This window comes from Chamaea fasciata, unplaced genomic scaffold (genome assembly GCF_029207755.1).
Source record: "Chamaea fasciata isolate MVZ Bird 193981 ecotype frontalis unplaced genomic scaffold, bChaFas1.0.hap1 SCAF_3, whole genome shotgun sequence".
NCBI lineage: Eukaryota > Metazoa > Chordata > Aves > Passeriformes > Sylviidae > Chamaea > Chamaea fasciata.
The window spans coordinates 43,213,174-43,501,531 of NW_027094088.1; the positions used below are offsets into that span (position 1 = coordinate 43,213,174).

The window sequence follows — 288,358 nt, forward strand, 5'->3', positions numbered from 1 at the left end:
TAGGCGGAGTTGGCTGAAAGGGAGCTTCATAAGGGAAGAAGATGGGCCTTTTGGACTATGCTTCTGAAGTAAACATGGAATAAAGGAATGGAATAATTATGCCCCTCAGAATGACAGTTTCTCATCCAGGACAGTAAAAACTGAGGAGGAAGGATGTGAAGGTTTGAGCTGGTAGAAAGCCCTGGGAGGGAGGTATGGGATTTGGAGGGAGGTCTGAGATTTGTAGCTGGATGACAGCTTCAGGAGAAAATCTGGGATGTTACAAGAGCACAACATGAGCTTTCCCACAAGCTGTCCCACAAGCTTCAGAGATCATCCAAGGAAGATTATTTCTCACTCCCTCTCCGCTGTTCACATTTTACAGTCTGTGTCCACAACTTTGCAGTTTGCAGGACTTAATTAAATTAAAGATTTTAATTCTCGTCTTCCATGGCAGTGAATAAGGGTATGAGACATTTTGAGAACACATGGTGTATTTTGCCAGGTCTGTGTTAGATGCTCGACATGTGACAGGGGAATGGAATTGTGTAATTAAGTCCTGAGTTCTGTAATCACCTCAGACTTCAGTTTATAAATCACTTACACCCCATTGCCTCATGCTGGAGGGGAAAGGAGCTTGTGCACTGACCTTCCATGCTGCTTCTGCAATTGCTCAGCCTCACTGATTTCTCTGGAAGCTGGAAGGGACTTGCTGCAAAATCCAACTACTGCAGACAGAGGCAAAGAGGCTGGAGAGCAAGTATAAAGAGCTGCACGTCCTGCATTCAGTGTGAATCAATGCTATTCATGGGTGCCTGCCCTTTCCCACAAACCTTCATTACACTTGCATGAGTGTATCTGAACAGAAGATCTCAGGAAGAAACGGGGTGTGTCTATTCATTCATACCAGTGGCAACAGCAATAACGAGGCAATCTAACACGACATGCAGGAGCAGCAGTGCCTGCTTGCAGTTGTGCTCTTAGGCATGAACACACAGAGTGTGCTGCAGCCACCCAGGACTCTGCCGTGAAAAGATGTAATTTCACTGCATGTCTCTCAAAGCAAAGCAGCCTGGGGAAATAATCCAGCCTTTCCGCAGTGCTGTGCTTCAGGTCCTGTGAATGGGTTTCCCCATGAAGACCCTTTCACTGCTTTCATTACCAATGCTCTGCTTTGTAATAGTAGCATGAAATGAGTCTGTCTGTCCTGTCATGCCTCTTTCCTTCCCCTGTTCCGAGCTAAGGGTGTCCACATCTCTACCCATACCCCTGATCTGACATACGACTCCTACCCCTTTTCTGCATGCTCTTTCTGAGCCAGCTTTATTTATCACTGTTTGATTATTTTTCTACTGAAACAGCTGGTTATTTCTGAATAATGAGTAATGAGTGTCCATGTAAGTGGGGATAGACTTGCTGGAGCTTTGGTTGGCTGGGGAGTCCCTACACGTCCATCTGCTCAGCTAGGAAAGCATCAGCTGCTTCCTAATCAGCACAGCAAAGAGATCCCCACAATTCAAATGGGCAGAAGCAAACAAGAGAGGATCTCAACCTGTCAAACTCCTGAGCAGCACTGAAGGACCCAGGAGAGAGGGCAAGAGTTTCACAGCTTTGGCATAGTTCAGTCATTTCCTAGTCACTGCCAGTTTATTTGCTTTCTTGGCGCACTTGTTATGCTGCAGCCAAGAAATCATTCTGCAGAGGCACGGTCCTCCTCCTGTGCTCTGCAATGCAACCCTGAAACCACCATCTTCTCACCGCTCTGGGACTGTGTCAGCCCTCAAAATCTCCTCCAGCATGTCTTGGACTCTCAGATGGAGAAAGGAACTGGGTAGGATGCACTCCTATTCTCTTTGCTCTGGTGCCAAAGTTCAGGGCTGAATTAGGTGACAGGCAGAGTATCTGGACGGTGGTTCCTTGCACAGATCTTTCATGCTGGATCACTGAAGAGGCCAAAATACGATCCCAAAAGACACCAGTAGGGGAATGGTGATCCTGTCAGCCATGCCCACAGTGAAGCCAGGGGATCTACCACTGCCCTTTCTGTACCTTGAAATGAAGGAGTCATACTCCAATCCAGATGTTTTACTTGTTGAAATATTTCTGTCATTTATTAAGCCACTTGCTTGTTTTGTGCGTTGCAGTAGCAGAGCAAGGATGAGATTTTCATGTGGACTCTGAGGAGAGATACTGAATGAGGCCAAATTCTCATAGAACTTCAGGACCTGAAAGTGGATGAAGTACCTGATGCAGGTGTGGGTTTTCAAAAAAAAAAAAAAAATTTGATGACATGGACAAGCTTTGCTGCCTTCCTGAAACACCTCAGCTTGGAGTGGAGTTCTGTACTTGCCTTGCAGTCTGTTCCTTCTGTTAGCAAGCCTTCTCAAAGAGAAGCCTGTCACAAGCCTTTAGATATAACAAGGCTGCTTTCTTACCTTTGGTGTTATTAATACATCACTAAAGATTACTTGTAATGTTTTTCACTTCTGTAACGTGTTCTATCTGGGGAATCTCAGAACATTTTGCAAACATTAATTAATAAGACTTGCAACACCACTGTTTACTAGCTGAGTGTTGGAGTTTCCGCCTGCTCTAGATTTTCCATCTCCCACATCCAGAAGAACCTATGTCAGGACATGTGCAGCAGATGGACATGGTATTAAAATGCCCACTCTGCCCGAATCCCTTGTCTGTACTCTGGCATCAAATTACGTGCTTTAGAAAAACAATCTGATCCTCAAACTGAGATGTTTGGATAATGAGAGGACTATGTGTGTTGTAACAGCTGAATTGGTGGCTAAATTCAGATGAGGGTTGGGCTAGATGGAAAGGGGTTTGGCTTTTTGGAATTTACAAACCTTTTAAATTGGACTTGTGTTGCCTAAATTAAAAAAAATCTTTTTTGTTTTTTCAGTTGATGTGCCACTAATAGGACTTTTAACTGCTTTTAGGAAGAAATATAAATTGAAAAAGTTGTACTCATTCCTATCTGTTAGCCATATTTCTTTATTGGCATCTTGTTTCTTCAGACATCTCCATTCCTCTTGTTTGTGTTTGTAGACCTTCTGTTCACATGTTTATGTAGATGTGATTTCTCTGACACAATTACAGAGATCAGTCTAATTTCTTTTATTTTTCAGCAGGTTCCTTTATTACTGTTCACCCTCCAAACTCAATATCAAAATGTTTTCTCAATAAAGATATCAAGACTACCAGAATTATCCTGCTTGGTTCTTGACTCTCAAACCTCAAAATGATACCTTGAAGGCAATTCCTCTTTTGGTCTTGGGTTCATTTTCTTGCCAATTAGTTTTGTGCATTTCTGCATTTCTGTGCTGAATCTATGTAATGCCAGACAATCTAAAAAAAGCCAGATAACTATCTGTGGAATGATAAATAAATCTGCCACATATAATCTGAGACTAGGCTTAAAAAAAAAAAGAAAAAAAAAGCATTACCAGCATCTGACACAGAGGGAGAAAAACATATTGCTGCTGTTGTATTTGCTGCTGAAACAATTTCTTGCTGCTTCAAATTACTTTGAGTTTATCTAGGTTTTGCTAATGCTCCGTACCAGACAATTTCTATGGACAAAAAAAATGACCATTTCTTATGCCCCTCAGTGTTTCCCAGAAAAATATCAGATCTCTTCCCATTTTCCATCCCACTCTAGAGCCGCCCTTTCTGAATAGCAAGTATTGCTGAACTTGATTTGCTTTAAATGAGAAAGTCCTGCTATAGAAGGAACTGACATGCCACAGAAGGGCCACAAAGTTGAACTGTATCAAAATTCTGATTACCTCTTTTACATCCCTAACAACACTTGGGGCAGTAGCAAGAGAGTCAGTGCTCTTACCCAAGCTCAGCAATACAACCTCCCACAGCAGCAGTAGGGTAATAGAAGTGCTGTGATGAATTGATGGGTTCATTAGTCTACAATCAATGGATAAGACTTCATAATAGAATAGACCTCACAGGAGCCAAATACCAGTGCTTTAACTGCAGCAGGTGCTCAGTGCTAAGTTATGTATTAAAAAGAAAACCCAAATCTTTCAGCGGAATAAAAAATCCCTAGAATCAAGTGGACTACAAGAACAAAAACCAGTTTGCCAAGGGAGAAAAGAAAGAAAAGGGAGCACATTAACTACTCTGCACATTTCCAGCTTTGCAAACTGGAGCTGTATTTCTGAAAGCTGAGTATGTTGCCTGTCTCCTGGCCTCTGTCGCAGTAATATCTGAGTACATGTAATCTGAAGTTTAATCACCCCCACAGCATTTTTGTGAGACCAGGGAAGCTCTCTTAATGCCTTTCATGGGCAGAGAAGTGACAGCTCAGTGGCACAAGTGTGTCCAGGCACTTCATCCCTTCTGGGCCGAGTGGGGAGACAGTGTACAAGGGACTGGGTGGGAAGGAGTGGGAAGGGAAGGGAAGGGAAGGGAAGGGAAGGGAAGGGAAGGGAAGGGAAGGGAAGGGAAGGGAAGGGAAGGGAAGGGAAGGGAAGGGAAGGGAAGGGAAGGGAAGGGAAGGGAAGGGAAGGGAAGGGAAGGGAAGGGAAGGGAAGGGAAGGGAAGGGAAGGGAAGGGAAGGGAAGGGAAGGGAAGGGAAGGGAAGGGAAGGGAAGGGAAGGGAAGGGAAGGGAAGGGAAGGGAAGGGAAGGGAAGGGAAGGGAAGGGAAGGGAAGGGAAGGGAAGGGAAGGGAAGGGAAGGGAAGGGAAGGGAAGGGAAGGAGGCCAGTCCCACTGGCCCTTTCCTGCTACTTAGCACAAACACACGGCTCATTTGCAGGCACTGCCATTTTGGGAGCAGGACATGAAAATGAGCTGTCAAGCTTCCTCTCCTGCAAGGGTTTAAATTGTGTCTGCAATAGTTCTCCTTCACAAGCTGTTCTTGTCAGACTTTAGGAATTGCTTTGCATCATGGCTCTCTTTGTATCAGGTCTACACATGGCAGGACCCTCACCTCAGCAGGCTGCAGCTGTAACACAGACTTCAGGCAACTCTAGCAAGAAAATACACACCTTTTTGCTCACTTGGTGCAGGTAAAGAATGTGTCTCATGGAGGCCTTCAGCCCCAGACCCCCACTGGTGCAGTGGAATGATATAAAACAAGTGGGATAAAAGAGCATCGTGTGGGTGCTACAGCACCAAGCTACAGATAAAAGAGCAATAAGCACCATCGGATCAGGAATTTGTGGGTTTGTAGTCTACTAGGCATGCTAAATATGATTTGAGATGTAATCATTCTAGCATTTGGGACAAATTCTGTTCTCAGTTATTCAGTTTTGCCTCTACTGAGGTTCTGGGGTGCCCAAATGCTGGTGTAGTTGGACAAAAATGGACAAACCTAGTCCTGATTTTAATCAGTCCACATACCACTTACTTCAACAGAAGTTATGTAGTTTATATGAGAATTGATAATTTCCTATTGCACACAGTCATGCTCCCAAAGAAATACGCAGCAAAAATATGCTCAGAGAAGTTAAAAGGAACAGGCTAACAGCAAGTCTCCTTAGCAATGTCCCTGGCCAACAAGACTGTGGCTGAGTGCAGTGCCTTTGTATGAAGATAAGAGAGGATATTTACATAAATAAGAGCAAACCTGTTTAAAAAAGACTATGTTAAATATGTGTATCTGATAGGGTATCTACATACACATGATTTTGGGCTTGTTTTTACATACTTGTGTGGAGACTAATGTACTTATAGAGAGGGAGATATGAGTATATAATAATATATCAGCAATACTGCAGTGTATATGTGTGAATTTCAGTATATTTGAATACATCCATTTATTAACACACACACACAATGTGGACACTGTGATACTTATGAAGATATCTGTCCCTTTGGTCATGATAATCTCTGTAGTGGAGCTGCATAGTGAGAATATTTTCTAAGATTTAAGACTTAAGTTTTCAATATTACAGATTTCAGAGATCTGTTCAATTTACCATAAGTTGGTAATTTACCATAATAAAAATAGAAATGAGCTTCTTATGACTGATCTCTTCCTCCTCATGTGGTGTGTCTTCATGTCACACTCCTGTACCTCTCAGATCTGCCATCCGCTTTTCTGTGGTCACCGACACTCTGCCCGGGGATGTGCCTCTCAGCTCTCCTAGCAGTGGGAGCACATATGCTGCCTCCACGGGTGAAACAGGCATCCTAGACATGGCTGAGATTATAAGCTTCCCAAGAAAGCTAAGAGTCTGACACACCTGGTTTTGTAGCCTTTACTAGTGATACTAAATCTCTTTTCATCTTCAGCTTCATATGACTAAGGAACTGGAGAGCTGAAGTTTTTTACTGCTGTGGGAGGATAAGAGGAGAACAAAGGTGGTGATGATCCAGGCAGAGAGGACTTGTGCTTTTCTTTGCCATAGGCTTTGCTTTTCATCTTCAGAGAGTCACTTATACCAGTGTTTTCAACATGTGGCTACTGGTTCCTGGTACTGAATATAAGACAATTCATTTCAGTACTCAGGCTTCAATACCTGTCTTTGTCAGCCTGGTCTGAATAGTTTGTCCTTAACATTCAGTGCTGCTTGTAATGTTAAGAAGGCTTTGCATACACCATCAAAGATGAGATAGAGTTTCAGTAAGAGATGCTCTAGCAAGTACAGAGTAACTGCTATCAGCAACTAGTGTATTACTTTAAATGTGCTGTGCATCTGCTGAATATTATCCCCTGCAAATTCCCTTTTAGTGAGACTACTGTGGGTGATTGTTCCTCTATGCAAGGTGTCCTGGGAGAGCACAGCTATAGCTCACTATTGTCTCTTTCTTCCATTGTAGCTGGAGTTCATTTTGTACTTTCTTGAGCTGATAGCTCTGCACCACTATTGGTCCAATACAGACAGGGCAGAGAGGAAAAAAGGCTTGGGATCAGCTCTACTTTCTGTAGCATCCTACTGCGTTTTATCAGTTCACTGTTAACAATAGCTGAAGGCAAGGCCTAATGATATGCTGTTGTTAGGAAGAATAAATCTGAATGTGTGAGGGAGAATATCATAAAACAGAAACAAAAATGGGGGCAATAATATGAGTGTTTTATCTGCTATGAATCTGTTGAAAGATAATGGGTTGCTATTGAACAGCCTAATGAGAATGAATAAAATATGTATGTCATAAATAAAGGGAATAATTGCAAAGGGCTGGGGGTCTGAAACGGAGCAGGAAGTAGCTTCTGTTCGACTTTACAAGAAAATGCTGATACATGAGTTGCTTTATGCATGGTTGACAGAAATTCTTTTCAGGAGCCCAGCATTACCAGCAAAGCCTCTGCTGGCAGCTGGACATGGGTCAAAGGTAACAAGGATTTGCAGATCTGTGGCTTGGGGGCTTGTGAGCTATTTAACATTCAGAAATAGGAATGAACAGAAGGGAAGCCCTGGATACCAACAGCTAGAATAAGAAAATCTTGATCTTTCTTTTCTTTTCTCTCTCTCTCTCTCTCTCTCTCTCTTTTTTTTTTTTTTTTTTTTTAGGACATAAGTGGCAACATTTTCATTAGAACACTAGAAAACAAATTATATTTTACCAGCAGGACAGTGCTTTAGTACTCTCAAGGTGGATGGTAATAGGAGAGTGAGCCCTAGAGACAAAAGAAAAGCTTCCTACAGGAAATTAAAACCAAGCTTTGCAAATAAGAACAATAGCCTACAATCCAGGTAAAACTAGAGACACAAATGAATGAATACAAAATGAACATTAGCAGAGCCTGAAGCAGTGACACCTCAAAATACAAAAGAGAGGAGAGTGGCTTCACAGCACCTACTGAAATGAATTTATAATAATATGCATACTAATGAACCTGAAACGCCACTTAGTTTTTGCATCCATTATTCATTGTTCAGCTTTATAGGAAAGGCAGCTGTACAATGGAACGATTACAAGGAGCATCGCTGGGAGTGGGATGATAACAGAGAGGAAATAGGAGCAGCATCTGTTCCTTCACCCCATCCCCTTGCATGAAAATTACCATGGCATTGGAAAAGGAAAAGGTTGCAAGGAGAGAAACCAGATGAGAGGCTCAAGATGTTTCAGAGTATATTTTTATTTCCCCCCCTGCAATCTATGGGATCACAGTCCCTGAAGCAGCAGAGAGGGCCAGAGACTAAAAGAAACACTGTACAAGGGCCTGTGCACTCCCTCATTGTCTGAACATGTTTTTAGGGGTTGATATATTCTTCTGAAAGCAGAAACGGTTGATGATTAAAGGGCCTTATGCAAGAAAAACAATATAGATAACAAGTGGAGCCAGTTCCAACAGCCAAAGCTGTGAAAGCTCCTGGCCACAGGGAAGCTGTGTTTTTAGAAAAGTTTTTAGAGAAAAACAGACAGAGGCAGCCGTGGTAGCCCGGGTGTCCCAAGTCCTTCTGTGGTCCCTGTCCACTTATGTCTGCACAGACAAAGGCTTTCTTGGATTAGATTTCTCAGCCACCTGCAGCACTGTGTGGCATGCTGAATCTGACCTGCCAGTGAGATCACACCATCAGCCAAGACAGACCTAGAAGGAATTCTTTCCAGTGAAGTGGGTCTTTTTCAGTCCTAGGCAAATTTGAAGAAGAACTATTTATACACCTATAAATAATAATATATATATTTCAAAGTTCCTAGTGATTCCCCTAAACTGGGTGCCCTACACACTTTATTTTCTGAATATTCAGGGCCACAATGAAATCACAGGGGCTGATGCAGACCTGCTGGGATAACAGATACCTTTTCTGCACTCCACTGGCTTTATTTGCTCCCTTTTCAACACACTGCAGCTGGCATGGGACTTAGTTTTATACACTGAGAGCTTATTTTGCATAAATACACTGGAATCAGAATGGCTGAGGTTGGAAGCGTTCTCTGGAGGTCATTTGCTCCACCCTTCCACAAAAGATGGAGCACAGGCTGCTTCAACTGTGAGCACTACAAGGTTTCAGGAATTGTGTTCATATTTCCATATAAATATGCAAAATACGCTGCACATTTGGGGCTTTTTGATGTAGAATCGGTGGCTGAATTACAAAATTTAGCAGGGAATGCATGATTTTTGCCTATCAAACTACAGTGAAAGGGTATAGAATAAACATTCATTGAAATCATAGGAGCTTTTGCTGATTTTGCATTTAGTGGATCTTAAAACCTGAGAAAGCACATTTTTGAGTGCTACACCTTCTGCATCACACATGGAAATTTTAGCATCTACTGGTATAAGCATCACAGTTAATAACCTACTAGAGGTGAAAGTCTTAGGCAATCAGGTGTTACATTCATGAGAGTTCAAAGTTGTGCTGAAATATCTGGAAAGCTTTAAATTTTCATGAGATGGGAATAAATTCTCACACACCTCGGTTATACTAGAATGGCTTGTATACATTTCTCTGGGAGTACTGCTTCTACACCTGGGTTTGACATAGTAAGTTTTACTGAAAAGAAATGAAGGTAACTGGTTTTTACAATTTCACATTTTAGAAAGAAAGTACAGTATGGGAAGGATTTTTTGCTTTGTTGTTGGGGTTTCTTTCAGGATTTTCAGGTTTTGGTTGATGAAAAACCCACAGTATTTTTTTTTTTTTTGCACTACAAAAGGATCTTTTAAAAAATACAACTAAACATTGTTGTGAAAATTATCATGTCCAACAGCTACATATCATCACTCCCTTCTGTGATAAGGTTTTAAGCTGTTGTACTGCTGGGTTTTTTTCGTTGTGCTAAGTCATTGTCATGCAGAGACATTCGCAAAACTACAGCTTCAGTCACTTTTAATGAGCGAATTCCTGTTTTGTCTGATCTTCCCAGTAACAGGAAAAAACAAAGCAGGTGCATAATTCATGTTAAAAAATGTATTTTCTTAAATTGAAGATACAGTCTGCCTGTCTCTCTGTGTGATAATATGCTTGCTCTCATGATGTCTGCATATTTATTTTAAATAAAAAACTAACTTTAAATACTCCTGACATCTCAAATACAGTGCACTAGAAAGAGTACAGAAGGTTCATCCTCAGGGATTTTGTCTCTGTTTTGTAAATAACAAGCCTCAATGAAACCTGGATTCATAGCATGCAGATGTGTTGTTCATTATCTCTTTATGTATATAATGAATAAATCATAAAGTCCAAATAAAAGTGTATATTCATGTATACATGCAAATAGGGTTGCAGTAAATCATCATTATCTGCTCTGCCTTGTGGTATCTTTTTATTATTGTTAAATATGTAGGAGCTGAGGAACTATATACTTTCCTTTCCATCCCATCACAACATTATTTTAAGATTTCCTGACACCTGCAACTTACAGAGTTTGCATTTGTGTTGGGGGAAATAAAAAAGAGAGAACTTAGCTTCGTTGATGGAATCAAATCAGACCTAGATAGATGAGGTGGTAAAACATTTTTCAAAAATCCCATCAGTTTGAATTATGGCCATACTCAGAAAATGCCTGGGGATGCACTGCTCCAGCGAGCTCTGCTGTCTCTCCACTGTGCTGCGGACCACAGCTCCTCTCCAGGGAGAGAGGCAGCCTGCAGCCAAGCTCTGGGGTGTGAGCCCCAGCTCTGCTATGGGCTGACCTCTGATCTCCCCCCAGCCCCCAACCCCCATCACCACAGTGCTGGTATTAGCTCCTTGAATTTTCAGCGCGCTTATGCGGTCAGTTCCTGAAATGTGAGGCTGGTGCTTTCGGGGGATCCCCTAGGCCCTGGGGCAGCAACAAACAGTAGCACCGATTGGGTGCAAACGTTCTGGTGGGTGTCACCTATTGCCGGCCCTGAGATGCAGGGTATGGGCTTGTGCATCAGGTGAGAGGGTCAGAGAAGATTGAGTCTGAGATTTTGATGCAAACTCTCTGCTTTGCCAAATGTCTACATTTCCAGAAAGCTTTGGGGAAATTTTGTTCTAATGAAGTCAGTGATAAAACTGCCTGGACCTCTGGGTTACATATCCCTATTTCAGTTTGCAGGAATAGCAGTGATAAATGAAATTAATTGTTAGTTTGCCATTTGGTTTAATCTGAAAATCAGGGAGAGTGAGTGCTGCAGTATGGCATGCCAGAGCATCATTTTTCTATAGCCAGTTTTTTTCTCTCTCTGCCTTTTGACGTGACTTATGTCACACACAGCAAGTCACACTGAGTGTGTTTTATCACCCCAATAGTGCCATCTCAAGACCTCACCTGATTAGTCTGTAGTCTCTCTGTATATTGTCTTTGTGGGACATTGTCACTTGTCTAGCCATGTATGAAGCTGGAAATAAAAACTCCCTACTTACTTTGCTGTACATGCCTGTAAATCATGTTGATTGGAAATAATGATAAGGCTGTTACCTAAAACAGTTATTTCTTACAGGAGATAGTTAATTACTGTGTGTGATTATAAAATCCTTTTTAGGACCAGGATTCTTTTTAGGAAGTAACTCCATCAGGCTCAGTGATGGATATCAAAACAGACTGATACTAAAATGAAATTCACATTATGCAGCAGGCCATGGGGTGACTGAAAACAACATTAAGAAGGTCATTCTGATCTGATTTCTTAAGTTCATGTTGTTTTTTTGGCTTCCTTGAAGCAGAAATCCAAATAGTCTGATTGATGGTGGTTTAGGAACCACTTTGAGCACAGATTTGTAAGAAAATATTCTGCACAAGTTGTAGTTTTGGGTTAAAATATCACACATTGCCCATGATTTAATTCCTCCTCCATATTCATGTGCAGAGCTCAAATGATGATGTCTATTCATCTGCTTCAATAACTGCATCTTCAGCTCTTGCTTGTTTCCAGCGCTGTGAATACACAGATGAAAAAAGACATGCTGTTCCATTTATAACCAGCAATTCCTTTGCTTCTGTCTAAAATAGTTTGCAGGAAACATTTTTGTGTTTCATGACTAGAGCCTGGAGCAAGAGTACAGAGCAAGCGGCTGTGAAGAATGGCAAGCTTTTTTTGAGTTTCTGGTGGTCTCCTCTCAGTGCATCCTCCATCACACAGAATGTTTCTTACTTACAGTGGGGACCCCATCTAAGTCTCCAAGACATTTGGGCAATGCTGCTATGGGATTACAGGTTAGTGATGCAAAGGAGACAGTTTAAAATATGATCTGACATAAATTTCACAATAAATGAAAAACTTCCCTTCCTCCACCTTACCTTCTTTACACATAAAATCATTTTGACTAAACTGCCTATTTCAAATCACCTCTTCAAAATATTCCACCTTCAGCTTATCTCTTGAACACTGCATCCCTCTTCCCTACTACCTTATCTTCCCACCCAACGTACCTACCTTTTTAAAGGACTCCCAAACCTCACTCCAGTTGCTGTGACACTCTTTTGCACACCTGTTTTCCTCCCCAGCCAACACCTAGACTCACTGCAGCTGTCTTCTCCCCGGGCTCCTCTCCTCTTCCATCTCAGCACCCAGTCCTGCCTATTTGATTGCAGTTTATTCTGTGCTGGTTATACCACACTAAGCAGCATAATGCTGCAGGGTGGTTCATTAACCAATATAACCAACAGCTGTCGTGTGCTTGCTCTCTCATCCTCTCCACGTAGGAAGATGTGTGCACAGCACAGTGTTTGCTTTAGATATCCTTTGACTCTATGTATGCACTGATGTACATATATTTGTGTATGTACACGTATGTGTGTGCATACTTCAATATGTAAATGTACTTTTATATATAGATATATAAACACACACACTTCGCCTTGCATTGATATGAACAAAAGAAACAGCAAAGAAAGTGCCTTGCCTGTAGCCAGGCAGCAAGGAATGAGGGCTGAGAGTGTCTTAATTTTTCAGGGAAGCTTCTTACCACCATTTTGGGCTAACTCCTGAGAAGTCCATGTCTATCAAGAGTGGGTTTTCTCTTGGTTGAGGCAAGTTCCACTGGGCTGGAGGAAAAGATCATAGATCACTGCTTTGTCCCAAATCCTTAGGGACAAGTCTTTCAGAGACTTACATCCTTTCCCTGAAATCTGAAAAAATGAAAGGCATCTGAGAACCTGAGTCCATATTAGATGGGTAGCAGAGCTACTCTGGATATGGAGAAAGATTCAATCTAAAAAGGCTATTGATACGCTGTTCTGTGCATTTGACATTGGTTATTTGAATGGCTGCTATTTCCACCTATTTTCAGGACTGTGTAAGGGATGAAAGGGCGCAAATTTGCCAATTTGGAAGCCTTTGGAGAACAGCTGCTTGGCAAAAGCAAGAATGGTATTTCTTCTATGCAGTTCACCAATTGCACACTTATTAGAGCGGAATAATTTCAGACACCCCAGCTTTTACTCTCTCCTCTTCCTCTTTGACAATTTATTGTGCTCTATTCAAAGCCATCTCTTTGCCGTATGGATCTGTACAATCCAACACCTCAGAGGGTGTCTTATGTACTCCAAGGCACAAAGAACAACCAAATCAGGCTGGGTCCGTACATTTGCTGCTAGCTGCGTGCAGGTAGGAGTGGGTTGCTCTGCACTGGTACATGGCCTTTTAAGGATGATCTAAGGATTGGTATTTGCAATCAGCCCACATAAGTTTTTGCAAAGGTCAAGCCCAAGGATCAGAGAATGAGCCCACCCACCTTTTCTCTGAAGGCTCTCTGCATGGCCAAACAGCAAGAGAAGGGGGCTGCAGTACCTGAGTCTTTGGCTTTTTTTCAAACACATTGGGAGGTTGCATGGGCTCCTTAGCACCCCAAAACCCCTAACACATGGTGCCCAGAGTGGTGTGCATCCATAGAAAAATAAAAGTGGTGGAAGTTGCTGGATGGAGACTGGGGGGAAATTTCAGTGTGTGATTGTGGAGCTGGATGGGAGAAAGACTTTTACACAGTTATAGCCCCAGGTGTAAGCTTCTGCTTCCTATTAGCTATGCTTCTGATGGTCATATACAAAATGCCTCATTGTATAGGGTATTAAACGCATTGTAATCATCAAGAATAAAATTGGTTCCTTTTAGTGAGACTGAATTAAAACTATTGACTGTTCTCCCTTCCATGCCCTTTATTACAGACTAGAAAAAATGATGTGCTTATCTCTTAAAAATACCATAAACTTGGACAGGACATATGAAATTTCCCAAAGTAGAAATAGGGCAGAGAAGAGAAAAGGGATTATGTCAAAAGTACATTTTTGCACACAGGTCTCCAGTTATACAGTATGGAATAAAGCTGATCCTTCATGTCACTTCTGTTCACGTGACTTTATTTCTTAGGGTTATATTCTTCCATCAGACCTACAGGTGTATCTTAGATAAGTTAGACAAATGAAGGATGTTCTCAGGATGCAACGTTCATCACTCCATACTCCTAGACTCCACGTAATACATTTCTCTGGGTGCTTTACCATTGCTGCTCTGGGGTAAATGGATGCCAGAGAGGGTCTGCAGTTGCACACAACCAGGATATTTTTAGTTCAACACCAGCTGAAATTTTGGCTGTTTCAAGTGCAAAATGCCTGAGGTGAAATAATTGCTGTGCAGCAGTCTCCTCAGATGTGGTGCCAAGAGCCACATCAATGGCTAAGCTGGACTGAGCTGCATTACTGCAACCTCCTTGAAGTCACAGCCCAGCCGTGCCACCCACTATGGGTGGCCCCTCACAGAGGGCATCCTTCCACACATGGCAGCCCTGATCCCTGGCAGCTGCTGCCCCGGCCACCCCAGGAAGGCACTGGCTGGGTCAGCGGCATTTCCTCATGCTCCCTCCAGCAATGCCTTCTTGGAGCCACAGTCCAGTGCTCCCTCATGACATCTGCATGTGGAGGAGGTGGGTTTGGACTCCGATAGCATTAGTGGAGGCCCATGGGCTTCCTCTGGCCCTTTTAGCAGTTTCAGGCAAACACAATTTCATCTGAAAAACTATTTTGGGAGGGAGCTTTTTCCTTTTAAATGCAATTCAGTTTAGAGATTCCAAACCAGCCCAGGCTGCCCTAGAGCCCTGCCCATCTGGGGCAGAGGAGGAACCAGTCTACCCTCACACGGGTTACAACAAAAAATCATGGGCACATAAATTTGCTATGGCTGGGGCCAGATGTTTTAAGCATGATTGGATTCAGGGTTGCTTGTAGATTTCATAGAGAGAAAAAGCTAGTTTTGAAGACAGTGGTGTTCAGCATTTTTAAAGCTGCAGTCATTTAAACCAAGCACTAGGTATCAGCACATCTCAGCATCTCTGTGCCTTTGTACATGAATTTTTAGAAATACATTTCTTAAAAAAGTTTTGTAGGTGAATGAAACCCTTTTCATTGATAAAATCTGGTGGCTCCACATCTTGAATAACTTTGACTCAAGACATATGCATGCCTTTGATAGCAACTTGGTATAAAAGGCATGCAAAGCTAGTAAAACATGACGTGACTTTGGAATTGTTGCTACAACTGGGAGCATTTACTGGGGAAAATTGCAAGTTTTGTTCCAGAGAAACAGCAGACTGTGACTGCCTCCAGGCACCAGGTGGAGATGGGCCCTCCTTTTTGCAGGATGCGTGGGCTAGGAGCCTTTCAAAACTCGTGACAGGCTGTGCCTCAGCACCTGACTGCAGGCAGTGTGCAGGAACCTCCAGAGGCATCCCTGCCTTCCTGAGCCCCCTCCACAGGCTCCCAAGTGGCAGGGGGCGGAATGACACAGGGGTCACACACAGCATTACCGACATGGGTTTAGTTAGCAGCAGGCAGCTATCCCATCCTCTCTGCACAGCTGTTTGATGGGAGTCCCAGCCCAAATCTGGGAGATTCAGAGATGTAGCAATTAACAGCGTTCATTTCCTCTGCCAGGAGGGGACTCTCATGGAATCAAAGCATTGTGTTTGGTCAAGTAAAACTTGCCCAAAGCCAGACTGCAAGAAAAGAAATGATAGCCAGGACTGCTTTGGATAGCCAGCGCAATGCCTCCATGCTCCTGCCTTAGACCTTGGGTCTCTCATATGCTCATCATCCCTGTGCTTGTTCAAACAGCAGGGGAGGCTCCAAGTACATGGGTTGGGGTCCTCTGGGATGAAACAAAACCAGAAGACACATACCAATTGCTAAGGAAAGCTCAGCCTGCTCCAGAGTCATCCACTGCTGCAGAGAGGACGTTCAGTTCTGGACATTTTTTCTGCTGCTCTGGGGTTTTCCTGCTGTGCCATACTCACCAGTGGGGCTAAACACTGGAGGCACCACCCCTGTGTCCAGCCCTGCGGTTCAACTGAACTCCTTCTCTTCCACTGTTTCTGAGGAAAATGATGCACAGGAAAATATGTGCCAGAAAGACAGCATGGCAGAACTGGGAACAGAGCCCAGACCATCCTTACCTAGGACAAGATATCATTCAGTATCCTTCCCCTATATCTGTTCAAGACATAAACCTCCATGGACACTGTGTTTACCAAGAACAACCCCATCAGATGGACCACAAAGGCAGTACTCCATGTGTGCCTGTCCCAGTCTGTTCTTGTCATTCTCTTCCACTCAGCAAAGCATTGGGACACTGACTGGGTACCTTTCTGACAGGGAAAATGAAAGGAAATAGAGAGAGAAAAAAAAAGTTCTCTGAACTCCATAATGAATTCCTCAACCTGTTTTCCTAAAGGCATGAATTCTTCTGTTTGGTGACCTGAAGACAAGTTTTGGACAGATCAGTAAGGGCTTAAAAACATCGGTAGAGTGATGGCTTTTGTCTGTTTGCTTTTACAAAAGAAGTTTGTGAGGAAAAAAAAATCCATACTTTTCTTGTCCCCAAAGGCATTATCTTTCATTTTGTCAATGTGGCAGGTTTGCAAATTTCAGCAGTGGAACAGCTAGTCTGCGGTTAATTATCTGTGTTCCTACTAATAGGCATAAAAGTCAAACAAAGGGAACAACAAGCGAGCTTTTGCACACTTCTCAAGAACCGTCCGTGACTCTAAAACTTGAGTTTGTTGACAGATGACCTTTAAGAATGTGCACATATGTATGTTTGGTTCTTAGCCATGAACAACTTACTGCTGCATCTGTCTCTGTAAGAAGTGCAAGACAAAAAATACTTTATGAAATACCCATTTTTGAGCCCTTCACAATAAGCAGCAGCTTTGAGGTGCTGCCTTTCTTTGCAAGGTCATTACTCCAGCAAGTGCCCTCTGCTTTGATTTTCAGGTAGTACAACAATACAGATTAACCATTATAAATAATCTGCCTGCTCAGAATGAACAAACAGTGCACTGATAACTGGCTTTAGATGATATCTGTGTTTCGTGTTGCTTGGAGTCAGAGGATAGAAGGAACACTGTATCTGCACCTCAGCTGCCTCTTACTCACCTCTTCCACCCCAGACTTTCAAAGGAGATTCTCCTGTATAACATGTTTGTGATTCTTGGGAAAAGTCCATGGGAACAGAGGAGCCATTATACTGACAGCTCTCTACTCACCATCGTACATCACTGTCCTGAGCTATTCTTAGGGATGCTTGGAAAGCAGTCAGAGCAATCTGTGAAACCAGGCAGGGATGCTGACAGCATTTTACCACAATTATGATGATGCATACAGTGCTAGCTAATAAGGCTTGGGAAAGAAAAAAAAAATCCAAAATGCAAAACCTTTCTTCAAGCTCACTTCTTGTTCATTATAGATAAATTTGATTGTCAATAATTCTGATTCAAAGGAATGACAATTATTGGAGTGGATTTAAGGAAGCTAAAAAATCAGTATAGTTGCAGAAACAAGAAGTGGGAAAAATTTAACCTTGTTATACAAGGGTCTGAAATTCTTAGGGAGGTATTTTTGCTGATGTAAATGAGTGCAAACTTTATGCTTGGCAGTGAAACCATGCTGATTTATGGCAATTGAGGCTTTGGCCTGGGTAGAGGAAACTGCTATTGCATTCCATCCACTGCAAAGGTTTTCAGACCTTCATCTCTCATGATGACCATTATAAACAGTTGTTGTCAAATGGTTTTACTAAAACCTAGGCATAGAAAAACAAGCTACTGGCATGCAAAGAATACAGAGGAGACATCACCGAAAATATAGTAATCGTGAGATCTATTAAATTTTTGAATGCTTGCTCAGGAAGCTGCAGAATTAACATTACTAGAATCTTTGGTCTTTGAGGGGCCAAATGCGTGTATTCCAGAGAGGAATAACCCTGACCCTGAATTATGGAGAAGAGGACATCTAATGTTTTGCACTGCTAACTTCTGCTGTGTGTGGAACAAAGCAGCTGGGAAAAGGGTCAGTCAGCGTGAGGGCTTAGTGAGCCTGAGGCCCTTGCACTGTCAGAGGTGGTAACAACATGAGCAAAGCACAAGGCTAATTTCTGTCCATGGCAATAAGATCTGAGTTCCAATTAAAATGTAGGACTTTTTCAAGTGGTTTGTAGCTGTCTTGAGAGCCAAGGGGATGCCCACCAGAAACCAGCTCTTCCTACCAGAGATTCCATTGTGCTGAGAGCACAATCTTCCTATGAAACCTGCCATTGCACCAGACTCACCACAAAAGACCCCTCTCCTACTATTGCCCATGGATACAGCAAGCATATTCTACACACCACAGTAGCTGATCTGATCATAGTAGCAAGCATTACCACAGTACAAATAATTTTTTTTTTTGCTGGAAAAAAAAATGGTAGAAAGTTAAAGAGAAATGGTTAAAAAAAAAAATTGGTAAAAAGTTAAAACTGAATGCCTCTTATGCTCCAGATGACAACAGTAGAGCTCTGAGCAATGGCCTTGCCATCATTCATTGTGCTGGTTCATCCACCTTGAATAAGTCTGGTGTGGCAGACCAACTTCCCTGGGCATGAACAAGAGAAGCAGAGGAATTGCACAACCTGCTTACTCGGTGTGAGTTCTTCTCTCCTGGGAAAAGGTGGTGCAACCTTCCTGAAGATGTGACAGCTGCTCAGGAGTGCCCAGTTGTTTAGCAAGTAGCACATGCCTCAATACGAAAAATGTGAAGATTCATTCCATTTTACTGGAGACGTGGCTCCAAACCAGCTGCTCTCTTGGAAGGCAAATGGGGATGCATCTTCCCATTTGCATGATGCCAGTATTTAAAAATGTGGTGCCAGGACCCCATTTTGCCAGCTACTGCACAAAAGGAACAAAAGGCAGCCGCAACAGAGGCTAGAGCTGTGCTAATCCCACGAGGACAGATTGTTGTTGCCTGCTGAGTGGGATGCCAGGCTCACCTCCAGCCCTGCCACCCTTGTGCCCAAGGAGGGGCATGAGGGAAGACTGGAAAGAGGTCAAATGAAGCGGCTTTGCAGGTATTTACAGGGAGCTTCTCCAGGGGGATGAGAGGCATGGGAGAAAACCTGAACCCTCGAGCCACTCACCAAGTAGGACCTGAAGATCCTGTTAGCAATGCTGGTTCCCTCCCACAGGCATGCTGCAGCTCTCCTGTGCACTGCACAGCACAGCCCCAAGGCAGGGTGATGTGGGCTAAGCAGAGGGTACTGTGCCTTAACTTGCAGTTTCTCAGCCTTTGTGGTGACTTTAAACCTTTGCTGCTGGCTTTTATGTTGAGTATCCTAGAGTTTTTTTTTGTTCTAATATGCTTTCAGCATGTCTTTTTTCCTTGTCTAGCTCTACAGACACACATGTATATTGCAGCTCATCCTCCAACCAGAAAACCTATCCAAACATTTTTCAGAAGGCTGGAAGCAGAAAGCAAGTGATCCACTAGAGCCCACTACTGTGGCTCTGTGAAGAGTTAAGCCAGCTCATGCTACTGAATAGATGACCAATCAAGCTAGGATGGCCTCTCTGTACTCTACATTCTCCTCTTGGTGGTTACTACTATAGGTGCAGAGAATAAATAGTAGTTCCCAGAAATATACAGGGGCTGCTGTGACCAGTGAGCAACACTGGGAAAAGGACAATTTGAATTCTAGAGAAATTCCTGCAGATCACCTCTAGTAGAGGACATGGAAACAAAGGAACTCTCAGGCACCACTCTATGGAGATAAGCCAGTGATGGTCCTCATTAATGCTCTGTCATGTTTTAAAGTTCAAGAGATACTGCAGCTTAACTTGTTTCCCTTGACTGGAATTCATCACTGCTAATAGATCAGAGCCTTGGGGTAAGCTGTTAGACATGCACTGGCAAGAGCAAACTGTTACTGCATGAAAAATCACATTAATGTCCTTGAGGAACCAAAGTCTTGGTGGAGGAGGCACTTACCTGCCATACCCAGGGCGAGTTCTATTTACTAACTGGCTAGAGGGCCAACAGTTCCTTTCTTCTTGACTTTCCAGTGTTAGAGTTTGTCTTTATTTCCCTCTGTTCAGCTGCACCCACTGAAAAATTATGTAAAGGAGAAATCAAAACACTGAAGTTTCGAAATCCCCAAGCAGGGCATTTTGTATGTGTTTGCATGCACATTCTTAGAAGAACTGTAACACATTTGAAGGAGTAATTTTTTACTCCTCAAAAAACAACAGTTGTGAAGTGATTTCGCAAGCTTTACTTTTTTTGACACATCTAATTAGATGCAGCGTTACGCCTCCAATCAGACATATACCAGGTGAGAAGCCTTTCCTGTGATTCAGAGATGGGTTGTAACTTCAAACTGTGATGATGTTTTTTGTTCCTTGTGTACTTGCATTGCTGAGATCATGACTGTGCCACACAACAGATCCCATTTGGACCTCGGAGCTTCTGAAGCTTTGAGATGTGGTGGAGATGTGCCGTGCTCTCTCACATTGAGACCTGACTTTTGTTCTTTCCCCTTCTTTCCTTCCCAAGTTAAGACAATCAGTATATAAGGCTGCTTGTTTGTTGATAGGAACCTTCCCTCCATAAATCACTGTGTATGTATGTATGGAGTCAACAATCAGTGCTACAGGCAGTGAGGCTGAGCATTCCAGTGCCACTGGAGCCCAGGAACTGAGCATTCGTGCTTGTTTATGTACAGCAACTTCCCTTCTTTCCCTGCACAAAGTCCTCTCTGCACAAAGTCCTCTCCAGGAGCTGAAACAGCCTCTGAATATGTGACCACTTGTTATTTTACCCCAATTGCACGGCCTCTTTATAGATTTTAAAAAAAACCCCTCTGGAAAACATCAACACAAACACTAAGCATGCAAGCACTCCTTGAAAACCAACCTCAATTTGTAAACTCATTTCCCAGAGCTTGATGTTGCAATAGAGACTCTTTGAACACAAGTAAGTTTAAAGGGAAGGAAAGTAAGCTATGAAACCAAAGGATACATGGATAGAAACCTGATTTGCACATTTGTGATAAACTGTAAACTCTAATATGTTTTGAAGGCATAATAAAATATTTACCTTCAAAGAGCACTTAAACAGTGCATCTAAAACAGATTATGTGCTGTGATTGATGATAAGGCTTTTACCTCTTGCAAACACAGCATGTGTAATTTTTTCTTTAATTTTAAAGAAATTAAGTAATTATTTTATCTAATATGATTTACTATTTTCAAGCCCTGCTGTTGGACTTTAGGCTGAATCTGGAGCTGCCAACACTATTGCTGATGATGTGTTTGTCCAGCAGGCAGCTCCAAGGAAGAAAAAGCAGCATGCAACCATAGTGATAAAAATCGTGATTCCCTCCAGCATGTGCTGTAGCAGAGACTTCACAGGATGTCATTAAGCCAAAGGCTCAAAGATCTTAACCCCCACTTCTTCAAACCAGGAGACATCTGTGGATACATTTCCAACTCTTGCTACTAAGACAGGAAGGTGAAATACAGTGTTTTAAAGCTCTGCTTCATGAGTGTTCCAGTGCTCATAGGACTATGCATGATTGATCAAGAATTTTCTGAATTAGCTAGCACAAATCAGTGACATTTTCTTTGGCCCATGTGCCCCAGCCTCTTGGACATTATCACAAATCAGCAGTCTCTCTTTCCTTCTGTATTAAATTCCACCTTCAGGTCAGGGGAGGAAGAGTCTGAAGGGCAAGCAGAATATTCTAAGAGAAAATACCTGAAGACAGAAAGCAAAAGCAGGGCAGGATTGGTGTCTCTGAGGAATGCAACCTCCAATCATTCTTCCCACCAAGAGAAATGGGATTGTTTTCTGTCTCTCATGCAACAATATCTAAATCAATCTAATTAGCTGCAAAACATGCTTCTATTGGATGCAGAAGATTTCCTTTTATAAAATTAAAAAATAATATTTAGAGAAAGACTCATAGACAGCGGATTTTTTCCATCTCATTTAAGCAGTGATTTGCCATTCATTTACAGATGCAATGGCTTCTTTTAATGTAATGTTTTTGTAGGAAATAATTAATGATATGCTCTCAAACAAGAAAAAAGGTCAAAATGCACATTAATTTTCAATACCCAGGAAATTTAGAACATTTTTACAGTGGCAAACCCAACTATTTTTTTGTAATTATTTATTTCCTTGATAATCTCTTCAAGTTCTTGTGCATTTATTAACTATCATTCAGCACTGATTACAAGGGGAGTTTTGTTACTTTGTTCAATACATTTTAAAACCCTTAAAAAAAAAAAAAATCCCTCACTGTATTGCTGTCCACGAAGGAGTGCAAATTTTTTTCAGCTGACCAAGTGGAAATTTGTGAAGGGACTTCCAAGCTGGGGCATGATGTAAATGTGTCACAGAGACAACTCAGACTTTTTGCAATGTCACATATGCAGCAGTTTCTAGAGAGATACTGGTAATCTAGAGAAGCTGGTCATGTTTGCACCAATTTGAGAAAGCAGGATTGAGATCTAATGTTACTTTTCAGCCACACAGATCATCAGCAGAACCACTGGAATTATCAGACAATGCTTTCAAATGAAGTATGGAGGACTGAGATTAGAGTTCACACTTATAATTAAGCTTGGCAAACAAATTTTAATGATGCCAAGTGCAAAACGCCCAGTTCTGTGATCTTGGCTGTGCACATATCACCTGTTGAAATGCTCCAGATGTACTTTGAGATTTGCATTCTCTGTCTATATATTCCCATCAATTACAGCACACTTCACTCTTCAGTGAGATTTATTATCTTATTGTATCACTGGGGCTTGGAGACTGAAGAATTATGATCTTACAAGCCATTATGAAATGATTTCCAGTCGTTGAGACAAGTTCTTTTCAGGAAGAGAATTATTTCTTGTGGGTTTTCAGTGGCATTCAAACCTTAGCCAGAGGCTGACCTTATGCTTATGTGGGTATAGATCAGACCTAGAATCAGAGGGAGGTATGCAGGATGGGTGTTGAAATGCAAAGTTAAGATCATCTCATCTGTGCTGAGAACTGTTTTAAGAACAGCTGTTCTCATCTAGCCTCTATCTACATTTTCAGAAGGCCAGATGAGTAAAAGGGTACAGCTATTCAAAAAGGTTATGAGGCTTTTGGAGGTAAACCTGGAAGCTTTGTGGTTTGCTGATGTCTTTTTGGACAAATGTGTATGGTGTATTATCAGAATAGGGTTGTTTAGGAAAGAGAAAAAATTTTGACTGTTTTTATTGTTGGAAATGCCAGCTAACAAGATCAAATGTTCCATAATTTGCTAGTTTTAGAAACAGCTCTGGCAGAGCTTGAATTTGGCTGAACCCTGCTCCATTTTCCCCCATCTCCTCTGCCCAAAGGGATGCTGCTCCCTCCCAGGATGAACAGCAGCCTCGGGGGTTTCACTCCAAATCCAGACAAAACCTGCTTTGGAAATACTGAAATCTCCTGACAATGGGATTAACCTGTCAGCTCAGCTTCCACTGTTTGATCTATGCTAGCAAAGGGTATTCAGATAAAGGCTTTAAATTACAATTCACATGGAATCCCCACATAGCTCAGTCCCTGGGTGGAGGGGATTGATCTTCATTCCCCATGCCAATGTATTGAGAAAACAAACACTGCCTTGACTCAGGTGTCCAGGCTGGACATGGCAGAGGTGCTTGGGGATGTCCCTGAGCCTTGTGTCCTTGCCAAGTTGCTTTAGGGAGAGCCGTGCTGATGCCTTGAGAGGCTAGACAGTGTTAAAGGAATAAATTAGGTATTTATTAAAAGGCCTCTAAAGGATACACCTTGGGCAGTACAAGAGCCTGGCTGAAGCTACACCCAAGATGGACACTGAGTCATGAGTTTTCACACTTTCATAAGTTTTTGTCCATTTACTCATTGGGGTTATTTGTTCCACTCACAGCTTCAGGTTATGAAGTACCATCTTCCCAGTTTGCTCTCCTCAATTTGCTGCTGTTTATAATTTTCGGGCCTGAAGCGATAATGATGACCTTGGTTCTCAGGCTGGAAAAGAATGGTTTTGTCTTACTAAACTGTGTGGAGAGCTTTTTAACACTTATATGAAGTTCAGAATTGTATACTAATGCAGTACAGAATCTGGAATATATGAAAGCTAAAATTTAAGGCACCAATGCTAGGACACAGAGTTTCTGCATTGTCCTACCAGCCAGTTACCCTGGGAGGCTCCCAACAGGGATAAGAGTAAATAAATTAAGTATTTCTATGTCCATGATGGTTGTTTCTATGCAGGCACTCTGCACCTCAAGGTCCCACAACACCTTAGAGAAAGGAGGCTGGAGCCCATTATCCCAGGAAATGGTAATGCATAGGTAGCTCTTATGACACCTTTTCATCCATAATGCTCATAGAAGACTTCGGCATCATTGACCTCATTTTACAGCTGAGGGAAAACAACGTTTGGGCCTGAAGTGAGTTTTTCCCCAAGGTCACCAGTGGCAGAAGGAGAAATGTTCCCAGTTCCCTGAAACTTTGGGTGGTATTCTGTGCATAAGAGTACATCTTCCCCCCAAACCAATTCAGTGCAGACATCCAAGCTTCTGTCCTGGCTGCAAAGGGAAGAAGGCAAACAGTGCATGTGCAAATTCCTGCTTTCCATCATATCTCTCTGAGGTGTGACTTTTGTCGGCATCATCTTTCATGAAGGGATCATAGTCTAATAGAAAAGAGCAAAGAAGCTGATCTGGCTGCTGCTGAAAGATGACAATCCAGAAACAACTAGATATCTATCCACCCTTCTTTGTTAAAATCATGAATAGCACACGTGGGGAACATACCCACTCAGACGGCTGGAAAAATAAATTGTCTTGTTTTGCAGATCTTTTATTTAAATCTTGCAAGTAGTAAGAAAAGCAATTTTAATAAAAAATGCAATGCATAGAAGAATTGCTGTTTTTCATCTGAGAAGGGAAGAATTTTCTTTTTTTTTACTAGTTTTGAATTTGATGCAGATATGATTCCAACACTAATTATGCCCCCCACTGTCTCTATGCTCCAGTGAAATGTGATTCCCTGATGTTTCTCATTGTCTCTTGTTTACAATTATGAGAAGTTGATGGAAATCATCTGGTTTTCGCTTCTGTACTGCTGTGGGATTTGTAGAGCAGCAACCTGTCAAATTAATGATCTCTAGCACAAGAAGCTGTGGCCAATTCAGGCTACAGCCACAGCTGAAATCTTAGCATTGCACTATTTCTCTCTCATCCCCCACGTACCTGTGAGGGAAGAGTTCCTGCATAATGGAAGGGTGACCTCAGAATTAAGGGTAAACAGTAGGATCTTCACAAGTAAATATCCACACCCAATTTTGCTAAATGCTGTCTTCCTCAAGTCTTCTTTTTCTTGTGCCTCAATTTTCTCCTTAAAAAAAACCACCAAAACATAATAATGCAGATGTGTTCTGAGCATGATCTCATTAATGCTTCCAGTGCTTTGGGTCAAACTGGAGACCAGAGGGTTCTCTGAGCTCCTGCACACTGTCTCCAGCCCCAGGATTCCTTGAATGAAAATGCCTATTGTATAATTTGCTGGTGGCCTGCTCATGACAATTCCCAGTCTGGACTGCCTGTGAATGTGTTTGCATTTTCTGGAACTGTATGGTTTTATGAGGCATCTGTTCATCAATCTTGTATCTTAAGGACATGCAAAGTTTATGTTTTAGGAAGATAAATAATTTAATTCACCTTGATTATATTTAATGTATCTGAGCATCTTGTACATAGAAATACAATTACAGTCTTTGTACCAGCAATGAAAGCATTACCAGGAAAAGCATTCTGGATTTCAGAAGCCATGAGACAAATTCAGCTCACTATCTAAAGGGATGGTTTAATTAATCTTAGTACTTTGAAGTGAAATATCAGATTTCCTTCTGCATAGAGGAACAAGAGAAGGCTCTTTTCCCTAGTTCCTTGGGATTATTGTCCTACTTTTCCTCAAATTCCATCCTCCTTTTTTGCAGTTCCCAGTTCTTCCACTGTTCCCAGTGTTGCCCTCCTCCCAAATAGTGCTTCTGGGTGGGTGATGGCCAGCACACAGTGGTGTCACTGGTGCTATTGATGCCATTGTTGCAGGGCCAGCAGGTGTTTAGTGGGCCAGGTGATTCCCTCCCCATTCTGGAGGGAATGGGAGTCCCAGTTACAGCTGCATGATGCCAACGGGCCTTTATTCACCTTGCTTTTGCATTCTCCCACTGATTTTCACAAAACAGTTGGGAATTTATCCCATTTTAGTATCTCAAAGCTACCTGTAAAGTTTCATCTAAGGTAGCTGAAAAAAGGCTAACTTTTTTTGAGAGTAAATAATAGTCATAGAGATGTTAATCCTGACATTCAGCCTGCTAGTTCTACACTTTGTGGTATACACCTATTTATATGAAGTCCAGCAAGGGCAAAAACTGGAGGGTTGGACACTGGAATTGCTTTGTGGCAATTTGTCTCCGTTCAGCATCTTTGGTTACCCCAATGGGTTGCAGTTACTTTACATAAAATATGAATATTAATAACATTTAATAATTGGGATAATGATGTCACCATCTGCATTTCATTGGTTCAGTTGGAACCACAGATAAGTAGCTTGGGTTACAAAGTCAAAACTGGATAAAGCTTGTAACTTACTGGAAAATCCTGGCAGTCGGGGTTCCGAAGTCGACAGATGTTCACATGACCCTCTGTTTCGGCATGTTCTTCCTTTAGAAGAAACCAGGGACAGAGCCAACACAACAAATGAATCACTTTAAAATGCTACAGAGTAAATCTGAAAAGATTTCAATTTTATATTGCAACTTGCAACCATTCACACTTTTCCAGTGCTAAGCCCCCTGAGAATGAAGGCACAGACCTTAAACTCACACAGTTTCAAACTGTTGGTATGAATTCAACTTCAATGTTTATTTGAGACTTAAGCTACCATAAATACGAGAAAGACAGACACACACCATCTTAAGCATACTAATGTATAAATATTTATGCTATTTTTTCCAAGAACTAATTCACATGACAGGAATTTCTCCATAACCTGAGGTTTATGTCTGTGCATTTCTGACAAATCTACACTTCTATGCTGTTCTACTGTCATTTCAACCAGTTAATGGCAATAAATGACTAGTTTTCTGCAGCCTCTATCCACATAGCATCTTCCTTCCAAGCACCAAGGATGCCAATATTCTTTATACCCTGGCTGGTTCTTCTCCTCACTTTAGTGCTGCCAGAGATGGTAGTGTGTGTGTCTTTGCACGTAATACACTCAGATCAGCAATTTGACTTTCAGAAACCCTGTCCCACCTGCCTCTACAACTGCTTCACCTGGAGCCATGCTGAGTGAAACTTAATGTTTTGTACCCTACAAACATGGATTTGAAGCATCTGCTGTCTCAAAGAGAGCATAGCAAAACTGGGGTTCCCAGCAGTACTCAAGCATTGCAAGATACATTGTCTGCAGGGAGGGAGGTGAAATAAAAAGACAACTGGAAAAATCAGTTCTGTTGAACCAGGCTCCCTGCTGCTGGTAATGATACAAAATACGTAATATTTGAGGGAAAAATGAGTTCCAGTGCTCTAGTGTTATCAATCCCTGCTGTTGTATCCACCTGCTGCTGCCCTCCTTCAGGCCTTTTCACCTGCTGGTGCCTTGATGCTTTATCCTGCAGTCCCCAGCACCTGCTGGCAGCCTGATGTGAACCTCTCCTGCCCTGTTTGCCTTTCCTCTTAAAAAACATGACCTGTTTCTGTTGGGAAACAACCACATAGGAGCTGCTCACATGAGGGAGGTGGCTCTAATTTCTGTTCTGAAGTCCTAACATCTTTAGGTCAAACCTCTTCGGTTTTTGGAGGCTTTCATGTTGTGCAGCACAAGCATTCAGCCACCCAGGCAAAGCCCCCAGTGCAGTCTGGGCCACAAAGGGTCACAAAGTAAATTCAATTGCAAGGGGAGACAAAGCTCAATCCAATCTCTTCTGAAAATGTGTGAAGGGGGCAGTGGCTGGTGAGGAGGGATATGAACCTGGGCCATGCTCCCAGGTAGGCACCTGAGCACCAGAAGTGCTCTGGGGGTCTGCACAGCGTGTGCAGCCTGCTCCAAACCAGCACAAGGTAAGAAAGACACTGCAGAATGAATGTTCTTTTAATTCACTCAAAATTAATTTTTAGTGAAGTTACTGAGCATCCAGGAATCCCCATTCCAGGAGTTGACATTGCCTTATCTTGTGAATCTTGGGCAGGACTTCTCTGTGTCTCTGTCATCAAACACACAGTGCTCAAAAGGGGTATTTGTAATCCATGTAAAGCAGAGTGTTTCACAAAGGCCATGGAACATGATGGTTCTCACTTGACATGGGGGTAAAAGAGGCCCAGAGACTTTAAACCAATCGCCTGAGGTCAAGCAGGAGCCCAGTGGCACATCTGGTACAGCAGATCTCCAGTCATTTAATAATCCTGTATTCGCTAGATAGAATTGCCTCCCTAAAGCCAATATAATGATATTCACTAATGAGGTTGTTAGGTTTAATTAAAGCTGGTGGAGCACATTACATAGAAGGAATGAAATTATTGTTTCATTATTGTATATTATAATAATTACAGAATAACTAGACTTATACATTAACCACAGAAAAAGACAAACCAAACTCAGTATCATATAAATCTTTTGACACATGATTCAGGAATTGCAATGGACAAAACTCTCATGTTCTCAATGTCATCCTTAAGTGTTTGCATTCTCCTGGCTTATTAAACACTGTATTTTTTTAGTAAATAAAAAATAAATTGAAAAATTAAAAAATAAATCTGGTTCAAAATTAAATGCTACTCACTTAAAAGGCCAATTCCCTGAATTTCCAGCTCACTACTGAGGGTCTGTTATGCTCTATCTATTGCCATGTGACAAAATATTTGGGGGTGGGAAGATTTCAAAATACTGGAACATGAGGTGTAGGATTCTTTCATTTTTGCATAAGATATTCTGTTTTGTTTCCTATTCAAACTGAGACCTAGCTGGAAAAAGTAAACATAATTTAAGGAAAAGTGAAGATAAAATGGCTAAAATAGAAATAGAAGTTTTCTAAATTACTCTATTTGGATCTGTTTAGACCTCCAGTTGCACTGCTACAGAGTGATGTGTGTTTTACCAGATGGATTTCCCCTAGGACCAGAGTTTGATCCCATATGTGTACTTTCAAAGAAGATACATATAATTTGCACTGGAAGATCTGCAGTCCTCGGATCCGAGAAGCACCTTTTTCCACAGAAATTCTCCCTGAGACTTTTTGTGCTCCTTTATGTAGGAAAGGGTATCAGAAACAAATCTGTAACTTACCGTCTTTACAATTTGCTCATCTTTTATCTCTGAAACTCTATGCATCAGACAGCAACAGCAATACTCTTATTCACATATTTTCTCCCTCTCCAAGAAAGTCAATGTGATGACCATGAGCTGGGGGATCAGAAACCATCACGATGGTCATGCTTACGTGTAGCCACAGTGTTGAAATGCAGTAAAGCTGCTTGAACTATCTTCAAATTCAGTGAAAATGGCATGAAAGGGAACAGACAAACTAGTTTAGAGCTGGCAGCCTGGGGATCATACAAATAGCACCTGTTTTTTCTTTTCCCTTCCATACACAAGAAAGCCAGGAACAGGCACAACAGACATAGGAATCCCGCAGAATAGCATTTCTCAAGTCTCGTTTTCCTCATGGCAGCTAACAGCACAGGCAGTGAGAAATTGCTGATTTGACATTTACCCTGTGCAGCGTCAGTCAGTGCTCACATACTTCAACCCTCCAAAATAAGCAACATTCTTAAAGCCTAAACATAATTCCCATATTCACTACCCTTATTGGTCATCTCTTTTCCTCCCATCTGTATCGACAAAACTTCCCATTTCTGTAGGACTGCTCAGACTCTTCTTGATTCACAGCTGAGTCACAGATATTTGTGGTTTATCTCAGGACTTCTTTTTAGCAGATCCCTTAATTCTCCAAGCACATTAGACAGTTTCAGTCTTACGCTGACTATGGTGAAAAACCTGCAGACAGAAGCATTCACAGGTATGTGAATAAAGAAATTCATATTCCTGGGTTCACAGAATAACTGTCTGCTCATGACAGATAAGGAAGTGTGCATATGTGTCTACTGCTGGCAATGCAGTAGACAGACAGGAATTTGGGTGTGCAATTTCCCACCAGCTCTCTTGAAACACCAGACTGAAACCCAAAGAACCACAGCAGAAAACTTTTAACTTTCTTGCTTAGGAATATGCTGTGGTCTCCATTTTCTTCAGAGAGGTTTGCATACAATGTTAATCAACATGTGGAACAGAAATGCTCCGTAAATAACAAACATCTTAGAGCACTTCACAGAAACTGTGGAAAGTCTGAGAATGTCCCTGAAAGACACCAGAAAGCAAATAAGGAACTCTGTGTCCAGCAGAATGGTTATGTGAGGGAGCAACATTCAGGTGGTGCTTCTGCAAGTTTGAGCCTAGGCTCCAAAGGAGCCAAGGCTTATTCAGGTGTCACCCAGATGTTTCCATCATCTGCATCCCAAAGCCAGAGTCTCAAAACCTGCCCAATGTCTCAGTCCTGTTTCTTTGTCCAAGCAAATATCCCCTCCTATTTTTTTTGGCACAGACAGGACTGGTAAACACACCCTTGGGAGGTCAAAATTTTCCTGGAATTATGAAAAATACCTTGCAAACAGTTGTTTTCTTTGGGCACATGGGATAGGGTTTTGGGCAAAAACATCCTTCCTTTCTGAGCAATGCATGGTCACAGCTTTGCACAGCTCCTTGAGTTACATGGTGCTGAAGATCCAACGAAAGCACTGCCACTTTCCCCCATGCACATGAACAGAAAATCCACAGGGACACGGGAGAGCCAACACCTGATCCCACCGATGAATGAAACCCAGAGCAGACCAGTAAAACTTAAAGGAGAGAGAGATCCTGAGAAGATCTGTCCCTTGTGAATGGTGAGGTCAGACAAGAATTACCTGGGAATAGTGAGATATGAGGCTGGGGGCTTTGGAAGCAGATATTTGTTCCTGGAAATAGTGCTTCACAGGGAGAAAAAAGCCACAGCTTTCTGCACAAAAGGACTGATCTAGCTCAAGGGCTGAGTTCACAGATAAGCTTCATGCCAGATCCACCGCTGTTCCTCAGCATTTTGTTTCCTACCACCTCATTTAGGTAAGTCTGATCAGCCGTGCTGGCATTCACAAATCCCATTCACAGCTCTTCTACGAGTTCAGCTCTTTCCATGAGTTCAGACCTCTCATGGAGCTTCTTTTCCAGTGCAAGAGGCCATGCCTTGGGCACAGGGCAGGAGCCAGGCCACAGCATGGTGCTGCAGACGGGGTGAGAGGTAACCCCAGAGAGAGCTGCAGGGGTGGATGAAGCTCAGTGCCCGACTCTTGCCAAGTCTCTACATCCCAGCACTGAATTCCAGAAGGGCACCTGAGGTTACAGCACAGAGCCCAACCACCTGCTCTAACTAAATCCTTCTTTCTGCAGAGATCAGTATCAGCCAACACACAGCCCATATGAGTGATCCCTGCATTTAATCCTATTACCTAAACACAAGGAGTTGAGCAGTGTGTCACACTGAGCCAGGAAATGGGGAAGCTTTAACAGTTTGTGTTTGCGCAGGAAATGTTTCTGTGCCGATGGCAAATCCACATCAACCCACAACCCAAGACAAGCTTCCAAGAATGATGAAGATAACATCTTGTTAGCAGCAAATACAAAGACTTAATTAAATTATAATATAGCAGCTTTTCAAAATGTCTGGGAAACCTTACTGGAAATTAAATACAATACAAAAGATAGAAAAGTAAATCTGTAGGTATAAAGCAGGGGAAATTCTAGGTATCCACTTTTCTTATTCTAACTCTGTTCATGCTTCCCCTTACTTGCTCTTCTCACTTTCATCTCTTGAAACTGATTGCACCATTACGAAGATGAAACCGATAGAGAAGGGAAAATGGTGAGGAAGAGATAGATTCCTCATAACCTGGGTTTAGCTTCATGGTAAAGTTGGTCATAATGAAAACATTAATCTGTGGCCTGGAGGAAAGCCTGGAAGGAAAACAGGCAAAGCAGGCAAAGAACCAGTAAAGCAGTTTAATTAAAGGTGCAAGAGGAATTTCTTGAGCATCATTACAGCTCTAAATAAACATCCACACTGGTTCTTATGCTATTCAAGGCATTGCTTCTGGTTCCATCCTAAGACTGAGAAGAAAATTCTATTGTCAGATTTATACCAGAAATATTCAATATCTTGTTCTTCAGTGCTTTGTATTTACAAAAGAAGTAAAATACTGTAGTGGAGATGCACTGTGTAGTAAGGATCCAAGAAGGAATTTAAATTCATGACAGCTGTGATATAAGAAATGTATTTTGCTTTTATAGCTGGATTTATTTTTCTCTTGAAAGAAAAAAAAAAAAAAAAAAGCAGAGTAAATTGCAGACAAAAATATTTTTCTAAAACTGGGCCACCCGGAGTTATTTCTTCCAAGCTAATGCCTCACTTACAGACACTATTCAAAAGAAGCACAGAAAAAACCTTTTCTTACAATACACAGTGTAATAATCTCTTTCAATTGTGTTACTTTGCACACAAGACAAAATTCTTACAGCGCAAATTCTGAATAGGATATTCTGCCCTTCCATTCTGTATTGTGGAACTCGATGGCAATAATGAAGCAGAACACAAAAATATTATGACCTTTGGTGTGGACTTGTTTTGCAACATGAACCACGTGTGCTGTTTACAGACCAACCTTGGGTAGGCAGTGCGCTCATGAAATGTCACCAGATTAATGGTATCAGTAGCAATTGGCAAAACAATGAAGGAGTCTGCTCTTCAGCATACCTGGAGGGCAACTTCCCCAAAGAAGAGTGAAGACACATTACCAGGGCACCAGCTGCTGCAAAAAAAAGCCTGCTAGGCTGTGCAGACTCAGTATCCAAAAGTTAGGGTCTTCAGACAAACAATCAGGGCAATTCAGCACAGTCTCTTGCAGAACATCTATATTTATCTAAATAAATTTCTTAGAGGGCTCTCTCACAGAATTGCCACCTCTAGGTGCAATTCAGCAAGGTTTAGAATCAAATCCAAGCTTCTCTCCATCCTTATTATTTCACATTTTCACACAAGACTTCGTGATTATTGGTTTGGAACATTAAAATGCAAATGATAGAGAAAGCAATACATATTTAAATGTACAGTGTCAGCTTGGTATAAAAGCTCTTCTGGAACAGAATGACACTGTTTTCTTCAGTTACTTCTAAAAGTGGCAAAATAAAAATGAAAGGAGGGAAAAAAAACTTCAGGCCTATTTGCATTCATGCTTTATTGGTCATGCTGAAAGAAAAAGCTTAGTAAGCTTGGAGGGGGAGGCAGAGGGAGAAAAACAGTCATTAGTGTAAATGTAACCAGCAGCTCTCTGAGACTTCCCAGGCAGCATAACGAGGAGAAGAGCATGCCAGGAGTATTAGATTTGGAACAAGGCTGACCTCCTCCCTACAGAAAAACAAAGAGGAGCTTTGACTTACCTTGCCTGTGTCACTTCTGGAATCAATATCCTCTTCACGCAAACAGAAGAGAAAGAGTGAAGAAAGGGCAAAACCAGGACAGAATACAGAAAGCCTCTCTGCCTCCTATCCCATCCTTGTGGGATGCCCTGTTATTTTTCGAATTTAACTTCCGGCTAAGGAGTGACAGGAGGTCACTTATTCTCATGATGGTTTTTACAAACCTTGTATGGTTACCAGGGCAATGAAGAATGTTTCTCATTTTACTTTTTTAATAACACTTACCCACTGCCATATTCAGTGTTTCCTGAAAAGGCAAACCAAGACTTAAAAAGTGTGGAAGGTATTTTTCATAGTCCAAAGTGTCAGCTCACAGCTGTGTGCCCTTCCATTCCCCATTTTCACCCCAGACTCAGCATTAGGACTTCAGTGTTAAATGCTGTATTTTTCTGGTAAAGAACTTTAAATACAGTTAAATGCTGTATTTTTCTGTATTTTTGTAGCGATGGCTCAGCCATCACTACAAAACTTCTGCCCCTCTTTACTCATGCTTCCCACGGAGGGACTGCAGAATTGAATTCTGCTTTGGCAAGAGCAGGTGTGAATACAGATTGCAGCCAGTCCCAAAAGGTAGCTCTGTATTTAGTCCGTGAACTCTGTGAAGCTGAAGAGGATCTGGACACAGGCCTGGACTGGCTCTCTGTTATGGAACAGCATGTCTTGATGAACTGACAAACGCAGCAGAAAACCTAATTCAGGCCCCTCTTCTGCATGCACCCACACACTCAGGTACAAACAGTCCCTCTCAGGTAGAGCTTAAATCAGTTCCCAGAATTTAGTCTTAACATGTCAAAAGTGTTTTTGCTGGAGGACTTGTGTCTGCATTAGCTTTTGGCAGCATAGTGAGGAGAGATGGGAGAGCAACACCCTTGGTTGAGGGAGCTAATGAGTTGGCAAAACTCCTGTCATGTGTACCAGTCTCTAGTGAGAGGAGAATTAGGAGCTTTGAAACTTGTAGCCTTTGCAAGTATTTACATTTCAATTATCACAGGATTGGAATCCAGAATATTACAGTAAAACAGAATTGAAAAAAAAAATATAGAAACAAGCACGGCTGAGAAATCATGAACAAGTAGTTCCCTGAGACAAGGTTTATCTAAGTTGTGGATAATCAAGTTTCAGAGTGAATTAGCTTGTTAGAACCCACTGCTAGCATTTCCCTTTATTACCACTTAGGCTGCCTTGTGCTCACTCCAAGGATGTGGTCACTCCAGCTGGGCTGCAGCCAGCACCTGTGGGTGGGTGCCTTGCTCTTTTCTCTGCTGTTCTTTCCCTTCAGTACATGGAAAGCTGAGACTCATTATGTCTCTTACCCTTCAAAAAGTCATCTTCCGTTATGTGGATTTATTCTTTTAAATGGAAATACATTCCAAACAGTACCATCCACTCCTCTGCCTCATCCCTGCTCTGGCATTATGCAAGTGAAAGGCCAGCTGTTCCCTGCTGTCTGAGCTCCAGTCCTTTCTGCCCCCAGCTTGAGACAGGCAAAACTTGCTGCTCTGTGCCAGTACATGAATCACACTGGAAATTATGATGAGTGTGAATTAAAATAGCCCATGAAAATGCAATAAAAACCTCCTCTTCATTAGCTGAATGTCAGAACAGGGTAACAGTCACCAAAGGAGATCCAATCCTACATCCCAAAGGATCCAGCCAGTTACCTAATGTCTTTCTGGAGGAGACACTGTCCCAAAAGCAAGTCAGTCACTCATTAGTACTCTCCTCAGTAAGGGTCAAACTGGGTAACTACCCTAACTGTTTCCTTTTAACTAATAAGCCCCTTCCAAAATTTGCTTTCATTTGGTCTGTTCCGGATATCTTTACAGTTAACTTCCAGATAGTAAACTTCAAGTTTATCACCAACAGAAGTTACTCCCACTTCCTTCATCCTAGAGCCTTCTCATCAACCAGGATTCATGGTTCATGGTTGCCCTTCATTTGTACTTACACCTTTTTCTTTATAAGCTGAGCTTCTTATAATATATATACATGCATATATGTCCATATGTCCATTATCATGACGATATATGTTCATATGTCTGATTTTTTTCCTGGATGTTCCATAGATTGCTGAGCTGTAATGCATCTCCTCTGATGGGTGCTTCTGCAGCATTTCTCTCTTCCAGAACTCAAATCCTAGTCCTTGGATACCCAGCTCTTGACCTCTGCACCCATTTTATTTGACTTCTCCATTATATTCTCTGCATTTTTTTGAAGATCTGTTTTGCATTGTGTTTCCTACCTGCTGTTGTTCTCTTCAAAAAATAGCTAGCTTCCAGTCTAAAGAGTGGCGCAAGTTGAAAAAAGTCTACCTTATATTTGGCTCAGAAGTCTCCAGAGGTGCAGTTAGCAGCTGCATTAGTAAAATAGAGCAAACTGCTGTTAACTTGAAATGCTCTGAAATCCCGGGAATGAAGAAGACAGCGAGGTTCATTGCCAACCAAAATGTAAATTTGGGGTGTAGGATCCTACACAGAGGGGCAGAGAGAGTTTATACCAATGCTGTTACATGTCCCTGTTCAGAAAAGTACCTGTTTTCATAGATTTCTAATTGCAGTTACTCAAAGAGAGGCACTGGTAAATCTCATCATCAGGGTACAGATTTGGTAGGAATATAATTTAGTTAATAATTAAGGATAACCAGAATGCAACCAAGGTGTTTCTTTTTAGCTTTCCAGGATATGGGATGCACAGGACATCTAAAGCTGCTGAACAAAACATTAATTATGCAATATGCACAATATTGTGATAGACATATAGTCACAGGATACTTTGATATTTATAGAAAATATTCTAGATGTGTATATGGACAGTAAAACCACTCAAAGTTACTAAAGTTTTGATTTTGTTTGTGGGGGTTTTTTGGTTTGGTTTTGGTTTTGGTTTTTTTTTTTTGGGCAGGGGGTGTTGGGCTTGTTTTTTTTTTTTTTTGGGTGAGGTGTTGTTTTTTGTTTTTAAGCAGGGATACACAGGTTTATTTTTCTGTGGATAAGTTCCATTATGAGTAGCTACAGCTCAATCACAGAGCACAGGACCTGCCCCCATTGTGCCTGAATCCCAGAGGGTGAAGGTGATGGTATCCTTTGTGACTGAGGACCTCCAGGCTTGGATGGTGTGGGAACTGCTGGCCTGTATCAATCAGCAGTGCTGTACTTCTCTGTCTCCAGCCTCATGTGGCTACTTTCAGGTGGCTTATGCCTCCCCTGGGAAATATACTGAAGCCTATTTTTCTTTTTCTTTCAGGATCCAGCTCTGTTTCCCAGACATGTAGGGAATTGGCCCAGTGTGTCACAGGGGAGACACATCAGCCTACTCATTAGGTGAACAAGTGGGTTGGCTCAGCTCCCTCCACTGCTGCTTTAGTCAGAGGAGACACTCAGGCTCAAGGATCCCAGGAAGGTGTTCCCATGAGCCAGGGGAGTCTGGCCTCTCAGCCAGCACACAAAGGGCTTCACCTCACCCAAATTCACCAGGCCAGAAGTGAAGACTCTCACCTGAACTGGTGTCTGTACCACCTCTATAGCCAGAGGCAATGGAGGGAGGCAGCTCTGGTTGATTCATCCCTTTTTATTCGAGGTACATGGGTAGGTGGGATGAATCATTGTCTGGCACCAACTCCACTGACTGCAGAAAGAATAAGGCAACCAATTTAGGTGAGGTGCTTAATTTCTAAATGAGTAAAATGAGGTTAAAGTAATCCCTCCCTGTGTCGCACTGAAATGGGGAAGGTTAATGACTGCACATTATTTGAAGAAGGAGGTTGTTCCTCACCAAAGTAAAATAAAATCACTTTGTTACTTGTTTTCAAGCTCTTCTATTTTTTCTGATGGGTGGATCACTGCTCTCTAATACAGCAGGTAAAATGAGAGGAGACATCTAAATCATTGATACAATATTGCCAAGTGCTTGTATCTTATGCTGGCATCGAGCACCATGTTCTATTTCTCGAAGCCTTAGGCATTGAAACCAAATGAGTATACCACCTTCCTTTTTTTTTTTTTTTTTTTTTTTTTTTTTTTTTTTTTAATATAAACCAGAATTTTATGCTTCTAGTCAAACAGAAAACAAGAGTGAAAAAGTATGATCTGAGTATGCTATATAAAGAAAAAAAGTTAAAGACAAATAAAAAGTACCCAGGATATACTAAAAAATAACAACTCTCCCTCATTTTAACCTGGTTTCCAAGTCCGACCCAAGATTTTCTTCTTTCTGCTTTCAGTAGTTTTGCTCTGTAATAAAACAGAATGAACCCTAAACTTTCTTGCAAACTTAGAATTAAAAAACCCAACAGTCTCCAGCTGGAGTATCCACTACAGCACAATCAGTGAAAAACACCGAAGACAAAAGTTTTGTCACCTGTTCCTTCACCTGACCATCCAAGAGTTTTCTTCTATTTTCTTTCACACACAGGGACCACTTGCAAAGCTCAGAGACCATCTCTGGCTGTTGCTTGTTAATTGGGCTGTTGTGTGGAAGTAGAAGAGAGTTCAAAAAGGTTGGGCTGCAACAGATGCAACCAAAGTCCCCAGTCACACAGAAGACTCACACAGCAGTGGGCCAGACAAAATGCTTCTAGTTTGACTTGTTATCTCATTAGCTGTCCATTCCTTCAGACCACAGGGCTCCTATGGTCAGCTACAGGTCAAAGCCTTTGTCCCATCCAGAGCAAGATCTATTGTATTTCAGCATGTAATAGGGTTCTTTTCAAATCTTGAGGAAGACAGTAGAAGCAAGGCTTTAATAATGAAAATTAATGAAAGAATGTACTCTAGAATTGAAGGGTGTTTGAAGAAAGCACAACCATCCCCACAATGAGCAGCTTCTTCGCATGGGGATTTGGCAGATGAAAACCACATAAAAATGCAGTTCTCAATTTGGAAGCAATGCTGCATAAGCATGGGGATGATGTAGTAGGAGTCAAAAAGGTTTCTGTTACTATTTTTCTGACTTCTAAGTAGGGCTGCTGGTACATGCATCTTAAAATGAAATTAGGAAGGGTCTCCATGCAAAAGGAGTGTTCATATCACCCAGCAGCAGGAGATTCAGGATTCAAACCTTGGCAGTCATCTTCTGTCTTACTTGAGCAAATTACTGCTCTCTCAACCTTCATTAAGTAGCAACATTTGAAATGGACCTATTCCACTTCATCTTTCATGGATTGTGGATATTTTAAATCATCTTTGAAACACACTTTGAAATTCTGCAAGGCAAGGAATTATAAGCAGTGCAAAGTATGACTAATGTTTGTGTGAGTCATTGATAGTGCTACCAAAGATAGTTTTACAGAAATGAATATGCACAAAATAAGGCTGATCCTGCAAATTTCAAAGATCTGCTGCCATGTGTAGGGTGGATATGAGTACATCAAACAAAGTGCTGGGATTTTCCCGAGGTCCCATGATAGCCTGCTCCAGCCTGCTGCCCCGAGAGGGAAAACACTGACTGCCAAGCCAAAGCTGAGTGCTTTGGATGTCCCGCCATGACCTGTGGAAAAACAAGGGGGCCTGGAAGAGTAAAAGTGCATCTCCTCCATAAGCAGATGAATTTTTGGGAATACTGACCTAAAATGCCCTGCCTGGCCACACTGCCTGCAGAAGCACTGCTGGAGAGCTGACCCTGACGAGCCAGCCATCTGGTACACACAGCGTGCTGCAGTGAGAAGAAAGGGGTGCTGTGTTCCAGCAGTACTCTGGCCAAACAACCAGCAGCAGTAGCAGCCAGGGAAATGGCCTTATTCTTTTGGCAAAAACCTCTCCATGTATACATACGTCTGTTCTCTCACCCACCCCCTGTCTGAATGAGAAATCAGGGCCTTCTTGACATGAGGCAGCACATGCCAGATGCTGAGCAGTCAACAAGACAGATGCTGCCAGGGGGACAAAAGAGGTAATCATATAAATACTTAAAAGCTCCTTTTAATCAAAATGTTCATTGTCCTTTCTAAAAGGAAGGTACTTTTTAATAGCTATTTGATTCCTTTCAAAGGCAAGGAAGGGGTGGAGGAAATATTTCTTTACATGGATGAGGCATGCCCTGTTTCTCCCATAAATATAATAACTTATTTGAAACTTTCTTCCTTTTCTTTTCACAGTGTTTTTTCCCCATGGGAAATTATAAGGGAAGCAAACTTGGGACTACTTCTCTGCTCATACATATTTCAGTTTTGTGTACAGTATGAACAGTGTGCATTCTGAGGAAGAGTGTTCTCCAGACAGGATGGGAAAGCCTTAGTAGGAACTGATCCACCACAATGCCCCCAGCCTTCTGCAACATCCAGAAATCTGCCAGTTGCATTAGGCCCATAGATATCTGCATAACAATCTCCACTGTCTACTTTTTCTGTTTGTTTCTGTATTTATTTCTAATCCATCTATTGACTCCCAGTCCTGCTTGTGGGGCCAAATAAAAGATAAACCTTTCCTCAATACTGTGTAAGTGTGGAATGGAAATGCCTGCCTCACCAAGCAGTGCCCAGACCATCAGCCGGCAACATGGCCTCTGCTGTCCTAAAGCTTACAGGCCAGTGCTCACTGGAGTGGAATTCTCTGCTCTCCCATAGCCAGGTGCTGTTGCAGTTGCTGCCTGGGCTGTCAGAGAGGACAAAGGTTTCAGGAAATGAGAAGTGGATACAACTTCTAGGCTTGCTGCTCTCTCACCAGAGTACCTCCTTGCTCTGAGGAAGGCAGGACAACAGCTGTCTAAAAGCTCACTTTAATTTTAAAGCCCAGCTGATCTCACAGTCTTTGGGAATGGCATTATTGCCTTTGCCCTTTTCAGCTGTGTGGAGAAAAGGCAAAGAGGAACAGCAGCAGCAGGACATGGAGTCCCCAGTCTCCCAGAGGCTGCTTTCTCCCAGCCTCTCTGCTTCCCTTCCCTCTCCCTGTGAGGAAGCTGGCACGGATCATGAGCCGGCTGAGGTCCCAGGGGATGGCACCATCTGCAGTGAAGCTGGTGAATTAGATTCTGCTCACCAGTGGCAGGCGGCACAGACAACACCCTGCCTACTCAGCTGAGGCAGAGGTAATGATGGGGGAAGAAACCTTGTTTTGTCATTGTATCTCTTCCTGAACACATTCCAGACAAATGTTTCCCTACCTTTTCTCATTTGTGAAGGCAGTCTCTGCAACGACTCCCACAGCAAATTTGCTGCTAGCGTCCATCTTTAGGATCCTGCAAATCCTAACCATGGTCTGTCACACTTTGGGTACATAGACAGCATAAAACCAGAGCCATGTATTTTTTTAATAGTCTGTCTCACCTATGTGTTAAGTACCTCTTTCATGTGGCACAAAGAGTTCAGAAGTAGTTTTGTTGATAATCACAGTCATGTCCAACACAGGTGCTCTTACCCAGGTTTTACTTGGCTTTTCACTTACAAAGAGATGCCAGATTTTATCTGATGATGGATATTGTCAAACCTGTAGAAAGCTTTGCAATGCAACCCCAGATGACTACTCAAGAATGTGTTCCAGATGTGACGCATCTCCATGACTGATGGCTGCCAGATGGCTGCTTGGGAGAGGGCAGGAAAAGGTACCATTCCAACATGTTTTTGTCCAACATAACCCCTTGATCCTCAGGAGAAAGCAGACACATGGTATACAAGTGGCAGTGTTCCTGCAGAGGCCAGATTAAATACAGAACCTCAGGAACACCTTGGTTTGATTCATGCCATTGTCGCTTCCTAGGCTCTGTCTCAGATCACGAGGGCTGGTTTCCTGCGTACTCAAAAGCTCAAAAGCAGGGAGAAGAGAGAAGCCAGGTTGTTCCCATTCTGGCAGGAGTTGAGTCTTTGCAGCACACAAATCCCTACAAAGAAATCACAGTGAAAATCATTGCTGGGGTAGATGCAGCCCTCAGGGGCTACCATCTCTCCTCGGTGGTCAAAGGATGTTCAGGTGATGGGATGGGGATACTGCCAGCATGAGGGGCATGGCCCAGCTACAGGTTCAGGCTGGCCTGAAGGGCCTCAGTCACTGCAGTTCAGATTTTCTCATAGCATCCCTCCGTCTATGGGAAATTTCATTCATACCACTTTCACAGAGCAGGAAAATATTAGGAAAATTCCAGCTGATATGAGTAATTTCCATATTTAGCAATTGCTGTTCGATTTCACAACACCCTCTATTCTGATGGACTACTCCCCCTAAACTTCTTAACTTCTATATGAAAGGAATGCAGGAAATGTGGGAAAAAAATATTTGATTTATATTCAGACCAAGATCTAGTGGTGGTATTTCCAGCTAACAATGCCAATAATGAAAAGCAGTTTGTCTTTCTGCCCAAACCACTACCAGCAACTCAGGTGAGGAGAACAAACCAACTTGTTCCAGCAGAGACATGAGTTAACAAGGGATAAACCTCCCTGTGGCAAAGCTTCCTGTGCTAAGTTTATTTCTTTGGTTGTTAAGTACCAAAAGAAATATTTAATGTTCAGTGAACAACCTGGTTTGACAGAATAGCAAAGAACTGAAAGGTACCTGTTAATAGCAGAGAACCCTACTGTGTGGAGGTAAGCACAGAGCTGTTCCCACCAAACCTTCCAGAAGGGTGGTCCTTCTACCCACCCTAACCTACCTCAGTGTGCCAGAGGAGGAGAGGGCTCTCACCTCTTCTTTGCCTCCAGACCCAGCCTGCTGGCTAGGATTCTGGGGTAGCTTCCTGCAGCGTCAGAATTCATTCCCTCTAACATGAACTCTCAGGACTAGAGCTACACCTTGAGTTATTTACTGTTACTAATTTATACAATGAATGCAACATTTTGTTCTGATTCATGAAGTTTCCACAGAGAGGAAGTGACTTTTCAAGCATGTGCTTTCTTACAAGAGTTTGCATTAGTTCAGGGTTTGTTTTAGAGTTAATGCCTCTGAGCATTAGAAGTCTTTCGCTGTGCAAACTGCAGCCAAAGCTGCCATCCAAGTTCTTCTTTGGTTGGGACAATCAAGGAATTGCAATTAGGACTTGCATTCTCTCCCACTTAAAACTGTTGAGTACATCTACCATGATTTTTAGAGGTTTTCTTAAAAATAGACCCAGGAGTGTTACACAGGCACAGCTTTTTTTGACTGCTGGTATTCATGATGCTTGGTTTCTACAGTAATTCTGCAAGTCAGAACCCATTCATGCCTTTAAAAGGTAATAAAAGGGACTAGAGGCACCAGACATGTGAGTCAGCAGCTTTTATTTTTACAGGCATTTTTGAATACTCGTTGGTCGTATTGAGCAAAGGGTCTCTCTTGCCAACTAAACAAAATGTGGCATGTTGTATGGTAGAGGAAATTCTGTCAAAGAGGCTTTGTGCAAAACCAGTCCAAGTAGAGGGCCAAGTTGGGTGTATACTCAAATTCTTTTGCAGTAGCTTTAGATAGCATTGCAAAGTAAGTGTCCCTCCAGCCTTTCTGTCCACTACCTGAGGAATGAATGGGTCAGCAGAGGGGATCCAAAATCATTGCTTCACCTTTGTAGAGCTGTTGATGGTTGGCCACACTCCCCCACAGCTGCACACAAATGTGGAGGAGGCAGTTGCATACTGCTTCAGCAGTCATCCTGGTAGAACTGACTGAATTCAATGCAGACAATCCACACTTCTTACTTCTCCAAACAGCACAAGGTACGTCAGTGACACTTAGAGTGTCCTGACCTGGACACTGTAAAATCTCCAACGAAGTCTCATTGAGTTCTGTGGAAGCTGGATCAATTCAGACATTTCTGTGCTATCAACAGCCTTTCACAGTTCTGAAATTCATCTCTGAAGGCTCAATTTCAGGTGCTGATGCTCAAGCCAGTGTAAAAACAAAGGGGCTGCAGATTGAGTGTGTCTGCAGTAGCACATAAGATATTCAGCTCTTCCTTGTGGTAGGAGGCAGCTGATTCATGCTTCATTAACCTGAACAAAATTTGTAATATCCCCTCTATCCCTAAGCAATAATTAACAGCTGAGTGCTGTAATGACTTCATGTTTTACTAAGACTTCATTTTTTACTAAATATAAACCAGAACATTTACTAGCACATTGAGGAGTATTGCCATTAATAATTAAAAACTGAACTACAACTGTCCAAATAAATGAAGAGTATGTTTTATAATGCATGATTTTCGCTCTTATATTGCATTTAGTCACTTCCTAATTTGCAGCATCTACTGGTTAACTGCAAATTAATGCTATTCTGATGCACATGTGTTTTACCAATTAATTTTTAACGTCTGTAGTTATCCTCTCTCTATGAAAAGTACCTGTGAGTGCAACTGGGAGAGAAAGCAATTGGCCAGAAGAAAAGAATAAAGGGTAAAGAGAACAGATGAAACCCATGAAACCCCCAGGAAATATCCTAATTCATATCTTGTCTTTTAATCACCAGGACTCACCAGAAGATACTTTGCTTTGCAGGATTTCTGAGATCCTTCACCTTGTGGAAAATTACAGCAGCTTCCTTAGGACTAGATCTGATTTCATCCAGTTACTTGGAGAGCAACACACAGATTAACATGTGGACTTGAGAGAAAAAAAATGAGATAGAAAAGAAGATTGATAATCATAATTAAAATTCTGCGACACTCGTATTTGATGCTTTGTTACTGAGGTAGGTTGTATTGTCTCAGTGCCAGTGGAACTTAGCAGCAAATCACTAGCCATCAAATCACTAATACTGATTTTAAATTAAATAATGTCTCTGAGATTTATCTGTAAGAGCTCGGGTGTCTGAAAAATAATGTGGTACTTAATCATTCGACCAATTAAGGGCTGCAGGTTGAATATGCTACGTAAAAGACAGCCACTGTTTTCTGCAAGACAGAAAACTCTGGTTCTGATTTCATTTAGCAAGAGAACACCTGCTAAGTCAAATATTTGAAGTCAGATATATGAGATCAGTATTGGACCCAGCCTTTCAGATTTTTATCTTTTTTTCACCAGGAGATTAAAGACAAGACCTCATTACATGTGATCAACTGCTGTGGCATACTATTTTAAATGTAAACATTACAAAGTGTGAGAAAGAGAGGAAAACAAAGTGGATTAAATCAAAGTATGTGCCTTTATTTTTTACCTTCTAGTATAATTTACATACACTCACCTTCCTGTTTACATTGCAAAAATAGTCAAAATCAATGAAAATAAAATCACTTCCTAGCTAGCACTTTAAAAGAAAGCTTGAGCCTGGAGGAAATTTCACAGCTGAGCTGTGGGCTCATGGGGAAAAGGAGGCTTTATAACACCAGTGCTGCTGACACAACCTTCAGTGCAGAGATGCTAGCAGTTCTTACCATGTGTGCAAGGTCTTTCAGTTTGAGAAGAGATAACAAAATTAAAGGCAGTTTGCTTTCAAAGGCATCACTTCAGGTCTTACCATGGGCGGGTTGCAGTTAGGGGGAAACATAATCGCAATTCCTGATCTCTCCCTGACCAAACCCTCTTTAACACTTTTTTTCCGGACAGAATTTCTTTTGAAGTGAGTAAGAAGTTCTGAACAGAGTATTATATACAGGTATACGGCAAAGTCTAAATTGCTCAATATAATGGGGAGGACCATAAAAGCTGCAGACACCTGCATTAAGGAGGAGAGAGAAGCCACAGATAAAACTCCTTCTCTGCTTCCAGCATAGTACAGGTGCTCCTGTTTGCTACATCTCTATGGAGGACTCAAAGCCCTATGGCAATGCAGCCAGATGTGCTCCTGTTCACTTGGGCCATGCAGACCCTATGCATTCTGTTCTATGACAGTTTTTTCTAGGAGACACTGGGGTTCCTTTCCTTTGGTCAGTGGAAAAAAACCTCATTTAAGTATTTTATGCCAAAGGTCAATACCAGGGAGAAACAGAAGAGTGAATGATGACATGGATTTACACATTTGCCTACTGTGGCTGCATGTATTTTCTTACAGGGCAGTTCAGGTTAGAACAAATAAGGCACCTTTTGGTGCCTTGATACAAATTGAAATAGCAATGATTGGCACTTCTCATGCTCTTTTCTTGGGGGTAGCTATAAGCTGTTTAACGTCACCCCACTGTAAGTCCACAGTAGTTCTCTCTCTAAGATGCATTTGGCTAACCTTTTACAGCCCTCCAGGCAGGGAGAGGGGCAGGAGATCGAGATGGGTGGCAGGGACACCAAAGCAATCTTACATGATTTTACAGTAAGAACTTTGGAGAATGCAATTGGGTCTCCATGACAAAGAGTTGCACTGCTATAACACGTGCCAGTAATGATGCTTCCCACACCACTGCCCTGCAGCTCCACTGACAAACTGCAACACCAGCCACACAGGGATTCCTGCTGCCCCTGGGCTTATTGGTTTAGTACTTTGGCATGAATCACCATGATTATTTCCCACTGGCACCTGCTTGTCTGTGGTGTGTCCTCATGAGAAGCATAATGAAGGAAATGCACCCAACCCACAGCAGTGTGCAGCACATGGTATTAAATACATTCCCTTTAATGCCACCCGAGGGACTGTGATCGGAATACCTTGCAATACATCAGCCAGGGACATTATTCCAGGCCTTATTCTTGTTGGAAGTATTTGAGTCTGAATAGAGAGCTGAGGTTTCTGAAATGATAACTACCCACTTCCAACCCACACTACTTTTCATGATGTGAGCTGTGGGCCACATTTCTAGATTGCATGTTTCTAATCTAGAAAGTAGAAATCAAACATCCTCCTTACCTGTCATTTAGCCTCCAGTTTCTAAAACACTGGCTTTTGTTCTTTACACTGTTAACTGTTTCCTTGCTATTCATCTGTTACAGGATTTTTGCTGTGGGGAAACATTCATCTTTTGCACCAGTATTTCACAGAAACCAACGTGGAGCCTTGAGGGTACGTCTGGGACAGAGGCGACGTCTGCTGTGTCACTTTGGTTTCATATCTCTGGAAGTCACGAGGTGGTGAAAGCCTGAAATGGAAATACCCTTTCCCATGCCTGGGGGTTATGACCCCTTCTGCTGCCTAGGCCACTGAGCTTCAACTCCACACCATGAATCCCCAGCACTGCTGGAGTTCCTGCCTCAAGGACTTGACTGCAGATGGTCCATAGGAGCCATCCTACTTCTTTCCCCTCCTGACTCCATCCCTTCAGGGAGGAAGTGCAGACCTTGAGCCGCAAGAAGAGTCAAGGACATGGTTCATCCTTACCTTAATTGGAAAATGCTGGAGTGACACAAACAGCCATCTGGCTTCTCCATCAGGTTGTTAGCACTGTTTCACAGAGGAGTCTTTAAAGTCAGGAAGCGACCCTGGATCACTGGTGAGGAAAGGAAGGGACTACTGGCCAAGCATTTCTGATTTCAGCTTCTAGTGATCCAAGAATACTGCAGATCTTTGCTGAGGGTCGCAAATCAGCCCATCAGAGAGAAAAATGTTATTCAGAGACCAAAGTTACTTTAAAGGTCTGGATTTTGGAAAGGAATAAAGCAGAAGTGAAAGAGTCATTCCTGTTCAGCATTTCTGTCCATCCACAAGAAGCCCAGGAGTTAGTAAATCTGTCAGAGTTGTTTTAATAACTCTCAGCTAAAGCCTAATTCACTAAACCTGTCAATACAGAAAAGCTTTATTGCTGTGGAAAAGTAGATCCACTCAGTGCAAGCATGTATTTTGCTAAATGTGGGAGGACTATGGACATGGATAATCTCCTACTTTTGCTGCTTGTTTATATATTGTTTATGAACTGTCCTGTATTCCAGAAATCTATCTTCCCATTTGCCAGAATTTTGTGGTGTATGTATAATTACAGGGAGAGATTTATACACACAGAGTTGCACATAAATGTGTACCTACATGTGCAGTCTTCTACATTGCTGAAAGTCCTACCTGGGCATCTCCATGAAAAAAATACTATATTACTTGCTGAAATCTTTCTCAGTTATTAAACTTTCTGGCTGAATTGTAGCAGATCTGGGGAAGTGGTTTTATCTCCCTTCTTAGTTCTGTGGCTGGAAAATGGGGAAAACAGACCTACATAGACAGCTCTTTAAGGTACCTCAGGTGCTGGAAGGAGGACGGAAACTCCCAGGATAAAAATAGAGGACATGACCTGGGACACATTCAAGGTTACATAGAAGTTCCTGATGACTGATGCAGGCATTTCATTAAGCTCTGCATAGACATCAGGCTATGCAATTTCTGATAAGGCTAGAAAGAAAACCAGAACAGTTACAGTGTTCATTGCACAGCTGCACAGTGTCCATCCTTCCAAAGGAAAAGGTAAAGGTTCTGACAAAACAATTATGTGAAGTGAAAATCTGTGTTTGTATTGGGTACATACACACGCACACGCACGCGCAGGGTTACTGGCGTAAACTCCAAGGGCAACTTTGTCACAGTCATTTCCCCACAGCTGGCTTTGCAGCCTTGAAAACTTAAATGTTCTTCTAATATTGGCCCTTTGGTGAGGTGTTTTATGACTTCATTTGTCATATAGTTCTTTCTTAGGTGCTGCCTTTATTTTTACTTTAAACTGGAGGATATGTGGAGAAAGGGTGATAACTTGCCTATAATAGGGGGCAGAAAGAACAATTTCTCTGCCTATTTTTGCACAAAACAGAGGCAAAATATTCAGTGTAAGAGAGTTTTGATGATACCATATCTTTCAAGTCTTTCTCATATTTTCCAGTAATGGTGCTATTATGTATCTTTGATTCTTTTTATGATTACAGCCTGTGACATCCTAGTGCAGTGCATGAATTTATCTGTTTGCAATGATATGGAAGCTTTCATTTCCACTTCACTGCTTCCCTTATCTACCAGCTGCCCATCATTCTCTGTCTCTTTGGCTCCTTCTCTTTTTCCTCACTCCTTACCTTCCTTCCCCCAAAAAGAAGAAATCAATTTTCAGTTGAAAAATAATCTTGGTGTGATAACTTTCTGACCCTGGGTGGAAATATTTGTTATAAATGAGACCTGCTTGCCCCATATCCATGAAAGGGGAGATGAGCTAGACAGCACCTAAAGTGGAGAGTGTGTAGAAATCCAACAGAAGTGCAGCAGTTCTACTCCATGCAGGACTGGGAAAGCTGGAAAAAGTCTGTCCCATTGCTCACATGGGTGCTTTAATCACAGTGGCCGAAAGAGTGACAATTTTCTTTATAGCCTAGTAAGGGTGCAGGTGGCTTGAAAAAACTTTTATTTCGTGATACAGAGGAATAACAATGACTGATAGATCAGAGAGCTCCAATGTATCCTGCCTAAACCCAGATCCCTGAACCCCCAAAGAGGCCTCTGCATGCTGGGGCGTGGGGGGGGAAGGGAAGGGAAGGGAAGGGAAGGGAAGGGAAGGGAAGGGAAGGGAAGGGAAGGGAAGGGAAGGGAAGGGAAGGGAAGGGAAGGGAAGGGAAGGGAAGGGAAGGGAAGGGAAGGGAAGGGAAGGGAAGGGAAGGGAAGGGAAGGGAAGGGAAGGGAAGGGAAGGGAAGGGAAGGGAAGGGAAGGGAAGGGAAGGGAAGGGAAAGTGGCATCGATGTGGCCCATGGACATGGTACTGACCTGCTTCAGGATGATCACACACTCCAGCTGCAGGCAGCTAGCAGGAGGGATTCCTTTTTTGAGGAAATCCTCTCACCTCTCTGATCATAAACAGAGTTTAGGAACAGGTCTCAAGCCTTAGCAAATAAATTAAAGTATTTTGAGCATTTACTCTTCCAAACCTCATTCTTCTTTCCCACATGCCTGAACCTCTTTTTAGAGAAATGGTTTAATTTCATAGTATGCGATTTTTCTGTTTGCTTGGGGGGGAGGGGGGTTGGTTGGTTGGTTCAGGTTTTGTTTGACTTTTTTTGTTTGGATTTTTTTTTAATAGCATGGATAAAAAAGACTGAGGCAAGAGTTAGGCACTTCTGACTTTATGCAATTAAAGCCACTGAGAATTTTTATTCTCTGTAGGGATGTCTGCAGGTCTGAACCTCAATCCTATAACCTGACTGCCCTGAGCTGCAGAAAGCTGCCAGGGGTGGCTGGGCTTGTGCCTCTGGGGCTGGTTCCACTGCTCCCCATTGACACCTTGGCCAAGTCCCATAACACTCCCAGTGCCCCTCCTTACTGCTGTTTAACTGCTCCCAGGAAAGGGGAAGATGGTGCAAGCCACAGAGGACAGAGTGACCATGACATTTCTCACCCAGGGAGGTGCCGAAGTAAAAGTAACCATGATACCCTGGAAGTGGAGCTCCTCTGCTTCTCCTCTCTCAAATAGCTGGATGATTCGCTCAGCAGCCTGCTGACCACAGCCTCTCCTGTTGTAAAAGGCTGTTTCATTGATTCCAGTGAGCACTTCAATCCTCTCCACAGATAATTTAACCACAGGTGTGTTTTATCTCCACATACTCTCCCGGAGTTACACATGGCCTTCCCAGAAGCAAATTTGGCTCATTGGGTTTTATCCTTTGATATATCCCCTTATGCAAAATGTAGCTTAGAAAATATGTATTCATCATGTTCTCAGTTAAAGTAAAGAGAAAAAGCCACAATTTCTTCAGGGGAAAAAAAAACACAAAAAACAACTGCTCAGTCTTCAAAATTTCCTGGACGAAAATTAAATAATCAGCTTAAGTTCTATTTCCTATTCCCTTCCCCAGAATAATATTAGTTTCTGCTTTCACTAAGCACATAGATCATCATCAGCAGGAAGCCAGGTAGAGTACATTAAAGAAGAAATGATATAGTGGAATGGGGTTTATAAAAAGAAGAGCAATGCCTGGTGGTCTAACCATGAAACATTGTCTGACTGAGGTGGTTTAATCTTCTGCTACACAGTCACCTTCTAAGCAACTTATCTTCTTAGGGGATATTTTTAATAGCTTTTTGGAAGCAATGTATAAGGTCTTTCTCAGTGTCACGCAGTGATCCAGTATACTGCAAATCATTCTAGCTACTAAAGGTGCACAGACCGCAGGAATTTCACATTTAAAATAAATATTTGGTCACTAAGTTGTGTTTCGTGCTAGCCATAAAGCAAGGTACTACCTGAAACCAGAACTTTGTTACTGCAAGTCCAATTCATGTAGATGAAAAAAAAAAGAAGATAACATTTGGATTCCTGTCCAGATGAAAAGCAGACTAAATTCAAGCATTGATTTGAAGGCTTTTTTAAAAACACACAGTAATCATATATGATAGATCAAATACAGTTTCAAATAGATGGTGGTCAACAAGAGATGCTTATGTCTAATTCAGGCATAACATTTAGATTGGCCATGTTTCTTATGAAAGGTATATTCATGTTCTAGTAAGAATTGGGGGTGTTGGGGAAGAAGAAAACAACTCCTAAAGCACAAGCAAATCAAAAAGGTTGGCAATTAGGAAATGTGACCCTGGGCTGTGGCTCTGCTTTTCTGCCATTCACCTCCTCCACCTTACTCCGAGAAGAAATCTGGGATAGCAGCCCCTTTAATATCACGTCTTGGAAGATGATGAAGGTGCTGGGTGGGTCTTGCACTTCTGCCTTCGGCTTCTGTGATCCACAGAGCCCTTGTGCTGGTGCTGACTATACATGAACCAGCAGTGCAACACACAGTTGGGGAGCTACAAGCACCAAGGTGGACCACAGACACCCTTGGGCCCACAGCTCTCACCTGGCTGGTGGGCTGGTGCAACCCAGGGAGCAGATCTATTTGATTACAGACACCAAGCCCCCATGGACACTTTATGCATAGCTGTTATCACCCAGTCAGGCCTGGAAGAGCATTTTCCTAATCCAAATTGAAAGGTGCATTTATGAAATCAGCCATTTCTCATCTTGCTGCTGTATTCGGCCATGATACAAAATCAACCAAAAATTGCTGCAGTTGGATACATATGAGTCAGCTGCCCTTAACTTGCTTTATGGCCCAGGGAGAGAAGGATCCAGGTTAGGCTAGCTAAGCTTCCACTGGTTCTGTGTGCTGGCACCTTTGAAACAAACCATTGGGAACAGGCTACTGCTTTTATTGCCACCTTCAAAATGGGAGAATACTATTGCCTGTCTCCATCTCTCCCAAAGGTTTTGCAAGACTTAATTCATCTACTCCTCTGCTCATTCCTCTTGTAAATGGCTTTGAGATTCCTGAAGAGTAGGAAATTAGCAGGTATATGTAAGGTCAGTTTAGCTCACCCACCTTTTGTCATGATGTGGCATTGTGTGATCAAGTTTTAGAGGAAATATTGTGCTCAAACCAGCGCTAAACTCAGCAGGAGTGAAAATCACACATCGTTTATAAAGTAATGTTTCTCTTTTGGCACACTCCAATATACTCATTCCTCATAAGTGCTCATGTTACCACTTCTGCTTGCTTTGAGATCTCAGCCGTAAGCAAAATCATTGCTAGAAAAAAACAAAAACAAAACCAAAAGAGCTTTCTGGACTGATCTATCATTTGCATTTTTAGTTTTGCAGTCTGTGTGTGCTGAGGTGTAGAGGTTTTCCCTGGAAGCTGATTTGGTCTGAGGAGTGTCCTTTTTCCTGCTCTGTCTTCATCTTTACAACTTGTGCTCTCCCACTGCCAGCCCAGGGACTGCCTGAGTGCCTCAGCAATGCTTTTGTTCTGACAGCCCCCGAGGACCTGGTGCTGTCAGCAGGGTGGCAGTGGTGGGACACAGCCAGCAATGCCCCAGAGAAAGTGTTATTGTGAGGAAGCATTCGCATTGTTTCTTTTTCAGCTGTGGTTGGTGGTAGGGACACAGGCACAGTGGTGAAGCCAGGCAAAGAACCTGCTTCACTCAATCCAGCTCATGTACCGTTCCCTACCTTCCAGCCCAGGTGTTTTCCAATATAGGAAATGGGGCTTGAGTGGCCACACAGGAAGATGTGGGACGCCAGTGATCACCTGCATTCCGAGAGACCCTGCAGTGCCAGCTGTGACGTGCCAAATCCAAACCTGAACCCGAGTTTCCCCAAGGTGGCTGGGCATGAGGACAATGTATGCCTTATGCGAACTGTCCAGGCCCCTTGCTCCCCAAGGGCAGGGGACTGATGCTTTGCCCCAGCACAAACTCCTTCACAGAGTTTCCTTGGGCCTTGGTGAATGGTGGAGTTCCTTCCTCCTTCCCAGCATCTAAAAAGAAGGAAAAAACCAGCATCATGTTTTTAACTGATGCAATTCTGTGTTGGTATCAAGATTTACTGTCATCCCTGTTGTTGGCTTCTTATGATAGAGCCACTGAGCTGGATCCTTCACTGCATGCACACACTCAACACTGGCTTCGCTGCAGCTCTGGCTGGTGCCCTGGGTACGGGTGCTACCAGAAACACAGCAAGGATGCAGTCACAAACCTTTACTTTTTTTGTACCTCCAAGATAAGAAAAGTTTATAAGAACTCTGAAAATGAAATATGAACATTATTCTACTTCTGAGGGTTTTTGTTAGTCTTTTCTTCCAGCAGGTTCTACATAATGTAGTTAAACCAACATCAGGGAAACAAGAAAGCACATAGAGGGTCACAAAAAATAGCAAGGAGAGGGCTCATATAGACTCTGTTTCTCTTGGCTTCCCCTGTACGTGTGTGACAGTGCTGGTCTGAGAGCATTCACCTCTCTGTGAGAGCATGTACTGCTTGGGCATAACTTGCTTTTTTGTAGGAGTGGGTCTAGTTCTTGGCAAAGCTTGAGTTTGATTTGAGTTTGGCTTGCTTCTGCACAGCAAGTTCAGGGGTAACTGCTAGTGCACTGAGATCTTTCCAGGGAAAAAATCTTTCCAGCTGAAATTACCATTATGAAACCTCTGCTGCCAGACTATATAGGTTTATACGTACACGTATTTAAGGTACCGCCGAAAGCAAATATACTGCCATGAGGGAAACATCCAAGGAGATTATAATGCACACTAACAGTGATCCAATTTATTAATGGTAAGTGACACGGGAAGGAAGCGTTTGATGCGGGACCATCTGCTTGGAGCTGTGGCAGTTCTGCTGCGTGGGGCGAGCAGGAGCACAGGAGTGGTGAGTAAGCAAGGGCTCCCCGCTGCCCTTTGACGCAGGTGGCTCTGTAGCTGTGAAAGGAGATTTTTGAAGGACATGGGAGTTTACTAATTAAAAAGATAAATCTCCTGAATTGCACTCCTATAATTACATTGTCATTACAGCAAACGCAGCTAAATTAACTCACGGGAGCATGGCTTTTGCCTTGCCCTGTTATGTTTATGTACAAATCCCTTCGTGTAGCAGCCCCTTGACTGCTTTGCTGGCTTGTTTAGTACCATATGTTTCATCCTGCACACTCCAATGGGCAACCACAGTCATCTTAATAATCCAAATAACTATATCACAAAATCCAGAACATCGATTTTGATCATATGGTGCTGAGCCTCCACGACGACAGGAGAGTCTGACTCACTACCTGAGTTCAGATCACCTGTCAGAACTCATCTTTTCTCCTTAAATCATTGCATTTGGTATTCTTCTGCCACAGCAATACACTCAGACATTTACTTCCTGCAGAGATCAGCCACGATTCCCCACAACCCACCATTGTGCCTTGGGATGGTTGTGCAAGGTGACTGTGATTTAAGTGAGGCTGATTTGCACCCTGGGAGGTAACACAGGTTTGTGTTGAAGCTGGGGAAGGAGGGAAATGTTCATACCAGGAGTGGAGAAAAGTAATACAGTAATACTAAAATCTCAGGCTTTGAAATGAGAAACGCAACCATGGTTAACAGTCCATTTTTCCCTCCTGTGCCATTTGGGTGATGTTGTTGGGTGACTGCTGTCAGACTGTGAGCTGGCAGGAGGGCATAAGGGATGTGCTGCAAGGAGCACCATGTGGGACAGAGAAAGGCAACACCTTGTAAATGTGCTTAATATCAAATGCTAGGAAATAAAAGCATCTGACTTCCACTGAAAGATATACATGAGACAAACAACAGTACATTTCTAGTCTTCTTCCCTCTAAAGATAACTTTGAAAAGCTTGATAGACTTAAAAAATTCTTTAGCACCACAAAAAAGGTGCTAAACTAATATTGGCCTAGGATGGTCCTGTAAAGCAAGGTTCCATTGGAGGATGCCACACCTGTGTAACGTCTGGGTTAGCTGTGGGCTGCCAGCTCACTTAGCAGCTTGCACACTCTGAGTAGGGCAGCACTGCCTGCCCCAATTCACCAGGGAGCCCACAGTGGATGAAGACTCTACTGATACCCAGCATAGTCCAGCTGCATCCCCTGAACCAAGAGCAGAGAGCTCCCAGCAGTTGTGGAGTCACTGTGAGGGCAGAAGCAAGTTCCCCAGAGGCTCCACCACTGCTAAGCACAGCTTCAGGGGCACCAAAGGATGTGCTGGCCAGAGCTGAGCTGGAAGACAGGCAAGAGCTGGGCAGAGCTGAGCACTACACCCCTGGCAGCCAGAGGACAGTGGTGACAACTGCCTACCACTGCCGTTGGCAGCAAATATGTGGCCTGGGACTGAATCCTGCCTCCCTCTCCCTTGAGCAGCCCTCTGATAGAGTGGAGAGGGGAGCCACTATTAAAAAGCCTTATTAAGCTGTCTCAAGTCACAGAATGTAACAACAGGAGGGGTTAGGAGTCACATAAATTTCTAATCCCAAGGTTTTTAAAAACCTGGCTCTAGGGAGGAGCGCATCATTTTGTATCACTTCATGGAATAAAATGTCAGTGCAACAGCAGCTCCAAGTTCTTTGTATGTCTTTGGAAATCTTTCTTCTCTGAAATGAAGCAAAACAACAGGACAGTAACCCTCATTGTTTGGCTGGCTCGACATCCACCTACATGTCAGAAATATCCATAGCTCAGCCAAGTCATGCTCATACAGGGGAGACACCCTCACTCTCTGTGCTCTTTTATAGGCATAGGAGCTTGGTTCTAGAAGGCAGGATTTTATGCCTTGCATTACATGCTGTTAATAATTAATCAACAAGGTCAAATGTTCCACTAGCACAGGGCTATGGATTAACTGTGGCCTTTGGCAGCCAGGTTTCAAGAGAAGTGATGCTGCCCTCCACCCCTTCTGCTGCCCTGCAGGAAGTGTGGGTGGATGGAGAGGAGAGAACAGCAGGAAGGAGGACAAGGAAGGCACCAAGGGATCATAGCTCATAAAGGATCTGATCCTGTCACACCTTTTCCAGCATTTGGCTTGCTCTGAAATGGATAAGTTTGATAGTGTCATTCAATGGTTCAGGCTTCAGAGGATCTGAAGCTGAGAGCCAGCCTGGGAACTTCCTTCAGATGGTTTTATTCCTGACTTCAAGATGAGAAACAAAAGCTGAGTGTTTGGTTCTGCCACTGGTGGCTGCAATGGCATTTTGTCTTGGATGACTTTTGTCTGGTCCACTATCTTCAAGAGCTTCCCTTTCTGTTCAGTGTCAGCAACTGCAAATAATTTCTTCTTCCATGCAGTTTTTTTACCCATGGGACTCAGAGAATAGGACCATCATAAAGAACAGGGAGGTCACCACCTTTCCTTTTAACCTGTGGAAAAGTCTATACATTGCACACTTCATTGCCCTTCTGTGTCCATGATGAATGCAAATATATGAAGGTTTGCAGCACTGGAGGTGCACAGGTACCATAGACTGGATACTCAAAAGCACAAATTTCAGTTCCCCTGATTCCAGGAACCACACACAGAAATCAGATAAATGATAGCTGTGTCACCCTCTGGCTTTATATTTCTCCTCCATAAGTGAATCTAAACAGCTTAACAACACAGCCCAGCACAAGCTTTTCAACACTACCTGTAAATAACCTGGAATTACCAAATTGTCCTGCTGTACTCATTCCTCACTTGGCAAAGCAGAGACCTTTGAAGTTCCTCATGCTGCCATTGTGATATATTTGTATGTGGTTATTGTATCTCTGCATTGCCCATCAGTTCTCCCCATGAATCCCACATTGCTAGCACCATATGGATATAAAATAAAAAAATGATCTGGCATACAGATGGAAATAAAAGAGGCAATCACAGGTGAAAAGTCTGCTGCATAGATAAAATAGAAATAGGATGCTGGGCTGAAAGCAGTCACTGACGGCACTGTTCTTGCCCATTCTTCCTTCCTGCTGTAAGGCACAGGCATCACTTCTGATTCCCCTGGGCTGTGGGGCAAATAAGGTGCTATTCTGAATGAGGAAGTCCCTCAGGGCACAGTCTACTCCCTAGCTGTCTCTAACCCCTGGAGGACCCATTCTGCAGCTGTCATTGGCCGGGTAGTGAGGGCTTTCTCCTCTGCTCAGTAATACTGACTGCTGTAGGCAGTGTCAACACATTATCCAAGACTTCTCCATCCCCTCCCCACAGCTCCCCTGGCCACCTGTGTGGCAGGCTCAGGAGGCAGCAATCAGAAAGGCAGGCACGTTCAGCACAGTCACCCTCTAGGACATTTTCCTACACGGCAGCATGGTAAAGGCTCACGGCCCTGTCCCATCATCACAGGATGGAGCTGCAGACGTAATCCTGGTGCCTGGAAGTTCATATGGTGGCTGACACCAGATTCACCCCCATTGCAGACTAGGGCAAGGGAACTATTTCCTACAGGAAGCGTCCATGTACTGAGGTATATGTATGCTTCTATAAATACTCAGACAACATAGTTACTGTCAGCCACAAAGATGAAAAAGACAAAAAAAAAAAGAAAACAAAAAGAAGGGTGGGGAGAAGAAAAGCCAAGTCTTTCCATGCCCATCACCATCCAGTGAGACAAGTCATGCATTCAAATATGGCTTCAGGCCTGTGTATTCTAAAAATGGTTACTTACTTACAGCACTGCTTCGTTTTTATTCTGTATTTTTTGTACAGTAAGCCTGGCAATGGAAGGAGGGGCAAGTCCATGTTCCTATCATGCTACCTTGAGCTGTTTCAGAGACATCCTGGAGAAAACACTTTGCTGTAAACCTTTGCTTTTTAGCATATTTTATTTCTGGTTTCTTTTTTTTTGCCCCTGAAATGTATTTATGGGTTACTCCTGAAGAGTGCATCTGCATTGCTGTCAGGCAACAGATGTCCTCGTGGTCTGATCTGACCAGCACCAAGCACTGTGCTGCTGTACCTACACAATTACCACTGCTGTAAGCTGCTTAAACCAGTCCTGGCTCCGGAACTGCACAGTAAACTGTGCTGTCTGCCCCAGCCAGGTATTGCCGGAGTGCACTGGGAGCATCCCCACACCAGACTCCTGATATCAAAGGCGAGAGCAGGGTTATCTCTAGTCGATGTGGCCATGGTGGCCAGGTGTGGTCACCTCTCCCCTCCCTGAGGAAAGGAAGAGCTTATGATGCAATGGTGAGACAAATAGAAGAGGCATACCATAATGCAGATTTCCATCCTCTAGCACATCCCTGAGCTGCCCCTTGTGTGGAGACCCAACATCAGAGCTCTTCAGCACACTGTGGGGGTCTTTGAAAGGCACCAGGAAAGGGTTTCAAGTGTGCACACAGCCCTGCCAGGAGTTACTGTTTGCCAAAGCACACAAAGTCTGGCTTTCCTCAGACCTATTCAGCTCTAGTTTTCAGCCCATATGATCCCAGCTCACAAGCATCTTGATAAGCTGTGGTGCCCCTCCTCATAAAGGATTTTTAAAGACAAAAGGCAAAATCTGGAAAACGATGGAGACCTGTGCACTTGAAAAGTAAAAGGCAAGCGACAGAACTGATAAAGTTTCATTGTCTTGAGTTTTTAAAGGCAAAATCACACTGTCATGCCTTCATTTCACTTAGTAAGCAGCAGCAGGCTGGAAAACTTTTTTTTCAATGTATTTGCAGGCAATGTGCAGAGCTCAATAATTAAGAACAACACCAATATTCAAGACACATCCAGCAAACCTTGATTACTATAGATGCTTCTCCTCAATTTAAATTCAGTTGAATCTATATTTAACAGGTTTTGTGCTATTGCTATTGTCATAAAAAGAGTTCTTGGCAGCTGCAGGGACCATGGAGAGCTGACTGCCTGAAAAACAAGGAGTTGAGCTTTTCTTTCACGTCCTCTCCTGCTAACTCTTGCTTCCTCTGCTGCCACACACTTCTCTGAGAAGTAAAGTACGTTAGTACTTTAGTACTATTAGTACTTTAGTACTAATTAGTACTAAATTATTAGTACATTAATCTAGCAGAGTATATGAGGCCTTAAAAATATATTTTAGATGTGTTTTAAGCTGAACTGGTAGAATTATTTACTGTTGAGACCACTTATGCTTCATGGTATAAGCTCTTTCTGTCTGCTGCTTAAAACTTTGATAAATTGTTTAGGTCATGAAATTTTCCATGCTTCAGTATCCTTGCCACAATGAAGGAGAGATTCAGCAAAAAAATCTTCTCTGTTTTCTTAAAAAAACCTCCAAAACCGAAAAGAGCATAGCCAAGCAAATACCTTCTTCTAAAAATTACCTATATGGGGTTTGGTTAAAGGGGCCCACAGCATCCTAGTTCAAAGTCAAAGCTGGAAACCTGCAGGAGGAGTTGCCTTTTGTGAGGGACAATTTTCGTTTTATTATTCCCATCCAAAGCTGCCTCAATTTGACCATAATGTCAGTTTGATGAAGCTCATTAAAGACTGCTGGGTCGTGGTTAGCTGTGGGAGAGTCTGGCCCAGGGAGAGCATGACATTCCCACAGTGGCTGTTCTGTGCCTGCAGCAGCTGTGGCAGCAGCAGAGCCCTGCCCTCCCCCAGAACATCTGGCTGCCTTATACCAGTGTCCTGCCCCATGCCGAGTCCCCTGCCCCGCTCCATGTGGCCTCAGAGGGGCTGATGGGGCAGAGCTCCTGCACAGCAGCTTTTGGTGCACAACCTCTGAACCTCTGACACTCTGGAAGAGCTTGCAAGGCCCTGTGGTGCCTCGCAGACCTCAGTACATCCTTGGTGCTGCGAGGGAAAGCAGATGGCTGGGCTGTGGCCGAAGACCCTTTCAAACCTTCCTGGTGGCAGTACAAAAACCTTGGGTGAGCAATGCAAGCTGTGCTGTATCTCCCAGCCTCAGTCACGGGGGAATGGCCCCAGGCTGCACAGCTGAAACTTCAGTGGTGTCACTGCTGAGTGTAGGCAATGTGAGGGTGCTGCCCAGCTCCAGGCAAAATGGGCAAGGAGAGTTACTTTGGAGAGGCTGGAAAGTGAGGAGAATGAGAAAGGCTGAACAATTCACCACACCTGCCCCCCACCATACACCCACATACATCCCTCAGCACAGAAAAGGGGATTCAAAGCACGGATTCCAGGTACTCAGAGACTAGAAGATGCCTGTATGAACCTAGTTTTTTTGGTTTTGTGTGCTCCTTAATAGCATACAATCTTTAGAGCCATTGATTCCGCCCCTGCAGCACCTTTGGTGAAGAAGTTGTGTAGTGAATGAGTGAGGGAAGGCACTGCAAGAGGAGGAGGAGCAACTTCATGGTGGTTAAACTACTCTGAATCTAGCCTAGAAGCACCAGACATTAACAGTGCCTTTGCCACAAGGTTCCCACACAAAGCAAAGGTCATCGTACTTTCTTGTTTTCAACGTGCCTAACTTGAAATTTGGGCCCGGTTTTCAGCAAAGAAGAGCCTTCAGAGCCACAAAGATTTCCTTTTGTTTCCTGTTCCTCAGTCCCACAGAGCTGTTCTGGAAAGAATTTAATTGATGTCTGAAGTCCTCCCATGTCATACTTATGAGTCCCATAGAAAAGCCTGGAGGAAGCAAATAGCTCCCATTTGACAACAGTGCTTACACAGCAAACTGCAAATAAGGCACTGGGCCATGTACTGCACAAAATAGCAGTCTTCCTTCTGAGACCACTCCTGTCTTTTCTGTGCATTCAAGCAGGCAGGGGTGTGTAAAAGCAATTTAAAATTTCTCTTCCTTGCAATGCCTGCAGGAAATTTGACAATGATAAGGAGACTTGTTCTCTAGGATCCTGGCTTGCTTGCCAAGCTTTCCTCTTCTTCCTCTCCCTCTCATATTCAGACCCATCGTTTACATTTTCTACCACTTTGGGGAAGGGATGGGGCAGAGGATGGCTCTGAGCCTAATGGGGGCCCCAGCTAAAACAAGCTTTGAAACATGTTTCAAAAAATACTTCTGGTGTGATTCACGGGTCTGTCCTGTGTAGGGCCAGAAATTAGACTTTTGTGGTCCTCGTGTGTTCTTTCCAACTCGGAATAGTCTATGATTCCATGCAAATTTCAAATGACTGGGATAATATAAGCATGCACACAAACCTCATGCCAGTCTTCTCCCTCATGTGTGGTTTTCTCTTTGCCTCCTGTTTTCTCCCTTTGTTTCAGTGAACCTGTAGTCCTCCAATGTTGTAACTTGGATCAGCTTAGCGGTCCGACTTACAGCCATACAGGGAAAGAGTTGTGATGGTAGAGATGGCAGGGCACAAGGATGCAGCAGGGCAGGGTGGGCATGGGAATGGGGGCAGCTCCATGTGCTGCTTACAAGCAGCATGCAGGAAACCCCTGGAGTGAGACTGGAGTCTGATATCTTGAGAAAGATTAAATGAGAGCCTCAGATCTTGGCCTAGTAAAACTTAACATCACTTTTTGATGTTCAAAGCACTTCATAAACATCAACCATTACACCATCATAATACTACCCTGAGCAGGGTGAGGAGGTTAAAGGCTCAGTAAGGACAGAGAGGAAGGAGTTGGGTGCTTGTAACAGATTGCTAGAGTTTCTAAATACTTTAGTTCCTCTGAAGTGCTTCACCAAGAGTCAGATTTTGAGATGGGCACTGACTGCAGCTGCAGACCTGCAGCAGGGCTGCAGCAGTGCCTCCTTCCTGTGGGAAATATTAAAGGTGAGGAGGATTTCAGAAAGCTGTGAAAGTATGTCCCAGAAACAGAAAGAGGAGAAGAATTTAGAATTAGCTGAAATTGCAAAGTTTGAAAGTAGGAAAAGTTACATTAGTACAGCAAGCAAGGACATGAAACACTAGTCTGTGTCTTAGATTTGGCTAGGATAGGTCTTAAGGCTGCAGAAAAATATTCTTAGCAAGATAGTAGAAAGTTTTAAGCTTAATAATGCAGTATTATGTATTGTTAATGGAAAGTATACAAGCAAGCATTGTTGGAAGCAGGTGTACGTGTGCTTTCAGTGATTGGCTAGAACAATTGTCTGTAAGCTTTAGTAATATGCTATTGGCTGGAAAACTTTTAAAATGCCCTGTAACATCTTTGGCTGCTGCTGACAGATGTGATCTGTTGCCATCCCTCAATTGTCTAAAACCCTGCTATGAGACTGATGCCGCAATAAAAGCTCGAGGAACATCTAGCAGTAGTCCTGTCCCATTCGTGCCCAAAGCCCCAACACATTTTCCTTCTGCTGGAAGATACTTCTGGGACTATTTGTCTCCAGATCAAATTTGCACAAGGAGGCAGCACTGCCACCTCTCACAGAGACAGCTTCTCCCTTCTCAGGGACAACTCGCAAGGCTTTGTTTCCTTTCAGTCTTCCCCGTTCTCAAACTGGGAACCCTCCTGGCTCCCCCACACTGAAGGGCACTGACCCCCCCGTCAAGCATTGCCCTGTGCTGAGCTTTATTATGTGGGAGCAGTGCTGACACCAAAAGGGCCTCACAGCATGGAAAACGTGCCCTTTGGCCTCTGGCTCACCCTGCCCTTGTCATGGAAGCATTTCCTCTCCACCACTCTCAAGCTGTTGAAGCAGCAAAGCAGAACCTCATTGTTCTCCCTGGTTTCCTGCAGCTTGTCAGGCTGCAAGCCCTCTTGCAGAACTCGGGCTGTGGAGGGCAGCTCCCTCCCCTTGCTCAGCCCACAGAACACCCAAAACAGGAGCATACTCATGCCAGAAAGATCCAAGCCAGGGCAACAAGTGCTTTGCAAACTCTCTCCAGCTTGTGGAGAAGTGAGGAGAGGGCGATTCCAGGATTTTGGCATTGGGAAGGATAATAATATCTAAATAATCTTCTATTTTGTGAAGTACATCTCAGCCCAGCTCAGGGCTCTTCATGTAACATCTGAGGCCATTATTTTCTTCCATTCTCATGCCAAGAGCCTCTCCAAAGTCCCAGAGAAACAGCCAGGGAGGCTTTCCATGAGCCTGAGCATGCTTCAAAGTAGAAATTACATTTTCTCTGCAGTTCCCAGACGTTCAGGGTGTGAGAGCGATGACACTGAAGAGGAGAGTAAGTTGGAACAAATAAAGAGCTGTTGCCCCTCCCACAGAAAACAGAAAGGAAAGACACCACCAGGAGCTACGCCTTAGTGGGACACAGCAGGTGGGATGGTATTTGGGAATACTGCAACACAGGCAAGCATAGTATACCCTTGAATACTTCAACAAGAAGAAGGGGAGAGAGCCTGCTGAGTGTCACACCTTCAGTAGCAATGCATGGACACAGCAGTGAGAGAAGCTCCCGTATTTTTTGGGTTGCATACAGTGACCAATTGCAAATTTGGGAGGAATGAGACTGTCAGGCAGAGGCCTGCCTTCCCTCCACAGAGAGACCAGGAAAACAGCATTGGGAGGCAGGGTCCTCCCTCCCCTCGCAGGGATCTCAATGCTTTCAAGCAAACACCTACCGACAGCTGTGCTTGCTCTGCTAAGGCACCAGCTTAATTGGTGACATGGCTGTTTATCTTTAAAAGTACACAGTTGCCCTTCCCATGCAGCCTGATGTCAAGGAATACAACAGCTCTGACCTGACCCAGAGATTAGCAACAAAAAGCCCTTCCCTTGCAGTTCCTCACTCTCTGCCTGCCTTGGTGCGGTGTTTTGTCCTGGCAAGCCAAAGCACAGTCAGCTGTGCGATTCCATAGGGAAAAAATTCTGCTGGCATTCATCCCAGTGCTGCACCCAGGCATCACCAAGAACTCTGACAATGCCTTACATAAATGGTGCTGCTTTCACCCAGCTCATGACTTAAGGATGGATTTTCAGAAATACTTAAATATTGCAACTTGCAGATAAGCAGTACAGGTATTCTTGAAAACCCACTAGGCACTTACCTGCTCTAAACCCTGAGGTTTCTAAATGCCTTTGGAAATATTGGCCCAGAGATGTTTAAACAACCTACTCAACCCTCTCCTCACCCCCCCACCCTAACTAGCTTCCACACATTTCTCCAACTGACCCTTGGCAGCTCCCAAATGGACTGAAATGCCTTGCCTGGATTGAGATTTTTAAGGAAACAAAACAGCAGCTGAGAACATCAGTCACAACAAAGCCTGTTTTGGCAACATAGAGAAACTCTAGGTTAGGTCATGTGCAAATGCCACATGTGTGATTGCTCTTTTAGTCACAGACTGAAATTAATGTGTCTCATACAAAAACGACATCACATCCCCCCTTTGCCCAACTCAACATTATAGGAGTTTTAAAGTTAAAACAGCAGAAGGGGAGCTGATGTGAGGGGGTTTTCATCATGTAATTAAGTGGTGGTCCTCTCATGTGTCATGTCTCATGTGAGGGGGTGGTGACAAAGATCACATGGTAGAAGAAGTCTCAAGAGGAGTCCACATCCCCAAACACAGCCAGGCAAATGTGTGTGTGCATGTCTATATTTGCCTGTGTATAAAACACTGGCAGGATCCAGATGTGCTTGCTGATCCTCCAAGAAGTACTATTAGAGTAAAGTTCTTAACCAGGAAAACTACATGCCTTTAAGCCAACAGAGAGACAGGCAGACATGGAAGTCAGGCAGGGCAAGTGAGATCCTTTAACACCAAAGTGAAGGGAGAAAAGGGTGTTGTGCTTTCCTCTGTCTTTGCTGGAAGATTGACCTTGCACAGTGCAATGCAATGAGCTTCTGCACCTCTTCTCTTTAGCTTTTCAGTTTTGCTAGGGAAATGGCCAGACAGCACTATGCTTACCTGTACAGCCATTACAGAGACCCTCAAGGAACCAGGATTGTAGCAAATATGAACCAAATACACACCAGAAATCTGCAACACAAGGCTATTCCTAGGAAATGCTACTTCTGTCTCATTAAAGGTACACATCAGTGTTCCTGCACTGCCTTACTGCTACTCAGGAAGGGACCCTGTCTTTCATCCCAGGTGCACAGCAGGGTACAGGATCATGGGAATTGTTGAGAGGCAGGGAGGGAGCAGAGAAACAGGTATGTTTCCAATCCCCACAGGAGCCACTGCATGGAAAATGCATCTCTTCCAGTCCTGGCATGTAAAGGACAAAGGAATTGAACTATTACATAGAAAAGTGTAAAAGAAAAAATTACGAGTAAAATCACTGCTGTCAGGACATCTTAGAGTGAGATTTCTGTTTCATTTTCCTTATTTATTTTTCACTATCCAGGTTTTGTTTTTATTTTACACTTACTGTGCCTTTCTGCTGCAGGGATCAGACTCCCAGTACCCACAACCAGCCTCCGTGGCCCCACACTTGCACAGGGCTCCTGGGACACATGACTTGTCACTGAGCATCCCATGGGACCACCAAGTTTCCTGCTGGGGGTGTGGGAGCTGAGTCAAATTGTGGCCCAGGACAAGCCCAAGACCAAGTGTTTAATAAGCAGAATAATTGCTCAGCAAGGATCTGATGTGCATAATTCAATAAACAGGCTGTAAAGCTGCTCTTTGGATAATGATGCTCTTCCTTGTGTCTTAGATAAAACACTACTGAAGTCTCACAGAATCAAATTACTGTCTAGTTTTTCTAGTGCCCAGCTACAAAAAGATCCAAGATTACTGCTGGAAGGCTGGAAGGACACAGTACTGCAGCCTATAGCTCCTTTAATTAGGTGTTATTTAGGATTTCTGCCATGTGACTCCTGACAGGAAAGCAGGCCCCTTGGGCCCCCTCCAAGCATCCAACTTCTAAGCTACAGCTCCCCTGGAACTACATATTCAGTAGAACAGCGAAGGAAGGAGTGGTAGGGTCACCAAATGGGGAGAAAAGGGTTAGAGGGGGGAAAAAACATCAGAATCCCACCAGCTCTGCCTGGTTCTGTATTTCCCCCAATGCCTCAGGTAGCACAGCCACCTCTCCTTGGGCCAGGAGTAACATTTGGGTTTCAGCACTCGAGGTTGGAATAAACCTCTATCCTTGCAGGGGTTTATGGTTCAATCTGGATGGCTGCCCTTAACAGTTAGGGGAGAACAACAGACAATGACTTGTAAAAGTCAATATATGTCACCTATTTTGACAACCTCTTTTATGAAGATGACTCTGGGTGGGCTGGTGAGAGAATAAGCTTCAGAAAATATATCCAAGAAGCTAAATGAACTCTGTAGATAAAGAAGATCAAACATGAGCTATATCTTTCAGACCTTCAGTTTGTCACTGGCCACCAACAGTATCATGAGAATGTGAGTACACAGCAACAAAATGAGCTCTCTGTTGGACTGTCTCCTTCACCTCCTCTAAATTAAAGAAGAGCAATTAATTTGACTGAAAAAATCAAATAAATATCAAGGAAAAGAAAAGAGGTCTCCATTTGTTCTGCGTGCTAGAAACCTCAGGGACACCTGTTGCATTAGTGACAGACCAAAACGTTCTCTATTTGCCTTGGGAAAATGGCAGCACACAGAAGACAAACTTATAAGAGCAACACGTGGGAGCTTAGCATTGCCACTGCAGTGACATTGGCATGCACAGGAGAAGAAAGTCATCAGTAATTCTACTTAAGGGGAGAAAGGCAAAATCCAGGCCAATTAGCTTCTGAGGTAGCTCAGAAAACCTGGCAGCTGCACAAGGAAAAGCAAAGAAATCAAGAGAAACACCAGACTGTGAGGGATCAGCCATGAGAAACACAAGCCAGGTTCTCAATCCTTCTCTGAATAATAACTTTGGAACAGAGTTAATCTCCATGATACTGATCTAATGTAATACTATTGCCGTTCCTGAGCCTATATCCAGAGACGGCTCTGCATGGGACTGGAAATAGCCGATGTGAGCCCACAGATGTGACAAGGCAGAGTGTGGACCAGCTCCTGGTCTGCACACCGCCAAGGCGCTCCTGGGAAGAGCTGGCTCCAGAGTCAGAGATAGAAAATAAAGGCTTTGAGTTCACAGATGAAGTAAATTCTTGTCACCTGGAAGGTGTCAAAGCAGAAGAAGATCCTCCTTAACATTCCTCTCTGACTTTGAACTCCTAATAATTTTTTATAGAGCAGTTCAGTTATACCAAGTTTTTCTCTCACTGGACCATCACTGAGCATAGACATCTATGCACAAAAGGCCACCCGCTTTTCCTGGGGGTGACATGGCCTTCCCTCCCCTTTGCTTGGCTCTCACTGGGAGTTTCCCTCTTCTGTTCCCTTCTTTAGGGTAAGTGGTGCAGGGCACTTGGGCTTTTCCTTCAATGGGAGGAGCGAGTGCTTTGTCTTGACATCCTTGGTGCAACTACACTCAGGGCACTTCCTCTCGAGAGTGCAAGACAGTTGTAGGGTGATTTTGCAGGGAACAGTATTTTGACTAAGACAGATAGGTTGAAACAAGGGAAAACAAGGAAGGAACAGCTGATGGTGGTGAAAAAACAGTGAAATGAGACGAGCAAGGAAAGTTTATGCCACAGACAGAAGCCGCCTGACTTGTGCACCCTTGATCCCATGCTGCCAAGACAAAAGCAATACCCTGGCAGAAGTCACAGCTACCTGAAGGCTGTAATAACTTAGTGTGGGCTGCCACTATTCCCATAAAACAGATACTGCAAAAAAAAAAGGAAACTCTGTGAGTTATGTCCTTACTGTCAGGCAGAAAGAGCAGGGAGAGACCTGTCCTTGCTCTGTGGCATTATGGAAACCACTGTGACATTTCTCCACCACTGCAATGCTAATCATAGAATAGCCTGGTTTGAAAGGGACATTTAGAGGTCATCGAGTCCAATCCCACTGCAATGAGCAGGAACATCTTCAACTATTTTATGTTGCTCAGAGACTTGTCCAGCCTCACCTTGAATGTTTCCAGGGATGAGGCATCCACAAGTTCTCTGAGCAACCTGTTCCAGTGTTTTACCACCCTCATTGTAAAAACCTTCCTCTTTAAATTGAATTTTAATCAACTTTCTTTCAGTTTAAAACCGTTAGCCCTTTCCTATCACAACAGGCCCTGCCAAAAAGTTTGTCTCCATCTTTCTTTGTGAAAGGCTGCAGTAAGTTCTCCCCAGAGCCTTCCCTTCTCTAATGATGAGCTGTTGTCTGCATCTCAGTCTTAAAAATACTGGATGTCTTCAGCTCCTGAGCTGTTATATCACTTTTATGGGTCTCACACTTGTGGGATGCTGGGGCTGCAGCATCCAGCCAGAGACAGGTACTACACACCACTTACCTCCACTTGTCAGAACAGGTGGTGCAAGGAGATATGACTCAGACTGAAATGGAGGTGTTTACCTTAGGGGAAACTGTAAGGAAAAAAAATCCACCCAGATTTAGAAAGCTTTTAACACCATAAATGAAAGGTGAGCTCACCACAACAGAGCTTGGGGTGAAGTGCTGGCTCTGGGAATGTCCCTGGAGGGGAGGACGGCAGGGCAGGAGCCGCATTCCAGAGGACAGGTGCAGTGTTTCCCCACTCTACCCACGCAGGAAGGTGCAGGCAGGCTGCAGCTGTGAGCAGACAGCCTCTGACTCCCAGCAGGGCTTCTCTGTCCCCGGGATGAGTAAAGGAAAACTGAATAAACAGCTTCTTGGGTGGAGCAGTCTGTTAAAGATTATTTCAAAGAAAGTAACTAGGGAAAGATTTACCCTTCTTTTTGCTGCTTTCAGGACATCCACGATCACAGAGCCAGAGCCTGACTTGCCATGGTGGTGTTAGATCTGCCCAAGGACATCTAATTCTGCCTGCACCTCCAGTTCTGGATGATGGCAGTTCCCTCAAAGGTTTCAAGGATCCCCTGAAGACCCTCAGTCCTGTTCCCCCACTCCTTGCCCTTGGTGCAGGGGTTAAAGCAGAGAGCCTGCTGTGTCTCCAGCACTCTGCCTCATCCCTTTCCCGAGGACAATCTTTGCTGCATTTAGTACTGCTGTTTCCTCATGAGCACAAACAGCTGCTGTGCTTTCCAGGGGAGAGCAATAAGCTGTGCCCGAAAGCTCTCAGGGGACAAGAGTCTTGTTTCACAGGAGAGAGGCAGACAAGAAAGCAAAGCTGTGAGTGACAGCCCAGCCATCAGGCCTGAGGAGGGAGGTCCCTCTGGGTCTTGCTTCAAAGAAATAGCTGAGAAAAGACCAAGTGGAGAGCAGAAGCACTGACCCAGAAGGTGCCTGGAACCTCTTCAGGGGCTGAATTGCTGGAAAGGAGGGAGGAGAACAGCCTGAGAAGAGCTTGGGAAAAGCAGACATTTTCTCACACTGTATTTAAATGGTGTTTGGTACCTCTGTAGCACTGCATTTGAAATATTCAGGTCTCTATTAATGTTAATATCTTTGTCCTCTGTAAACGAGCTGTTCATTGCAGCCTTCTCCTACAGCTGAACAAGCACCTTTCAGAGTGGGCTGTGAGCACTCCTGAGGACACTGGTGAGTGAAGCTGTGTTGGCTGCCTGGCGTGGGTTGGGCTGGGCTGGGCTGGAGGAAATGGCAACACCTGTGTGGTGTCACCATCACAGAGCTGTGGGGCAAATTTCAGGTTTGCCATCCCTGACCGTCCTGCAGTGATACCTCTCCTTTTTTTAGGAGAGATTCAAAGCTTGTTCAGGGGAGGCCTGGGACACACTTAAGGCTGTGTCAATGCTTTCTTCTCCCAGAACCCAACAGTTTTGTGGCTCGGTTGAAGGTCAAGGCTTTCCAGCAGCTGTTGTAGCCAGGGGATAATATTCCCCTCTTTGTACATGCTTTTATATGTATATTTATGTGTATCTTCATCCCATAGTGGATATCATTGAGATGCATGTGGCAACCAAGAGTGGGTTTATGCAGATGCTGAGACAGAAGAAAGCACTGTTAGACAAGAAGGATAGGCAATAGCAATTTTGAAGAAAAACAATAACAATTTTAACAGTAGCTGACATTCTGTTTAGAAAGACAGCAGGAATATTTGTTATCTTTTCTGCCAGAGTGGCCCAGTCCTGATTTATTGATATTATCTTGAAGATGACAGAAAACCATATTAATCTACTTGAAATGAAAAGTTGGGCTTTGAGAACAGCCGTTGACACTTCTGAGGGGCGAAGTGATTGAAATCAATCATATTTTATAACTCACAGCAGTTTCTGTAAGCAACTTGAAGATCCAGCTGCCCCACTAGTACCAGGTTTCCACCGACGGCTGCAATCCAGCTGTTAGAAACAGCTTCTTAATTCAAGTTATCCTTGCAGTAATAGTGGCAAATGGATAGAACCATATGACCTCTCCACACAATGTCTGGCCAGACGTACAGTATTGTGAAGATGCAGACCTGACTGAAGACTAAACAGAATTATTCATCCCAAGGCCAAGGCATACAAGAAGGTATTCCTGGCACATGAAGGGTGAGCTAGAGGAAGGAGAAAAGACTGAGTTATGCAGCCTTCAATGGGAAGTGACAATCCAAACAATATAGCCATGGAGGATTTTTTGTGGAAGGAGCCTCTGGAGTTCATCCACCTCTCAAAGAGGCCCAACTTCAAATTAAGAGCAGGTTGCCTAGGGCCATGACAAGCTGACTTCTGAACATCTCAGTTCTGTGTGGCAGCTGGCACAACAGAAGGAAGGGATGCCATCCAGGGGGACTTGGACAAGCTTGAGAAGTGGGCCCACATGAATTTAATGAGACTCCATCAGTCCAAATGCAAGGTATCAGGGTACCTTTGTACCCTGTGTAGGGTAGACACAGTCCCAGATGCAGAGTACAGAGGGGGAGAAGAACCCACTGAGAGCAGCCCTGTGGAGAAGGACTTGGGGGCTCTTGTGGATGTCGAGCTGGACCTGAGCCAAGAGTGCACTTAACAGTCCATCCTGGACTGAAACAAAAGCAGCATGGACAGCAGGTTGAGGGAGGGAATTCTGATCCTCTTCTCTGCTCTGGTGAGACCCCACCTGAAGTGCTGCATCCAGCTCCGGGGTCTGCAGCACAAAAAAGAACATAGACCTGTTGGAAGGGGTTCAGAGGAGGGCCATGAAGATGATGACAAAGGTCTCTTACAACCTAAGCCATTCTCTGAATTCCACCAGAGAAGGAGGTCCAGCCACCTCAAGGGGCAACATGTTGCAGTGATTTAATACTGTCACTGCAATGTGTTTTTTTCATGACTCTTAACCCAAGTGTCTCTTGTTACATCTTGTGATGGTTGCATCTTGTTCTTTCTGTACCTTGTCGAAGGGTCTGGCTCTTCCCCGCCCCTCCCCCCCCATCAGCCCATGGGACCCTGTAGTTATATCTCCATCTTAACTGCTCTTATGCAGGCTGCACAAGCCTATTTCCCATGTCTTCTAGACTCTCCTCATTTGTTATGTTCTCCAGCCCCCTAATTGTCTCAATAGTCATCTTCTGGCTTTGTCCCACTCCATCCAAAACCAGACTCTGCTTCTTATGTGGCCTCAGAAGGGCCAAACAGAAAGGCATTATGCTCTCCTCAGCTGCTGCAACGCTCTTTCTCTGAGTGTGGTTGCCTTCCATCTGTGCTGGGAGGTTCTGCTGGCTGCAGGGGAGCCTGTGCTTTTTCATAGAGAGGCTCCTGAACCCATTGGTCCCCAGCCTGTTATATGAGCTTTTTCTGTTCTATGTGCAGGTCTGTGTTTGTCTTCATAAGTCTTTTCAGTCCCTTTTCTTTGATAGTTGAAGTCCCTCTGAATGACAGTCCTAAAGTCCAAGCAGGTGATCTCTCGCCACCACCGTAATTTTCTGTCATTCATGTCTCTTCCAATTTCTATTTTCCTCCGTGTGTAGTCTTTTACTTGGTGAGTATTGCATGTAAAGCTGGACAAAATGACTGACAGAATGTGCAAATGTATCCCAGCATCACACATTTTTCCTGCAAAGTAGCATCTCCATTTGTATGTCTGGCAGCACTGCCTGTGCAATTCCCTTCTGATTTATTAACACTATCAGCAGGAGACGTCAAAAATTCCTAAGAAATACAAAAACCAAGACAGTTGTCCCAGCAGGTACCAACCTCACATGCAATGCACATACTGTCCTCTATTGCTAAAGCCAAAAAGTGGCTGATCATTAGTTCTTATCAACTTATTTGCATATAGATGCACAGACATCCCACTCAAGAGACTCAAAGAACAACATTTTTGTTTATCACAGGTCCAAGGGCAGGAGAAAACCACCTTCAACACTGCCTCAGCTCTGAAGCCCGAGGGCTCTCCAAAGCATTCAGCTCCACATGACATAGGGTCCCACACTTCCACTGGGGTCGTTAATCAGTGCTTCATTATCATGGTGAAGTAGGGTAGATTGAGGAGAGACAGTGAAAGATGAAAAGTGCCAATTAGTGCTAGGTGGGATACAAGCTCCTGCCCTCCACTACAGGGACTAGGGCTCCATTCCTGCTTGACTGCTTAAAAATTTGACTCTTTTACCCATTCACACAACACGTCTTGCCAGGTGCACTTTTGGGGCTGACAGCAATCTGAGCTGCCTGCTGTCAGATGTACAGCCACAGCCTGAACTGATGGGTCTGATACTATACCTCTGACTCCCTAGGTCAGCAAAAAGTGACAAGGACACCATCATGGTAAATCCAGAAGGTTGACAGAGGGATAAAACACCATTTGTGTATGGCAGCTCTTTACCACATACACTTAAAGTGTCTTTGCTTATGAAGTGCGAAGCACACAGGTACCAAGCACAAACATTTTGTTATTTCCATAATATTCTTCTTATAAAAAATAAACCTGATTTATCTTGGGTTGAAATCAGAGACTTCAAGGAATTAATTTTATGTCCACACTGTGCTCTGAACCAGTTCGGATTGAGCAAAGGCCCTTATGCCAGGCCCTCAACGTGGGTATGCAAAGAGGAATGCAGGAGTATGGGAAAGAAAGCCTCCCCATGCCTGGGGGGGTGCACATTCTGCAGCCAGTGGGGTGGAACACAACCATCTCATCAATGGTGTCCACTTGGCTGGCTTTGAGGCAGCACACTGGAGTATCAAAGTACTTGGATCCGGAGAAGGTACGTGCAGGGATGTGAGGAAAGGAACGAAAGCGTCAGCATGCTCCTGCATTTGCCACAGTGCAAACCTCAGCCAGCTCAAATGCACGTGCCAGCCTGCTCACATACTCAGCCTGAGAGCTCCTCTGAGTGAGAGCCGTGTATTTAATTAGTCAATAAAAATATACACTTAGTTATTGTCTTTTGGTCACCAGTCATCATGTGGAGATATATTTACCCAATACCGCTAGAAGGATACCACCAAAAAGTCTTGACCCCACCCTGTTGACGGCTGACCTCAGCAGAGATCAGGTTTAGGAACTGCTGTATACCTGTGTGACCAGCTGTTCTGCCTTTTGGGAAGGGCTGAACGAATCCAAACCTTTGCTTTGTGGAGATACTTGGTTAAGACATAAGTCTGTTTTTCTAATGCAGACTGGATACCATTTTCCTTCGGGAAAAGTAGGGCCCAGCCCTTTATTTCTCATTGTCTTGGCAAAGGGATGCCAGAATTTTTTCATTTTCCATCATCAGGGGTTTGGCAAAGTGGAGTTGATCACCCACCTGCAAAGTGTTCCCTTTCCCACCTGCACAGGAGTGTCAGCTCCACAGCTGATGACCCTAGGAACTTGCTAGAAGACAGAAAAAACTGGTTACTTTTGTGTCCTGGTGCCTCACAACTGAGCCTGCAGTAACTATGCATTTTAATACTTCCCATTATCTTTGCCTTGGAGAATGTTGTAATATTCCATAATCCCTTTTAATTTGGATAGGAACAATATGCTCCTGGAATGCAATGCTTCTCATGCTCTAATGTGCTCACTCAACTGCAGTATTTAGAGAACTGAGTAATAGCAGCGATGCAAAGCCCTAATATAAACCCAAACTATGTTGTGGAAGGGTAATCTAAATTGTGTTTCTGAACACGTTGTTCATTAAATTCAGGTAGGACCAAAAAGAAATTCTTGGCCTGTTCCAAAATAGCCAGCCCAGAACATGGCCTTATGAGTTTTGAGTTCCTTTTATCAATACCCTGAGTGAAAAGGAATTTGTTGGTCTTTCCAGAGCAGCAATGGTTATCATTTGTGCTCTGTGTTTTCTGATGAATTTATTACTCCCAAGGTAGCATTTTTAATATATGACTCTATTTTTTTCCATTACTTTGTTTCTGTCTCATCAAATGGACTTGATCATATTATTTATGGCTCAAATCCAGACAGATTTCAGTGTGAATTACACGGACTTGGTACACATGTACCTCGTAATTAAGTAATTGCTGTGGATGGAGCACGCCTTCAAGCATTGTGCTTGGAGCATTTCTTCCCACTTTGCAAGCCTCATCATACATCAACATGCTTTGTCATACCACAATCAGAAATTGAAGATGCCTGTACAAATTTGGAAAAGACATGGCCATATCATTTCAGCCTGTAAGCACAGCGGAGATTTAAACTAACCACAACTCACTGGACCCAAGACAGGAGAAAATCTTTAGCCGTGTTGGACACCAGAGGTCAAATGTGGCAGTTGCTGGGCTCCATTTAAGTTTCACCATTTATGAATCAGCTCTTTCCCTAGGGAGAGCCAGACCTGGTCAGCCTGCAAAGGAAGAGCAACACAAGTGACTCATAAGAGATGATTCACTCCTGCTGAGAATACAGATGTCCTGGTGGAGATGCTGCAAGTGCTGTACTGTGGAAAGCCCTTAGTTCACCAGAGGTTGTTGTCTGGATGCTCCTAAAGAGAAACACCAGACCTTAGAGTGCATCTATATCTACAGTGTTTTCTGCCTCTGTAATCCAGGTTAAGATTGAATCAGAGACAAAGCACAGCTGATCTTGTACCGCTTCCCTCCTGGAAATAAAGCAAGGATCCCTTAGCCAGGCACATTTTTTTTCTCACACGCCCAATTTCGTGTGTCCATTACACCAGGTGGCAAAGCAGCATGGCTACCAGTGCCCTGAAAAGTCTCTTGCTTTTTATTTTGGGGTGTTTCAGCTTCTAAGAAGGTGTTTTAAAGTTAATCTGAACCTTAATACTTAATAATCCCTACCTGGACCCTTGTTTCAAAAACCACCCCAAACCCTACACTCTGCCCTTCCCTCTCTTACAAAGGAACCATTGAGAAGATCCTGTGCAAGCTAAAACACACTGAGTTTCCTGGGGAAGCATTCCTGGTAAAGCAAAAGACCTTGGATCCTGGCCAATCTAAGAAGAAGCACAGGGTGAGGTCAGCAACACTCCATAGATACAGAAAGTAATGTTCTGAATCAGTGAAAGAACAAAAATAAGGCCTTTAAATTTATTAAGGTGCATGCTAAATTGTACCTGTAAGGTACTGACATTGATTTTTGCTATTATCTCTTCAGGTATTGCATAGGAAGTTACTTGAGAGATGATTATTTCTGAAGTTATCCTGCTAGTGTCATCCACTTTACCATATTGCACCCTGTCTAGTCATCTTAAACGTATTTGTTTGTGTTGTACCACAAAGTCATTAAAAATCAAACAAAAATACAGAGCCTGTCCTTAGCTATGTTATTTCTGCACTTTTATCTGGCCATCCTCTGTACTGCAGGAAGCAAAGGTCCTGGGACAAACCATGTGTGACCATACTGCAGTCTACCCCCATCTTCAACAGGGCAGAACCAACATTTTCAAGCAGAAGAGTGTTCAAACCATTTTTTCCACTAGACAACAGTGAGCCTTCTGTCCTGCAATCCCATGTGCCTCTGTCGGGCAGGGCTCCTGTGAGCAGAGTGGTGCTCTCCAGACCAGCCCACAGACAGCAGTGCCCCCCTGCAGCAAGGGCTGCTGCCTCTGGAAGTCAGCCCAGATGGCCAAACCACAACCCAGCTGCCTGGAAGGTTTGGGAGGTGTGGGCAGGGTTGAGCTCTCTCTCCATCCTTCACCACCCCTTGCACCTGCAGTTGCTGAAACCTGCACATAGCTATGGCCATGTTCCCTTATTATTTTGGGATGCTGCCAACTTTGGAGAAGGTTAATGAAAGAAAATAACATCTGTAGCAGTTTATAAGGGAGCTAATTCTAGAACAGACTGTTGTGGATGAAGACAAGGTATATCTGTAGATCAACATCTCTCCAGATGTCAAATTCTAACCATCTGCTATGAGTAATAAGAGAAAAAGAAAACCTTAAAAAAATAGAATCTGTTGTATAGGAAAACTGCAGCGCCCAACTATATAGTTAGGTATCAGCAATTCCCAAGGTGTACTATTTATAGAAAACTTTGGAAAACGAACAGGAAAGCACCACACAGAACTCTTGCTTTACTCAAGTTCCTGTGTTTCCAGGACCAGTAGACAAATTATATGAAAACCTGTCAGTAAGAAGTTACTTGGATATTTGTTTTTAAAGAAATGCAACTCAAGCTAGTGAAGATGTTGTCTTTGCTGGCATACAGACATCATTCCAGGGTGTTGCCATGTAGATTTGAATCTTTCTTACTGCAGCCAACTGGCTTTTATCAATAGCCTTTTTTTGAGTTATCTGCATGCCTGTGCATTAACTGCTGGGTAGCAATCCACACAAACCCTATACAGGCAGCACTCCTATGTAGGTGTAGGAAAAACCCTCAGGTGTTCTACAGGGTTGACAGAGGTCTACACTGTTGCAGAGACGTCTGAGACCAGAGACCACAGTGCTGAACTAGAAAACTCGAGAGGAGCTCTTCAGGCTGGCAGTGAAGAAGGCCAAAAAGAGAAAAGAGAAGCACAAGAAAGGGAAAAAAAGAAAAATATTCTTGAGAACTCTACATCACTAAGCACTTAACAGTATTTTGAATAAGGGTTCCTATGACGTTTGGGACAGATATACCTTTCTTCATATGCCCCACAACACATACAAACACACACTTTAAGACACTGGACAGTATGTTTCTGTTGTCAGATCGCACTGAAGATTAGAACACGCATCTTTACTAATATATTATTACTGCCATTATTCAAGCAATTCCCTCTTTAGAAGTTATGAAATATGGATAATAAATAGAATCTGAATAAGCACGTATTTTCTTTGTTATGTTAATGGCCTGGCTGAAGTCCATCAGAACAGTCTTATGTGTGCAACTGATTGCTTTGTTTCAAACCTCTGGATACTTTATACAAACAGGCTTAAAAAAGGGCACTTGGCACAGACCTCTTCATTTGGGGCTACCTCAGCCAGGAGAAGAGCCCAGCCTGAAAACTCTTTTTTAGTCAAGACACTCTTACACTAATGAAAATAAATTCATAATTGGCCCTTTTAAAAAGAAAATTCCTAGCAATAGGCGACAGGAGAAGTGTCTTTGGGCTTCTCCTATAAAATAGTGTATTTCTTATTTTTATCAAAGCCCATTCCACAGACAAGAGATGATTCATATGGATGAGCCAGTTACTCTAATAAGTCCTAGTTTCTGGGATATGAAAACTTGACCAGACAATGAAAGCACAGTTAAAGCACAAGCTAAAGCAATGGGTGTAATTCCTAAAGGTGACAGGAATTTGGCCACTAAATTCTTTCAAGGTATGCCCACCACCTTGGTTTAGAAAAAGTGCTGTAAATAAAGTTTCCTTCAATATTCGCAACATCTTTTTTGCCTGATTTGAATGATAGAACAGTAAGAATATTCTCAGTTTCTCTGCCTCCCATTTTGGTGTCCTTCCATTTTAGCCTGTCCCCTGATCAGCATCCAGGTCTATAACCATGTTTTCTCAGACCCTGAGTTTTTAAGAATCTGGCAAAAGACCACCATGAACAATTTTTTCCCAAGAAGGAGCTGGACAGGCCGTACTGCTGAGTCTTGTGTGATGTTCAAACACCTGGAATTAGAGGAGAAGTAAGTGGCCAAAAAGATATAACTGCTCTTCAGTCTTTGAAAATTTCTAGGAGGAAGTGAGATCATTTCCTCAAGTGTTTAAATGTCAAGGTCTTTTCATCCACGAAGTAATCCTGTGAGCCCTGGCAATTTGCTTTGGACTTTGCTTTGCTTTCATGAGCTGATTTCATCCAGCAGGATTAGTAAGAGAAGCTACCCCAGATAATCTCTCCTGCCACATGTGATGTTCACCACTTAACATGCACTCACAAGGAACTACTATAAACATCTTATCAGAGCCTCCAGTTCCCACTGCTATGGGAATTCAGGCTGGTAAACTCACCAGCAACCTTCATTTTTGTTTTGTTTTACTGACATGGACCCAGAGCTTGTGAGAGCCTCCCCAGAGCAGCACTGCACACAGTCACACAGGACACATGGAGCTTGAGCAGCCAGAGTAGGAATTCCCTCACTCTGGACAACAATCACATTTCATGTCTGAACTGGACAAGAACATCTGGATTGTGTCCAAGCACATTTGGGTTGGGTCCTGTCTGTAAAGTCAGCTTTTAGCCTCTCAAGACTCTCAAGTGCCCACTGGCATGAACTGTGATACTGATACCTGGTAGAGGCATTTCTGATACCTGGCTGGAGCAAGTAAACATTGCCTCACCATAGCTAGGCTACCAAACCCTGTGCTGCTTTCTTTGCTCCCTGCAGCTCAGGGAGGAGTGCAGGGAGTGGGGCCGTGAGGAGGAGGCAGGACTGTTGCTTTAAGAATATAAGGCACAACCAAACTCCTTGAAATCCTCCTCTTTCCCTGTCTTTTACTTTATTCTCAAGCCAGGAGTAGTTACTGTCTTTCTGAGCACAATATTAAGTCATCAAAGGTGGTATGCCTGCCAAATTGTTCACTGAAGAGGGAGTTCCTTTGGGTGATGCGCCTCTGAAGCTATTGTCTCCTCAAAGCACAATGCTGACACCACACCAAGTAACCAAATAAGAGAACCAGTTCCCAAGGATTTGCAGGTTGTGGAATCTGACCATGCTTTTGCATCCCTGTGTAAATCAATAGTAATGTCTGCGTGACCTTAGATCCCAGTTCCCAAGTGCAGACATTCCACCTCAGCTCCTAAGAGCAGGCACAAACCCTTGAGCTATAAAAGGGCAAACCATTTGATGAATTTTACCATACAAAACTTTCAGAAGACATAAATACAGACCTGTTATTTCCGTTTGGGGCTGGACAGGTCCCATGTGTCCAAGAGAAGCACCTGGAAATAACAAGAGAGAAGGGTGAGCCCGTGTTAGACTTTTCACCCAAAGCAAATGCTGTCTGCTGTTCCAAAATTGCTGTTTCACCTGCCACATCCTGCCTGCCCTTTTCTTCTTTCAAGATCCCATGCTGGAGCTGGCAGAGACAAGTGAAATTCTCTGTCTGAGCCTTCCTGTGGGTGAGAAGCTTTCTTCAAGGAAGTTATTCTACTCAGGGAATCTGGCAGTCCATAAATCACAAGACTAATGTTCATTGTAAATTAATGCAGAATCAGCCAGGCAGAAAACTCCAGTGGCTATAACATTCCACATGATATAAATAGGAGTAGTTGCTTTGTACAACATGAAATAACCAAGAAGCAATAGGGCATCTCTTATGTTGTGGCTGCAAAGACTCCTTCCATGCACCTGAAGAAAGTAATAGAATCATTTATTTCATGATCAATGTTTAGGCTTCAAAGGCAAAAATCAGCTTCTGCTTCTTGGCTGATTTCAGGTGAAACTGAGTTTGTTGTTCACCTCCTGCACTAGAGAGGGAACAAAGCTTTATGCATTGTTCATCTTTTATCATCATGGAAAAAAAATAAACAGATTTCTAAATAAATTTTCCCTAGCTCCAATTCATATCAAAGTGCCATTGAATCTGTTAATGGGTTGACGTTCAATGATGGACCAATGGAACCATCCAAATTTGACCCAGGGCTTCTCCAGTGTCAAGAGAGAGCCCGAAGGTTCAGGCTTGGAGCAGGCTGTCAACAGAATATGTGGTGGGGATGGCAGTGGCTCTGGCCTGCAGGACGGCCTCTCCACCTCCTGCTCAGTTTAATACAATTTCCGGGGCCTGGCACAAGCAGAGGAAACACTGAGACAACACTCCTTTAAAGACCACCACTACCCCAGCTGTCTGCAGCTTCAAGCAGCAGAAATCAGCTGTTGAGGAAAGAGGTATAGCTCTATGAACAAGCTGGATGTCTGGTATTAATGAGTCATGTCACTGCTTTTTCATTCTTAAAACAAAAATTGGTATGACTTTATGCACAGTGATGGTGCTTGGATCACATCTGGATAAGGCAATCAGCATTTTGGGTGCTCCTGGGAGGTGCCACAGCCTGCTCCACTGGGATAGGAAGCCTCATGGGCCCCCCAACAGGGAGTTTGTTGTGTAAAAACACATCAGACCAGAACTCCAGGAGGAAAAACTGAGCAGATCCTGTCACTCCTATGCTCTCCATTGCCTCCCTGTTGTGCAGCTGTACTTGCATTCCCCTAGCCTTTACCTTCTATTTTTTAAAAAGTTCTAGACATTCACAGTCAGCTGCCTTTGGAGCTCCCCTGACCTCCCCATGTGTCCACAACTCTCACTGGTGCCTTAAATGAAGTCAACATCAGCTCAGTAGAAAACCACACAAACGCCCTACAAAGAGGCAAAATGGAGGCAGATTGCTTGCATTGCAGAACATCCAGAGAACAGGTAACCATGACTGTGCTGAGGAATCTGCTTTCATTACCATCAGTGGCTCTATGGGTTTTACATCAGCTGCCAGCTTGACCTGCTGTCTAAAGAACTGATGTTATTTATGAAGGACCTGAAAGTCACAGCTAATAGGGAGTTACCCAACTCCACTACAGTCAGTGAGGGTTTGATAAGGAGGAGCACAAAGCTGAAATACTCTTGCTGTATTAGGTGCAATGAGACTTCATGCAACTCTTCAGAATCAGCATAGGGCTCCTCAGATCCATAAGCTGACAAATGTGAAAGAGTTACATGTCTGGGGCCACTTGCACTCTGTGGCTGCAAATGCAGCATGGGGACTCTCACAAGATAGTAATTGGAGAGGTGGAGATGGCATCTCAGTAAATCCAATAATTTACAAATTCACAAAGCAGAGCTGGTTTTTTTCTCCTTACTTGCACTCTCCTTTATCTTTGAGTGTCATATTTCCCTCAGCAGTGGTGCAGCTTACTCCAAGACTGTCAATGAGCTCTTCTTAAGGCCTCAGGAGATGAAGTCACTCTGTGAAATCCTACACTCTCTAAATCTAAAAGGACATTTGATATATTGCTAGGGATTATTATAAAATATACATGACCCCAAATCTAGCCCTGGAAAACTCTTGCATTCCTTCCCTAAAAGATTGGAACCCGATATAGACCAGAAGTCAGGTACAGTGTGGCTCCCCATTCTCAAAACAGGTCTCCTCTACCATGAGAATTGCAGAGTGTATTTGTACTTAACAACAAAATGGGGGGGGGGGGGGGGGGGGGGGAGGACTATGCAGGTTTCTGCACTAAGAACCCAAAATATCACATTCAGGCTTCAGCTGGTTTGGGTTTCTCCTGCAGCAGGGCCTGAAACAGCTTTCTGAAAATGGAAAATGGACGTTTTCTCAGTCATAATCAAAGAAACTCACGATTTCACAGAAACACTGTGACTGTGGGTGTCATCTGTGTGCAATGAGGCAAGCAAGACAAACACCATGTCTTTTGTTACTTATGCTTTCAGTGTGTCAACACATTCATCCATCTGTACCTTACTTCATCCTGTGTATATTGGCTCAAATGCAATTATTTTGAAAATCTGTGGAAAAGTTGTGTGACCAAAAAGCTGAAATGTGGTATAATCCTAATAACTCTTCGGCAACAGCACAGAGCTCTTATCACAATCTCTTCACGCATTTGATTTTGCCACTAAATCCCTCATGCTCTCTCAGGCTAGTTATCCTTACAGGCTGGAGGTCAGGTTGCATCCAGAATGGAAGATTCTTCTCTGATAGCATGTCCAATATGAGGGAGATTCCCTGCCTTCAGCAAGTCTTTTAAATGAGATTATTGATTTCATTTTGCAAGCGACTCAAAGTAGATCACCTGACCAAGAGTGCTTGGATTTCATTTGAGGGGTAAGGACAAAAGGTGAAAGTTTTTCTGTGAAGTGGTGAGCAGAATGAGCAAAGAAAGACTCCTCCAGTTTTGAAACTCTCAGCTCTGCTCTGGACATTTCTGGAGAAAACCAAGTGCAACAGAACCCCTGGTTCTTTTAGCAGTTCATTGTGATGCAGATGCTTAAAATGATGTCAGTTTTCCCTTAAGACATTCACCTAATACTAGGATACCTTCCCTACATTGGTTATCAGATCTAGGCACTGAGATCTCTAAGTTCAAAAGGGCCTTCATCTCTGAAATGGTGGAGAACATGAGAGGAAGGTGAAATGATATGAAATACAGGATAGTGCCAAAAAGAGATTCTCCTGTGAGGTTTGACATTTAAATTGATGCATCCCCTCATAAACCTGGCTCTGCTACTGGACAAATACTCCTAAAAGAAGAAATACTTTATAGGCTAAAAGTAGTCTTGTGAAAAGCAACTCATTTTTGAGAAACAAATACGGTCTCTTCACAGGGGATTTCATACACATTGTTTCCATAATCACTACTGGATTATGGATCATTTATGCCTGGCACATTACATTCACCTGTGGGGTAATGCGCTCTATCAGCAAAAACAAAGATGCTCTGCCCTCTGTTTTCTGGAGAGAGTGACAGAACTCAGGCTCCACAGAGCTGGGCATGATTTCCTGCCACAGCACCAGTTTACATCAAAGGCATGATAGTGTTTCCTGCCAGACTGAAGGAAGTGCTTTTTGACAGCCTGTTTCTGTTTAGGGAATGCATGTAGTTGTTGGGGGTTAGGTTTGTTCTTTTTTTTTCTCTAAAGAATTTTTTCCCCACAAGTTACCAAGGAGACCAAGTGTTAGATACTGGAGAGTACTTAACTGAAACAAAGAGGTGGACAAAAGGTGGAAGGGGGAGATAACGCAGGTAAAAGACACAGCTTGAGGCAGCTGCGTGCTTTTCTGCTTCCGGCGTTCAGGGAGACGCGTGTCTGCCGCTCCTCGAGGAGCTCAGCCGCCGCAAAGCACGCCGAGCGGAGAACGGCTGTTGCTGGCTGGAGGAGTTTCACTGTGGCCAAAGGGATCCAGTCCTGGGAAATCTACTATCACCGGTTCGACCTGAATCCTGAGTTTTTCTCTGCCACTCGCAGAAGCTGGGCCGCTTTTCTGCCTCGCCTTCGGCTCCTTCGGCGCTGCTCCTCTTGCTGCGGCGTGACCCTGCACCCCCTGCGCTGCCGGGACATCCTGCCCCTGCCTGCCGGGACACCCTGCCATCCCAGCTACCAGCCCGGGACTTTTCCACTGTTCCAGCTTGGTGCTCTGAGGATCCTGCAGGGACACCGAAACCAAACTGCCCTGGGTTTTGTGAAACAAAGCCCTCAAGGTTCTTGGTACTGTTGTCGTTTGTCATTAATGCTGTAGTTGTTTGGTGGGGGGGAGTTTTTTTTGTGTTTGTTTGCTTTGTATTACATACTAGTAAAGAACTGCTATTCCTATTTCCCAAAACTTTGCCAAAGAGCCTCTGATTGTAATTTTACCTAGCAGATACCTGTCTTCCTAAACCAAGACAGTAGTTCTCTTCAGGCTGAAAAGACACTGAACTGCAGCAGACTGGCCTGCTCCAAGCACAGCCCCATTTCCCTAAGTCAAAACAACTACACTCCGAGTCAAAATACTCCATAGGTACAACTGGGAGGGAGGGTGAGCTTTAACCTCTAGACATGTTGGTGGGGGAGTCACTCCAGCCCATGGCACATATCCCAGGCTGCAGCAAGGAAGCCCAGGGCATAAAGAGGGGGAGGCAAGCAGGCCTGTTGCTCTTTCAGCTACTCTGGCTCTTGTGATCCTGGCTCTGTTCCCCAGCATAATTTCCATTACCTTGAAGAATGATCCAAACAACTTCAGTAACATGAACAACCAAGTATGAAAAAGATGTAGAGATGATTCAGTATGTTGGTGCTATGGAGGCACAAATGTATCTCAACAGTTCCTCTTCTCTCCAGTTCCTGCACAGCCAGAGGGACTCTAAGCACTAGCCTGCCTTGCAGTAACAAAGACAGCACAACTCCCCTTAACATTTTTTCTACAACTGCTGTATTTGGCTGCTGATGGCTCCTTTTGGAGAGGGCAAACCCAGAAATGCTCCACTGTTTCACATTGCTGTGCATTAGAAATAACCAGAGGATTTAATTTCAACTCAACACACAGTTGTTGAGTTTTGTAATTTTTTTGCTCTTTGGAAAGTTCTATCTGTGGAGTGTAAAACAAAGGCATAGGTAAAAATCCCTGTTATTGCCTATTTTTTTTGTTTGGTGGTGCTTTCTGCTTTGCACTTTGCTTTTGCACTGTCATTTTACAAACTGGTCACAACAATGAATTAATTTACTGTTTACTTGAATCATGTAGTATATTGAGTTTTATTACAAGTATCCAGAAAACATTTTTCCTCACATAATCCCTTATGGCCTTAATATTTGAGGATCAATTTGTCTCACAAGATGAAACAGAGGTCAGAAATTCAGTGCAGTGTGACAACACACTGTTATTCCACTTATTATGGCAACATCTTCTGGTACCACAAGTGTTAAGATTTGCATAAACATTCCAATTTGAAATCTTATTTTGAGAGATCTGCAGCTCAGTCACAGAAATTTGCTGTAGGCAGATCTTGTCATACAAATATTCAGCCCAGAACTAATTTTCTTTAACATGTTTTAACATCTTCCAAAACAAACAAAGGCTTCAGCACTTTAAAAAATACAGTTCTCTGTATCTTGATCAAAACACAGAACTTGATTCAACGAGTCGCTGTAGATAGAAGCTAGTTTGAAGCTAATATAAAGTATAGTACGGTTAAGTGAAGTGAGTTACTCTAGAAGCAAATTGGAATAACACACTAGTAGACAAGGCTCAAAGTCACTTTCTTATTAGATACTCTGTTAGGGCCTCAACTAGATTTTACTTTATTATCAGCTTGAATCCAGCTGAACTCTGCTCCTCAGAACAATGTATCCAAATAGGATAGAAAACATGGTTTTTAAAATCTGTTTCCAGGTGATCATACATCATTTGCTGAGGCATCCAACAATGCTTCGAACTTGCTTCAGCTAAGATAAATCAAGTGAGTGCATCTCACATCTCCTGTTTTCATTTATTCAAAATGAAAAATTACCTTCAAGGGATAATACTTTGTGTCAAACACAAAACAGGGCTGACTTCAAATAATTCAAACACTGATCTAGCTTGTAGCTAAAGCAGGTCAGGGTGTTTTGCATTTTGTTCAAGATCTTCATAACATTCATTTAAACATCAAAGGCAACAAAATCAATGAACAACGAAAAACTCCAGCAAACATGCTATAGTGCTGAACTTCACACCTGTGCTCCTTTTCTGGTGCTCCTCTTGTCCTGAAGGGAGAGAGAAAGGAACTGGATGACTCACTTCAGAGGAGCTCTGGGATACCATCCAGCTGAACCACCTTCTGCAAACCCTTGTTTTCCCTCTCCAGCTATTAAGAAAATGTACAGGGTGAGTTAGGAGGCTTTATCTGGACAGATCTTTGAGAATCTGTAGCAGAAACACAAGTGAGAGGATTCCTACCAAGCACCCTTCTTGGATTTGCAACAAATAGCAACAGCATGTTTGGAAACAACCTTAAACTAGATAAGTTTATTTTCTTTCAGTAACCACACTCCTCTGAGGAGTTTCAGCAAATGTAAATTTCACAGAAGGTGTACATATGTGTTTTATTACTTCTGCCCAACACCAACATTTTTGACTCTGTCTATCAGGAGTATGTGTGCCTCTGCAGAGGTGACCTTGTGGCCACCTCCACGAATGACATCAATAGCAAAGCATCAAGGCATCTCCTTTCCCCAAACTGTAGCCAGACAAAATCTCAGATATAACAAAAAAAGCCCAAAATTTGCATGTCCAGAGAGCATTTGGGTTGGTGGGAAAAAGAAGGAACAGGGAAGAAACTACAGTTACGCTGCATGTCCCTGGAAAATTGAGGTAAATAACTGTCTGGTAAAGCTTCAGCTGAAATGTTGTGTTCAGTTTTGGACTCTCAGTATGAGATGGATGATAATAAACTGGAGAGAGATTAGCAGAGAACTGCTAAGATAGTCAGGAGCCTTAAGGCAAAAAGTGGCAGTTGAGAGAATTGAATGGTTTAATCTTGTTTAATCTGATAAAGAAGAGACTAAGGGATGATTTAATAATAGTCTACAACTATTTTTGGGGTATTTACACAAATGAAACAAGCCAAAAATTTGGTACTGCCAGCTGATAGCAAGGGAGAACATCCATAGATTGTGGCTGGGATGGATGTTAGAAAAAACTTCCAGCTTTAGTGGCAGATAATACAGGGTGCTCAGGGAGGTTATGGAACCTCTGTCCTTGAAGGTTTGTGAGATTTAGTTAGACAAAGCCATAACCAACCTGGTAAAATGGCAGTGCTGCTTCAGGAGCTTGGACATGCTGACCTCCAGACATTCCTTCCAGCCAGAATTTCTGTCACAAATCATAAGTCCTATTAATTGACAGTAAGTGCAACAGCTTCAAAAGGAAATGTGGTTCCTCACAGGGGAAGAAAAATTGTCTCTGCCTGTATGAAAAATGGACTCTCAAACTTCCAAATCCATACAGACCAAATGATGTAAATGCACTCAGAGATGAAAGACAATGTTTACTTTTCTGGCAACATTGTCTTAGCAAGTTTAAGGTCATCAGATTATTTCAAGAGAACAAAAAGCAGCTTCATTAAAAAACAGAGTTCTCCATACTTCCTGCTCAGAGCTGGAACATAAAGCCCCAATTGTAAAAGGTTCCTAGAGAAGGGCGTTTTTAGACAGTACAATACCTAATACACGCTGGGAGTTAAATATACTTTCAAAGAAATAGCTATTCAGCTGTACAGGCCACTGCTTTGGACATTAAGAAAAATACTTCATGCACTTTAAATATAGATATAGCTCCTATAGTTACTTCCAAAATAACCTAGGAACACTGAATTTATTTGTCTGCCACTAGAAAAAGTTCTACAATAAAGCTTGAATAATCTCATGGCTTCTAAAAACGCTTGTTTAAAACTAAAACCATACATTAAAAAGAAAGACAAATTCATATTTAGCCAGTGAAGATCATGTGGCCAGCATATAAGCCTTTCCTCAAAGTATGTAAAGTTTCCTGTGCCACTTCTCCCTTTAGATGACTTTAATGAGACCAAGCTGTTTACATTTTTTCAAACCCACTTGATTTCTTGCATTTCCAGCTGTGATCCACAGTTTGTGCTCAGTACTGGTAACACCAGATTAACCAGAGTTACCATTATATGACCACAAGCAAATGTTTCAAAAACACTTAGGTAAGTGGAAAGGACATAATCTCTTGTATTTCAAAGAATACCAGGTTGGACGTGATCTCAAGGATCAGCTGGTCCAACCTTTTTTGGCAAAAGCACGGTCTGGATGTGGCACCCAGTGTTTGACCACTGTATGTGTGCTGTGTGTTGTGGGCAGTTTGAAAAGCTTCAGGAGCACAGCACAGGGGCTGTCTGCTTTACTCCAGCATGCAAGGAAGCAGCTGCAGCATGTGGGGCAGATGAAGCCAGAGGAGGAAGGGAACAAAAAGAGAGCAGGGAGCCTGCAGGCCAGCTGGGTGCTCATAACAGGAATGGGAGTCTCGTCTGTAACAAAAGGACTCATAAAATAATCTGCAAGATGCTAGGGAAAATGACACTTTCCTCAGGTGCCAGATGGAACCATGCAATTTAGGGAGCTGCTCAGAGCTCCACAACAGGAGGCAGAGGAAAAAAACAGCCCTCATGGGTGGGGAGGAAAGATTTGATTGTAAACATTGGGTAAAAACAACTTGTCTCCATCAGAAGACCAGAGTATCTCTGTCAGCAATCACCTTGCTCTCATCTGTATTCTGATCAAATCAAGTATCAGACCCTAGACAGCCTTTTGATATTTCTTGCATGTTCTCTTCAAGGAGAAGCTGCAGGTGTATCTGCAACTCTGATGCCTCTGAGCATCTGCATTTAGTGTCAGCACAGCTTAGAAGGAGCTATAAATGCTCACTCTCGTTCACAACACCAACTAATGGATTCATGCCATCAACAGTAACTGAATATTTCCATATCATTCCAAGAAGTGCAGCTTGGGTATTTCTGAGAACCTCCCTAGAGACAAAAAATAGTGATTTTTATGGAGGCAATTTGTAGCATTTCTTTTAAAACGTGGACAAATCGTTATTACCATATTGTACCCATTCACTGCATTGGGGTTTGCTGTACACAGAGAAACTGCGGTGCATTCAGGAATTATAGACTGGCCTGTTACATATGCAGGCCTAGTCATTTTTCTCTTCTTCCCTCTAATAGGATTATGAAAGCATCTCTGTGACATTATAAAAGCATTTTAAAAGGATGCTCTTCTGTGTTAGTCTACACATGGATTTCACTCTCTCTCCTTAGGTTTTTTTCAGACTCTCTTCTAGATCATGTTTCATTTATTAAAAAAAAAAGAACAAACCAAACCAACTAAAAATAATCAGCAGCTGAACAACGCTAGGATGTTCTGCAATAACAAACTAGGACAGACTGGAAAGGAAGGCACTAACATGCAGTCATAGCAAGAATTCACACTTTAAAAATCCAAGAGGATTTCATGCTTGAGCCTTAGTAAGGCTCTTTAAGATGATGAAACTCTCCTGTCAGCATCCCTTTAAAGTTTCTCTGTATGAACATCAACAATCCTGCTGGACAACTGGTGAGACATTAGGAGGCTTATGGCATGCTATACTGTAAAGCTATCTAGTTTTAAAGAGCAAATGACTCATTTAATAGATATGGTTCTGTTGAAAGAACATTCTTCGGAGCTTAGTAAGATGTTTAAACCACGATAACATTAGAAATCAATAAGCCAAACCACTGTGGACTACTGAGGTCACGGTTAATAAAGAACAACTTCAATTTTATTTTCATATCCTGTTTTTAGTCTAATCACTTGACCTCATTTTAAAATATGGTCTGGATGTAATTCACCATTCCACACAAAGAGACCAATTATTTTCCCAATTTTACTCTCTTCAGTAATTTCTATTATGTTAAGTCTGATTTACACTAGAGGAACTGAAGACATTTTTTGATATTTTTAAAGGAAATCAGCCACCCAGTTTACAAAGCACAGCTCAATTTAATGGTGCCATTTGGACCTTTTCTGGCTACATGATATACAGTTTCTGTTGGCTATGTGATATAAAAATTTGTAGGAAGAAGCCCATTGTTTGCTTTCTCCTTTAAGTGGCAGATAACTCATTCCTCATTGTCCAAACTGTGTAGACTGCAACTGATGGAATGGCATTTTCCTCACTGGAAACAAGGTTGCCTCTGGTCTGCATACAGGCTGAAAGCATGCTGAACATATTTGTAAATTAATTAGAGCTTATGTTGAAGATCCCCCACTCATACACAAATATTTGAGTATTTCAAACAGGCTTTGAATTGTTCAAGTATTGAGCCACCCTGAAGTTCCTTGCTAAGCTTTCTGACAGGAAAAGACACAGAAAGGAGCATCAAAGGATGTTTTTCCCTTTACAAAACACCAAGTATTTCCTAAAAAAAGAAGACATTGCAAGTCTGAAGGAGCTTTTTGGTTTGTGCTTGTTTTTATTGGACCCCCCAACTGAGAAACTCAGTTCTTAGCAAACGAAACGAAGGCCAAGAATCCAGAAGCTGTGTGGCAGAAGACAGTCAGCCTTGAGCAGAAAGAGCTTAAAGTTGCACTGGTGCTAGAATATACGTCCTGGAGCTCTGATCTCACACACAGGAGAAACATTGCTCCTTGGAAAGAAACACTGTGTCTTGGATTTGGGCAAGAAATATCCATCATCTTGAATAGAATGTCTATGCAGAGGCAGAAACACAGCACTGATAAGAATGCAGATACCTCAGGTTTCCATAGGAAAACAAAACAAAACAAAACAAAACAAAAACCAAAACAAAACAAAACAAAAAACAAAACAAAAAACCCTTAAGAAACTATTATCTATGTAAGTTATGCCTGAGCTGAAAGCAAGACTGTAATTTAGTGGTAACAAGAATCTCAGATGACCAGACTCCTATTTGCTACTGGACAGTCCTGGGGTCATTTATTTATTCTATTATTAACAGCTCTTGTCAGTCAAATAATCATGCATTTTCATACGTTTCGAAATAGGAATCAAAGAAAAAAAAGGAATGAGTCTCTAACACTTTAAATTTGTGTTCAGTATAACCAAGCCCCATAGCTTAAATTCAGTCATAACTATCTAAGTTTTGAAGACCTTCTCCCAGGTTTCTGGTCAGAGCTAATATATGGGTTTTCTCAAGGTAAGCTCACAATTATTTTCTGGGTTCCAAACAGTGGATTTACAAAACATATAACTGGTTGTGAAAATTTCCTATTCTTTAAAGTTCTAGTCTTTGGACATAGAGTCATCAGTCAATATATAGCCCATGGTTACTACTGCTGCACTTCACATATCCCAATTTTTGACATAGCATGGTTTTGTGTCCTTACTCTCCCATAATCACTCCTCAGAATTATTTTAAACACCTCCAGCTGATGTCAGCACATGGGCACCTGAATTGGTATCAACAGCATATTCAGTAATTTTTAATTTTAAAAACTTTTTAATGACTTTGGTCAGAAAATGCTTGTCTGCTGTTTTTTGGCAGCAGCTTAAGCTGCGTCTGTGTTCCTGCACTGTGAATAAATGGCTTCATGGAATGAGACATCTGGGACTCTGCCATGGGAAACCCAGGGTCAAACTGGTATGGAAACCTGGTCTGACTGTGTGAGGGGGATGTGTGGGAGCCAAGAGAGGCACCTGTCAGCTTCCCCTGGAGCCACCCTTTTGAAGGGGTTTCGGTCCCAGCAGTGAAAGTCTCTGGCCTTGGGAGTGTGGCCGCCAGGGACTCTCATGAATGGGCAGACTGGGATGTTTCCTTAACAATGATCACTACTAGAGTAATTCTGTGATGCTGCACAGCAAAGAAGCCTTTAAATAGCTGTGGTTATTGGAAGAGCCTGAAAGATCTCCAAAACCTGGGTTAGCAACACCCTGAATTTTTCTAGTGCTCCACACTTGTTGCTCATGTAAACATAGTCTTTGCCTTCATGTGTCTAAGCCAGGCTTTTTTTTTTTTGAGCACAATGCTTCCAAGAGGATTATTCTTAAAAAACCCAGTTAATTAAAACGTCCAATTAAATGTCCTTTACCTATGGCAAAATCATATTATGGTCTCTGATAAATACTGTATTCCCATGTCATTAAAACACTAACAGCCAGGCTAAAAACTTTTCCCCATGGTGAAGGTTAATTAAGGAAGAACCATGTGTGCCCAACACAACTGCTTTTGTCAGCAAATTAAACAGGAGATCTATAGACAAAGCTTTCTGTTACTTCTGGAAATCAAACATTTTCAGTTGGATGGGAAAAATGGAAAAAAATAACTACTCCAAGTCCTTTCTGCGCACATAGTTGTAAGTGCTGTTTTCAATAACTGAGATAAAGAACTAAAATGAATATGGGACTATAAACTCTTATACAAACTTAATAGTGTTCCTTCAGAGCCAGCTTACCCTCCACTTCATTTCAGTTAGCACAGCTTTTCAAAGGGAACAGACCAATCCTCACAGAAACGTGGTCACAGACAAATTGCCCAAGTTGTTTAGCACTGCTTTTTGGCAAGGTCTCCAGCCAGATGGGTTTGCTAATGACTTCTGTAAGGTGCTTAAATCAGAAGCTACTGTAACACATGACTGCCATGTTTAATTACCCTGTTAATACAGCTTAGTGGATATTGTTTGGCCTGTAGAAGTCAGAGGTTTTTTATGAAAAATACAATACAAAATGGTCCTTTAAATTTCTTTGTAAGGATACCAAAGGCTTGATTATCTGCCCATATGCAACCTTTCCTAAGAAGAGTCTCTGAAAACAATAGTTACAGCAGTGACAGACATTTGTTCAATTTATAAAACATTTCTCAGCCAATGTGAACTAACAATGGACATGGAATTTTAGTTGCATGAGTTGAATACATTTTTTAATTATTCCACAATTTTCCATAGGTTTGCCTGAATGCATTCAGCAGCCGAGAGGAAACTGGGATAAAACTATGATCTTGAACTTTTTATTTTTTCCTCAGGGTAACTCAAATGTCCTCGTGAGCTTCATTTCATTTTCCAAAGGTGTCCTTTTTGGTGTAAACTGTAAGCTCACTACTGTAAACAAAGCATCTCACATTTGCTAACACTGCAACTAAATCCTCGATTGCTGGCACAAGAAGATGGCAAGTTACTTCCTGCTACAACTAACATATAAGGTAACGTAAAGAAACTGAACCTCTTTTGAACATTTTCTTCAGCATGTGTTTGTCAGTAAAGCAGGATTTTTTTTTCTCTGAGGCCACTAACTGATGCCTATGAACAGCCCAAACAGCTTTTGTTAGACTGGTGAAGCCATCTCCTGGGTTCCAGGGCAGGATGCACCAAAGAAATTAACTGTGACAATGGTGGCAACCCCTCCTCAGTGACAAGGGATCCTGATAGCTCTGGGGGGCGGAACTGTCTCTGGATGGAGAGCCCAGGGACTGAGCTGAACAGAAACCTGAGTAGCTACTGATAACAATGATCACAGATAATACAAGATAAAATATTTCAGGTTTAGATTTTTAACATTTATTAAAAAAGCAGGATGTATGTTCATTTCAAATTAAACAGTTAAAAATGTTAAAGCATACAAACAAATCAATTGTGTACTAGCAGCATCCAATTGTTAGAATTTTCTAGAACTCCTCAGTACAGTCTTGGCAAGCTCAAAATATTCCAACTTGCAACCAACTGACCTCACCATAGTGCAGATAAAACAAACTTTATAAAAACAACAATTTAAGGTTAAATAAGCTTAAATAAAGGTGTTAAATACAAGACACTTGATCAAAGCTTCTGTACAAAGATAAACAAATTTGGCATTGTACAACTGATTGGCTGGCTCACACCATACATGATTTCAATAGTTAAGCAGTGAAACTGTTTAGCTGAACATCAACTGTACAAAAGTAACTGAAGTTGGGAGTGGGCTAACCCCAGTGAGCCATTTACAAGGCATGTGTATTTTTAGAAAATCAGAACACTTTATATTCAGGCACCATTTGTTCCTGCAAATAAATAATCTCTAATGTATCTGCATCCAAACTAGTGTTAAACACGTCAGTGCTAACATTTTATAAACACAGCTCTGTGACTATTCACTATACCTCCATTCTTATTGCTATGACAATGTGGACTGTGGAAATAAAACTACTGTACATACAAAAAAATAGAGCACCTTTTAAACATTAAAGTATATGTCTGGTTATTCTTTTTATCTTACAATACTGAAGCCCAAGCTAATTTAAATTGCTTTAACATCTTCACCAGCGCACCTGAAATGCAGGAACTAAAACCCCAAATATTCCTCTTCAGGCAAGCCCCAGCCAGAGCAACTTCTAAAAATGTCTAAAATGACACTAAGGATTTTTTACATTCATCTGCACACAAACAAGTATCCGCTGTTCTCTGCTTTCTTCATATGAATTTAAAGACGGGTTGCCACAGTTCTCTCTCCCTTTCAGATGAATAAAGCTGGACAGAAAATGTAGCAGAAACACCTAAAATGGATCGTGAACACAGTGAAATTATTACCCTGCTAATTCAAAAGATACAGCTGTTACATTGTTCAAATAAGTATTTTGCAGGGTCCCAGCCATTAGGATTTTTTGTCTATCGTATTAAAAAACCATTCTGTAAATTTCCTCAGTTGAGCGGCTGCTGTTTGAGACTCTTCCTGAAGTCTCATGTTATCTTGTCTCAGGTGCTGTACCTCTGCTTGGAGAACTGCCTTGTCCTGTTTTTCCTGGTTAACAAACATACAAGGTGAGCAAAGTGAGTAGTTGTGATGACAAAATTTATTTTTGTTGTTAATATTTCTATGCAAGTCCTAACAGCTATATTTTGTTGAGCTCCCTAATTCATTCTGACAACTGTTAACTGTAAGTTAATTCCCCAAAAATGCTCCAACTACCTCATTCATTCCAAGAAAATACTGCAAGCTAAAAAGAAAACTAGATGTTACTTTAATAGAAAAATTAAAGGAGTTTACGCCATTTAACAAAAAAACCCCAAAACAATCAAGCATTAAAAGCATAAGAAGCTTTTAGCTATAATAAATCATATGTGAGAGCCCAAGTTGTAAGTAATTGATTTCAAGCATATGTTTAAGGAAGAAAAATATCTAATTTCAGTATTTTTCCTTACATGATTATTTTTTTACCAAAAGCAGCCTCATTTCTATTACCCTGGCATTATCTCCAGCTCAGAATTTTGACAGCAAATGAGGCACAAACCAAGTCACTGCTACATGACCAAGGTAACACAAAGCAACAAGGATGACAAAACTGGAGTGCTAACTACTTAGCAATGGTGCCCTGTCCATATCCTTATCCTTTGTTAAATCCAAAGTATCATAAATGAAGTGTTTCCTTTTTTTCTGGGGCGTGACTATTTGTAGGACAGTTGTTCTGGAGTAAACTACGTAGCCTTGGGCCAATTTCCTCACATAACCATTCTCACAGGACCTTCTGCACCTCAGTGTTCTCAGCAATCACTGAGCTCTACTGTCTAGTTTAACTGATGTACTTCTTTCAAGCCCTTGATGAACTCTGTAAAAATAAAACCACCAAAACTGGGGAGTAGTTACGGTGCTAATGGTCTCCTACCTTTCTCAGGTCAGTTTGTAGCTGCCGGAGGATGACTTCCAGCTGGTTTACTTTTCCAGTCAGAGTACTCGGAGCATGTTCCCTGTAAAGTAAATCACTACCTTCACGCTGAGTTAGTGAAAAACGTTTTCTTCCCAGTTTAGCAGAGTTACACTTTGAGTAATAGCAAAGGAAACCAATCAGTTCAGGCATAGTTAGGAAAATAGAGACAAAACCAGCATCAGTAAAAGAACATAAGAATACTAGAACCTAAATCCAGTCCTGCAGTATCTGAAATATGACACTGCTTCCCATGCAAATCAGGCAGAAGTAACAATGATTTTAAGAAGGAATGTTTTAGGAATGACTTGCACATACCATCACAGCACAAGTCACACTCACTGCTCCATGGCGTGCAGGCACATTGGTTAACAAGCTGCTTTCTGATAAGGACTGTACTAATCTCAAGCAAGATGCAGCAGCAATTACTGCAAACCAAAAGAGCTGTAAAGAGTTCTTTTATCTGCTGTGCAGTAGTGTCATTTTCAGTAAAGGATAAACCTAAGGCTTAATGGAGACAAATATTTTGTTTAAAGGTCAAAACACATAAAATATTGCCACAGGTTAATCAAATGCATGACTGAAAGAAAATCCTGAGAATAGCTTCTGTTTTCTGAATGAAAATGAGCAGTGAGAGAGACAGTTTCGTGTACATTATAGATGCAATTAGCCATCATGTGAGTAATTGTATCTAAAAGAGAGCAGGTGAAGAGAGAGGCTTTACATACTAAGCTGAATCAGCTGCTTCATGCAATTGCACAAATCTGACAGGTTTGCTATGGCTAAAAGGGGAACAGCATTTAACAGTCTTTTGCAATCCTTACTGATCATTAGCCTGGGGAAAGATATGGACTTAAAAGTCATTACAATAAATGTGCTTTAACATGTAAGCAAGCTAATTTGTGTAAAATTGGTTCAAATTAAAATGTGATAGCCTAACAAGCAAGAAGACTTTTCCCTCCATTTCCCATTCTTCCATTCCTACAATTGAAGACCAAAACTAATCAAAGATGTGTTTTTCTTTTAAAGTGTGGTGGTTGACAGATTATACTGCTGAATCTGTATAACAAGAATAATCCTTAAATTATTTAACAACTATACTCCTTAGAGAAGGATAGGTGGAGAAGCAGGGGAAAAAAAAAGGAATCATTTCTCCCAGAGCCCTGGGAAGAATTTGAAGAATGGGGTAGTTTGGCATAAATTCTGCAGTCCTCTGTTACAGATTCTCTTGATTAATTTACCTCTGTATAAAAGAAAATTATGGGTTTTCAAATAGCAAATAGTTGCAAAGATAGGATAGAGCCTATCCCAAAGTTTGAGACATTTGCTGCCAAACAGCTTATTGCAACCTACAGAGATGAGCTCCTGTTTTTAGTTCTATTAAAATGAGAAGAGAAGTAAATGTAACAAAAATTATTATTGTAAAGGAGGAATACAGTGAGAAATTTGATTATCTGAAACTCTGCATCTAACCTTGATCTGTGTTACAGACCCGCTGCAGTGAGAGACAAGTTGATTTGAAGAAACATTTTTCAAAATTAAAGAAATTATAAGTCAAGGCAACATGTCTGCCATGAAACATGCATACAGGCAATTTGATATGCAACTTTAAGGGAAAATCTTTCCCTAAAATACTTTTGTAAGAAATATGCTTTAATTCTGACATACCCAGCATCCTCAAGAAAATCTTTTCCATCTGGGGGACTCTCATCCAAAGGTAACTCTTGTGCTCCTTCCAGGCCCTGAGCTCGCTGCATTTCATTCAAGGTGCAAAACGATGCTACTCTCTGATCTGTAAAAAAATAACATAAGGATACCTCTAAAACTGGGCAAAATAAAAGGTTGTATTACAGCCATTATCCTGGTTCAGTTAGCGAAATGGATGTAGGTTTCTACATCCCAGCTTTGAAGATAATCAGCAGATGTATGTATACCAACTAGTTGGCTTCCCCACACCTGCATCCAAAGGCAACCCCAAAGCAATTTTTTTAATGTCTATCAGCAGTATGACAGTTTTGTCTGGACCACTTAATGCTGATATGAACAGTAAATTGGTCTTGATGAAATATGCAGAAAACCATTTCAGAATTCAGGGCCACAACCAATGACAATAATAATACAGCAAAAAGATTTGCATTTTTTTTCCATGGACTTAAAGTCCTCAGATTCCTCAGAAATCTTCACTGTTCTTTTCGTACCGCTTTACTGTCTCAAGCAATTGCAGAAGCTGATGGTAATCTGCATACTTGAAAACCAATAAATTCACACTATTTTTATCAATTGAGTTTTTTATATAGGTATTACTAAAGCACACTGTTATCTGCATTGAATTTCACTAGAACATAATCTAACAAGCACAGATGCAATTACCTATGGATATACAGTGTGGTTGCCAAAATACATCAGTCACCACATAATAGAAGTATGCCATGCAGATCATCATTGCACAGAACAGGAGTAAATGATGCATTCATTAGGATTTAATTTGTCTTCTTAAAAAAAAAAAACCAACCAAAAAAAAAACCCCAAAAACAACCAAAATCCATATTCTGTGGAGATTGATTTAGCTTATTTCTGCCAAACAAAATCCATGTCTGTAGGCTTGTATGAATTCTGGTGACAACATGCCTGCCTTGCCCTTTCTCCCCTCGCTCTACCACCCCACCAGGCCCAAAGCTTGCATCATCATGCAAACGTGCAAACATAGGAAGTATTAAAAAAAGTTTACAAAAGGCAAAAGTCATCAATCCCAGACCATCACCTAGAAACGGCGTCTGATGACAGAACGGCCCAAATTCTTCATCTGAGTCAAAACCTGGAATAAGATTTAGAATGTTCCTATAAACAAGACAGTCCATCTCCACTGGAGCAGCTGTGGCCCTTGCAGCAGCGCACGCAGTGGGATATTCCCCGTGCAGTTCCTGCTAGAGTTCACTCCCAGCCTTGCCAGGCCTTTCCTACACAACACCAACATCACAGTAAGCACGAGGTGTCATGCCCCACGTCTCTAACAGCAACACCCAGTAGTGGGACACAGCATGGCAATGTGGCAGCACACGAGAGGACAATCCTTCCAACTCTTAAGGACACAAACAGTGAATACAGGCCAGATCTCTTCAGATAGGAAGGACAAGTTCTACTCAAACCAAAATAGGAAATCACTAAAAAGCTCTTTGTCTGTTTAAAAGATCCCTTCAGCACAGCATAGATCACCAATTCATTCTATAATACAATGAACAAAAGTTGCATGTCTGATTTTGTCCAATTTCAAAGACTGCAGCACATTTCCTCTGCTTTTAGTCTTATTTCTGCCTACTGATGGATCTCAGCAAATATGAACATGATTATTCTGTATGTGCTGACAAGAAGGTAAGAAAATAATTTTAAACACATAATCAATGACATCACTTTCAGATTTGAAACCTACTAAGATAAATAGATTTACTTTGTACAGATAACCTAAAATTAGTTTCCCAGATCAAATACAGCATGTAGCCCAGAAACAAGACAGCGTAAACAAGCAGTCTGAAGTACACAGATAATTACTGATTTCACCTTCATGCTATTAACATTTTTATTACAACAGCTAGTTTTTATGAAGAAAAATAAAGGGTATTTCTGGGTATGATGCTGTAGATCTAGATTCTACTTTCTCCAAATTACAGGGACCCCTCCTACTCAACTGAAGCAAAATGTACATACTAAACAGAAGAAAATACATGTAAATTTCAGAGCCCTTATTTTTAACTGAGATGTCCCTGCCAAACTCCAAAGACAGTCTACCCACAGAAAACTATTTGCAAAAAAAATACACTGGTCTTTATATCAAAAGTTTAAACAACTGACTTAGAAAGACCAAAGATGAGACAAAAATTCATGTTTAAATTTACAGTAAAAGAGTCATATAACTGTAACCACTGAGAGTTTGAATTTGGATTTTCATTGTTCCAGGCCACTAGCAGAGGCCAGAAAAAACTCCAGGCAATTTTGATGTACTGGAAGCAGAAAAGACTAAAATGAGTATAGAGCATGAAGCCACTCTCTCATTGTTAAGGCAAAGTCTACCCACAAACATACACTGACATATGCATTGAAGCAAAAAGAGTTACACATGCATGCCCTAGAAATCACCAAATGTTAACTAAATACTGTCGTTTTTTCTTTTTCTAGTAGTTTAACACAGTACTTTGGTTGGAATAATTATCTGTCATGCTAAATGATTCACTTCTTTCTCATTATATTATGTGTAGCATTACATTTAGCTATAAAGATTTTAAATCAAAGTATTAAAATAACATCAATTACAATAGCACAGATGTTTCTGCAAAGATAAATTTGCATTAAGAAACACTGGATTTTGATTAGCACCAGTAGACACTCATAAAAATCACCTGGAAAAAAATCACGAGTTGAAACCACCAATTTTAATGAACAGGGACATCAGAAGGACTATTTCAGGCTTTTAATGCTCAGAACATGACTTATCAAAGACTAAACAGCTTTTTAAAAGCATAATAAACCCAGTTTGAAGTAGAACAAATAGTACAAAGTTCTGTTAATAACAAGACTCAATATTTGTATTTGTGTCAGTTGTCTTTTATAATTACAGTAGCAGGTATGGACATCCAAAAATGCTTCTCTTTTTTGTCCCAAAAACATGGAAAATATCTAAAAAGTCATCAGAAACATAATACACATGGTGAAGGCCAGTCCTTCTTCTCTAACTTGAAGATCTATTGGAAGGATAATATAAAAAGAGAATTAAAAAAATTAATTCTCTTATTTTCTCTTAGTCTTTTCTAGGATTTCTCCTTTTTCAAATTTGGCTTTCCAATTTATTCCAGAAACCCCCATATCTTTACCTTTACTCAGTTGAACATGCTTTCTTTCCTTTTGGTTCTTTAACAACCTCTTTTTCACTCCAAATGCCCTCCCTCTTTTGCTGTACAGTCACATACACTCCTATCTATTTTTTACTGTTTGCTTCAGGGATGGATACAAAAACATTAAAACAGAGTATTTCCATCATGTGAACTTCCCCCTGGTTACGTCTCTCTGCATTTCCCAATGAAATAAGGGAACTGGAAGTAGCCTATTCATGTGCAACAGATATGGAAGGATTCCCCTTGCTACTGACTGGACTGACGTTAGCATGCATGCAAAGTAACATCTCTGGAGAAATATCGGAGTCAAAACTATGTCTTGTGAAGGAAGGCAGTGCAGAGTATTAAAATAATGCTCCACTGTGCTTCAGCTTATGGGCACTGACCCTCCACAGAGGCAGCTCAAGCAAAAACCCTTCCCTGATGCAGCTTCTGGAGCTCGTGGAGTTAAAGCATGCACAGCTCTCCACTACACTGTGAAGACCTGTCTTAGGAATAACAGAAGATTTTCAGAAAAAGTTTGAAGTAAATATGCAGCTTCCCACAAAAGTTCTTGTCCAACAAACGCAGTGAAAACTAAATCCTGACAAGGTGAAAAGCATTATCACCACACTTTCAGTTAAAAACAACAAAAGTAATAGCTTCTTCCACCTTCATGGACCACAGTTTAAAAAGTGCTGTTGTACACAGGACCAAGGCTTCAGCTGAATAAAAGCTAATACTAATAAACAACCTTGTCCATTCTTCATCTGAGGAGAGGAAGAAAGTGAAAAATGAGGCTACTGCTTTTACACCCATAAGAAAACTCTCAGTATGGATGATGGTAGCAAGAATTTTGCTACTAAATTTAATTCTTAATCCAATTGAGGGCAACAATATAAGCACCTAAAAAGTCTACATCTAACATTAATCAAGATACAATTGCTTTTTAAGACAGAGATGAAAGATCATGAGGCCCACATTAGGGATGGTGAACTGATCAAATTATATAAATTGTCAACACATAATCTGGAGAGATCAGAAGAGAAAAATTTTGACATTGGAACCAGTTTGGCAATCCTGATAAACTGATAGTAAGAAAAGGAACTGTATAAAGAAAAACATTAAAAAGAAGTCCAGTCAGTATCTAGGTCCTAAAAGAGAACACAACTTCAAAATATCAGGCTGGCAAAGCCAAACTAGAGGAAAACTCTCATTTCACAGATTCAGTATTAAAAAATTCTTATCTTTTTAGTGATCCTTTTCATTGCAAGTGGGGAGGCAGGTGTTTGTTTACTTTTTGGGGGTTTTTTATATGGTCCTATATGAAATGTGATCCTATTTTCACCCAGTTTAAAAAACATCAAAGCAGTTTTCTATTCAGAAGTGGACAAACTTTAGAATCATCCACTCTCTTTTTCAAATTGATGGAATGGAGAACAGTAGTTCCAAGCTACTTTTAAGTAGGAAGCTGAAGCAGCTTCTAAGTCAACGACATTAAAATACATATGGAAACTGCACTATTAATTCATATGCAACACATTCCTTTCCAGTGATCTTTTATGACACGTCTATCAGTAATTCTTTTTTAAATTACTTTCGAATTGCAAGACATAGAATGAAGTTGAATAAGGGTTTAAAAATTCCATTCCTTGCAAAAGTTTCTAGTTGCAGCACTATGAATTTAGTTAAAACATTGTATAAATCATCTAACATATACACAAATGTCTCTACTGTAGAGTCCTAAATAGAAAAAAATTATATTCCTTCATTCAAAAATAGACTATTATTTACTACTCAAATTCTTGCAATATTAAAAAAACATATAATAAATAGCATCTTTCTAACAACTCTGATCACTAGTTCTCCAGCATTATCTACAGATATATCTAAGTTATTTGAATTAAACCCTATCAAGTGAATACCCTTCTCCCCTGGGATAGAGCACTCTAGGTTAGCTGTATTGTTCTACCTCTCATTCTCAAATTCAAATGTAATTACACTTACATAACTCTTACCAAAGTGAAATTATTTTAATCATGATACTAGGTAGTAAAAAGAATGAAAATCTCTTAGTTTTCAAAGAAAGCTAAAAATACAGGAGCATAACTGGTACAGAATGATCTTTCACTCAGCTGAACTCAACATTTTTATTAGCATTTAAAAATATTCTTCAAGTACAAAGTTACAGAGATAGTCATTTACTGATGCAAACCTTTTTGCAGTAGTTTAAGATGTCAGTAAAAAATAGCAGGGTGTTCCCTGAGCAACTGAACATAGGAATGCATGGGAAGAGCTGTCAAGATTCTCAATGTCACAGTATTTCCTGCCAGCTACCACAGACATGTTTGAGTAGTATTGAATAGTAATGAATGCACATGAGGTCAAGAATAACGCAGTTCTTCAAATTCCTAATCATTGCTGTTGGTTTGGGTTTTCACAATACCATTTAAATTAGTGTAACAAGCAGTTCTGAAGAGCTTTCGGTGAAAGTGAACTTTAATCACTTCAGACTTTGGGAAGGAAACAGAAACCAGATAACTGATTTCCATGGTTTAAAAAAGTTTAAAAGGACCCAAATCACTAACTTCACAGACAGTTTTCATGAAGTTAAAACCGGTATCTTACACAACAATGACTGTGGTAACGTCATACTTATTCATAGATAACATTCAGTACCACAAGCAACACCAGTTAATAAATGTCAGACATTTCAGGACAGCACTAAAAAAAAAAAAAACACCTCTCAAACAACAAAACACTAACACTTAACTGTATATTCATATAAACACTCAAACCAACATATGTTTTCTATGTTTAAATATTAGGTGTAGGTTTAGCTCCCAGAGGCGGATGAGGTTTTTTCTTGGTTCATTTGGTTCCATAATTTAATAAAGCAAACCTGATCTACATCCTGCATCCCAATTCCCACTACTGGAAAATATACTGTACATTTTTCCTGGTCTTCAAAGGCTTATGAAAACTGAGAGGGACTACAACATCATTTGGACTACACAGGCCAGTTTATAAACACAACACAACAAACTCAGGGAAGTGTTACTCCCAATTTCACTTTATACATCTAACTTAAATGTTTTGAATCTCTCCTTTAAAGTTCTGATTTTTCAACAGATTACAGAAGAATCTTAGGCAGCAAAGTGGAGGTACTGCATCCAAATGGGACATAGAGTATCATGAAGACCCCAAATTTTTAGTGACAATCTTCGACACTGAGAATTGATGCTGCCAAAAGAACTAAAGGGCTACAGAGGCAAACACTGGATTTTTGTAATTCAAAATGTGGCTATACAATATATATTAAAAAAAAAAAAAAGTGTGTGTACTGAACATTGATCTTTATTCAAATTTTCCTGTTACCTTCAAACGCTCGTGCAGCATCTACCAGGTGAGACCAGTCTAGCCCTGTGGCAGTGTCTGGCAGGGGCATCAGGCCAGGATCATTGAATTTGGCTTTATCAGATAAGGACCCATCTGAGAACCAGAATTCATCTAAACAATAAACACAATAATTAGTCTTCCTACAACAACTATGTACAATTTATTTTGAAGCTACTACAATGATCTGTAAAAAATGTATAAGCAAAAAGTGCTTATCTTCATTTCTCTTGTGTCTGTCTTTTCCTGTTCAATACTCAGTATGGGTGGAAAGATTTCTAAATGTTTACAGAGATGGGAAGGTTTTAAAGGGTATTTTTTGGTGCCACTGCATATGATGTGTCCCTCACATTTTCATATGAACACTGTGTGAGTAGGCAACATCCATTCCAAAGCTAGTATAATAGCACATTAAACTTGAGCACTGAGCAGAAAAGTTGCTAGATACACAAAGTTATATTAGTGAAGCAACATAAAAGGTATTTACAAGCAGAGTTTTATTCTGAAACTGAAAATGTTCCTGTTCCAGAAGCAATTAAAAAAAAAAAAAACCCACCTGGTTTTCCTTTAATGCATTTGTAAATTCTAGCTTATATCCAAATCTCCCACATTGAAAATACCACCCTACTGGTTTAACATTTATACCTGTATCTCTGAGGATGTAAGACTTGAGTGAGATTTCAGAGTGAGCTGTAACACTGTAAAAGGTACATAGATCATATACTAAATGAAATGTATACACTATAAACTGTTCAAACAAACCTTTCAGTTATGCAGATTCTAGAATGCACAACAAACATACATTTTAGTAGAGGATATGCTAATTTTCATCATTTTCTTGAATAGCTTTACATGTTCGTAATCTGTCCATAGCAATCTTCACTCTGATCAATGTGAACATGTTAAAAAGAATACGGAACAGACACACAAAGTTTCTCAAAACTGATCATAAACCAAATCTATTATTTGCAATCACATTTCATCTTAACCATAAAGCCAGGAATGGAGTATAATAGTTTTATTACATAGTATAGTCAGGCAAAGACAATTTTGGCTCCAAACACATCCACTCCAATTAAACACAAAGGTCAAAATAGTAAGTTTTCCTCAAATATTTCAGGAGGAAATTTCCATCTAGTTATTCCAGTGATTTAAATTATTATATGTAAGATGAGTATTTTTTCTCAGGAAAAGACCAAACACAAAAAACAATGAAGTAAAAAATGCATTCATACAAGTGGAAGATACATTATCATTTAAGGAAATGGCATGCTGTCATTGTCCTGATATTAATGTTCATTTGACATAAAGACTCTGACCTAAAAATCCAAAGAGAGTAGGCTGTTACAAAGCATTCCACTGCACAGAGCAATGACTGAAGCATATGATACGCTCTACTCTTTGCAGAAACCTTGCTTACAAATAATGTAAGATATGAGGAAAAAGAAAGCGAAGGGAGGCTTGCAATCCTCTGTCAAGAATTAGGAGTCCCTGCAGAAGAGGTAGAAATTCTCTTTACTGTGGAATTTATCTTGTTCTATACTTTTATGAAAGATGCAGTATTGCTACGTTACACTTGGAAGCGGCTTGACAGAACTCTGCAGAAGTGTCCTACTCTCAGTATGTAAAAGTGGATGTTATATGAAATGGAAAATATAATATAGACATATATTCTACTCGTATATCTGTACTAAGATTTTATTTTCAGTTCTGTATAAACATACATAAAACCTTAACTAAGACTATCTTTGTGCAAATACATTGGAAGCTGAAAGAGCAGTCTCTGAACTTCCGTATATGACTTGGGAATGGTAAGAACCTTATTTGTGTAAGTACAAATGTTTTGTACAGACCTGTTGTGGAAAACAGACAGAATACTTTATCTGAAAGACTGGCAAGCCAGCTTTTGGTTCTAGACCGGCAGGCAGGCCCTTAGGGACAGCCCTTGCTCTTGTGTGATCAGCCTAGAGAGGCTGATTGTGAAACCTGTCAGGAAGAAGTCTGCTCCCAGTGCGATTCTGCCAGCTCTCCAAATTAAAGTGTAGGAGTGATATATTCACCAGTAGTCATCCTTCATTATGCATTGTCTCTGTGAGAACCTCAGTTCACCTTAGGGTGGATCCTATTCAGTCCTGCATAAGCCCTGACAGAGCCACTCAACTGCAGAAAGCCTGCCAGAGTAGAGATTTGAATATTGATAGCTCTGAAAATTCAAGTGCTCATGCTGATGGCTGAAATTCTAAGTGGAATAACTGAACAGGCATGAGTATGCCACCACAGAATAATTCATTTTCAAGACATAAATTGTGTTCTTCTGCAATGGGGGAGTGAAAAGAGGGGGAAGAAGAAAAAGAATAAAAAAACCAAACATGAGCTCTAATGACATAGGCCTTGTTGCTTTTGAATTTCAGAGACTATTTGTATTCCAGGAATGCTCTCGGTGAGATAAATTCTTTCTAGCCTCCTGTATTTGAATTTCTTCCCTGCTGCTCTTACCTTGCTGTTGCCTCACTATGTCTGTGTAGGACTGCCACATCAGCAGCTGTTGCCTGTTTCCTTTTTTTATTTGTGCAAAGGTGGCAAGTGATGCTTAAGCATGCCCACCTCTGTGTGTCCAGGAGGACATGCCTAATCTAGTAGGCCACTACTTTGCTGTACCAAAGATTGGTAGAAGCAACACAATTTCCTTTGAGGAAACACTTTCAGTATTATCTTCAGTTTTAAAGATTATTTTATTTGCTGTACTCCTATTGGCATAAAATTACTGATTTCGTAGTTTCTGGTCTTTTCAGGTGTGTCACTTCCTACACTTAAAGAATTTTATTTATTTTTATTATTGATGCATAGAAGTATAAAGCATTATCAAGAGTTCCTTATTTCCACCAAAATTACGTGGTCAGTTCAGTTTCCAACACAGCTCCTAAAATCGGTGGTTATTGGTCCCACATACATCCATATTCAAAGAATAACTAGTTACGCAGAAAGATTGACCTGACTTAACCTATTTTACTTCCAAGAACAATTATCCTTCAGTTGGAACTGCTACTTTTATGCAGAGATTGCAGATCATGAAAAAACTATCTGCTAAGTACTCCTCGCTTCAAACTAGACATGTCATTTAACAACTAGATTCTCTCCAAAGCAGCTGCAGGTGAAGAAATACATCAAATCTCACGCAAATGTAAATCCCACTCTCTGTGGGATGTCTGTTTTTCTGTTCTGCAATCACTCATTATATCTCTATAGTCCTCTTAAGCAACAACTTCTGCCTGCTGAACCCTTCCCTTCTTTAGTATTGCCTAGGGTTGCCCTAAATCTCTCTTCAAAGATGCCAGCCTGCTCGTAGGCTCTCATGCACATGTGCTTCTGATAACCATTTTTCCTTCCCTCCTCTTACTGAAGATAGTCTCATGTCCTAGGAAGGTGAACCATTCACTGTGTGAGAACAGGTAACACCAAACACACTCTCCTTTGGTTGTGTGAATTAATCAGTGGCCTTTATCTGCTTTCTGACAAACTGCTTGATTTCCAAACTGCACATCAGCAATATACAGTGATGCTCTTTCATTTTAATATTGCTTCTTATCAACAAGTTTAGTTTTGGACTGAAGCTAACATGGGTAGTAAGGCAGTTTGAAGATAAGATTTTCATCTATGAACACAACTGCAGAGACAGTTCCTGCACTTCTGACAGCCTTTTCCCTATGGCATGTATAATCTGAGAACTTTCAGAATTTGTCAGTACATCACTGTAAAATATTCCCTTCCTTATGACCCTCTTCACTGCAACTACTTGGCACATTGCTCCTTTCCTCACACCACAGGAACATCCTGCCAGTTTATCACTTAGGGCATTTTCCTTCCCCTCTTTTTTTGTGCTTCATGATAGAGTGGACCACAATGCCTACACTGTAAATCGGATTGTCTCTGTGTGTCTCCCTGGGCTCACAACTTAGGTTACTGCACTACTTCAGTACCAGTGGTTCTCACTGTTTTAATTCTTTCCCTGCTCATTCACCTGCCATGAATTTGCAAGAAGGGCATCGATTTGTACCAGCAACTGCATGTTAGAATCACTCAGTATGAACAGCACTGCCTCAGTTAGGGAATCCTTTATGTCCCCAAGGTAAAACTCCAGAGTTCTTACCTACACAAATTCTCCTTTCTGGTTTAAGTAAAAATAAGATAAAATTAAGTGAATATTTCTAAATTTGTGTGCTGTTTGCAATCAACAGCACCGGATTCTCAGACTTTGCAATTCAGGCTTTACTGAAAACAACTCTTCTTATCACTTCCCCAGTGATATAACAATAATTAAAAAGTCCTAGAGCTTCACTTTTCCCATCATCTTCTTACAGTCAACATCATACAGAGATGAAGTTTCTGTTTCTTTATTCGTGTGGTCATTCTGTTTCATAATTCTGATTTCCCAGTAAACTGAAAGCCTTCAGGGTCACCTATTACTCTTTGGTTTTGGTGCTGCCTTGCTTATCTATCTATCACACTCTCTTCCTTGCTAGAGGGGTCTCATGAGATTTGGGGCTGCCACAGTATTTCATGTTGGATAATAACGTGCAAGAATAAACCTTTCTAAAATTGATTTCAGCCAAAACCATGCCATCTCCACTGATATCTCTAAACATTAAGTATCAGTAAAATTAAAATGCTTTGAGATCATGTACAAAAGACATTACTAAGACAAGATATGAATCCTGGTATCTGAAACTACAACCTCATGCTAAAATTATAAATAAAAAATAAACCTCTCACATCAGTGCTGTAGAATGTAAATACCTACTAGGCACCGACTACAAAAAACCTACCTAAAACGAGCCAAAGTTAGTTTCTCATTTGGAGATACTGACTAACCTTATTTTTGAAACATAGGTGGGCAAGCCATGATGTGTTTTTTTTCTGGAGTGTAATTACACATAACCAATTAAATCTTCCTTGAAACAAACACCATGAAAGATTCTATATAAGCACTTTTAAAACACAAAACCAGAAGCGGAAAATAGAGGTTGCATATGAAAACAGCATGAATTGCCTTGGATCAGTTTTTGACTGACAGGATACTGATTTTGTGGGGGTTTTTTTCCAGTTATATATGTGTGTATATATAACTTGCTGTATCTAAGAAGCAGCAAGAATGAAGTATTAGGTATCTAAGACAGAACCAATACAAAACCCATTAAAATATCACTGCTTGAGGAGCAGTATAAAGCTTTGATGCACACAGCCTTGTGCCAATCTCCTGAAGAAAAGCAAGCTGAGGGTTTGATCCCATTGCATGTTTACATGCATAAGAAATGGCTCTAAAAAACAAGGCCTAACATAGAGGAAAACAAAAAAACCCAGAAAATACAATCGGGATGCCTAACTATATAACTATACAGTTCCTTCACAGACTACAAAAATCTACTGAATTAACCTCTAGTGAAACAGAACGGATCTCCATTTGCTATCCGCAGAAGAATAGGATCCTCTCAGATTAAACTTATTGTAGAGTTTCACTCTGATAGAAGACTATTTTTAGAACAGCAAAGGGTACACCAAGCATGCATTCCCAACTGAGGCAGGAATTTAGCACTTGTTTGAGATACCTATTTAAAATTAACCAGTGGTTACTGATCAAAACTCAGTCTCATGGCCGAGGCCACTCTAACTAGAAAAGTGTTTTGTATATAAAGCTTATTTCTCAAAGTTAGGAGATTACTGCTAGTTCCTGAAGGACATGATGAATAACAGAGGCCTTTCTATTGCTACTTTTTTTAAATCAACGGGCTGCATTCTCCCTGGACATGGGCCTAAAATGTCCATAATGCTTTCAAGAAATTCATCCACAGCTTCTTAACTATGGACTTCAGAGTCCATTTTTTAAATTGCAGTCAGCTGCGATGCAATATTAGACTAGCTAAAGAAAAGAGGCTTTTTTTTGTCCAGATTGCACATCAACCACAGGTGTCCACTATACGTCAGCCTAAACTAACTGAGAAGTATATATATCCAGTATTTTTGAATAAACTATTCACTCTTATTAAGGAAGAAAATATAGATATTTAATCTAAATATTCATATCTGTCTGTGTAGATTTGGGCTTTTAATTCAATTTTTTTTTTTTTTTTCAGAAATTACTACAAACTTCATAGCTCATCCTGGAATTATTGCAAGCTAAGCAGATAAAGTTTTCACTTAAGAAAATTTCACAAGTAAAAAAACACATTCATAAAATAGTTTTAACTTAGCACCTCAAACTACTCTTCTGCTGCCATTAAAAATGAAATGCCATTTGTAAAGGTTTTACTAATATGTTAAAAAAAGTATCAGCAAATTCAATTTGGAAATAGAAGTCAAAGTCAACATTTACTGCACATTTCCTTTTAAGATGTTACCAAAAGGATCATCTAAACAAATGCTGTTCCGTTTAGCTATTATTTCTATATTTTGAATGCATATAGAATAATTAAAAAAAAAAGAAACAGGCCAGCTTGGCTTAATTAGGTCACCGCTGGAAAATAAAATAACTAGAAATATCTTCAGACCAAGTTTTTTGCCTATCAGTGGTCTCATGAAAATACTTTGGGAAGTAAAGTGAATATTGTCTCCAAACATGATAAATATGAATTAACTAATGGCAAGCATGAGCATGTACTGCTGACCAAATATTTTTTTTACTAGGGTAACTAGAGCAGTGATTTGACATTTCTTAATCTCACCTTAAAAGTAAAATCTCAATTTATACCTGGTGATTCATTTGAGCTTACTACAAATATTCCAAACTCAGCAATGACAGCGACAATGACTTACTTCTCAGATTTCCCATTCCAGGGGTCAGGCTCATTCTGGGAGGCAATGTGCTGTGATACGGTGGAGTAGTGCTGAACAAGATGTCATTTGGCAAGGCCTGGTCTATCATGGAGCTTCGGGAGCTGGCATAGGAAGATCCTCTTCGATTGCTACATATGCTTTCATCAGAGAGGGTACGGTAAAGTGTCCTCCGTGGGGAAAGGTTTCCATAGAATGAAAACTAAGGACAAAAACAAGAACAAATCTTGCTGGTTGAAGCGATTCATAGTATCATATTCCATCATCAGTTCTTGGGAGTATTTTTCTGGACAGGCACTCTGGAATTCTTGAACTCATACAGAAGATCAGAGATTTCTTCCACCATATCAGATCTACTGGGACCTCAAAAGTTACTGAATTGGATATTCAGACTTCCTCCCAATATTTTGGAACATATCATCATAAATTAATCAGACACTGTGCAGTTTTATTAATCATGAATCGTTAAAAGAAAACTTCAGAGCCATATGACAGCACTGTTTTACAGAAATGCATATAAGGTTACCAACTCTGGCAACATGTATGACGATACATAGAACCGTTTGATTTTAATTTGAAATGATCATGCTTTAATGTTAAACATTCTGAACTGATATATGCCGCCACATAATTCACACGATGATAGAAGTGACTTGAGACACTGCATCTCTCTGGATATCACAAAACAGTCTTAGAAAAGAGGGTAACAAGGTTCAGTGAAAACTGCTTACGCATTTCAAAAGGTTACTTAGACCACAACCCAAATATCTACAGTAAAACAAGATGTTACTGTATTGTAAAGCTGGACCATTACACTTTTTAAGTAATTTCTCAGCACTGCAAACAGTTTTCTTTACATCTACAAAGCACAGTTAATGCCTTAATGTTTTTACTGGTTTGTCCTGCACACAACAGTTACATGTTTCCTTTGTAAATAATTGTGTTTGTTCCCTATGCAGAACAAACGTTTAAGAGGAATGGCTTTTGCAAACAGTGAATATAGGATAGAATCTTCCATATTCAGGAAATTAATTTCTGACTTCACTGTCAAAAGAAATTGGCTCACCAGTATCAAGATTTCTACCCCCTGTGAAGGCATAGCCACAGACTATACACTGCCAACTCCTGTGGCTGGAGTTCCTTGTGAGTCAGAGCCCACAGTCTCACTTACTTTAGTTTAGGTGCCTTGGGGAGGAAGGCAAGAGCAGTCATTTATCTCAGTCACACCTCCTCTCAACCTTGGTCGATTCTTATTTAGGCAGCCAGAAAAACTGTTCTGGAATCTTCACAAAAGTTCTTGGAATCTTCACAAAACCCCTCCAATTATTGTATCAATCATAAATCATAAAAACCTCATGGACATGACCCACAAAAATCCAAGCATATATAATCCACACTCAACATACTATATATTATATATGATCTGAATTTTAAATTTAAACTCTGCACTTAGAAGAATCCCATGTGTTACTTTTGTTCAGACATGGTGATTATGATATTTAGCATATTGTATAAACACAGTGGATTAAGAGAGCATTGAGTTAATATGGAAGTGTGACAATTATCTCAAGTAATTTAATTGCTTTGTTCTTTATTCCATGTTAAGCACAGAAATCAGAACCATTTACTTGGGGAAGCAGCGAATTTTAAGATCACTACCCACTTATTGTGAACTATCAAGCATTACCAACTGTCTTTGTACTATTAAGATTAGATCCAGGCTCTCCAGTAGCACTTTAAGACAATTATGCTTTCTGAGCAGCTGCCACTGATACCTACATGAAACTGATTTGGATTTCTAGCAGAATTGTTGGTACTGACTATTACAGGGCAGAGGAAAGTGGGCTACTTTTATTCATGTGTTTTAATATCATACAAGATGTACAAATTTAGGCTTCCTTCCTTGAAAATGTCACTTTTAACCTTTCAAATTATAATGAAGCTGTTCAACCTGCACCCACCTCTGGTCAAGCTAAGTAAAGATATACTTAAACAAATACTGGATTTATAAATAATCATCAAAGAAACATTTCCCATTCTCTTGGGAAATAATATTTTGGGACTTATGAGCATCCTCATAGAATAAACTTAGCTTGTACAAAAAAATACAGCATCCTGTATAGTAATTTTGGGCATACCAGAAACCCATTTCTAAGGCTAGTGAAGGCCTGAAATACATAGAGCCAAAGAAAGTAGCCAACCTTTCTTCTCCCTTCCTCCATAGAGAGGCTGTCTGGCAGCATCAACTTCAGAAAGTCTTCTTTGGACAAGACTTGCTGGCTTTCAACAATAGCATTCCTGACAGAAGTTTGGAGTGGACTCGATGCAGACACAGCATCAATATCATCATACACTCTGTTGAGAAAATGGGTGTTTTTTAACAAGAAATTAGATTTGAAAGACTGCAATCATTTACTGTCAAAGTGAAAACTGTTAGAATTATCTCCTGACACGGCACACGATTAAAAAAAAATTTTGATCACTTTATCTTTACGAAAATGCTTGTGGGTACAAAATAAAATCATTAAACCACTTAGAAACGGAGTTTAGGAATTCTAAAGAACAATTTAAAAAAACATAATCCTTGTTTCTCCTAGCTTGCCTCTCTATTTTTTACACACCACACTTCTCTATCCATACAAAAGTTTTATTAATTTCAACATTTCCAAAGGTTTGTCACAAAATACTTTACGTCCATAGCAAATAAAAAAATCATTTTTTTGTAGTATAATATTGCATCCAGCCTCACCATCTGGCAAAATTACTGTGGTCATCACAGCAATGTTTCAAGTGTATTGGAAATCAATTGCCTAGTGTAAGTATATTTTATTATCAGCAATTTCATAAAGCTATTTAGATAAATTAAACAGGTGTCTTCTTCAATTATCAGCACATAACAACCTAGTTACAGTCAACAAAAGAGTGTCAAACTGAATTATTAACCTTCACCTCCTTCCAGGAAGAAAGGAGAGACAGGATTTTAACAGGTTTACTCTTAGAATGTAATCCAAGGAACTGGAGATAGCGACTCATAGAGAACACACACACTGGAAGCCACTGCTCACTGCCAAGTGCAGCCTCATCAGTGACTGTCTTCAGCAGACAGAAAATAAGCTTTGCTATGGTAAAGTGCAGTTCTCAGTGAATTATAACCTACAGTGGCACAACATTCAGCAATTGACCTGATATTCATCATCACTGCTAATTAGAGATCCTATTTTATTTCAACATAATTATCCTCAGAGAGATATTTCCTCTCTGTGATACAGAGAGGTTTCCTAGAAAGAAAGAGGTGAGGCAATACTGTATGCCATGGGAAAATCTGAAAATATTTTCTGACATAGGAAGAGTTGTCATATTCAATGAATAGTTTTTGAACAGAACTATCTCTTGAAGATAATTTTCTAAATTGCCATTGTTTCAGTCTAAATACCCCAATTCATTATGCAATTTTATTTTAAGGCTGCCATTCAAAATAAAGAGACATTGTTCAGTAGTTCATTGATTTCAAAATCCAAAAAATTGTGGAAAACTCTGAAGTTACCACATTTTAATTGAAATACTACCATGATCGAACAATTTATGTAATTAAAGCATTGTGGGGGAGAAATGAAATCACCTCTTTGTTAGCACAAAGGAACACAAATAAGCAGGACGGGAGCGTAGTAATATCTACTTTTGAAAATCAGGAATTTTGTGAAAGCATTTTCTTTTTATATTTGAGGTACTGCATGTTTTCCTTTGAGTTCAAGCCTTTTTCTTTCACCTAAGAACAACACATTTCTCATGGACTTAAGCTTCATTAGCTACACAAAGGTACAGAAAAAAAACCCTGAACATTTAAAGGCAAAACAGAATTTGTAATATTTTTCTATCCTATTTTAAAATTTATTTTCACTACCATTCTCCCCCAACAAAGTAAAACAGAGTGCTTACTCATGACATTCTGAAACTTCAGATTCTTCAGGTGTAGGACTTCCTTCTGATTTTTTCCATCCAATGACATATTTATTCACTGCTCCTTGTCTGTGGTACGGTTTTGAAATCGACCCAGCCATCTGTTGACTACTATTCTGCGACACTATATAAACTTTGGAGGTATCTAGGGAGCCACTCTTTTTAGAGCAGTGTGTTGATGGGCTTCCTGAATGATGTGACCCACTGGAAAAGTGAACGAAACACACAAAAGGAAAATTTAAATATGCTATGCAACAACAAATCAGAAACGCTTCGCCTGGTATGCGGCAATAATTCTTACTGTTAAGTTTTTCTCAAGGTTAAAATCAATGAAGCAAAATTGGCACAGTAATTTTCTACACACCAACTGTGTACACATTAAAGCTCTTTGAGAGCAGAATTGTGATGAGTTTCTAGAATAAACAATGCATGGAATTCAGCCTGCTGAAATGCCAATGCAAACTGATGTGAATCAAAACTAAAAGCCTAAATTCAATATAGATATATATATACTGCATTTGTGTGTGCAATTTTAAGTAAATATGTACACACACATTTACATAAAGAACTACATAGGGAATTACTCAAACATCTTCCTAATCATAAAACCTATGTGCTTTTCCATTTCACAGTAATTTTGCCACTTGATGCAAGATTAGGCTGTGCCTTTCCATCAGACACACTAATACTAAAATATCAGCAAATTTAACAGAAGTAAATTTCAGTTCAACAAGACAGTCCTCTGGATAATTTTTACAGTCCCTTTTATTATGAATAAAAGCCCTAGTAGGCACTAAGACGTACTTTTAGTGAAGACTCTAAAACCTATTTCAAATAAACTAAAGCAAACACTTCCTTGAAGAATAAATTTCTTAAGAATACAGATATAAGACAAATTCACTCATGTCAGGCATATAAAGAAATCAGTACATAAGGTATTATTTGGTTATTTTCCTGCACTGATTGACACTAAAAACAGGAAAATCAGAGCGAAAGAAGAACAAACTATTTCCTTCTATCCTTTACAGAATAAAAACCTTAACACATACACCAAAGCTTCAACTTCAAAGTCACCATAAAATGGCAACTGGAAGATAAAGGCAACCAGCTATAAAAGTGTACTTTCAACAAGCTTTACAACAGATATACCATGAACACATTTCATTGCTAACCAGAAAAAAAGCTGAAAATCAATCATAAATGCCGTTCAACAAGCAAAACTACAAAGCATGCATCAGAATAATGTAAATTAGGGGGGGATGGTATGCAATGCAGTTTCTCTGTATGTAAAAACTGTCCATTGTCCAATTTTTCTGATTTCCCTCAGCATTAACTCCAAGGTAATTTGCTGCACTGTACTAAAAACCCCGAAAGTATGTGAAAGTTCTAGGTGCAAACTTCTCTTTTACTCAGGGATGTTTCCCAATTTCAAAACCGAAGCAATTTGCAAGGGTCATGTATAACCCTCCATCAGACCTGGGAGGAGGTTGGCTATGCTTTCCAGGCAGACTCATCAAAAATTACTTGAAAACTGCTCATACAGGCATTTGAATACAACAAAAACATCAAAACCTTTCAAGTTCCGTTTCAAAGAACGGTAAACAGGATTAAACCAACACGAACGAGTTATCTGTATGTTAACCTTTAATCCATGACCCCTAATTTGTAAAGAAGAGCATACCTGGAATGAGAGGAGATTTCACTCAGGTCCCCCATGCTGCCTTCAGCTGTATGACCGGCCGAGATGGCAGAGGCGTAGCTGTGAACAGCATAGATTTTAGCTGGATCATCCTCTGGCCCGGGAGCCTCTGCAGCCTCTGCCCACTGCTCTGTGTGGCAGTGCACTCCAGCCCTGCTGCCAGCCAGGTGCAGAGGGGCCAGCAGAGGGGTTGGCATGCAGGGAGCCGTGTCGATCCCGCTGTCCGTGGAAGCCCCCTTTATATAGGTCAATCCAAGCAGCTCGGGGTCCATCAGGTCTCCAGAACCGAAGTGCTTCTCATCGCTGTTGCTGGACGTATTGCTGGATAAGGTGTTGCTGCTGGAGTGGCTTGAACAGCTTTTATCCCCAATCTTAACAACAAGAAAACAAACCAAAAAGGACCCCCCTCAAATTAAATAGTAAGAGATCTATTTTCATATAAATTACTGCATTTGTGCCATTCAAAGATCATTTTATTATTTTTTTTTACAGTATGCTATCACATAACTGCAAAGTATGAAAAGAGCAAATTATACCACCAGTTTCTGTGAAATGAATTGCACAGCTGGCTAGACACATTAAAGGTTGATGTCACTGCAAATAAAAAGGCTCTCGTTCTATCTTCTATCACAAATCTTAAAATCAGAATTGAATTTTCTGATTAAAGAACCTGCTTAACATCCATAAAATTGCATTTCTGAACAGTTAAAATAAGCATTTGTTAAAGCTAGAAGCCTTGGTAATTATTTGTTTAAACAAGCTCTACTGCAAATCTGAAAAACACCAAAGACTGGATTATTGTTAGTTTTTTCTCAGTGTGGCTGAAATATGCAGCTCATTGGATCAAATCCAATTGGATGTGTGGCTGGTTAAATTGAAGCCAATTGTGATGTATCTGTAGCAGATGAAAGTAACTTAAGTCATAAGGCCCTAAACTAAGCATGGCTATTGAAGTGGAATATTTATGTCAGACTTCTGAGCCAATTAAGTCCAAGGGTTTTGTTATTTACCTTTTAAAATAAATCATATAGAGAGTTGGATTAACTTATGTCTGTGACAGTAGCCAGAATAAAGGCAGATGGACTTCTACTAGGGCAAATGGACTTCTATTAGGAAGGATATAAATGGGAAGGGTGACTAACTATTTCATGAGATCCCTCACTTAGCAGATGCTAGGAGATGCTGTTGCTCACATATAAAATGTAAGTTTTCAAACAGTGTACAGACTCCTACTACACATAGCAGGATTTTCCATGTAACAAACATTATCGTTATGAACTTTCTATCACTAGGCTGTTGAGGATTTTGCCATTACTGAAGACAAGCTACTAAACAAGGTAGAGTAGAAAATCTGTTCAGTATTCCTAACACACAAGCTGCATTTTTATAGTGCTTATTGATAATTACACTCCATGGGTATTTCACATAAGATGAAAAGTGGTATGGTAAATATAATTTTATTTTCTTTTAAAGAGTAATTAAATACTCCACAGATTATACAAGCCAGTATAAATGAAGCTGTAAATTCACAGCTGAGTGGAGACTATACTAGTTTTATCTCCTCAATGTCCCAGATCCATGCCCTCTTGGAATTCTGAGTTTATAAACAGAGATAAGGCATACTTGATTCAACTCGCATCTGGGTGAGCATAATCTTTGCCTCCCAAAACACACAGTGGTCTTCATAAATTACCTAAAATGTATTTTTAGGATTTATTTGTAATAGTGTAGAGCAGTGTTTTGTTGTTGCTGTTTTGGGGTTGGTTTTTTTTTAGAGTTCTGAATGACATCCAAGGAAAAGACTTACATGTGAAAGCTTGTTTGGTGACTCCTTGCCACTGCCTTCTTTCTGTAAAGCTCGGTCTTTGTAGGAGCTCAGGACTTTGGTCGATGGTGCATGCCACTTGGCTTCTGCCAAAAATAATGGAGAAAGGTACACAACTCAGCATCAGCTTTCAAACCTGCACAGTCTTTGCAATCAGACACAGGTGTCTTCTCAGAATGTTGTAACAGTCCCTGCTTTCACTGTCACATCACATGCTCTTTGTGAGTCAAACCTCCCCATGGGGAGGTGGCTGCATTTCAACAGGAACTTCATTGCAAAGAACATGTACTTGAAAGATACAGTGGGTTTTATTACCAGAATGTCTAGTTCCTTCCAAAGTTTCCTCTCGTTCTCTGCCTCCTTCACATTCCAGTGAGCCTGAACCTTGGTGATGTTCATGGAGTAAAGGGGACTGGCATCTTTTAATATAAGCAGAAAATTAAGCTGTTAAGGTTTTTATTCTGTAAGATTAGCTACATGATGAACTACACCACCTTTTACTCTTAAAAGCAAGCATTTTGTGACTTTTTAAAATAATCACCATTCCCAAACATTTCCAAACTCTTCACAGAAATATTTACATGCAATTTTTTCAACAGCACACTGTTACATCTGAAGTGTGAACATGCCAAAAAGACACTGAGCTTTAAGAAGAAATGTATTCTTGGGGCTATATACCCAAAGGCTTTTGCAGTGAAGAATCACGGCAATATATGCTTAACCTCTTTGTGATCTAAGCCCCACAGAAAGTAATCCTAGTTTTGCACGGTTTCACACTGAGAATATGTAAGTTAGTACTAGATCCACTGTTTTGTATTGTACTGCAAAAGTTTAAACATTTCACAAAGCAACAAATAAAAACCTAGATTACTGCTAGAAATAACTGCTGGAAAAAATGACACAAGATGTATTTTGATGAGCTGTCAAAAAAAAAAAGCTACAGTATTTGAATTATTAGCATCTATTTAGCAGCCAGAGATTTCACTGAGTTATGTGGAATTCCTTGAAGAGTCTACAAGATACTGCATATATATCTGCTACATGGAATATCTTATTGACAATCAATCATGCCAAAGCATTAATAAGCTTCAAAGAGTCAAGCTGATGCACTCAATATTCACTTTTTTTTTTCTGAAAGGTAGCTTCTGAAAGTCACTTGGCAAGTCTGGAATGCTTTTATATTACTCTATTGTAGATACTGCCATAGCACAACATTTTGTAACAGGAGAGCTTTCAGCAGCTGTATATATACAGCAAAGTCATAACTTTAAAGTATTTAGAACAGATGCCTCACATAATATTCTTATGGGTTTTATTGGGGTGGTCTTTTATATACAGATAGCTAACTTCTGAAATTTCAGTACCAAGGGATTAACAGGGAGCCAAAAGGACCATCTATGCACAGCCTTTTAGCGAGAAGAGACCTCTGAAATTCCTACTTTTTCAAGGACATATGCTAGGGAATGGGTGCCACCAAAACAAACATAGCAGGAAATAAAATCTAAGACCATGAAGATTTCTTTTAAATCAAACACCTTCCTCCTGAATAGTTCTGAGTTACTATCTGATTTCTGGCCTATTACTGGGAAAATAAACCTAAGAACCATTTCTCATTTACCTGAATCTAAAAATATGATCCTAGAGAGTTAAATTAGGATGACTTTAAAATTGCAGTTGCATGCATGTTACATCAAAGATCAGTAAACCTGTACATCTTTAAAGATACCAACAGTGTTTGAAAATATAATCTAGAACAACCATACCAATTTTGCTTAAGAAAGAAGATGCAGGGGAGCTATTGCAAGATTTAAATAAAAATTTTTAAAAAACACTAATACCCGTCATATCCCACTTGCTGTCTCCAGTGGCTGCTCCCGCTCGGTCCTGGGTCACTGGATGAGGACTGGTTGCTTGGAGAACTTCTGTAATGTAGATTTTAGAGTCATTAACAGTGCACTGAGGTATTTGTGGGGTTTCAGATTTGAACTGGGCTGTACTTATCAAAAACATTCATTTTCACAAACAATACAGATGCGGTGTGAACACGGAGTTACATCCATTTGGGGAATTTAAAAGGTTTCATAAAACTTTAACAAGAATTTTAAAAGTGCAGTATTTGTTCAGGAATAAAATATTTCCAACTGAATATATAAAAAGGAATAAAAAGAGAAAGACTGAGTGCCAAATCCTATTTTCCTTAGATCTGGCTTTAGTTCTGAATAAGTGGGATTACTCAGAGCAGCTGGATTAGGTCTCTAAATTCATATGTGGGAAGTTCTCACAGTGGATCAGAAATGATTTCTAGTTCCTTGGCACTTATAACAATTTTAAAGATAGTAAAATTGGAAGTGGCAATTCTAATACTTTTAAAAGTTTTGTTTCATTAATCTTTTGACATAAAAAAGTAACAAAAACCCCATTTTCACAAAGAGCATTATTTTGTACTTATTATTTAAACTTTTAAGTCTCATGTCTTAAAAATTGTCTCTAAGCAGTTTTGTTAGATTTCCAGACAGCTGAAATTTAATGGTTAAATTTAGGTTTGATCTCATCCTTTTTTTCACTTCTGCACGCATCGTTCCATAACTACAACACAATTTCCTTCAATTACCTTTACATTTTCTTGAATTCAATTCCCTGTGTTTATCTTATATTTTTTTCTTTTCTCCACCCCTTTTCCTTTTTCATGTAGAAATGAATGCGTGTACTCAGGGAGGAAATGAAGAGGTGGTTTTTGATTTATGGGAAATATTTTCTGAAGAACATGACCTTTAAAGAAGCAGCTTTGCAGTTCAGCTTGAAAGTTTTAAAGACAGTAGCTACTATATTTTGTTTTTTAAAGACATTTGGTGTTATATTTGGTCTAATAGACAACGTACAATAAATAGTGTAGAACCTGATTTTTCACCATGTCTTTCTCTGAGAAGTATTTGCAGGACTGAGTCTCTATCAATTAAGTGAAGTAGTCAATAGAGTACAGCTTATTTCAGTTCCATGAACTTGTTATTACCACCAGGAATTATGCCTTTCATGCACAGATTAAGAGACCCAGCATTAAAGAATGGATAAATTATGATCCCACGTGCTTCCCCCCTCCAAGCTGATGTTTAGGACATTTTCCTCAAAGCCAGGATATTGCTTTGTGCTGTTCCAAGGCTGAAATATGTCCACCTCACATTGGCTGGACATGTGTGAAGCCTTTAGCCTAGTAAACAATGAGTGGCTACAAAAAGAGAACCACAGAAATCCCATCAATGACTGCCTCACACAGCTCCTTCACACAAAAATTCCAACCATCTGCTCTCAGGAACAGATTCCAGACTTCAGGTGATAGGAAGCATTGCCTACAAGTGTGACTCAGGGACCAAAGTACACAGAATTCTTGGTGCAAAAATCAGAAGAGTGAGTCTGCCTAAAGCTTGACTTAGGCACATGCTATGAGCAGCTGCCACAGAATTAGCCACTTTGTGAAAACAGGAGTAGAGCTTAAGGATATCGTTGTATTTCTAAGTGACTAAGTAGAAGAAGTTCCTTGAACACCACCAGAATATTTGGATTGCCTTCTCAAAGCACTTAATTCTCAAGAATTGTACTAGGAGTACAGGTGTTCAGCTCTCAGTTTCTAATTTCACCCCAGGGACTGGGCACCTAAATGTTACATGTCACAGTAGTTGAATTTTTGCTGCTGAAGTCTCTTACTTTATCTAGTCCACATTTCTTATGCTTCTTCCTCTTTTTATTTCTAAACCAGTTTTATTGCTGGCTTCACCCTTAGCTCATTTTCAGATCAGCAGTTAAATCTTCCCTGCTTCATCAACCTGCTTCTCCCTGCTTGCATTCTTAAACTGATACTGGGCCTTTGACCCTCTAAAATCTCTTAATCATTTTCCTAGTCTGAGAATACACTTTCACCCTTGCAAGATTACTTATAAGCACTAACCCACCTTACTTCAAACTCTTCTGTTTGAAGCTCATCTCTCTGCCAAATCATCAATTATGCCTCTTCCCATGTGGAAAGACCTTACAATTAGGTACCTTTCTTTACATGTTTCAAGACCTACATGTCAGAATCCACAATTTTCCTGTTTTCATTATTAACACTCTGTATCATGTCTACCCCAGAACAGCACTGTACATGTTTTGCTTAAGTGATGCAGGAATTTCTCCATGGTAAGAGTAGACTCAGTCTAAGCACTTTTTACATGCTTTGCTGAGTGTTATGAGAAGTGCTGCTTAAGCTTGTGAAGTCTTTTTTGGAACTGAGTAGCATGTCAGAAAGCTTTCATTTCTTTTCTGTATCGGCATACAGTATGCTTAATAAAGCTTCATAAATGATGAAGTATTTCTAGACATTTGATACATTGTCTCCTTATGTTAGATATTATCAAGAATTTTGTTAACAAGACATTAGGAAAAGCCTAAGTTCTATAATGGTACTTAAACGCTTACAGAAATGCACGTCTCCATTTTTCAGGGGGTGGAGAGGGGGGTAGGGGAGAAGGAGAACACAAATGGTCAAATGGTCATAACTGGGAGTCTTCCTTCCCCAGACAAAGAAAGAGACATATTTTCAAATATGTACTACTATTATTTGTGTATATTTCAATGTAAAAAGTCATTAATTCTTTTCTACTAAGTAAGGTAGTCGGTGTAGAGATAGTAGCATTTAATGATTTCATCTAGAATTGTTTTAAACTCATTTAAGACTAGTATTTCAGATTTTTGCATCACTCAGATATTTTCAACATGCAATAATTATTTCCTTGGAAATTAGAACTACATCACCCCATAGATAAGGGCATAAGCAGAAATAATTATAAACAATAAAGGACAGAGTTCTGCTCAAGACATATGGTTTTCCTAAATAATTCAAAGGTCAAATGTATTTGCAAATTTTTATCTTTAAAAACGAAGTTTCATCTTATGAAGAATTATGATTAAATTAGAACAGAGCTAACATTTAAGGATACCATCCCATCATCTAAGAGGTGTTACATATTCAAATCACAAGCTCTGCTTTGTTTAATTAAAAGCAAAGCAAAGCATAAGGGCTGGTAATGAGTTACAGAACCCTTTGAAACTATGCCAATACTTCGGTAACAAGATTAAGTAATTAATTTTTTTAATGAGTTCATTTTATTTACACTCAGTATTTGTTTAAATAGTCTTCCAAAAGGTGGGGAACAGGACATTACTGACATCCAAAAGTTAAAAGGCATTTTCCCACTTCACTGATTTGGGACTAAAGGAAAAGGTCAGCTGCCTTCAGCAGTAGGATCCTCAGAACAGCCCCTTCCACCACAAACACCAAAAGTCACTTGTTTCAAGCAGACTGGTCCACTGAATGCTATTTAACACAACCTCAAAATTAAAATTACTTTCAAAAACCAGTAAAATAAGGTCTCAAAAACACGACCCCAAAGTTCCAGAAAGCAGAGATTTCAAACAGGAAATGCCAGGCCTTAGGAAAATGGCAGGCATTACCCAGCGAGTGTATTACCTTGCACCATCTGGCAGTTTCCTATCAAAGGAAGTGCTACGAGGAATGGCTGTCTGAGCCTGCTGGAGAAGCTGCTGGCACTGCAGTCTGTCAGATGTTCCTAGGATTGGAGAGGCACGAGAGAGAGGCTGCCCAGCGGGAGTCGGCACCCGATGCCAAGTGGTATTCCTTCTGAAAGGGGTTTTATACTCACATGGCGTGCCTTCACTGTCAAGTTTGTATTCCACCATGGGTATACGACAGAGTTCTGAACAACCCCTGTGGGACAAATAAAAATACTCATCAGCCTCAGGGGAAAGAACAGAGAGAGAAATCTCGCATTCACAGTCAGGAGTATATACATATTTTGATTTCAGGTCCCGAAAGGTGTTCACACAGCATGGTACTTTGAACACTTCGAAACTGTCACACCAAGCAGGTAGAAAACTTTTCAAAATAAAAGATTTGCTGTCATGTGCTCAAAGATCTTTGAACTGTCTCTTTGCCCTTCAAAATGGAGAACATTTTAAACGTCTATAAATTAATTTGCAGCTTGGATTTTACATAATAAAAACTTATGGAGACAAAGCATTTACAAGTCATAAAGCATCAAGTTTTTCTAAAATTGCATTGATTTGTTTAAATGTCAGAAATAGGTTTGTTGCTTTGCAGCAAACTAAACACTTCTTAGGGGGGTTGAGAACTCTCCTTCAGAATCCCACCTTGTCCCCACCAAATGACAGAGTGCATAGCCTACAATGCAAATGATTAACTGGCACCTAAACATTTTTCTCTGTGTTTTCAAAGTGTACTTTCTAATGTCTCTTTTCCCTGGACTTTGTAAACCTGAAAGAGAAATGGGGAAGTGGAAGGAAGAGACAGATTAGAAAGAGTCTGGCTTACCATCTCTGCTTGAATTTTACACTGTGGTTAAATACTAACAGCATTCACAGACAGTGTAAACCCAGGCAAAAGTACTGGTAGCGTCCCACAAAAGATCAGTGTGCCTGTAGGATATTTGCTGCATTCAATAACTAAGCTTTACTTTTTCAGAAATTGGTTGATAGAAGCTTCACACACCCTTTAAGTCAACACTGATTATCACTGGAGATTTTTTATATTCTCAACATTCCATCTCCATTTTTTTTCTGATAGGCAGTGTGTACTAAATCAATATCAATGAAGAGAACACACTAAACACTTCCAAAGCAATAATTAAGTTTAAGTTAGAAATAGTGAAAATTTGCTCCTCTGTCTCAACTACAATTCTGCTCCATTCCTTAGCTGAGCCTTGATCAAGCTTTGCTTTTGTTAAAAAACCAACATTAAGTATTTGAAACTAAATTAAAATCACCTAGAGAAAGTGCAATAGAGTGTAAAGAGTTTACAGTCTTAATCCTGAAACTATCTTGGCATAAGTGGCTTAACACAAATTTGCAGTGCAAGCAAATTGTGTAAATTCTCAAACATTAAATCACTGTGCATTAAAGCTTCTGAATCAACCCGTCCAAAGAATATTTTCATTATCTGTGTACTGGTGAACAGATTAAAAGGAAAAATATTAGACAAAGAGCAAACCGTCTTATTCAAGGCTGTTGCAGGGAAGACCCGTGAGCAACTGTAGCAATCACATTCTACATACTCTGTATATGCATAGTCTGATCCTGCCAAATGTTCCACTCAGCTGAATTTTTAAGTAGCAAATATGCAAGTTTATCCTGTAGCACTAAGTCTCTGCCCCTAGTGGCACTCAAACACATGAAAAAGTTAAAGAACTTAAAAATACAGATGATGAAAGTATTGAGAATGGAGATCGATAGCCAGTATAGGGTGGAAGACACCTTGATGAAGATGAGCTGAAGAGCTAGAATGTTGCAAAGGAGAACTCAGTATTTCCAGTTTTTCAATGTAATTCTTTTATCAGAAATATCATTGTAAGACGCACCAATAAAATCAGATATGTCCAACCTGCTGACAAACCATAATTGGACATGCTGGAGGCATCACAGGATTTTGCAATCATGATTTTCTGGTTAGAGCTTCCCTAAGGAAGTAAAACCACCCTAATAATCTCTTCTCACAGACATGGAATCGTGCTACATAGAAATCGCTGTTATAAAATTACCACATCATTTCAGAGGGTCAACTTGGTATATTTCTAGCCTTCCCCTCACCCGGAAATGCCATAGTTACTCAGAACACAAACTGCCTCAGTCCACATATCGATTTTTAAAACTTTTTTCACACTTCTGAGAGTCAAATGTCGGGCTTTTAGAATAAGCAACAGCATGAAAAAGAGGTGAAGCTGAGTGAATTGCACAGAACTGTGCAAACTCTTCTACTGCTGAAGCATATATAGAATATATTTCTCCAGTGTGATTTTCAACTGCCTATGTTCCAAGATCATTCTTCCCTTCATGCAAGTTCCTGCCTCATTCACTGCCTGCAACAGACAAGGTGTAGGAGAAAACAGCGTCCAGCAATGCAGCCATGATCTTTTTTTTGCTTTTTTTTGTTTTTAAGTAAGAAGTTTTACATACGAAACAAACAGATCAAAGAACGCAGAAATTACACAGCAAGGTTAATATTAGTTTGGTGCACTGCACAGCTTTTCATGTGACCACAGTTTTCCATTATTTGATGAAGAAGTTGAGCAATTATGTAGGCTAAAATTTCGATCTCCCTTCTGCTAATTTCTTAGTATTTTTTCACTCCCTTCTTCATTTCCATAGGCTTTAGGCATGAGAAACAAACCACCCCCTCCACAACTTCTGTTATTAAGATATCAATTTTACAGTTCATCTTAGTAATTGAGAAAGTTATAGCATGTAATTGTGATTGTACCCCTCACAAGGTACTCCCCATAAAGTACTCTAAATGCTGCAAAAATAGCCATGGTTTTTGCAAGCAAAAGGGACTGTTACTACTATTTAGTTTGACTTAGCTTGCTGACTAATTGACAGAAACATGGTATAATAATAGTAAACAATAAACTTTCCCACAGTGAACAAGAACTGAAAATTTTGTAAAATTTTGTGTTTGTTTGCAGCACAAAAACATAGTCTTCCTACAAATGAAAAAAAAATATAAAATTGAGGACATAGTTCCTGCAAAAAAAGGCTTACAAAACAACCTTGTTTCAAATCACTATAAAAATTCAACAGCGTTGCTTATGAATTCAAAACAGAGCCCTAGAATGCTTGTTTTAACTGGCTCAAAAAAGAATTTCCATGGTTTCAGATAGCTTCTTTTGTCACACAGGACTTTTAAATCTTAATTTAAAAGTACCAAACCAATCACCTCAACATTTATATGAAAAAAATATGCTTCACTGCTTCACAAGCACTGCCTAAAAAACAGATACTGCATTATACTGAGATAGGTAAAGTCATAATTTCAGCTACCTCCTGTATCAGGAAGACAGAGAAGGAATTACTTCATGCCTGCAATCCCCACCTCCACTCCCCACCATGAATCAAACTGTAAGTTATCTTGCATGAAAAAAAACCCACAAAAATAAATGCAATTCCCTCTTAAACATGTAATTTGACCTTTATCTAACTTTTACTTATGATTTTGTTACTTATGCCACCAGTGCAAGAATATGCATTGGTACTGGTATTAAATGATAGCTTTTAAATTTAAATTTGATCTATTTCTTTTAAATTCACTTTAAATGATACTTAAGGACAAATCTTTACTTTATGGTTTTTAAAAGATACTTGAATTTATGTTAAAAAGTGTAGGATATCAAATGTCTTTCACAATTATATCCAATATAACATTTGAAAAACAGACTCAAGATATTTAACAAGCAAATGTGACCATATCTTAACCACAGATCAGAATATATAGCACTTCCTGCCCTTCACCATAGTTTGGTATTAATTAAATCAGTGCTTCAACATAAAGCACAGACTAATACCTTTGGTTCAAGAGCCATATTATCCTATTAAAAATTTGGTTAATAAAACGTACTCTGCAATCAAAGAGAGCATGACCCTATGATACAGCTAGAAGGTCATGACAACATAATAAAATTTAGGAGTCCACTATAAAAATCTGCAATATTCAACTGTTCCTGCAAGGAGCACTATGTTCTGAAAGAACTATCAAGCACTCCATTAATTTTTTCAAACTACATTAACCAATCCTTTTAATATTAGTTTCAGATTCCGTATAAAGGTTCTGCAAAGGCCTGTAGGATCTGTGAAGGGCCTGCATTATGCAGGGAGTCCAGTTAAACTCAGTAAATATCCATCTCCATAGAAAAGACAGAGGCTTCCATGCACCATGATCAGCACCCTGTCGCCCTGATAGCTGCACAGAAGCCTTCTTTTCTGCCAAATCCTATGACTATCAGCTACTGGGTACAACTTCAGTATTTGGACCCCAGCTGTCTACAGATTTCAAACATGAAAAACTTGTTAGGGTATCAACATAACTAGCATACCTGGTTACAATTTAACTCCAGTTCAATGTATTGCAAAGAGATCTCGGGCTAGAGAAGGAATCATTGGTGTGCATCAGTTTATTACACTGGTAAGTTATCCCTTACTATCAGCATTTCAATACCAAACATCTAATCCCGCCCAAGAAAGAGTCTATATCCAGCAGTACAGTAACTGCATTCTGCTAACTCAAACTTTGTTTTTGAAAACAATCACTCCTATTAGAGTGCACCTTCGTTCTTACACTACAGTAGTGCCCAAAGTGACACAACGAGCCTGAGGATTCACTGTGCAATCTATTAAATCCACATAATAAAACACAGATTCATTTCATATAATTATGGGGATTTAATAGAAAAGCAGAATTTAGTAGCTTAGTTTTGTCGAGACTCAGGTTGTAGTTAGTTAAAACATTCATAGATTTCCTTTCCCTGACACTGTGAAACACCTCCTGCAGGTAATATCTCATACCCCCTATATCTGTTCCAGCACAAGTCCAAGACACTGCATAATACAGAAATAGTCTGCGAGAATTTTGGTCAAAAAGTCAAGACAAAAATTCCAAGTTCCAACATCTCAGAAACCTATTAACAGTAATCATACATAATTCAAAAACTTCTTAAAAATTAAATCAACTTTATATTTAAATAATTTCATACCACAATAGATGTGTGAGATTGCTCACAGCAACCTCAGACAGGACTGCTGCCCACCCTATCACTTTGGTTTAAGGGAAGTGATGACTCTCTAGAAGTCCCTCCATGGAGCTAAAGAGTTGAAGCTGCCAATCCCTCCTTCTTGAAGATAAACTCATTGTCCTCCTGATCTTTATTACTATTCAGTTTAAAACAAAACTGTGTTGGTGAGCTGACAAGAAATTCAAAGGTCTCCTAAAGAGCCTCTGCATCTGTATTGTTATATGTAAAAGAGAAATACAGACAGGAACTAGATGATCTTTAAGCTCCTTTCCAACCCACAACATTCCATGATTCTTATATTATTCCATGAATAGAGAGAAAAAAGAAGAGAAGAAAAAAAAAAGGGAAAAAAAGAGTCTGGAACTCTTCTTTGCTTCTCTCCATAGAGACAAACAGTGCTTTGCCAGGCATTTAGGGTTAGTTTTTTTTTTTTTTGCCCAACTGTAACAACTGTACACATAATTAACTTTAGCAATTATAATTAACCCCTACTAGAAGTTCATTCATAACTCAGTAAAAATAAAAATCAAAGACTTTATTCGTATGAGAAACACAGTTAAGCATTTTCTACCATTTTAGTTTTTGTTGGGTAGAGAGGATTAGCTATTGCAAATAGTACAGCTTCCAGTTAGTATAATTACATTTTCTTAGTGACAGTTCTCTCAGTTACATCTATGAAACATCAGAATCTAGAAATTTCAGATATTTTCAGCCCTCTTAGATTAGTAGCAGGGGTGATAATTAAAAGGTTCGGTACATCCAAATTCTACTTTCACAACCAAACATTCAGGTTTTGCTGCTTCAACCTCCCTCAGGTGCCGTTGGACTTGGCTTCTTTCTAGCTCAGGTGGCTTAATTATATAAATAAATAAATAAATAAAAAAAAAAAAAGAATCTGAAGGCCCTAGGAACTATCCCACCAGTTTATGGCAAACACCCCTGTGACAATAACTGAACTCTACCACACAGTAGCCTCTACCTCTTCCTAAAAGCATTTTCCAAACATTCTATACTCTGTTGGTTATCTGTTACTTTTAAAAAGCCCCAGAAAAACAATTCTTTCAAAGAAATCAAAATCATTTAAGGGGAACAAGCATCAGGACTGGAAAATGAGTCATTACATCTATTTTATTTGTAAGAAGGAGTTTGCAAGGTTCAAAAGAATAAAACAACCTCAGAAGAATTGTAGTAGTACTTAAAAATGGCCCACAGGCAGTTTCAGTCATAGTTATAAAAGTATTTCCATTTTCAAAACTACCTACAATAGCAGAAAAAGAGTCTCTAGCTTGGCCTTCAGACCAACAGCGAAAACTACTGTTCCTACAGCTCTCCAGCTTCTGTTTATAGCCAGCCCTGGAAATTTTGATTAATGTTTTGTTTGCTTTCTAAATTTCCTACAAATTGTTTCTTAATCGGTTTTCAAGCAATTTCTTTTTCATCTAAAATGGTGGTTGAGCTAAGACAAACCCATAGGTAAGATGTAGTAAAAAAGAATCTAGCAAAATCTACAGTTTAAAATAGATTTAGCAGTGCTTGAATTCCTTGACTGGACTTAGCTGATTAAAGACACAGTGTCCTTGAACACTTCTATAACATCACTAGCGAAAGGAAATCAGAATGAACATCATTATTCTCCTGCTCAAATGCACACAATCCCAAATCAACAATTCTGAAGGGACGAACCTAGCACAGAAACAAATATGACAGAAAAAATATTATTCAGATCTCAAAACAATGACCAACATATTTGTTCTAATACTGCTTTATCATTTAAAGAATTTACGTGTTAAATAGAAATTTCTACTTTCCATCTAAATATCAGCCTGATGCCCCACAAATAACTTAGATTTCTACATCAATTTGTGCATGATTACTTAATTGCTGGAGCAAACTGAAAACAGCAGGAGCTTTGTCTCAAGTTCATTAATTTTACAGGATAGTAAATGAAAGGCCTCACTCCATGATTGCTTTTGCATATACTACTGCCAAGACTTCAGTAGAAGGATCTACATTAAGTAATGGAAGACATTTATCGAGCAGAATTTTCCTCTGTAATTTCCTAATCACCCTGTAACATTCCTTTGTAAGCACCTTCAACATTCAAATAGTTTATTTTCATGCTGAAATAAATGAATGCAAGACAGTTTGCAGGGAAAAAACATCTTTGTTAATTGTTTATTGCTAATAGTTTATTCTCAGTGGGTGCTCACATTTTGTTAGTTTTCTTTTAAAATGATGGATTGAAGATTAATTTGTGGGTAAGCTAACAGACAAAAAAAAAATCAAGAACTTGATTAAAGAGCTCTGCTTCAGCTGATGTTTTTTCAAGGGATTGCTTTGGAAACACCCCTGCACACTTGAAACTCATTTGCACTTGAAGGATACAATTCCCAAGACATTCCATGGCACTCATGTCCAATCTGTGTAAACTCACTTCAGAATTCGATCCCAGCAAGGAACCAGTACTAGTAAGCAACCCAAAGAGAAATTCCTCATTGCTTTGCATTCATAAAACCCAGCAGACAAAGCTAAGCAGAAACTAGTCTTTCAAGAAGTGGAAATCAGCTGATTATCTCAGAAAATGAAAGACAGGCACTAATAAAATGATACATTTAGGGTTTTTTCATGAAACTCTGGAATTTTTTTTTTGCTAAAATTATATTTATATTCTTGTAAAAGTATGTAAATCCTCAATGCAATTGATCCTTTTAGAAACAAAGATGAATGTATTTTATATCTATGTACTGTGGGCAAAATCTTAGTGGCTGAACTTGAAACCATAGATTATGGCATTTAAGTTAAAAAAAAAAAAACAACAAAAAAAACCCCAAAACAACAAGAAAAACCAAGCTCACCACACCAAAACCAAAAGAACAAATCACCAGTATGTACTCTGAGAAACCAGGTTGAAATACAGAGAAGAAAAGCCTACCCAACTGCCAGAAGACCATATACTCTGTAGGATGAGTCAAACTTTCAAGGGACTTATTTCAGCCTCCAAATGTACCTTCCTACATGTGTCAGATAGTCTGATGCATCATTTCTTAGCAGAAAGCCTCTAAAACTCGCTGTGAATAAAAGCAGTAAGTACTGGAGCATAGATGTAAAACTTTCTCCTGCTTTTTAACTATCATTCTTCTGGACACTTGTAATGTGTGGGTCAAGGATGGAGGGACCCTCAAATATCATTAAAAAATCTGCATATCTGCTTTGAGTGTTATTTGATAATCATTACAACTACTTGATACAAAAAAGTTCCCTCCTGACAAGCTGTCACATCTGCCTTAAATGTTTGTCGCAAGGATGTGTTTGCAATCACTCAGAGAGGCTTGATTCTATCCTGTTCAGCCATGCATGGACTCTCCAAGGACAGGGACATTTCTTGTCAAGCCAAGGTGAAATGGATTTAGTTCTCCAGATACTCCTGTTTTACATCCAAAACTACTACCCGTAAATTTCTGAGTAAACCTGATACCAGAGTACAAGAGAGACATGAACATATGGAGCAAGTCCAGCAAAGGATCAAAGACGATTAAGGGATAAGAGCATCTGAAACACAAGGAGGGGCTGAGAGTGCTGGGTATCATTCAGCCAGGGAAAGAGAAGGCTCAGGAGGGATTTTATCAATGTGTATAGAATGTCTAATGGGGGGATTAAGGAAAAAAAGATGACAAACTAAGAATATTATCCAGTGAAAATACAGGAGGAAAGGTGCAAAACTGAAGGACAGGAAATTCCATTTCAGTACAAAAAAAACTTTTCCTACTGAAAGGATGATTGCATATTGAAATTGAAATACTGAATTTTTGAATCTCCATCCATGGAGATATACAAAACCCAGTGAACATGTCCATGAGCAATCTGCTTTGGCTGACCTTACTTTGAGCAATGGGGTTGGACTCAACAACCCTCAGAGGTCCTTTCCAACCTCAGCTATTCTCTGTTTCTGTGACAAGAACCTGCAGACGGCTAAGAGAAGCAATTGAGGAGACAGGGAGATGGGTTTGTGCAAGTTTTAACTAGTAAGTACCAGTGATAGGCTATCTTTTTTCCCCAAAATTCTGATCATTTATCCCTTTCCGCCCTCTCCTCTTTTCTCTCATTTATTAATATATTTTACAAACAAAGTCAAATATCATATTTGTCAACTGAAATTCTCAGACTTGTCATGCAGTATCTATAACTGCTTTCTGTCTGCTCTGTTTAGATTATAAACACTGCAAATAGGCAAGCTCAAAACCCTCCAGAGACTGGACAGTCAAAATCACTAATCATATTTTTTGGGATATACAAGGGAAAATGAGCAGTTTTCTGTGGGAAATTGATATTCGAGAGGAAGAAACACTTCTTTTATATGTACATACTGGAAAGGTGAAGTTAAAAAGAACTTAAGCTTTTAAATGCTTTTAGAAAAATTTTGGAATAGACACATAATTTAAAAAATTTCATTTTTCTTAGTAATTAGTCACAATTTTTAAAATGCTAAAAATTATAAAGAGGAACAGCTTTTGCAGATTTCTCTCAGTGTGGTAACACTCAGTTCAAACTCCACCTACACACAGAGTTGGGTGCTATGTATCACACTGATCTGGGATTTAAACATTTTATCTTTAGAAGATGATTTATATCAAAGACAATATAAACAGTTCATACAGTATGTATTTTTCTATCAGGGCCTATAAAATACACATTTTTACCTTCAATATAAAAGGATCAGCTCATTAGGCTCATATTCTGTAAACAGCTTGGAAATGTATACCAAACAAGTCAGTGAAAATTCATACCCAGAAGCAGATGGTGAGAATAGCAAAGCTAAGCAAAGAGAGGCTTAATTGCAAATTTCTATCCAACTAAGCAAAACGGTGGTATCCTACATTCACAGGCATTTTGTTCAGAAAGGGAGGCATCACGATGCAGGTTGAGGCAGGGGACAGCCCTTGTGTGTCATACATCAGGCCAATGACTACTTGGAGAATTGCCACCAATTAAACAGCATTCGTATACAGTTGGCATCCACTTCACAGTGCTGCACGCTACGTAAAATTTTATTGCTTGTTGTCTTGCCAAAAGCAACGCATCTAATGTTTTTTCTGTTGAATTAAAAATCAACAAGAGATTTAAAGTTGGCCTGCTACAAGTAGAGAAGTAATTAAATTTACTCTGGTACAGTTCTCATTTAGAATGAGCCAAATTAACACTGACTAGACAAGGTGTGTGAGAAATGAAGTCACACTGTTACAAAGTTTCCAATTTTTTTCCTACTTCTCTGCCTCATGATATTAAAAAATGGAGAAAAATGTCTTTTTCACCAAAAAAGGAACACTGATGAAAGAAAAATGCATTTCACCCCTGAAAACATTGGTACAGTCACTGTAATGATTGTTATTACAGTTTTTCCTGAGCATGAGCATATATTTCATGTTGCAATGAGATTTCTCTTCTTTAAATTATAAGCTTATTGATAGAATTCACCATTTAATTTGAATAAATTAGATTTCTGTAGAAAGTGAGCAGAACACTAAGACTTGTTACCATGCATATCCAGAACCCAGTAATTCACTATTTTCATTAAATTTCAACAGAAGAAAAAACCAAAACAAATCTTTTCCAATAGTCAGGAGGTGGAGAAATCTCAAAGATGGACAAGGCGCCATTTCATGAAAAGGATTCCACATTTTTAAATTCAGCATTAAAACATAAAACTCTCCAGTTGAGTAAAAGAAGCATCATCAGCTTTCAGTTCAGCTCAGTCGGGATACAGTAAATTATACTTCCTACCCTTTTAAAGTCATATAAAAGTAAATTTTCCATTAAATTTCTTTTAGGATCTTATTTTATATTCTATAACAAGTCAATATGGGTTTTGAGGAAATGACTGCTTCATGAGCCCCAACAATATTATCACCCAACAGGACGGACAATATCCATTTACTGAAGGCCTTCAATAAGAGTCATCCTTTAAGCAGGAGCAGAGGAAAAAAACCAACCCAAACAGATACAAATGTTACCCTGAGAACTGCTGCTCCTTACCTTCTGGGCGCTCCATCCTCATGTGGTTGAATAATGACCACTTTTACTGTCACCGAGGTGCGTAACAGGTCGATCATTTGCTCATGGGTCAGAGTTGCCACGGCCACTTTACAGATCTCAACCAGGCGGCTCCCTTGCCGTAGGCCTGCTTTCCATGCAAATCCAAAGGGCTCCACGTCTGCCACTATCCCTTCAAAGTTCACGTGGAATCCAAGCTGGCCCAGCCCATTTCTTCGCAGGGTCATTTCCGTGGTTTCACATCCTCTGGTTACTATCTGAGGAAGCACGAGACTGTTACACGATTGTCAGGGCCCACAAACATTCTAAAGTTGTGCAAGCCTTGATTTTAAGTATCTTTAATATAGTAACATTGAATTATCTTAACGCTTATCTTTAAATGAAAGTTTGAAGGCTTCTGCATAAAACAAAATGAACAAAACATTTCACGATGCTAAAAATCTTACATCTCCAGGGCAGGCAGCTGACCCATGTCAAGTTCTTCCCCCTTGCCCAACACTAACACAATGCCATTTGTATCTAACTGAAAACTTTACAGCTGGTTTAGTTTCAAAACACAAAGCAAGAAAATGCTGCCCTGCCAATTACTTCAGTCTTTTTTGGCTGACTGCAGGTGTATAGGCGTTTTTTATTCAGTATTAAACACAAGATATAACATGAGCCAAACTGAAGTGCCTCAGTTCTAGCAGCTTGTTTTCCTCAAGAAAATAGCAATGAAGAAAATATTAATTTATTTTGTTCTTGGGCAGATTCTTAACTACCATCATCTGTAGATGAGGATATCACTAAAATGGGAAGAGAGTTTCCATGTCAATGGGAAACTTGGAAATAAAAAAAAAGACTTTTCTCATATTCAATGAAAAGTAACTATCATTATACAGAGCACCCAAAATCCTTCAAATTCAGATTTTGCTAAGCAGGTTCATTTCTATATACTGTGGAACAAGTTCTCAACAGTTTTGCCATATAAACCGTAACCATACAATGGCCTGTAAGCTGGGATACTGCACCACACCCAGAAGACAAAACTCTAGCCCACATGACAAGGAAGTTTGAGAGTTACCCCAGCCTTCCCTTTTGTCAGTGTCAAAAAAGCAGTATTTAGCTTCATTAGTTCAATCAGAACAAAAACTTAACCACTATGAAACATCATCAAAGATCTCTGTAGTGCATAACAAAGATCTCCCATAAACACTCCACCAAGGCAAATACCTGCCTTTAAGAGATGAATTTGTTACAATACAAATCAAGGGATCTTCCCAATGTCATGCTACACTAAGAGCAGCTCCACAGCACACTTTACCTTGTTCCACAAAGGCGTTCATGCTGTTTTATGGCTGGGTTTAGTGTGCATCACAAAAATAGATAGGAGGCTAGTGTTCTTTACTGTCAGCTGTGCAGGACAGATTTCTGCAAAGGTTGTTTTATGGCTTGAGTTTAATTCAGGAGGCTATTTAATGTGGGAAATGGATTTTTTGAGAATTCTCAAAGCCTGATAGAAGGCTCACAAAGTATGCATCTGTATGCAAACTTTGAGATAGAAAAAGCTGACTTAGAAATGCCATTGAATAGGACAAACATTGTTGAGAGAGAAATGGAACCAGAAACAAGTTTCAAATGATGGTGTTGCAAGTAAGACTAGATACTTTGGAGAAACAGAACTATAAAACATGCATTGTAGTAGGACTCATGAGGGGTAATTGTCAATGATTTGCTTTAAGGTATTAACAGCATTGTGTGGCAAAGGCTGATAAGCCAAGAAACACTTATAATGTATTGAAATAGTTGGCATCTGATTGTGATGGCGTGAATTAGAACATCTGTACTGTCTCACGCTTCACATGAGGCTGAAAATGGAATAAAAGGTGTTTTAAAATGCCTCTCAGTTGCCCCATCTCTGGGTCAGAAAAAGGTATAATCTGACAATTTTGGAAAAGTCACTCTAGCTCTCCACTGCCTGCTTGAGTCAGAATCCAGGCAGGCTAGCTCACTAGTTTACTGTGTGCTTGTCACAGCAGAATGGTTCAACCCGATTCAGGGATGCGTGAGGAGGGAGTGCGACTGTACAGCTCAAGAGATTTGGAACCTTAGTAAGTTTTAAAGCACTATTTTCTTTATAGAACATTTCTATATGGGTATCTGTCACTCAGCAGAAAAAATTAGAACTTGCTCACATGAGAACAAAGTGCCACAAACCCATAAGTTATTTTAACTTGGCTGATCTGGTTTATGCTCATGCTTTTAACCTGTGAGGTGAAGAAATACAAATATCCCTCATTCATTAAGGGATAATCATCTGTGAACTGTGAAATATTGAAGATATTGCAAGGATCAGATATTCTGAGAATTACTGCCTGGAAATTTTGATGCATAATCTTTCCAGTTACTTCTGAAGATGTAGGTTTCAAAGTCAAAATATGAAAGTCATTATTGAGATGTCTAAAATGTACTCTGGAGGCTTTGTTTACAAAGTCAGGTTCTGGGTTTTCATAGCAAAAACGAAACAGCTATTTCCTCTGTCATTTTTGTGCTCTGAGGTTTTAGTGTATTTTAGAAACTTTCCTTTTTAAATAGAAGCTTTATCGTGCTTGTAACTCTGCATATAGTATTAGAACTATACAGCATACTGGAAATTTTAACATACTGTTAATCTAGCTCTTTATGACTAAATTTCAGTAAGTTAAAAAACCTCTCACAATTTGTGAACCAGACAAGTGAAAAGGAAATTTTCAGCTCTTCGTTAACTACATTTCCATGACAAGTTTCTAAAATATACATTTAGTCATGCAGTGAAAAGAAGAACATGCTATTACAGTCAGGAGCCCAGCTGAGGGACAGAATTTTATCCTTATTAAGCTACATAATATTCTTTTTTGGGGGCTGACACTGCTTTATCATTATGTCACAAATATAGACTACTGCAAAATGAATGCACCAGCCAAAGTATATGGATTTCCCCACTCAGAGCACTCAAAATCTCTTCTTCAAGTTAGTTAAATATTCAGAAGTTAAAAAATAAGAAAGATGAAGATTCCTGCCAAAGACTCATCTAATTCTCAATGGGAAGTATTCCAGGAGATGTAGTCCTCCGCGAGTGTATATTCCCTAAAAGGTAACACTGCATGTTACACAGTAATGTCCCATTAAACATAGCGCTGTTCCACTTCAAAACACGGCATTCTGCTCACTTGGTTGCAGCTTCACTGATCTTGTGGCCACAGATTAACTAAGAGCTGGTTTCTTTGAATGCACTTTAAATAGATAAAGTTAAAAGACAGAGACCCTCTATGTCCAGGAAGAGGGTGAAGAGGGTTTTTTAAAATATACAGGATACTAAGGAAATTTTGCCAGCTCAGATTCTAAAAGATCCCTTCAATGTTTCCATTTAATTTTTTTTCATCTCTCTTATCCTGAAGCTCAAAACCACTGCTTTTCCTACCTTCCAACAAAACCCTCCAAGTTAATCTATAGCTAGCTGCTCTTTCTACTTTCTATAACTAGATACTTGCCCCTACAAATACAAATTTGTCTAGACTGACAAGTCACAGCTCTTTTTTCAGTCCTGGACCAATTGTTTCAGTTCAAACTACATCATGGTCTCAGCCAGTTTTTTACACCTTTTCTTAATCTGGATATTCAGATAGGTGTCCTTTTTACATGCATGATCTAAATCCAGACAATAAAGTCTAGTTATTTCTTTGACACTCTCATTTAGTAATTGCAATGTTCTACTCACTGGTTTTAAGAAATGCTTTAACTCTTGACTTAAAAGGGTTAATCATCTGGTCACTGAAGACTGATATTACATCATAGTTTGAGCTTTCATGTTTAGCAGCTGCTGGCACATATGGCTGTTAACCTTAGCTGTGCTCTGAGTCACTTGAAAGGTTTTTAAAGTATGCACATTAACTGTAGCATCAGAGTTTTAAATACTTATAAGCGGTTCTAATGGTTCTATACCAAATGTATGCAAGGATGTAGAAAGCATTCAATGTTATAAATCAACCAGGAAATAACATCAATATGCAGCTTTCAAAAGAGAGGAAGAAGCAGGGGAAAATGAGAAAAATATGAGGCAACAGGGATGAAAAATGTTTTAAAACAAGTAATGATAGTTAACTCTTTTAATTGGTATGGAAGTTGGATAGGTAGCAGGGAAAGGAAAGGCAGTCAGAATTTATTGGAATAGACACCAGAAGCAAATATTCAGGTAACCTTAGTAATAACTGATGCTAAATTTGAGGCTTAAAACCAATTTTTCATTATTTAACCCCAAATCTGGCCATAACAAAGAGGAAGTAGTAAAGTAAACACAGATAAACATTTCATTTTGTGTTTTCGATTATCAAATCTTAAAGATCTGTCTTCAGCAACATGGGTTATTTCCAGGTTTTGCAAAACCGAGTAAGTGAAAAATAGCACAAAAACATTGTCACTGATGACAGCAGAAATTTTCACTAGAACTTTACATCTGGTTTTTAATTTGTGTTAAGAAATTTATATTGTCTGGTTAACAAGACTTAATGGGAGCACTATTTTCTAGAAGGGAAACATCTGTCTAAAGAAAGTGAAACTGAAGACCTCAATTGAAGAGTGGCAAGAAGACATTCAACTCTTGAAATAGTAATTGTACTTTGGAAGAAAGTTATTATTTAGAGCATGATATTGAGCAATGCTAAATGAGACTGCAGAACTAGAGAGGGCCTAAATCATCTGCTGCAATCCAGCTGTTCCAGTGTGAAAACTGTAAGCAGACTGATTTCCTTTCAGTGCCAAGCTTTCTAATAGGAGAAAACCCTAAGACCTAACTAAAGATCTAAGAGGAAAGCGCAACCACTAGATGCATCAGCACTTTTATCTTGGAATTACTGTAATTTCATTGGACTGACAGAAATAGTTACAGGACAGTGGTCATCAATAGTTACTGACATGGTCATCAAGTGTCTGAAAAACTTTATCCAGTCAGCTGTTAAAACTGGCATTAGTTGGTGTATTTTTCTTTACTTCCCGCACTTTCTCAGTACAGGGGAATAAATCAGCAGAACCACTTAAAGAAAATTTTCCGCTAATATTCTAATGGATTATTACAAAAACTCAAAGTATATCTTACACATTAAGATTTTATATATTTCTATATTAATGATACTTTTACCTACAAGGATGTGATTTGAGAACAGGCTACAGTAAGAGGTGGCAAAAGCTTTTCAGTTGTGATTTCAACACTGGAACCATCCATGGGCTTGGGCAAGTAATCAGATTAATGGTATCTGAAACCATAACCCTGAAAATCAGGTTGATAACATTTATCTCACATGCTGTTGTGAAGATTACTATTTGTAATGCTCTCTGAAGACCAAAAACACTCCTGAACTATGAATATAGAACATTTTTAAATTATATCTCAAAGGAGATGTAGACAAATAAATGGTCATAAAAAATTGGAATTCCAGTCTAGAAACTGTACTTACTTCAAGTCTTTGAACAACTTCTCTGATGTCTTCAGTACAATTATCTGCTGCAGACAGAAGAATACATTCTCCTCTTTCATAAAATATTTTGATGCTCATTAATCCAGATGTCCAGCCAATAACATCTCTGCAGGAGCAGTTAAACACAACATTTTTTGATTCCTTTTCAATCAACATGATAAACTCATTGGAGATTCCGAGGAGACAGTCAATGTCAGCAGACTGGCCAAAGTCTCGGGCAATCACATTCCACATAATTGCTCCAACACTGAAGAGATGTGCATCTTTCCTTGGTTTCACTTTTTCCTTCTTTTTTGCCCCCAAAGTAATAAAGCTGAACTTGGCTGAAGTATCCACTGTAGCTGTGGTAACAAAGTTTTCTGCCAGATCTTTCAGGTATTCTTGACGTGTCCTTGTGGCCATGGCTCGAAATTTTTCTGACTTATGTGCTGCATTTTCAGCATTAATAACTTTGGCTAAAAGGAAGTCCCTAAAGACAGCAGACTTGGGGAAAGTTACTCCTTTGGGAATGGGTGGACCAAACGGCGGAACATCTTTTGATCGTGAAACACCAACACTGGAAATAGAAAAAAAACCCAAATAAACAAAAAAAAATATTAATTCCCTAAACAAACAAAAAATCACATGATAAGCAAAATTGTGATCTCTGCAATCCATTTACACAATTAAGTACAGCTTTGACATGCCAATTTGCAGACATTCCAGACACATCAAAGAAATCTGATTTGGTTGTCTGTGTTAGAATGGCTTTCTTCTTTTCAACATATAAAGGACATTATGGAAGTATTATACTAAAACAAAAAATATCAAAGATAACTTCTTAGAGTGTCAATGTCTCCTTTCCTTACTGTAATAAACATTAAAGTGAATTGCGAGAAAGGAGAGAAGTATCTTTTAAAATTATTTTAATGTAAATCTATCATTTTCAGCTGTCACTTAGTTGCATTGTCTTTAAACTAAGAAATGTAAAAAATAGAAACAGAATTAACTTTTATCCTTAAATCTTCTACTGCAATGAAGTGTGAATTCAATAAAAAAAATATTGGTGGCAAATGTGACTATAATGGAGCATTCTGCACCTATTTAAGCTGCCCATTCTATGCTCATAAAATTGGAAAACATTTACAATTCTTGATCTAGACAGTTTGAAGCAAAACGTAAGAAAAATAGGAATATTTCCTAATTGATACAATTATACCTCTTCTTGATACATATATAATATACTTCAACTGAAAAGGAATTTCAAAATAGTGTACACATTAGGTACAACTACTATTTTTTTGACTGAAATACAGTCAAATTTGGAATGACAGTTTAACAGTAAGAAAAATATAACATAGGAAATGTCATGTATTAATCAACACAAAAGAGTTACTGAAACAAAATCAAGCCCTGAAAGATAGTTTAAGTTACAGCAGACAGGTAAAAGACAGTAATATGACCCACCCTCATGATGTATTTTAATTTCATTCTAAACAATGAATAAATAACATTTATAAATAAACCTGTGCAATTATGCCTCACGTCTTTATCACTATTTGCACAATTACCAATCAATTCACAAATGTGCTTCCACCTTGGTTACCTTGCTAAAATTCATGATGCAGTGACTTAAATGTGAGATTTGGTAAAATCATCTGAAATTTATGATTTCTTTTTCATTCTCCAGAAGTCCTCATTCATGCGCTTAAAGGCTATGACTCATCCTGGTGTCATATTTTCATACTCAGGAATTCATACAGGTTAAAGGACCCTCTGAAATACTTTAAATCACTTTCTTTAAAAAAAGAAAACATGCAATTCAAATTCTAAATTAATTTCTATTGGTGTGTCTGCAAATCTTATTTTCACTAACTTGGTATATCCCCGTTTTGTGGCCAAAAATCAGCAACATGGAGTGCTGCACATACCCCTTTGAGCCTACAAACTGAGCCCCCTAACTGTAGATGTGTGCAAGGGAGACACTGGAGTTTCAAAAGCAGAGGAAGTGCAGCAGGAATTTTAAAACTGAGCACATAATATCTATGAGAAATACAAAGCATCTAGAAAACACAGTTGCATTGTAGTCTTAGTAACAAACTTAAATAGTTATAAGGCTCTACTCACCTATAACACACATTTTCAGTGCAAGGATTATGCACTTTGACAATGACAAATACATGTTGAAAGTGGGAACGAATATTTTTTGGAGTAAAAGGAAGTGCTCCTGGCTCTTGGAAGACAATGGTAACTATGTCATTTCCTATATGCCTTTTCCTTAGCAGCTAGACAAGAAACATGCATTGAAAAATTAATTATTAAAAAAAAAATCACAAATTCATCATCTTAGGAAAAAAAACCCCAAACAAGTCAAACCAATACAAAGAAAGCATAATTTTTCAGAAATAACTTTTAAGGCATCATGGATATGTAAAGGATATCAGAACTGCAAAAATATAGGGAAAGGAAATTGGGCTAAGTTCACAAAAATCCTACTGAATTTTCTGACATCCCCACATTAGTTCTCCATACTTTCTGCTCATTTATATTTTATTCTATGAGAAAAATGTATTTTTCTTATTCTCACTAAGGCATCACTTCAGTAATAAAAAAGTGTTGCATCACTTGACATTTCTCACTATCCAGAAAACTGTACATTCATTCCCTCTTTACAGTGTAATATTTGTCTCTACATTGAAAATACCATATTGCTTCTATATCTCAATAAAACTTTCTTTTCCATGTACAATACTATTAAATATTGTCCATAATATTATGATCCTTATAAAAAAAAATATTATCGCGAACATCCATCACCAATGTTAACAACGGCATACTTGAGGAACAGAACCAAAACTCACGGAGAAACAACAGCTATTAGGAGCTCTTCAATTAAAAATTTGTTCTTGTAATTGGTAGCTTTTATCATCAAAACACATTTAAGGACTAATTTGAAGTACTAAATCATTGTTATAGGCTAAAATTTAGTAAAAATTGCAAAACATCCAGCAATAAGGGACTACTACTCTTTCTCACCTAAAAACCCGACAAAATGACACAGTTAAATGACTCCCACTTTCTTCATGGAAGAGTATTGTAACTTCCAAATATTGTATAGTAACAGACAAGAAAAAGCAGTCTACCAGGTGCTACATTTAAAACGTTTACCCCAAGTCTGCCAAAGATTGTGCATTGTCAACTAATAGCACAGACAGTTAAAGCTGTACCTTGGCTCATGTGTAACCAAAAAGGATTCAAGAATAAATTTACTTGAAAACTTTATGACAGAGCAAGTAAAAATTTCTCTTTCAAGGTGATTTCACGGAACAGATTCTTTCTAATAAGAGTATTTTCTTGCATTTTTCCAGTTCCACTAAAAGTTAGCATTTCAGCTACCAATCATAAAAAGCTAAGTTGCACATGCTAAAGCATAGAACCCATAAGTATGTTTCATTACAGCCCTTAAAATAACATAAATTATGATATTCTGAAGGTAGTCAGAAGGGCCAAAGCTACAATTAAGCATGAAGTATATCTGTATTATTTTAAACGTAATCAAAATCCCAAATACAGATAAAGGAATCAGACTTCTTATGAAGCTTTAGAACAGACATAGGAACAGAAAACAGTAAGTCATGTGGCTCAGTCAGGTTTTCAGGTTTTTAAGACTAAAATGAAAATAACTGGTTATTTGAGCCATTTGAGATACACAGACTGTTGCATACAGAAGTGCACTATGAGGAACTGATCACAGAACTATGTGTGTCAGGTACTTTAATTTGCTCATCTAGTGAGCCATACAATTAGCTCATAGTAGGGCAGCACAAGTTAATGTTTAGAAGTTATTACTGTCTCACAGGTTGGAATTTACAACTCAGTTAAATTTGTAAGCAACCTTCCAGTTACAAAGTACAAGGTGATTAATTTCTGCCCTTGTTATACTATTAGGTGCTCAATTACTTGTTCTTGCTACAGTGGTTCATGTCTATACATTTCCATAGAGAAAATTATAAAAGGAGAATGCAATCTTCTTTAAACGTATATTTATTTTTCAAGACAATCACTGTTTTTCAAGAGTATTTTCTGCTTTTGTAGGCCCTTTTAGGAGGTTCTGCTTGGCATCATATATAGCACAAGCAAGAACAACACTCACTTAATTGGAGGTAAGTTTTAGAAATGTTTGAAATTTTACTAGCAAAGATTTTTAAAAGCATGGCAGTTACCATATCCTATCGTTAGGATATTTTTCAAGAGCGGAAACCTCTACAAGGCACAGAAATAGGAAGACAGGTCATTATTTTTAAGAACCTTACCAAGACTGTAGAGATCTTAGTGACTTCTTCAATTTAAAATAAAACCAGTTTAACACTTATAAATAGTTGTCATGCATAAGTGGTCAGTCAACTTCGACACAATGCAAAAGGCAAAGCACAGTTGTGGCTGTGCACAGAGGATCAAAATGCAAAGAACTTTAAAGGGGGGAGAATTAAACTGGGGTGATCTGGAACATGGAAAGAGGTGCTCTGGATAGGATAAAGGAACAGGAAAAGAATAAAGTATTGAATGGAGAAGAAGGAGGGAACACATACCTCTCTGGGAAAAGTGAGATAAGCATAGCATACTGAAAATGAAAAAGGAATGGAGGGAAACCAGAACTCAGCAAAATTATCTATAGGAAACCCTTTTCTACTTTCCATTCTATAGCCTAGATTTTTCTCCCAACATTTACCTCCTAGTTTGCTTGGGTGTTCTTTTCAGGTTCTCAGTTTCCCCTTCCTCTCCCATTTTGAGGTCTGCTCAGGTTTGGGGGTTTTTGGATGCTGTACATTTTTTTTTTTTTTAATCTGCCTTTCTAACATACTCTAAAGAATCTCATGCCAATGTTGAACACAATAAGAACTCTCATCTGGGTGCAGAGATTACAGAAATTACTTGCAGTAAGGAGGCATCATTGTCAAGTTAGAATTTGAAAATAAACCTAATCAAGTATGATAGGCAGCCAAAAGGAAATCAGTGACATGTTATGTAAGAATACAAGACACAAAAAGGCGAGTCCAGTCAGGAAAATATGTTAGAAAAGCAGAATCCATTCGATTAAAATTATTTGGACTAAATGATAGTTATATTAATTCTCAGATTTTAGTGACTCAATTCTTAATTTTCAGATATGCATCTCTGAAGGAAAAAACTGTCTTAAAACTTAGCATATTAACAGCTTGTGCTCAGCCTTAAAAATCTACCTACTTCTGTAGGATTAATTGCTTTGTCAAACTGCAAAACAACAAGGAATTCTTGTTGAAATAGCAGTGAAATACACTCTTCATTCAAGTAAATGATGAAGTGTTAAGAGTCAAATAAGAAAAACTCCAAACTTATTTTAGTACATTTCTAAAATAAGTGGTTTCAAATGTTTTACTTTCAATTTGTGTTGTTAGCCAGTACCAAAACCAGAAATGAATGTAAAAGCTCTCTCAACAGATCTGATCAACTCAGTTTGGTATAATCATAGGTCTTGTAATCCAATTATTTTAACAGTAGTGAAATGCAACAAGCTTATTTCATTATTGCATATCTGTTTCATTTTAAAGTTTTCATAAAACTAGGTGAAAACTGATTATTTGAACAGATTTGGATTAATCAGGTCTGACCAGGTGTACACAAGCAGACTGCAAATGTGTGAATAGGAAACTTGCAAGGGAATGATTTGGAAAGGGACATTGCAAAGGTAAAGTTTAAAGGGTAAAGCCTTGAACTGTTTTGAAGAAAAGGCCAGTAAAGGAAAAGGAACTGGCCACACCAGGGCTGGTTGTCTTCTCCGTCCTAGGGAAGGAGCAGCTGACTTGACAGTTCCCAGCCTATGTTGCAGCCAAAATAAAAATTACCTTGCTCTTTGGATCTCCTGCTGGTTCTAAAACTAGAGGGATGTCCTGATCAGGGACCAAGCAGGGCGTAGTTATATCCTGGAAGAAGCAACAAACAGTTCTGGTGCGGCCTGTTTTTGGCCCACAGGTATTTGGAACACAAGCAATGCTCAGTGCTTGCTCACACTGAAAGTCACCGTCGTAGATTATGAGGAGTGACTGAATACCCTGCCGAGCCATTACCAAACAAGGGACACAGGGAAAGGATGCAACAACCTCAACCAGTACATACATAATATGCTAGCAGAAAATAACTATGGAATGGGGGGCTTCATTCCTAATATAACCTGACAGGAAATTTACCGTGGTCTCTAACTTCCCCTTACTTGGGTATGCAGTGAGCCAAACCCTGAAGAGACTTCATTATGTATTTTGGAACTAAACAGTAAGAGAAGAAAAACATAAACAGTTATTACAGATCTGTTTTGCACATTAAGGCTGGCTAAATTCTTGTAATTTGGGTGCACTTGTCACATTTCATTAAGACAGTGTACATGCTGTGCAAACACTGATAGATCTCATCACCTGAAAAATAATGTGGTGGGTCTTCAGAAAGGCATTCTGCTTGAACTTGGAAAACTGCCACATTATTTTGATCCCAAGAAAGCCATGAATAACAACATTGTGCTTCTACTAAATATTGAACCTTTTAAAGGGACAATGATGAGAGCTTACTAAAACACTGTGGAAAGGAGTGCTTGTTGCTAGGGAAAACCACGGAGTTAAAATTGAAAGATTTTGCTGTACACAAGAATCAGCACCTGACTATAAAGTAAGACACATAAGGATATGGTAAGAATGAAAGGAAGGCACAGGAAGAAGTGAAAGGACAGTAACGGGGGTGGCTGAGCAACACAGCAGTGAAGCTGACAGACAAACAGCAAAAAACTATGAAAATAAGTGGATCATGGCAAGAGGATATCCTGTTCTCACAAACGAGGAAAATTCACGAAAGACAACAAAAGTAATAAACTCCAAGTAAGGCCATATTTACTGTCAGTGCCTGTGATTTGCTATGAAAATACTGATTTTATTCTTTTAAGGCAAGCTCATTCAGTGTACTATATCATCTTAACAGAGTACAGTTTTCCCTACTTACATGTATTTCTAGTCAAAGATTGTTAGACTGATTACAGACAGAACAACTCCTAGTGCGTTTAATAAATTAATCCTGTTTTGTTATAAGATGCAACTGAAAGTTTAGAGAAGCAGAACAATCTGAAATCAGTGATGAAGATCCAACCCCTTCATTACTAGCTACACCACAGTTGAGCGTCTGATGTAGCTGAACATTCTGTCTCCTAAAAGCCACACATTTTAGGAAGTGAGTCATCTAAACTTTGTGTTACTCATACGGTGAAAAGTTTGTCTTTTGATTCCTAATTTAGTTTCTTTAAACCACATCTAAATACTAAGTGTAATGTCTTAAACTGTTCACTTGAAACAGCTTTTCAAACTTTTCAGAGCTCTATGCACTGATTATTTAAAACACTTAGCATGATATACTTTCTTCCATTTTTTATTTATCCCTTCTGATGAATTTCAGTAATTTTATTTTATCCTTTTCTTGCTGCCATGACACATCCCTTTCTGCTCACACAAGACCTACTGGTAGGACAAACATGAAAGATCTAACTCCCAAATGGTTCAACAATCAACCAGTACGCATCTTTTGTGTGTTGTTCAAAACCAAAGTGAGATAGCATCCTTATTTCATGACAACCTCCCACAATGGTGGAAATGACTGCAACTTGCAGGGTAACGCAAGAATATTCCAAAACTAACTAAATAAATCAACACTTACTTCTGCATACCAAAAGGAACACAGAGTAGTGGCACAGAAAGTTACAAACTACCATCAGTCTGATCTGTGAGCAATTGTAGTGCATTTCTTCTAAGCATTAATACTGATATATTATACCAAATGTGCTTGTATGTTTTAATTAAGTCCCAAGAAATATCTTAGACAGGCAAGACAGAGTAACCTTACTGGTGCACTGCACACTTTGGATGCTGTGCTGGTTTTTAGCCATCCTTAATGCTTTGAAGACATTCTGAATTATTATATAAGCAAAGGGAATTCTCTAGAAATAAGAAAAATACACTGCAATTTCCTGTTTTCACAGACATCTTGAAGGATACAGTTTTAAATTATTACTGAGCTCACACATTAATAAACATTTCAAGATACGTAATGCAAGGATTAAGTGGAATAGTTTTTAAAAAATCTCATTACATGCATATTTTAACCATAAGACTATTTTCAAGATTCATTCCATTCAATGTTTAAAACATACATAAGATGTGAATTCAGCCCAAACTGAAAATAACTTTTTCACCAGAGGCAATATTGCCTTTTAATAATATAATGAAATAGGGTAAACAGCATAAGTGCCTGAACTATATAGAATAAAAATCCTACAAGATTTCTAGTGTCTTACAATACTTCAATAAAATAAATATAATTGAGTCGTACTTCTTTTAAAACAATTCAGTTTTTAACCAATACTATTAAAAAACCTCAACACTCAATGTCAAACATTTATAATGTAAAATGACAAGGAAAAGCTAAAAAAACATACCTGTTGCCTGTTACTGGGCATGTATGGAAGCATTGTTGATACATGAAACATTAATTCATAATCTTTATAGGTAGTATAGAGGGAATGAGTTCCTGTTGAATCAGCTGAAAATTAATTTAATCGCAAGAAGGTCAGTAAATTAAAACATTCATACTACTTTTTAGGACACCTCTCTGCATGCTGTGATTTAAATCTATTTAAGCAACTTCTATCTTTTTTACAATTTAACAAAACCAGTTTCCATCAGCTAAAAATCTAGTCTATTTTTGTACTGTGACATAGAGGAGACGTGCAGAAAAAAACCCGAAGAGTTTGCTGTCTCTGAGACCTAAATAAACTAATTTAAAATCTATTGGCATATCACGAAAAAACAAACACTTAGCTACTTGAGCGTAGTTTTATATAACATGTATTTTCATTATTTAAACAATAATAAGGACAATTGCCTAAACCCGTACTTTTTCAAAAGTGAACTGGCTATTTCAAATCTAACATTAAAACACATGCTGCAGATCAGACATTTTTAAAACATAAAACGTGTGCATAATACATATATTTGAAAATTATTTTAAAAAATTTCATATATGATATGAATTAACATTTTACTTTATTTAGAAAGTTTATGAATGGTTAGCATTTTGTGATGTTTACAGTAAATGAGTTTTGCACTGTAGCCATGCGTTAATCCTTTTTATTCCTTTTCTTCAATTTGTACAGACTATTTCAGTAAGTATAATGAACTTTTAAAAAGTTTAAGGTTGAACTCAATTGAACACCTTATTGAGTCAAGACAAGTACCAACTTTTCTTCTCTTTTTCCATGTGTATTTATTTTTTAACACAATTTTATGCTATCTACAGCAATGAATATTCTCCAGTACACTCTTTAACACACTGTTTAAGGTTTTGGAGTTTTGATTTGTTTTGAATAGTAACTACATCCCAAAACAAAATCAACTAGTCATGTCAGTTCTCCAGTTAAAAGTATATAAAAGTATATAACCATACACTTCTTTATCTGCAGCCCTATATCTAAAAATATTTGTGTGTATACAATTAGGAGCACATTCATATGATAACTGGGTGCATCAGTTCTGTCTGGATGATAATTAAATTAATTTCATTTATTAAACACAGATTACAGTTGAATAAGAAATAAAAAGCATAATTTCAACTGAAGTTTGTTTCTTAAATGTTGCTTAAAAAAAAGAAACCTTATTGCACTCTTCTATTTCAAAATCTTAGCTGAAAATCTAATTCCATTATAACCTTTCAGTGGAATTTTAGAAAGCCAGTTTTGAAGAGATAGAGAAAATATGTTCCAACAATATAACTTTTTTTTTCTCATTTCTAGTAGACTGATATGTTTTAAAATATATACAAAACAAATTATATAGTATTGAATTGGTAAAGTTTCATTTCATTTTTTTATTTCTTTATCTTGGGCTTTGGAACTGCATGCCACTAAAACTGCACTAAAGAAGGACAGAAAAGAGGTTTTTATAGCTAATACACTCCATATGTTCTTGACATTTGCACCGGGTCTGGCTTGGTTGCAGCTAAAATTCTTCATAGCAGACCACGTGGTGCTGTGTGTTCTCTGTGTGATCAAAGCAGTGCTGGTGACACACAGAGGTTTTAGCTGGGGCCAAACAGTGCCCACAGAGCACCAGCCCTGCTGCTCTGCCCCTCACACTGTCCCCTGCCCCGGGGAGCATGCTGGGGAGCCCAAGACTTTTGGAGGAGACAGCCAGGACAGCCAAGCAAAGGGTCCAAAAACATACCCCATACCCTATGGAGTCATGTTCTGCAGGAAAACTGAAGCAGGGGGAGTTTTTTTCTTGGTAGCTGTTGCTCATGTTGCTCAGAGAATGGCTGGGCATCAGTCAGCTAATGGCAGGTGGCGAGTGACTGCCTTTGCATCAGTTGTATTGTTGCCTGATTGATGTAGTGATGGGTTGTGGCTGTTTTAGAGTTTTTGTTTGTTTGGGAGGTTTTGGGGTGGTTTTTTGTTTTTGTTTTTGTTTTGGTTTTTTTTGTGGTTTTATGTCTCCTTTCTTCCCTTCACTCATTGAACTCTCTTAATCTCGACTCACAAACTGGAGGGTGGGTGCGCACACGAGAGGTGAGGGCTTATTTGCCAGACAGGGCAACTCATCACAACATTCTACTTTCTCTGCTACGTAAGAAATGGACCAATTACTTATCCAAATATTAAATAAACAATTTTTAAAGATAAACAAAATTTTAAAATGGAACTTTCTAGAGAAAAATCTCACAGCTAGTCAAGCATTTGAGAATATAACAACTTAATAAATTTGACTCCTACAAGAACTCAGCAAGATTTATTACTGAATGGTATCTACCGAAAATATAGCTCCCAGAGACTAAATTATCACACTCCTCTGAACCTGCAGGCAGTCAGAATAATGTATTTTCTAAGTCTAAATACAACACACAGTAATACTTCTTGTACCGTTACATTTAAAAACAAGTGTAACAAAAATGTGACACTTCAGCCAGTACTTTACATTTAATACAATAATAAACACTGTATCTTTTTGAATTCTTAAGTCCCTTCTGCCTGTTGCAAGTGATGAGAACACACTATGACAGGACAATACAGTTAATGGCACACAGACTTTGTAAAACATTAAAATCACGTTACTGACTGAAACACACACAGTGCTGATCAGCAATGTAAGTTCGTATTGAAGCACATCAAATACAGAAACTGAATTTGCTGACAGACCAGCATTTATTTTCATATGAACAACTTAATAGGTGACATTCAGTCATGCTCTGATTGGGGAAAAAAAGGAAAACCCAAACATCCCATATTCCTTTCAATTTTTCATCCATATTTATCAATTCATTCCAGAATTGTGGCATCCACAGCATGTTAATATGTATTTCTACAAACTAATTTGAAAAATGATTTGTTATTATTCTGTATAGGATGCAATAGTCTCTAAAAGGCTTGAACTATTAAAGGGAAACAAGCATGGATTTAAGCAAAAAGCCAATAATTATTGGAAATAAATGTGGTGCTTCTACTAGGTTGACACTATGTTAAAATAGAAGATGAATAACTAGATATCCTTAGATCACAGCTCATATGATCAGCTGTCAAAATCCTGCTAAAACATCATTTAACAAAGAATGAATTTAAGTTAAATTTGAGGGCAGTGAAAACAGTGCTAATAAAGAAGTGTCTTAACATATCATTGTTTTTTAACAGTAATACTTCAGTTCCTATTTTGCTCCAAAATCCAACCAATTTGTATATTTAAATTTTTATACTACTGCACTTAGGGAAACTGAAAGACCTGAGGTAGATTAATAATTATCAACTGAAAAATGATGACATGCTTACTTGCATGTGTGAGAAACCAGGAAACTTTAATGCTTGTGTGTGTTGGGTAAAAGGAAGAATTTATGTTAAGCTACAATAAGGGAAATTACTCCATATTTTGAAATACATATCTTTTTATTGCCTTTGAGAGAATAAGATGTTAAAGTGTACCTGGGGAAATATTACTCATGCAGCATGATTCCAACTAAATGAAAACAAATTAAATAAATTGCTTTGATTTTCAGTTCTACTAATGCCACCAAAAAAGTAAATACCCTTGCAGAAAAGGTTTGCTACATGCTCTAACCATGCTTCATCTTCCTCATTTACCATATAATCTTACTATTCAAAACCAGAAGTCAAAAGCATGAAAAGACAACAGAAGTTACAGAGTTTCAGCTGAATGATTACCCTTTCTCCCATAGCTTGAAACATAACTTACTTTTATTATCTAGCTGAGCCCTGTATTTACTGAATCCTTTTAGCCGTACTCTCTGGCCCAGTAGATCAAGGAACTCTTCAAAAGCTGGTCCTGCCATCTCATTGTTATACATTTCTTCTTCTGTGCTTTGGCCTGCTTTGCAGTAAAGGATACCAATCTTATGTTGAAAACTCAGCTGAAATAAAAAAATTTAAAAAAGGAAAAATTACAGAAGCAAAGAAAAGTCAATACTAGAATAAATATTGACAATTAAAATATAACACTGTTACAACTCCTGACAGAAGGCATCTGAAAGTGAAAAAATAAGTGTTCTGATTTAGGAAATTAAGTCACCGCAGTATGAAAACAAGCCAAACCCCACCCCCCCCCCAAAAAAACAACAAAACAAACAAAAAACCCACAACAAAACCAAAACAAACAAACAAAAAAACACCCCAAAACCCCACAAAAGACACCCTCCAACTCTTGAAAGAAAACTGGATTGGCAGTATTCAAACACAGATAAAAAGCAGTACAAAGACTGTTCACTTTGTTATCTATAAAAACACACTGTTTCAGGCTACAGTATGAAAATTTTAGTTGGCAATATATGTAAATTGGTCTTTTTTCTCACATTTAAAAGGAGGTGAGTTTATCATCCCTCATTTTTACCCTTTAAAGTTCACTGTAGTTCAGTTAAAACAGGCCCTCAGAACAGTAATTTCTATTATAGGTGATTGTTTACCTTCCTTATAAAATCATGCACTGTTAAAAGCTATTTGCCATTTTAAAAAGTATACTTAAAACAAGAAATTAGATTGCAGACAAATAGCTTTGTTAAACAGATTCTCAGTTTTGGAACATTAAAGGGATAAATCGCATCTATTCAAAAATAAAGTACAAAAACTGTAGAACATTAGGTATAAAGAGAGATCATTACTTCTTGAGCAGACCGTTTTCTTCTCAGCTTTTATCCACACTTAAGTTGACAAAGAGGAAACCTCCATGAGGATGGATTACTTCTTCACTGACACCTTCTAGAGCTTCACAAACTGACAGACCATCAGTCACACCCAACTCCCTTCAGACATTTATCTATATTCTATATTTATATATCTATATCTATATCTATATCTATCTATCTATCTATCTATCTATATATCTATACATCCAGACATTATATATGACTCAAATCAACTCTCCAACTGCAGACCTCTCTTAATCAAACTTCAGGGCTAGTGACCAAAATGCATGTTATGCAGAGGCTGGATGTGTTTCTGCTAGAGCAAAGGTGACAACAACAGGCTGCTTCCCCTGAGTCATAAGGAGATGAAGGCTCTGTGTAGGGGTGAGCCCTTGTGGAACCTGCTCTGGCAGAATGCCATGGACCAGAGAGCTGTTAGGAGAGAAGGACACGCTTAGTGAGGACACAAATAAGGAATAAGGTTTCACCTGGCCAGCCTAGAACACAGAAGAGCCAGAAGCAGTAAGTTTGATGTAGAATGGGATGGACGACCATCTGAGATAAAAGGGGATTCTGGGTTATGGATGCACTGTAGGAGCTGCCTGAGTCAGACCAATGAAATCTGGAGCAGGGCAGGGTGAAGATACTGGTTTGCTCCTGTCATTTCCTTTTGACTGGCATTAGGTGCTATTCCCATCCAGAATGCTTCCTTGACCCCCACTTCAAAGAGAGTTAGGTATTTAACAAAAGCTTCCAGACTGCACGCTGGTGAGACAATTTTATTCAGCAGAAAGCTAGCATGAACAATTCATGGAGGAAACTGTAAGATAACTGGTCATACAAACATTAGATTACACGAAGCATTGCTGTTACTTGACACATCCCAGCAGAGACTTTAAATGATGGTGACCACACTGTCACCTCTAAACCAGTCCCTGTGTCAAATAGTTTTACTTAAACCACAGGGGATTTGAGTTGATTTCCTTGACATCACACTAGAATTGACAAGTAGAGAAGTTAAATGCTAAACTGAGCCACTGAAAATAGGGACAAGAACTAAGAGTAAAGAGGCACCTGGGCAAAATATTCGGTCTAGTCACACTTTTTCATTCTGCGGATGCCAGTCATTCCTGCATTTGTTCATTAATATCAATAATATTCCAAATAGGAGTGAAGTATACACCTATCTTAAAGAACAATCCAACATCTCACAGTTTAAGCACTGAGCTAAGAGACATTGAAAATGAGGATCCGAGACTCACCAGCCCAAGACAAGAAATAATCCTGGGATTAGTGGGCAGGCAAGCAATATGAACACTATACAATTTTGAACAAAGTCAATACTATAAAAAACCACTATTGCTAAACAAGCTGCAAGCTCACTTGCAGTAATCTGAACCTCCTGCCCCTGTGCTAGAACCCTTCACAACTATGAAATTGGAAGACTTGACTAAAAGAGCTCTTCGCCAAGATCATGGTGGCTGTGCAGAAGCAGAGATCAAGGTACATTTAAAATGTCAGTGCCTAAAAGAGAAATAACTCAAAGAGCTTTGGCAGGATCTTCTTATGTCATGCATTTAACTGGCATGAAGAACCATCAGAATATTTAAAACTGATAAAGTTTGCCAGTTTTGAAATGGTACCACGTGCTTGTTCTTTTTAAGTAAATTATTGCAGACGTGGTTCTGATTTCATTATTTCCAATTCAGAAATTTTACATGTATTTTACACTGAGAACAATTTAATAACATGACACCACAAAAAGGCCTCTAAACCCATTTAGCTACTTGGGTATGTGATATCTATTGAAGGTGCATAGCAGTCCTTCCTGTCTTAAAATGATTGTGTTCTTGTCAGAATCACTCACTACTGAATCTTGTCAAATTTTTGCACTGATATTTATCATGTAACAACAACTTGTTGACTTTCATCATGTGAAGATTTTAGACTCTTTTCTGCCAAGGAACATCAAGAGATTAGACACACAATAGTCACTAAATATCACTGCAACCAATCTCACTTTCTTTGGTCTTTTTTAAACTTCATCCTATGGCTTAGAGGGAAGTGAGCATCCCTAGAGTGATGTGTGGGGAACCAAAAAAGCATATAGAATAAACAACCATTAGCAGAAATTAGGAAGGGAAACTAGGGGGAAGTTGGAGAAAGCTTAAAAAACAACAATAGAAGATAAAATGTTGACTTTTCTTGCAAATTTACAGATGAATTTAATGATGAGCATCATATGGCAGAATAAATAGGGAAGAGGCAACTTCCTCATGTATTCGAATTAGGTTAACTTCCCATTTACATTTAGTTTCTATTGTCATTTTTGAAGACAAAATTTAGCTACATGTTTCCTCCATAATCTGTATTAGATTTCACAGGAAAATTATCAAACAGGTAGAGAATGAAATCAAAACATCAAAGTAGTCTTCAGTTGCCTATGGAACAATGCAAACATTTAATACCCCTTTAGACAAAATTCATATTTACGCTGGTGACAGTACTAATCTTCTAGATCATAATGCATGTTTTTAAATTAATGGTTTTCCACCAGTCATCACCTTCAGTTGCCAAGCATAACTCTTTTTGTATTTACTTAATTAATAAACTGAAAGCATTAAGTACCTAAGAGAATTAAAACCAAAAATGGATCTCATGCCAGTTCTTTGCACAGCTTTCTATGTTCAAGTAATTACCTTGTAATAAGTGGTACATAAGTTATATTAATATAACATTTTGTCAGGTGATAGCCCATTCAATAATAGGACTGAATTTCAGAACTGATCACACAAAATAAAAGGAAAAGCTATGTACTGCCGTTTCTCAAAATAAGGAGATGATAATTGACTTTGGTCAGTTCAATGGACAATCTCCATTTTCCATTCTTGGGAAATACTGTTACTGAGTTTGGGAAATATTCAGATCAGATCAAACACAGTCATAATCAACAGTGCCTTGAACATACTGCCCCTCTGAGAGTGAATATTATTTACTATATTAACCTAAACTCACTCTTAAGCTCAAACAGCAGAGAGCAAGAGCCCATCAGGAACTCTTAGATTCAGAATTCAGTGCCTCAGATTTCCCTGTATTGTTTTACCAAAAAACTGACAAACGCACAGGAAAATAACAACATTCAGCAAAATTAACACCATTCTCAAACACCAATGTGAACAAAAGCACTAAAACTAACATAGAAAAGATAGCTTAACAATCCATCCAAAAAAAAGCTAATTCTATTCCTCTGCATGTGCTTTGTTTCAAGCAATTGTTACAGGCATAAGGAAATACAGGAATTCTGGTAGATGCCACTGATGTTAGATGAAATCACTACATTCAAAACTGAGTTAGCAATAAAAAATTAACTATAGCACCATCATAATCAGCTGGTTCAAACATGGGATTGGATTTCAACAGATAGATATTGACTTTCACCTAGAAAGTAAAATCTTCACTTTAAATGAACATTTTTTTTAAAAAACATGATTTAAAAACCATCACAAACATGTCCTTCACAAAATATTCAGAAACCATAAATTTAACTACTAGCTTTGAACGAAGTGGATTCACTTTTACTGAACCTAATAAACCTCCCCATTTTCGCTCAAAATTTAAGCCATTCAAATATTTTATTGCCATGCAGTTAATTCATTAGTCTCAATCACTATTTCAGTTCTATGAATACAGAAGTAATCTATTCTTGCAAGAATATAGCAAGCATATAATAAAATGGTACTGTAAAAATTAACCGTAAATTTTAGATGCAGAGACTTAAGACACAACATGCTTTTGCCTCCTTACCCACAGACAAAGCTAATAAAGCGTTAGATGTACCTTCATTTGTATTCAACATTTGTACACATTAAAGTGCAAATACAAGTTGTGAAAATCCCTTCTTACTGATATTAAAACTTAATAATCTTTCTCTCACCCAGCCATTGAAAGACAATCTCCATAGACCAAAATTTACTTCCTTCAGTTGAAATGTATTTTAAGAAGAATTTGCTTAGAAAAGCAAACCTCATTTTGGCAGTGAAAATAGACAAGTTTCTCTAAAACCAAGAAACTGAATGGTTTGCATTACAGATCCATGTTAATTAGCACTGTCTGCAAAACATTTAATTATTTTTTTCTTCTATTTATCTAAGGAACAGTCTTTAAAAAGAAGGCCATGTGCTACATACCCCTTGTTCATCCAGTTTAAGCAGCTGCTCAGGTACTTTGGGTGAGTTGGAAGCCTGTCTCAGACATTGGATGCTCAGCTCTGGTATTACATACTCCAGCACCTCTTTGAGAGGCAGACCTCTTGCTGTGCCATGACGAGCAGTGGATGGTATAGCATCTTCTAAAATTGCTCCTCTAAGTGTAGTAAGCTGCAATAAAGGTAAAACACACAAAACGTTTTTAGCTCTAATACTCTAAATCCCAGAGATAAAAACTTCAGGTTTTAGCAAAAGCATGGAAAAAAGAAATGGAAAGAAAACAGTATCATTTTAATTTTTTCTAACCAGTAAAAAAATTACTAAGTAACTTTTAAAGAGCAGACAAGTTTTCACTGTCCAAGTGACAAATACATTTTTTGCTTAAAGAAATTCAAGAAGCATGCCAACAATTTATTACAATTACTAAGAATATTTCTTTTCTGGGGGGAGGGGAAAGTATGAAAGACACCAGTAAACTAAAAATAGTTAATTTTTCCATACTACCCTAGTAAACACACTAGTCACATGTGAGGCTGGACACGTGAGATAAGCTATAGCAAATCACAACTTTACTTAACTCATTCACCTATTACTTAATCCATGCTGCTTTATCTTCATTGGATTTGATAAAAAGAGAGCAATTTCTTAGAACTGTGTCACCTGGAACACCTCTCCACACATACATACATACATGGACACTCCTTTTCTGGCTAAGAAAAACCCAGACTGAAAACAAAAATTATATCTTATCTGTTTTTACATCTGTTTGCAAAAGCATGAGAGCCCAGTGATAACAGGATGTCTAGCTAACACTTCTATATATCCTAAGGATTCCGAAAATTTACAGTTGTTTGCTGCAACAGTAACACTGTATGTTCTCATGCAAATCTAAGGTAGTTGCTGTGAAAAAGAAACTATTTAGCAAGAGATATCAAATTGCTTGAAACAAAAGTTATGAGACTTCACACACAACAAGCACAAGCAAATTCTTCCTTCAAATAAGACCATTATTTCATGAATATAGTAATACTCCTTCTGCAAATAATCCATGTAGAAGTGCATAAAAACATGTCACCAAAAGCTTCTAAGAAAGTATTTTGAAACAAAATGAAAAAATACAGAAATGTCATTATACTATTTTTCATATTTTACAGCTCCCTTTATTCCTATATTTCTTAATCTTTCATTTCTATCATGAGAAACATAACACCAAGCGGCCTGATCCACACTTATCTTTAACTGTGTTAACATCTGTTCCCTTGCTTGCACCTTGCAGTTCTCTTCAGCCAACTTACCTCCTTTTGGGTGGTCACCCAAAAAGTCAAAAATTTTATGCGGTACAGAAAAGCAAAGCTTTGTTCAGGAGCAAGTACATTTACCAATGGCACGGGAAACACCCTTTCCCATTAAGATATTTACTTTCAAAGTTAACAATGTACCCCCAGACAAACAACTAATATCCTAAGCTGTAAGTCAACTTTTCCATTGCTTTGCAGAATTATGGAATGAACATTACCTCACTTGTCCTGAAAACTATACGATAGTTGAACTGAGATCCTTCTTTCTCCTTAGCATCTTCAACCTTTTCCCTCCGGATGCTCACTGCTACAGGTCCAAGATTTTCATCTATTCCAAAGTAGTTCTGATGTTCTTTTGCACAGCAATGAATGAAGAGATAAGAGTAAAGTATGAATCTCCTAGAAAATTTTCATCAAATCTCAGAAAAAAATTTCTGCAGCAAGAAAAAAAGATTATTTTTAATTGAACTATGAGGTCTGTGAATACACCAGCTGGTGATCTTCTGAACTGTACAGTAAGTACATAAATCACAAATGCTAATTTTGATGAGCAAAATGGTCACTCATATCACATAAATTACTGCAACTGCTGCTAGTATGATTTTTTTCTGCTTTTTTACTACAAAATAGATCTTTTTGCTTTCATAGGAAACCAGTCTGGAGAAACTGTATCTACATATAATCTTGAATAAAAGCTGAGAGTCTTCAAACAAAATCTTATTTACAACTTTACATTCAAAGCAGCAATTCAGTCTCAACAAGGGAAAACTATGTCTGGTAACTCTTCAGTGTTTGATGAATACTTAAATTCATCCTTGAGGCAACTAGTCCAGTCTGGGAGAGTAAAGCACTATCAGATGAAGAGAAAGATCACATTAGAGACCATTTAAAGATACCAGACACACTCAAATCAATGTGATCAAACAGGACCCGTGTTGAGGTTCCTCCTCACCACCTTTGAAAGGTCACAGTGAGTGGTTACAGCCACCTTTAAAAAAGGGCAAGAAGGTCTAGGAAGCCATAGAACAGTCACGATAAATCTTAGTTCCCAGGGAGATTAAGGAACAAATTCTCATGGAAGACATTTCCAGGCACATGAAGGACAAAAACATTCTTGGAAACAGCCTGCATAGAATTAAAAGATGCAAATTATGCATGACCAATCCAGTTGTTTTCTGCAGTGATGTGACTGGCTTTACGGATGAGGAAGGAGCAATGAATGTCACCCACTTTTACTTCAGCAATGCTTTTCACACAGTCTTCTATAGTATAGCTGTGTAGCTAAACTGAAACGACATGGTTTGGACATGCAAATTACAAGGTGGACAGAAACCAGCTGGACAGCTGACCTTGAAGGACTGTGATCAGCAATACAAATTACAATTAGTGGCCAGTTACTAAAATGTTTATCAGAATTTCATAGTGGAGGTGTCATTGTTTAATAGGGTTTTACACTATCTAAATGATGGAATGGAGTGCATCCTCAACAAGTTGCTGTCCATGACCAATCTCTAAAAAAATAGTTCATGTATTGGAGGTTAGGACAGCAGATGGGTGCAACAGATGAAAGGGAATAACCGGTAGGCTTTTAACAAATCAGGAATATGTGCACAGGGCAGACATGGAAATGCATAATCCTGGCAGTTTTAACAAAAGCAGGCAAGGGCAAAGCCACACAAGTAGAGTCCTACAGCTGTTTCACCTCCCACTCTCCTCTTCCCCTGGAGGCAGCTACTGCTGAGCTGAGCTGCATGTGAAGCAACTCCTAAACCACTTGAAGTTTTCAACCTGACACTTCAAAACAAACTCTCATTTTGACAATCCAAGAAAATTGACTGAAAGAGCCAAGACAGACACAGACCTGCAAATAGAACAGAGCAAGCCAATACAACAAGCTAGGAATGCACTGCCTCAGGAGCCTCTCTGTGGAAAAGGACTGGGGACCCTGTGAGCACAGGCTGCCCAGCAGCCAACAGAACCTCCCAACAGAGATGGAAAGCAACCACACTTCAGGAAGGAGCATTGCAGCAGCTCAGGAGAACATCATGCCTTTCTGTTTGGAACTTTTGAGGCCACATAAGAAGCAGTGTCTGGTTTTGGACAGAGTGAGAAAAGGCCAGCAGACAACTATGAACACAATCAGAGGGCTGGAGAATGTAACAGATGAGGAAAGGCTAAAAGAAATGGGCTTGTGCAGCTGGAGAAGAGCAGATTAATGGGGGAAGGAATGGCTGGATACCACAAACTGATGGGAGGTTTAGAGAAAGGAGAAGCAGACTCTTCACAAAGGTACAAAGTGAAAGAACAAGATGCAACCACCATAACATGCAGCCTCTGAGTGGGGGGAATCCAACACAAACAGCTTTCCAAGACAAACTGTGAAATCTCCATCCTTAGATACTGTAAAAAAGCCAAAGGGACAGCTAAAGGGAAACAGGTTTTGAGCAACCTATTCAGAACCTACATTTAAGGGAACTTTAAAGAGTGAATTAGACTGGATGGCGTGCAGAAATGTCTTCCAATACAATTTATGCTATAATCCCGTATTTTAAAAAACAATTAATTAACTAATTTCTCCTTAAAGATTGTCTGGATTAAAAAAAAAATTAATTTGCTAGCATTTTTGAGCTGGCTTGATACTTTTTTTAAAGTAATGTATTTATAGAAATGTGTAAAGAAACTTTTGGCAAAATGTCTTTCACTAAGAAATTATCCATATTCTCAGAATTAATACAAAAGAACGAAGTCATCTCTACATAAAAGACAGTTTTATTTCTCATATCAAGTTTAAATTAGGTTTCCAGTAGTCTTTCAAAAATATGTCTATGAAGTATGTAGGTGGTTCCAATCCATCTCCCAGTAGAAGGAAAACAAGCACCAGCACACTACAACTTTTTTTGGAAGGAACACCTGGAATCAAAGAGGTACAGGGGTTAAATTATCTGCTCATGCTCTCCAACTACATTCCTTTCCCAGTCTGAGAATTCTACCTGCATGGATAAATAATGTACCTCATGGACTTCCCAGTGTTAAATTAAAACTCTGAGTCAAAATGGGCAATTTTATCAAATGGAACAGGACTTGACAGAGAAGACAGAGAAAGGGGGAGAGAGAGAGAGAGAGAAATGTTCAGAGGTCCAATACTTCCAATAACATAAAATATCCCCACAGCTGCATAATTCAGGCTTAGACACATGGCAAACTCCTGAGTTAAAAGTTCAGAGCTTTCCATTTTGATGTAAATCCAGAAAAGGGTATTACAGCTACTAGATTTCTTGGCTACAGTAATACTGAGCAGAAAAATGCAAGTGTGTGCAGATACCTACTAACTTCTTGTACAACATGAAAGACACAAATCCAAACACACTATATGAATTAAAAATAAAATACATAAACCAGTTTCAGAAAAGCAAAGTAATGAAGCTGAAGTAAATTGAATAGCACAGCTACTGATATTCTGGGATTTGGGAAAAATATTTTTAATTCAAGGCATCTTCTTTTTTTTTTTTTAATTTCAAATAGTACAAACTCATTAAGCTCATTTAATTGTGTGTATGTTGGTTTAAAAGAACCAGCTGGGGAGAAAAGAAGCAAATAAGTGCTATTTTCTAGCTGAGAGCTAGAGATGCTAAAATATTTGTAATTTTTTACTTTTTCATTTTGAGGAATAGTTGTCAATTTTTCTTCTAACACAAAAGTCTTCATTTTAAAAAACTGAGTTACCATCAATACCTTGCTAAGCCTGTACATTTCTTTTAGGACATTTTTTCAATCCCATATCAGCAGACAGAGACAGTAATATCAAATGGTTGCAAGCATCCCTCAAATAAAAAGCATGATAATAATAAACAAGTCTAAAGGAATTCAGAGGATAATTGCACAAGAGGAAATGGACAAACCAATGATAATAAAAAATGAGATAAAATAATATATTCTACTTATTACAGTTCCCAACTGAAAACCGAGAAGATATGTTCAATAAACGTATTTTATATCAGTTGCATTACATTTGATTTTAACAATAGTTACAAAGCCTATAAATATGCAGTATAAAACTACAACTCATTTCAGAAAACACTGAATCCCCAATCTCATATTTCTTGAAAGGGAATGGAATAATTAGTGCTACACATGCCAGGGTGTTTCTTCCATGCATCTTAAAACAGAAATAAAACTGGTATGCTGACAAGTGCCAATTATAAAACTGTGAACAAAATCAAATGTTCAGAAAGCTATTTCTTTTTCATATATATGTTCTTAAAGGCAACAAAAATCAGTGATAGTATGTACAAGTAAATATTGTTTGCTAAATTTTTATTTCATCCTTCCACAATGATTTTGGTAAAAATGAACTCCACAACTAAATCTAAAAATCAGCTAGGAGAGCTCACTGTCATGGAAGAGCATCGCGTAGAGCCAGTATGAACATAAATGTCAATTTTTCATTTCAATATGGAAGTTCAGGCCAGCAGCAAGACATCTTGGTGCCCAATGCAAAGTGTCTGGATTATTTCCTCTATCCACAGTAAGTTTTGCTTAAGTGAGAACTGTATTCAATTGGAATTAATGTGGCGATTCTTTACATGCTTGATCCCTTAAGATAGTAGATATTAAAAATTAAGATTTTAGTTTCATCAGCTTGTTTGCCCTGACTTGCTGCATCATAAAAGCCATTCAATACAGATGACTCTCATGTACCTTCTGTTACAGCTCTATAAAAAGATAATGCACAACAGGCCATGGCTTACATATCATTGTAAAGGTGAGAAAGTGACAATTTATTACTGGATATTAAATGAATCACACCATATTTACTTTCGAAGAACTCTATCTAGAGAACATTTAATAACAATTCAAGTTTCCTAGTGTTATACTAAGTGGGATAAAACTCTGAGGAACTCTGATACTATTTCAGAACAGAAGTTAATAAAAACTAATTACAATCACATCAATTTTCCAGAAAGGTCATTAGGTTTGTTTGTTATATAGTATTTAAAGTGGCTTTGAGTATGCATCTGCATTTTCTTTTTATAGTTTCTCTGACAAGATTTTTCTTCACACAAGTGTTCCGCACTTTAGCACTTGTAACTCATCCAAGATAAAAGCACTTCACAAACAAGTTCTCTTTCATCTCGCTTAATTCTTGTCTCCCCCTTCTCCCTGCCCATCCTGCCACCACCTTTGTCTACTAAGAGTCTTCCTTTCATTTTTTGAATGCCAACCTTTTCTTCACTCTGCCCCTCAAAAAATGTGCCACCTTTTTGCTACAAGTTTCCCTTCGTTCTCTTGTACTCTGGCTCCCTCAACACCTTTTATATAATTTACAACCTGTCTAGCTTGAAATCCATTTTGGATCTGTGAATTTACTGCCCATCTTAGCTATGGGTCTTTTTCTTCCTCTCCCATTACAGATTCAGATTCTTCTCTTCCTTGCCTTTTAAATAATTTTTTGACAGCTAATATGTTCTCAGTGTCTATTGTACTGTGACCAGCACTGTACTGGATCCTCTCTTGAGTCCCTTTTAAAGGGACTTTACAGGAGGAAGGAGCAACAGTACTGTGCTTATTTCCTGATATTCCCTTATTTCAGACATAGTTAGAAAGCAGAAGAAGTATGATTTCAAGAAGAACAAGAAGAATTGGGCTGTAACAGCTTTTTAAAAACAGCAGCAGACTTTTCTTTTAATAAAAGCATGAAGATCTAGCTGTAATCATAATACAGATCGTTCAGAGACAGGTATTTGGGGGTTCTCCCACAGAACCAGGGATTTCATCCACATTGCACAAGCCAGTACTGAATGCAGACTACCAAAGTTGATCACAAAGTGGAAAGAGCTTGTCTGAATGAAGATTAAAGCCAACATAATTACTCTGCTGACAAGAGTATTCTGGCATGTTTGCAGACTGAACACATCCTAAAAGAAAGGGGTATAAGGCTAGGAGAAAGGTATAAGACATCCTTCTTTAACCTGAAAAACTATATAACATCAGAAACTCTCTATTTAAAGAATATTGTGCATGTGCATACAATATGAAAAGCCTCAAGACACACTTGAAGACAGCTGAATTTAGAAGAGAGTTCAAAGCCTCAATAACAAAACTTTCTCTTTTGAAGTCACCTTTTAGGAAATAATTATTTTCACTCTGAGTATCAATATTTCCAATGCACTTACTAGATACAAATGACACCTTTTCCTCCTGCTGATCAAGAAAGTTTGAGCTGGAGAAGTTAGCTTAGATGCTATTTTATATGACCTTTCATTAAATCACTTAATGAACTCACACAGGTATTGCATAACCATACAGAACCCACTGCTTTGCCCTGAGAGAGTGAAAATAACAGGCTTAATTTCAAGAAAGAGTTTCAGGATCATCTGGAATACCTAGGTCTCTCTATAGAGAAGAAGGAAAATAAAAGATAATCTTTACTAAACAACTTAAACCTAATGCATGGATACGTCAGAACAGTTGCATGAGAAAAATTTACCTTTTCCATAGAAGAACTTGCGGTAATAATATGCTCCAAGATCAATGTGTTCGATGATGTAACGCTTCACTTTCTCTCTGTGAATGGACTGGTTTTCTCTTGGTACTTCCAGTACTGAAACACCAGCATTTGTACAGTGGGAACTCAGAGAGGACTCAAAAGAACAACTTTCACCTGAAGAAAAAGATGCTGAATTTGCCCTAGAAAGTGCAATCCGTCTATCTCCTTCCCCACCAGTTTCATTCCTGAAATAAGGGCAACTCAATACTAAATCATTGCTCTTCCCATCGCCCTCATCAGCATCTAAATTTTCTTTTGAATTGAGGTCCTCTTTGCTTCCCAAAGGAGATTCACAGTTTCCAGTCTGGCCTGCTGGCATCTGAGTTTGTGACGCAGCTGAAGCCCCAGTGGTGATATTTTTTCTTTTTCCTACATTTACTCTGGTAGCCATTGCTTCATTTATGTTAAACAAAATGCTCTGAACATCATAATGTGCAAAACATTTCTGACAGTTCCAAGAACGAACATTTCGGTCAAGTCTATCATCCAGGTCTGATGAAAACTTAAAAGTTTCGTGCTCACTTTTAACTGTTCGCAATTTTCTGAAGAGAGATGTTTCTACTGCTTCTGATTTAAGTCTCCTCTTGAAAGATTTCTCCCTGTCTCGACCAATAAGTAGAGCACTATCCATATAATCCAACCCAGAAATCCTGACAAATTCTCCCCTGGAAATCTGTGCAGCAGCGTGTAGACTCGGAGAAACCGTAGGATCACAGTGGAAAAACTCAGAAAATCCAAAAGGAGCAAGGGTTTTATGTTCAAAATTTTCCACTCTGTATCCTCTCAGCATTGCAAAAAAATTTTCTCCAGACAAGCCTTGTCTGTCAATTGAAGAAGTACTGCCATATTCTCTGTGAAGAGCTGCTCCAGTATTTGGGTTAACTGCATTTTGGTCTAACACATCTTCAGCATCAATATCACTTATTGTCACATCACTGTTGCTTCTTTGCCTTATGGGATGAAGTCCCCTTTGAGGTGAATGAACAAAAAGATCTCCAATTGAATATTTTCCCTCTGTAAATTCCAGTTCTAGCTCTTCTTGCTGTTCATCACTTTGGTCATTTTGTCCATTTGGAAGTACTGAGCCCACACTTTCATAACTCGCTGGTGGTCTGTTTTCCCAAGCAGCTTTACTCAGTTCCTTAGAGCAATCCTTTTTAGGAGGCCATTCAGATACCCTTGCTCGAACACCCATTTTAGGCACGGCTGGTGTACCATTTGTTTGACTATTTTCAGCTTTGCTAGGGGCATTTGAAGGAACAGGAGGACCCATGCTACCATTCAAGGCTTTAAGTTTTCTAGCGAAATAATCATCCGATTGCATGCTTCTTGAAGACTCCCTGAACTTGGCGGAAGTTCTGCTAACCTTGTGCTTATCTTCTTGCAAAGACCTTTGATCACTCATGTCCAGTCAGTGGGAGGGGAACCACTACTATTGCATAAATTTACTGTTACATTTGTTATTACATCGTCTTTTATAGGCCAATAAACTGTGTTATAAAAATACTGTTACAGTCTTCCCACAGGTGCAGGCAGGGACCTCAGTGTACCATTTTTGTACAATTTCTGTCAGGAGAGCAATCTCAAAACATTTCCTTCAGGTGCATTCAGTTCAGTAGGAATCCAGACAAATCTCTTAAATCTGTTCATAAGGAGAAAAAAAGAGAAGTGTTAAAATGTTTATGTTCAATACCAGTAAGTTCCCACTGTTGCTTGGATATACATAACACCCCATGAAACTGGATGGACCTAAAGTGACTTGCTTTGTATCATTCTCTGTCCTTGGACTCCTTAAAACCCCGCAAATGTAATAATTCCAGTTTTTCATGTGATTCCACAGGATGTGAGCAGCTTGAACCTCCATCTCTCATGGGCTCCCCAGTACACACACAAGCAGAACAGCCACAGAGAATTCTGCATTCCCTGCAATGCTGACAGAAACTTAGATGCCTACTCTTCATGTAATCACTGGGGTTTGTTTACATAACACCTAAGATACTTTTTTCCAAGATTTCTTGAAAAATGGGTAATGGACACAGGAGTGTTGGGGCAAGACTAGTGGAAAAAGTAAATAAAATATATTGAGCAGATAGGACCTTTTACAGAGAGATGCGTTTTGCCCCATTTAAAATAACATTTTAAAGATAAGTAATTGTGCCACTATGATCAATTCAGTGAATTAATGTATTTTTTTTCGTTCCCCTTCTCTCTTCCCAAAGGGAGATTTACTCACATTCCCTTCTTTGGAGTGCAAACTATCATTTAGCTGTGTAAAACAGCTACAGTTGTTTCTGCTATATTTTATTTCTCTACTTGGAAACCCAGACTGTTAACTCAGTTATTGTGATAAAGAATGTATCTGTTTTCTTCTGTTAATAAGAAAGTTAGTAGCTCTATTGATAAGCCTCAATTTAATTACAAAATAGGAACTGTTAGGATATAAAAATACTCCTCAATAGTCTTAAGAATGACCATGACTCATGCCATGAAGATTCATTCGCAGGCAGAGGCCATCCATTAATCCATTGCATAAAAGGAGATTAAAACAAGAGACAAGACAGAATGTTGTGTACTTCTTCCGATTTTATTCCTTGAACAAAAATGCCAACATAATGATCTTTTAAGATGCTGCAAAAAAGGACAATATGCATTTACCAGAAACTAAAAAGAAGTCAGGTCAAATTAGCTTGGAATATGAATTCTCCCTGGATTTCAATGAAGACATGAGGTAGTAAGAGGAGATCAGAAGATGAGTGTTTTTTCTCCTATATTTATTGCAATAAAAATTCTTTGGAGGACAGGGAGGAAGGTTGAGATTAGGGCCAGGGGAATAATATAAATTAAAAGGTGACACCTTATTTTATTCTGCTTGTCAGAAATCAACAGAAACTGTGTTTGATACAGCAAACTTTAAAAGACTTCTACAGTAATGAGGCAACAAACACAAGTTAGATTTCAGCACTCTCATAATGGCTATGGTTTCTAGGTGACTGGTAGTAGAAATTGCTGACAATTTCACTAACAATGTGTCTCTGTGGCTTACTTTCACTCCATACAAATTCCTTGATGGCCAAACAAGAAAAATAAACGGGCTTCCTACAGAAGTCCGAAAGATTATTTAAACAACTGACATATTCAGAGAAATAGTACTTGAAAAGTGGCAAGTAGGATTTTTAAACACTGACTTATGAAAATACTACACAAAAAGAAAAATACTGGTCAAAGAATCATAGAATGGTTTGGGTGGCAAGAGAACTTAAAGATCATCTAGCTCCAATGCCCCTGGCACGGACAGGGACACCTTCCACTAGACCAGATTGCTCAGAGCCACATCCAACCTGGCCTTGAACGCTTCCAGGGATGGGGCAGCCACAGCTTCCCTGGACAACCTGTTCTAGTGCCTCACCACCCTCATAATGAAGAACCTCTTCCTAATTTCTAATCTTTTACAGTTTAAGACAGTTAATCCTCATCCAGTCACTACAGGCCCTGCAGAAAGTCTCTTTCTAGCTGTCTTGTTGGTCCCTTTTAGGTACCCTTGGAGACATCTCTTCTCCAGGCTGAACAACCCCAACTCTCTCAGCCTTTCCTCACAGGAGATCATCCACTCCCCTGGTCATCTTCATGGCCTCCTCTGGACTCATTCCAGCATGTCCTTACTGTGCTGGGACTCCAGAGCTAGATGCAGCACTGTAAGTGGGGTCCCACCAGAGGGGCAGAATCCCCTCCCTAGCCCTGCTGCCCACGCTGCTTTGGATGCAGCCCAGGACACCTTTGGCTTTCTGAGCTCGGAGTGCTCATGGCTGAGTCATGTCCAGCTTTTCCTTCACCAATAACCCAAAGACTTCCTTGCAGGACTGCTCTCAGATATGTCAATATGCTCAGTATTTCTGGAGCACAAGTAATACTGCAAAGTTGAAATAGAAGGAAGTTCTTTGCCAATTAACATGAACAGCTGGCAGCTTTTTAATAATCTCTTAGACTGTTCTTCATAGGTTCATAGAGGTGGAAAAAACCATTGCTAAATAAAAACTCTGAAGGAAAACTAAACTATTCCACAATCATCTTTTCTGTTCCTGCCAGAATATAGAAGTGTGAGAACACAGTAAGTTTAATTTCACATACTGGGAAAGATATTTAACTTCTTACTAAAGGTTAATTCAATTTTCTTTGAAATTATGGTGAATTACATCTTCTAGCCTTCCTGTCCTTTCCTACATAAAAATCATTCATAGAAGTCATTAGTTTATGCATTTTAAAATAAAAATTAATCTCTTAAAAATAGGGAAAAAATGCAAGGTATGAAAAGGCTATCTTGCAAAAATTCCATTTTTTTCTTCATTTGTGTTAGCCCTTTTTTTTTATCATAAGCATTTGTGCAAAAGTAGTGAATTGGACCAGGAGCATATGAAGTTTGAAATGAAACTGGAGATGAGTGGTGGTGGTGGGAGGCAGAAGGAAAGAGCAATAGATGGACACTACCACCCCATTTACTTTCAATCCAAATCCATAATGTGATTTACTGTTTGGGCTCACAAACATCTGCATTTGTGGAAGGCAGTAGAGAGGCTGAAGACCACAGGGAAGCAAGACTTTTTTTCTCTGGTGTCGGTGGTAATTTAAATACCTGATGAAGTATAGCCTGAGTATTTTAACAGAGGTACACTGAAAAAGACAGTACTCAATAGAGAATTCATTTTCTTTACAGTGCAAAGCTGATATGACAGAAGACTAAAGAAATGCCTGTTTGAAAATGCAGATTGATATTTTATTGGAAATAGTAATGTTTGAAGAAATGATGCAAAATACTTAAGATATACTGTTCATTTTTTTTTCTAATCTGAAATTGGCCTAATTGAGAAAAAGTCTGCCTGTTTTTAACATCACTGACCATTTCTGTGAATTTCTGTAACTCAGTACAACAGCATGTTCTGGCTGACAGTTGACTTATGGTGATGGATAGCGCTACAGTCGCACGTGATCTGTTGTTAAGGATTTTATTCTCCACATTAAGAATTTACCAACTCACAAATATTGCAGTGATGTTGATACTACTTATTGTAAACTGATTCTGTTGTTGTTGTTGTTGTTGAATTTAATAAACTATTACTTCCACAAAGAACAATGTCAGTATGATCATGAGTGCTCTTCCCTTCAGACCTGTGCAGCTCTTTTGGTCAAGTTCTTCACTTCCCTCTCTTTTCATCTCACCCTAGCACTGAAGAATGGAATCAGTGACAGATAAGGTCAAAAAAGAAAAGCTGGATGCCTACCCTGCTGTTATGCTCCTGCCAACCCTTCCCACTAAGACTGCTGGATGTTATGCAAATAACTTAAGTTCCTTCCACACAGCTACAAAGACTTCCTTCTGAGCTCAATACAGCAGCTGGTTTGTTAGCTACAGTTACAGTTCTTTAACATGGAACGATTCCAAGTTTCCTGGGGACCTGGATACATGCCCACAAATGTTCCTGTGCCAGTAGTGGAGCAATGAATAAGAACCGTGCTATTGGACTATCCTGTCAAAAGGAGGTTGTTTGGTAACGCTGCCTCATGTCAGCCTTGATAGATGGAAATGAATTATTTAAGAAGTCTTTCTGTGATCATTTTGTTGATCAAGACTTTGGAAATCTGCCCCTATTATTATGTAATGCTATCATCCTAAAAAAGAATGCATAATTTGGATGAAAGCATTAATCTCTATTTATCAAGATGACAATTCTATACACCATGACTCTCAAGCTCTACTAATCTTAAAAAAATAGGAAGTGCAATTTGATAAAACAGGAGTATAGGCAGTAATAACATGCCAAAAGCTGAAGATCTGACATTTAATTTGCATTCAATTGGTTCTACGCAGCATTTTTCTGTGTCTCCCTCCAGTTAGTTTCCAATTTTCAAAGAAACACATAGTGGGGTAGTAGCGGTATGTATTTGGCCAGTAGAGTAGAGCAGCAGCTACACAACGGCCACTTCATGGGAATTTAAAGTTTGCAAGAAAATTTCTGCATATGCAATGAAAAATAAGAGTGCAAGGGACAAATGAACATGGTTTCTGAGCTGCCTGTATTTTTACAAGTTTATTTCAGAGATAACTCACTGAACAAATCTGTCACAAGATCTGTCATGATGATCTGTCACAAAACTATGATCGTCACTAGAAAAAAAATCAGTAATTTTTGAAAAATGACAAAATAGTGGAAAAAAGTTCTTTAATTCGAGTTCAAACTTCTTTGGTTTTTTAAAAACAGACTACATTAGCAAGTATTCTTAGATTTGGACATTTTAATATATCTGTTAATTGAATCTATTTCTTAATGATTTTTTAATATTCTTAATAGTTCCTAAAAGAACTACCCAATTTTCAGAAGCAAAGTGACAGCTATGTCAGGTTTTCAAGCAATGCTATTTGTGTGCTCAAGGAAGAGAATTCTGATCACACTAAACTGTGATATCATATCACATGACAGTTGATTATGATGTCACACAGGAGAATTATTACTGCAGATAGTAGTATGAAAAAGAAAAATTAGTTCTTCATGTTTTTTGCCTTTTTATGCAAATGTCTTTAGAAAATGATGATATTAAAGCATAATTGTCTTTAAATAGAATATTTCTTTCAAAGTTTTCCATAGGGCTCAGTGAATATTAAAGAATAACACTAAACTATAATTGAGCCACTTATTCAGATTGCAGCTGTGGAAAACGGATTGGAAATAATACAATGAACAAATTATGAGCAGAGCTCATGAAAAAAATGGTTCAAATTGTTGTACATCAAATTTACAACTAAAGCTATAACTACTACAGTATAAATGGTTACTTCAGATATGCATATTTCAGATACTTCATTAATATGCAGACAGAAAAGAGGCAGAAGTAGGATGGGAAGACAAATGGAAATACAGATGAGCTGCTCTGTAGTGAATATTTTTTGCACACTTCCATAGCTGTGCTGTATTTCTTTACATTTATGGTCTCTGTGAGTGAAATTTCAGTGTAGAAACTGAAAAAAATCTTTGTTGAAATAACACAGTTACAGAAATGTATCCACAAACAATCAAGGGGAGTGGGAGGGAGGAAAGGAGGGAGGGAAGGAGGGAGGGAAGGAGGGAGGGAAGGAGGGAGGGAAGGACCTACAGCTAAGAGTGACAACAGCCTACATGGTACTCAGCGTCGGTATAAGACCATCACTTCTCTTAGAAAAACAGTGGAATTGCGCTAGTTTTGGACAGGTACAAGATTTGGGGTAAAAAAGAAATAAAAATTAAAAAACACGCTCTGTTCTTCAAACATAGTTCCCTTCTCCAACGAAGAAATGGCGATGAACATAAATATTGAGAAAGAGATGCAACAGAATTTTGAATTCCACATCTGCTTGGTGCTGCTTAATGAAACATGTTTTACTTTTCAGGGTGAGACTTCTCTAACCATAAATGTTCTCCTTTATCACCAGGCTGAGAAAAATCGCATGACCATCTACAGAAATAATTGTGTAAGATGTAATAGCAAATAGACCCTTTAAAATGCCAGACTTCTTTACCCTATGGTCAAGATCCCTCCACCTGCCATCTTGGCATTTCCAGAGAAAATACTTTAACAAATCTCACCTTCCAACAGCTAAATACAAAACTCAATGTTATGCATCAGTTTGGTTGTTTTTAAATATACTGCATCCATTCCGTGAAAAAAAAAAAAAAAAAAACAAAAAAGACCATTACAAAAGATACACTTTTCTTGGTATAAGTCATTATACCAAAAAATATCTATCACAAAGTTCCAGCAGTTTCCCATTAGCTTATCTTCTATTACTTTTCCTGAATATGTGGTCCTACAAACTTTATCTCAATTTATGCTTTATTTAGTTAAAAAACACTGTTTAAGTTTTTCACCAAGCAACCTATGTTCTCTCTCAGTGAACATCAGTGTTTTATGCAGAGCTATTAATGACCACAGCCTTACTGTCATTAATTTTAAACCTTATGTTAGAAATCACCTTCTGTTACTGAAAAATATGCTTAGATAAATTTGTGACTGTTTCAGCACTGCATTTTTTAGAGTATTTATATCAATATTCCATTGTTCCACTGATGCAAGGTTTGACAGAGATGCATTAAGGCTAATTTGATTTCCAGAACCAACTGGATATCCTCCTATTCTTACAGCTCTTATGCAGAGCTCAACTATAGAACTGGAAACGAAGGTGTACCTTATTCAGATTGAACCATGTAATGTAGCAGAGTTTAAACAATAGCAATACTGACACTGACAAAAACACTGAGAATATTTCATTTGTGTTCTTCCAATTCAGTTATTTTTAACTGAAATTATGAAACTTAAAATACAGTAAAGCTGACAACATAAAATAATTAAGTAAAAGGAAACATTGTAACAGGTAGTCTTAGACCAAAGAATTGTTCCAAGAAAGGACTGAAAAGACAGATAGATAGATAGATAGATATATCTTTATATATATTTGAACTCTTCTTATTCTAGGGGGAGGGGACATTAATCAAATTCCTGACAGATTATATTATTAACTGATAGAAATTTTTTACAGCCTTTAATAGCTGAAAATAGAAGTTATGTGACCTGTCAGTCAAATTCTGGTATCAGTGAAAATTAAAAAAATTCCACATATTCCAAACCCTCTTTTTTCCTTTCATTCTTTTCATTCAAGAACCTAGATGTCAAAGGGCAGGAATAACAAATAAGAACCCAGCTTATTGTGTATTAAATAATCTGGTTTCTACAAGAAGACTAAAAAGACACCCAAAATGTAAATTACATCTAATCATCCAGTCTGACATACTAAGACATTTCCCGACTTTAAAGAATTTAGAGATCCTTATGCCTGTTCCTCCAGCATTTCACAGTAATTACAATTTTGTAATAAATAGATTTATCCTTAAAACACTAGTAAAGCAGAATTTTAATTCTAGTTTCACCTTTGAAAATAAAGAGTCTTCAACACATAATTATACAGGTATGTCATAAACAAGATTCATACAAAAAATAGTAGCCAGCAGACAAATACAAAGAAATTTTGCATAATACTTTGTCTATTCAGTGTAGTTCAAGATGTTAGAAAGAAGGGAGCAAAAAATCTGTTTGCATGACACGTACTTTTCCTCAGCCAGTAGAACCAATTCAGTAAGGGAGTTCACATAAGACAAAGCATGAATTATTTTGAAAGGGTAAAGATGACTCATTTTCAGTTATAATACAGAAACACTGCATTGAAACAAGTTCCACTCAAAAAGAAACAAAAAATAAAGTGGTCTTCTCAAGCAAGCTGGACAACATCTGAAACCTCAGTAGAAACAGTATTGTCTACAGGCTCAAAAGTCAAATTGTCAAAAGGTCGTCGAATTGCCCCTTCCTGCACGAATGTATCTATTCTCATTTAAATTGTATAATCCACAAGGAAGGAACTATTCCTTTGCCCACTGTATGGGATTACAAACACTGTGATAACCCACTTGGTAAACAAGTAGACCAAGTCAGTGTCAGAGGCAAAGCTCAGAAAGATAAAGACAGGACTCGTGAGCCCATTCACATTATTCAAAGACAAAGGACAGGACAACCAACTGTATGTGCATCCAAATAAAACCACCAGAAGAGAAATACAGCACCTGTAAACCGACTAGCAGGAGAGTATACAGAAAGGAGCATACTCAGAAAGGAACATACACGTGATCCATTTCAAAACAAACTTTTTACCTTCAAGTTGTTAATAAAGATTAACATAAGATTAAGTACTACAAATGCTGTCTTTTATGCAGTTCTTATAAAATACTGGCAGAAACAAAAACTCAGCGATTTAGAAGAGCACTGCTTCTTTTGAAACAAAGAAAAGAACATATTCTACCTTTTCCCATAATTAGTCACATCAGAAATTATTTCTTCTAATTCTAGCTCAGCACACAGAATTGAAATTCCAATTGAAAAAGCACACTGCCCAAGAGCAGGCATAAAGAAAACCAGAGGAAAAAACCCAGAAGAAGCAACACACTTAATAAAAAGAAATGCCTATTTCATTAAACGAAGGTCACACTGGAAGAATTTTTGTCCTTACAATATTGGTACAGATGGAATGATGGGATTGAAAAATAACAAGTAGTTGAGTAACATCATTATCTGAATTATAAATCTTCAAAATTTGAAATTTCATGAATGTAGACAAATTTCTAACTGAAAAATATGCTCAGATAAATTTTCGACAATGCACTAGAACTGTGTTTTCTACAGAAAGCAGATGCTTTTGGGATATTTATGTAAGGCTGTTCCCACATTGTGCATACAATTGCTTTTGATTATTTTGAAAAAAATAGGAATACTGGAGTTGGCACCTCTTTAGCTATCTGAAAAAATGGGTTTTAATTAAAAGTTGAGAGGAAAGTAGAGATGTGCTAACATTTTGACTGTTATTTCACATTCCGAGGTAGAAACTTGGGAGCAGGTTCAGAAGCTGCACTGAAGTTGAATAAGGAGTCTAGTACTGCAAAAGGAGATATTGTTTAGAAAGAGAGAACAAGATTGCAAGCTTTGGCTTTTCAGAGTCAATATTTCACAAAAATTCATGAGGCAATTCCACTTTTCATAAGTCTAGTACAGTAAGGCCCAAAAGAAAGATTTTTCATCCACTTAGTGAAAACATAAAATAATACATCTCTTAAACAGCTGAAGCTGCCTATTCCACGAAGGAGGTTTCAGATGCTGACACTACTCAAGAAAGCTTTTGAAATGTACAAAGCCATTTTTAGCCAGAACAAGAAAGTTCCTTTACATATTCCCATTATAACTGCGTTTCACAGTAAATACACTGTTCAGGCAGGAGCAGTGACTAAGCCTGCCACGCTCACATCAGTGATGTCAGACCTAAGCACTCACTTGGATTCCACAGTATGACCTTGCAAACCCAAACACTGGGCTTACCTCCAGAGATCACCAAACTCCTCCAAACAGCAAACCACCTACAACATTAATGCTACTTCTACCAGAAATAATTGTACAGCTTTCAAAGGCATCTAATTTTTTGCAGCAGAAAGGAAGAGCCTCCCTAGAGCAAAGACACACACAGTACATCCGTTGATGAATGAGACAGTCAAAGATGGTGCATGGATTTTAGTCACGGGTACACAACAGCTTGAAAACTCACTATTTCATTCCAAAAATCTTCTGCCTTGACACATTACCATCAGTAAGACTTCTATTACCCAATGGGAACTGGCATTCCAAAGGGGTTTTAGTGGTATAAAAGGAAAGGACTCTAAATGGTAAGCAATAAAAGGTTAAACTGTCATTCTGCTCATGTTCATGAGAAATGCGTATGTCATCCAGCAGGTTTCCATATACTTACAGCAGACCTTGCTGGCTCAAAATAACCAGATTTTTACACTTAAACCATATGTAAAATATATATATATATATATCTATTACAGATAACCTTTCAAACATCTATCAACTGTATAAAACTTTTGGTACCAGGGAATATATGGATATGATACTAACACTCAGTGCATATGAAATTGCAATATTTTGTTACATATAATATTTTATCCCATTTCCTCCTGTACATAGAAATTTGACCAAAACCTGCAGTGATTAAAATAAGACTCGAGAAACTTTACTAAACACATATTTTGGTTATATATATATATATATATATATCCTCATATTTCACCCCCAATATTAAAGGTATGTCTATGTTCTTCTTAAGTTTTCCTGTAATAGCACTTATAATGATACCTGAGTTCGTCTACCAAAGGACTTCAGTTTCTGTTGGAGTCTTTCTATTAGAAAGGATCACACGAAGATAACACCACTCTTTCTAACACATTGCAACACCTGGGCCAAGAGAGAATCAGGAAGTGGACAAAAACAGTTTTACAAGTTCAAGTTAGTTCACTTCTAGAGGAAAAAAAAGTTCTTGAGTCCACTGCTAAAGCAAAGGAGAAATTGAATAACCTCTCCCACTGCAAAAGTTCACAGCAAAGAAAAACACCCAAAATCACTATGACAAGAGAAACACTGCTATGACAACTCAAAACATTCTAGAGTTCTAGAGTTAAGAAGTCTTAACTGTTCACTAAGAGGTCCAGAAGCACATTCTAAGGAAAAAATGAGAAATAAAACTAATATTTCTCTTTCTTATGTTTTCAAGAAAGTAAAACAGGAAGTAGGTTTTCTGCCATGTCATTTGGCAGTAGAGCAGCTCTGATATCACAGTTCTGAATTATTTTTAGTATTAATGAAGGAAGTGGTTTATTAAACTAAGTTTTAAAGGAAAAGGAAACATGAGCATGACTCATTATTGTTTTTTATGGAAACCGGTTTAGTTTGACCTTGATTCTTTATCAACTGGCAGGAATTGTGAGGTAGTACAAACTGATAATATTACTGGCCAGCTTTTGGAGCCTTAGCTTCAAGCTAACTGAGGATCTGCAGTTTCAGATGTCAGCAAGTACTTCTCAGGTACTTCTGCATCACTGTCGAGCTGTAAAACGTCACTTCATATCACTGTGCATCAAGATATTTTTTTAAAACTTATATTTTGAGATCAGAGGTTTCACTTTTTTCTATCCTTCCTCTCTGAAGCAAAAGAGCAGGAGCCCCATATGGAGAGAAAATATGCTGAAATCTATGGTGGCCATAATGCACTTGACTCATACAGTCTTACTACATAAAAACAATTTTGTTCTTAATTTTGCACAGTAAATTTAGAAAACAGACTTAATAATATTAACAGTATACATTAAATATTTTGGCAGTTACCAAATAACTGGGTAACTTGTGTCCACATGACATTTCCAAGCACATGCAATTGGGCCTGCCACCCAACAATTCAGCTTGGGCAAACAAGTGCCTCTCTGAGACAGCCACCCTCTCCACTCGTTGTTCCACAGCTTTGTACAGTAACAGTTCTTTCTCCAATGAATAGAATCTTTTCACATAATTCCAGATCTAAACAGAAGAACAGTAGCTGGAGTGAGGGAGTTGTTAGCAGAATATTGTTCCTCATTTTTCATCAGTCCACTCAAATTCGGCACAACTTGATAGCAATAAAATATCACTGCCATCTGTTCAGTGATCATTTGATACCTATCTAGAAACAAATTGCTGTTAAGCTAAAAAACTTGTTCTCAGTGAGACTTAAGAGGGCTTTAATTGAAAATAATTTTGCTAAAGCTTTATGTCAACTTTATGGAACACCTCCTTTTGCTTCCCTCTCAAATGAAAAAAACAACAAAACACAAAACCAAGCAAACCCACCCAAAACAACATGACTGCATTATCATTGCTCTACGGATTTGCTTTAGTTTAAGTTAAAAAAACATATCTGAGAACTTTCTGGACTTGTCCCACTGAGAAAGTATGCTATATATTTTCATTTTAAACAGGGGAAAAAAAAAAAACTGTCTTCAAAAATACAGTGTGGAAATACATCTTTCAAATATTCTGAGTCAGAGAGGCAAGATCTCATTTTTCTAGATTGGAAAGAAGACACCTTGTTGTATATATGTATTTTCCAGACAAAGCCATCACCATGACTGGGGTTAAGGAATGAAGATTCAGAGTTGTATTCTTCGTGTTAGAGATACATTAGAGAAAGTGTCTATAAGCCTTTCTTGATTCTTAGCTGTAAGCCACCATAAGCATGCTGACATCTTCCTAATTTTGCTGCCTTATAATAAAGAGCTAAAAGGCATAAATTTTTGAAAATTAAGTCATGTTTTAAGGTGACTTACTGAAATGTTCAATAATCAGTAATTTACCTTTAAATAGATCTCTGAGCACACTAAGAAACAGCACTTTTAGGAACCATGAAAAACAAAACTGTAGTCCACTTTTGGGAAGCATGGGAATGTTAATTTTAAATTCATATTCATCTGGAATGGTTTGCTTTTATAGGGCCAATTTTGTTCTAACTTTTGCTTTTAAAATTCTGATTACATAACACCCCATCCAATAAATCAGACACTGAATTTTATATTTGATTTATCAAGTTCTGCTCCTTATGTAAATGAAAGTGTTCAAATAGGAGGGTATAATTAACTGATCCAAAGTGTTCACACACAGGCATAGTAATGCAGTGTAGGCATTGTAAAAAATCTGCCTCTGAATTTCATTATTGGCTTTGATTTAGCACAAAGTTTCAGGTCAGCCAACAAACTGTATATCATTTATACAGACCACACATTTCTGGAACTGTGTTTTTACTTGCTGTCAGTGCATATCTCCCTCTTTTTTGAAGTACATTTGCATTACAGAAACTACAGATCTATTTCAAAATCCAAATTTAAAAAGAAACAATCACATTTGCTGTTTCTGAATGTTAGAAAGCTCATATTAGATTACAAAAGAAACTACACATTTGACATATAAACTACCTGAATGGCAGGCATTCCTCTCCTTCCCCATATGCACTCAACTACTTACCAGTGAAATCCATTATTTTCCCCCCAAATACAGATCATTATCAAACAAATATTATTTTCTTTATAACCTGAATAACCTTTATAACTGACTGCATATTTGTCAACAAATTATGAACTGCTTACAAAGGGTCTCAGCTATTCATGTCAACATTATGTATGATCCTTTATAAAAAATATCCGTACCTAGGGCAATTCATAATGTGGCTGATTTTAAATAATATTCTACAGAATCTGCTCAGCTAGGTTTTCTAAACTCCATTAATGTACATGAGGATAAAAATAAAAAAAAAAATCCAGGTCTTGAGCAAAAGAAACTCCAATGCCAAAGTCTCATGAATTGCTATTTCAGCGCATAGCACCATTAAGCAGGCTGTCCCTATTTCACTGGGAAGATTTTTTTAATGCATATTTATATATCAAAAACAAATAGAATGGGTGCAGTTTTCTTTCCATTCAAGGACAGCGTACATCTGCATGCCATGTTTGGTGCCTAACACCAGGAATTCTTTGCCTCTCATGACATGGTTCTTGCCCATATTTATTCCAGTGTGCTTCTTCACTTCCTCTTTTCTCCATTTCCATATATTTGGCACCATGTATTCATCAAATCATACCCAATACATGCAATATTTTCTATCTGTATATCATCCTCCATTAAAGGAGGACAAGTGAGTATGTGTTAGGCTCATGATTCGCTTTGGTCTGGAATGAGAGTGCTCAGAGATAACCCTTATTCAGGCATAGCTAGGCAGAATGAAAACAGGCCAATAAGGTAAACTATGATGCTAGGCAAAGTTTGGATGGTAATGGTTGTCATCAACCATTTATTGAATTTGCAGGTACTTACAGAGATGGCAAAAGCCAGCAGCTTTGCTAATCACCAGTAGAAAGCTCTCACTCAACCTTCTTTCTGTTTTCCACCCCAAACAATTGGTTTCTGCTCACTGACTGCTAAAACCATCTGGAATTCAAACCCTTGTTCTAAACAGTCCGTTATCAAGGAGTGATCTCTTTGGTCCTGGCAAGCTCAGACTCTTAAACCATCATAAAAAGTAAAAAAATCCATCCTATATCATTGTCTTCATCCAAGCCTATTTCTTCCCCCTTTATAAATTTCCTTTTCCTTGTCCTTTCCAAGGTCTGTTAGTCTGACCAAAGTCCAGCTTTCCAACACAGTGTTTAAGTTCATCTGACTTTAAAAGCATGCCTTTGCTTGTAGCCTTACCTAGAAATACTCCCTTTGGCTTCTATTTAATTCTGCTGTTTTACTATTCATTCCCGCTCTGAATGCTCTGTCCTCTTTGATATCAATGGTACTCCTCTACTGTCACTTCCTTTATCTCAATATTTTTCCTCCTCCTTAGTATCTTCCTAAAGTATCATCAATCCTTTTTTTTCCTCGCTGGACATATTTTTTTGGTATCCGAGTCAGTCAGTTGTACAGTTGAGACACAGTTGAACAGTACCTGTATCAGTTACCTCCGTTTCCTTTATCCTTCCCAGGAGACTAGGAAAGCTATGGGATTTCTTTTTAAATGTTCACTATGCTGTATGACTATTTAAATGGTTCTTTTCCTCTGAGTAAGAAGGGTTTGTACCTACACTCAACAGCTAATACCATGTGTTACTCTTAGGTGATAATCCATTCCTCCACCTCCTGTCAAAACCAAGGCAAAACAAATACGTACTTCAATATGTTCTTAAAGTCAGCAAATTATCTAGTTCAAACAATAGGCTAGAAAAGATTCCAACAAACAAAACCCTTTAGAGAATACTCTGTCATCAACCCTGTCAATTATAAAAATAAAGAAACAGATAAGATCCTAAAGATCACAAATTATGTATTTTTAGTATAGATAAACTTAGACAAGACCATAAAAAGGACAACAGAATATAGAGTAGCCTTTGTGGTCCTGTGTCATACTTTTTAAAATGATCTTTTTCATTTTTCAGCTATTATTTTTAGAGGAAATGCAACAGAAATATATAGCCTTTGCGTCAAAAAACTCTAATTATTAAATACTCTCATAAACCCATTAAAGCTACTTGAAAGTTTTAAATTAATATTTATGTTTAAACATCAGGTGCCACTTAAAAACTGTGAAGATACATATCAAAGCCATGAAATAACTCAAACAAAGGGAGCATGTATGAGGAAAAAACCCCAAAACCACCTGTATCAAGGATAAGAAATACCTGGTTTTAATCAAAGTATTCCATGAATGCCAGAACTCATCTTGAAGCTAAAATGAGAATGCCAGATTATTTTGCCACGTCTTCCTGCAAAACTGTGTGACTATTTTCCCTTGGATTACAGGGGCTTCATTCTGTTCCCCATCTATGTCTCCAAGGTTAACCCTGTTCTTCAGGGTACCCAAAGAACAACTGGTCTTGCTATTAAAGACTGAGGCAAAGAAGGCATTGAGTACATCAGCTTTTCCCTCATCCTTTGTCACTATGTTTCCCCCTACTCCCAACAAAGGCTGGAGGAAGAATCTTAGAGTTCTTTTTACATCTGGTTCTCAAACAAGTTATAAGCCTAAGGAGTATTTGCCAAACCTCTTAACTTTAAATAAATTTTAATAAACCTAGTTTTCCACGCAGATATCAGCAACATTTGTAACTAAGTTAGTAAAACGCAAGTTATTAAAAAAAAAAAACACGCGAAAATTGAATTCAATTTGCTGATATACAATTAGTTGTTCCTACACACACAACGACTCTACTTTTGAATGAGACAGGGTTCAATGCATGATGCAAACTGCTTTGCACATAAAAAAAAAAGTTGGGTGAAACTACTATAGTAGCATTTTGTGCTTAAGCTAAACAAGACAGGCATTATATCCACTGAACTCTACAGAACCCCAGCGACAGTGGGAAGTAAGTAGGGAAAGAGTACACATTAACATAAAAATTCTGAGTCCACTGGAGAAAAGCAGTTTTGTGGAAACTGTAGAACCAAACTACAAATACAGAAAAAAATTTCTAATACTGCTGCACAGTATAACACAGCAAACATCTTCCTACCCTGAAACACCCAGAGACGGATATAAATTTGAGTTTGATTCGTTTTGGTACTGTTAAGGTTGGATTTTGTGTTGGGTCTTTTTGTTTGTCGGTTGGTTGGTTTGCTTTTTTGGGGGGAGAGCTGCTTGACTTTTCTTTTTAGAAAAAAGGCTATTTTATTAATTAAAAAATGAGCACAGTCTGTTCAATATACAGCTTGCCTTCTAAGTAACTTTTTAAGGTATGCAATCCTGTTTTGTTGCAATATCATTTAGATTCTAGTAAGAAATAAGATCTCATGTCTCTATTTAATACTGGAAAGTAAATTAAATCTTAGTGGAGTTAACTTTAGTGGATTTACAAAATGGGACCTCAGCAATCAATGTGCCAGTGAAATTCTGAAACTACCAAGCCACGGGCTAGTATGAAGTGGGAAGGCATCCAGAGGAAAGTTTGCATGCTCCACCCTCACCAAATACAGAAACACTTAGAAACTAAATTATTCACATAATAGGAAAACCAAGAAAACTTCACAGCTCCAGCTAAAATCAGCATCTAATAATTAAAGACAAGACTACAGAAGCGGATCCTGAGTCCGGGCAATGGACATGTAGGAGGCACTTTACTGGAAATGTTTGCTTCCAGAGAAGGAATGAATACCAGTTGACAGACCACATATGTGGACACCCAAAAGATTTTTTTAAACATGAATCAGTATCAAAACCAGATGTCCTCTGATTCAATTAAAAAGCAGATTTCAAAACAATTGAATAAAGAAGGTACCATGTTACAGAATAAAGCAAGTATGAATGACACACCACAAAGATTCGTACACAGAACACAGGCAGACTCCTCCGTCCTGCTTGTGCAAAGATTTTTTTTATAAGGTGACACAAACTAAAAGTGCTTAAAAAAACCCCAAGCACTCACCCTCACACTCTTCACAGAGGGTATGGGATACCACTTTCCAGAGCCTGTGTCTTTCCAGTGTTATGAAACAAGGTAATTTGATAACATTCTGTAATTTAAACATAGAGTAACATCTGTTTACACTGTGCTTAGCTCTGCTTCTGCTACCTAGAGAAGACAAGTAAAAAAGGTTTTTAGTAAAATCTTCGCTAAGAAGTATACCCAACACAGTGGGGCAGTTTCTGGGCTGAACACTACAAGAAAACACACCATGTCAAAGGGACAGAGCATCAAGGTAATAACAACTGAATCTAAGAAATGGGGGTTGCTGTCTGCATGCAAATCAGCATGGTTATCAAGGGTTGAAAAGAGACAGGAAGAATATATTCTAGTCCAAGCTGACACTTAGAAGACAACAAGAGTAATAAGAACAACTAAATCTGTCAGTTAGAAAACCTAAGATGTACATATTAACATTTGAGGCACAGAGCTGGAAGAAAGTGGGGGAAACCTTCTCTCCATCTCATCACCCATCCATTGATCTTCGGCCAGCACTGAGGGGTTAGTATGAGAAACTGATTTTTCTCACCAAAAAAAGATAAATGAACAAATAAATAAACAACCCAACCCAGCTTAGTTAAGATTTTTTCACTCAGCACTACAGTAAAAGATGAAAGAACAAACCCCAAAATCATTTCAAATCAACCAGAGGAGTGAAACATTAATACCACGTCATCCACTTCACCTAGATATTCACATAGAAAAGAAATGAGAGACCAGGAAACCCCAAACTTCCAACAATGAAATAATTGCTTTAGTACACAGTTCTAGAAGCTATGCACACAACCTCATGGTATGCACAGACCTAAAACAATGGAGAACTTTATTTTAGCTTCCTGTGTGAACTTAATAACAAAAAAATACAAGGGCAACAGGAATACACACATGGAGGTTCAAGGCAAAAATCACCCTAATTAAACACACTTGTCAACTACCACATAATTTCAGTATGAAGCTTGTCCATTTTTATATTTTCACAAATACTTCTTTAAAGAGACACACTGATAGCACAAAAAAATCAATTAAAAAATTGCCTTCATTTTAACTTTTTAGCTACACAAAATGTCAATCCCAACAACTCCTTATATAGTGGTCATAAGCCTATGATAGAGCAAATTTCCTTCCTACTTCATCCAGTAATACCATACTACATTAACTTAGAATCTATCATGGTTGCAAACACTAAACCATTCAATAAAAACAAAGTATTTCAATTGCCTATTTCTTGTTTACGAACACCATTTCTAAATCAAAATGTATCAAATGCCAAGTAGGAGAGAACCTAAATTTACCTTACTAAGTCTAAAAGTACTGTAAACTCTGGCTGCCCTGGAGACAAAGTTAGCTGAAATGCATTCAGCTGTCATGTAAGCCAACTCTTCCTCATGCTCAGACAAAGCTGTCAACTGCCAAATGTTATCTAATAATTAGCATATGTAAAGCAAAAGGGCAGGACTATGTCCTCAGTTTATCTGTCCTTAGAAAATAGTTCTGAATTAAACCCGCAGGCCACTCCAACCTTCAAAATTCTGAAAAGGTTTGCCAAAGAGAACAAAACAGGCCAAAAAAAAACCAAACCAAAAAAAAGCCCACACCACACACAAACCCCCCCCCCCCCCCCAAAAAAAAAAACAACAAAAAAAAAACAAAACAAAAGAAATCTATTTACAGGTGTATTCTAAATTCAAAAAACGTGCAGGAAGAAATTTCTAAACATTCTTCTCTTTAAACAAATTCCTGCTTTAGGGGAAGATGAAAACAGAGCCAAAAATCAAGGTCACATTCTTTGTGTCTGGTTTCTAAACATGATACAGCAATAATTATCAATCCCGAAGTAAGAGAAATTAAGTAAATATCTGTGAATGGTGATTTGGAGCCAACTGAAAAATAAAGGCAAAGTAGAAATAGTCTATCTAATCTGCCAGTCACCCAAACGTAATTAACTGTTACCATCATTAGCAATAACAAAGACCACTTTTCTGCAATCTCCAAGAGACAAATGAAAAAAGGAAGGATGTCACATACAGAAATGTGTCAACTTCTCTTTTCCTCCAAGGAGTTAGCTTAACCAACAGTATATGAAATGGAAAGATGTGTTCCCATGGCCCTTAGAAATGACCACTTCAAAAACTGTTTATGAATTTAGTTTATATTTTTGAGAAAATTTTGTTGCTGCAGTGGACTTTGATCTTCAGCATTTGATGGCATGTAGCCCTGCCTTTTCTGAATCTGTCCAAAGCCGTTAACGTCACTGGTCTCAAATACAACCAAAAAACCTTAAGAAATTTCAGGAATAATTTTTTTCTTTTTTATTTTTAAAGTATGATTTCTTTCCATCCATTTCACTTTCTTCTATTTGGAGTAAGATAGAACAGAAAACCTATAAACAAGCGGACACTAGATGAAGTGGAGGACCTAGGAGAAGTTTGTATTCCTCCTTCCCTCTCCTCACAGGCTGCCATGCAAGACAAAGTACACACTCCATTCACAAGGAAGAATTTGACAAGGCAGCAAATGAGGTTACTATGCTAAATGACAGAAGTGAGATGGCAAAACAAAAGAAAAAAAATGCAAAAAAAAAAAAAGTGTAACAGCTAAGAACTATGAAGTATTTGAATGATATTCACAGCAAATGAATAGCTTTTTACAGGACTATAAAAGATAATTAGAGTACTTGTGGGGTTTCTATTTTTGAAACTAGATGCTTCCTTGCCTCTTGCCCCCTTCTCCCCCCTCAACTTTGCAAACAGACAGGGCTCAGAGTGTGCTGGTTAATAACCAGACCAGGTCAGCCTGCAAGAGATTATTTTAAGCTGTCTGCATTTTTTTAGATAGGATGTGACAGGCTACCCAAGAGAAGATCAAATACAACAAGAGGTCATCTGTATCATATTACCAATATTTTAAGACTAAAATTTACTGGAAACAAAAACTTAGACCTTGCATAGACAGGTTAAAAAATATTACACCACAGCCAGTTTCACAAAATTCAAAGCTCTCACAGATTTCTTAGACAATCAATTTTGACCAGAAAAATGCTTCTAAAACCTCATTAAATCTTTTCCCCTCCTAACTAACTGAGCCTGAAAAATATTCTGATGTCTATTGCCTTGCTAAGTAAGCTCACTAACCAAGAAATTAACGACCTGAGCATTTTCCCTGCATTTTGACTAAGAAAGAGCTGCAGGTGACCTTGACTTAATCTTTTAATTTATGGAATTTATCTATATGTTCTAGCTTTTTTTCTGCTTGCAAAATAAACAACAGTTTCTTCCCTTTTCCCATGTTCTCAGAATCACAAAGTCTTTGAGGTTGGAAGGGAACACAGGAGATTTTCTCCACCAACCCCCTGCTCACACTGGGTCAGACAGATTAGCTGCTCATGGCCATGTCCAATCAGGTTTGAAGTATCTTCAAGAATGGAGAATCCACAGCCTCTCCTGTAAAATAGCTCCAGACCCCAGCCATTCTCATAGTAGAAGCCTTTTCTTATGTTCAGATGGAATTTCATGTATTTCAAATTTTGCTCATGGCCTCTTGTTCTATCACTGGGCACCACTGAAAAGAGCCTGTCTACATCCTCTTTTCAACCTCCCGCCAGGAATTTATACACTGATGAGATCCTCCTGCACCTTCTCTAGGCCAAACAGTTCCAGCTCACTCAGCATCTCTCACTCTATGAAAAACGTTCCAGTCCCTTAACCTTCTTTGTGGCCTGCACTGTATGCTCTCCAATATGTCCTTATCTCTCTTGTACCAGGAAACCCAGAACTGCACACATTATTCCAGGTGTGGCCACAGCAGTGCTGCCACAAGGACACTTTGCTGGCTCGTGTTCTGCTTGCTGTACTCCCAAATCTCCAGGTCCTTTTCTGCAGTGCTCTTTGCAGGTGGCTGACCTCCAGTATGTGCTGGTTCTTGGGGTCACTTCTCCCCAGCTGCAGGAATTGGCATTGTCCTTTTCTAAATTAGCAATGTTCTTCTCTGCCCACTCTTCATCTTGTTGAGGTCACTCTGGATGGCAGCCCAACAATCTGGGATATAAAACAGTCCTCCTGGTTTTGTGTCATCAGGAAACTTGCTGTGGGTGTGCTCAGTCCCAGCAACAGGGTTACTGAACAAAGACATTAAACAGTGTTGAACACAGTATCAGTCCCTAGGGTACACCACTGGCCCCCCACTGGAGCTAGGGCTGCCGATCACAACCCTCTAAATCTGGCAGTTCAGGCAACTTTTAGTCTATTTCACTGTCCATCTATCAAGGCCATCTCCCCTCATCCACCAAGCCAGCCATTTCATCACAGAAGGGTGTCAGGCAGGTAAAGTAGGATTTTCCATGCTTAAATTCATGCTCACTACTCCCAGTCATATTCTTGTCCTTCAAGTATCTGGAAATACCTTCCAGGATCACTTGCTCCATCACAGGGACAAGCAAGGCTTATTTATCTGTACTTTCTCAGACTCTCCTTGGAGAGACTTTCCTCCAGTCCTCAGGAACATCTCCAAACTGCATGACCTTTTGAAGAAAATCAAGAGTGCCCTCACACTGACATCAGTCAGCTCCATCAGTATTCATGGGTGCATTCTATCAAGTCCCATAGACTTCTTTATGCTCAGTTTGTTTAAATACCCCTTAATTTAATCACCCTCCACTGACAGTAAGTCTTCCTTGCCCCATACTGCCTGGGATTCTGGAAGGCTGGTCTTATCAGGAAAGACTGAGGTGAAAACTGTTGAACACTTCAGACTTTTCTGTGTCTGTTGTCAGCAAATCCCCTACCCCACTATCGCTGGGCTCACATTCTCCCTAGGATCGTCCTACTCCTTATGTACTTCCAACAGGTTTTTTGTTGCCCTTCACATCCTTCACCAGCTTTAATGCCAGAACGGTTTTGGCTCTCCCTGAACTGTTTTCAAATTATTGAATTTTTTAATTTCTCATTTTCCTATGTTGTTCCATGTTCTGCATCTCCAGTTTTCTCTGAGAAGTCTCTCCTTCACATATGCGTAACTCTTCTTTCCAACTTTCTCACTCATCCTGCACAGTTCTAGTAGTAACCAGAAACAAGCTCATAGGATATGTTTTTGACCCATTCTGCTGTTTATCTTCAAAAGTATTTGCATTAATTCCTAATTATTTCAAATATTTTATTAGAAGTCTTTTTCTGCACGAGCCAGAAACAAAGGATTTCAATTAAGATAATTTACTGTAATCCTTCACTTGGTATGAAACAATAATACACAAATCATTTTACTAAAATAAATTAGACTGCATTAATTAAGGAATCAGGATGGTGTGCATCCTTTCCTCCCTTCCTCCCTCCCAACAATTTTCTTTCAAAATAAAAATTCTTTTTGTTTGTTTATTAAGACATCTAGTTAGCACCAGTGACACATCAGCCTTTTGCCCAAAGAGAAAATAAATACTACTTAAGCTGAGGGCTAGGGAAAGAAAGTTTAACACTAGCTTCTCCCAATTTTTTTTTTAATTAGCTGTCTCTTTCCTCACTCTTCAGTTCTTGATCCTAACTATCCTACCCAACCTGCCAATATTCCCTCTTTTTTCCTCTTATTCCCTCTCCAAAACAGGTAACACAAAATGCACATTAGTAAGCTCTTCCATTTTATTAACATGCATGTTATTTTACCTTGACTTCTATTTTGGAGGACCTCACTAATGCTTTCATAAGTAGTCAACTTGTGCCTCTTACTGTTATCTCTTTATTATTTAGAGTGATAGAGCATTTGAAGAGGTGAGGCTTCTTTTCAACCTGCAGTAAGCTAAATGGAAAGATCCAAACAAACTAATAAATCTTTCCAGAGCCACAGACTTTGTGTAGCACAGGGCAGAGAGACATAACATAGCATAGATATTTTTTTGGCTCACTGCCTTTAGGAACACAACAGCCCTCTCCCTGAACTGATCAGTCCTGCCAGATTTGTGGCAGTCAGAAGGGAACCAAGACTGGGAAGACCAACTCTGCAGATTGGTAGGATTTTACAAATACAAACAACCCAGAGCACTACTAGTATTTTGTAGTATGTGGTCCAATAACTTTTAAGCAAAGAATTGGTTCACTTACCCTGTGACCTTTCCACTCAGGTGGCAGGTGGTAGAACTATTAAGACTAAGGGCCATTCCAAAACTGAAGCACACATGCCTTGAAATACAAAGCAGCTTAATATTTTATTTATACCTAAGTATATTTTTAATTCTTCTTAGAGAGGAAATAAAGGAAAACAATTTCGATATTGAAAAGGTGTATTTGAGACATCAAACACCATACAGAATAACTGAATATATTACATTGGTATTGAAAAAAATGGAATGTACCTATCAGCATTCCTAGCTAGTTATTTTTCACATCCTGGTCAGAGCTAAAATTCCATCATCAGTCCCTCATCACGTCTGGATTATTGTGTTCTGTACTCCCCCAGTACAAGAATGACATAGAACTATAGGAGCAAATCCAGAGAAGTGCCACTAAAATGACTGAGGGATTGAAGCATCTTTCACATGAGGAATGGCTGAAGGGGTTGGGGCTGCTCATCCTGAAGAAGAGAAAGCTCAGAAGGGATCTCACCAGAGCGTAATTTGGGGCATGAAAGACTCTCCTCATGAGTGTTCAATGCCAGGATAAAGAGATATAAGGCAGGAAACACACAAAACTCCACCTAAACATAGGAAAATACCCTTTGACAGTGAGAGTCAGACAACTGAACAGGTTGCCCAGACAGGTTGTTGAGTTTCCACACTTGAAGATATTTAAAATCCAACTGGCCTTGACCTGTAAGCAGGGATGGTTGACTATGTGATCTCAAGAGGCGCCTCTCCATTTCAGCAATTCTGTGATTTGTGTAATATAGTTCAGCTTCTGAAAACAATTTTCTTTGCACCAAATGCATGCCATATTTTCTGCAAATGCATGCCATACATGTTATCAGATCAAATTTACTGCCACACATTTTTTGTTTGCATCATTTTCTGAATATATGGTATGTTTACGTCCAAACTACATTGTCCGATCTATGCCCGTATCACAACTATCAACATACACAAATGGTCAGTAGATGATATTTTCATTAACTCACATAAATACATAAGCCTTTAGACAACAGTCCATTCCCAGAAATACTTCCAAAAATATATGTTCCAGTATCCCAAAAAAACTTCCAAAATACCAAACTATAGGATCGGATTGGTTTGTCCCATTTACACGTGTCCCGATGAAATAACTATCAAAATTACTAAAGAAATAGTGGCTCAGTAGCTCGTAGTTCAGCCTATCAGTAACTGGAGGTGAAGAGCGATGGGTTTAGTTTTAAATTTATTTATTATTTTGAAAATGAAACATGCCACTGGATGCAAAACTAAGACTAAATGCTGCATTTAGGTTTATTGATTCTATACCTACATAACACATTTGGACACATCCGCCCAGTGAAGACATCACCCAGGAAGCTGAAGATGACTTAGGCAAATGTGATTAGTTTATCACTTAAATCTGAAATGTATATATTCTGCATGGGTGTATAGCCTCCAATTCAATTATCTGTTCCTCTGCCTTAACAGTACATCTACAGTGTAATGTAGGCAGCTGTGCAGTTGCAACAGCTGAACAACCTCATGTAGGTAATTCAGATTCCTGTTAAAGTAATTGAAATTGTAAACACTTTTCAAACATCTAGTTTTGTGTAACCAATTTTAGAATACCCCTTAAAGAGACACTTTAAACAGGTTTTACTTTTTAGTGTTAGCATTCTTTAATAAATGGTTAACTATTTAACTTTGGAGATAAAACCACTATCAGTTTTCTACAACTAAGATAATTTCCCTTCTATCTTCTTATGCCTGTATTTATGATAAGAGGAAATAAATTTTTATGGTCTACAAAATTACATATTTCAAAGTCAGGAATATCAAACCTGCTAATCAGTACCACTGCTACCATAACTGTAAACTGTATCAAAAGAATTATTTTGACATAAAGGCTTTGTCAGGATTATATGGAACAAAACTCCCCCCCCAAAAAATCCATGTGTATTTAGTTCAGGGGTGAGCACGCCACGAGTTTCTTCTCCCTGCTTAAACATCAGTATTCCTTGTGTTAAATATTTTTCAAATTATCAAAGAAAAGAGATGCACCTTATTAAAGATTAGACATCTGTAACCATCATTCTTTTTGCAGCATTATTATATTACATCTACTACTACTCTAAACCACAAAAAGAGGGCAAAATATACAAATTATATTTTTCAGCTTCTTCCATATTTCTTTAAACATCTACTATGCATTGGACAACTGTACAGCCAAAAGATAAAGCAAATGCAATATCAGAAGTGGTCAGCACACAATTCTAGACTAGAAATACTAGTATTAAGCTCCCTTTTACTATATTAGCATTATTCAAATAAAGATATTATTGACAACACACAATGCTACAATACCATCTTCTCAGTCTGGCTATTTCCAAAGCGAAGCACATTGTTTATAGGAAGAGTAGTAGATAAGAATTTCAGAGATATATTCTATTCTGCCATTAATAAAGCAGAGCTTCATCAGGCTCAGTAACACAGAAGTCTTGTGATCTTATTTTGTATTGCAGAACTGACCATTTATTAACAAATGGAGTCTCAGATAAGAAGGGGGGGGGAAAAAACCACTAACTTGATGTGAGCAAAGGGAGCCACTTAAAATCTGATAAAAAACATAGCTATTGAGCATCCACCTAGTTTAACTGCTGTAGCACATGGAGGGCTGAGGGGCTCAGGTGGCTGGACACAAAGTTCCATCTTTTCTCCTGCATCAAAGCAAATTGCAAACATGGCAAGGAGGTTCAATGATTCAGACTCTCCTAAATCTATGATTCTTTGAATAGGTTGACAAAAAGCAGTTATCTTATTTCATACAAATCCCTGAATGCATAATAAATTTAAGATAATTTTTTTTAAAATTCTTATTTCAGAAAGTCTTTCCTCCTTGAAACAATATGTAGTTGGAAATGAAAGTTAAAAGTTTTATTGGTGACAGAAATGTGACAGAAACAGAGAACTACGACACTGAATGTCTTCAAATGACAGACTCTGTTCTGCCAACATGAAGGATTTCTAAGCCTGAGCCATACCCCTGGAACTAAAACCAATCCAGTTGAACTAGATGAAGCAGTTTATAGAGATAGGAGGCATAGAATGATAACTGCAGCTCCTGCTTTCTGGTGCAGAAAATATCTATATGTCATGATTTTTGGAGGGATTGTCTACAAGCAGCTAAATTAGCACCTAACAAAGGACATTCTTTCATCCTACAATGCTAGCGTCTATTTCTGGTCATAGTAGCTCTTCTCCAGAAGAGAGCAAAGCTAAGAATTTCCAGATCACCAAAACCATGATTTTATATTTGGCTTGTCTGATGCACTACAGAATACAATAATCCTTCTGTATAGTAACAGCTGTATAATATTGATTGTACCCTACACTTCAATATTAATGAGAAGCAATCTGTCAAGTTACAGATTTCAAAAACAAAGGCTGAACTTCCTCTTAAGACAGGTTTTGTTCAGCCGAAAGACAGGGGACACCTGGGCATGCCTTACAGCAGCTTTCCATTAGGCAAAAGAGGTTACAAGAGTGCCAGGGGGACCTTTTAAAAGGGCATGCAGTAATAGGACAAAAGGGGATGGCTTCAAACTGAAAGAGGGCAGGTTTAGATTGTATATTAACAAAAAATTCTTTACTGTGAGGATGGTGAAACACTGGAACAGGTCATCATGAGAAATTGTGAAAGACCAGGTTGAACAGAGCTAGTGAAAAGTGTCCTGCCCATGGCAGGGAGGTTGGAATGAGATGACCTTAAAAGTCCTTTCCAACCCAAAGCATGCCTTGATTCTTTATTCACTTGTACGCCGAGCCATACAAATGATTATCTTAGGATTTTTTAGAGTGCTTTAGGTATCCCAAGGAAATACAGTCTGTGACATGTCTCTCACAGACATCAAGAAAGACAGCAGCCCAGATGCCTTTTTATTTAAAAGGTAGAGTAATACAAACATAGTAAGAACATATTTGCCCCTACTTAGAAGTTATGCTTACCTTTGGCTAGAAGGATTCACAAAGGATGCCAACTTCTGTCACTCTTTTTCTGTTATCAACAAAATGAAGATACCTGCAAGTCAAATGAGAAAGGTGTATTGTTTCTGGTTTTAGGTGAACATGTCCCCATGCGATATTAAGAGAAAAGTAAAAAAAAAAAAAAAAACAAACCTGAAATAAACACTAGCATAAAATGAAAATCTACTCATTTCTACACACAAATAAAATATCAAGAACAACTCATTGGCTTTAAAAATCAGCACAGTTTCATATGTATGTGTTGCAACAGAGAATTTAAAGGTGTTATCTGTGCAAGTTCCTGGCAATAACTTGAAAAAAGTGTTGCTAGGGCAAAAGGTCATGAGCCAGTAGGTGCTGAACCAACAGACAGTTTCATTATGGCTCTGCTTCAAAGGTCATGATAAAGGGTCCACAGCTATTCCTCGAACCGTATTGTAAAAAGCAAGTAGTGCAATAATACTTTCAATTACAAGGAGAGAAGTTCCATAAAGCGTTTTGGGAGAAAAGAGTAGCGAATTGACCCAAAAGGTTTAGAAACATGCTCTGAGATGCTGTGGGACAACTTACAGCCCAGAAAGTATCTAACACTGCAAAATTTACATTTGACAATTTTATATTTGCTTCTGAATGAAGGTAAATGAAAGCATACGTAAATTAAAAATATTTTAGCTAGGTCTGTCCGATCAACATTAGAGAGAGATAAATCATAAAACTATCAAGTACCAGCAAGGCAATTTGGCTATTTTATATCTGAGTTAACAAAGTTTCAAAAGGAGTTTGTTCTACCATTATCTCAGACAGTTAAATCTGCCTTGAAAATACACAATGTTATATTCATACTGAAAGAAAGGAAAAAGAACACACACACAGCAGGAACAGATGTTATTTCCTGTACTAAATCACCACCACAGGGACAAAAAAAAATTAATAGGTATTTTACAGAATAGTGCATACAATGGAAAAGAACACAAAGCCTCAAAATCCTACATCAGCTGCACATCTGGGTATTACAGACACCGGTAACACAAACAAACAGAAACCCTGTACAGATGGAATGCAGGACAGTTCACCACTATCCTCATTCTACATCTAGTCAAAACTAGGCAACCACTTAAGTCTGCTTTCACTAGCACGCTCACACTAGCAAAAAAACCCCTGGTGTAGTTACAACCTAAAACTTGAGCAAACACCCTGGCCAGTGCAGTTTTCATGGAAGAGCTAAAAATAGCCCTAAGCTCTTTCAGTAGTAGTGCTGACCAGCATCATCAGGTAATCTGTTTGCCAACAGAAGGCACAATTAAAAACCCCCAAGATATTAAACAGAAATTTCTCATTCCTAACTTAAAAATTACATCTGATGAAGACAAATTTCACACGTAAACCTCACTCCAGTAAAATCTGAAACTAAAGCCACAGTAAATACAGAAAGTCAAAAGTAAAAACCTGAGAAGGAAGCAACTGCAGAAATGAAAAACAATTTTATTTAGAATGGCTATGAAATCTCGTCCATTTTCCAATAGAAATTGCTTCCAGTTTCCTATAAATAAGGTTATGAGAATACTATATAATTATCAGCATTGTCATTCTCACAAAAAAAAAAAAAAAAGTAATCATTTATACAAATCACTGGAAAAGCAAGCTTCCAAATATCTGTCTCAAAGACAATTCATAAATTGTCTGTTTATGAGAGGAGAAAGTAGAATCAATTGATGCTCAGAGTAAAGTAGGATTTAGAGGATTATGTTGCTCTTTTGTGAGGCAGCCAAATGGGAAAACACTAGGCCTTGTCCATATACTATTTTTTTTTTCTTTAATCCAAAGTTCTTATATAGAATGCTGAATCGGGGAAAGAATTTAAGAATTGAGAAGAAAAATAACATTATATTTTCCAAGAATAATTTATTATTTCACCAGCATTCAAGTGTTTTCTTTATAACATCGTGCCCCTACATTCATGAAAATCTACAAATGGAAAAAAAATCCTCAAAATTTCACGTAACATATGTTCCTTTAAATTCACATAAAATAACAAATTACATATCAGAAATAATGATGCCTATTTTCTTTCATGTACTTCAAAACTTCTTTGTAGTACTGGACATCATAAAACTGCTGTGCATTAGGTGATTATCACAGACCTGTTTCTCCTGAATATCTCATCTTTTACTACTCATGGAGTCATATCTGGGTTGCTTTATTCTCCAGGACGTAATAATGGATTTTATTTGTTGTTTTCTTAATCTTTATTCGCATGTCCACTGGAATGGAGAACCAGTACCTTGTTTCTACAGGAACTGTCACTGAGGAAGTCAAGTTGGCCAGAGACAATGCAAGGAAGACTTCACATCAAAAGATACCTGAAATGCAGGTAGAAATAATTCCTGTACAGAAAAGTCAATCTTTGTTAGTAGCCCTGTCTGGCAAAAAAGTCAGACATTCTAACTGTGGCCTGCCACGCTTATAACAGTATACTGCACCTCATTTTCAACTACAAAAAAAATATTTTTCTGCATGAATATATGGTATTACTTATGTCCCAATCTTCTAATATTTTCTATTCCTATTTTGTTGTAGTAGGAAAAGCTGAAAGATAGAATAATATCAGTACAAGATCTCTCATTTTCTCTGGGCAAGTTTTCTTTCCCTACCCAAAAAGTTTAGTCTATTTAGAAGAAATTGATCCCAGAAAGAATGGGGGAAGAGGTAGCATCCTCACCAAGAAAGCCTAGTTCCAAGCAGCTTCTTAGTGCTCCAAAACACTCTACAGAGGGTCACTGCTAAGTTCCACAGCAAGTTCAGTACGTCCAGAGTATCAGCCTCACACACTCAATCTACTTGGTAAGTCCGATGTACCCTGGACACCCTCGATTTACTTTGTAGGAGCTGTATTTTTGATGGGATATCCAAGGAAAAAATATAAATTCCACAAAGGACCACAAAGGCTAGCTAACACCTTGTCAAGTCATTTGTTCTAGACTGTGGGATATTATCAATGTTTGTGTCTTGAACACTCCAAACTTTCAAGAAGAAACTTTACATGTTCCTCTACACCTAGACCAAGTCTCATTCATGACTGCAGTAGCGCTTTTGGCAAGATCCTGCCTTGAACAAAGAATTAGAAAACTACAGAGAAAAAAACAAACAAGCAGACTGACAATTCTGGCCTAGAAAAACACAAACCCAAATACAGGCAGCAAAGGAATCATTCTTTTTCTTCTGCTGGAACAAAGACAGGGCACATTCTCCTTTCACCAGTGCATGCCAGAAGATACATCACTCTCAGCTGCCTTTTACAAACACATATGCATATACAGCAGCCTTATCTGCCAAACTAAGCTGAAATACCCACACATTAGGATTTCTGTGGGAGGAACTGAGCCCATCATGCAAGAAAAAAACACCATTTCTTTAACAGCTAATACTGCTATTAAAGATTTTTGTAATTAAGTACTCCTTTCAAAAAAATGGAGTTCAGTATCTATTAAGCAAACAAGATTCTTTATTTTCTTCTTTCCCATACTTCCAACTGCCTTCTCATGATATTCAAGTACTTGGAATCTTGAACTAAATATATGGAGCAAAAGGAATGACAAAAACTGCTACAATAAATTTCCATGTTCAAGTATGACTTAAGTACAAGGACCGCAGATAAAAGTGATACAAATAATGACATGATTTTTCTCTACCTGCTCAATTTTATTGGCAAAGCTACTGTCTGTCCTATCATCTTATACACCCAAGGTTTCAAGAAAGCTATAATCTTCATAATGCTTAGGCAGAGTTTAGACTTAAATACCTCATCCACAATTCTTACTGGTGATAAAGACTCTTGCCAGTGCTACAGAAGGTAAATGAAAATCAAATAGCTATTCACAGAAACACAGGCAAGAGTAAGATTGCCTGGTTCACAGCAGAATTGTAGTTAATACATTTCATACGTGAAGCAGAACTTTGAAAATATATACACTCTACAAGTACATTGGAAACCATTACTTCCATGAAAAATCCAATTACGACACTTGTCTAGAAAGACAACCATATTTCAAAGAGAGAGAAGAAAAACAGATGTGCAGAAGTAACTTGAACATCTGTCTAAAAGTACAAGTATCAAAACTGCTTGTTTGTAAATAAAAGCCATACTGCATAAGCTCTTAGTGTAGTCTCTCTCTGATCTAGTTCTTACAATGATCACAGGTTACACACAGCATTTGGGATCAAACCACATCACTCCATGTCCCAGCTCCTGCTTTGATTTCAGCAACTAATGGGGGCATCTAGCACTTCACAGGGTCAAGACTGAAGTGATTACATGCATTTTGCCATGTATTTCCTCTCCAAGTACTAAACTCAATTTAACTCCATGTAACTTTCCATATTCCCAACACAATAGACAGATCTCTGTAAAGGCCTTTTCCTTCCTTTTGTACAGAAAATATCCTGTAAATAGCTTATTTCCCACTCTCTAAGTGACTCCTTTTGTTTACAGGAAGGAAAGGGAACAGAAATCTTGCTACAAAACAGTGAGAGCTAAAAAGTTCTGTTTCACTTCCTACTGTGCAGGTGTTTCACACAAGAAATCTATTTTAATTCTTCATTTCAGGGAGAAAACATACTGCTTCTTTTTGAAATACAGACTGAGAAACAGAAAACAATAAGGTTAAGGAAGTAGCAGCATGCTTTACTGTGAAATGAAACAAAGATATACAATAACCATTGCTATAAAACTTGTGAAATCCCTGGCTTTGGACACCACAATTATTTTCCACATTGACTTGTAAACTGGGTTTTTCTTTCTAAATCCCTAAATTCTTTGTTATTTTTTTTGCTGCCCAGATGAATGTGTAGAGATAATGTTCCAGATACCTTTGAAAAAAAAAATTTCAAACTCCAAAATAACACAAACAATACCAAACTTCTCCCTTATTTGACAAGGTAGTTGATTTTAATACCAATTCTGCCTGCACCGTTACAATGTCCATTTAAAACCCGAAATGGAATTCCCCAGTAACAGATCCTTCTTGAAATGCATATTCTAAACCAAAGTGACAAGGACAATGAAAAAAACTTGTGTTGGCTCAAGATGCATGGCATCTCTGCTCGTACACTTGTTTTTTCAGTTTCAGAAATACCAACATCCATCACAGTAAGAACTACATTCATCTCTCTAAGATCTGTAATTCTCTATTGCCCAGGGGTGTGTGGAAAATTCAAATTCTATAAGAAGTTAAGCACATGAGGGCACTAATCATCTTGCAGGCCACACATATCACCCAGTTCAAAAGGAAATTGAAAACTTTATTACATAGTATCACAGCACACCTAACAAAAATGCTGTCACAATATAAAATCATATGAAATATAGAAACATTATCACAAGGTTATATTGGCCTCTCTGTGGAAGGGATACCTTATTTGATCCAGGCTGGCTGAACCTCAGCAGCTACAGGCCAGATCACAGATATTTCCCTATCACAATAAAAGCTGTTCCTAGTTCTACATACCAGTGCCTGTACAGGCAGCAAAGGAGGGATGCCTTCCCAGTGGATGCACTTCCAAACTGTTCTAGCCGAGTAACACAGGGAACAACATTAATTTATCAGGGAGCACACTGCCCAAACATCCATTTCATATCTTAAAGCAACAGTAAGCCAGCTGGAAGGATTGGATGGGCCCAAGACAGATTGAGGGTCATCAGATAAACCACTGTTTCAAACAAAGCACTTCCAATGAAACATGCAATTACTTGGAGTTTGCTACAAGCAGCTTTCCATGCTTTGTGATCAGCTACCTGGGAAAACAAATTACATCACTGCACTGTGGATACTTAAAGAAAGATTTTCTAATTAAGCACAATTAATTACGCAGCAGCACTAATTTGAAAAGCAATATCCATTCATCTTTTGCCTGCTTAAGTCTTGACTGCTGAGAAAAATTGTTTATAGAACCTGCAATTTTGGATGACCCTTTCTCTGAGAAAGGTAACAAAGAGCACTTGCTATGAAACACAGAAGGTGAACAGTAAATGTACACTACTGACAGACTCTCTAATATAAGTAGCAGCATAAATAGATCTATCCTTAGGCCATCAGAATTTTCTTACATACACTCAAATCCAACTACAGCTTCATCTTGAATATAACAAAAAATCAACTAACCCTGCTCCAACCTGAAAGAGTTCTATCACATTTAGAATATAACCCCAAGTAAAGAACATTCTTTATTATGAAAACAGAAAACAAAAGCTTGTGATAGCTTTACCTTTTGAACTAGCTTTTTGACTGGGAAAGGATCTCTGCTTTACATCAAAATTATTTTGTCAGAAATGAAAAGAACACCCCACAATGCCCATCATTTCCATAAATGTCTTTTAACCTGCAATAAATCTGCAATTAATATGGAACATAAGTATCTTTAATAAAAGGTAATAAACATAGAGCTTAATCTTTATCACTTATATTTTCAACATGACACTCCACACATTGCTATCCACATACATAATCTGAACATCGTCTTCATTCCTACCTTTATTTTTCTCCTATGAAACAATGTTCAGCTCCAGGCATCGTTTTCTCCCTTTGCAATACCTCATTTTGACAGCACAGCAAAAGCACGTAATAAGCAAGATCACAAAGAGAGAGCTCAAAACAATATCAGTTCTGGCACTACCAAGTATCACATTTGGACCACAAATTACAGAAAATCCAACAGATGAGAGAGATTAAATAGTATAGCTATTTTCAGAAATAGCTCAACATTTAGCCCTAATATTCTTTTTTTTTTCTTGTTTGTTTTATTTTTAACTTTGTATTATGCCAGACTTCATCACAGAAGAGATAAAGAACTTGAATTTGAGTAGTCTGGTATAACCACAGCAAAGCTGAGTACCACACCTCACAACGAAAAGGACAGGGGCTCTTAAATTCCCTGCATTTTCAGAGTACAGCAGTAAGACATTTGCAGTGCTTTTGATACCACCTGAACACAAAAAATTAGGAACCTCATGAAAATAATTATGCTGAAAATATTTCAGCCTGAAACTGAAGTTACTAAACAAGGCATAAATTATTGACTTCAACTACAGAAAAGCAGATTAAGAAAAAAGAAAATCAGTTGGATGATGAGGTAGTACCTGACTATTTCAATTAAAGATAAGTAGAACATGGCAACTGACTTAAGACAACAGCTCAAAAGCAGGAAATATACAAAAATTACTCACAAGTCATAAAATGGGTGTGACAAAAAACCATAACTAAATCACAGTGCTGTAAATGCTATTTACAGAAATAGGAATAATACTTTTTTCTATTGCTTCCATAGGTCTGCCTAATATTTTATTTATCATTGATATTTGTCTGGGGTGGAAAAAAATACTTTTTGTCATTTTTGAGTAGAAAGAAAGATAATAAGTACAAAGGAAAAAAACCAAAGCATTTTTTATCAACTTTGTTTTCATCAAGCATGAAAAGTAAGACCCTTTTCAAAGACAATCAGTGGAGAGGAATTTTTTTATTATTATTTTCTCCCACGGACAAGAGTAAAGTTTTGTGAATATCATTTGCAAGCGCCTTAACTTTTGCAGGATATGCGTTTAGACAGTGTCGCTTGCATTTTCAAACACACACATGAGCCAGTCATTTTAGAATGAGGTAATAAAAGAAAAGGGCTAAAGGACAAACAAAACCCTAGTAAGTTTAAGTTTTGGAGTAGCTGAGAGACACTTCTGGAAGTCATCCAGTCCAATCTACTGCTCAGAGCAGGACTCTCATCAGCACTGGAAATGGTCAGGCATGGCTGGGTCCTGCTAAGCCTTCAGGATCTCCAGGGATGGAAAATTCAGCCATGTCTCCAGGTTTGTGGCCAATCTGCCAACAGTGAAAAAAATTCACCACCATTGTTTTTGGGAACTACCCTCAAGCAGCTATGGGATACTCTTAGGTCACTCAGTAGCTGCTTCGTTGTCAGAGTGAGCAAGCCTAGCTCTGTCAGCTTCTCCTGATATCTTGTTTGCTCCAAGCAAGGGCCTTCCACCCTTCTTGGTGCTCTCCAGTTTCTCAACACCCCTCCTGAAACTCAAGGAACAAAATTAGATATTTAACATAAACCGTGGTCTTTAACATTGCATCCAGCTCTCCTACTGAAATATCCAGTAATGTAAACAAAGTAGTTTGCAGAATTTTGAAACTAATTCTTCATTCAATTTTAGCCTCATAATGTTTTCCTTACACACTGAACTTACACATTTGATTGACAATCCTATTCAAAATTCTGGAGTCCTATTTCAACCTTAACTCTGAAACAACACTGAAAAGATTGACAATGCCCAAAACTGCATTTGAGTGCAGTCTCCCATTTCCCTCAGAGTATCAGAGGCAAAAATAGCGTTGTTGGTCATCAAGTTCATTCCAAGAACATGAGTCTTATAGTTTACTACCACTGCTTTTTATAGTCAACACTCATTACATGGTGTTTAGGACCAGATTAAACACACACAATGCAAAATGAAGAGGAATATACAAGGCAAATACACAACAGAAGAGAAAGAATTAACAGAGATCCATTCAAGCTGTACCAAGACCTGAGCTGGTATGTACACTATAACATACTGCAACACGAACATTATCCCTCTTCGGGCAAGAGGGGCTAATTTGGAAGCAGCCCAAAAACTTTCAGCATCCCAAGTAACATTTGTCTATATCCACAGATGAGCAGGATTTGGTGACACATTTTTGGGCACATGTTTATTCTAGTTTCCCAGAAGTCAAAAAAAGTTTGCCGTAGACTAAAATCATTTCACCCATTAAGTGAACTGGAAAAAACATCTTTTTTTGAAGGTTATAACACCAGATGTTTCAGGATATGGTAGCTACCTCATAGTAAAAAAAACCCTGAAGCCTGTTGAAGTGTAAATTCTATATAACAACTTCGATTTGAATAAACATTTTTGGGAAGTTGGAATGGGACCATAGATCTTTACATGCTCTAAAAACTTATAAATTAATTCTTCTTCGGTTACTTTTGACTATAGAAACATTTTCACTGCATTTTGGATTCCCATTTCAACTAGAGCCCAATATACTTACACGGCAGCCTGGGTAGAGAATACTCTGTTTGCCTGACCAAAAAAAAAAAAAAAAAAAAAATTGTTCACCATCCTTCCACTCATCCAAAGTTCCTGAACTGTTACTAAGTAAATAACTGATATAACCTGTTGGGGGCAGGGGAAGTTTTTGGTTTTGGTTGGGGTTTTTTGTTTGTTTCTCCTCCTCTCCATCCCCATCTCCCTGATACAGCTGCAGAAAAGTATCCTTCACAAAGCATTTTGAATGTGGGCAATTACAATTACCACCTCTACTGGTGCTCCCCAGACCTTTGTTCTTTACTGAATAGCAAAACCAAAGCCAACTTAAAATTAAACCTCAGTCTCTGGTCAGGATTACCTCATTTTGATTCCTTTTCCATATATGTTTGACAGATACTTTTTCTCTTCTATTACAAAAAAATAAAATCCACCAGAGACTTCTGACTGTACAAATTTTCCAGTTTAAATTCTTAAGGTCATTGTTCTTGCAGATGAAACTCCAGTAACTTATTTCAAATACAGCACAGTTCGTATGGTTCTGAACAAAACCCACAGTTTGTATTTCAGACATGCCTAAATATGCCAGCCTGCCAATCAAACTAGAAGCCTCTGAAGGCACTACTGCACGAGAAGAGAGATGAGGAGAGGCACAGATAATAGCATGCCTCCTGTAAAACAAAACAAAAAATTGCTAAGAACCAGGCTTGTTTGCTGTACCAGAAATACATGAAAGCAGTGTTTTTCAGGGCATTTTTTTACATTTTACTGCCTGGGGAAAATAAAAAAAAAAAAAAAATACAACACATCTAAATTGTTGAATAACTAGCTGAGATAACGTTTTCACTTCTCCATGTGCCACATACAGCAGTTTTTTCTCCCTCAGTAGGATAGACTCTGGATTTGTGTATTTTAAAAGGCCATCTGCTTCTGAACTTACATAAATGCCCTTAACTGTAGAGTTCCTACAGATATTCAGTATTTAAAAACTGGAGTAACAGCCACATATAACACAGTGAACAAAAAAAAAAGTTTCCCAGAAGAAAAAAACCCTCCCCATATTTCTACAACAATATCAGTACACACCAAAGCAATAAAAATAGTGTTAAAAGAGGCATTTACTATCTTAACTTAAAATCCACCAGTTAAGATCTATCAGATTCCAATACAATTCAAATATGACCAATTCTAATTCTTAATAAAACAACAGTAAGCAGATTTTGGACGTATTTATTTAAGAAAATCAAAATACATTATAATATAAAACTAGGAACCTACACTAAGATAATATGGTTTAATAAATTCAAACAGGTTTTCTGTAAAAAAAAATTAATTACTACATTTATACAAAGAAAGAAACTCATTCTCTCAATGGGTGTTTTTTAAGCCACAAATTTTAATTTCTTTTTCCCCAAACATCCTCATGAGGTTCACACTCCTACTGCATGCATAGGTGATAACGCAAATTAAAATAATGAATGCTACGTACCTCGACTGGGACCTAAAAAGACACCAAGTTTCTTGCTGTCTTTCATACCCAAATGTGCAAGTATCTTAGTGGAGAAAGCCAGCAAGGCTCTGCACCTTCATGCACCCTGCTACCTAGTAAAGGTGGAGCACAGCTTTGGCACCAGCCTGTGCCACATCTGCCTCAACACCAGGTCTCCCTCATTCATCCAGCACCTTGATCTGCCACGTTGTTGTGGGAGCAGACTTTTGGTCCTGTTAAAAAATTCAGTAAATCAGAGCAATTTAACCTAACTTGAAATAAACTTTCAAGGCTTTTGAAGTTCTAGAAACACGCCCTTTATCTCAGCCATGGAACCAAAACCAAGACGAAGCTTGCTATTATGAGGCTTCAGTTGCTCCTAGGAAGAAGACTGGATTAAAATATTGATTTACAAATATTTTGAAACTGTTTGCCACCACACAGTTTTATCTCAATAAAAATTATACATATAATAATTTATACCCATTAAGGTTGGAAGATTTATTTCATGTCAAAAACTGCAATAAAATGAAAGAGTAATAAAAACCTGCAGCCAAACAGTATAACATTTCTACAAGGAGTAAACATCCAGCAATCAAAAAACAAAATTTCTAAATCATAAACATCACAGACCAAGGATAAACTGTCTCCTCCTTCTGACTTACAAACCCAAGATCAACAACAAAAGTCTCACCAGTGCTGTGTTTCAGACCTGAGAGTTTTGCTTCTTTTGCCCACTTGGAACAGCCAATGAAACAGTCACTCATAGTTATGTCTTATTTCTCTTTCTACGTTTCAGATGTGTGCACAGGCACCCAAACATATACCCCCAAGCCACTCACCCCTCTCACATGTGGCAAAGACTTCCCTATTCCCCAACCCAAGATCATTACTGTTGTTTTGTTTTATTTCTTTTCATGCTCAAGACAACTGTTTAATTGCAGTATACACACTTTGCCTCTATCACAAATATCCTAAATATCACCCAGCATGTCTTCCCCCTTCCCACTAAGGGACAGTATTTCTTGGTTCAATCATGATTATCATCTATAAGATTTTTAAGCAGCTCACGCTTTTAAGAAAAACCAGGCACACAACTGGTTTTTGCAGAAAACCGAAGTATTCTCAAGTTAACCCAGATTTAAGAAGTATAGACAAAGAGAAGAAAAAAATAAAAAAAAAGAACATAAAAGACAATCTAATATACTTTGGATATGAAGAGAGCAGAATATTTTTGCTTGACAGCTTTTTTATCCCCTGCCACAAGAGAAAAATAGTACCTAGTTTTAATTATTGAAACAAACATACTTTAAAAACTGATCATGAACTTAGAAAACACAGAGAGGTCAGTATTCTAGACCTTGGCACTCTGATGGGACAAATGGTCAATCATCTTGCAGGCATCAGACTCTGCTTTAGATAAAACTCAGACTGAAACAGTGGGAGTAAGTCCAGGCACAGGCTTTGTCCCCTTTGTATTGAAAGTGACAGCTGAAAAGAATCTCTATCAGCCGAGCAGGGCAGTGACAGTTTTGTACAAAGAGAGACTCACTTTGCAAGTTTTTCATTTTTTCTCGTATATCCCTCTATCACAAAAGACAGTGTTAAGTTTCAGACATATTTTTTTGTTCTGTGAAGGCCACAGGGTTAAGGCATTCAGAGTAGTTACTCACTTGTGGACTCCTACACAAACAGGCCATCATTTTGTTATAAACTGCTCACAATATAATAATGGAAAATTAGTCTTGGAAAAAAATACAGGAAAAAGGCATACAAAGCAAGCTTGAGGTTTGCCTAATATAAATCCCAAATCCTCAAATATTCTACTCAAAATATCAGTGATCATAAAACACAGAGCTGCACTCCCATCTGTAATTATAAAAGAGCAGTCAAGAAAGAACTGAATGGCATTCTTTTGATACAAGAAAAAAACCCCCAAACCCACCACCTAAATTCATCTCATCAAGTGCTTAATTTATAACAATGAAGCTTCAAGTGATTTATTTTCTTTCAGATGAACATTTTTTAAAATCTAACAAAAATTGAGAGCATTTTGTATGAATTGAGGTATTCAAATTTTTTTTGTTCATATTTCCCATGTGTTTTCATTCACTTGGTCTTCTCACTCTCCCTCAAGAGCACTTCAAAGGCAAAAATATCCACCTGTTATAAAGCCCATGAGTTTCTGGAGAAAAACTGCTGTTAATATATTAACTTCCCAGAAAACATTGCCTTATACCTTCTTGCCTCTTAAACATGAGTGTTATCAACTCTTCTAAAAAGATAAGGGCATCTTTATTAACTTAGTTTTTCCATGTACTCATACTGTGGAAGTTCTACAAATTGTACATTTTTGATTACAAAGATAATATTCAAACATACCAGTGGCTATGGTAGTCACATAGAGAAGAAAAAAGAAAAGTGAAGTTATTTCTATCAAGGATAGCAGAGTTATCATTAAATTTACAAACAACTTTCAGAGTATAAATACTAATTGTACATTTCGGGCAAGATGTTAAAATAAGAAAAAAACCCTGATTCTAAATGTGACAAAATCATTCTGTTCAAAGTATTCAATATATTGATGGCATGGAGGCTCAAGAGGCTTTCATTGCCACTATACCCAAACATCACACGGTTAATGCGCTAGTCGTATAGGTTTTAAAGAGGGGGGAAAATTAAAAAGGACAATATCTGTATCCTGAAAAGTATTTAGGCACTTGAAGCCCATTCAAACAAACAATTCCTCTTTAGCCCCCTCCTCCACCACCATCTTTGTGATCCTTCTGGTCTTTGGAACCTCCTGCAAAGTTTTTATTTCCTCCAACTGCTGAGATAGAAAACCGTTTAAAGTCCAAGGTGTTTGAAAGGACAGCACACTCCGTATGTCAAAAAAACATACTCCATCTACTCTTCTACTCCATTCCTTTAAATGATCAGCTGGAAAAGGAATTTCATCAATTTACCAGTGGTCAAGGGGCAAATTGTGGTGTTGGACTACTCAGGGTCTGAGAGCACAACCTCTTGGCAGCAACAAATGTGAAACCTTATGGGTAGGATGCAAATCTGAGCACACACTTCCCAGCCAGAAGGTCCCAGGAGCTGACAGCCAGCTGTCTTTCACCAGGAGGTGTGCTCTGCCTCCAGCCTCCAAAGAGATAAACCACACTCTTAGCCCCTTTGGGCAGAGTAAACCACCTGGGGTTTCAGTGAGTTTTGCAGCTGGACCACAGTCCTACGCTTTTTAAACAAAGAAAAGCCATTTTTTGTTCCGCAAGTGGGTAATGGCAAGTCAGTAGAGGGGTGTAGGACACAGAACAGAGCACGAGTGAAGGGCATGAAAACTTTTACAGCAGAATGAAAGACTCTATGTGGGAGGAGAAAAGTATTAGAGCAGAAATTATGTCATTAGACTTTAAGGAAAAAAAGCATTCTAAACAGATTTTTTTTTTTTTAATTTATTGCCAAAAAGGTTGAAGGCCATAAACATTTTATTAGAAGCTCAGATTTTCATAATATCTCATAACTGCAAGGTTTTATTGTAGTCAGCTTGACTATGAGAATTTTTATATTGTTGCTATAAATCAGCTGGGCTACTGGCAATTAGTTGCAATTTCGTTGAAAGCTACTTTAAATGAAAAAAAAAAAGTAAAGAAACAGAAAAATACAAAGCAAATATACCAAGCTGTGTTATTATTTTGGCTCAAGTAATCAAAACACTGGTATGTGATCAAATCTATGAGTCAAACTACTATAGCAAGCAAAAGCCACAAAAATGAAACACTGAAAAAGTCAATATTACAAGACAGTGATCTGTGATCTTTCCACTAAGAATTTATGTAACAGCCATACTGCCTTCATGAGGAGAAAAGGGAAGACAGATGAGGGGACAGCTCAAGGAGTAAGTATTTTTTTCCACCTCAAGATGAACGTGAAAAAAACCTAAAGAGCAAAGTAGGTGCAGTGGATGTAATGTTTTTAAACCTGCAGAACAAGAGTTCTCAATCACCTTCCTTAATAGTGTGGGGGGGTTTGGTGGGTTTTGTTTATTTTAAGTACCCTTCCCATTGAGTAACCATGTCTCAGATTACTCAACTCGAGTGAGCTTGACAAAATGAAGACACAATATTTTTATAATTCTGTCCAAGTCATAACAAGTTAGAGAAAATATTTACTTCCTGAATACTGAGAAATAAGTGTTTACTCCATAAACTTGGTTTCATCTTGATATTTGCTTTCTTCTCAAATATTCACCTTAAATTTTTGTAAAGCACATCAGCTTTCAGCAGTGCTCTTTTTAACTTCCATTTCTCAATTTCTCTGTCACACTGTATAGCATTCAGAACTAGAAACACAATCTATGTTAACGTCACCATTTCATTTGGGTTAGTTTCATGAGAAAGAAATATATTTTACATTCTCTGAAACTTCTCCATCATGCAAAATATTGTTAAGTGGAAAGATCAGGAGATTAATTTCAAAAGCTTAGTCCTGCACTCAAAATAAAATGCCAATGAACAGACTTTTTAAACTCACTAATGAATTACTTAGTTCTGAAGGTTTTACAAAATGCTGATCTGTACTTACCATCAGTCTTAATGCAATAATTTTGAAGATTCATAAGTTTAAAGAATTAATGTTTAAATTCTTTTTTTTTTTTCTGAAAGTATGGCTTAAAAAGGACATCTGACTGAGCTTTCCCATGTTCTCCCATTTTCAGCAAAATAAAATCTCCAGAAGGCAAGTCTCAACTTTCCCTGCCAATTGACAAGCACTATCTATCAGAGTTATTTCAACTTTAAGGAATTTTACCCTAAAGGAAATTCTTTCCATTACCTTTCCTGTTTGTTTTGATTATCTCAGCATGTATTTGCAACTTCTTTCATACTGAAGCTGAATGTTATACAAACGCCTGAAATTTTAAACACTTAAGAAGACGGATTCTAAAATCCAAAACGGGGATCTGAAGGTCTGGTTCATGCTTTGGTAAACACAGAAATACTTAAATGTGTAACCACTGTGAAGCTGGATGAGCAAGAGCCGGAATCATCTCAAGCTTCTGCTGGCTCTTGTTTATAGCTAATGAAACTAAGAGGTTAAGGCTGAACATTTAAAAAGTGCAAACAGAAGATGTTTTCAGAACAGAACCATTTTAATTTGTATTTTTAAATACTCAGACAAATCACAGATTTTTTTCCCAGACACATGGATACCTCTAGTGTGAGTTATCACAAGCTTCACCATACTAAAATTAGTAGCCAAAACAAAAGAACCAAATACAAATCTAAGTTTGACTTTTTGAGAGCCAATTTCAAATTCACATCCTGCTCTTTAACAGTAAAACAATCTTTTGGAAGGGATCCAGTGGAATTGCTCAATAGAAATTCACACATTCAAATTCTAGTATTGCTAACCTGTTTTAAAATTCAGTGACAAGGTCAGCAAAGTATTTCTGAAGCCAAACCTGAGAGGACATGCTATTGTCTTTAAGCATTTATTTTATTGTTAAGTTCTCTAATTACAAAATATTTAACTGCCAATTATTTATTTGGGAATTCTAGTCTACTGGTTTAAACAAGGGATATATAATACATGCCTATAATACAAGGCCATAATGAGTCTTGTAAAAAGACTCATATCTTCACAATACTGTAACAGGGAAATATTCTGTACAAATTCCGTAATATGATAAAGAGGAATCACAGTGTGCTGGAATATCAACTAAAATTATCAGAGCAACTGATACCACAAAAAAGTTGTGATATTTCCTAGATTAATTCACACTGGAAGCCACAACAGCATTGTACTCAGACTGACTTGCTCAGGGCTTTGCCCTGCCTAATCTTAAAAAAATGCAAAGTATGTAGATTTGACAACCTGTGCTACCTATTCCAGCTCCTCAGTGTCTTTAGGGTGACTTTTATTTGCAGGTGCCAAATCAGAACCTCACCCATTTCAAACTGTGACCACTTCTTCTGTTCCTGCTGTCATGTAGCCTTGTAAAGGGCCTGGCTATGTGCTCCTGTTAACATCTAAGGTATCACCTTGTGAGGCAGCTCTTGAGCATCCTCTGAGCTTTCTGATTCCCAGGCTGAGCAAAGCCATTTCTCTCAGTCTCTCCTTATGTGCTCCAAGCCACTCATTTTCCTGGGTTTCCACTGAATTAGATTCAATTTACTCAATGTATTTGGAGAAACCAAAACCAGATGGGTTATTTCCAAAGTGATAGCCTGAAGAATGCTGAGTATTGGCAACCCACTGGCTGTGCTTCTGCTCACCAGCCTAGTGTGCTGCTGGCATTTGTCACTGTCAGTGCAGCCTGACGTGCTGACTCCCATGTCAGAATGTGCAGGTCCCTTCCAGCAGAGCTGTCTCCCAGGAAGTCACTCCCTACCCCGTCCTGTGGCAAGTGGTAAGAAGATTAATTTATCCTTGTGGAATGTCACGGGGTTCATCACGGTCCATTCCAGCAGCCTCTCTCAGCTGCAGAGCGCTGTCCTCGAATGTGTCAACTACTCCCACAACGTGATGTCACATGCAAATTTGACAAATTTGACTTCATCTCCTGCTTCAGGTCACTGAACAAGGTACTAAAGAAAATAGGTCCCACTACAGTACTCCACTTGTAACTCATCCCCAGGTAGAATACAAACCATTAGGTGCTATGTTTTGAGCCTGACTATCATGCTAAAAGCCTAGATAAACTGAAGAAAAATGATGGTCCAACTGCCCTAAGCAATATTAAATCCAATCTGTTGGCATTTACAGTTTCAGTAGCACACAGAAAGGCCCCACAACTACAAATAAGTGCATAAAAGATGCTCAGAAACTTCAAACGAGGCTATTTTAATTACTGTTTAAGGTGGAAAAAGAAAACAAAACTGAACACATAACTCACAGAACTCCAGTAGATTCCTTCCTAATAAGGAAGAAAACATAGGACTAAAGAAAAATGTTTATGTATGAAACATATATAATGACTAGGTTTACGTTTCAGAATCTGTAAATATAGTCCATGAAAATAAAAGCTAATTTCATCACCCAACCAAGGAAACCTAAAGTCATTATCCACCTTATACATGAGTCATGAAATAGGAAAGACTTCACACTAACAAAGCAATACGAATAATTTCTTAAAGGAAGTTTAAACTTATTTATCAATTTAATTGATTAATATTATACCTACAGCTGCCACACATATGCTGACCCCTACATAAGGGATTTCTAGTTGGGCAAATGCTCACACTCATAGAAGACAACACTTGAGAATGGTTTATATTGTAGAATTGTTTTTTCAATGTTATTACCAGTACTTAAATCACAGAGACAAATATCTAACAGATTTTAGATATTTCTTGTTATTTATTCTCCCTGCAGTGATTACTGTAACTGCCATAAAGAATACATACAATTGTACTGAGAGATGCAATTGAGACAGCTGACCTAGAGAAAAAGAAATAACTTGCAACTTTAAACGCCTCTGACTTACAGGCATACTGAACACTGGAAAATGAGTGGATAGGAATATTGATACTGTTGGATACAGCCTACATAAGAAGGAGAAAAACTTTACTATTAAGCATCTACTTTCCCCAGGAGAAAGGATTATTATTAGGTATATATGTAAATATTCTATTTTAACACTCAGCCACACAAAGCAAGGGTAGATACTCAATTAACAATTTGTGTATACGAAGACAGTTTGTACACCCATTACCAGCCAGAAAGGTACACTCTGTACATTGATAGTTTTAATGCATTCTTATATATGTAACAATACTTTAAAAAATACAGCAGTAAAATACAAAGTAAAAACAAAACACTTTTCAAATGGAGTATCTATTTGCCGCAGATCAGTGTAACAGAAAAAATGGTCACCAATTTTTATTTCCTAAGGAAACAAGGCTTATACAATCACAGTGCAACACCTCTCTCCACCTCAAGATTTTTTGAGCCTATTTGACTCAGCAGAATCTGATAGATAAGTTTTCAAGGGTAGTTACGCTCCTAGAATCTTGATTTCAAAGTTTAAACAACCACAGAGAAAAAGCACAAAGCATTCCCAGTGTGAAAGAAGCCGACATTAGCAAAATTACCAAATCTGACAATCTCACAGACTAATGAAGTAGTGCTTGCCCTTCACTCAGAAACCTCCACCAGAGGCAATGATTTCCAGGGATCCAGGTTAAGCAGCCTGGCTCAGAATGTCAGTAAAACCCTCCGCCCTATCAGTAGAAACTTCATCCTTTATAGAAAATATTTGAGGTCAATTTATATTTGAGGTTTTTCAGAGTAGCACTCTGAGCAACCACCTGTACAGCTCTTGACCAGTTTAGGTAATCTCATCTATCCTGATTCCTTCTTGTAACAAACTGCTCAAATTCTACTTTTAAAGAGAAGTGGAAATGAGCAAACCTGTACACACACTGTTGTTCACACCAATCACTCTATTTACTCCACCTCATCTCACCAACCTTAAAAAAACCTTTTGAAATGGTTTCCTATGCAAACAAGACTACGGGATTCAAATACATGTACAAAATACTAAGAAAATTTTGGGGGGAGGGGGTGGAAACAGCAGAGGATCTGAGAGGGGGAAGACACCCACCTCTGAAGTACCTGTCCACTCTCAAAAAAATGATAGCCAGACAAGGGAGAAAATATTTTTGAACACTGACAGGTTTATCCCAATAGTTTCTAATTCTGCCAGGCAGCTTCCAGGACTGAATGCAGATGCCTATGAACCTCTGCCAAATTATTCTGTGAATGGACTGTTGTTTCAGTTTTCTGAAAAGGGAAATTTGAAATAGAAGGTTATGGTTTTGTTAAAAGGATTTTAAATACCTGGACATCACTTAATTGACTACTTAGAGCTGTACCCAGATCAAAGAACTCAGATCAAACTAAGGAATCCCTCTACAACAATATTATAAAGGAGGCTATGGAAGTGCCAAAAAAGGTCTCATTTTATGAAATAGTAATTTTAAAATCCTCAGCTATTTAAAAGCTTTCTTCATGTGATTTCGCCTGTTGAACATCCCAACAAGCTTCCCACCCCTGAACATCCCAACAAGCTTCCCACCCCTGAACATCCCAACAATCTAAAAGTTATTGCAGTTGAAAATATTTGCACCTCTTGCATACAATGACCATACTCAGAGAATGACTTTGTAGTCATTTAGTTTGCTGTATTTAACAACACGCATTCTTTTTCTAATTTACCATGTAACAAGAGCAGAACAGTAGCTCTTCAAAATGCCAACACCTCAACAGTTACTGTGTGGCTTATCACGGAACACCAGCTTCATCTGATGTTTTTGTCAAAGACATCACAAACCCAACCTAACAGAAACCCCCAGTTGATTTCGCTTGTTAGCTCCAGTGTCAGACTGTAGCACACCGACATAACATAGCTTTAAACTAATTCCTACCTTGTCTCAACTCTTATCACAAGCTCCATACTGTCAATTTTCAAACATTTTTCTCTGAGCCTCAGATGGAAGAGAACAGAAGATTAATGACAATACGGTGGAGAAAATAGGCCATGGGTTTGTAAATACAATGGGCTGTTTCACATTAGTCCAATGAAGAAAAATTATTCTCACACTGGGCTTGCATTCATCATCAATTAGAATTTTTACACAACAAGCCCAGAGCGTCCTGCTGAACCCAAATCACAGCTGGCAATCCTGCAGCCCACTGAGGCAAGGCAGCCACTGCCTTTGAAAAAGCTCCCTCCCTTGTTTAAGGGAAACTCCAAGAGGAGTAAGAATAATAAGCTGTTGTCCTGACAACCTTACAAAGTAAAACCAAGACTTACTTTACTACAGCAGAACCCTACAGACAACCTGATCACTGTAAACTGCTCCAAATCCTTCAAGGGCAGCTGGCACTGCAATAAGCAAGACCAGCACAGCAAAACACATACACTTGCTTACACACCGTAGATGACATGCACATTAGGCATGAGAACGTATGAACAGACACAGCCACACTCATCTGTTCTTTTCTTCCCCCCACACTTATTTTTCCACTTTGTGTCATGCTAGTATTACAACAGGATTTCATGCTAAAACATATCAGGTATTCATTTTCAGTGCTGAGAAGCCAGAAAAACACTAGAAGCAGAGAAGTGCTCTTTTCCTTGAATGCACTGTAGGTATTTAAAAGTAGGAAATAGTTCATTTTGAAGAGAAAGCCACAAAGGAGAACAACCAGACAAGAATGATTAAATAACTTGCAACTCTCAGGTGGGAAAAAATCAAAACAACACACCTGGAAAAACCCTGACTGAAATGTCCTATTTTTCACGAATACCTTCTTCACATATATAGGAATATAGGCAATAGAGCTGGTTTTTCCAATGACTATTTTGCTAACTATGCATTAATTTCAGTACTTCTTTTTACTCTCCCACATGAAAGGGAAAAAACTAGCAAAACATACTTTAACACTATGTGCCCTTATAACACATACTTTAGAATGTTTTCCTCTGCCCTTACTCACCTTAATCGCCATTTCATTGTCACATCTCTTCACAATTTATCAGATTTGACTTAACTGTCAGTAAAAATCCAAGATTAAATATAAGGTGGCCCAGAATCTCCTTTCCATCTCATATATACGATACAAACAAGTGAAAAAAAAAAAGGCAACCCAAAACAAAACACCAAAAAAAAGTCAAACCACTAGAAAAAATTTATAAAAGTATTAAAACACATTTTATTGCATTTAAATTAACCTGCCACAGAATATCTAATGTTCTCAGAGTACTTTTCCTAATAAAAATCATTTTAAGTATTGTAATCTGTTGTTCCTGTAACTTGTAAAACAGTTCTTTCAGGTTTCTAACAGTTTGTATCAGGCATTAAAAAAAATTGGTGAGCCTAAAGGGAAATGGAAGGGCAAATTGACGACTTTTATGAGAGCTTTGTATCTTTAATCTTTTAAGTAGTCTTTGAAGGATAGGTATTTCACAATATGACTTTTCAGTTGTAAGTTATATGGAAATGATTTGATGGGATTTATGTTAGAGGACACATGGCACACATAAATGCAGGCAGACATTATCACAATCCACTGCCACTATGCAGTGAGAATTCAGGCAGCAAAGGGAGAGGGGGAGGAAATAAGAAACAGCAAACAATACAGGAGCATTACACAAATATCTGCAGAGCTGGGTATGCAACTTTGCAGGATCTCGAACAAAAAAATGAAGACATTATATAAGGAAAGATTCAAAGTCAGTGGCAAAACTCCAAGTCCTGTGCTCAGAATTTTATTTAAGCTGCTGTGGGGGAGGGGCAGCCAGACAACCTCAGCTACTTCCACCTTCCAGCCTCCCAGCTACTACAAGCCAATTTACTACTGCTCCTCTAGCCTCCTTCTAGATTCCCACACTTTCAAAAAATAGCTGTGGTATCTTTTTACATTACACGTCACAGCTTTTAAAAAAAAGTAGCTACAGGTCTTTTTCCAAAGGAACACAGAATCCCCAGTTAACAGCACTAAAATAAATGCCTACTTCATTTCAAACATCTACTATTCTTCAAATGTCTTACAAGCATCGAATCCAATAAAGCTGTTTGCCTGCATGTCCAAAAAGACGGTACAGCAGCTGCTTACATTTATTACACGTTCAGATTATCCCCGTAAGGATTCAAGACATTTTTTAAACAAAACCTTTAATTATGTATGCACTGCTCGTTATTTAAGTAATTCCAGAAAACCAGAAGAATCCACTTATAAATCTTGAGTAGTTAACTGCTGATGTAATTACAGTTTCATGATCCAAACAAGAGCCTACATATCTTCTAGTAAGAACTATGGTGCAAACTAATCACAATGACATTTCTGCCTACTGCTGTCCTGTCTAACTAAAAACTAGAAGAGTATCACCAATTATAATAATCCTTTTCAATCTTCTGCTCATTCAATTATGCCTCAAAGTGACTTTAAATCCAAGGTCAGTGCTTTACTACAAAGGAAGGCAGGTTCTCTCTCATTTACTTCTGTCAGGATAAATCAGATGTTTAACATTAAGTTTGCTCTTTCACAACAAACTAAAAAAAAACCCAGCTATTCATGTGAAATCCTGACAATTCTTAAAAATGTAACCAGTCATATGACATCATCACTGAATGTCATCAGGAATTAATGTTATTCTTAATGCAATCTATGTAAACAACTAGTGTTTAACAAACAAGCCAATGAACAGCTGTGAAACTTACTTTTCAAACTACAAAATACAAATTTCCTCATAAATTCTTCTCATTGGATTACTGGAATTGGGAGACTGTCCTCACACTCTTCTCTCAAAATTCAGGTAGAAAAACCAGGGCTGAAAAAGACTATTAGGGGCACCCCTATCTTAAACTTCATGAACTGTCCAGATTTATAAAAGGATGAAAACTGTGCCAAAAATAAAAAGATAAACTGAAGTTGGTCTTGACTTTGCAAGAGGTAACATTTTAAAGAATCAGATATAAATTATGTTACCTAATACAAAAAATCTTCTACTCTGAGGAGAGTATTGCAACACACAGAAAATAAACAGCAAATTCCACTTCACTGATCCACAACCCAGCTTACTCAAACATTTTAAAATTGCAAAGCATTTAAAATTGCAAAGCAAAAACTGCATGGAAAGAGAAAAGAGCATTTGTCAAACCCTGATTTCATTTCAAGCTGTCAAAACAGCTACTGTTGGTAATCTGGGATGACTAACGTGAGAAACTAGATAACCCAGTGCCCCACCCTCTTTCCACAATCTGTAACTCGTATCATCATAACAGAATAGCATTTCTCCCTCTATATTCCCAAACTAGATCTCTCAGCAGTAAAAGGCAGGAACCTACTGAAAATATCTTAACATCCAACCATCTAAATATAATCGTCACTCCAGCCAAGGCAAGGAGAAAACACTTCCTTTCTTCTGCAGTTTGAAGAGGTGATCTGCAGATAAAGAGCTTAGGCGCAATACCTGCCTATGTCCAGTATGAAGCTGGAAGTGGAAAAACAAACTGCCTCGGTTCAGTCATAAAAGTCAAAATCAGCAAAAAAACACGGATGGTTTTGCCTGTTTGACCACTGCTTTGCCTAATTCCTCATCTGACTCTCTTCATTTGCAAGAGTATTTCACAATGCACTTGAGTAATGGCATGTCAGTAAATGCCTACAAAAAGAGACGATATTATCTATCTTTCAGGAAAATGAAATATAAACCTTTAAAATTACTCTGATATGCACAGTAAGCAAATACCAGCTACAAAGAATTGAGCTTTTGTTTAGTCCTAAGCTTCACATCATATCCTTGGCATATATGAATGAAATGATCTTTAATTGATCCAATAGGATTGGTGAAACAGTCTGGCATCCTTACAAGCACTCCTTCGTGTTACATCTGAGTGCTGCATGACCTGCTAAGGTAACCCACTGGGCATGCAAAAGCAAGACAATGCATTCAGAGACCTCTCTAAATCTAGCTTTATATGAATGCTACATAAATTATAAATCAACTGTTGCGGACCCTAAGTGATGTTTAAATATCTATAATGCATTAGAGCTCTTGATGATTTAAACATGTTTGCATTAATAATAAAAGGTACTTCAAAGATCAAATTTGAAAATTGAAGTGTTTCAGAGCTACCACCAAAGAAGCGAATGAAGGGCAAATAATGCATTCCCACTGACAAAAGGCACAATTTTGTAAAAACACAAGAGACAGAGTAAAAAGGCATCAAGCCTAGGCATTTCTATATCCAGCAGGCTGTGAAGCACTATGGTTCTGAATGCAACCCCCAAACGTTTCAGTCTAAGGTAGCTAGGTACAGAATCTCGGAGGAAAATAGCTGAACAGACAGTATTAATGTACTAGAGTCCCTTTTAAAGGAAGCCCATCAAACTAAGTAACAACTGAGACTGAATTATTGGCTTTTCCCCATTTTCAAACATCCTGCGTTATCCAGCTGCCTTCCTTTATAGCAACGTAAATATTATGCAGAGTTACCTTCCAACTAAACAAACTTTCTTTAGATATTAGTAACACATACGTAAAACAAGTCTAAAGCAGCAGCGTGAGCTAATCCAAACAACGAATTATGTCAGCTAGTAAGCAAGCTTCAAATCTGCTCGTGTCTAATCAGTGCAGAACTGAAGATAGTTTACTATTCACGTGAAGAAAAAAAAATAGACAAACACAGAAATAGCAGGCTGCAGAGACAGATTACATGCTTTCCTTCCCTGCAGGATAGCTGATATAAGAAAGCCATCTAGTGTTAACTTTCAGAAGTGAAAACTGCGCACAAAAGAGCTCGGGAAAATTTACATGTGCAATTCTCTTTTAACTTTGCATGTCTTTTGCATCATAAAAAAAAAAAAAACAACTCGTTTCCTCTTGAAAAGCCAGGCTGAAAGCGAGTTTTCAAACCACCGATGTATTAAAACAATGCAGCACCAAGTACTGAGGTAGTTTACTGACCTACTTCGTGAACCTTAACAGCCATATCTGAAATTTGTCAGCTTCGGAGTTGCCTTTGTCAAGCCTCCGTAACGCTACTTCCCCATTCGCAGGGGCTCTCCCAGCGCTGCCGCCCGGCACAGAAGGGCTGCGAAGCCCCCGGCACAAAATTGGAGGCAAAGTTGAGCCGAGCTGGCTGCTATTTAACGAATGGAACGTCAAGTTTGGAGAACGGACCCCTGCACAGCTACCGGAGTGTTACAAGATAACAAAGAGGGCAAAAGGATGCAGCCTGCGCCTCGTATCCAGTCACCCAAAAAAAAAAAAAAAAAAAAAAAAAGGGGGGGGGGTGTGTGTGTGTTTAAAATCATTTAAGGAAACTGCACGGGCTGAAGAGGCTTCTCCTCTGCCACCCCAAGCGCTTGGCGGTCCCCGCTGCACGTCCCCGCTCTCAACAGCGGCTCTCCCCAGAGATGTCCGATCCGAGCAAACTTACTCAGTATTTCCTGGAGTGAGACCCGGAGAGGGGAGCGGAGTGCTCGGGCTGCCGCAGCCGGCGGCAGAACCGCCCCGCAGGTGACTGGCGACCCGGCGGACACCCCCGCCGCCCCGGGCCATTCTCTACGGGGCGGATCGCATCGCTATTTATAAAGGCGACGTGCGGGAGCGAGTCCCCCCGGCCGCCACACGGTGCCCACCGGGGCGGGGTGGCTGCGGCCGGGGCGAGGTCGGGGTGCCGCTGGGGAAGGGGGGCCCGCGGCTCCCCGCCGCTTCTCCACCCGCCCCAGCCCTCCGTCCTCCCGCGGAGCCCGGAGAAGCCGAGCCTCCCTCCCAAAGTCACCTGAGGGAAGAGGAGATGGGTCTGCCCTCACAGCACTCCCTTCCCTGAAGTGCTCCCGAGCCGTTCCCGGGAGGGAAGGCACTCGCACGCCCGCGGGGCACGGACGCGGCGGCGAGCGCCGCTCCTTACCTGGTGCTGCCGCGGCCGCCGCTTCTGCCCGCGCTCCGGCTGCTCCGGCCGCGGGACCCCCATGCCCGCCCGCGCACACGGGCTCCGCTCCGCTCCGCTCCCCTCCCGCAGCACACGTCACCCGCCGGGCGCCGGAGCTCCGCACGGAACCGGGGGCCGTCCACTGGGGTGCTGCGGGGTACTGCAGGCTGGCGTGAGCGCCGCTGCTCCTCCTCTCGTTCCCCCGCCACCCCTTCCCGGCGCTCGGCTCTGGAGTGCGGCTCCGCCGCCGGACGGGAGGGCGGGGCGGCGGCGGGAAGGCGGGGGCAGCAGCGACACTCACACCCGCGCCTGCCGGCCCCGCACGCCCGCAGCCCCGCCCCGCCCGCCGGCCCCGCCTCCAGCGCCTCCGCCGGCGCGGTCCCGGGGGACCAACTCCGCATTGGTCACCGGCGCTGTCGCGCATCCCGAACCCGCTCCCCGCCCCGCGGCCCGACACCGCCTCCCCACCGCCTCTCGCCCGCCGCGGCGGGGGCGCGGGAGGGGATGGATCCCCGGGGCGCCCTGGGGACAGGCGGCCAGCTCGGGATCTGAAGCCAGCAACAGGTGGGGTGAGGGAAACAGAGAGGCAGAGCGTGGGGGGCCCCGGGAAGGGCCCTCCCCGGCAGCGAGCCGGTGAGCGGCCGGTCCATCAGCCGGCCCGGGCCCCCAGCTGCTGCCGTGCCCAGCCGAGCGCGGCAGAGCGGCCGGGCACCTGCCCCTGCCCCGCACGGGCACTCCGCTTTCAAGACCCTGGACAACGACGCCCGGCCCGGCCGCTCTCAACCCCTGCCCTTGCCCTCCTGCCGCCCGCGGGCTCCTTCCTGCGGGTGCTCTTACCCACATCCTGAAACCAGGGACACCTATGGAGCAGAAGCACATGGCAGTGGAGTTCTTGGAACTGCCCCGTGTGCTCTGCCTCCTGCGTACCCCTCTAAAGTTTCACGTGGGTCAGGAGCATGGAGCTTTTTCCCTCTGTCTTGTGCAGCCCTGAACAGGTTAGTTTGCCTGCCAAATAAGCCATGGCTAGGTATCCACATTTTCTCCACCTCCCCCACACGTTCTGGTAAGCAAACCAAAGGCTGTTTTCAGAATTTGAATTTCCCTATTTCTACTCTGTGGGCTAGTTCTGCAAAGAACCGTATCTGTAATCATAGGACCCACTTCTACACAGAGGCTGCAAAATAGAAGATGCTATCAGGACTGATGTGGCTGCTCCCATCTGCATACCCCAAATTATGAGGCCTGCTATACCATTGGAATAAAGTCTACTCCCACAGAACCCTACAGAAACAATCCAGGATTCTTTTGTTTTTCCAGTCCTCCCCTGCTTTCTTTCCCCTCCGCCCATACCCACCTCTCATGGGTAAGTAACTTTCTGGTTGTACCAGTTCACTCAGCTCTGGCAAGCAGGCTGAATGTTGACATTTAAATATTCCACTGCTTAGTAAACTTCTCATTGACTACCTTTTGCTGGAAACATAGAAGTGGAAAGGAGCTGTCACGTGTGTGCTAAAGATCCAAAGGCCAAATTTTGGGTTATTGCATTTAACTGTTCCTATAGTGTACATTTTACAAGTCCACAATCATAAATCCAAGCATAGGTTCATGCAGGCTTATTAGAACGAACTTCGAGGTGTCAAGATTGAAAGCACTGGCAAGCATTACAATCATTAGTTAGGGTTTGGATTCCTACTTGAGTGTTATTGTTTTGGTTAAAATGTTATTTTAGAATGTTATCATTTCTACCCAAAATCACTAGTTCAGTTAGGCAGTACACTGTCTCTGTACTGACATGACCACAGAAATAACATTATTAGTGTCCTAACAAAAAGCCTCAGAAAAATGCATCACAAGTGAAAGGAACGGTGTATTTTTCACTTTGTCCTGTTATAGGCAGCGTCCCTCCTGGAAGGTTCATTCCTTTAAAACGGAATGAAATGACAAAATGACAGAAAATATAAATGGAAATAGAGGGAATCGGGAGAGGTGTGAGTGTGCACAGAGCATGGCAGGCAGGGCTTGTCTCTGATTTCCGTGCTGACCAAGTCCTCCGAGCCAGAGGGCTCTGGCTGCTTGTTCTGATGAGTCCCTCTCTCCGAGGACAGACTCTGCAGCAATTGCTGAATTTTCTCTCCTTGTTGCCGTTCCTCTCGCACGCCGCATCTCTTGAGCAGAGCACGAAGGGAAGCCGAATGAGCAGAGTACGAAGGGAAGCTGGGTGAGCAGACCACGAAGGGAAGCTGGGCGAGCAGAGCACGAAGGGAGGCCGGGCGAGCCGCGCCGTCGCTCGCCATCCCCCGTGAGGCCGGTGCGAGGCTCCGGGATCGCCGCCCGCCGCCGCCAGGTGTCCCCTGGCAGCCGCGCCGGCCGCGCTCTCGCTCGGCTCTGCTGAACTCGCCCTGGGTAGATAGTGCCTGACCCATCTCGGCTGCGGCTGATTTTCTCCAGCCCGCACCCTCAGTGCATCTAAATGTCTCTTATAAGCTTGGCTACGTTTCTTGTGCAAACTTAGGAAGGCGGTAGCGCACTGTACTAATAGCTGTAATATTTTGTATGCTAAGAACAATATTTGCATGTACTTACTCTGTTTTCTTTTAAAGGCTCGTTTTGTAAAACGCTTTGGATGTAAATCAGCTTCCTCCAAGAATATTTCGATGTTTCACCTACTATCCTAAAGAACACTATGCTTTAAAAAACCCCTGCCTGACATCTTATCTGCAAGTCACGGCATTTCCTTATCCTCTGAAAAAATGCTACTCAGTCCCTACCGACTGCAGCGGTGAGATTAACTCCTTCCTGCACATAGGGTGCATTCACTCCTCTGCATACTGGACTCTCTAAGGGGGCTTAATCTGGATGTGAGAAATGCTTAGGCGTTCTGCTGTGTGGTGCCTCTGAGACTGACGTGCACCATTAAAGAACAGACAAACTGTGGTAATGCCTGTGAATTTAAAAAAAAAAAAAAAAGTATTTCTCAGCTGACAGAATGTACTTTGTGATGGAACTGTGATAACTGACTTACTTAACAGGTCTAAACATTTACAGCCAACACACTAAATGGTGTTTAGGTTGCATTCCCAAAAATAATCATTACCTGTGTCTTGACAAGATGCAGCACACTGATATGCATTAGGGTTTTGCTGTTAGGACAGTCTGGAATCTTGCAGACTGATCACTGCTTTGCTTGCCTTTTTTTTTTTTTCTTTTTTTTTTTTTTCCTTTTTTTTAAATTTTTTTTTTCCTCTCTCTTACTCCTATTCCTTCTCACTCTCTCACTCCTCCAGTATCATTCCTTTTGGCTTCCAGGCTACCATCTGTGTACCCTCAGGGAGTCAACAAGAGAAGAAGGGCCAGAAACCAGAACACAGGTGAAAAGAGGTAAACAGAAACTTCTTGCAATAATAAAGGAATGTTCAAACCTCAAAAGCACAAGAGCAAACAGGGCAAGAGGAATCTCTTGCCCAAACTGAAGACTGATAAACATGCAACTGAAATGGGTGGAAAAAAAGAGGATACTGACTTTCCATTCAAGTTTTAACTCTTGCAGAATGCACATATTTCTTCAAATAGCCTAGTGAAGGACACTCACTTGCCGCAGATTTGGGATAAATCACAGCAGGATGGTTCAGCCTTTGACAATACAGACCCAGAAGGTATAACAGCTCAGCTACACAAATAACATGCAAGCAGAAATCAGACAGGAGACATCCCACAGGCTACAGGTTGGGCAGCTCCAATTAAGATGGGTGTCAACTTTTTCCTGCAGTATTTATTCTTCACTTCTCCTGTTCATATTTAACTTCAAAGTACCCAGCTCAGCCACATGTAAAGCTAGTCTGCAGACACGGTTAGCACACAAAGAATTGTTCCAACATCGCCTACTAACTGTTTCCAGTCACACAACACAAACACAACTCTAACAACAAAAGTGGACTTTTTCATTCGTTCTTAGGGAAGTGGGTCTGACTGGGATCCTTGGAAGTGGTGTGGGAGGTGGAAAAGACATCCAGTAGCCACATGATGAGGCTCGTTTTGCTGACACAAGGCACTCAGGAACAGGCAAGCTGAAGAAAGTTTAGGTTTGTTTCCTCAGCCTTGGGCACAAGCCTAGAATCCAGATGAAGTAAGTGCATGCTGAGCACAAGATTTCACTGATGCATAAAGATGTCATCTCACTCACAAATCTTTTTGCTGAGGTTGCTCAGTATTTCCTGATGCAGTTAATGAGGTAAGGTGCTCTACTTGGGAATTCTGGCTAGGTCTTTGGAGCAACTTCAACTCCCTCTGGTCAACCAGAGGAAGACTCTGAGTGGTAGCAGCAAAGCAGCCCCTGGCTTCACACGCTCCCAGTGAATCACCATGCCATCCACAGCTTGGTCCCAAGGTCAGCACTGCAGGCAAATCCCCAGACTCCATGTTTCCATAGACTCAGCAGCCCTGGAGCCACGCTTGTTTAGCCTGGTGAACACAAGAGCTCCTATTCCAGTAACCACTATGATTTGGCAGTTTCTTGTAGGTACTCAGAGCAGGCTGAGTGGATTTTGTTCTTCTAACCCCAAACTGCCCTTTCATTTGGACATTATGTGGGTGAAACCATGTATTCACACTCTATAAAGTGGTTATTTTACATGTTGCTGGTAAAGTGCAAGCAGAGTTTACCACAACACTAATATTTCATCCCAGTGGCTTCCCTAAGATATGACCAATTCAGTGAAACAAAACATCCTCTGTATCCTCTGAAACTAGTTTTGAAAGCCCAGATGGCAGAAAATACCATTGGTTTAATTAGCAATATCCTCCACATGAATCCCCTATTAACCTAAAGAGCATACTATATTTCATCTCACTTCCTCTAGTTTACTTACTACTGCCTCTCTTCTCTGTGGTTTACCAGCAGGAAACCACTGGAGGGGATATATCCAGATAAGATTAAACAACATAATATTATCATGTTTACTATAACCAGTCTGACAGCTTTTTTTTGCTAGATGCTGAAATGAGATTCACAGCCATTTTGGCTTCCATTCACTGTGGAAAGAAACCATTCTTATAAGTCCACAATACTTCATTAATTCCTGAGCTATTTCACTTGTGACAGGCCATTTTATTTAATTCAGTTTTTTTTTTTTTCACTGAAATGCACTTCACACAGTAATCCAGGTTCACCCTAGTTGAATGTAATAGGAAGCAGAAGCAGGGTGTCCTGGAAGTGGATGTATCTCCAAGGGTAAGACTGTTTTAGAGTAAAACAGCTGTAGGACTGCTCTGCTGAGGAGCTATTGGAAAGTCATCAAGTGGCTTCTTTCTAGTGGCAGTGGGACAAGACTGTGCCTGGCTCCATACATTTCCACCTCAGCTTTCCCCTGAGGGTCTTTTAATGGACACAAAACCTCAAGAGTTCCTCAGATGAGAAAAAAAAGAGGCAGACAGAGGCAGGAAAAAAGATGGGGTTTTTTTCTTGCACCATGCTGAATTTCACTGTACCTTGGATACTCACAGTCCAAATTCTTTATGCCTTGTCATGCTGGGTAATGGAAAAACTCCCTGCAGCAGCATGATTAGAGTTGCATAAAGCCTGTGGCATTTGCAGCCATTGTATACATCTCTTTTCACTGAGACTGGAGCTATATTAACGAAGAGCTAACATGGATGGTCAGATTCTACTTGCAAAATCTCCCACAGTTTTTTATGGGATCAGTACTATTCTGCAGTTCTGGCAGAATGCTGCTGTGGTCTTTATCAGAAACCTTCAACCTTGTCTTGAAAAGACATCTCTAATCCCTTAGCTGTTTCACAGATACTGAGACTGCATTAATTCCCAGGGAATTTCTCCTGCCAGGTAACAGAAAGTTCACCCAGTAAGGGAATCTCCTCATTGTAAATGGGTTGCAACATCCAACTGCTGAGGAGGGAAGGGAAAGAACTGGAGTAAATTGGCATGATGAGGCATGTGAATGAAGTCAGCCAGGGAGAACAGACAGTCTAGGCATCAAAGGACAGGCTGCTTCAGCACATTTCCAGGGCAACTTCTGCTGGCAGCTCTCTTAATGTCTGCATCTTAGGTCAGGCAAACTGATAATATGCACGAAAATTCCATTATAATTATCACTGAGTTCAGTTCTTAACATGACCACTCCTCTCTCTTTTTTTTTTTTTTTTTTTTTTTTTTTTGGTTGCTATTAATTTGACAAACATGTCTTCTGGGACTGACATTTTCCAGACTTGGTATTAGTCCATGACAAGTTTTGAAAGATGAAAGAAAATTAGCAGAGCAATTAAAGCATGTAACGATTATTTTCCACATGGCCTGACCAAAACTTTTGCACTTGACATAACTCCAAAAAATCTGAAATTAGAAACTAAACAAAATTATTTTAAAAAAATACTTAGTTCTTAATATAAAAATGTTCTGAGCTAATTTTTTAAGAAGTTTGAAGGTTTTGGCATTTCTTAGTTGGCAGTTTGACTATGTTAAATTTTCATTTTAAGATGCTGTAATGAGACATAATTGGGTGAGTTGTTTCTCAAATGGAATAAAAGACTGTATATATTTAGATTAGATAGTTCTTTCAATAACTGAGAGAGGGTGAAGAAGAGAAGGCACTATGAAACCACTATTGATCTGACTACACCAAACTAATTTATTTGGGAAAGACTTAAGACAGTGCTGAGAAGTATGGAAAAGCCATTGATAGGTAGGGAAATTGATCTTTGTTAAGGACATTCTACTGGAAGAAAATTAGTCAATACTTTTTAAATGTTCCATAAAGTCCTAGACTTTAAAGCTCCAAAGGCCCATTTTTGATAATCTACTCTGACGTCCTGTATATGACATGTCATTGAACTTCTATGAATTAATTTTTGTTTCAATTATGTGTCTTTGAGAAAAATTTCCAGTCGTTCTATACATATTCTCACTAAAGGAAAATTCACTGAAGTCCTTGGTACATTGTTTCAATTACTTTCACTGTTAAAAATGTGTGCCTTTTTCCTAGTTTGAGCGGTCTACCTTTCAGTTAATGTATCCTGTTATACTTTTGTCCACTATACTGAAAAGTTCATTCACGCTGTGTGCTCAGTGCTGGTACTTACTGACAGTAACTGTGTTACTCCTCAGTCCATTCTTTTATAAAGGAAATAGATACAGCAATGAGAGTTTTTTGCTATGATCTGTTTTTCATTTCCCATAATGAGTTTCGTGATTTTTCTCTGAATTGTTTTCCCTCTGAGCTCGTTCTAAATTCCTGAAATGTAGGAGAATGTAGATGCCATACTGTCAAGAACCCCAGGGAGATGCCTTCTGCAAGCAAGGATCTTTGTTAAGTTGCTATTGAACCATTTCTGTTACTTTCAAATTGTGCCATTAGAATCTAAGCTCCTATTCTATCTCACATTTCCCAATTCCCATTTTAAAGCATTCCATTTGAAACAGCAGAATGACAGGAAACAATCACGACTTATTTTGTGGGCCTATTATATAGCATTGTTCTGCTGACCACCATTTGGAGTGGAAATACAGAATATTTTAATTCACAGGAGGAATCACAAATCTCAGAGAAGTCATTTGTTTTAGTTCACCAAACTATTTCTGGTGTAATCAAAATGCAAGTTCACTTCTCTTCATGGTTCTCACATGGCTCAATGCTGTATTTAACTCTTTATCTTTGGTGTTACAATCACGTACACATGAAACACATTTCACTGGTTAACCTGGCCCACATGAGAGAAGCAAAGGTGACTATTCTTGAACCTGGGCTTCCTAATAACCTCAGAACTTCTACTTTTATTCAGTGCTATGACATCTACTGATAACACTGTTTTCTACAGTCTTCAAGCAGAAAACTCTTTCTGCCCCTAAAATTCACAAAGGATGCAAACTGAGGATCACAAGAGAATCCATGTTTGCTTTTAATTTGGTGCCAGATACTGCTAGCATCTAATGTACCTACTAGTGGTCTTTGGAGAAGGCACCTGCTTCTGCTCACTGAAAACACCTGGAAAGAATGATAACTTGGATTTAATTGCTCAAATGCTTGAAGAACTGGGACACACCCTGTACCCACATAGTGTGTCTCCTGGTAGTTTTTAATTGCTGCATCTTGTCTTCCATCTACCCCACAAGCTATGGGCATTTTTCACAACTTACCTCTTCTTTGTCATCCACAGCTCCATTTTCTCGTTTTGCAGCCTGCTAAATTTGTAACAGTATAGCAGGAAAGAAAGAGTTTCTGACTCATCTATCATGAGTCATCTAACAGTTTGGTGAGGTTTGTTTTTCTGCTATGACTCTGCACCTGGCACTTGGAGTAGTACAACATTACCTTCATGTTTCTTCTGACACTGCACTAAAACTTGTGAATTCATTGAGCACTCTGCTCAGAAACGAACAGGCCACAGAAGAAACATTGCTAATACCCTCCAGCTTCTCTGTGTTTAAGTTGTAAGTGATTCAGACCTGATTTTCTTCTGCACCCATGGGTTATTTGCACTACTCTGGCAGCAAGGCTTGGCACCCCAGGAGAGCCAGGGCAATGTCAGCTTTGCTCAGATGTGTGTCTGTTCTGGGCAGACTCTCTTTGCAGGGGCAACAACAAGCTTGAGCAGTAAAAGTCTGGGGCAGTCAGCCCAAGAGGGAACATTACAGCAGAGGCTTTATTGTTCAGTCTGCTGTGTCAGTTTGAGCAGCTTTGCTACCCACAGCTGCTCAGGTGGCCACAGTGCGCAAAATGATCCAGCCACTAGGAGACACACAGCCTCTGCTAGGCCTGGAAAAGAGCTTCTCTGGGCTGGTTGATCCACTAGTGGGGCACCACAGGGGAATTAGGAGAGACACACAAGGCCTTAGCTGAGTCGTGATATCATCAGTTGTAGCTATTTGATCGTTAACTACTTGGGTAATTGAGAAATTTAGGAATAAATCAACTGGTTTGGTATTTTTCTTTTTCCCCTTGGTTTTATCATTTGTTACTGTTGTTTTTTCCATTTTTTGCTTGAAGCTTATTTAATGTGGACTACTGGATTTGACAGCCTGCCCCTGTGGACACTGGAGAACTGGAACAGACAGACAACCACATGACCTTGCTCTTCTGGCGTGATTGAAAGCTCATTGATGTTGTAGAAATCTTTTTGTTTTCCTCAGTGCATTTTCTATTGGAGTCTTACACCAGGAGTCCGATAGAAAAGGAAAGAGGGGTTTCAAATACCAGACATAATAGGTCTTTTTCCTCTCTTCTCCTCTTTGCAGAAAAAATGTCTCACTGGTTCAGAGCTTGGGTACATTTACAAATCACCATGAATGTGGTGTAAACATGGGGAGGCTGCCCGAGTGCCAGCTCAGGAGCTGTGCCAGCCAGGCAGTGCAGGGCAGTACCCAAAATAAGCACTGCTGAGGGGAAGCTCTGTGTAGTTTGGTAGAGTAACAATCACAGGGCTGTGGTGCTTTCAGGGCACAGAGATCCATGCAGGGCTGTATTTAGTCACATGCATTTCTCAGTGCTACCTTGGTCAAAAGTATGTCTTTGCATGGCACCTCAGAACAAAGCAAACATCTCCATCCCCTTTTTTTCATGTTTTTTCTGCTTTGACTTCATTTTACAAGTCTGATGCCAATGAAATGAAAAGGTCATTCATCCAGTAAATAGATTCGTTAAATGGTAGCATTCACCGTGGGATTTTGCCTGTTTGACTGGTAGGTTGAAGTAATTACTTTCAGCAAAATAGCCAAAAATGAGCAGGTATGTGGATTGAGTTTTCAGTTTTTCATAGATTTGGTAAATGTGATACTCAGGTAAACTCCTAATGATGGTTGCTTTGAAAGGTTGGTATTTTGGTAGATACTATCTTCTAAATTTTGTTGAGCAAGAATGACTGTATTAGGAGACTTCCTCTGGCCTACTTTCCTTTTCACACACACATAACAAAGGGATATTCTGGCTACTCAGAATATCTCCCTCAGTACAGTGAGCTGTACTGCCTCTCACCTGTCAAAACAATGTCACTCCATGGTGACTTACAGAAAAGCTGTAAATTGGCTTTTGTTTTTGCACTGTGCATTTCACTTCTCCCCAAACAGGAACTCCCACCTCATTTTGCATCTGCTTTTACTGTGGATGGAACCAAGCCCAGATACTGCAGGTGATCATCCACTCTCCGTGTCAGATTACGCTGACTTGAGAAGGGGTGGGAAAACAGTTCTGAAGGACCACTATACCCCTGAGTAAAGGAACAAAGAAAACTCAAAAAAAAATGCATTTAGTCTGGTTATTTATTTTGGCAGCAAAAAGCTAATTTTAATTATGCCTAATGCCTCATGAAGTGCTGTCTTACAGCCAGTTGAAACAGGCCACTGTTGAAATAATGAAGACATAGTAACATGAGATAATGCTCCTGTGCATACTCCTAAATCTGTCCTGAGCAAATTCATCTTTCCTCATGCAAACTGAGGCTCACTCTGGTTAAGTGCTAAATGAAGCACCCCAGACCCATTCCCTGTGAAATTAGAAGCAAAGATCCTATCACCTCTGGTGAGAACAGGATCAAGCACAAGACAGAGGTAATGTTTTGATTCTTCAATGATCCCAAAATGCAACTTTTTATTTACATATTATGGTCTTCTTTTAGATGGCTACACACATATCTTGCCTAAAGTTAAAACACAAGAGATCCATAACCAACAGATGATACCCAGGAACCTCACACATGTTGACAGTGCTCTACTGTTGGGTTACAATGCACTAGCAAAGGAGAAGAGTCCTCTTTATGAAACCATTTAATTAGGAAACCAGAAACACTTCTAGAAAAGTAAAGAGTACTATAAAGGAAATTTGAATAAGCTTTGTCCTGTGTAAAAATAGGAACTTCAGTTCCACCCCATTCTTAAGTAGTATTACCAGCATTATTATTTATTATAATAGTATTTGAATGTTTTCTTGTATTTACTTTCACGGTTATTCTCTGAGGAGCTGGAACATGTTCTCCCTATTTTACAGAAGAAAACAGTAACAGAGGATAAGGACATATTCAAGGTGAGAGTAAATCCCTGACACAGCTGCAAGCTGAACACAGGTCTCCAGTGCCTCACCTTGCTTTCTCCCTCTCTAAGGCTGCAGTGCTGGGATTCAGCAGGGACTGTGCAGAGGGCAGGGCTGGGCCAAGAAAGCTGCAGAACCATGAATTTCATCCAGTGAAATTTTCTATGGGCCTAGGCAGCAGACAAGCCCTGTGCTGCTTTTTTTTAATTATTATTTTTAAATTTACGTTGTTTTCAGTCCCAAAAATAGTTTCTTGGCAATTTCTATTTCTATCATAGCGCATCTGTATGAGCAACCTTCCACAACTCTCTGCCAGCCTCACATCTGTAGGCTCTGGACTTTGGAAGATCAGCCAACACTGAGGAACCTCAAGGTGATGTAAAACCAACATGTGTTGCTTCTCTAATAGTACCTAAATTTTACACCTGACTGGCAACAGGTTTCACTACTATAAGATTCCATATAGAATGATTTAGAAAGGCAAGGAACAGTGACAGAGTTGTTCTAGAGGATAGAATGTGCTGTTGAAACAACACACAAGACTATCAGAAAATCAAAGGGGAATAGAGAAATGAGAATGGGGAGAGAACAGAATTAAGTGTTCTGAGTGAGCCTGAAACAAGTTTACGTAAGGCTTGATGGTGACACACTTCTTCATACTTAATGTTATGTAGGGTGAATTATTACTGACTTGAGGGCATCAAAAACACATCCATCAGGCTCTAGAAGTAAGAAGGCTACTGTCTGGGAACAGCACCTGAAATTAACAGTCAGTTAAACAGCTTTAGCATAGGCAAACAGGTCAATCTGCTTTGAATTAGTTAAGCAGCAATGCTTTGAAATGGCTGTGGTTGACGCTTTTAAGAGTGATTCACAGATATGCTTTAGAAGCTATGCTTGAATTGAGAAAGAAAAGGGAACTGCATATTAAATATATTCCAAAAGAGAGAGCACACCCAAATTTAGCTTCAAGTTTTCTTTTTCAGTCATTTGGCAGCAATGGGAAGCCACGGTGGGTACAATCATCTCATGTAGCTTAAGCTGCCCAAAAAAGGAAAAGAAAAGTTAAGAAAAAGCTATGCACTGTATTTTGTCCCTAAAATATTTATAGGCAACATCTGCTATGTTGCATCTGATGGTTCCTCCAGGTAAATAAAATATTTGTTCAATGAACTCAAAAAAAGTTGACTCAAACCCTTTAGCAACTCTGATTATGCACCTCTGAATTTCCTGAGATGAACACTGGCTCTTTTGCCAGGAGGCTGCAAGGAATGCAGAATAATGTGTAATGCTACATTTTGTTAAATAAGCCTCACAACCAGCACTGTGGAAAGAGAAAGATGTATATAAAAAAATGTGGATGCAAGCTTATCAAAATTTGTTATTTCAGCAGCTCTCAGCATGAAGGAATGTACATTACTGCAAAAGAGATTTATACCAGGACTACTAAGTTATCCTCTTTTTATGGTACCTTATGCAGATTCAGAAGCTGCAATTTACCCAGAATATTTTTTAAATATTAATAGCAATGAATAAGCATAGATATATTTGTGTCTGTCTCTGTGTATGTGTGTTGTCAATTGTTTGATTTGAAAATTTCAAGAGCAGAGACCTACTAATTAATGCAGAAACCATCTCCAAACTAGTGAAACTGGAGTTCAAAAGGACAACTCTGATGAGAGAACATTAAAAGACTTTCATTGGAGTGCCTGTCAGAGCAGGGGAGTGAGCACCAGGATTCCTTGTAGCATTGTGGTTAAGGCATCATCTATCCACTCTCCCAGACCGCACAAGGGGGAGGATGCCAACCCACCACTCAGCACTGGCAGCCCTCTGCTCCTCAAACAAAGCCACAAAAGCCATGTTGAAGCCAGTGGTTGGCATCAGGGGAAAATCAAGCAACCCAACTCTGCCAGACAAGATAACAACACAAGGGGAAGTGTGTTGGAGCTTTGGGCATGAACAGGACGGGGTCATTCGGAGACTTTTCCTCGAGCTTTTGTTGCAGCATCAGTCTCATAACAGGGTTTTAGACAATTGAAGGATGGCAACAGGTCACATATGCCAGCAGCAGCCGAAGATTTCTTTGTTACAGGGCATTTTAAAAGTTTTCCAGCCAATAGCATATTACTAAAGCTTACAGACAATTGTTCTAGCCAATCACTGAAAGCACACGTACATCTGCTTCCAACAATGCTTGCTCGTATGCTCTCTACTAACAATATACAATACTCCATTATTAAGCTTAAAACTTTCTACTATCTTGCTATGAATATTTTTCTGTAGCCTTAAGATCTAGCCTAGACAAGCCTAAGACTCAGACTATTGTTTCATCTCCTTGCTTGCTGTACTAATGTAACTTTTCCTACTTTCAAACTTTAAAATTGCAGCAAATTCTAAATTCTCCTGCTCTTTCTGTTTCTGGGGCCTGCTTCCACAGGTTTCTGAAAGCCTCCTTACCTTTAATATTTCCCACAGGGAAGATGTGGAAAGCGTTGCTAAAATGGTTGGGAATGCTCAAAGTGAAGAAACTGGGTAATTATTGACATAAGGCTTAATAGTCCTGCCATGCTGGTATTATGACAGCGTAACTCTGCTGACTATGAGAGAGTTGCTTCTGATTCAGACTGAACTGAGTGGGAATCATGATGAGAACCATGAGAAAGTCTGAGCTTGATGCTAAGCTTGGTACATCTCTGTGTATCTGAGTCATGAACTGGCATGAGAATCTGGACTCGAGGATCCTTGACTCTTCTTCACCCACTCTTCTGACTAGACAAACCAAGCCTGTACTCAAACTGCTCTCTGCAGCAGGACCAGCTGAACCCTTTCTGAGAATATTTGTGACAGAAATACATTTTATTTCCTGTAGCGCAGAGCCAAGGCCAGTCAGTTTCTTCATCTGTCTCTTTGCTCTTGGTGCCTCCCTTGTACCAACACCAGTGTTGGGCAAGCATGTGCAAGTGACCCAGCAGATTGTATTTTCAGGTGAGGCACTTTTCAGTTCCATCTGCTCTCCCATCTGACTCATCATAAATCATATCAATGTTCATGTCACCACAAAAGAGGCAGCAGCAGGCACAGGTGGTTAGCGAGGATTACGAGATGGAACATGACCCCATGGCAGCACAAATGGCAACACAAATGGCAGCACAGTTTATTTAAAGCAATGCTTAGTGAAATGAAAACTTTTTGTGGGTTTGTTTGTTTGTTTGTTTTTAATTAGCTTTGGAGAAAATGTTTGTGGCTATAGTTTTACTAGTGTCCCAGAGGCACTGAGAAATTCTGACTTTTGGAAGTTCCACGGCAAGGGCATTTCTTCCTCTGCCCTCCAGGACAGCTGCTTGTATTGAGCAGCAATAATACATACAAATTCATAGAGCTAGTTAGCCAGAAAGTGCCAAATTCTATACCTACTGCAAAAATCTGAACTGATTTCTGTATTTTATAAAGGAGTTTCCTGCAGGAAATGAATATGAACTATTCTAGTCCTCTGGGTTTCTCAATCAAAACCACACATTAAATAAAACCTATAACAAATGTAGTTTCAACTGAAAATTGGCGTGCACTGAATGTGTCACATTTAAAGACAACTTAGATTTTAATTTCAGCTTTAAAAAGGCTGAAACCCTATGGTTTGTTTATCTTGGTATTGCAGGCATATCCTGAGGCAAATAACTCAACCGAAGGATTTCCAAGAGCCAGCTCTTATCTAGACAATATGAAATGGAAGTGTTAATAGCACCAATGTACAGGTGTCAGTGTCACTGCAATAATTGAACTACAACTCAGAGACTGACACTTTCATAAAAGTGTCAAAACAGTAGAAATCGGGGCTGTGAAATTTTCTTCACTCACAAGAAAGGTTCTAAAACAGGTATTCAAATGTTCAGCTGGAATTTGCACCTATATTTAAGATGACAAAACTGACCTCTTTTCACTGAGAAAACAATGCATGGAATTGACATGTCATCATCAACAGGACAGAAATAAAGGGAGTAAGTGCAGTAGGCCTATCTGTTCCAGGTGAGAGGTGCTCATGGGCTGTGAGACACCAGTTCCAATTGAGGTTAGGCTCTTTCTCACTATGGGACAAAGATGTTTCCAATGTTCCAGGTGGAGTAACTTGGAGACCAACCTTCTTTTTTAGTAAAAAAGGTAAAATAAATATATTGGTGGTTGCTAAAGAGAAACATTCACTATGTAAAATGCAATCTTTTCAAAATGGTTTCTGTAACTCTACAGAGAGGCTCTTTGATTGTTTCCTTTTTTATTTGTTTTCCTTTTTTTAACCTGTGTTTCTCTTAATTCCTCAGATCAAAATTGACCAGAAGGACTTAGGCCTGACTCCAGTAAGTCTTTCACAAAAAACTTACAGTTTATTCTGTGTAACAGCAAAGAAATTAATTACTCTCTACCTATAATAAGTAGGTAGAAATTAGGATCTTAGCCCAGTTTGAAGTCAAATGTATGTGTGATCATCTGATCTTCTCAAGATAAAATGGACATGATGAACTAAGATAGAAGATGTGTCTGATCATTTCCCTTGACCTTTGATGCAAACATTGATTTCTTTGTGAAAGTCCTTTGGAGTCAGCTCTTTGGCCTCTGCAAACTGGAATTCATAAACAATTAATTTTCTTCAATATAGAGAAATAAATCATGGGGCAGATGGGATTATCATACATGAACAAGAGATAAAAAAGTGTACATGTTCTAACTCTCTACAAACACAGTTGATGAGAGTAGAAGGATTATCTTTACATTTCCTGCTTAATTCTGCTCTCTGGGGTGGCAAGCTGTGAAGGCTTTACAAGAGTTCATGGGCATGGAGTACAAGCCAAGGGAGCACTTTGTAAGGCCAAATTTTGTGTCTATGCTCTGGTAACTGTGCTGTTCACACAGAGTTGCCAAGAGATGCCATGATGAGGCAAGCAGATTTTTAGAAGATGAAGAAGCAACTTGTGAGAGTAAGGAAAAAGAGGATGGGAAAAAGAGGAAGATAAAGGAGGAAGGTGGGAGAGAAAGGTTGAACAGGAGCCCATTTGCTTCTCAGCACAGTAGAGCACAATGAACTCAGGGAGTCCCTGGCATTGCTTCAACATCCACATGGTCACGGCCCCTGCCTGCCTTTGCTTCCCCCTGCAGCTGCCGGGTGACTAAGGGCCTCTTTCTTAATGGCCTTTTATTCCACCCTCAGTTCCTTGAGTTTTGAAGCCTGAAGATATACAACAGTTACAGACCCAAATCCTTACTTAGTGTAAAAGCACTGACTTGTAGTATGGCAGCATGAAGAAATTCTTGCCTTCAGAGGACTTCTGGAAAGTTCTTTGCAGCCAGGCATCCACCTACAAAGTCTGTTTACACTACGAAAACTTCAGCACATTTTCAAAGCCCCTAAGTCACTGATGTGAGTCATTAGTGTGCCATTCTATGTACCTCACCTCCCAGAAACACTATCCAAAGTATAAATCAAATATCTGAGGGGGGTTGCTTTCCTCATTAGTCAGGCAGATTACTTTTTTCCTTGTATGACTCTGGCTGGATGTTCAGAAAAATGCAGACAAACCCTCACACCATCTCTATTCTTTCTAGTTGAAGAGTGCCTGTGGAAAAATAGTTCTCTCATTTAAGAGCCTAAAGGACTTTCAGCACTTTCAAAAATCAAGGGAATCCTGTTGTAGGCTAATTCAGTGGGATTTGAACTAATCAGACATCCATTTTAATTCAAATTTCACCTGTGCAATTAAAGGAATCAATGCACAGAACTTTGATCAGTGCAGAAATGGGGGATCATCAGCAGTGTGGTGTGTTTTGCAGGTAGCAAAGGCCATTCTGGCCTCTGCAGTGGGGAACAGATTGATGCTTTGTGTGAAGGTGACACCTACAAAAGCAGCAAATGGAGAAGTGCAAGCGTAACTCCTCACTCCCCTGACCCGGCTCTGTTACTGCAGTGGTGAAATAGGATTTATTTCTGGATGTATTTCTAAAATAAGAAGTTGCTCTTACATTTGAATATATATTAGAAAAGAAAGCTGTGAATGGAAAAAAAACTCCCTAATGTGCCCCCACACTGCAAATGGCCACTAGATTAGCTTCCAAGGATGCAATTAAATTTTAGCTCAATCTGTTTTATTGCCAAAAATTTAGTCCTGAGGTTTATTTGAATTTAACATTTTTCCCAGCTCTGAATATTGCACTATGTAATTCTGCAGATTAAAAAAACCTGCTGCTAACACTAGGTTCAGTTTCAAAAAAAGAAAAAAAAAAAAAAACCCACACCTGGCAGGGATTTTCATAGGAGTGCAAGCAAATATTCTATTATTCCGTGTATTTGTATTTGGGATTATCTATGGATTTTGCATATCTCAGCACTTCATAAGGATTAATCAATTTTTCTTTACTAAACCAAGTGATGTAGCCTGGTTGCCTTGAGCCTGTGTGTTCAGATTATCCCTTACAGCAGTTTCTGCCTTCCTTCTCATTTGTTGTTTTCTGCACCACAGCCAAGGCACAATTTCAGCAGGTTCTAATTGCTACAAACAAGTTAACCCTCTGTCAACATATTACTGTCAACTGATCACTTAAGAGGACAGGGGTGTGTAGATAATTGGAAAGTGGAGACCAAGACCAAAGTGCCAGGATGGACCATAGAAGCCTGCACCTATGTGGCCAGTGTCACAGCTTTCTGTGCATAAATAAAAGATCACTGTCCTAGACTAGGAAGCACAAGCATGAAGTTGACCCCAGCAGAAGCAAAACTGAAGAATTAAAATAAACAAACCAAAAAAAGCCAGTCAAAGCTAGTGAGTGACAAAGCTGAGCAAGCTTCCCAAGAGAACTGCGTGCAACGATAGTTAGGCACTAACAATGCAAAAAAAGCATTCATTTCTTAAAAATCATTAGTAAACAAATATTCTTTGACTCATAGAATGCTGCTGTCAAGATCTCTGCATAGAAAATACCCCACTGATTTGCACACAGCTAAACAGTCGATATTTTGTCCTCCTCTAAGTAGACTATCCCAAATGTGAGCACAAATCTTGAGCCTACAGCTTCAACCTCTTTTCCCTCTGAGATGCATGCTTTGATTTCTCATGCCCATGTTGTCTTATGGTCTCTGACTTTCCTTCCTTCTAAGCTTTGACTTTTTTCAAATCATGTAGAAGAGGCATCATCTATAGCAGAAAAATCTTCAGCTGTCTCATTCATTCCAAACCATTCCAAATGTTTAATAATAGTTAAATCAGGATGAGACTCATTGACCTCAAAAAAGTTATGACTTATACCAGTTAAAATGCAGTTCTGTTTCTAGACTATCAAACAGTTTCCAAATCAATGTGTCATTTAACATTTCTTACCTTAGTTCAAATATTTGATCTACTCTATCGTGGCCTGAAGGATTGCAGCAGTTGAATATTTATTGTGATTTTCATACAGCAATGCCCAAGGGCCTCTACCAGAATCAGAATCCTACTCTTTTCAGTGTTTTTGAAATGTAAAAGAAAGGGAAATGGGTCAGGTAATGTCACCGGTAGGGACACGAAAGAACCACATTCACTCAGGTTCAGAGGTGAGCGGAGAAAGAGAGAGTTTATTATCATTTGCGATTTAAATAGGATTTGGAGTTTGGTCAAGGATTGGTAGATGAGAGGAACACCTTTCTGACCCTAGTGGTCAGTTCACCAGTCCATCACAGACTGGAATGAAAACAATCTACTTGTTTATGTTACATCGGTGAGAAACTCCACTAGGAATATGTAAACAGTCATCAGAAGGCTAAAGAATCAGGGCTACAAGGTAAAGCTCAAAATTAAATGAGTAGGCAACACCTTTGGGCTTTCTCAAACGAGGGAACTGGGAAGCTTACCAACAGTTCATGCTAAGTTTGAAACACCATTCCACTTGGTAAAATGGAGAGGAGTAGGAAAACCTGCCAGCTCTTTTAAGGAATCATATGTACTTACCCAAAAAGCATAACTTTACATTCCAACTCAACTTACTGAGTGGAAAACTCATCTGTAAAAAAGATAAATTATGATCTTTGTTCTTACTAGAATTGTCCATTAGGTTTCTTTTGAAACATGCTATAGCAAAATAGCTGTAGCTCCGGATAGGAAATCTTATTGGTGTGAAGCATGAGAAACTTTTAAAAGGCAAGTATATGGATGAGAAACAAACACAGAAGTTAAGGAACTTGGCCTATTGTCTGTCAGCTTTCCCTGGCATGGTCAAAGTACCCACTGATATACAGGCCAGTACACAGTGACCCTCTTTTTAAAGATGTAAGTTACAAGGTGCAGACAGTATCAAGAAAATCTTGCACCAAATGGTAATTATTTTTCAGGTACTTTTCCCTGGATTCTAGGAGAATCAGATATCTCTGCAGCGTATCCTAATGACACAATAAAGCAAGCAGCTGATTCTTTATACTCAATTTTACACATATATGTAGCGTGATTTATAAACAGGGAAAACAAGACCATTAAGGACAAAAAATAACTGAGCACAAGGGTAACAAGGAGGAATAATGTAAACTCACCTAATAGAGTGATTTTCTTCTCCTTACAATCCTTACCACTTGCATGAGATTTATGAGCTTGAGGACAAAATAAAACTAAGCGTGCAAAGAGACAGGATACTGAAAAGAAGAAGAAGACTTAGATTTTTATTTTAGCCTTTGCAACCAAAGGGCATAGAATCCATGATCTTATGTGTTATTTTTCATTTTCAAAGGGATTTGCCTTACTGCATCCTCATTATCACCTTCAGGGAAAACAATAGTGCAGTGTGGTTACTACAAAAGCTTTGCACAATTCATTTCAACAGTTTCTTCATAACAGTAGATAAAACTACCTTCTACTTACTGCTTGCAACAATCTGAAATGACTCTACCTATGATGCAGTATTTCATACATGTGAGTGTTAGATAGGTTTGGGGTCTGAGTGCTCTGTTCCACAGTGTGCTTAAAAGTGAGTAAGTCATGTCTAAATCGATGAGACAGAGGTTTATCAGGTAATTTCAATATATGCCTAGCTTTAAGTTATGTACCTGATTTAAACTGGGACCTCTTGAAAACTTTTTTCCTGTCACCTGCTGGCTAGAGGAAATTCAACAGAAGGACTGGGAAAATTTTAGGGAAGTACTTAATAGCAGATGAACGTTGCTACCTCAGTGTTGCAGGGATAGAGAAGGGTCTTGGGACAAGAGGTGCAGGGGTAACATTCACCTCCTTTAACTGTAGAGGATTGCAGTGTACACACGTACACCTCAACTATCCTCCAAGGTCTCTCTCAGCTAATGGACAAGCAGGCTTTTGTAAGTGCAGCTGTGATCAGTCTCATCCTAAGACAGATGGTAGGACAGAGAAAATAATTATGACTCTTAGCCCCCTCTTTCACTCCACTTATAAAGGAGCTTATCCCAAAGGCAGCCACCTACACTGTAGCTGTCTAACATTGGGTGAGATTAGATCGTCTTTTTCTCCCAGGAGAAAACTCTTACACAAAGGGCTGGAATCACATCTGTATTTTCTTTGAAATAGTTTCAGATCCTACTTTTGCCTTTAGTCATCCATTCTACTTAGGATCCTGCTTCCTGATCCTGTCATTAAAGATCCCAAAATTTGAGCATGACACTGGCAATGTGTACTTGCCCATGCTTTCTTTTATGACAGTGACACTACAAACTGCGGCAGCTGAGACCAGATGTGTCCACAAGGTTCAGTCAGAAAATCTGCAGCTGCAAGAAAACCTGATAAAGCATTTAGAAATAAAATGTCTTTCAAATCCAATGAAGTGCAGCATCACTTGTCTGGACCTATACTCTTCAGTAGCAAAAATACAACCCTGTCAATAAGTAAAAAACCAAATAAATGGCCAGTTGATTCCTATGTGTGACTTCTTCCTACATAAATTCAAAACATTTATAGAAGTGTCTACTGTATTTTGAGTACATTGTATCCTGGGCATTCAATTTGCTCAATTTGGTAAAACAGCACTTTTCTTCTGAGATATGAGTCACATCCCAGGTGAAGTAACACTTAATCTAGAGCTGTAAGGAATCTAAAACCCTTTGTGAGGTTCAGTGCTGCTTTTAAAATACACAATTACCAACCTGGAAGCTAAAACTCTGGCTTGGCAAAGACTTCTTAACTGTAAGCTGGGCATCTGTGTCCAGAGATGTCAAGAGGATTGTGCACAGTGCCTGATGCTAACTGGGGGTATGAATCTTGTCAGATTAATTCTTAGGTACTTAACCCCACAAGGTTCTGGGTATTCTAGCTCTAGTCTAAAATCAAGAGAACTATTCATGTCATCTACTCTTTTCACCGAAGTTTAAAGAACGAATAAGTTTAAAAAAAAAGTCTGTTATTCAAGGTATAGTATGATATGCTGTGTAGTCAAACAGTAGCTTATAGCCCATCCTTTATATGGGAAATTTTCCTCCTGCAGAATTAAAACTGAGCTGTATGAAACTCAGGTGAATAAATGAGATTAGTTGCTAGCAAAATGAACCATGTACATCAATGGTTTTTTTTTTTTTTTTCCCAGAAGAAAGTATTAAGCAAGGGAACTGCATGTAGAGTGTGTATTTCAAAAAACACACCCTGATACTCTTTCTGTATCAACTGAAATTACCATTTTTTTTTGTACTCTGATGAGTGTTTTATTCCATAGCTGAACCAACTTTGTTAAAGTGAAAGCTTTTTTACAGACAACTTATTTTTCTCCTTCTTTTGTGGGAGTATTACCTTGCATCCTGCCAATTTTAACATAACTCAGCAGCTTCATCATGTGCAAAATTCATGATAATACACAGGTGCACAACTTTATGGATGGTGATTGTGTTTAAAAAAAAAGAGGTCAAATGCGGTCATGGGAATTTCCTTTAAAACTATATAAGGCATCAGCCATATGCAGTCTTCTGTGACAATTTTATGCTATATCAGAATTTTTCCCATGTCTAAAAAAGCCTACAGAGAGCAGGAAACATCATGTTCTTTTAGTGCTGAATGTGATGTTACTAGCAATTCGGTGAATTTAGGCTGATTTGTCAGTTGTATCTAATTTCAACAGCTATTCCCTCATTTTAAATCTTGAGCTGGCACTGCCTATAAACTGCAAGTATCCTCAGCTCCCCTTTGCATTCTTAGAGCTATCAAGAGTGGGATTCACCAGACCTTAAGGCATCTGTCAACATACGTTTACAACTGAGCTAAGCTAAGCTAGGATCTCTCATAAGCTTTAGAGAGAAATCGATAGTTTTAAGGAATGAGTCATCTAAGCAGTTTTGGATACAAGAAAGGAAAACACTTCTTTGACCTTAAAGAGAAGTTGAGGTTACTAACTCAGAGATGCTTACTCAGAGTAGCTCTGTCCTAGCATAATTTATGAACTGCATCTATTGATTTCTCATAACCCAGCACAAGCTGAGATTGATTCCCTAGAAGATGGGATTTACTTTCCTACAGACACATGTAAAGTGATGTAGATTTAAAGATGACGAGCATCCAAGCTATATGACCAATGGCAAACAACACTACATCCAGTCAAAGTAACTAAAAAAGAGAAGCTCAGCAAAGGTTTTCATTTTACTGCCTACTATTTCTCTCCCACCTACTTTCAAGATCCCTCAACATAACTTTCAGGCCCTGCTTTATTACCTTCGGAAAAAGCTGAAATTTCCATAAGATTCAAATGTGCTTTTGCCAAATAACCCTTAGCCTCAGCAAGAAACGGCAGTCAGAAAATCGCAGCACTTGCGGAAATTAGAAATATTCAGGTGACGCCAGAAATCAAAATGAGCACAGGAAAGAGTTTCTGCCTCCACTGTTAAAGAGCAAGGCAGAACTATCTCCCTATGTGCATAGCTAACCTTCACTGAACAGCTATGCTCCTAAAGAAAAGTGAGATTTCAAACTAAATGTCCTGGGCTTTTGTCAGTAGCTATTTGACTTTTTCATTTCTCCTTTTTGACAAGGAGAATGTCAGAAATTGTATGCATAAAAGCATTCTGGAAGAAACACCCAAAGGCAACAGTAGGTTTACTGCAGGATCCCACTGTCAGTTGTGGAACTAATGAAACAAACATCAATTCTTTATATAAATGTCCAATGATGCAACCATCCTGCTGGGTCACATACCATTCAGAATCACTGCCAAAGGCAATCAGGCCAAATACACTGTAAATGTATTTCCCAGAAAGAAAAAGAAGATGTAAGTCATGAAAATAGTTAATAAAACAAACAACCCAACTGCTGTGTGATGGAGACAGACCTCAGAAGACACTTGCTTCCGAAGTCAAGGGGAGATCAGATAATAAGAAATAATCAATAACTAGGCAATAAAACAGTTTCTGCACATTTCAACAGAGGGACCCATGGATACATCCAGAAGACTGGCCCCAAAGAACTAGTTGCTGTGCAAAAAATACTCAGTTTCTTCTACCCAAAGGTATGGATGCATTTCCCATTTGCATTTCAATTAATTTCCCTGGGTATTCACATACAAAACACGAGGCACAGCAACTATTTTTGCAGATTTTGCTTCCTAAGGTCATTTTCTAAAAGCCATCTTTCTTTTCCTCTACACTTATCATCATTTGCCTGCAGGGGATCCGAGACCAAGGCATGTACATCTCTAAGGCATGTACATCTCTATATACTCTAAGTGTGGCTGGCCTTTTTGCTCTAGCAAGCAAGCAATAAGAAAAAGAAAAGAAATAAAAATAACCTGAAAAACATCCAACTTATCAAACTAGTAAGGACTTTCAGACTGGGACAAACATACTTCTTGTTCACTCAAAGGAGTGCTGCCAGTGCTTTGTGGCTTTATTCCAAACTTACATCATCATAAAATGAGAGCGAATTCTGGTCCCCCAAAAAAATGTTGAACAAAAGTGAAGCAAGCCTGAGGCTCATGTAATGTGCTGAATTGGTAGAGTACTGCACTTCAGAGGCAATGTACCAAAGTGTACCAATAATAATCAGCCATCAGCAGGGAATATCCATCAACTTCAAGCTTTTAAGGCCTTGAACTGTATGACTCAGTGATGCACCACAGCTCCATTTAGTTCAGTGAAATTGCACTGACTTGTGCCATCTTGCAGGTCTGGCCTTTTCTCTTTTACTGCTGATTCTTAAATCAAGGTAGTGAAATCAGCCAAATTCCTAAGGGCAAGCAGGTTTCATATTTATCACTGGTTTCTGAATATTGTTTTAACTGTTTTTTCAAACCTTCTTGCAGTTGGTTGGCAAGAATGAGTGTGCCTTACTCCTCAGAACAGGCTTGTTCTATACATTGTGGTAATTTTCATTACACACTTGTGCTAGGCTCTGGATGTAGAGTTATGGTCCTTTATCACACCCCAGAGGAGGCAAACATGCAGGTACTGGCACTCAGTCTTCAAACCACTGTCTGCCAAGGCCTTTGGGCACAGATCAATGACTGCTACCCACAGCTCAGGCACCACAGCACACTGAACTGCACTGACTTCTGCCACTACAGTGATGCCTTGGGAAGGCTGACCTGGAACAGAGACTGGACAAAGCTAAGAGAATAAAGCAGATATCTATTAAAAGGCCTTCAGGGATACACCTTGGGCAGGACAAGAGCCTTGCCAGGGCTACATTCAAGGTGGACCCAAAATGGTCAAAAAATGGACGACCGGTCACAAGGTCTCACACTTTTATGTTTTGGTCCATTTTCATATTGGGGTTTAATTGTCTAATTACAGCTTCAGATTATGAAGTCCCATCCTTGTTTTCTCTCTTCAGTCCACTGTTGAGCCTTTATAACAGTTGTCCTTGGTCTCCATCTGGAAAAGGATTTGTTTTGTCTACCAACTCTGTGAAGAGAGCTTACTAGCACTTAATATGAGGCTCAGAACTATACACCTAGGCAGCACAGAACCTAAAAAACATGAAAACTACAACTCAAGGCATCAACAGGACAAAGTGCACTGTCCCATACACCACAGTGACTACAGACAGTACAATGAAAAACGTAGGGATCCTTCAGACAAGCATCTTTGGTCTCCCAGTTTAGCTCAATCCACAGTCTTCCTAAGTGCAAAAAGTACCTAAAAATTACCAACAGCCAAAGCTCTGGTCATTGAAAGTCAGGAGGAAATGAAGATTTGAAGATCTTCCTCACACTATACATTAAAGTACACATTACTGCTACAGCATTACTTAAGGAACAAATCCCCAAACCATCCTGAATTCTTCTTCAGTGAAGCTTTAGAATGAGGCACAGAAATAGTTTTGAGTTGTGCCTATCCTTGAGAGAATGAGATAACAGATGATGAGTCTGCAGGTTACGTCTTAGGGGGATATCTGGGGGTGAGAACACCAAGCTGCTTCCAGGGAATCCCATCACCAGGACTGGCAGCTTCAGGACAAACACTTGTTTAGATAACCAGACATAAAAATATGACTTTCAAGATTAATTTTCTCTAGCATGACTCTCAGCTTGCCATTTCACTCATGGGGTGACTCGGCATAAACATCGCTTTGGAAGCACCTACCTTGGACTTATTTTCACTAGGATAATGGTTCAGAGTCCACTGGAGACACACAGGTGCTGCTTTGACATCATGATAAGTGAAAACCTCAGGCAAGCTGAGGCAGAGTAGTGACAATCATACCAATGTGGATTCAAAAGCGGCCTTGGGATTCCAGTTTCTGAGTCACGTGTGACTGGAGGCATTGCACTGGTGATGTGTTTCTTACTGGAGGAAGAGCTGCAGTACAGTGACTCATACTGAGAGTATCTGCCCTACGATTTGTCTAGCAGGGAATGCTGATAGTTTGTGGGGGGAAAATGGTCTTATTGCAAAGGAGTGAAATAATGGTACAATAGTAATAATAATTTACTTCTGCAAAGTGCCTCTTATTGTGAAGAATCACTCAATAGATTATATACTTGTATATATGGGGATCAATCAGTCCCCTCTGCAGGGGATGTGGCAACCATTCTGCATCAGCAATGCTGCACAGAAGCATTTTAAAGGATAAGTGAAGAACAGCTTCTCTAAAAATGAACACAGAAAGAGGATGTTGTGCAGAAAAACCACCAAGACACGTTTATCAATATCTGTACTATCGAACAGGAAGCTCTCTTATCTTCTTTCCTAATTCCAGGGCAATGCCAGAACAAGGCTTTGTGTGAGCTTTAAAAAACACATGAGAAAAAACTGAGGCCCAAAGGAAAACAATAACTGCATGCCCGTTAGAGAGATGAGAACCCAGCAGCCTACCCACATGGTCACATTCAGTCTCATCCCCATGGAACTGCACCCACAGAGCCAACCAAGAAACCTTGCCTTGACAAAACATGAAGGTGTTGCAGTTTAACCTCAGCTTAGAGGACCCCGTTAGATCAGACCACTAAACAAAGGGGGAACCCCATGTGTGAAAATGTGCCATCCACCTATGCAAGAGCAGACAGCACTCCTCCCTCTCACACTTCCCCCTGGTGCTCAAAAATGCTGGGTCTCACACAGCCACAAAGGGGCGTATCTTCAGCTCACTGAGACATAGCAACTCTTCTGGACTTCGTGATTTTGTCCCAAGTTAGGCCATCTGAGGATGTCATGTCTCAGCTCTCACCCACCACCAAGGCAGGAGCCCAAGCAGGCAAGGGTCTCCTTACCCCAAGGAGCCATGGTGCAGCCTCTACCCTGCCCAGCAGGGCACCAGGGCACCACCCAACTGGGGACCACGGTCCTCCTGCACCCTCTCATGAGGTGCCCAGGCTTCTATATCCCTGAAAAAACTGACTTGAGCTTCAGGACTGCTGGGAAAGGGGGTGAGCCCACCTTGCCTTCCACCTCGACAAACACCCCATACCATCCTCCTCCTCTCTGCTGTTAGTGATCATCTGGCTGCAGGGCAACCAAGGGAACAGACAGATAGAACATAAACTAAACTAAAATGTTGTCAACTCTTTTGGTTCCCCAAGCCAACTCACAGTGCAGGGGTACTGACCCAGCACAGCCTTGGTCACCACACCCTCTGCTTTGCAGAAGATGAGCAAATCCACCAACTGTTGGTACAGTTCTTAGTCACAACTGAGGAACCTGTGAGGATACCATACATGGGTGCAAACCACCACCAGCTACTGGTAAGAGTGCCTCAAGGGAGGGTAATATTTTCATGGCAAATTGCTATTGTCCTTCTTTTCACAATAATCATACAGAAATACAAAGCAATGTTCAAATAACTGTGCTTATTAACTCCGTATAAGGTGTTACATGAACTCTTTGCTGCACTGGCTACCTTTCAAACCACAAAAGGGCCAGGAAACAAGTCCCATACAATTTAAAAGTTGGTCTATTCCTGACCATTACAAGTAGGCTTTAATATAAGAATTGCTGCAGTTCATGTATATAAGCAACCTGAAACAAAGGAAAAAAAGGCAGATGGTCTCTCAAGACAATGCCAGCCAAGCAAACAATAGACATCCAGTGTGGAAATTCAAAGACAACCAACAGTGACCTAATTGTTCTCCTATCAAAGTCTCTGGGGGTTTTGCTATTGATTTCCAATATAGCTGCTGTTTGCTTAGGCTGGAATTTAACAGTGGGGGAAAGACCTTTCCTTCACCTTCAGTTTTACAGATTGCCTCTTCCTGTTCATAACTGTGGAGTGCTTTATTCATGCCAGCTCAAGAACTTTTTAATATAGAAAAGTCATAAATATTCAACCTTATCAAATTTTCTCTTGGTTCAGTTTGGAAGCTGGAAGCGAGGCAGGAAAACCAGTATCATAGACTCAGGAAAAAAAAAAAAATCAGCAAACATTGCAAAGTCCTTTTGCAGAAAACCACGTGTACTGTCTGATATGTATTCTTTACAAAGTGCTGCAAGAAATTTTAATCTGGGAAGATATGAGATGGATTCATGAATTATCTGACTTTTGGGGCAAAAGGAATAGGTAGGAGCCTAGACTGTGATACTATAGCAGTCCAGGAACCATTTAAACAAAAATCCCTTTAGATAACCAGCACAGGTTTATGTCAAACACACTCAAACTTTTGTATATGGGGCATCACACTCCTAAACCTCCCAGGATAGTACATTAGATATTCCTATGGCAGTAATGGCTAAAAACTGTCAGCCATGGTGGGATTTTTAATTTGTTCTCTGCTGATAGGAATGCCATGCTAGATGATATATGAAAGAATTCCCCCACAAGAAGTAAGGGTAGAGCCAACACACCTCAGAAGGACAGGGTGAACAAATGAGTGACATGTGGGTATCATATCTTTCCACCCCTGTGTTTGCACAGTACAGCTACCCACCCACCCAGGAGATATTTTTCAGATGCTATTTAAAATGTCAACAAATGCATGTTTATGTAAAAATGTTAATTGTGCCCATGTGAAGGAAATCAAGATGATGTTAATGATCCTCTCTGCTCTTGCTTTGACTTAGTTTTCATTTGTTTCATTGAGTTGCCTCACTGTGGGTTGCAGGGTGGCTGAGGCTTAAAAGCACATATGATGGATCTCTCAGAGTGAACTACCCAGCAGCCTTTGTAGCGAAGGTCACATCTAAAATCATTCCCTTGCTCGTAATCATGTCAGAGTCAATAAGCATTCATATCTGAATACCAAATGTAGCAGTGCTGGTGGTTTAGATTAAGGAGGGAGGAACACAGGTCGGGCAACGAGACAGCTCTATTGGTTTTCTCTGTCACAGTACCTTTGATCAATACAGCTAGCATCTCTCATCACCTGTCCCACCACATGAAAATATTCTACCTATCTCAGCAGAATAGCTTGCCTAAAGTCTCTTTTAATAATAAAAAAAAAAATAAATAAATAAATAAAAAAAAAGATTACTTCCTTGGTATTTTTACAGAACCTTGAAACAGGATATGTTCAGGTCTTTCTTCAAGGTGAGACCTGATCTTTTCAGCCATGAATTTGCAAAGCTAACAAAACAACTCAGACATGTTCATGAGGCTGTTTCCAATGTCACCAGGACAGATCATAAATTTCATCACTTCTGCCAAAACCAGGAGATAAGCTCTAGGCTAAGTTGCAAAGTCAGCGTAGTCAGCTCAAGGCTGAGCCCGAACGCTTCTGACACTCGCTCACATATGTTGAAGTACACGTAGTTAGCCTCTGGCTTTCAAAATTGGCATTTAAGTAGCTAAAATCTGTGCTCCTCTCGGTCTCAAATAATTTTTACTGAGTGGAAAATAGAGTATGTAAATTATTAGTCCCAAGATTTGGGTAATTGGAGGTTTAGGCGATTTATATCAGCAATTGCAACAACAAACAGAATGCTTCAGCATGCCTTTTGCATCTTTCTGGACCAATTGGTACTTAACAACAGTAAAATTCAAGGTTCATCGCTGACAGGCCAGTCCTCCTGACTGACAGCCAGAGCTTGTGAACTGCCTTCTGTGGTTTTTCTGCCAATGCTGTGCACAGGTTGCCTGAAATCTCACCTTTGTGGGAAATTGGGGAAAATGAGGAACTCATAACTTACTGAGTATTTTCAGACTAAATTTTTTTCTGAAGCAACATCTGCTTATAAGTGGTTCCCATCACCCATTCAGAGCAGCCACCAGAGGGATGGGTTCACTGTGGCAAAACAATAACAACTTTGGAAACATTTTGAGTACATTTCAGTAAATTTGGGGTACCCTTCTGTGCATTTTTCCTTAGCTCAGTTTGTTGAAGCTTGGTTTTAATAACACCAAGGTTGTGAATTTGATCCCTGTATAGGCAATTTACTTAAGAGTTGGACTCAATGATCCTTGTGGGTCCCTTGCAACTCAGAATATTCTGTGATTCTGATTCTCTGAGAAAAAGAGTAAGTTGAGTCAAAAATTCCAGCACATTGCAGTCTGTGTGAAAGCTGGGTACACCAGACCTAAAGAAAATGTTGTTGTGGCAAAGCTGAAATCTTCAGTGTCAGGGACCTTACAGAGATATTCATGCCAAGGAAAACTTGTAACAATTACTCTCTTACTTTGTAACATCATACAGGATCCCTTCTGTGCTAGTAGAAATATCGACATAAAATACAGAGCAGTAGCAATCTAGACCAGTCACCGTGATGGCCATTCACCTGAACTCCAAATATAGCTCGCCTTGACCACACACATCTCTTCTAGTAATTGCTATTTACTCACAAGAGAGTCCATTCACCTCAGAGCTTGGGAAGCCCTGGGAATATGGACCAGTGCTCACTTTTCCATGCTGGCAAAGACACCAATGATATTTGAAGTTACGTCTTCACCTACCTTCGAATATCACACCTTGTCAGGGTTTGCATCCCTCCCTTCTCATTACTGGTGTTTTTTGATTTGTTACACTCTTCAGAAAGTTTTAACCACCAGAACCATGGAGTTTGGTTAAGCAATTCTACCCCATGAAATAAAAAATTTGAACACCGTTGAAATGTGATATTTTCTGCCATGTTTGTAAGAGCTGCATTTAGGGTGAAAATGAAAGGGAAAGAGGAGAAAAGAGAGAAATTAGAACTCCCTAACTGATTCACAAACCAAAAGGATCAAGAATGCTTTGGATTATTTATTCACAGTTAATGATTTTTCCAGCCCTAATTACAGCCGCTAGAACATTTTTCCTTGCTGCAATATTAATTATATTTCTTTCATGGCTTCTATTTATATAAGCAGAAGATGAAATATGCAATTAGGTGATCAAATGCTGCAGTGGTGTCACTGATATTTTTTTTTCACAATAGTTATTATCCTCTTAAAACGATGGTAAAGGTTGGGTGTAATGGCTGCCAGTCATTTACCACAGAGTTCAGAGAGTGCCAGGACAGCCCTAATGGAGTCCAAGGCATCCCCTGTCCCAAGAGCAAGCCCAGGTCTCCCAAAACAAAGACACATGTGCAGAACACTTTCTTTATTTGCAAAGGCTTGAGTATCAATTACAAACATGAAAAGAAATACAGAAGCTGAGGGACAAGGCTGCCAAGAAACACCAGATCAGGGTCAGGACAACACAAGATGCACAGTCCTAAAGAAAACTAAAACAAAGAAACTTCTGTGCCTATGTGCTGAGCAGAAGGCGGCTCAACACCACAGGCAAGGGTACCAACCAGCTGGAATATCAGAAAACCAAGACTCTGGCTTGGCAGAGAAGAGGAAATTAAAAGAAACCCTTGATTCCATCACCATTTTCTCTGGCTATGGGAACAATCTATCATGACACTTTATATTTAGCTGAGTGCTTGCGTCAGAAAGGATAAAAACAGGAAGGGCACTAATATCTTGATCTTTTATACTGCCCCATGTATACTGCTTTTCATAGGAGGTGAGTTGCTATTTTAGTTTTGTAGGCAGTAAAGCTGAAGTGCAAAAGAAAATAAAAATATGCTAAAGCACTACTGCATGATGCAACAGAAGAAATAATATTTCTACTATAGAAGCTACTATAAAATCTATTAAAGCAATAAGTTCTTAAAATTAATTTTTATGGCATGCTAAAAATAGAAAAAAAAAAGGAAAAAAGACAGCATAGTCCATAAAATCTTGGAGTAAATTATCCACGTGAAAAGACACATATTAATATTCAACAGCACATATAGTGGCATTATATCTGCTTATTTTACATCTCATATGATTTGTTCCCATAAAGAAAAGAACAGAGTAGATGTATCCCAGGGCTTTAGTTTTCTAGCTTGCAAGTGTGAGAAGGAGGGGGTTGCAAACTGGTTTTTACCCTGTTCTTTCATCAAAAGTCTATTTTGGTCAGTTCTGTGAACCTGGCTTCTAAGGTTAGTTGACTGTTTGCACATTCTGTATGGAAAATGAGAATAGTAGCACAGGTTCAAAGATTTCCTTTTAGAAAGAGAAGTATAAATATAAGAGGATTATCACATTTACTATTTAAAGTCCCAGTGACCTGCAGGATTTCTTACTATGAGTGCTGTTAATTGTCACACTTCTAGGAAACAGTAAAATCTAACTAACAGAAAGGAAGCTGGTTAGCTTGTGCCTTGCTCTAACCCAGAGAATCAAGCCAAGCCAGACATCTAGTTATTGCAAGCATGCACATTTTTCAAGACCTGAAAAGACTGCAGAAAGTATAATGATTTTGGTCAGAAATTTATTGCCCTGGAGGGGCAGCTGTAAGGCTGAATCTCAAACTAGTGAGACAGTACCTTAACACTTGTCCTTTTGTAAGAAACACCATTTCACAGACTAATTGTGAGCCAGATTGCTGGTAAGAACACCCCACTGCTGGGACACACGTATTACCCTAGTGTTGGTCAAAGAATATTTGGTGGCCAAATTTTCCTTTAAAGCTTCTCCAAAAGTGAAACTCTGAAAGGGGATCCAGTGATTTGGGATGGGTTTAATATAAGTGAAAGCTTAAATAAGTTTCCACAGCATTTACATCAGCTATTCCATCCAGTTAAGGTGAAACTGTTCTTGTGATGCTAAAGTGTTTACATTTACCTGATAATTTTGGCTTTCCATTTAAAATACTAAAGCATTACATTTAATAATTGATATTAAACAATTGAAATATAATCAGAATGAGATTGTTAAATATTTTCAAATTATTTTTAAAGCAGGAATTTCCTTTAAAATACTTTTAAAACTTTGATTCCTATTTAGAGTGTAAGTTTTCAAATACTTGAATTTCTACTTTCTAACCAATTTTTGCCAAAGTGCTTTATTGTCACTACTGGGTTTTTGTCCATTTAATAAATAATTCCTACAGCTCACTCAGAGTTTATTGCTGGAAGTATATTTCTGTAGGGAGTTCTTTTTTATGGCCATGACACTCTTCCCTCCAAATTTCACTTATTGAATTCCTTTTGTTTTCTTAGCTGACTTGGGCTTGCCAGGGAGAAATATGTAACTTAATATATTTGAGATAATAAGAGCCCTCACACAGCTGATGAAGCAGCAGCAGTGGCTAAGGTTGATGGGGAGCAGCAAACCCATTAGAACAGGCTCGGTGTAGTGCCATAGAAATCAGAATGATTTTGCTGAGCAAAGGAGACATTTTTCTTTGAATGTTGCCTCCTTCACAGCAAACTAAACTTCAGTCCCTCTCCTCAGAATCATGCACTACTTTCTAAGGTTGAAACACATGATGGATGGCCCACATTGTTTGAAGACAAAGCTGTTTATAAATATCTCAGCTTCTGACAAAGGGCCTGATCTCACTTATAACAATTTTAGCCCAGCTTTACATTAACTTATGTGAAAGAAGATCTATAACATATAAACTTTGGAGAGTAAAGCTTCTTCCAGAAACATGATCTGCTTCCTGTGTTTAAAAGATATTTGTGCTCCCTCTGTGGTGGGCTGGAGTCTGCAGGGATTTTTTTCCTGAGGAAAGACTGATTTATGAGGCTCTGTTCATATTGCTATGCAGTCATCCCCCTCTGCATTTAGGCCTTTACATTTTTACCTTCACCAGCACAGCTTATCAACAAATGCATACAGCAAAAGAGGATGACCACTATGTGGCTGTCACCTGATGACCTCAGGGCAGACATTTGTCATGCAAATTTCTGTATCTCATAACACAGACTGTGAACAATACCAGGTATATTCACACAGTACAACCTGCTCTCATTTTAATCAACATAAGTAATTAATCTATCTTCCCAATTCCTGCTTCTATACTCTTGCAGCTCATTGCCTCCTTGCCCTCCTTTCTAGGCTTGATGAGAAATACGCACAGTTTTTCTCAAACATGTACCAGTCAAACCACTCATATGTCTGAAAACCAGTGATGAAGGTGAGCTGGAAGATTAGAGAAGTGCTGCAGTAGTAGGTCATCCAGAAGAATTGGCTCTGGAGGGGAAAGCAGAGCCCATTAATAACAGACTTGTTTCTTTCCACTTCAGAGCTCTCAAGGTGCAAAGCTTCAGACGTGCAAGAGTTGACAGGCCTGCAGTACTTGCAATTAGGGTGTGCAGACAGGGGCATTTGGCACCAATGAGATGGTTTGTGGAGAAAATGTGCCATTTCAGTCATCTGAAAGAGGGAGCTTTAGACAGTTGTGAGAGGCAGAAATTGGAGGAAGATGGCAGCTGAACGAGGGCCAGGACACTTGTAGCCAAGTCACTGAGAAGGCTGGAGTTTAGGCAGTGGGAGAAGAGTGTCTTGGTGGTCAGATACTCTGAGAAGCAATGCATCTGCAAGGAATGTCCCAATGGAGCAGCAGTGCAGTTGGAAGAGGGATCGGTATCACTGAGCCAAAACACAAGACTCCTGAGGAGCCAGAAGAAAAGACAATGAAGCCAAAGTTGAAAAGCAGCAAGCTCCGCCATGGCCAGATTTACAGAAGAAGGACAATCTGGTGAATTTCGAGCCAAAGTCAGGGCTCAGCTCTTCCATGAGTGAGTCTCTGAGCAGCTGCCTACAGAATGTGAAAAGTCCATGCAAAGCTTGGCTTCTGTACCCACTCCTAAGGAAGCAGTGCTGGGGTTCTGTGAGAGCCAAAGGCACAGGGACAATGCCTGATAAGTATGGGACTGAGGGTCTGGTTTCCCCAGTCTGAAACTCATTTATGTTAAGCTAGTGTTTAACATTTACCAAAAAAAAAAAAAAAAAAAAAAAAAAAAAAAAAAAAAAAAAAAAAGGCAGAAAATTCACTCCTCAGACACAAGGAATAAAATATTACTCAGCTTCCCATCTGAAATACATAGTAGGACTCAAAACACTTAGGTAAAACTCACCAATACAATCCCCATAACTAAACAGAAATGAGAACATTAATTCAAAATAAAACTATTTGAAAGTGAAATTGCTTTGTTATTGCAAATTATTTTCCCCTTCAGCTCAGGAGGGATTTTATTCCTTATTTCAGTATGATGAGAACTTGAATTTTGGTTGTGTTATTTTGTTTGTTTGTTTTGGGTTGTTTTATCTTTTTAATCTCTTCATGGCCAGATTATTATATCACCATCCACACGAAGGTTCTGTTGGCTTTGTTGGTCTACAAGTAGTAAAGTTTACTTTACAAGGGAAATCTAGCTTGATCATGTTGTTTCAGAAATATTAACAAAGGATGGCTTTATCTAAGTCAGCTGTCTAGTGAAACAGAGCAAAGGAAAATAAAATATCTGTATTTCTACCATTGTTTCTTCTACAAACCCTGAAGAGACTGAATAGTTACTTTCTCCATTATTTCTTACTTTAGCAAAAGCTGTCCTTGTAAAACCCACCTCTATTGGTTTGGAGCACAGGCTTGACTTATATCTACTCAACAATGCTTACTTTAACACAGCTTGGAAGTACTGGTAAAAATATATCCTGTCTCAGGGAAAACAAACTGCAAAAGACTAGTTGCTGATTTTATCCATGCTGTAAGTTAATCTAACATGCATGGTAACTCTATATACAAAAGGATTTCCTACAGAAATGTGGACTTACTTTACTACAGGAGGAAAATAAGTGAGCATTATTAGAGTAGTCAATGTGAGAAACATTGTGCTTGGCACTGAAATCACACTTGTGTAGAGCTGATTTAATTCTGATTTACATTAGTGGAAATTCAAACTGGTCGTGACTTTCTGGTTAATGTGATGGTAAAACTCCCTCTCTCGTCACTGATTCAAAATGTTTCCCTCAAGGCAACTGTGACAGAGTGATGATTTCAAGAAGGCTGTTATCATTATGGCTCTGTCACTGTCCATAGAACAAAATGAGCCTCAGAAACCTAAACTATTCTTTAAACTAGTGGGATGTAGAGCTGGAGAAAAACACTGGCTGAAGAAAACAGAATAGAAGGCCTTCCATCTTTACACAACTGTTTTCTGAAAATAATAGAGAATAAAAATAGGACAGTATAAAATCGGACCTCTCCATTGGTCTAGGTAATTTAGACATAGTTTTCTTAACTGTCTTTCTATCTCTTGTATTGCACACTGGTGAATCACTTCCTGCACTCTTGCTACACACTCTTTACTAATGATGACGTAAGCTACAGCTGTAAGTGACAGAAAAAAAAAATCCTTCCTATCTTTTGACAAAGAAGTTGAAGTCTTCATGGAAAATGAAAAACTCTGATTATGTGGCACCTGCAGCTATGGCAACCTTCCAGAATGATTATCTAATAAAGTACAGAACAGTGGTAAACCTCTATTGCAGCCTGCCCAAATCAAATAGATTTTCAGCATAGAACAACACGTACCTAAAACTCTGTAAAGTGATGTGAGATTGCAGTGGTGAGCAAAATCAGAGCAATGTGTCACAAGCAATCACACGTTCTGGCCAGTCTTCCAGAATACAAGCAGACATCTCTCAAGAGGAAAAAAGTAATGAAAGGGCTTAATCCATTCATTCTGTTTTCAACAGCAGGGCCCAATTCTGGCATAATATCACAAATAGCATCTGTTTCATGTTGGCAATCAGTCATTCATCAGCATTTAAGCCACCATAAATTCATCAGTCTGCAACACACCTGAGGGAAAACCCAAGACTGGAAAAACAGGAATGTTGGTGAACCAGATAAAGACGCAATGACAGCTCAAGTTAGGAAAAGTCCTGGGCCCCAGTATCAGGACCCCTCCTTTTAAATGTGTGCTACCAGAACTAATCCAAATCACACAGGCACACATATGTAAGCCATGTAAAAATCTTCGACCCTTTCCAAGACCCCTTTCCAAAACTAAGACCTCTATATCCAAGGAAAATATGACCTCTTCAGGGCTTGTCCAGCCTTAATGACTCTATGACTGCATGGTGTCAGTTTTTGCCACTTCCTTTGCTGTCTATTGCGCTGGGATAAGCAATCCTGGGAACAAACTATAGTCCACTGCCTGTAGTCAGCACATGGCATCTCTGGAAGGGCAAGCATCCACTGCTGCCTGCCAGACTCCCTGGAGATCTTTAACCAGAGCAGCAGGCACTGTTCTTGGTGCCAGGGTGCCATAGGTTGGCATAACTTGAGCCTTTACTTCTGCTGATTTGAGCAAGCTGTCCAAATGCTGGAGATGAAAGGCAACAAACACACTGGCATTGCAGCACTTTCTGTCCTTAATAAGCACTTACGAAGGCAGGGTGGCTGCATCAAGGCTGCCTTTGGAGACAACTAGGTTTAGCGTCAGATATATAAAAGCAGCCTAAACATTACTTTGCTGGGGCTATTATCAGGTACTTCCATATGTGACTGCTGGTCTTAACTCACAGAAGTCAGATTGATCACTTACGTTCCAGGAATGTACCACAACCCCTGCTCCAATATACATCCTACAATTCCTCCTTTTACAGTGACAGTTTCCAGGAATGTTTTGCTAAAATTAAGCTGTATGTGCTCAAGGAAGCAATGGTTGAAATTCATTAAAAACATTTCAATTACCCAAATTTCTGATTTCTTTCAAACATTTCCTATGTAGTTGACACTAAGGGCATCCTGGCTGGCTCCAATCACAAGCCCAGCTGTGAGGCAGTTAGGACTGACCTCTACCTTTCTCTGCTTCACCCTCCCCACCCAGCAAGCAGCAGGCAGCCTGGCCTGCAAACACCACCCAAGTGCACTGACGGGTGCAGCACAGTGCTGAATTGCAACTCTGTCCCAGAAAATTAGGCCTCAATGCCTCAGCAAATGCTTTTAGAAACATCCTACTGATCATCTGCACTCCTCACAGTTAATTTTTATAGGAAGCCAAACATGGTGCTACTGAATAAAAGCCTTTAAAGATTTTTTTTTACTTCAGAGGTTTGTCTGCCCTCTTCCTCTGCCACAGAAAACCTAACATTTCCCCATATATTTGTTATTCTCAAGCAAAAATGCACATTTGGTGCACTCAGAATATTTGATTTAAAATTCATATAATTCATATGTATAGAAATTAACTGAAACAGAATTTGCTTGTATTGCTTCTTTTAGTAAAATAAAAAGTTACTGTTGTTAAGCAGGATGGCAAATGGTTAAAAAGAGCATTCCACAGGTGCTACAATGCCATTTCTTGGCTCAAGCAGTGAGCTTTGGATTTTTTCTGTAGGGGTGAGATAAAAAGTATTTTGGACAAATCTAGCACCATTTTACACATCCTAGGATACCCAAGCCACATCTGATGCAGGGCTTCTACAACATCATTGCTCAGTGGAGAGGGAGGTAAGAGGTTAAGTAGGATACTGTTAGAGCATCTCAAATGATGCTTGCAAATTGCTGAATTGTTTCACAAATCAAGTTTCTTCTAGTGAAGAAAAGTAGGCAGTCTCCTAGCTGTAAAAACCTCTGCTAACTATCCCAGGAGACTCCATATCCAACCTCTTCTCTCCCTCTGCTTCATTTTAAAGCCAATTTTACATTAGAGACAGAAGAACATCTCCTTAGCTGCTAAATTCATTTGTGTGTTCAAAAACCTGGAAAACCCCTCAGTTCATATGATTTAGTTCTGAGCTGCCACTGAGGTCTTCACCTTCAGAAGAAAATTAAAAATTTTAGCAACCTCAAATAGATAACTGATTATAAATTTACCTTCTCAGTTTTGTGGATGCATGTGAAAGAGCTCTGATGAGTTTTGGATGCCTCAATGTAAAACAGGCCAGGCCACTTAGAAATTAGACATTTGCCAAAACTACCTAAGGGTGTTCCAGTATACTGAGCAGTACCCTCATATATCCAGCTATTTTTACTATTAAAAAAGCTCTGTTGAAGATGAGGGCAAATGTTTAACTCTCATAAGCTGATGGCTTCTGGATCTGAAATTCACTTATTCACAGTAATTAACATTTCTTAGGCCAAGAGTATATTACTAAGAGTACAACAAGGTAAATGTAACAATGTGTAACAACTAACAAACCAATTTCAGTGAAGCATTTATAATGATGGATTGCTACTAGTTTTAAAATACTTGTCATAATTCCTTATGTCTGGAGTTAGGAAGTATCTTGTCAGGCTCCTTGACTAATTTAACAAAACACAGACCTTACTAGAGCTGTCCTGAGTCTCTGCACAGGCAGCAGAGCAAAGGAACACTTGCAGGGGCATGATGCTCCTGTCCTGACATGGGTGCCGGGACACGGCAAAAAACCTGACAAAGAGCCCTAAAAGAGACTACTTCTTCCCTCAACAATAACAGGTGTGCAGGGTGACTGGCCTAGCTCACAGGGACTGGAGACTTTAGACTTTCACATGCAGCAAGAAAACTCCCACTGGGAGTGCCTGCTGCCTTCATTTTGGTAATGGCCCCAGGTGCTATGACAGATTGAAAGGGAAGACGCATAAGCAGAAGGCCAAGGGCTTGGCCTAGATTATCTGAGACATGTTAAAGAAGCACCACTCTTCACATACATTTTCTTCTTTTTGAAAAGGAGAAAGTGTTTATCATTACTCTTTAAATGTAAGTCCTTTCCCATTACACTCAACCACGCTGACGAGGACAGCCGAGGGTGAGCAGTTACAGTGAAATACAGACACACACCCCATAGACAAAGCTGGGATGTTTGTAAACAGGAAAACAACTTTGATTTATGCTGTTCAGGAAAAATGCCTTTGTCTTTATTACTGGAAATACTGCTCTTTGTAAAATAAAGTTTCTGTGGGTACAAGTAATTTTTCACTTTTCCATTAGACACAGAAATGAAATGCCTTTGAATCATGTCAGCCTTGATAGAAATGTCTCAGACGAATTTGTGGAGTGTCAGTTCAACGCTAAGCTGTGTCCGTTTGAATTGCTGCAGTGCTGCACACAAGACTGCAGCACAACATAAGCATTCTCTTGGGGGATCTTTCTTGTGCCGCCCTTTGGCCAAAATATTACACACAGATGGGCAGTGCATGGCTGTGGTGTGGTCAAGTAGGTTCAATTCAGCCAAAACATTCAGACTGGGGAGAAAAGTTGAAAGCAGAAGAACACTAAGGAAAAGTCCCACAAGACTCATATTATCTGCCTTCTGGACACACTGCAGGAAAAAAAAAACAAACAAACAAACAAAAAAAAAACCGCAACAACAACAACAACAACAACAACAAAAAACCCCAGCAACCCAACAAAAGACTAAATGAATTATTTTATTTTAGTTAAACAAGTGCTACAACTAAATGTGAGACTGGAAAGTTTGGGACTTCCCTAAACTGTCTCAACTTTTCAAGTCACGGCGAAGAAAAATTAGAAGTATCAGAGCTTTTCACAGGATGAGAAATGGTTTTATGCCTACCCACAAGAATGACCTCAGGTTTTCTGCATTTAAGATGGATGTGGACAGGAAGTGAAAAAAGGAGATTTTTCTTTCTCAGTATTAGTATTTCAATTTGTCAATGGTTCAGGAAGAACAGAGTCAACTAACAGACATTCAGAGGCAGTTTTTTCAAAATAAATATAGCCAACTTTTTTTTTTGTAGATTAAACATTATATTTAGCAGAAAATAAAACAGAGATATCCTGCAGCATGTATTTCTAGGAGTTATAATTATAGTTCATCTCTTTTCAAAATAAATTAAATCCATGACTAACAATGCTTTTTCTAAGAACCAAAATGGTATTTGGACCATCCTATGCCACAAACCCCTTTCTTATGTGGTGTACATTTCTAAAGATCAGACCCTTTCACATGTGAAAGATTCCTTGGAGGACACGTGTTTATAATTGAAGTGACAATGAAAAGTTGATGATATTCACGTTAAATTAACAAACAATGTAAAATCCTTTAATGGCAATTCTCTTTAATTATAAAACAAGAACATATTTTTCCTTTGATTTTGAAACAGCACAAATGGAGCTGTTGCTTTAAATTGATGCTTCAGGCAGTCTCACACATTCCCTGATCACCTTAACATTTCATGTACGGGTACCATGCACATTTACTTGCACTACATGCCCAAGGGTGAAAGTATGGTGCAGGCTACCCAATTAGAGTTATCAAATATTTATGCAGATTTATAACTCTGCTGGATATGCTTTAAGTGCTCCAATGCAAGAAACAAAACGTGTGGAGGAAAACTATCTGCGCAATACAAAGACGATCTATATGCAACAGTTGCTGGGAGCTTTGTTCAAATAATACTACCCACCTTCTGCTTTTTTTAACCCAGACTGTCAAAGAAATGGTGCTACTGAAAAAAAATGCAAGTAGCAGATCCTGGATTTCTGCCTCAATTCACTCCCTTCTAAACATCTATATTCTTAAGTGGCAATTCTAATTCTAATTCCTACTGTTGCAACTTCATAAAGTGATTGCACATACAGAGACAAGGTATTTAAAAATGTACTGCCTTGCACATAGGTAACTTCATATGTCTTTCCAAAGGGCAATAGGTTTCCTCCTCTGGGATCCAAAGTCAGACATAGCTATTTCCAGATAATTTACGAAACTATTTTATAGTCTCAGGTTCCCAAATTGAGGTGTAATGAGGTGGAGGAGATCTATGAGCTATCACAGCTTTTTGTGATAACTAGCCTTCAAAGGAGTGTTAGATAAAATGGTCAGATGCATACTTTACTTGCATTGTCTCTGGGATTTATCCCCAACTCCCCACGTCTGGAGGAAAGCAATGGGCAAATTACTTGTAAAACTTATTCAATGGCAGAAATGAATGTCTGGCTAAGGGGTTTTCAAGGGACACCTGATCATGTAGTGACCTGCAGCCTGGGATCTGCAGACATGGGCCATGCAAAGTATCTTCCTAAGGTGACCATGAGAAAAGGTTAAGAAAAACAAGGCTACTAATGAAAGAGGCTTATGTACCTCAGTACATCTACTGGAGGATGTGTCTGGGCCATTAAATCAGAGTTAAGAGCCCTCAGCCTACCCTAAGTCAGTGTGTAGAACACTTCCATCTTATACAGTAAAGTAGAAAGATTGCCTCCAAAAGAATTAGAAAAAAAATGACATTTAATTACAGTTCTTTCTAACACATTCTCTGGAATAACACAGATCTCATCTTTCAGTTTGCATACCATTCATGACCATGTACTGTCATCTTGCTCCTGTTTTCATTTCAGAATTAACTGTGCAAATTTACTCTTTGTCACAAGAAGCGATGGATGTTTAATTTTGGTGTATGGCTGTGAAGGTCAAGATTTTCACGTAAGTGAGAGCCACAGATCCTTTTGACCTTGCACAGCTAAGTTTGTAATCAGTAGCTAGACTTCTTTGTAACTACTATGTCTGCCATAATCGTCACCCACTTTATGACACCCACTTTATTTTGTAAAAGGCAGTGACTGATCACTGGCTATATTTTAAAACCTCCCAGACCCTCATCAACTGAATACATTTTCTGGGCTCTCTGCACACATGATTGAATTCTGCATCCCACCCATATGTCCCGTGAATTTTTGCTTATGTGTTTTCAAGGTCATTGCCCACCTGGCTGTCTGCAAGGAAATGGAAAAGCCTAAGGACACAGTGGCTCTGGCAGTTACCACTCCTGAGGAGCTGTGTTTGAGTGGGGTCTTTGCACCCCCCCAGAACAGGCTGGTTGGTGTGGTCAGGTCAGAGGGGCAAAGCTGTGCTTGGGAATTCTCAAAGCCAGAGCTGGATGGAGCAGAGGACTGGAAAGGGATAGAAACCTTCTTCCACATCCCCTCTATTTCCCTTCTCTCTCATGGGAAGCAGAATGGCAATTGCTATCTCTATTGGTAACAAACAAGCCCAAGGTATCACTGAACAAGTACCACACCCAGCTCTGGTGTAACCCACTTGTAATTGCTTCAGCTCCGGCTTGCACCAAAACTGGCTCTCATGTATGTCCATAGGACTTGTGCCTGAAAATCAGAACTGAAGTGCTGCACGTATCTTTTGGAAGAATCAACACTTGCCAGAGTATCCAGAAATGTGTTTCTCTCCCAGAAGTTATACAGCACCAGGATGAACCAAAAATTCCTTGTTGCTATGGTTGCCACTTGCTCTAAATCTTTTTACTGCTCCTTGTTGAAAAGCAGCAAAGGAGAATAAAAACATGCACAACAATTGTAATTGCCTGGTGCATATTTTAACATTCCTCTCTGGTGGCTGCTTTAAATTATGCAGTAATATTGCTGGCATGTTTCTCCACTTCCTCTTCCCTAAGAGGATACATTTTACAGTGGTGAAATTGGACACTGGGTGCAAGAATCACACATTTGAATAATTTTGTCAGGAGCAGACATGTCACATGCAATGTATTACAACTCAGGCTGTAAAAATTAAGTGGCATTTGCATTCATTAAGCATACATGAAATTTAATTCCATTAGGTCCAGCAGCATTAAGGTCTGTCTGTTGCTGCTGATGTTACATCTTAAGGACATTATATCTTCTGGCTAGATTCTATTCCATAACCTAATAAAGCCAGGAATTACATCCTGGCTTGATGCCTTTGTAAATCCAGCTCAGTGAACATACAACATGAAAGCTGTCAATGTAAATTATTTATATTAATCACTGTCCAAAATATTAATTTATAAAAAAGGTTTAACAGATTAAGAAAACTACAGGCACCGTGCCCACAGCAGAACTAATTTAAAAAACAACAATATGATTTTCTCAAGACAAACCTCACATCTAATCTTCCCACTTTTTTACAGATACAATACAGAAAAACTGCGAACACTTCAATGAGACCATTTAAAGAGTCAAAAGCATACATCAGATTTCAGTCAACTTCCCAGAAATTTTGATCAGCACAATCTCCCAGGAAAATCAGGGATACTTTACCTTTTAGATTTTGACATTCTTAGCTGACATAAAAATTAGGTAAAGAAAAGGAAGACAAAATATGAAAATATCTGAATTGCAGCTCTTATAATTTGTTCTGCTGAAAGAACATTTTGGATTAAGTACAAGCCCAAACATAGCAAATAAACTTATGAGGACAAATCATTTTGGTCTGCATGAAGTTTCATAGAAGACATCATGACTGGGAACACAGTAGTTAGATGCCCTTCTAACTACTCCCAAATAAAATCTATCACTAAAAAGCACAAACAAAATTTTTTATTGGCAATTTATGTGAGATGAATACAGGTGTCAGTGCAAGTTTTCATTAACAGTCCTTAACTCCCAACTATCAAATTAACAAGGGTTCATGAAGCAAAAGTTCTTACCTTCCAGTCTTTGATTTCTTCTCTGATAGTTACTAGCACCATCAGGCTAGTCCTCCTGGTCGAAGTACCAGCAAAATGTTTATTTCTAATGATCTCAACAACAAGCCTATTTCCATGGAGATGTGAGAAACAGGAAGTGTTTACTTAATTATGCCTTATTTTCCTGTAAGTAACTTTCCACTGGTCCGAGATGTTAATTTTTTCAGAAATCAAAGTGTTTGACTGTACCTACAACCTCATTTCAATGACATAAATGTTTACCACAGGAAAGAGATGATAATTTTTTCCTTTTCAAGGACATTTTGTGGTAAAAAAAAAAAAAATTGAATGCATTCTAAGTGTATAAATTGTATTTGCATATAGTTTATTAATATATATATATATAAATTAAAATAGAAAATTAAACTAGACTCACGGCAGTTATACTTCCAATTCAAAACTATTCTGTCATCTCTTAAAAAAAAATGTCTCAAGCTACTAAAGTAGTCTTTGAAATTCTTCAGATCCAAGTCACTAAGCTTTCTACATAGTCAATGGAGAGAGATAAGAACCCTCAGAAAACAAATTTTATCTTAAAATAGGTATCTCAGATAAAGGACCTAAGGCATTCTGGAGTTTCCCCTCTAGGCAAGTATGCACTGGACAGCTTAGATGAGTAACTCTTAGAAAGCTCAACTTAACTGAGATGTCACTTGTTATCTGCTTTAACTGGAATCCACTTTGAGAGCACAGTCTCAGCAATATGTTTTCTATTAATTTACTGCAATTTTAGGGGAAGAAGCTAAGAAGCTATGTATCTCTCTTTATGAGTCAACATACGCTATTCCATACACAAGAAAAAAAAAAACACAGGGGGGATAACTTAATAACAAATGGTCCAGACTGCATTGTATCCAACTCCAGGAAAAAGCTATAATGTAAAGTCTCAGGCCTACTAAAGAAACTAAACAAATAAATTTTTATGAAGTTAAAAAATCAGTATTTCATTTTCTGTTTTCTATTTGTCATGTTTTAACATTGGTGTCTGTCTGGAACTTGACAGACCACAAAGCATGGATCTATTTCTCTGACACTTAAATCTGGAGAAATGCAAAAGGCTGTGATGAGAGCCTTTGCACAGAAGTAATACAAAACATGCAGTAAAATCTCTTCAGGGAAAGCTTGTTTTGCTCCTGCCTACAGCTCCTCTGCAGAGTTAATCTGCATCAGCTCATCCTGACCTTTTCTCCACAGCAGTCTGTGTCACACCTGCGTAAAAACATTCACCTCGGTGCAGTGACTCAGCTGGGAGACATTTCGGGCCAAGGTGGCAGCGGAGAGGAGGGTGATTTTTCATGAGTGCTCACAACTCAACTTACTTACAAAACTGCCCCTCATTTACAGAGTGCGCTTACCTTTCTTCCTCTTCCCTCTCTAGCCCAGCACAGAGCTCCTGTCGGCAACAAGTGAAGCATATTTTATGTAAATCACTTCCCAGTGGAGTCACTCATTATTATTGTAGACAGCTCTAAAGAGAGAAACCCATGGCATTTACCAGCAAAAACTGTTAATGAAAATGTCATTAAATAAGTCAATCTGCAAGTCACAAAATGGCCTATTTACCTTTTCTCTTTTCCTGTCTTCCACACTTCTGCATCTCTGGGTACGTTTCACTCAAGTCAAACTTTCTTAGCACCAAGTTACAGCTTTCCCTGGAGAGAGAGACCCCTTTCTGGAAAACTGGTCATATTTGAGAGGAGGTGCTATTTAAACATTGTGGAAATGTGTCAGAAACACCCCAGGTAGGTATGGGACTGAACAGCAAAGCCAAGGAAGCGGAGACTACAATCACTGGCTGGCTGTAGTGAGGCAATTTCCAGCAGCACTGGTCTGGAAAGTGCAATGCAGACCCTGTTTTGTTATGCATTTTGTAGAGTTCATGTCTGAGCCTCTCATTTAGAACTTGCAAGGTTCTCATGTTTGTAATTCATGTTGTTCACTGCAGTATCTTTCTGGTCATGTGTATGTCCTTAGGATCTTTGCTGATTCAAAAAGCCTAATCCAACAACTCTGCTAAAAAATTTCCCTACTCCTTCAGACCATTTATATCTCATGATAATGGACTATATTAACCCAAAGCAACTGTCTGATAAACTGACTCAGAATGGCAATAGTGTCCCTTTTAAACTTATTTCCTGAGGGCCTTCCATTTCCACATCTGAACATTGAGGGCTCTCCCTTGGAAAAAGGAGGCATAGGTATCAGGGGGAGGTCACTCTTCACTGTGCACATGGCTCACATTCCTAAGGTACAAAAGAATTCACCTTTCTTTATAATTCTGAGGGCTATCAGGATCTGCATTCTAGATATGTGTTTATAGTAAGCCCAAAAAATTGTGTGGATGAAGTCAGTTATGCACAGTCTTTTATTAAAATATCTACCATGTTTCTAAAAATACATAAGATTTTAGGTGCACAGAATGTGATGAAAGCATCTGTTCAAAGCTCTGGCCATTTTTTTTTTCTAATTACATTATTGGTCTAATAAAAAATAAAACTCCTCTACTCACAAAACTTTTCTCCCTTCTGACCTGAAGGAGTTATGGTTATAACAACCTGAAGTCCATGAACACAGGATCATAAAAGGCTTGAGGTTGGAAGGGACCACTGGAGATCACAGAGACCACCTTGAACTGCTTGCCCAGGACCATGTACAGATGGCTTTCGAATATCTTCAAGCATGGAGACTCCACTACCTCCCTGGGCAACCTGTGCCAGTGCTCAGTCATTCTGAAATTAAAAAAGTGTGCCCTGATGTTCAGACAGAAAATCACATTTAAATACACTGTTTAAAGGGTACATCAACCCTTATTTGTGCTCAGTGCACACCAACCCGGTTGGACAGTACATTCCTTTTCACAACTTGGAAACAGATTCACACTTTAACACTTTTGTACTACAGCCCAGCAGCGGCAAAAGAGAAAATTTCAAATCTGTTTTTTCTCAGCATAGAGCAGCAATTCAACATGATGTGGCAGAAAAATGGCAAAAGAAAGAAGCATCATTTCCCCATTCTGCAAAGTGGAGGCACAGAGAGACTGCTACCAACCTAAGCCTGTTCCTCCTTCCCTGTTACTGTATTTGGCAAGAAGAAAGAAAGTACTGAAAATACTCACACCAGACAGCCAGAGATGGGCAGGCAAAAGCAAAGCAAAGCTGTTTCTTGCTGAACTGTTAAGAAAAAAATGAAGTCCAACAAACAGACAAAATGTAACCAGCATTTCAGGATACTGCTCCTCTTGCCTTTGAAACACCCAGTTTGGCAACTGGCACAGGGGAAGGCGACTAGCACATCCGGACTGCTGTGGGATGCCCGTGGGACAGAGAGCAATGCTGTGTGATAGCCACAGTGATTTGCCATGGACTGTCCCTGTATCCAGTTGCTATTTATTGTGCAGGACACATAAAACATTTTGCCTTGGTGGATGTACTTCACTGTCATGCTTGATCAAAAGTGTTGCCTTGGAGCAATCTGAGCTTGAGAGAACCCCAAGCAGTTTTATAAGCAAGAAGTCACCCCAAGGTGACACTTGAGAGGAACAGCATTAAAGTGTGCTCATCTCTCTTGTGTCCCTGGCTACTTCAGAAGCTCACAAAGCCTAGCTCTGCTAGCTAGTACTCAGAAGAGGAAAGAACCCTTATGCCCTTGTTCATGTTGTCTCAGCACTTCCTAAGTAAAAAACTAACTAAAAATGCTGACTAGAGTCATGACCACTAGAGTTTTGAGTAAAGACAGCTAAGTAAAAGATTTATTTTAAGGATATTTAAGAGAAAAACATGCAAGCTAGTGAGCTCACTCTTTCTCAAACCCAAGAAGAAACCATCAGCACAGAAATGACACCTTAGGTGTGATCTCAAGGCACAAAATAGTTTAGTTACACACAGAACAGTCATGTACCCATTAACACATGCAGGCAATTCCCCTAAGCAATGCAAGCAGCAGCCCCCCAAAGATTTTCCTTCAATGCCAAGGTATGGAGCAGAGATGCCTGAGCTAGCTTCAGAGCCAGCATAAGCACAGGGAGCACAGCATCTGCCAGAACACCTGGTTGACACAAGCCAAGTGCATGTCTCCCAGATGCAAGATTGAGGCACCATGTCATTTCTACACCATCTTGCTGCTGTTCAGAGACAGTCTTAGTGTGGGGAGAAGGAAATGCTCTCCCCTTGAATCCATTCCTTTCAGAAGGCAGTCTTCCTGAAATATCCTTCTGGTCAACACTGCTGAGACCACACTTTCTTGCTCCTTGACTTAGCCTGCCTACATCATCACTGTTCTACTTAAACTGATTTTTCCCCTCATTGGTACAGTGTCCACAAGCAGAAAGGCAGATAAAATTCTCTTTATGCTTTCTCTTGCTAGGCTTATTCATAAAAGTAAGACTCAAGCAGCATCTCACAGCCCTCAGTCAGCTCTGTGCCGAAATCAAGAACACAAATCCCGATAACGGGCTGCAGCCAACAGCCAAGAATGGGTTAAGGGAGTCTCTTGGGCAAAATGAAAAATGCCACTTCTCAGTAACTGAGATACAATTTGTCTTGGGCAAAAACACTTGGGATGGGGCTGTCAGTGTTATCTATGTCCTCAGTCTGACAAAGAGTTGAAGAGAAGGATTTGTTAAAGACTCATCAACCTTTTCTCATTTGTTTAAGAGCTGGGAAATCCCAGAAAAGAGTCCTCTAAGGCAGAGGAGAGCTCTTGGGGGAGAAAACAAGTGGGGCAGTTTGCTTAGATCAAATAGAGCTACACTTTTTCAGACGGTATCCATTTACTCCTTTCCCAACCAGGTCAGCTGAAGAATTCCTGGTCTGTGCTGTGCCAGTGGCCACCACAGACACTAGAACAGCCTCTCTACTTTTACAGTTGATGCAATTTTTTATCTACCCACAAGAATCCCAGTAAAGACAACAAAATTATCCTTTGTAATCAGCCAGCCCAAATGCTTCTATGGCATCAAATACTCTATTACATTTCTCTTAATTCACTCGATTAAAAAGAGGAGAAAATACCTATTTTCTCTCATTTTTCATCCACACAGAAGTGTACATTTCTCATGCTTTAGAAATTTTATTTCTTTTTTTTCTACACAGTGCACCACTGTCTGGTGTTCCAAAGTCCTCTGAAAAGCTAAGATATCAAAAATGGATATCAAATACTAGCAATATAAAATGGACCACCCTGGAAAAAAAAGGGTATTTGGAAATCTACCAAAACACTTTTCAGTCTAAAATACACTGAAATTAATTTAATTTTTATAAAAACTTTGAAAGCCCAATGTTCTCAAACACTTAGAGATAGTTCATTAAGCTTTTCAATGAAATGTTCTTTCATCAGAAAAAGTGGCAAGTGACCGAAACAAGTGTTCATCCTGCAATGCTGCAAAACATAGCAGCATTGCCAAAACTTTTATGAGAAAAGATTTTTCATCTCTAGGGTGTGATTTATGATGAAAACCCAAGAGAGGCTTACAATCAACAATAGCCTAAAGTCCTGGGCTCTCACAGACCTGAACTTAGGACCCCTGTGTACTAGGCAGGTAGTATAAATCACCAAGCTATCAACGACCTACCAAAGCCAGCCTCTTACTTTCACAGGTTGGCACCATTCCATTTAGCATTAAAAAAAAAATTTTTTTTTAAGGATATCCTTAATATTTCTGTGGTCAGAGAACGTTTCTGGAATGTGGGAGGCTGGGATGTTGAATCTTTTTCACCTGATGTGAGCTGATTAATGAACTGTTGGCTGTGCTAAGTGAGGATCTTTCTTTCTTCAGGTTTTTTTTCCATATAGAAGGAACTTGGTTTCAGCCCCATGTGGAACAAAAAATGGCTTGGGGATTCCTTAAACCTCAAATTTGTGTACAACTAGAAAATCGTCTCTCACCCAGCTGTCAGAGATGACTCATCCCTGTGAGACGGCCGTAATTTTCTTTTGGAACACACAATAGCTTCCAAGTGACCAGCAGTGCAGTACATAATGGACATATCCTGAACTGGAGGGGCTTCTAAATCAAGGCCAGACTAAATGAAGCTCCTTGGAGTTTGGGAAGAGAGATTCGCTTTTAACATGGACATAGAGGGAGAGAGCTGTATGAGCTGAGAAGTTGCAGGGTTTGTCTTTTACCAAGGCTTTTCTGCTTCATGCACAACCAGGACCTGGATTAAGGTACAAAGGCAGGTTTTTAAGGCAGCCTGCTTTGGATATGGGCAATGAAATTAAACATTTGTTGTGGAACAAGCACACCGTTTTGCAGTTGGGGTGAATCTAGGTCCCATTTTAGCTTTAAATCAACCTTGGAATACAACAGTTCATTCTAGTCCAGTGCCCCTGCTTTCACCTTACCACAGGTTAACCAGGAGCCATCATACAACCAGTTATTGCTTCATGTAACCCGCAGTGAAACTACCTCACTGGATCACTGCTCACTTACATATCAACAATAAGACATGATTTGGGAGTTCTTGGTCCTGGTGTTTCAGATATGAAACTGCAATGAAGCATATCCACTGTGTCAAAAGCTGCTCTTATGGCCAGGATTTGGGCAAAGTGGCATTCACCCAGAAGATTTGAGCTTTTCATACCCAAACTAGCTGCTTCTGAGTTGTGCCATTGCAAATACTGTCTGCATACATACATATGTGCACATCCAAGTGCACATCCAAATGATATGGGAACAACTGCCTGCAGCCTGGAATTTTTACCTGTGAGCATCCCAGGATAGCTCAAGAGATGTGCAAAGAAGCAGGTTACCTTCCACAGCTCATGGGCACCAAGGTATATGTGCAGTCCAATTTGCTGTGGTTTCTGTCTAGAGCAGAGCTGGAGGACTGTGTAGCATTAAACTTCTCATAACTCTTCCCACGTTATCTGAAATCTCCTCCTTCTCCTTAGGCCCAGGCAAACTTCTTTAGGCATAAAGGCATTTCATGCCTGGATGTATATTGTCACTCCTCTCCCTTCACTCTTTTACACCTTTTACATCTTTTCTCAAGTAGTCCAAGAAAGAAGAAAAGAAAAATAGAAACCAATAACTTGATTAAAACTATATTAAAACTATCTCTTTCACCTGTAGCAGGAGTATATTCTACTGAGGATGTATTTCTGTTGAAGATTAAAAATCAGCTGCACAATTCTGCAGGATAGAATAAAACCAAGTCCCCTTCAAGCAAAAATGTACCTGGGTGTCTAGGGATCTCCTGAAAATCTTCAGCTTGCCACAGCACTGAAATAGGCGGAGAGCTGAGAGAAAACAGAATGAAAGTAGATGGTAATCTACCTTTCCCAGTCAGTGTCCACCTACATCAGCCACACAGAAGAGCATGGAGCCGGTCCTAGCATTCCTCCAGCAATTACTTATCCTTTTCTTGAAGACTTCAAATGGATGAAGGCACACATCATCCCTTTGAAAAGCTAGTGACAGTTGTCCTTCCCCTTTCATTTCTCCAAAATAACAGTTTTAGACTAGCTCTCTAAAACACAAACTACCATTTTTCTTCTGAAAACTTCTAAATAACTCTTAAAATCTAGGAGCTGGACAGAAACTCTGGGATGTAAATGGTGCTGCCTTTATTTCAGGTGTGCTGGCTGGCAGCTAACACATACAGACAGCAAACGTGAAATAACAGAACAATGATTATCTGCACATACTGTTTAGCTTGTGGCCATCGTCACAGTAGATAAAGTTCTCACGTCCCATTCGGAGAGACAGGTAAATAGATTTCGCTTCAAATATGAGTATCAAGAACCTATAACATTTCCTGTGTGACAGATTGTATGTGGTTGTGCGTATGTGTATGACAGACAGTGCTGGAATATTTTAAACACTAAACTGCTACATCCAGCGATTGGTAAATTAAACAGTCATTCATCAGTTACCATAGTGATGCAGATGCAATCACAGTGAACAAAGAAGGAATGGGGTGGGACAGACACACACACAGAACAAATGCTGACAGAGGCACAACCCTGCACTGATTTTTGTTAGTATACTTTTATCTATTAAATTCCCCTAGCTGCAAGATCTTTTTCTATATTCACTGCTGTTTCACCTGCCTGCAAAGGGAAGTGACACATGCTCTGATGCAGCCTCACAGAGTCAAACCCTGAACTGGAGCAAATCAGTGTAGCTCTATTGACTTTGGCAGAGAGCAGCCAGTTTACAACAGCTGGGGAATCTGGCAAAAAAAGAGCACCTAATTCTCTTTAGATTCTGCAGCAACTAAATACTACCGCATCCTCTGCTACTTCATAACTTCTTACAGCAGGGCTCTCCAGTAAACAGACAGAGGGAAGCTGGCGTTTCCAAAGCCAGCTGGCAGGTTTAGGCGTGCAACTGTCACTGATTTCAGCTCTACAGCTCAGCCTTGGGAATCTCATCAATAATCTCTTTGCTGCTGATAAGAGACACAGCATGGGGTTAAGAATATCATAGAATCATGGAATGGTTTGGCATGGATATGACCCTAAAGATCATCTAGTTCCAACACTCCTGCCATGGGCAGGGACACCTTTCCACTAGACAAGGCTGCTCAGAGCTCCATCCATCCTGTCCTTAAACACTTTCCAGAAGGGGGTATCCACAGCTTCTCTGTTCCAGAGCTTACCCAGGTTGGGTTAAGCAGATGTGCCACCTTGCCCAGGCCCTGAATCCTCCTGCTCACAAGTAGAACTGCACTCAGGTGCATTTCCTGCAGCAGCCACACAGGAAAGCTGAAGTATCTATATCTGCAGGAGGCTAAAGGAGAAAAATGACTCTTCCCTCCTTTGGGTCACTGGCAAACATGTCCACAGTCAACTGCCTGATGACACTGCTAAGTGACCAGACTTTTGAAAGGCCCACTAAAACTTCTCTATTTATTTTTGCACATGTATTTGGGTAGAAGAGAATGAACCAGTAGATTGAAACTGTGCTGAGGTTAATGTCAACATCTGGGCCAGAGGACAGGGTCTTCCTCAAACCAGGACAAACTTCTCCAGCCCTGCCCTTTGCTATAAATCCCCTCCTCCCAGTGGCAGCAGACACTGAGCACCTGAGTAGATGAGCACCTGGCCTGCTACCCTGCACAGGAAAGCAGCAGTGAATAGCAGTTCACACTGAAACACCAACACTAGTACCTGATGTGGCTACAAATCTCGTGGTTTACTCCACCACCACTTATTTTTTGGTAATGTCCTACAACAGAGGAATGGGGCTGATGACTGGGACAGTAACAGCTCACACAAAGCAAACACAAGGACACTAGAGCACACATGTCAGAAATGGAGTGGCCTTAGAACAAAGCTCCACCACATCCTGAGTTTTTTGCTCAAAGTTTATTGGTATCTTGTCTAAAGCCAGTGTAAATCTCCCTAAAACAGTAACTAGAGTCAGCTTCTGGCTCATGATTCTCAACAAAGTCCATGTAGAATGCATACCCTACTGCAACCCTTCTTAGGAAATCTAATACATCTCCCAGATATAGAAATACTATGTAGATGATCTCAGGAAAATCATTAACATCTTGAGGTGGAGGTGGAAGTAGGAAGCTGGGCAGCATTGTGCCCAGAAGTCTGCCCACAGTCCATCCTCACAATACCTCAATACTTCTATCCTAAGTGACCATCAGTGACTACTACATCAGCTACCACTAACCATTAGGGCCAAATCAGCACATTGTGAGAACGAAGCTGGGCATCTGCCTCTGAGCTGCATTGTCCAGATCCCCACAGTGAGATCAGGCATTCTCCAAAATGTAGGAAGGAAGGAAGACAGGTTGAGATTCATTCTCCCGGGTCTAATTCAGTGATGTAAGGAAGGAAAGCCACAGAAGCATAAAGGAAGCTCCAAAATATCCAGTGGCTATCCCTGCTATTAGTGGTGTAAGAAGCAGCTGCAAGTATCCTCATCATCCCCCAGCAGGCACTTGCAGACAAGCCCCAAGCCAGAGGTGTGAGATTCTGTGCAGTTCAACAAAGGCTGTTGGAGTACAGATGGGGAAAGGACACTATTTTCTAGCAGCACGAGGTAGACACAAAGAGCAAAGCAGTCTTGCTGCACTTTGGATATCAATTCAAGCCCTGTTCTTACTCTATTAGCTTAAGACATTTGCTCAGAATGTCTTAAACCCCTCAGCATCACATAGATTTAATTTAAAGACCCAGCATTCTCTAGCCCCTTAGGTAAGATATTAAATCTGCTTAGACATCTTGAATACAGTAAATAGTTGCCATCTTTACATAGAAACTGTTTCGAAGGAGTCTTATCTGGAGGTAAAAGAATCAGTATTTAGCTTTTTTCTACTCCAGTGAAAAAAATAACCATTGCAACATCATGAGCTGCAAGAAGAGGAGAGATTATGTTTACAAATCATGCTTTTTGTTACATTTTAAATGATTCTAAAGACTCTGTATATAGAGTCCTGTAGGCAGACCCTTTCCAGCCCAGTCTATAGTCTGCATTTTTTAATTTCTACTATATGTGTAAGTGGCTAACAGCCTCAAAACTACCTCTTTGCATTCACAGCACCCTGAAAAGCACAAAACCCTGAGAACATGGTTTGTCTTCTCTCTCACTTCCACAGGTACTAACTGGTAGTAGCACTGCTGAATGCAAGAGGAAAGAAGTATCTCCCACATACAGCTGCAGCTGCTCTGCCTACACTGCCCTTTGGACACCATTGCTCCCTGGGGATATGGCCTTTTACTAGGACTCACACCTCTGGTAGAAAATCCTCCTTCCCTGACAGCAATTGGACAGCAGCAGATTAAGTGGCTCCCCATTTCCCTTTGCAGCAAAGCAAGTGCCTCTCCACAGCCAGGCTTCATCCACAGGACTTGCTGCTCTCCTCAGGCACCAGCAAAACTGGAACATTCCTCCCCCTTTGTGACACGTCCTGTGCTCTAACCCCGCCGAGCTGGATAATGGAAGCGCATATGGGGAGCACACAGACCTTGTTACAGTTAACAATACAACCACAAAAAATCATGTTTTACACACACATGGATTAAAATAATTGTTCGAGAGAACAACACGAGCAACATATTAAAAATTGGCCCTTAGCAAGGTTGTTGTCACCATCCTGTCCAGGTAGCACACGATCGCTGATCCTGAGGGATGCAATGCTTTCCACAGAGACTCTCTGTACATAACTGTTGAGTAGACATAAGACCAACACACGCTCTACAGCTAAGGCACTGCTGGGTGTCCCCCCCCTGCACCTTTGCAGCATTCAGGGGAGGGAGTGATGTGGTTTCAGCACCGCATGTGTCTTGCCTTTGACTTCCCAGCCAAATGGTGAGCTACTGATTGCAGGTGTTTGGCAGCAAGAGGCCTTCATGTGAACCAAGTGAGGCATTAACTGCTGTAGCACCGTGTGCTGAGGAGGCACAGAAAATAAAAAGTGACTAAAACAAGAGATTTTTCTTCCCATTCAAAACCCAAGGAGGGAGGGGGCAGGGCACTTTTTGACATCTTTACTTGTTAGTCCTTTTTCTGGATCTTTTCAGTAGCGGTCACGACTTTTTAATGTTTTTTTGTGATGAAAACCTTTGACAAGATCATGTGTCACAGAAAGTGCAGTGGTGAGCCATGGCTTTCATATATATGTTAACCAGCCTTTACAGCATTACAGAGCCTGGGTGACAGAAGAGTAATTCAGTCAAGCTGCAGCAAAGTACATGAATTCTGCACTGTACGTCAGAAGGCAAGGGAGCACGGATCTGAAAAGTGAACAGACATGGAACAGCACCTGGTGTCCCACAGCACCCAGTTAATATGGAAATGCCTCTGCTTGAAACACATGGGACACACATTTCTGGGGATGGTGCTCCTGGGACTGCTGTGTTGGGAAAGCATGCTGTGAAGAAAAGCATTTCCAGCCATACAAGTGTTTATGCATAACTTAATGTTGAAATAAGAAATTGGGAAAGCTTGGGGCATTGAAGAATATCGAGTTTCTACTGCAGATATCCAGATTTGCCCACAAGCAAAATTCACTCAGAGACATATACAAAGTGAGTTCTTCTATCCTTCTGATAACGTCCTTCCCCCTGTCCCCTTCCCCTCCATGTAAGAGGAATCTCTGACTTCGAATGAAACTCATGCCTCTAAATTCCTCAGGAGATGTTTTGAAAATCTTTCTTAAAAAGTCCTTGTTTTCACCAAGATAACAGTTGTCTGATTTGAAAATGGCAATAGACTCAGCATCTGTCCACATTTGCAGTCTCTAAGAGCTACTGAATAAATGTAAGTATTCTGTCTTAGTTTTTTTTAGTTTAGTGCTTTTTACAGTGGCTTAGAAAGAATCATCTACTCTAACATGGAATTTTGAGATCAACAGAATAAAATAAAATCAAACATTTATGAATAGAGCCATTTATTGGACTTCTATTTCTAGACCTCAATTAGGGCAACATAATTTGTAAAATGGTGAACAGGTAATCAAATTGTAATCAGCAAATCTTCTTAAGAAAAAAATAAGACTGAGAGAAAAGATTTAAACAACAAGCATTACAGATAGGAGAAGAAAAGCAAGTTCACATCTACAGCCCCATGGGAAAATGTAGATGTAATCAATTCAGGATAAAATTTAATTAACACACTGAGCAATGGGATGGGTGACAAATACAGATATACAGGAAATCTTTGAGAAATACTTCTGGGAGAATACAGTAAGATCATTATTATTCTACTCATACAGCTGTAAGTAATCTATATACATGCATCAGACCACTAATGCAGAGAAAAATAATTTTGTCCCACTACCCAAGCAACTCCCAACTTGGAAGTGTTAAAAGAGCATAACAGCTTCTTGATAACATTCCAAATATTTCCGTGCCTATCCCCAAAATAGTAGTTGGTTTATCAGTTCTGCTTTATTTAAATCTTAACTCCTCACTGCTCTGCCACATAATTTTGGTTGAAAACAACCTGGAACTTATAATAATAATTGCAAAAGAGAGGGAGAAAGATAATGGACACTCAAGTTTTTTTTTTAATTAAAACCTGCTATTGAGCTCCATGGAATGAAAACCAATTCAGTAAGGCACATAATTTATTATTAAAGAAAATCTTATAACTCATAAGGAACATTAAGTTAATGTACAGTACAAATAACAAGCTATGTAAAACTGCATCAACTCTTATATACCTATTATAATCCTAAGATCTTATAGCTCTTATAGAAAACACTTGGGAAATGTCAGCCATTGAAAGATGGTGTGAGGAAAAGACATGAAACATAATGAAAATGAAAAGAGTCTGATGTCATCCAGAAACTGTTAGATTTGATTTGAAAAGCATGCAAAAATCAAGCATAAAATACCATGAAATAAATTATTTAAACCCTTCATTGCAAAGCACAGATTATATACTGCAATTCATTTATTGGACTCTTTCTGCCAGGAAACTGCAGCACATGATGGTTCAGATCCTCAGCCAGTAAGAGTTGTCACAAACCTGTGACTCAGCTCAAATACTGGCACTGCACACAGGAATGCTAAGAGTGATAAATAAACAACACATAAACAGCCCTACACCAAGCGCATGTGGAGCAGGTACGAAAGGAACCTGGTAGATGGGACATACACCTCCAGCCACCTGAAGAGAGCACACATCACCTTTGAGGCCATGCTACAAGTTCAGAGGATGGCCAAGGAAAAAAAATTCTGTTTCAAATTTTCACCCAAGCAGAGAACATTTTGTCAGGAGAGTAAATGTACATTTTGTCACTTGTAGTAGGGAGAGTGAGAATATGCAGGAAGATTTTCACAAGGCTGGTTGATTCTGCCAACTGTGTGAGGTCACTCCCAGCACCCTACTCCCTGGAGACTCTTCCAGTGCAGAAACATGTACAGCCAGTGGTCTCAAGCCACGGTGGACTTCTGTGGTTACTGCCCAAAATATAAATAGCTCCTATCCATCACTACCACTCCTGCAGATTACTAACTCCTCAGTGTATGACTTCCCTATCCTCTCCTGGTATGTCTGTACCTTCACAGAGGCCTTCAAATCATGCAGTAATGTGCAGTTGCAGGAGGAGGGAATTTGTGGATGAAAACTATCCCTGCCCAGATCAAACCCATTTTCCAGATAAATAAAGAGCTGTTTCAAGAGTAGCCACCAAGATTTTCAGATAAACTAGAAAAAAAATAAATCCCAACCCTAATTTCAAAACAGCTTTGGTGCTGCACACCTGTGATTCCTGCACATGTACTGGAGCTCAGCACCTCTATGAATAAAACTGGCCTGTGCAAGGGCAGGGAGCTTGGTGATAAGCTGGGGGAAAACCTTGAGGCTAGGTAGTAAGAAAGCTGTCAGAAGGAGGAAGTAAAAGTGGAAAACAAAGAGAAATCTATCTCCCTAAACTCTCAGTGAGTTCCATGCTGTCCTTGTAACACTAGGAGGTAAAACATTTCAGGCAGAAATGTAGATTTTTAAGTTGAGAGTGTTCCTTCAAAACTCTGTGTTACAATGATAATGAAGGGTCCCCTGCTCATGTTTTCTTGGCAAAGGCTTCCAACATACAGAAGGCAAATGAGAGAATTTGTAGAAGACAGATGAAAATGCCTCTTATTGATCGACGCAAGGAAAGCATTTTTCTGTTTTGCTAAAATGGCCTCTATAAAACGTTCATTGCCCATCAACTGATGTATTAATTATTGATAGAGGAAAACCAGCAGGCAGCACTGCACTCAGTTTGACTGAGAGTAGGAAAACATTCTGGCTTGTAACACCAAATGCAGAAAGTGCCTGATTCACAGGAAGCTGTCCCAAAAGCAAAATCATTTTTAAGGAGAAATTTCTACATGAAAGGATTATACTTGTAAGAATAAATCCTGCTGCTCTTTCACTCCCACTTTCTCTGAGTAAGTGTGTATGCTAAAGAGCTTTTATTTCAGCTGAAATGGTGTATCACATTAGCATGCTTTTAAAGCTTGTATTCTAATGGCTAGGAAAACACAAGTAAAAAGTTAAAACACAATTTTAAAAAAAGAACAGCAAAAACTCTAACAGTTAACAGGAGTTCTATTATAAAGCAGAAGAAATACACGTCCAATGTAAATATATAAAATATTTGCTGGAAGCTAGCTGGAATTATGGATGTGGTGGAAAACCCACCATCAGATCTTGCTTGAAATCAGATTACAGTTCAGTGTGTTATGAGTTGTGTGTTACAGAAATCTCTTAAGAATTTAGCCCTAAATATAAAAAACTCATGACACAGCTACATATTAGAAATTTCACCAGTGTGGCAAGAAGTTCAGCTGAATGAAAAGTTGAGGTGTATGCTCTGTGTGTGCTGGATAACCAAACTGAGATGTGCTTTGAAGTTTGCTCCTAAAGACAACACTGGGGAAGATGTTTTTTCCAAACTTGAAACTCCTTCTATCGGTTTTCTTCTTCCATTTAAAGAAATCACTTACCTACCACATTTCAAAGGAAAGGGTCCATCCTACAGAAACTCTTGGTTTTCTGCTGTTGCTTTTTCCTGGGTCTCAGTAGGGGTGCAGCTACACACTCGAATGTGTCTACAGCAGGCCAGCATACTGCTCACCCACTGTAGAGAAAAAACCCAGGCAGGCAGGCAGGCAGGCAGGTCTCACTGCTAACAGCCATTGTAGAATAAAAGATTCCCAAGCGCTAATGAAAGCCCCACTGAAGAAACCAAAGAACTTTTCGGACCCTATTAGAAAGTAATCTGTAATCAGATGTATAATTACACATCAGGGTTCACTTAAGGAGTCCTACCAACCTCTGGCCTTCCTGTCCTTTTCACCCTAAAATCTTTCTCTTTTTTCCTTTCTCCTTTCTTCCTTTCCTACACAAACTGTGCTCTTGGCCCTTTGAGTAGATTTACAAGATCTACTCCTGACCTACTTTTCCACTGTTAGTCCTGCAGCTCTTGTCAAGAAACTTGGCAGAACCAAAAGGTTTAGTAGCAAAGCAGCATAATCCCCTAATGAGCTACAACAGCGAGCAAACCTTTCCTAGCCTCACCCTGCCCTTGTTTCAGTTCCTTTGTTATTCAGGTCAGGAGCAAACTCTCAAAGGAAGAAGCCTGATCTCTCTCACGGAGTAAAGACTCCGGAACTAAGCTCTTGAATTTAACCAGAATAGCGGTCCAAAGAGGACCCTAGGAGCAAGCAAGGACATTTTTAAATTTTAGGGAAGACACTAAATTCATTTGTCTCATTTGGAGACCTACTGCTTTGAGCAGAAATGTCTGATTTGGGGTACCACTCTTAGAAGCTGATAACATGACATAGTTGATAACCTAACAGTAAATACAAACATACAAATACAGTCAAGGACAAGAAAAAAACAGACGAAATGTGGCTATTTTGGAAAGAGGTAACAAGGAAAGTGACAGAGAAAATGTGTAGTTTTGGATTTTCTTCTACTCATTTACTTTTTGCATCTGGCAGAATTTTGTTGCTTTTCACTTTCATCGCTAAGCTGTTCTCCATCCCTGCAAGATAACCCATACATCAGGTGCACACATATGCATACAGCTCTCTTGGGACTGTGATGGGCCTGTACACCAGCACAAAGAAGCACCCCATCAGCCAGCAGGCAGGATTTGCAGCATGATTAATATGTTTCACCCTTGATGAAAAGGTCCTTTACAAAGCTCCACTGACCTCTACCATTCCTAACTAATAGAGGGAGGAAAAGGAACTAAGAAACTGAAAGGAATTTTAACAAGAGAAGTCAGCACATGCTCTTGTTTTACAGGGTGTTATACTAGACATGAAAATCTTCTGCAACTTAAAAAGCGGCTAAATAGGAAGCATAACCAACACCAACACTTCTCACACTGGGGAAGCTTCAGCTCCAGATCTGGAATTTTACTCTGTCTCTAGCCTTCACACATCCCATTACAGCATCAGGGCTCTAGAAGATGCAATTACTGGCACAATAAAAAGAAAAGTTTTGGCTGTCTGGGCAAAGCTGACGTTTCCAGCCTCCCTGGTATTCTTGCTAGGTTACAATTTTAGGTACTGTTCAGGAAAGAGAAGCCCTTTATTATGAACTGTACAGGACAGCTTATTTTCTTCAAGCAAACACAGAGTATGTGCAAGTGGATGAAATTATTGCTGTAAAAGCTAAGGTATATTTTCCTCCATAGTATGGGTAGAGTCACTGACACCACAACCAGTTGCTGGCACCTAAATTACACAATTAGGTATCTTGACCCTTGACACAAAAGGAGCACCTGCCAGTGACACACAGAATTTTTGGCCAGAAGGGTCTATTAGGATAATTTAGCTTGGTCTCCTGAACAGTGCTGGCAATGTCCATTCATCCTTTCAAGAATACTAGCAAAGGAACCAATTAATTTTGTTTGTGGTAGAAGTGACTGTGCAGAATGGCACCTCTCAAATACTAAAGACTTCAGCAGCCCCCTTCTCTGGGGCCAAGCCCTTCTTTCTCTGGTGCTAAAAAAAGTCTTTGGATACAAGTGATGGAACTACAAAACCACACACAAACCTGTGAACAACAGCTGAAAATCTCTGTAGGTAACTACTGGCTCCCTGTGTATTCCAACATATTAGATCCAACATGACAGAAAATCATAGCCAACGTGTTTTCTCTTAGCTGGCTCTAAGTACCTGCAAACTGTGATTTCCTATTCTAGTAATAACACATATTCATGGAGCTGTTAAGCAGATAGCATCTTTTATTTAAGCTAATATTGCCTCCTTTTTGCCTGTGTGATTACAGAGGAGTTTCCAACACACCTCACCACACCTATATAAATATCCTGCCACAAATTATATTGATGATATATCATCCAGCTTGCAGATCAGATAAGACCACAGCACATTGTTAAAAGATCTGCCTTTGTATATTATACAGTGACTGTGGCAATCTGCAGTACATTGCAAAGCAAAGCCTTTGTTTATTAAAAAAAAAAAATAACCTACTACTGAAGATCTTTTGTACACAGGAAATCATAGGAGTAAAATTAGAGCAGTATAGTTTAATAATTAAGGCTGGCATTTTTCTTGAACAATATACTTTTTCCTGATCCCCTTTATCTTTCTTTTTCCCACAGAAATTTACAACACAGGATTTTACTTCATGTTGGGTTAAGGTTCATCTGTGTTCCTTGAGGTATCAGCATCCATCAGCTGTCTGTGCTTGTTTGCATGCATAGGGCTGAGCTAATCACCAGATTTGGAACTGGAAAGCAACCCCCTTTCAGATTAGCTCAACAGGGACTGCTGGGTTTTGTTTATCTTTCTCTGCAGCACAGTGCGGGGTCCAGAAGCATCTGCAAATGTCACCCAGCAAATCTCCTGCTAGTCGGGAGGACTTACAAATGCCCTTGATCTCTCCTGTTCTCCTCCTGTGACACAATTATTGTGGCATTTTGTCTTCTAGCACAGACTTGGAGTCTGTTGTGAGAAGCCTGGAAATGTACAGCATCCCAGGGTGATATGAGCTACAGAGCACATGACTGAGCATCTGCAGCGTGCCTTTCTGCATTTGGAGAGGCACTGACTGGACAACTTGGGTGGTGCCATTCAGTCCTTTGTCTTCAGTTTATCTCTGTGGCTGATCCTTTGCTCTGGAAAGACTGCCATGGAGAGACGTCTCAAGGGAATGGTGGATGCAAGCCTAGATGCACATAACTACCCCTGAGCTATTGGCTATGGGTTCATTTATAGTGTAACATGTGAAACAGAATCTTTTGGGATTCATCTCTATTCATCTCTATGTTCAGCCTGTATTTGGTCAGGCAAGCTCCCCTTGAAATAACAGTACCATTTCAGGCTCCATCTCTAACTCTCAGGATCAATGTTCTTGGCTTTGCTTTACTATCTAGTTGAGAAAAATACTCTTAAAATCTACTGCAAGAAAAATGCAACTGACCGCTCTGTTTGTCTGCCAACCTCACCAAAGATCAAAGCTGAGCATTCAAAGTCACCTCACTCAATTGTAGGTATTTAACCGAGGCAGCTAAACACATCTTGGTTCCTGTATAACCAACACACAGCAGGAGGCTACTCAGAGAGGCAGTCTGCTAATCTGAAGACCTGACACTTCTGGAAGAGCCTCTCATCCCTTTCAGCAGAGGGCCAACGTGGCCAGGTTGCCTCCACTAAGTAGGATGAATGCAGACCTAAGCAGGATGAATGCAGAGCAGAGATGAACAAACGGGGTAGACATGCAAATGAGAGGAGAAGAGAGTGAAATGAAAGCTACTGCAAAGATGACATCTGTTTTTCACAGTACTTCCCACACACAGATTAGAGGTGAAGAGGTTTCAGTCTGCTCACCTCTTGCTAAGAATTACACATAGCCATCCCCTCTCTTGTCCCACCACAACCAGGCACTCCCACACTATTACAGGTCACAGCACCACCTGCCCAGTGCACTCAGCAGAACGAGCCTTTTTCCTGTTTAAGATTAGGCTACAGAAGCACAGCTGAGTTTTCAGAAAATGTTTTACCCACTGCCTGCTTGCAATGATACAGACAGCCTTCTACAGAAGTGAGAAGGTATTAGGGGGAAGGAATCTTCCTCTGAAAATTTCCAGTGTAAAGGCCTTCATGAAAGATGTCATTATAAGGAAATGAATGAATGCATTTGTCAGCGTCTGGGAGGTCTCAGAGTGGCTTCTATTTTTATCTCTTCTTACCCCTTGAAGGAACTGAGAACTAATATTTGTGATGCCTGACTGAGGATATTAATGTTTTAAAAAGCTGTAATTTCTTCCAGGGCAGGAAAGAGAGTAACCTCTTTGGGATTTTCACTGGTTTGCCCTTTGAAATGAAATTTTGGTCACTGTGTTTCTACTGCACAACCATTCAAACCGATTCCTGTCTATTTATCTGGTATTGAATCTTAACAAAACGGAATGATGTATGATCAGCTAGTACACGTGCAAAATACACTTGTTTTTCCTTTCTTGAAGTATTTTTGCTATGCTATGCACTACTGTTTAGTCTGAACTTAGAGAGCCCAGAGAACACAGGTTCATGTAAAATCATGACATGTCTTTACTGAAGTTAAAAGGCTGAGTGGAGAAAAAAAAAAAAAAAGAATATTAAAAGGATGCTTTCAGAACAGAAAAATCTCATGGGTAACTGTTATATTTCTACTAAACCCTCTGAGTGTAATGATCTGCCTACCTGGAGTGGAAATATTTTTTTATATTGTCAGCACAGTAAGAAATCATTAGCCCAGTTACCAGTACATTCATGTCTTGAACAAGTGTCACAAATATAAGGCGGCTTTTTGAAAAACCTTCAGCCACTACTGCAAGACTGGATGAGACTTATCTTAAAGACTGTTGACGTTGCATTTGATGAAGCAGATGGGTCACTGCTGAGCACACAGCATTACCTTGCTGGAGGGCTGGGTCTATTGTCAGACCAACACTTTTGGCCTCCATTGGCCCAAACAGCAAACGATCAGTGCGGAAATCGAGACTGGAGATTCCATCAAAAGGAGATGGCAAACAGCTCATTTCATAAGGTTATATTCTATGGAGCAAAGATTTCATATGTATTTTCATTCACTGCATTTCAAATTTCCCTCTTCACACGAAACCATTACCAGCCTAGTCACATGCTCAGTGTCTCAGGATTTAGCATGAAGAAGAGGACAAGTAACTGCACTCCTGAGCGACCTAGTAGAGAAACAGAGCAGGCCTGCATTTTTTCAGAACATTTTATTCTTGATAATTTCCCCTGCAAAATTAAAATAAGCAATTTAAAAGCAAATTTAAATCAGCATATTGAGGACAGTTTATTATTTATGAGATGGAAATCAGGATCTTGGATGACTGAATTCATTAAAGACTCTTTGGAACAGTTCCCATGTATTTCTTCCATGGTACCCACACAACAAATAATTCACACAGTAATTAATGCCATGTCTTTCCAAACAATACATGCTTCCGACAGGAACTGTTCAAATAGGAAATGCAAGAAACTGCACAAAAATAGCAATAAGCTTAAAATACATCCCAGCAAAACCAGGAAGTTTTGTGTTATGGCAAAACAGATGCTTTAGCTGAACTTACTGGGCCAAAGACATCCCTGAATTAGGTCACAAAAGGTCAGCGGAGCTAGCAAGCAGGGAGTTTGGCCAGCCAGGCCTCTGCACTGGCACAGCTTTTGCCTGACCTAGGGTCAGGGGCTTACAACAGACAGCACTCTGTCATCTTGCCACACAGACTACACAGTGTAGCACAAGAGAAACAAGTCTACTTTCCTCCCTAGCTGTAGCCCACAGGGCTATTTGCATTGCAGTGAATTAAATACTTCTTCAGCATTGTGACTACCTGTAGAAGTCCCTGCAGGCACAGCTACACTCTGCAACGGAGTGCAGCACTGGGATCCCCAGACGGGGACAGCGGAGGAAGCAGAAGCAGCAGTGTGGTTGTGTCAGCACTGTGCCGTGCCCAGACCAGCCCTCTCAGCAGCTGTGGAAATAATTAGCTCAGCCAGGCTGCCACACTTTCAGTGCCTAAGAGCCCTGCATGGCTACACAGGGAATGATGCCCCAGCCTCTCGGTGGCTCCTCTTGTGCTGCAGTGCCACTTCTGAGATGTGGGACAGAGTTGGGCGGGTCTTGTCGTAAGGAATTGCTCACTTCCAGCTGCTCTTCGCTGCTGGTGAAGGGCTGATGGCCTCACCACTGTGCTGTGGTACTGCCTTTCGGGGCAAGCAAAACAATCCAGATGATAGCCAACTGCCATCACTCTCCAGGGAAAGGGGCCTGCCGGGTGGGCAGGGATGCTGTGTTCTCAGCAAATCAGATATCTGTTTCCTTCCAGGGGATACTAATTCACTCAGCACCTCTGTGAAACACTGGTCATGTCTCCTAAGAGGAATTCAAGCATGGAAACTAAATCTTTTCAAAGAGATCTATATCAAAAGAGAAAACTGAAGCTAGATCTACAGATTCCCACATTTATCATCCTAAAATACAGTTTATTCTTTCTTTCTAATCAATAAAGCCATGTAATGGGCCATGATTTTTCCCTGTCCATGCACTTAAGTTTCACATCACAGCCACTACCATGGTGAGAAAGAGTCAACAAGATACAGACATTAGCAGCACACCAAGTGGGAAGTACCCCACACTTGCTGCTCGGCAGAGCAAGAGTAGGGACAGAAGCTAGAAGGGATGAAGCATAAGGGAGGGACAACACTCTTGAGATCCCTGGAACATTTAGCCAAGAAAAGGACCTCACCTTTTGACTGGAAATCCTCCTGTCAGGCAAGCCACGGACAAACATTCACGACATTCACAACAGAGCCATCTCTCTCACAACTCACCTTTCTGAACCATGGGATTTCTATCATGTCTCCTCCGAAAACAAGAAAGGAAATGAAAAATACTGGGCTGTCTTGAGTTGCAATGCAAGATGGAACCAAAGTATGTATTCTATTGCCATCTGTTCAAACTGGTGGGGGAGGTGTTTTCTTCATCTCTTCCTGGACCCATCCTCCCTGCAGGGGTATATCTGCTGTTAATGGGCCATTAAGGGTCACTGCATGACTGATAAAACTACATCATCCCATTGGGAGATGCTCCACCCAGTGGGAGGAGCCAAGCATTCCTACCTGGATAAAAGCTGAGAGTCAGAACACCAAGGCAGCCTGGTTCCATTGGATTCCCAGAGGAAGACTGGACCCATCTCACCACCACTGGACCTTCAGAGGAAAACTACACCCTTCCACAGGATCATCTCTGCTCCAACAGAACCACATCTGTCACCCCAGGAGGACTTAATTGGACTGCTACCAACATCCTGACCAACAGGGTGTCAGGTTGTATTCTGACTCTGTCAGTGTTTTCCTTTTTGTTTGTTTGCTTTTATTGTACTACTGCATTTTTAAAATTCCTCGTAAGGAACTGTTATTCTTATTCCTATTTCAGGCTTTGCCTGAAAGCCCCTTAACTTCAAAATTATAATAATTCGGAGGGAGGCGGCTTACATTCTCCATTCCAAGGAAAGTTCCAGCTTTCCCTGGCAGACACCTGTCTTTCCAAACCAAGACAAGGGCTTATCGGTTCTTCTTTCTGCAACCACAACAAGCAGCTTTGTAAGTCCAATTCACTTAGTGGGATGGAATTTTTCTGCCCCCTTCCTACCAGGCACAGGCACCTAGATATAACTCATCCTCATGCACATCCAGTGAGGAGGATCTGGTCCAGCTCTACAAAGCAACATGCCTGTCTCCTTTTATTTCGCTCTCTCTAAAGGAGAGCTCTCAAAACAGACAAATTGGTTTTAAGTTGTTTATAAAGGGAAAAAGGGAAACATCAGTGGTTGAAAATGCGCAGCAAACAAAACAGCTGTACTGTAAAAAGAAACTCTGAAAAAACATACTTTACAATGGTAATTATGACAGATTAAACAATGAATGTCATCAGTGTGATGGTACAAAGCACACAGTACTGTTTCCTACTCAAATATTTGCAGACATCTCTTATTTTTTATTTTAATGAAATCTCATCTAACTATTGAATTGATTTTAAGAACCATCCCAAGGCTCACAAGAGCTTTCACTGTCAGAAGCCCTGTCAGATATTTGAACTGCAATTTGCCCCCAATGGTTCCCAGCTTGAGCTAGAGAAATGCTGTAAACACACCTTTTTAGGAGGTGATGAGTCTGAAAAATCACTGCCTGCAAAGACAATGTCTCTGAGAGGAGCCGAGGACCTATCTGGCCGAACAGTTACAACAGGAATTTTAAGGATCCCCACACCTTGACAAAAACTTTTGCTGGTTTTCTGCTCTTTTGTGTGATTAAGCTGTCCTCTTCGGATGACTAAGCACCTGGAATCCTCTCCTCATTCACTACATATGTGCATGACAAGTATGGGCTGCAACCATGACGCCAAAGGAAATAAATCTTTTTGAGGACTTTTGAGAGCTTCACAGCTATTGGATGGGAAGTAACACAGTTTAAACAATGATACATTAATCAATTATAAATGACAGCATGTGAACCCATGGAATTTCTGTTAATACCAAATGAGTTTGTGATAGTTTATATAAAATAAGGAACTGATAGGAAAGCCTCCATATGCTAATAACTCCCAGATATTTAAGGAAATTGGCTTTGAATGTTGCTGGGCATTATACAAAGAATATTCAGTGAGCTGAATCCTGAGGTTGACCCTTCAGTATTGTTTTGTTTTAAGCAAAAATGTCTATTTGCTTTAATAAGAACTCTTTTCAAATAAAGGTTCTCTTTTCACTTCAGGTGTGACCTTTATGGATATGTCTCACTGTCATGTTCAATACAGTTGTCTGAACTCCTGTATTTGTGACGATCTGTTTCCTGTTGGATCTCACAGTATTTGGCAGATTTTTCCTTGTTTCCTTTAAGTGTCTACTTGGACTGAGTTCCACTGCATCTAAGAAAGATGATGATGACTGCTCAGTACAGGAGAATCTGTGCTTTGCCGCAGTCCCATTAATCCCTGAAGAAATTTGGAATCAGAAGACAACCTGGCATGGGTTGTATTTCTAAGCTGGCTGTGAAAACAACATGCATCTCAAAGGCCAACCATTTCCCCCACCAATCCTGTGTGCCACCCCTGCTGACTTGGAAGAAGTAACTGCCATAAGCCCCAACTCTCACCACTCTGAAAAAGTAAAATACTAAGGAAAGCAAAAAAATCATTAAAAAGACAGGAAACAGACGGGTGTTTGCCAAATGGAGAAGGGCCACATGACTAGGCAAAGAATGTTTATTTTAGCACTCCCAAAGTCTGCTAAAGATAGTAGAGAGTGAAAATAAATGTGAGAGCTATCACACTGAAGTAAGAGGAGTTCACAAGCATCTTTAGGGTAGCAACACAAGGGAGGAATTTTGGAGCTGTATGGCTGAATATGTTCTGTACCAGCTGCTCTGACCACCCAAACATTGGGACACTATGTGGACAGGAAGGTACACACTGAGAAGTGGGGCAAAAGTTTCCTTCATTTTGATGAATAACGAAATGCCTGTGCCAATAATACCTTTGCAATTGTTCCTAGACTGCTCCATACATCACTAGATCTGGGTCAGCATGAAATTAAGGATCATGAAGTAGAATCTGGACACAGAAAACAGCAAAGTTCCCTGCAAGACTCTCCACAGTATACCAAAACATTGCCAACAGCAATTTCTGAATAGATTCAGCTTTCTTATTTGACCTTATTCCTTTTAAAAACTTCTTCTAGATTCTTTGAGAGACCTAAATAAATTGCAAAAACCTCAAATGCTTTGCTCATGTATTTTATAAATTTTCATATTTTTTCTGAACTGATGAAGAGAGTTATCAAAGACTGCCATGCTCATTC

General features: G+C 39.7%; 1 protein-coding gene and 1 long non-coding RNA gene across 5 annotated transcripts; one reads left to right on the forward strand and one right to left on the reverse strand.

Annotated features, from left to right (window-relative positions):
- The first annotated feature begins 44,082 nt into the window (after positions 1-44,082).
- Positions 44,083-47,521, forward strand: LOC136287692 (uncharacterized). 2 transcript variants are annotated; one of them, XR_010720264.1, is made up of 3 exons: positions 44,083-44,330; positions 44,663-44,774; positions 46,496-47,521. It is a non-coding gene; the product is annotated as an uncharacterized lncRNA (long non-coding RNA). The 2 variants fall into 2 exon arrangements; XR_010720263.1 differs by lacking the exon at positions 46,496-47,521 and adding an exon at positions 45,185-45,266.
- A 44,789-nt stretch (positions 47,522-92,310) lies between these two features.
- On the reverse strand, positions 92,311-219,241 carry SIPA1L2 (signal induced proliferation associated 1 like 2). 3 transcript variants are annotated; one of them, XM_066178788.1, is made up of 23 exons: positions 218,971-219,241; positions 192,957-193,029; positions 164,391-166,092; positions 158,122-158,255; positions 156,588-156,776; positions 151,458-151,632; positions 147,662-147,765; positions 141,286-141,443; positions 139,159-139,735; positions 133,673-133,947; positions 122,515-122,772; positions 118,853-118,936; positions 117,330-117,433; positions 116,997-117,100; positions 115,172-115,560; positions 113,470-113,694; positions 111,735-111,888; positions 109,516-109,735; positions 102,691-102,822; positions 97,212-97,265; positions 96,119-96,242; positions 94,412-94,493; positions 92,311-93,549 (listed from the first exon to the last, which is right to left on the reverse strand). In XM_066178788.1, the coding sequence occupies exons 3-23, from the start codon at positions 165,853-165,855 to the stop codon at positions 93,403-93,405; spliced, it is 5,154 nt and encodes a 1,717-aa protein (XP_066034885.1). In that variant the 5' UTR covers positions 165,856-166,092; positions 192,957-193,029; positions 218,971-219,241; the 3' UTR covers positions 92,311-93,402. The 3 variants fall into 3 exon arrangements, with proteins under 3 accessions (XP_066034885.1, XP_066034886.1, XP_066034887.1); XM_066178789.1 differs by lacking the exon at positions 97,212-97,265; XM_066178790.1 differs by lacking the exons at positions 97,212-97,265; positions 102,691-102,822.
- Between the last annotated feature and the right edge of the window lie 69,117 nt (positions 219,242-288,358).

Bases quoted from the DNA above. Each gene is read 5' to 3' on its own strand.
- SIPA1L2 (XM_066178788.1), bottom strand. From the start codon at position 165,855: ATGAGTGATCAAAGGTCTTTGCAAGAAGATAAGCACAAGGTTAGCAGA. The intron at 158,256-164,390 runs GTAAATTTTTCT...GCTGTGCAAAAG, and splicing joins CAAGTTCTTCTATGGAAAAG to AACATCAGAACTACTTTGGA. The intron at 109,736-111,734 runs GTTGGCTACTTT...TTTTGTCCTTAG, and splicing joins TGGAGGAAGGGAGAAGAAAG to TTTTCATTCTATGGAAACCT.